A 288358-nucleotide genomic window follows, 5' to 3' on the forward strand; every position below is an offset into this window, starting at 1 on the left:
ACCAGTCTGGAGACCCAAGTTATTGAGCACAGCATGGGTTGGAGTAAGTGGAGGGGAGTAAGTGTTGCGTTTCTCTGAGGATGTTTTTGTAATTGAATACACTTGGTAAACAGAACTTTTACTGAGACATAGATGGAATAAGAGAACAAAACAAAAATAAAAGGAGATAAGAAAAAAGAAAAACCTCTATGAACAAAGAGACTAAATTTTTGGCACTTACCACTGAATGCAATGTTACTGTCTGTACTCTTGCATTACAGTCATTGTGGTGGACTGACTCCTCACACATGGGCTCTTGCAAGGCCAGATCCAAACAAAGGAGGCACAAGCCTATTCACAAGTGTAAATATAAAAAGATCTAGATTTTCTATGTTTAGTGCCACTTGTTTCTGAAAATCCCAGCAGCACTCCAACAAAGCATCTTACTGAAACACAGAGCAGTTCAGAAGTCACCAAAAAGCCACAGTGTTTGTGAATTGCAGAGCAGCAGTCAGGAGTCCTAGTACTTTACTGTATACAGAAGCAGTGAAGGTAGGATACAATATGCTGATGTGGATCAATGCCTCTCATTTAGAGCTGTCAGGAAAGCATACTGCAGTTTCCCTGATGGGAGAAGCAGACATCTAAAAGATGATTTTCAGAGAAGGGCTAGTGTTTTCCCATGTACTTGGGAAGCAACATTTCTGTCATTTCCTACTGAATTATCTTCTACAACTTGCCTGCCTGAATGCATAGTTAGAGTGCTTCTGAATTTTATTAGGAAGCCAAAAAGCTGGGGGTTTTTATCTAAGCAAAAATCCTCCAACCCTCCACCATCTCACCTTCATGACACAATTTAATCAATACCTACCTCCATTTAAATATCCCACCATCTCTTATTCATGATGCTGAAAAGCCCTGGAACAATGAATTACTATACATTACTATTTTCTACTCAAGTAACAAAAAATTTAAAGTTTTGGCATTCTATTTTTAAATAATAAATAGAAAATATTTATTTTACAGCATTTTCAAGATAATTTTGACAAAAAGGCAGTTTTCATCAAGCATTTGACAGACCAAAAGAAAGAACTTCTACAGAAAGCTTCATAGCTCATACAGCTGCATACACAAGGTGAGTTCTTGCTCTTTAGATATATTTACGTATGTGTATGTTTCCAGTTTTAACAATTACCAACTAAAAGCTAATATACTGAATTTCAAGAAAACTCCTACTCATGATATAATTACATTGCAGTAATAAAATCAGTGCTTAATATGTTCAAAACAGACAGATATGAAAACAATATAGTACCTTGCCACATTGCCATCTCCTCGTCTATACAAATCTGTTATATTTCTTTTTCTTATCTGTCTCAGATCTTCAAAGACTGGCTTCTTAGTATCAGCTCTTTGCTACTGACAACTTCTGTTTTTGGAAACAGCACAACAGATCTTATACTAAAATTTTTAGAAGATAGAATTCATTGCCAGTGCAGTGATCAGCAAAGAAGATACGGCATTTTTCTCGCTGCTTTAAGGAATAATCAGCATTTTAAATAAAAGAAGCAGCAACAAAAAAAAATCCCCCTAAAAGCCCCAAGCAGAACAAAAAAATCAACCAACTAACCCTCAGGTGTCTTAAATTCATTATAGAGACATCAATACACTGACAAAAATGTGTCTTTGGGCAAAGTCATTTTATGCTTTCCACATCAGGATGATGACAGCAATTGCCACAAGTAATATTGAAAGGAGCAAACACTGTGAAAAGAGGATGAGAAAAAAAGACACTTTCTGGTTTTGTGTATGAGCTAAACCTTCCAGAACCAGTACTGCATAATTTGGGAAAAACTATGAGATTTGGATATTCAGAAAAGAATTGATAATGAGCAGGACTTCTTAAAATTCAAGTGAAAAGAAAGAAAAATAGTAGAATTATTATTTCAGAAAAACTCTGGTAGAATATTCAAAAGAAGCATGGTTAAAATCAGATTTTTTAAACTATATTAACAGGAAGAGATTCCTTTAAAATGTTTTTGGTAATAAAGTGTGGAAGTGTGGGACAGATCCTTACCTTCAGTTGAATTCAGCAGCACAAGCAAAGATCATAGCAGCTAAAATCCCAATCTGTGTATGTATAACAAGCACATTTATAAATAGGGTAATCATCATTGTAATTAAGTTCAGACCACAGCAATTAGACCTGGACTTTTATCATGCCAGTCATTAGGGAGCTCTGGATTAGGCCCATCTCTAGGATACACATGAAAGATAGAGGAGGAGGAATAAATGACAGAACTACAACCACCTGGAAGTGACCTTTAAGCTATATTGTATATTAAATACAAGAAGTGAAAGCATAAGGAAAGAACATGCAACAAAAACATCATAAAGAGTTTAAAAGAACTGCCAAAAGCAAAACCTGGGAATTTATGCACACATTAAGCACTGATGAAATTTCCTGTCCTGACATGATTTTATTTTAAATTATCTGAAGCAGTGAAATACTTGAATTACTTTTCCTGTCTCTCACCTGCAAGATTTCTAAACCAGAATTTTTTTGTTTGCTTTTTTTTGTTTCTGTTTTTTGTTAGCCACACTTGCTGCAAAACATGTAAAATAACAAGTTCTCAATGCACTAGTTATTAATATCATATATCTACTTAATAAAATATCTGCAAAACAAAGCACCCTATTATAAGGGTAACGACTCTCAGCTCATATAAGAAAAAAAGGATGTGTTAGCACAGCATACAAACCTTCAAAGATCTATTGAATATTTTTAACAACGCGATATAAAAACATGATTTAAACATAAAAATATTCATAGTATATAAGACAATCTTCCAGTGGTGGTTATTGGACATTTCTCTTCACACATACCATACCCACGCATACAGATACACAAACGTACGCTCACTCTTGCCTGGAGGCTCCGTAACCCCCAGCGTGGAATTGTCTTTCTTCCAGACTAACAGTTGTTGCTCTAAGCAAACAGCTATTTCTCGATGCCTTTGCTTCCAAAGTAACACAAAGGAATGATGCAATGGCATGGCAAAATATGTTGTTTTATGAAAAGATAGTCAATAAATATTGTTCTGCTACAGGAAATGTTGTGTAACAGTTTAGCCACATGGTTTGCAACCTTATACAAAAGGGCAGTTTTTCTAAGTCCTTATCATGTTACAAGTACTATGGCAAGGCTTTCTTCAGAAACCTCTTGAGTCTTAACTTGATCATGCTTCTTGCTGTGTTCACAATCAGCATTAAAAGAAACCCAAATCCCCCAAAAAGCAGCCTAGTATGAAGAACAAATCGTTCAAATAGGAGTTGGTAAGAGCCATGTGCTTTCACATTATCTCATCTCCTCTGCCCAAAACAAAGTTCCACAGTTATTCCACCTGTAGAAACCAGGAAAAAAACATTTATGTATATATGTCTCATATACAAGTAGCTTTGTTCCCCTGCACCACACCCCGCCCTTCCAGCTCCTAGGTGTGTTTCTCCCATAGCAGACAGACAGCAGTCATGAGGTGTGCTAATGACTTCTCCAGGTCACACTTCCCAGAGTCCTTTTCAAGCATTGCCAAGAGAGGGTGTGATTAAGTGTGATTTTTTTTTTTCCTGCGTGTTTTCTTTCTTTCTTTTTTTTTTTTGTTTTTTTTTTTTTTTTTTTTTTTTGCTATAGAAGTTGTTCCTTTAGTTTGTGCTTTGTTATGGTTTCCTAACATTTTCCCAAAGTACAATATTTTTATTTCTAACAGATAGAGAATCTTGAGCCCTCAGAATTTTTTATTTTCTTTTTGTTTCATTTTAGTTATTTAAGTGCAGGATGAAATTTTTGCCCTGTCATTTGTCACTTTGCTCTCTCTCCCACGGCCCTGGTATTCTTGTCTCGCAAGTCCTCCCAGGGGCAGCTGCCAAAGTCCTTCCCGTCTTGTCTCTTGCAGCATCTACAGGGTGGACGAGTTTTGCTTATAATCCCTCAGGATGACAGAGGCATAGGTCACATCTGGGGGTGTGCAGAGCACCGACTCCGACACAGGGGAGCTGGGCACGGAGCTGCCCGAAGCCACGGAATCCCGGAAAGGGGACGGGGGCGTCAGCGCCGGAGAGTCTTCTAGAGTCAGTTTGCTGGTTGCTGGCTCCTCGTCCTCCTCCTCCTCCGTGTTCTTTTCGTACACATACCCCTGAATGAGCTTCACCTTCTCAATCTCTGCTTCCTCAGCCGGGGGAGACAGGGGCTCCCCGCTGAAGGCAGCCACCTGGAAAGGCTGCAGGGGCGGCTGCTGCGGTGGCGGGGGTGGGCAGGGGGGCCGCACGCCATTCCCTGAGCCAGGAGCGGGGAGGACAGCGTTGAAGTCGGGGATTCCGGGGGCGAACTTGTTGACCACTCCTTGCAGCTGGTCCATGAGGGACTGTGGCTGCAGGGGCAGGGTCTTGGGGGACTGCTCGGGCAAGAAGAGTTGAGTTTCCTCCGCTGTGGCCTGCAGAGGGGGGGTTGTTGCCACCCGCCTGTGCACCACCATGGAAGGACTGCTGGACTGGTTGAGGTGAACGGGCTCTCTGTCTTCTTCCTCCACCACATTATAGAGAGTCTTACTGCTGATGTCGGTAAAAGTCAGGCTTTGGCCGTGGTAGTCTTTAGTGAGGGGTTTGATCACCGCTGTCTGATTGCACCCTGTCTCCTGGTTCTTCACATGCACTGAGAGTCTGTGCCACGTATGTTCCCCCTTTGGATCTTGTCTTCCACCTGGTTCAGACCATGACACAGACTTTCCATTAGAACTATGAATAAAATAAAGATGGTTTATTTGCATTTACATTACGAAGAGACAGGAAATAAAACAAATAAGCCTACAAAAACACTGATTGCTTTCCCTCATTTGTAAGCCTCCCCCCTCCAGTTTTTCTTGTCCTCCAAGAAATACTACATGAGAAAACAACACTATGATTTTCATCCAAACGTGATGTTGGTTATCCATTCTACAGCCAACCTGGATAGGCTAGCTGGTGGGAAGGGCTCTGGGAGAGCCATCTGTGGTTTGAGGACTTGAGCTGTCATTTGGTATCTAGGTTTGCTCACCATTTTGCAGAGGGGAAGAAAAAACACAGGAAAAACTCACAGGAAAAGCTTTAATTAAGCCTGATTTTCAGCTTAAAGGAAATATTTTCAAGCGGTTGGGAGGAAAACAACTCACAGTCATAGCCTTTGGCAAACTGGGTAGAGAGATAAATTGTTGCTAACCCCTCCTTTCCCTTTTATTACCTCTCCCCCTCAGAAACAGATTAGCTAACAGAGAAATGAAAGACTTCTAGGGCCTCTCTCAGGTAGGGGGTAAATGCACTTCTTCCCGGGTGGCTGTTATTTACAAACCAGGCTAAAATTCTGGGGCTGAAAACAGTAGGTTTGTGTGGGAGGAGGAACAAGCAGCAGCATGACCATGGTGAGTCAAACCCTCTGACTCCTCAGACGGGCTGGGTCCCATAAAAATGCTGGGCAGTTTGGCTGAGTGGGGATCTAAGGGTCAGGTCAGACTCCGAGGAACTGTACGTTTTTGCATTTCCCTGTACCCTTGAAGGGAGCAGCGCTCAAATCTGAGTGAGCAGCCTGTAGGACAGGGAGCTCAGCGGTGCTTTAGAGGACTTAGCAACTGTTTAATTGCAGGTCAGGCAGTAGAGATGGTTCACAAATTATAAAACACATCATCTGGATGGAAACCAGAGACAAATTCTGAGCTGATTTGTTCGAAGCAGTCTTCTCTCAGGGTTTCATCCTTCTGACCAAGAGCAAAAAAAGGATTGCATTTCAGACCCTGAGACTGCCATGCAGATGAGAGACAAAGTGAGTGTGAGGCTGGCACAGCAGCCTCACCTCCTGCTACTGCACACACCAGAGGAGATCGCTTCCCCTACAGTATTGCAGTATTGTTCTAAGCATTTTGGTTTTCTTGATCAGACTCATGGTTCTCTTTTTTAAGGAGTAAATAATTGCCAGTTGAATTTTATTTTAAAAAAACCCATATTGACTGACTTTGTCATAGCTGGAAGAGACTGGTACAACACATATAGTGTTGTAAATCTGTCAAAGCAGAAAAGAAATATACATGACAATGTGTCATTTTTCTGTCAAGCAGTAGGTACTCCTGGAGAAAAAAATAAGCATTTTAAGTGGATCCAAGCAGGGAAGCTCATCTTCAACTCCAGACTCCAAGTGCTGGACCTGTGACTCACCACCTCTGTGGGAACTGGGGCACATGAAAGGGCCAATCTAAAAAATTCATAACTCCCCAAAGCAAGTTGTTTGTAGAATCTGGAGCTGTTTTGATTTAGAGCTTTAACCTACGAGATAATAAAGCCACTTTTCCAGCTGAAGAAGGAAACCTCCATGTTATAATGATCAATGAAAAGATAAGAATGAAGGTTTAGATGCATTCCTGTTTTGATCAAACGAGGTATGGTATGACTTTTTTTCTTGAAGTGCTATAAAGATAAGCAAATGAGTATAACTCTTGGGTGTGAAAGATTTTTAAAGTAATGTTTAACATGCCAAGAACTGAAAACTCTTCACACAGAAACACATTTGGTCTACTTTAACTTCAAAACAAGTCTCTTCTTGCAGAGAGGAAAATAAGTCAAGTGCTCTCGTATTTTGCTGATGCTGTCGCTTACAAATACTGTAAAGGGTTTTTCTAAAAAAATATTATGATTATCTGCCGCCTTTTATGCTAAGTCCACTTCTGCATCATTTATTTCTTCATATCTAGTTCTGGTGCATCGTCTCACTTTTGAATCCCTCCTCACACCATCTGTTTTTTCTCTATCTCATTTTATTTCCAAGATTTTGTATTTTACATCAAAGGCAAGCACAGCTATTTTAAGGAATTCACTACCTCTGTCTTCAAGTCTATTTAGTTGATTTCCCTCTACCTCACTCACTCTCAAATTCAGGTCTTACTTCTTTCTTCTGTAGCACTCTCCATAGTCTCAAGTGTAACCTTGCTTAAACTGGGCTGGGACTGCAATGTCCAAATGTGAGCAAATAATTTCATCAGGATTTGTCTGGTAGCAACTTGCTCCTCAGGGAGAGCTGGTGCTGCTGACACACCTTGCCTCTGCTTGCCAGACCTTACCACTCATGGCTCCAATGGCCTCATGACAAAGAGCTTTAGAGCTGCAATGGCTCTCTGTGGGATCCATTTGACAAGATCCATGGATTATTCACCTCAGATTGTTGTTCCATCTCTTTCCCTCTACTTGCTCTTCTTGCTATGTCCAAGCACTGCTAGCCTTTTAATGAGTCACATTTTGAGAAGGAGTTCCAAGACTGTCAGAAGTACCTGGGCTCTATCTTGCTGGCTGGCTGCCAGGGGGTCACACTGAGTTTGACACATTCAGGCAGAATTCATCATTAACATGCAAGAAATGCACTTGTTATGCTGGAACAAAGAGCAGCCATCTTGAATATCATTAACTGACTTTTTGACAAAAAGCAAAGATGGGTCTGCAAAAGCTCTGACCTGAACTGAATCTCAGTAAGAGAAGGAGTTGTCTCACTTGTGCAAAGCAATGTTGACAAATGTGACATTCGCTTAGTGATTGCTATCTCCTCTTTTGAAGAAAACATCCATTGAAGAAGGTAAAAATACAAATAAACTACCTGGGATAATGGGAGAAGGGATGGTTTTCCACACAAAGGCAGGAGAGGGTAACAAGCCATATTGCAGTTGGAGTATTGAAAACCTGATGTTCAATTGCATAGCATAGATGGCACCAAGTGGTGGTTTCTTCATTTTCAATTCATTCAGTAGGATGATTAACCAGTTCATGTCCACCATGTATTTATTAATCTTTCCTAACTGTCCTTTCTCCTGTCAATTTGTCATAGGATATAGACTTTACACTCTGCGTGGAAGTGAACTTCTTGGAGTCTCAAGGGATCTTAAGGTTTGTACTTGCGTATACCCAGTGTAACACTCAAAGTACTATTTCTCCAAATCCTCCCATCTAGTCTACATGTTCAGGCAGATTCCTGGATATTCTATCATCACGTAGGGTGTGTTTGCTTTTGCTTATAGGCAAGAATATACTTTGAATTTAGATGCTTTTTCTCAATTTTCACCACAGCTTTATCTATATGTTTTGTATTTTGAGGGAAATAGAAGTAAATATATTTTTTGTATGAGTTTTTATTAGTTTCATGAGCAGAGCTGTCGCTATTTTTGGTAATTCAAAATATTGCTTCTAATACATGCATTAATCTTTGTAACATACTCTCTGCATTACTCTGGGGCACTTTCAACTTGCTTGCTTACTTTCTTATAGACACTAAACAAGATGGAAATCAGCTTCAGATCCTAATAGTTACTTGCTGAAATTCTTTAAAAGAACTGATGCACCCAAGTCTGAGACAATGGTTCAAAATGTCCAGTTCAAAATGGTTCAAAATGCCTGCCCAACAGTAGGATATGCCTATAACTTGTTAGACAGCTCACTGTTCATTGTTAAGTATCTCCAGATGCCCGAAATCTGGCCCCTCCTTGTGACCAGGAGTTCACCAGACCCAAGTCCAGTTTCAGGCCAAGAACAGAGTCCTGCTCTTGTCAGTTCCTGGAGGATCTGACCTTGCTGGCTTCCTTGGAGCAGTGTCAAATCTGAGTACTCCACAGCAATGGCTCTTCTCCATGCTGCAGGATTCTGAAAATGCCTTACTTTAGAGGTTGGATAGAAAAGGTTTCTTTACATCTCAGAGGTTGAACACTTCTGAGGTGAAAAATTATTGTCCCATTGGACTAAGATAAGTTAGTCTGTGCATCTCTCTGATCCTTTCACCAGTGAAGTTATAACCCGAGATCCAGAGCAAAGAGAATTAAAACACCTTTGAGTCCGCTGTGCCTGTAACTTTCTATTTTTTTTTTTTTTTTGCCTTGAACATTTTATGCATAGCAATCCCTAACTGATAGCACATGAAATAGTTAAGCATAGTGGTATGTGTTCTGATGAGGTTAATTCCAGGAACGCACAGGTTGGAAAATGGCTTCAGATGCAGCAAGGCAAAATGCTTGAGAAAGAGCCCTTTCTGTTAAAACAGGAAGGGACATTCTTTGATCTGTTAAGTGTTCATACCCTGTTTTGTCCTTTCAGGATGCCAATAGTGGTCTGTTATCTTCTTCAAGTGGCCATGAGCTGAGGAAGAATCCTAAGCTTGCTGAGATGAGTGAAACAGTCATTTGAGCCAGCTTAGTAGTGTTAGACAAGACACAGAGCATAGATTTAATATATAAGGCTGCTTGTTTTGTTGGGGTTTTTTTAAGCAACAATGGCAATTAACCAGAGGAAGAGGTTATAGGAGGAATAATAAATGTTACCTGTCTTTCATTGCCAGCCCAATGCTTTGGACAAACCTACCTCCTTATAGTCACTGTAGTAACTGAAATGCCACAGCTAGTAGGAAGCACTGGGATAACCTGGCAGTCTGTTCTATGATGATAAATTTTTAGGAATGAACATAAAATGCAAACTGAGAAGCCTATCAACTTTGTCAGGAAAAATTAAGTCTGAAACGAACCCTGAACTGTCTTAGCAGCAGCCAGGGGAGGTCAGTGTCAGGTGACTGCCCAGTCACCAAGTGCTGCTCCTCCCTTCAGAGAGCCCAGTTACAGCCACTGGCAGCTGGCTCTGGAGCACAGCGCATGCAGAGCTGTCCCTGAGCAGTGATAAAGAGGTGACCAGTCTTTGGAGGCAGTGGGACACAGAGCAAAAAGAAATGCCCGGTTCAAAAGCTGTGCATTGGACAAAACCTTTCTCACCCCCACACAGCACTTGCTGATGGATGCCATCCTAGAGAAGCCAGTGGAAGAATTTCTGCCCTGCCCACAGAGAGGCAGTCAGTAAACTACAAAATCTCTCCAACCCTGCAGTCACATAAGTGGTAATGAGCCTGACTAAAGCTCTGTCCCACTGCTACCTCACTTTTCCCAGGGCCTAAGCTAACAAGCCTAAAATTTAAGGCTAATACCTGCACTGCAGCACACTGCAGGTGCTTTGCTGGTATCCCCAAGGTCTCTTCCATTATTGTTTCCATTTCAGTAAGGCCACTGGGGCATGAAATTTGATTAAGGGTATGAGCAGATTTTAATCCAGGGTAGTGATATCTCCCTGCACTGAGCTCCCACTCCTCTCAGAGCTGCCACAGCCAGCCCTGATGCTCATCAGCAAAGCAAGCCATGCCGGTCTGCATGTTCCTGCAAGCCTGACTTCTAGAGTACTAGTGCTAGGGACTCATCTCTTAAACCTGGGTTGGTAAAACTTCTCTGCACTCTCTCATGAGTGAAGGAGCCATCGTCGACCACAGTCCCTATCTGATGTATGCTCAGGATTTTTGCCTCATATAATCACATAAATGAATAAAAGAATCACAAACCAATTTCAGTCTTAGCTTGTTTAGACTATAATCTCTATCTTGGTGACAAGAGGAACTTAAAACTGTTCTCACAGCATGTCTTCAATGCTTTTGTTTATTGCTGTATAATTAGAGCAACGTTTAACCTCCCACTTATGTTTCTGAAATTTAAGCTACTTAAAAAACTTTTCCTTGTTGCTCCCCTCCCCCTGCCCCCTCCTTTTTTTCTTTTTTGGACAAAATTGCCTTGGACATGGGACACAATATTCTATGTAAATTAGAGCACTGCTTTAAATGTATGATGAAAACTGCTACACAAAATATAGAAAAACACAATGCTGTCACAATGTCTTGCCAGGGCAGAACCTGATGATACTTAGAGATGTTGTGCGTGAGCTCAAGTCCAGAGCTGCCTTTTCCAACTCTCTGTCTAGCATTGGTTTATGTAAAATAAATGTAACGTATTAATTTCCTTCAAAAGTTACTCTAATGCAGAAGTTAAGTATTACTTTATCTGAGTTACACACACACGTCATCCCTGTGATGAGATCCTGGTTTCCATCCACAGGGTCTCCAGGCTGGGATCAGACCCTTGGCCAGGATCAGAGGTTGGCAGTCTCCCTCACCTCTCTGCTCTGGTCGCCCAGACGGGGAAAACTGCAACCAGGACTGGAGTCACTCACTTTACATTTGTGCTACCATAGAAGTGGGTTGCTGCTGGGCTCATACCTGGCCCTAGGGGTAGAGAATTACTTCCAAATCCAACAGCTCAGATATAGCCAAATATTCCAAAATAAGTAGATTTATTCACTTTCATGCTTAACAATATTTTTTATGTCCATAGGTGCTTTTGAATTTAGGGGCAGTGGGGGGTGGTAAGAGAAATGCTTTGCATCAATGTAGTTGAAGTCCCACAACTTCAGCATGTATCACAGATCTAACCTACCTAGCTAAACAAAGGTGTGAGAATATTACACTGATAATGTGTATAAAGGTCTGACTACTAATTATAATTACTACTAGAAATTTATAGTCTCATCTGAAATACAGAAGCTGTCACATTTCAGTTATCCAATATTAAGGCAAAAGTTTGCTTCACCTGTGTGTTCATTAGGTATTTTAAAAAAAAATCAAATGACTACTAAAGGGTTGCTTTGAGAAAACACTTCAATACATCATACAAAGTTCAAGATAATAAACAATTTATCAAAAAAAGCAAGGAAATTCATCCAGTGATCCAGAAATGAAGATGAGAAACCTGCAAATCAAAGTGAAATTAAAAAGTGCTCTTAGTAGTGAATAGCTTTTGAATCTGTTTATTTTATTCATATTAATAAGTAAACCCATCAAATATTCAGAATGAATTCATCCTACTGAATAATTTTTGTAATTTTTTAAAGGATAATAAAGTTAATGCATGGTAAAACATGATGTAAATCATCATAAATCCTCTGTTATCAACAGAGAAGCACATTTGTATTTTCTGAAGATGTGTTTCATGATGCAAATTTAAATGAATATATATGACAGTACAGTCCATGCCAACGCCTGAGCTGAAGCATTTATTCTTAAAGGCTGAGAAGGGAGCACAGTTGATAGAACCTGAAAACTGAAAAGTACAATGTTGTGAGCAAAGGAACCTGGAAAGCTTAGGAACATACGAAGAAAATGCTAGAACTAAATTCACTTACAAAAAGTGTAGGTGGGTGCAACTGAGGCAAAATAGTCTGTAGGACTGGGAGACTGAAGATCAACAACCTTCAAAAAACATTACATCAAAAGAAATGCCATGGAGCTGCTGTTGAATAAGAAACACTAATGAATGAACTTTGAATATAATAAAACCACAAAAATTGCCCATGAATTCTGTATTGCCCACTCAAAAGCACCACACCATGGTGCAGAGATCAGGAGGTCTTTCCTATGAATGCAGTTTAACAGTAATTAAGACAGTTGGAGGTTTTTCCTTGCTTTCTGTAATCCTCTGCGGTTCTGATGGAAAATTATTTGGGCCACCATAGTTTTTATGAAAAAGATATTGACAAGATGAAAGCTGTATAGTAAATATAAATTTAAAAAACACTGGGGACATAGGATAGAGTGCATGAGATAAAACTAAAATATCCAAATGTATTCTGTTTTTTTTTTTCAAGCATCTCAAAGGCATAGCACCAAGGCTGAAAGATATTTCACATGGCACAGAGATGCCCAACTGAGAACCCTAAATGAAGCTACAAAAGGCCCAAATTATACTGCACACCCAGAATATTTCCTAGTCAATAGCTGTATCAGGGAAGGAGTAATTTCTAATGAACAGAAGAGCCTGTTTCCCTGGATATTTCCTGGAAAGAGTGTGCAACCCTTGCAGGGGTAGCGGTCATTGAGGTCCTTCTTCCACAATAACTTGTCAGATTCTCTAGTATACTTGAGAATAAAATAAATTCCCAACAGTTTAAACGGGGCTTAAAGAGCCATCAGACTTGTCTTAATATGACAGCATTTTGAGCACTTAACCCTGTAGCAAACATAGCCAAGTTGCCACAGGAAGCATAGTCATGAGGCCTCGTGTTTGTAATATACAGCTCTCCCTAATATGCTGCAGTAGATAGAGCAGCCTGGAAAGCCTGTGGGTTTTTTGGGTGTATCTGAAAGTTTCCATGGTAATGAATGTGCAGCTTCAAAAGAAAAGAGCCCTGAAACTCCGAGCTGATGCTTCTGGGTTTTTTTAGTATGATAATAAAATTGTACGATTCTACATGATGATGATTCTGCACTTCTAACCATCTCCAGCACTGTACAGAGAATGGAGATGAATGTCGGTGAAAAAAAGTATGCTAAGTATTATATGCATCAAAACACAAGACAGTTTCAAGAGTCTACATCTACTTGCTTGTAGGTGGGAGCTGAGGGAAACCATAGCATGTGTCATGATTTCTAGCAAATTGGGGTTGTGAAGCATGGCCTCCTAAGGAAAATCTAGATTTACAAACTGCTGGAGTTTTTTTGAGGGAGGCTTGAGACCAGGTGGTGGTGATGGGCAGCTGGTGATATGATGGACAATTGTCTACTGCTCAAACTGAGCTGTGTGGCCACAAGGAGCTCAGGTTTCTGATGGAGGACGTGCCTTTCCCTAAGCCACAGTGCGACACTGCCAGACCTCTGAACACATCAGCCCTGGCTGGAGGGAGAGGGAAGCCTGAGGGGCAGGGACAGGCAGAGAAGCCCAAATGGCAAGCTTCATGCTCAGCAGATCAGAAAAACTCCCCTGCTTCTTGAAGCCATTCTCATCTGGGCAGCTACCACAAGCATATGCAGACCTGTTGACAGCCTGGAGTCCCACCAGAGGTGTTTGTCAGGAGCTCGTGTGGATAAAGATATTTTTTCCAAACTGAAAAAAAATATCCCAAGTGTGGTCATGGAAAAAGCAGGAGGTTCAGCTTTCCCAGTGCTCAGGAGTTTCACAGCTTGTGCCCATGCTTTTTTGAATAGAATCTGTTGTTGCATTTGGTTTTGTCTCCCAATAGTATGCCTGTGTTGGACTCCCATTTGAATTTCCAGAAAGACAATTGATGATCTGTACCCTGAGAATCTGCAGCACTTGTTCCAATTCAGAAAAGAGGGGCATATTGTTCTGACTAGAAGATAGTAACAAATAGTTTGTACTGCTCCTTACACTGCCTGTGTACAGTTTGCCTTTCAGGGTGCCAAATCTGGTTGCTGCACAAGCCCCATAAACCCATCACGACTGCTCTGAATGTATGATGCATTTTGTAGATTTCTTCTGATCTGCGAATCAGAGGGGCAGATTGGGTTGAATTAACATTATTGCTCCATGCCCACAACTTGCACAGACTCTCAGAGACATTCAGAGAGCTACCCTGCTCAGAGCAGTGCAACACCATCTCTGGTTGCCGCGAGCGGCACTGCCCAAAATGCTGTGTCAGTGGATCACAAGCATCTTTCCACCGAGTCACTGCACAATCTTCCCTGGGGCAGGGAGCAGGACTGTTTCACATCTGCTGATTATCAGATGGAAATGAGCACAGATCTGGAAGAAATGAGGTGAAGCCTTTCTGTTTTTGCAACAGCTTGCTTGTTTTCTCCCACGTGTTTGTGTTTCCTCAGAGAGGGCAGTGTTTGCACTTCTTGCTTCTGAAGAGCTGAACTCGCTATTTGCTGAATGCAGAACTATTCAGAATCTGAACATCTTTCAGAAATTGCAACAGAGAAAAGATTCACTGCTATTATTTTGAGATGCTGTTTGTTCCTACGCCAAATCCTGCTGGTTTTATTTACATGTGCCTTCTTGTGATTTCCCTGTTTTCTGCAAATCCCACCAAACAAGTGTTTTCTGTGTTCCCTCAGCTGGGTCTGCAGCCGCAGTTAGTTCACTAACAAGCACAGGTTAGCAAGAGCTGTGCACAGCAAAGGTGTCTCACCACGTAAAGCACACAGGATAATATCATCTCTATGAAAACTATAAAAAGGAGAAAAATGTTGGCTAAATGGAACAAGAAGATAAAATTAGTACAAAAAAGAGGACATACTTGCAAAGTTGTAGGCATTTAGAAATGAAAAAGTAAATGCTGCAAAAAAATTATTCGGTGTCCTCTTCATCACATCTGGACAATTTTTAAAGTATTGTGTGAAACAAGGGGACATAAGCAAATCTCCCATCTTTAATGGCATGCACCACATTTGTCCCATCATAAGACACGAGAAACCAATGAGAAAAAGAAAGCAAGGGGTAAAACCACTCTTTGTCATGCAGCTTCTCTTACACATTCACTGCAGGGATTTTTCAAAGCTGCACATGTGCCGACGGACACTGGCTGGTGGGCGAGAATTCTGGCTGCCTCTTCCTGAAGATTGAAAAGAAAAAGACACCCAGTGAGTGGCTATACACATGTGCACACATGGTGGCTATACCACTCAATAGGTGCCTGTCCCTGACCTATGCCTGTGGGCTTTCCCATCTCTTATCCTCTTGTCACCTCATCTTCCACATAGATTTCTCCTTGGCTCCAGCACAATAGTGTTTCAAATATATTTTCGCAATGTTAATTCTACTTCCTGTGCTGAGCCTTGATGCACTTTACATACCAGATGGCAAGGGCTGCTGTGCATCTAGCTGTCAGAGGAACTTCACTCCTGGTATTCTCAACATAGGATGAAATTATGAAAAAAGGAGCATCTGCCCTTCACATCTTACTTACAAAAGCATCACCAAAAGTTTTTGCTGGTGGAGCTTTTAATATAAACTCAGCTGCTGCTTTTTCCTTTGACTCTCTACCACTAATCTGTTTTTCTAAATGTTTCTTTTACTTTTGGAGCTCTGGCTGAATAGTCACTAGCTTTCATTATATGTGATTTCACTGCTGTGCTTCTTTTTTTTAAAGGAAGCATCAGGTTTATTGAGGTAGACACAAAATGAATAGTCTCCTAAGCACTCTATCTGCAATGGTAATTCAATACAGAATTGCAGATTGCAGTTTGTGCTGTTAATATAGGATGATTTCCACTTCATTTTTCTTTACTTCCTTGCCCTGTCAAGCAGATGCAAATTCTCATTTGTCTTCCCCAGTATCAATAAAAATAATATACACAAACGCGCATGCTCTGACAAAAATCTCAGGTATATTTGCACATGGAATGTATCACTGAATTTCTGAAAAAAAACCCCAAAAAAACAACAATATCATTTTATTGCAAATAAAATGCAAATTGAAATTCAGTATTTCTCCCCTTCAAACAGTTATAGTACATGTTTGCCAGACTTCCATGTACCTCAAAACGACAGATTCATGGGTGGTGTGTGCATGTACTACATACATACTCAGCACATGAGCCGAACAAGCCATTCCTCTCACCACAAACTAAAGCACAGGAGCACAGCATGATGTACATGAAGCACATGCATAACCATTTGGGAGTGGTAGATACCTTGAAATGACTTCTGAACTATTATGAATAAAACACAAATAAGACGTTCTGCTGAGCAATTTTGCCAACCTGATTACTTTGAAGCCTCTAGAAAGATTAAATTCCTTACCAGGTGTAATGAGATCGCTGAGTTTTGAAAATTTAAAAGTGATCATGATTAGGAACTTAGCTACCATGTTCTCTCCTCTACCCTATTAAAGTTACAGAGATTATTAGGCTTCAGATTAGACAGAATATTCAGCATTTCTACAGTCTTCCAGTTGTCTTAATCAATTGAGAGAATAAGAGCTTTCTACTTCCTGTGCTTTTTGTTCTGTCACAGGAGCTAATTTTACAAAACAAGTAGCAACATGCAGTTGATTATCTGATAAAAAAACCCAGAGCTAAATATATTTCACACACATGCAGTGCTGTACACTCAACGGAGGGCACACAGCAACACAGTAAAAAGATTCACTATCAAGGGCACGCAGCCACAGACAGCCCTGCTTAGGACCATGGAAAAGGTGGAAGACTTGTTTCAGAGCACTGCTTGGAACTTGTATCTTTCTGAGTCAACAGGCTTTGGCAGCCATCATTCCCCAGCTGCTGCCATTTGCTGTCACTTACTGCTTACTTAGCTGCACCCCCTTTGTATTGCTTCTTATTCATACATATCCCTGTAGTGAGTTCAGGGCATTCTGCTCTTCCAGTTTTGGGCATTTGCAGGTTTCATTATGAAATCCTCCTAAGTGAAAGGAAGAAAGAAGCCTGCTTCCTCAAGCAGTTCAAAATGCCTCAAAACATGTACAAAATACAGCAAACTCCTCTCTTACTGTGACGGCAGTTGTGCTCCTCAGCCAAAATCAGACACAGACGTTACATCTAATAGAGTATGCAATCCCCAAATGCCAGGTTTGCATTCTGGAGGCTGTGGTTGTTAAAATGCTGCCAAGCTCCGTCAAAGCAGTGGTCTGCCTTTTGATCAAGGTCAAGGGTGATCATCATGGTGATGCACAGCATATAAACAACAGAAATAACCTAAATCTCAGGGTTCATGCTTCAGTAGAATTTGAATTTATAATGGAATTTAGATTTATAGTATGGGAAATGTAGTGCATGTGTTGATTGTATTTCAGTGAATTATCAAATCAATGTCAACTCTATAAATAATAATAAACAATTTTGATGCATTGAATATGAAATATCCTTGTAGGCTTTCTTTTATCTTCCTAGTAGTGTGTGCTAATACAGCAGAACTGTGATTCAGAATTAATGCCCAGATCTCTATACCTTTCTTTTTTTGCTTTTATTTTTAATGATGACTATGTATCCCTGCTTCTTTCTCCTAGCCTTTCAGGCAGCAATGGCACTTCACATACATTTCTCTGGTTATAAAACATTAGATACTCTGCCCATCTTTACAATATGAGGATTAATGAGTCATTTTGGGAGCAGTCTTCTCAAGAGTAATTCCGGCTGAGCAGTTATTTGTATCCTGAGCCCAGAGGCAGGATGGATCTCCTGTGCATTTGAACAAGGAGCTGGCATACTATCATGAAAGTGTCTGAGTTGCTTTATAAGGAACCCCTGGGTGCAATAATAGGGAATCTGGCAGAGGAAGCAGGGTGGCAGAGCAGAGGGTTCCTGAAAGAAGTGGCTTAATTGCTTTACTTTATGTTCTTTGAAGCAGAAAAATGCTTCTGGCTAGTCATTCAGAACAGGGTAGGTAACAAGCCAGTTGAAATTTGAAGTAAGGAATATAAAGGATCTGAGGGAAGAGTCACTCTTACCACCATTTTTCCTCTTAAGTGTAAATGAATCATCCCACGAGGGAAACAGCTGTGTCAGGATTATAGGAAGTGTAAATTGCTATCTGCAATGTTTTATATCTGAACAGCTGTGAAACTAGAAATATTCACCTTCTGCTCTGGAATTATTCTCTCTGCTCAATCAGACTCCCCAAACACACACAAACTGAATGAATCTGTCTGGTGCTCAAGAAAACGGAGATGCAGTATTCTGTGCTACTTATCATTTGAAGTCATGGCCAGAGATCCTCCTCACTAGAGGTACTCCATGCTGTAAAAAAAAAAAACTTTCACATTCCCCAAGTGAAAAAAGTACAGAATAGTGTATCACCAGAATTTGTACAATCTCATTTGAAACAACTGACCATCAATAACATTAGGAAAAAAGTAAAGTGGGGAGGATATTCACGGGAAGTTAGGTATTACCCCTGAATAAACTCCTCATTTTAAGAACTTATCTATAACCCCTAGCTTTGGTACAGGAAAGGAGAAGCCTTGTACCACATGCCCTTGGAACACTGCCTGACATTCAAGAGCAGTTCTTGCTCCAACACTCAGACTGGCTGCCCTCTGCACTCCCAAGGAATATCTCAGCAACGCCACAAACATTTTGGCCTGCATGTCACCTCCTCAGTGCTCTAGCAATCTGCAAGGTAACTGAGAAGGTAAGCAAACCTCATGCGCAGAACCAGACCATTAAAGTGTTTAACTAAACTCTCATCCCAAATCTTCATGCCCCTTCAGTTCTGGCATCTTCCTAGAAAGAAGTATGTTCCTCTTCAGATGCTTGTGTCCTTGAAAGGTCGGGTTTTATGTACAGTTGTCATAGCTGGATCAAAAGATATCTACATAAAAAGAAGCAAGGCCACGTATTTTTCCTGTAGGATGAGGAGCTGAATTTTCAAAGCCTTTTGTATGAGCTAGCTGATAGAAGATTTCTAAGCCAATAGATGAAGTTGGGAAGATGGACAGATTCTTGGTACAGTTGGATTTTTAAAACACAAGTCCTGAATTCCAGTCTAAGGGATGTATGGAAATAATTGCTCTGGGTTATAAAATTAATTATGCTAATCAATGACACAGTGACAAGTTTTGGAGAGAAATTAAGAGCCATGGTGCAAAGAGCAGTACAAGTAGAAAGGAGTCTATAGAGTTATTCACCCTTGCCCAACAGAGTGAGGCATATGGATAATTATCACCCACAGAGGACTGCAAAGCAGGAGGGATTTCATGGCACACCCTTTCTGTCGAGGTGTGAGCATCTGCTGAAGAGGACAGAAAGGTCAAGGTCACCAAGGAGAACATAATCCCAGAAGGATGCCCAGAAAGACCTGGCAATGAGCTGGATAGTGAAGATGGAGCAAAGGCTGTGTGTACTTCAGGTCACCCCGGGGCAGCAGTAGCCAGCTGTGTGTTGGGGGAACACTCTGGCCCTCCCCAATTACTCCCTTCTGCTGCTCTACCTTCCCTTCTGTGTCAGCACAACCCTTGGTGCAATTACTCAATCATCTGGCAGGGAACGACGGGGACAAGTAATCTGGGTCACAACTATGCCAGAAAAAGAAAGGAGAAAAAAAAAGTCTCTTATTTCCCAATTTGAGTTCGCATGGCTGTCCAGATTCTTGTCCCTGCATAGGCGAAGTGATGGCATGGGATAAAGGAAGGCTTTGAGTGTCAGTTCTGGCTTAGAGCAGCTTAAAGCATTTGTGGATTTACGGGCTATGATAGCTCAATGTAGCTGCAGGAAAATCTCTTGGCTGTCTGGGATGGTGGCGGGAGAGATTTTTGAGATAACTGATATAACACTAAGGATTAAGAAATGTGTATAGCCTTGTTTCAAAGGATATGGGAAAGTAAAGGAGGAAGGACTGCTCACTGGCAGAGGTGCCTGGGGCCACACTGTGCTCCACCACAGCCTGTAGTGCCCAGGCACACGAGCACACTGCACACACACAGTTCCACACTCCAGCCGGTGAGGCCAGGAATGCACCTGCCAGCTGGGCATGAGAGCCCAGGGCTCAGCAGGACTAATGGCACCCACACCACTGGGCACCTCCTGCAGCTGCCTGTGCTGCTGTGGCTGCCCTCTCACACGTAGCTCCCTTCAGTCCTTGTCAGTCTGCTTGGGTAGATAATCTCTCTGTAGGGGTTTCCACAGACTATAGGATTTGCTTTCTTTGGTTTGATTGGTTGCTTCCAGAGTGTGTTGGCTATCTGTTTAGTTGACATGTCTAGGGGGCTTTGAGATGCAAAAAAAATGTGCAATGTGAAAGAAGTACCAATTTCCAGACAATCCTTTCTCTGGGAATGCAAGGCTTGCAAGCCAGGCAAAACAGGCTGAATGGTACCACCTAAAGATTTGGGTTATGCCAGGAAACGAAATGGCCAGAAGATAACATGAAAAAAAAAATAAATTCAATTCAAATAGAGGGGAAGACTAACAAGATCTCTAAGTAAGAAAGCAGGAAGATTCTTGGCTTTAATACAACAAGGATGAGGAAAGATTAATAGTGTTGGGTAAAGAGGAGGAGGAGGATCTACTAACTAGAAGGTGACTTGTAGATGGTTATTTAAACTGAACCTGTGATTCTCTGGGGCTGATCAGACTGAAATTGCAAACACCAGCAATCTACCAGTGAGGAGTTCTATAATCAGATCAAGGGGCACTTGTTTTGATAGAGTTTATGATCAGCTTTGACATCTCTCGCTGTGGTGCTGCAGCACAGCTGTGCTAAACTAGCAATTTGCTGCTGAAAGGGACAACTCTCACCCCTGTTCCCCAAACCGTGGGCATCAGGGATAGTTTCTCTGGTGCTGATATTAGTGTTTATCTGACCTTGAAATCTGTCTCAAGGAATCCAGCAGATAGTAATTAATTTTATTTTCTTTTTTCCTCTTTGTAAGGTTAATTTTATAGGGTGGAAGAAAGTCACATCCTGCACACCAGAAAAGAACCACAGAGAGCAGAGAAGAGGAAAACAGATTAAGAAGAGATAAACTGAAGCAGTAAGCTAGAAATGGTAACTTATCTATAATAAACTAACAAGAAACCTGGAGTTTTTAGTTGTCAAGTGGGCTTTAAAGTGACAAATTGTGTGATTGCTTCCAGCCTGCACAATTGTTTGCTGTTTACACTGATAATGACTTTTAACCTGTGCTTGTCAGGTGTGGGAGGCTGAATGCCAGAGCACATATATGCTCTGAAGAATTAGTTGACTTGTTATTTCAAAATTAAATAACTCTCTAACAACTTTAATGTGGAGGCAGATGTTATATTGATACAATGTACTTTCAACCCATGCTTAAAGTGGCTTCTTAGAGTCCTTGGCACAGTAGAGAACCTAGCTTCTCATGCTGGCCATGTTTATTAGTGACTCTTTGACAGTGTATGTCTTCTGTGTGGTAGAGTCTTTTCTACAGGTACACCTTGGTCTGAAAACCCTAAAAAAGACCTGACAATGAAGAATTTGCCCATTCAGAGTCCTTGAGGCATAGAGGAAAGAACACAGAGAACAGAGGGGAATGTGGTCACATCTCTTCTCTGGGTGTGAATAGTTTTCAGTGTGTTTGGAAAAGAGGAAAAACAGAATCAGAAGAGAAGTGAAAAAAGCATCACTCCATACTAGCTTAAAAAAAATTGAAGTCAAGCTGAAAGCCAAGAAAGATATTTTTAAACTCCTCACTCTTCCCTTTACAAACTCTTAAATCCTCAAGAAAAAAATATATAAGAAAGCAAGTTGCTCCATTACACACATCTGAAGGACAGACATTTAGGAAAGACTACATCCAGATTTTGGACTGAGTAGCTCACCAGAAGCTGGCCTTTGCTTTGCCATATCCATCATATCCACATACAGGTATTTGTAAATTAACATATTTGAATCTGCAGATTTAATTTCTAAGTGGGTGTAGAACCATATCCACCTACATTCCCTTAACAGAGACAGACCCTCTTCTCTCTCTGGGGATAGGATTCATTTGTGAATTACGGAGTCCAGCTAAAAATCACTTGCTGTTTCAGCACGTGATCATAACATCTGCAGTTTGTCTTGTGATATTTTGTTTCGTGAGGCATCCCTGAACAAAGGAGAGAGCTCAGCACAAGAAGGGATAAACTTGGTGGACAAGCCAGAATGCAAAATGTCTTTCACATCAGACAAAGAGAAGACGTGTAAGTGCTGTCCCCTTCTTGGGCTAGCATGTGCCTCTTATGTGTCCCTAAACAAGGAAGAGGATTAAATAAATTAAGCAGTAGTTCTGCATTTCACATTAGTAACTTGGCACTGAATTGTTGGCATGAATCGAAAGTATTTTTCAGATGTCTTAATTTGAGGGAAAAAATAAACTCCGGTATTAACTGTATGTAGATATCTATAATACTTTGCTGTTTTATAGTCTTGTTCTTATATAAGGAATACCAGAGATCCACATTATATCCTTAAGTACCCAAATTTTTTCACCTCTAAATTAGTTCAAAGATGTATGAAATCACATGTTAGCTCAAAGACCCCTGCAGAACAAATGCTTGCAGAGGACCCTGCATGTTTATTCTAGCAAGTATTTGTACATGAATTATCACATGTTTGTAAAATGTCACAGCTCTCTTTGTTTCTGCTGAGGTGAGGTGAGCAACAGTGGCATGGGCTGAAACATCACACTTTGAGAATAAAAAGGAGGTAAATTGCATTCTTGAGTTAAAAAAATGTTAGTGACCTCTAGAAAACTTGTATTTTCCTTCTTTATTCTATTTCCATTTTATATTTCAGAGCACCACTCATACACAACATGGGTTTGGGGATTTCTTTTTCCTAAGAGTGTGCTTATGTGAGTTGGAATCTGATTTCCATACATTATATAGAGAAATATCCAGGGTTTTAGGTGCTTAGCTGGATGTAACCTTCAACACCTATTTATGTGTCTGGCTCTCTTTAAAGGTGAAGTTTTCTTCCTTATTTTTCTCACAGAGACAATTGTAACCAAAACAGTGTGAGAGTGTGGTGCTAAGCAGATAAACAACACTTGCTTATCCCTACATGGGAATGCAATTGTTTGTATCACTCACTATTGAGCTGGTGCACTTTTGCAGCATCCTAACTGGATATGAATAATGTATAAAAATACCAAAATACAAGGAAATGTAATAAGTGATCCAGTCAAGCAAGAAATTAAATTACAAGTGGTGTCCTTATTCCTGTGGTTTATGCCAAGAAAGATACTAGCTTTCCCCAGGATTTCTCTAGTGCTGCCTTTGCTTCCCCTCAATCAGGCAGCAGAGATTATGATACATAACTATAAAGCTCGATATGACTGTGTATCTTTTTGTCATTGTGCTTAAGTATTGAGATTCATTAAACAAAGCTGCCTGGTGCTACAGAAGTGCCCCCAAGCAGGAAAACGTTTTGTGATTCAGCATCTTGAGAGCTGCAAAACAAGAGAAGGAGTAGTAAAGTGAAGTTCTACAGTAGTCCTTTGGCAAGAACCAGGCTGGATTCAGAGATGGCCCCTAAGATATATATGTTCTGTCAAAATCTCCTGGGAGAGCAAAGTTGTGAAGAAAAGACAGTGGCGAAAACTGCCATAGACTAGGAACTTCTGAGAAAGGGAGGAAATTGCATAGGACATTACACAACAGCTCTCTCATCTAAAGGGACCATGCACATAAAATGTGGCTCTGACTGGTGATAAAGACGCAGAAGTCTGGATGGGAGCGCAGGTATTTAATGTATCCTGTAAACTTATTCAGTGTAACCTGGGTTTTGTCGGACAGGGGTTTATCCTCATTGCTCTTACTGAGAGGCCACTGCAGAACCGCATAGCTTTTCCAAGTTATTTCTCCCAAATATAGTCTCAGGCAGCCTCTGTTTGGCCATGGATACAAATCCAGAGGACTGAGATTAAACTGCCAGGCCATTTGGTTTTTGCTTGATCACAAACATCCCAATCATTGCATGCATTTTTGCCCACTTCTTCCCCTCATCTTGCCTTAGGAATGGCATGTCATCAGCTATGCATGAGCTGGGACTCCCTTTAGCTAGTATAATTTGCAAGGAAAACTTACAGTTCTTTATGCAGCTATGCCCCTTATTTCTCATTAGAAGGCTTTTAAAAAACTGCCATCACCAGACTGGTTATTTTGCACATATACACATAGATGATAATTTTGTATATAATTTGATGTAAGCATATGCCATGCCTGATTTTTAAATAAATATGGGTTTAGTAGTTATTTAAATGAGCAAGAATGTAAGTGTGGAATGATATCTGAGAGTCTTTTATCCCTTATTCTGTATTTTATTTTTGTTCTATGGGCCAGTACTACAATATATGTACATCATAATCAAATGCAAATTCAAGGCTATGGAAGACAATATTAGATATAATTTACTGATCTAATTTAACAGACAACGCTGCAGCAGAGCTAGAAAAGATTGTTATTGGAAATGTTAAGTTTCACACTCCCCTATTATTTTGTGTTTCTTCCCAGTTCTTTAATATTGGTTCTAAGAGTCTCTTCGGAACCATGTAACTGTCTTCTGGGAGTTTTAAATATTCACTTAAATCAATATACTGACAAGGACAGAACAGCTTGACTGGGTTTGTTGTATTTTCTTACATGAAATTCACATCACATCCACAAGAGAACTGGGTAAGAGCTGTTACATGTCACAGTGCTATATGTCTGCAAAATCATTCATGGTTTAAGGCCAGTAAACAGCCCAGCAAAGCCAGCAAACATAGTGACTGCTAGGACAGAGATGTTTGGCATTAACACCTTTAGCTGTCGTTTGTGAGCAGGCAAGAGGCTTTCCCAAAAAGGCAAAGGCACTGCAACCTCAGAAAGGGGTGAAGGACTACACTGAATACAGAATCTGGGTAAATGTTGGGGCAGGCTGCAATAGGAAGATGAATCAGGCCAGGCCAGAGTGCCACCTGCCTTCCTTGTGACAGCTGTGTCACCAGGAGCCATTCTAGAGCTGCCACGTCTGCAACAACCTGTGAAGGAAGCAGACTCCTCCATGATATTCCCTGGGTGTGATGCAACTGTGAACCAAATGTCCAGAGGTTTTGGAGCCTCATGCCCTGGTGGGGAGCTGAGAGCCTCAAAGGCCAGCACAGCACCTTGTGCCCCGTGGTGCCACTGCCCTACAGAGTCAGCCCCGAAAATAGGGTGTAGGTGTTAGCATTTTATTGGAGGTTAATGGAGAGATCAGATATACAGCAAAAAAATTTTTAAATAAACATCCTCATCTGTCCTGTACAACATTTCCCTCTGGGGTTAGCTTCAGTAGGATGGCTGGGCAGGCAAAGCAGGTTTAAGGGTCTTCTTGAAGGTCCCTTGGAAAGCAGTATTTTCCAAGGTCTGCAATGGTAAAAATTAGGATCTGTCTTGTTGTGTCTGCAATACTACTGCAGGACACAAGAAGTTTACCCACTGCATCAGTTTTCTAAATTGTAAAACAAGGTAGTCTACCATCTTCTGTTAGATTCAGCAATTGGCTCTATTCTCATTTGGCACTGCTGTAGGAAAGTAAAACTACATGAGATGCTAATCTGTATAAGAAGCATTTAAAGATAATTCTCGTGTGCTGCAGGCTAGATGACGAGCTTCAGGACCAAAGAAAATACTTCTCACATTGCTCTTGTGTCCTGACGCACAGGATTTAATATATCTCTTTTACAAGAGAAGGTACAATGGTGACCAGTTATTATTATTACTGCTTGTACTTTCCACTAAATCTACTTGTTTCAGAAGTTTTGATACATTTCAGGCAGATAGAGGGAAGTATTCCCTATGTGGCTGTGCCAGGTTGAGATAGAGTAGTTAGTTTCAATTTCACCTACTTTGCTACAGAGATCAGGACAAAAAGCATTGTTTTACTTATATCAAAAGTGCTTTCACCTCTTCTGTTCACACTTTTCTCCCTCTCTCCTTGCCTCTATAACCCCTACTTAAAGATAGAATATTGACTGCACAGAATAATAGCATAACAGTGAGAAGATGGAATACTCCTGAGCACTTATTCCTGTGACAGGGCTGTTAGGTTGTATTAAGTGACAGACTGTAAAATATCTGCATCTGAGCAACTGCAGCAGAGCATACTGAACATTTACTCTCTGTGTCCAGAAGCTCCAAGTCTTGCCATGCAGCATTGTGCATTTGCCTCCTCCCACCACCATGAAAACCAGTGAACCAAAATCTTCTGGACACACTTGTGCTAAGATTCCCCTCACTATGTGTCTGTGGGAGGCTTTGAAAATGAAGGAGGTGAAGAGCCCAATAGCCTTTGTGGACTGTGAATGGCCAAGAGAAATGAGTTTAGAAAAGCACGGCCTGTCAGTACAGCTTGCTCAAATTGAAATGGCAACTCAGCAAGTCAGTTTAAAGAGAAAAATTAACTTAAGAATACCTGGAGATAATTTATAACTGGCAAGCTGAAGCAGGTGGTTCCCTAAGCTATGCTAAGGGAACAGACATGTTACTAGAGGTTACTGAAAACCCTGATTCTCAGTCAAAAAACTCTATGTGGGAAGCCGGAACAAAGGGAGAAGGGAAAAAGGGAAGTAGGAAGATGTTACTAGGGGATGTTGGGTTATCTGCAAATTTTTATCAGAATAAATAAAATTTGAGATATCCATGGACCAGGTGACTGCCTGGACACTGCTCCGACTGGATGCCTGTGACAGCAGTCTAGAGGCATGGACTGCTGAAATGTGTGAAAAAGATTCATTACATTTGGAAGTACTTTAAATCAGCTATTCATTTCTAAAGGCAGACAGCTGGATGAAAAATAACTGAATGTAAATATACTAAAATTACAAGGGGAAAGCAGGTAGCCTATGCATTAATGCAGAGTCCTGGTCATCCAGTGAGTCTTGCTAGCTGGCTTCCTATTAACTCTGATTTTACTACATAATGTATATTGACAACTAAATCCTTACTTACTCTGATTCAAAATGCACTAAAATGATGTCCAGACCTGGGGTCTCAACTATAAATTTAAAATAATTTATATGTGAAGACTAAGGAGCAGATAAACGTCACTGCCAGACCTGGAGCGTTATCCAAAGACACAAAATGAACTTTCTCCCTGTGCTAACTCCTGCAGCACTGATCCTTCTCATGCAACCCACAACAAGCATGAGAGAAGAGGTGAGCCTTGCTGTGTGGCTCAACTCTATTTGTGTGTGTACTACAGAAAATCAGCACAACAGACCTGCAGGGTACAGGCCTGACTTCAGTTTCCTGTACATTGTGTAGGGTCCATGTGAAGCAGTGGCTGGAGAAGGCATTTCCTGTACCCTCATCAGAATCAGCATCTGAAGTGTCACTTGCTATTTTTTTCTTCATATAGTACAGAAGAGAGCATTGCTTCCTAGGGAAGGGATTGTACAGGCACTGTAAAAACGTCCTTCTCTTTAAGCTCATTGACCCTCATAGACCAAAATAACTTTTGTGGCCAAGAAGAAAGCTAAACATCACAGCAAGTTCCATACACAAAAGTTTCCATCTCACATCTGGAAAAAATAAAAAATACATGCAAAAGGCTCTCCTAACAAATGTTGCTATGCCATCATACTACAACAGCCAGGATCTTGTAACCATGAAGCAGCAAATGAACAATAAATGTCCCCACAAAGTTTCAACACAAGCAGCAGATATCACTCTCTCTTCATCTCTCCTGATGGAGCTGCTCCATTTTTTATACATATTTAAGTATTCATTTGACAAGAGGGAAAGAATGACAGTTGCTTGGTGCTGAAGATACTCACGAGGGATCCCTCCAACCCAGATTCAAGCTCTCTCACAAAATAATACGAAGTATTTCCCTAGGGTTTGCACTACAATGTTTTTTTCTCTGTTCCAAAATACTGCTGGACAAGAACATACAGAAAGAGACTTGCCCTGGACAGTGCATAATGCAGTTATAGAGCATCCACCTGGGAAATGAAGGAGATGCTCTTAGCCTAAGTGAGTGCTTTAACTGTTGGGGTAAGATTCCCTCACGATTTCCCAATGCCTTCCTTTCTCCATGGGAAAAAAGAATGTCCCCTTGGCCCAGAGAAAATGCTTACCAGCAAAGCCTAATTCTATGAAACAATAGGAAAGGCTAGAATTTTTTGATGGAAAACATAAATATTCCACTGGAAAATCACCAACCAGCTCTATGGAAAACAATGCTGGTTGAATTGCTCGTAGTTTAACTCAATCAAAGTAAGAGCAAGTTCAAATCCTCAAGACTGTGTGTACCATCTTGAGAGTGCAACAGATCAGTAAAGGCAGTGTGCTTTATTATTTATGTGAAGACCAGTGTTACTAAGAAATTTGTTTTCACTGAAACTCTGTTGGCAATGCAGCTAGGACAGACATTTTTCAAGATTACTTTTCTGACCTCTATGTCAGCACAAGAGGCAGCTGAAGGTTTTGAATTGACTAATTGGTCCTATGTTAATAGACTTCTCTGGTTAATTCTTTTGCACTACTTTAGGAAAAAGAAAAAAGAGTGTCTTGGCTTGCTCTAGTCCCCAAGCTATACTAGTTAAACTAACAGCACTACATTGCATGAAAATGCTTTATGAAGGCTTATATAATTTTGATTTGCCCTTGTAAATGTAAACTAGTTTCCATTTTTAGAACTAATTCAATTTAACCCTATATTTCCACACCAATTTCATTTAGATGGATGCCACTTATCTGTTTAGGAATTGGAATTCAATGGATTAAGCACAGAAGATATTCGATACAGACAGGAAAAGAGATAAAAATTGAAAAGCAGAAAAAGAAAAACAAACTAGGAGGAAGAAGGCATAACAAGAAGATTGATGAATACATCTAGAAGAGAAATCTTTTGAGTGCAGAATTGGTGTCCACTTACAGACAGAAAAATGTGGCCATGGGAGAGACTATTGAAGAATCTAGAAACAGAGCAACATACTTACAGGGATTAGAATTACTGAAAAAATGGCAAATAAATCCCAGATTTTGATAGGGAATTCAAACAAACAAACAAACCAAACCAACAAAATTTAAAAAAACCCCACCCAAAATCGAAACAAAAGCAAAAACATGAACAAACAAAACACAACAAAAAAACCACAAACAAAACCATTGAAAATCAGTCTGGAGTTCATTTCTGTGGACATTGAGCATGTACCAGTAGCTTTAAGTCCTTTTCAGGAGGGACATGATTACACATTAGAGTTATCTCGATGCTTCAAAGGCTGCAGCAAATTATACTTTTTCCTCCTTGATTTCCACAGTGACTCACTTTTTTATCTGCTGTCACAGTGTCCTCAGAAACTTTGCAATGGACTCAGCTAGTAGCTAAAATACCCCTCCAAAGCCCTGAAATTACTTTTTGTTTTGCCTTGTGACTTTATTTCCAAAGCTTCGTGTTTGTCTATTAAACTTCTTTCAGTTCTTCACGCCCATGAACAGAGAGATGTGCTGTCCTTTTCCATCAGCAATCCCAGGGTGCCTCTGCACCTATGCTGGTTTGGGTGAAGAACATGCAGTAACTGCACAAGCGGTTTAGGTCAGAGGTGGGAATTTGGCTGTATAAAAGACACATGCTTAACCTGAGGAAAAAAGGCATATTAACTAAGTATTGGGCTTTTAGTTTAGAAAAGCAACTTAAAACTCTGTAGAGCTTTTTTGCTTCGTAACACTCACACAGGCTTAACAGAGAGGTCGAGAAAAATCTTACTAAAATTATGTAACAAACTAATTGCTAAAAAGCTCAGGTAAGCCCTGTCGAATTTTAAAGGTGACAATGATGAGGGAGAAGCTCAACTTTTGAACAGGATGTAATATTCTCTCATATCAAGAACTGCATTCTAAGTATATCACATTTGGATCTTTTAAATTACTTTAAAAAAAATTAATAAAGGTAGATAAAGAGTAAGCAGAACAGAAAATTAAGTGTCTCATGACCTAAAATATTCAAAAGTCCTTTTTTTTTTTTGACAGACTTTAACTTAAAGAAACCAACACTATTAGCCAGAAACCAAACTGCAGGGACACCACACTAGTTTCTTACAGACATCTGAGTCACATCTAACTACCATAGAGTCAGAGGAAGGTGGATCAGGTTCCATTTTTCTATTTGCATGGAATTCAAGCTCTTGGGCTGCAGAGTTTTGGCTATCTCCTTGCAGGTTGTGGCTGCTAGGGCTGCTCACCACTCCCTGCTCTCTCTCTCTGTCTAGCTCTGGAGTCGGCAGCCTTGATGTGGCCTCTGTGGCACACTGAGATGAGTATTTGGATCACCTGTGTCTCCATTCCCTTCCCTTCTGACCACCCCCTGTCTAGAGAAAAAATAAAATGTACTGAAGTAGCATAAAGACAAACTTGATCACAGCATGTGTTTTCTACAATATTACTTCCATCACCAGGACAGATGAAAAATGGTTCTTATGCAAACTGAATCAAAACCAACCTGAGTGGCTCAGAGAAACATACAGATCCCAAAAAACTGGAAGAAAACGGAATTTTAATTCTATTGGGAAGCTCAGAAACGTAGGTTTGACTGGCACTTTTTTTTAAATTGGGAAGAAAATCATCTAAGCTCAACTCTAGCCCTATGCTGCTTTTTTAAAGATTAAAAAAACAATAAGATAATAAAGAATGCAAATTTTCAGACAGCTTCTCACAGGGAGATGCTGTTTGAAGTATCAGTTCTCTCTCCCGCTCTGCTGCATCTGGGTTGCTTTTAATTATTAGCAAGGAAAATAACAAGTTCTAAAGATGTGAATGCAAGTTCATTTTCACCATCAGTTGACTCCTGCAACTTTCACACCAACGCTGAGTTTGAGAACATGGAGAGATTTACACGAATGATGAGTAAGAGTATTGCTCATAATGCTGAGTATTAAATAGAGCACAGGGATAGCATGGAGAGTGCTTTTGAATCACAGTCATGAGGACTGTCACAATACACTACCTTGAAAACAGTCCTCAGCTTTCACACACATTCCAGTGCCCTTAGGCAAGTACATGTGATTTACAATCATTCAGAGTTTTTTCTAAAAGGCTACAGTAGCACTTCAGTTTGAACATGATGCAGAGCAACTGCACATCTGGGCATGAGATCCCTGTCATAGGCACATGTAACAAGGAGATGCAAGAAGCTGCAAACGGAACTTGGTTACTCTGCCACTGCCTGACCTGCCCCAGTGGTAGAGGGAGTTGTGCACAGGGCTGCCTTCGGAGCAGGAGAGAAGACAATAAGCAACATGTCAAAATCCATCTGAGTCTTAGAACCAAAGGATCATTTCCACCTTCTCTGCTACACATGAGATGAAAAACTGTTACATACCTTACTATTCAGCAGACTACAGTCAACCAAGAGAGGATGGCAAAGAGAAGGACAAATATAGTAGATGTGTACCTGCAGTCAATCCACTTACTTTGGATTTCCAGCCCCTGGCTTCTTTCTCCGGAATATGTTGAGGAAAGTGTTGGACTTGCAAGGTGCCTTGCCATCCCCGACATGCATACGCACCACATCTGAGGTGGTGAAGGCACTGCGGACGTTCCGCTCAGGCTTGGCTATAATGATGTACATCTTAGGAGTGAACATGCACCCCAGAGCCACTGTCACGCTCAGGCTCACTGCAAAACAAGTGGTGATGATCTTGTAGTTGCTCCCGAAATAGATGGGCACGAAGGCCAGCCAGATGATACAAGTGGTGTACATGGTGAATGCAATGTACTTGGCCTCATTGAAATTGGCGGGCACATTGCGAGTCTTGAAGGCATAGTATGTGCAGCTCATGATGAGGAGTCCATTGTAGCCCACAGGAGCCACGACGCCCAGGTTGCTGGTGTTGCAGATAAGGTAAACCTCCTTAATGCTGGGGTAGGAGAGGATGGGCATGGGGGGCTCCAGGATGATCAGTGTGATCACCAGTGTGAGCTGCACGCTGATCAGAATGGAGGCGATGACCACCTGGGCCCAGGCGCTCATGAAGCGCGGCTTGCGCGTGCAGATCTTCTTCTTGCTGCCCGCCAGGATGCGCGCGATGCGGTTGGTTTTGGTCACGAGGGCGGAATAGCACATGGCGGAGGAGAGGCCCACCAGAAGGCGCTGGAGGTAGCAGGATGTCGTGGTGGGTTTAGCTATAAGGGTGAAAGGGCAGACGTAACCCAGAAAGATGCCAGCCAGGATAATATAGCAGAGCTCGCGGCTGGAGGACTTGACAACAGGGGTGTCTCTGTAGAGCACAAAGATAAGGGTGACAAACATGGTGACCAGGATCCCCAGGCAGGAAAAGACCACAGCCACAATAGACTCTATATTGCTCCACTGGAGATACTTTACAGGGATGGGTTCACAGCCTGCAGTGTACAGAAGAGAAACAGAGCGTTAGAAAGGCAGCTCCCAGAAGAACCTTTTTTGCTGGATCTAAGTATAATCCAAACATTAACATATGTTTATGTGACGTGGATTATTAAAACCATTTTTAAAAAGGAGTTAACTACATAATGGAAAAGTTTGGATGAAATATGTTCAAAAAACAGCCATCCATTTTGGGTGTCCAAAACATTTTCTCATGATGCTGCAACAGGAAATTAGATTTGGAAATATTTAGTTTTAGAGATATTTGATTACTAGCCCAGAATACCAAAGGAACAGCTGGGATCAGAGTGCAGACAAACTCACCATCACCTCCTCATTTCAGCAAGGAAAGCATTGTTGCAAATGCGTAGGTTTTTACCTCCTCAGATTAATTTATTTAATCATTACCACAATTCCTATCGTTTGATCTACTGTATTTTTTTGAGAATGATTTTATAAATAAAATAAATTAATCAAAGGTCTATAGACAGAAAAATTGTAATAAACACAAAATTTTAATAGAATTATATCATAGATACTACACCTTCTTAGTACATTTCTGCTTTTTTCTCTTCACATTATCCTATTCTTATTTTTTCAAATCCTCCGCTGATTTTTTTCCCACTAGATAATATAATTTAATTCTCTTGGAAAAGTCAAACCCATAGTATATGCATGCCTTCAAGTAAAAATTGGAAAGACTCTCCTTTCTGACTAGTACAGACATTCAAACATAGGTGTCTGTTAAGATGGTATTTAGTTGCTCTCTCCCACACTCAGGTTAAAGGAGTCTCTGGATCTTCCTCACTGTGCTGAAGTAATACCAGCAATAAACACTACAGAGAAAATAAAATCCTTTGTCTTTAATAAGATGTTATGGTTGTGAAGCTGTTACGGACAACTTTCATTACAGCATTTTCTCATTTCTGTTCTCGACTTAGTAGTTCCAAAATGCTTTTCACATATTTCTTTATCCCAAGGGAAGTATCCATGGCCTTTCCTACGTCTTGTTTCTGTCCTCCTCTAGTTTCCCTTGGACACAACACACCTTTTCTACCTTTCTCCCACCTCTCAAGTATCTTTCCTCCCAGTCCCTCACCAGCCTTATCTCAGTTTGCCTTACAGTTCAATTATTTTCTAGCCACTTCTCCACCCAGATGTCTTCATTAAAAACTACTGGTCCAGCTTTTCTCATCCTGGACTGGCTGCTCATGAACTCTGCCTGTCTGAGTTGTTGGACATGGCTGAAAAGAACAGGGAAAATATGGTAATGTCAGCAAGCTAGTGAGAGGCATTTTTCCCTCTCATTTTTGCTGCTAGATCTTAACAAGGGCTCTGATGTTGTGATGGGCAAAAGTCGTGCTCAGTCTCTTCCTCCTCAGCGTGGAGTGTATTTGCAGAAACCACCTAAGAACTAAAAGCTTCTGAGTCCCACAGTTTTGCCTAATTTATATGCATCTTCCACATAGTGACACAAAACTACCAACAGATACCTCTACTGTAATGTAGATATCTGGACTGTAATGTAAAGTCCTTCCTTCTAAATAATTGAGAAGTAAGACAAGGTATAGATCAGGCTTGAACAGTTTTACTGTAGTATGATTTTGAGAAAGAAGAGAAAAATGTTTTTTGTTGAAATAATAAAAAAGAAAGAAAAATTTTAAAAAATAAATAAATCAGCCCCAGGGAAAGTCATGACATGGAAAATTTCTACTTGAACTTTTGATGTCTGTCAATGTCATATGAACTGAAAGAAAGTCTTGTAATTCTGTATGCTTCGTCTCCAAGCTAACTTAACAACAGGTGTTGTTGTTACACACACCTGTAACATCAAAAACAATAGGAATTATAGCAGTGGCTACCAGAGGTCTTATTTTATAAAGAAAATACTATAAAATAAAGAGAAAATTTTATAAAGAAAATTATTTTGCTCAATATGGTCTGTTCAAGACTCATAGGAAACCCATACTTCTAACCAGTACTTTTGTGGTGAAATATGAAGGAAAACCTCTTTATTAGAAGTGTGAACCTTTGGTCATTGGCCTCAGCAGCCCCGACTGGCAGGTGACTCCTCTATGATTTAATAAAAGACTAAGGATCAGAAACTCCTGCTCATTGATTAATACATGTGAAGCTCTTCTCATACAAGAAGCTGGTCAGTGATTATTGGAAGGGTTAAGTTTCAATAGGGACTTTAAGCTTAACAACATCAAGACATACTCACATTATTCCATTTTAAACGATATTTTCAGGGGCTTAACCCAGATCCAACATGGCAGTTAAGCCTATCGTTTGCTTTAAGCTTATCCTGTGTAAGATTTGCTTAGAAATGTTTCATTAAACCAGTGTAATTCCTGTGCACCAGCAAGCCCAAGAAGCACATATTGTACAAACTGCGAGAAGTTCCCTACACTGCTTATTACGAGCTAACGGTTGGTTATCAGCATCTGTGAAGGTGGGTCATTTCCCAGCTAGGAGAAAGTGGGCTCTGGAACCCCACTGAGACTGGGGGAGGATATCCAGGAAATTGTGCATGCATTTACAAAACAAAACACAACAAAACAAAACAAAGGGAAAAAAAAGTTCCCACTCAGCAACTAACCCAAACCTCAAAAACATCAGAGCAAAAGCTTCACAGTTAAAATTTTCTGTTAAAAGCTGTCTGGTAGTTTTCATAAAGCTGTCTTGCTGTCTGTAGTTTTCATGCATTTTCCTGCATTTTAACTGTGAATAATTTCCAAGATTGGAAGGCTAATCAATTTTTTTAGTGCTATATTCATAGCAGAAGGACAATAAGAGAATCTATGATGTTTTCTGAGGTTATTAACACATCCCAGGTAACTGATGGCCCCAAAACCTTATGATTGTTTTCATAAGACTATAAAACTTCCTACCCTATCTTGTTTTAGTGTTTGTTTAAGATAATTCATGTAAACTGAGTTTACTAGCTTGACATTCATCCCCTTATATTATATTTCTGGTGCTAGAAAAAATTTCTCTTGGCACAAGGCCAAAGGTACTGGCTTTAGTGACTATTTCTCAGGTCAAGTTTTCATCATCTGTGGTGAGAAATCCTTTGTGTCTGCTGAGTCCACTTCACTGAATTAATATTTAAGGGAAATAATTTTTTTTAAAAAGTGTACATTTAAAAATAAAATTAAAATGTCAGGAAATGATTGCTGAGCAGCAGAGACTGATTTCAAATGGAGAAAATGAGCACCTTGAAAAGCATGTCTTATGAAATAGGTTAGTATGTTCTTCACATTTCTTAAAAGGATTAAGGATTTTAGAGTCTCCATCTGCGATGGAAAATGACTCTAAAACCATGTACTTGTTTAGCATTTAAGATTTAAGGCAAAGGGAAAAACAATCTGCACTGTGAGATGTTACTGTCTGTGTCTAGATGCTATGGTGACTGTCAGGGTATGAATACAACACATAAAATCAAGCTATAAAAACATGTTTGATGGGAGTCCTGGCAAGAAAAGAGAATTTCAAATTAAATCATACCAATGGTGACTCCCACAAAGTTCAAGAGACAGAGTTTATCTAGATAAATCACCTTCTTCTAAAGATTAGGATAGCATCAGCTTCCTTTCACAGCTTTGTACTTTGTAGTATGGTTCAAGTAAATCAATTTTAGGGGTTAAAAAAGAAGGTTTTTTCCTTCAATGAGACAGACTGAAGAAGCTGTGCGGGAGCAGACTGCCATTTCAATGTTCTCTAGGAAATAAGTCGATGGCTATGCTGTCATTTGGCTGACGTTGCTGTGATTTTAGAACAGCAGCAGTCCAGTCTCCTTGCTGAGAAGAAACACAAATCAGCAGGTCATCTACTGATTTCATTAAAAGTTAATAGATTGCAACATGCCCTGGAGATTTTTTCCAGCACTGATTCTTTCCACAACTCTTTTCAGCAGTGCCTGTTTTGACATGACCCCTTTTGAGCTCCTTTGAACAGCTGGTAGCACTGAACCATATTCTCTCAAGTGCATATTGATCTCTCACCAGGTTTTTGTTCTAGCTCCTTTTTAATCAATAAATCCCTTTTTCTTCCCTGAAGAGTAGATACAAACAATTCTGTGAACCTCCAAGACCAGCAAAACCTGTTTGTGTATGGATATCTGCTTTAAAATTAGCAGATGCTAGTGTCCTAGGAGCAGGAATTAAATATGAATTTTCAAATGGTCAGGACATTTATGAAAGGTTCTGTGGATTTTTTGGTTTCTATTAATGACAATGTGTTCCTGCAATTTGGGCCCTTACAGAATGTATTTTTCATTAACTCCTCTCCCTAAACCCACTGACATAAAACTTAAAGGGTCTGAATGATCACTGAGATTTCTGTATCCTGACAAATCTGTTTGTCAGTTTAGCTGCAAAAAAGAGCAGGGTCAGGGCAGGGTGGTAGGAGTGGGAGGTATGGAATATAGACATTTATACACACATTTGGGACATGACCGTAACTTCTTTTCCATAGAAAACCAAGACGGACAATGGGTCACATCTCCCAGTCTCTTGTGATTAAGAGTGTGTTTTTACCTTGAGAAGTGGCTAGCTTTCCCTCTCAAAATACACACTCTGAACCTCATTTGGCTTCAGTTACTAGCTTGAAGTATCTCATAGAACAAATTAATTGAAGTTTGAGGACTTTGTCTACGTGCTAAATGTTGCAGCAACATCTAGCTGTCAGACAGTCATGTTATAGGACAAAGACATGTTAATTTGCACATTTGATCTTTGGCTAGGTGATCAGATTGTTTCTCTGACTAGGAATGATGCCCTGCTGAATGCTGGCATCCAAGATTTGCAGAGGTGACATGGGGCAGATGTGCCTCTAGTCTTTCACAGTGATACAAAGTAAATGTTGAGGTCGAGGTGATACTTCTCAACATGTTGCAGCTATTTTTTGGGGGTAGTGGTTGCTCTGAAGCCCAGAGCAGATGTGGAGGCTGACCTTGATAAGTAAAAAATAAACAGAAGGATGCCAAAGCATGCAACTCATCCAAAGAATGTACACAAGGGAGAACAAGTCTACCTCTTTCAAGACAACTTTTCTCAGGATTTTGTTGAAATTATTCTTGATGATTGGTGCAGTGAGAACGATCTTTTATACCAAACAAGAGTCCAGTAATCAGTCACTGAAGGTCCTGAAATCCCAGGTAAAGTGCTACTAATTGCATGGTAAAATGATCAGAAAAGATTATCAAGTCAATATGACAAGAACGCACTGAACTCGTGATAGTCGCTGCTAAATTGCTGCAAATGCTGCTGAGTTCATTAGCAGTCTTAACAGCTTTATTAATACTTGTGCTAAATGAAGGAAAGGAACAGACAGACTATAACATTTCTTTTTGGCAGAAATTTTGTTGTCTTTATTGTCTCTGCTGTTGCACTAAGCTGAAAGACAGTCACCCTAAACTGCACTGGAATGTGTGTCCAAATATGTACTTTTAATATCTCTGGATGCTCCCATTTCACTGTCCAGCACATAGCTTTCTCCTTGTGCCCTGTAGAAAAAGAATGCGTTTGGAGGAACACATCCCTACCTGTCAGGTCAGCATTTGGCCACCAGCCAAGCTCACAGGCTTTACATGTGAATTCATCCTGAACAAATTCATTCTCCTTGCAAGCAGTGCAAATCCAGCAGCAGCTCACTTCTCCTTTCCTGATCACCTGCAATACAAAATACATCCTCGGTTCTGATCCTCTATCAGACAACAAGGAGGCACACACCACCACCCTCCAGCAAACACGTAACACAATACACTGTTTAAAACATGGCAGGATTCCTGTGTATGGCACATTTCAAACAGCTAGAAAACACAAATCATGATTTTGTATCGATCCCTGTATTAAAATTTGTGCTTAGGAGTTCAAGGATAACCTCTGGGGACAATTTTATTTTGTTTGAGGGAGAGTCATTCTGAGTTAAAAGTACAAAACCATTTCCCCTCTGGTACAGAGGCATAGTGAATGTCATATTTTCAATCACACTTGAGGCTTAATCTGTGAGATGGCAGAGGTCAGGACAAGCAGCTCAGCCCATGCTTAATATCTGTTGCATAGTAAAAAGCAGTAAATAAAGTCAGAGATTAGAACAAAGAGTAACTAATGCATATAAATACATATATGTGCATGTACATACAAGCACATTCACATACACATGCATTCTAATTTATGTGGAAGTCTTTTTGGGGCTCATAACACAAGTGTAAATAGAAATTAAAATAAGAACAAATTACAAAACATCCTGCTAAAAGGATCTATCAGGTCCTAGCAGGAAAACAAAATTAAGCAGTGACCAACCTCATACTTTGTAGCAGCTCGTTTAGAGGAAAATATCCCTGAAAACTCTTTCTTTGCTATGAGGGCTGCTAAATGCAATGATCCAATGCTGAAAAGATTCTTTCCTTGTGTTGATTCCTAGTTTCATTACCCTGAGCCTGAAAGAAAGATTAAGGATATCTCTGGCTCCTAGGGCTCTGACAAAGACTCTGGCCTTGTTTGCCAGGAAGGAGGAATTCAGCCTTTTCTTCCAGATCTTCCTATCCATCTATATGCAGAGATAAGTAGAGTAGTGAAGTGCAAAATGTTTGTTTTATTGAATACTGGCTTTATGGGCTTTTTTTTTTTTTTGGTTAACATTTCCTCATGCAGTGTGTGGAGAGAGTCCAATAGACTTCAATGAGAGATGAAGCTGGCATTTTGTATGCATGGTGTTTACATATACACACATACACAAACTGCACAATCTCAAAAACAAGGAAAAATGTTTTGGAGGGTGGTAAATACCAATAACGTTTCTCCTCCAAGATGCTGGAGTGTGTCACTGTGCCTTTGCCAAATCATTGGTTGCCTATTGCTTAGATTAGCAATATAGAAATAAAAAGCTGCAAATATGCTTATTAAATGAAAATAGAAATGAAAGTCTACTCTAAAGAGATTTTGCTGAATGGGCTTCTTGCCATTTTAAACTTAATGCATCCATACAATTTTGACGGTAGTGAAACATGTCCCTGTGTCATGCAGACATGACTGGTAACAATTTGTAGCCTGATGCAAGTGCTAGTGTTTGATGAACACAGAGTGATTTCATTTGTACTTCCATTTGTCTTGTTGTGAACATGAAATACAAATAGGCATGGGGGTTGTTGATTTTTTTTTTCAACTTTTCCTTGCAGGTGTAACTGCTGGAACAAAATACTAGATTCCTGTAGGTCATGATATTTTCAAGATCAGCCCCCAAGTGAATCACAGCCACTGAATGTTGTTGGCAATGACTACGTGAAAATCTTTCTCACATAAGGTGAAATTCAAATTCTGGCACGATAGAAGATTCTGCATCCCTACAAAGGGTGATTTTAGAAAACATGGGCCTGTATATGGTGTCGTTAAAGAAAGTTATTAATCTAGGAGTTGTTCTATAATTTTGTCTCTCCTGAAGGAAAGGAAGTCCTACCCATTGGCTTGAAAGGAGCTTGCTTGGGTTTAGGGACAAACACTGAATGGATATTCCTATTTCTATAGCAGAAAGTAAGTGTCTGAGGCATACCTTAATCTGGCCCTTCAGGCAAGGCTCGCTGCACACGGACCGGACCATTCCACTCTTGTTCATCTGAATCCTGTAGTCGTCGATGTTGAGCACGCCCTCGTGCCACGTCCCAATGAGGACGTAGTCATAGCGGTTGGGCTCTATGTACTGCAAGTTCATGATGTCATATCTGCAAGGAAAAAGCAGTGAGTCATTGTCCCACAACATAAAGGACAAAAATCTACCTTTCTCTTCTTTTCCTGCCTCTAAATACCCCTTAATACCAGGAACATGGGTTTCACAAAAAAACCCAAATCCTTTAGGATTTGCAGCAGAATCAAGGGAAGTGTCAGCTCTGATTGACACACAAAATCTGTGGCTAAAAATTTGTGTGTCCAGGAAGAACTGCATACCAAAGACAGTAAACTCTGCTGAAGATGTACATGTAGGCAATGTCTGGATGTTGTGTTTTCAAATAATTTGTCAAAACTTCTTTAACCTTCACTTGGTGTCTCCATGCAGGCTGGCTGTAATATAGCCTTTGCTAGGAGCTCTTAAGCAGAAACGCTCAAACCAACCAAACTGGTTTGCCATAAGTTAGCTGTAAGCTTGAAGTTCGACCATTCATATTATGCAGCCCAGTGATTCTGTCAGGAAAAGTTAGCACCTCAGTCACAACATTTACTTCCTCACCCCGGGCAAGGAGAGCACTTCCCAAGACTAAGGTAAGGGAAGGATAAAAAATGCTACAATAAACATCCAGCCTACCCCATTGCCTTCAATGTGTTGGACTTGGTGTATGTATGTCCCTTATTGATAATTATTATATTCACTCTTTTACCCACAGAATGTAGCTTGATTCTTAGTAGGAAATAAGCAAGAACGGAAGAATGAATGTTGTAGCGTATACAGACAAGAAGACCCACAAAAGAGGCTAAATCCACAGCCTGGTCTCAAGATGAGAAGGGGAAGGACTTTATTTAATAAATGGCAAGAGCATTGAGAACAAGGAATCAGCATTAGAACTTAAAATAACAAAGCATCTTTTATTTTCCAAGCCTGAGATTTACTGCCTTGCTCTTCTGTATTGGATTGTCTCAGTCTCTGGAGGAAAAATACTTTGTTTATATTGAGTGTTGCTAATGTACTTTGAGAATGAAAGGTAAGGTAAGGTAAGCAAAGTATGAGCCATAAGTAAAATTTGGTGTTTGGTTGTGAGCAAAGAGAGACATCCTTTTGTTTCTTTTCCATTTTGAGGTCCAAATATGCAAAAATTCAACTCTCCCTGCACTTCACAGAAGGAAGAGGTGCTAGAATTATTCTCTAGAGTAGAGCAGAGTAATTTTCTTAACTAAGTCTTTGGGGTTTCTCTACTTAAAGATGATTTAAAGAAATGCATATTTACAGCTGTAATTAGACCTCAGTTTTGCAAATATATATGTTCAGATAATGCCAGTGCCACTGCAGAGCTCCACTGAATCCCGTGTGAAAAGGGACCCCTGCCACTGAGCTCCAAGCAGGAGGCAGCTTTATTGGTTGGGAATTGGCCACTAATCAAGGGATTGCTTAGGAAAGGGGTAAATTTCAAATTCATTAGTGAACAATTGCTTTTCATATCCCAGCTCTTCTAAAGGAAGTGCCTAAATAAACCATGCTGTTTCCAGGCTTGTGAAGAATCAGAATAATAAGAAGCAGTGAGAGTCAGGCATTTCATAGTGGATACTCAACAGACAGGAGTCAAGCTCAGTAGAAATGTGCATGCCTATTCCTAGCAAGGGAAATGTACCTGGATTTTAGATTGACCTCATATTAGACTGATACAAAATGAGTTACTCTGGGCTGGAAAAGTAATTCACTAATGGGAATAAAAGATTACTAAAGCCTCACATTCCCTTACTGGAATTTTTGAGCCCACACATGTTTTTTCATGTTTATAAAAATACATCACAAGGCACAGAGTGACATAAATGCAGTATCAATTAAGAGTTTCTCCTGTGTTCTTGTAATACTATTTCCTTTCCTATTGGTTACCTGTCAAAGAATAAAGTATGTAGATTAAAAGCTCTTACACAGTCTTGTGGTATGACAAGTTGTAGTACAATGTTTGCAGCTTTGATATGCAGCTTGAATTTTAAATGGAAAAATGTGGTCTAGCAAATGCACTTGGTATATGGAGACGTGCTGAAGTTCTTTATCTTTTCCTTCTTTTTCTTAATGAAAAATCTGTACTTTGAGCAAAGACAAATTCAGTGCTGGAATACCTTCTCCCATCCCCTTGCTCACATTTGTACAACTTTAACCATTTTGGGCTGTGTCCATGCTAAAAATTATGACCCCAAAAGAAGTGGATTTGACAAAAGTTGTGAAGTTTTCAGAGAGTGAGACTTCTTGGAGTCAGTTGAATTTCACACACATGGCAACATTTAAAGAAGACATTAAAACACTCAGTGGGTAAGAAAAGTAATCCTTCTTTTAATAAAAGAGCAAGCTCTCTGGTATATTGAGAAATGATGTGACCCAATAGGTGGTATCATATGAACAAGTTATTTATAAGGCAAGCCAGAATATAAATCAGCTGGTCACAGGCACACTCTTACTCTAGTTAATCTGAGACAGCTGAAGTTACCTTTTTCCATAGCCATAACACATCAGAGTGCTACTGATGTGTGCTATCCTGGAAGACAGGACAGAAAAGAGCAATGCTGAGCAATGCTGGGATGTAAATAGCTGAAATAACCACCCATGAATCCAAAATCCTAAACAAAATTGCATATTTGAAAAAAAATTGTTTACATGAAAGTTTGAAGGCTTTGCATGAGGTGAAATTTGATTATTTACTCAAAGCATTAGTGTAGGTAGTGTTGTCATGACTGAAGCCTGAACAACTACTGGAAATTTTGAACTAAATAGACATACATGGTTCTAAGTCCATGTCTAGTTAAGATGAAATGATAGTTAGGTGAAATTTTCTTAGTTCTGTGAACCTCAGCATTTCTCCAAAGCATTTCTATCAAAGTTTCATTGTAGGGGCTGAAAGTTCTCCTGCCTGTTATCATAAAGCATTTTATGGTCAGAGGTCTATGCAAATGTTTGTTCTAGAGAGGTAAGGTGTAACCACAAGGTAAAAGGAGGCAATTACCTAGAATTGACCACAGTTAAAAAGATATCTCTGTATCCCAGGGAAGTATGTTGTATTGACTATCGCATCCTTCACACCTTCTCCAGCCATTTCTGGAAATTTGAGTGATATGATTGCAACAGAGAAAGGAAGTGGGAGCTACTCAATGAAAGGTAAAAAGTGCAGCAGTTTTACCAGCATGTTCTTAATGACAGTATAGCAAGCACATACTGCTGAGTTTCCAGAGTTACATCCATGTCATTTTTTCCCAGAGGCAATGCAGTCACAGTATGACTGCATTTGTGCCTTTCTAGTAAAAGTTTGCTTCATATTTCTACATAAGAGATATCCAAAGAAAAGATTATTTCCAGAAGAAATACACCTTTGGCTATGTGCTTTGTGTTTTCCAATCTCATTTTGATTAAACCTTGAAACCCTGAATTGAGCCTGAGAGAGAAAAAGAATTGTATCTAAACAAATGGGTAAGGTTTCATGAAGCTGTATAGGTTTCAAAACAAGAGATTATGAGAATGCCAGACAAACATAACTACAGGCAACTCTATCTGCTCTACTCATGATGATGACAATTAGGAGTTTGTGGGAGTCAATTGCTCAAAGAACCTCACAGATTCTGAAAATTATAAGGTTGCTGCCTTCTAAGAAGGAATATTATTCTACCTTGTGAAGTTGATTTGTTCACATGATTTGAGGACAAGGTATCTAAAACCTTTTTAGACATTTGTGTGACATTCTTGCACTTGCACAGAAAAGCCAAAGAACTAGGAAATTTCACAGCAGGCTGACTTTGCTATATTTAGGTGTTGTATGTGGTGTTTATCTTTCTATGAGGTACAAAAACTCGGGTATTGACACAGTACTATGGTCTGTTCACTGACCCACAAAGGGACTTTCCACACAAAGCTATGGAAACACTACAGCCAGTCTGAAGCTACAGATGATTCTCTTAAACAAGTGCTGCCATACAAGGATCTGACAGACTGTGCAGATCACAGTTCATGTACACATAGCCATTCTCTGGTACGATATTGCCCACATCATAAATGCCACAGATTGATCCAGACGTTACAGAATGAATAACAAAAAGGTTAATTGAATTTCCTTCCCCAAACTTGCTAGTTCCAACTGTAAAAATACAAATGAGGAACAATAACAAAAAACTCCCTACCTAAAATAACCTATCAAATTCTAAGTAGGCCAAGGAATCAAGAAAAATGAACTTTTCTATAGATCAAGATGATGGATGGAATTAATTCCATCATTCTGGCATACCCAGAGACATATCCTGATATAAACTCTCTTATGTTTTGAAATCAGCAACTGTTCAATCTAATTCTATGCTTGGTACTGATGAGAGTTGTGGAAATGCTCTTGGGTGACAAAATAATAAATAAGAATTAGGCTAAAATTGGAAAATTACATCTAAACATCAAACCAAATAGCTAACAGACAGAAAATGCAGCATATGCAAAGCTGGAGTAATGCTTTTATGGACACAAATAGTGTGCAAAAAGCATAAAGCTACACTAAGCAGTAATTTCTCTGCATTATCTAAATGATATGTGCAAAGACTTGATTTATGAATTTGTGTCGATAAGTATGTGTTCAAATGTAACGGAATTGCTTGCTTCTACTTTCAAAGCCTAACCCAACTGATCTGTATCCTTTGACTAAAAAAATTCTGAAGTCAACATTCAACAAGACCAAACTGATTAGCTTTTTGTTACTAATTTGTGGTTACTGCATTGAAAAGAGAGAGAAAGGACAGCAACACACACGGACTTCTTTGGGGAAAAAAGGCCAACTTTATTGTACAGACAGCCTGTATTTAAAGTGTGTTATGTGCAGCTAGGACAGGACAGTAGTTCATTGGACAATTGGGAAAAATATCCTTGGGACAGTACCTTATCCCACGGGAAAGACACCAGGTGTTAATCTTTATTATAAATTCCACTCTGTTTTTCACTATATTATCACCCTGGGAGACTTCCTCCCTAACTGAAGCTGCAGTCAGCTTGTCAGCCTGGGAATGGACCTGAGAGTCAGGGGAAATCCAGGCCTGAAAAGAATTTCCAAGCTGTAATTCTCTAGCTCTCTAAATGTGTGTGTCCACACTAATTAAATGTAACAAACTGCTTAAATATGACAATAGAAAAAACCCATAATCTAGAAAATGGTAGAACATTGGCCAGTTGCCATTGGCTAATAAAACCTAGTAATAAAGATAAGAGTGTCTTTAAGACCACTGTGTCTTATGAAGACTCTTTGGAGGCATGAAAAATTATGAAAGCTCTTGTTTGCTCCAGAGCCCTCCCTTTGTGTGGTGCTGGCACTCAGATGCACTTATGCAATAAGCCCAAAGATGGAGTGAGAGAGCCTTTTATAACACTTTAACAACTCAGTAGGAAAACAAACTTCAGTGAAGCAATCCCTGGGTAGGTTTCAATTAATAATGGATTTTGTACTTCAGCAGTTGAATTAAATGTATTTATAAAAAAGAAAACAAACAAAAAAATCCATGGGTTAAAATAGAACTCACAGAACTAAATGAAAGGAAAGATCTCTGTCAGTTTGCTCCCATAAGAGAAACAAAGGTGACATCCAAGTCCACCAAGGTGCTGGCTTACCCACTGCTTGGGTACATCCTATGTCTGCTGGGAGGGCTAAACAATAGCAGCTGCCACAGCTGGGACCAGACCCCAAATGAGTGAAACACAGAAACTTCTGCTAAAAACCCCCTATTATTTGTCCTGCTCTACACAGACCTGTCTTTAAATTCTGGGACTGATCAGATTCTATTTGGAGTGAAACAAATTAAGGAGATCATAAAGGAGCTTACCAATTAACACTAAATAGTCTCTGGCAAGGTTTCAGCAGAGCTCCAGTTGGAAAAGGATGTGCTCTACAGCCCTCTATTCAAAACCACATCAGGTAAATGCTTCATTAAATTCCAGTCATTTGTATTAGGCTTTATACATACTAAAACCCTGGTGCTGAGACCCAATAGTACCTCACACACCAGAAGTCTGTGAGTTACAAGGTTTGTCTTCTCCTGCAGCACTAGAAATTTATAGGCTCTACAGTAGTTCCTGTCCCAATATAAGATACCATGTGTTACCAGTGTTATTCCTGGCTGTTGGAAAGACTGCTGCTTGCTTTATGGTTCAGAAAAAAAGCCAATGAAATCTACATCACCAAACACAGTAACATTCCCATTTCCCACCCTCTGGTTTAATTTGTTGAGATGAAACCTCTTTACCTTCCAGGGGCATCTCCCTTTTCATCAAACCAAACTTCTTCTCCAGAAACCCCAATGAATGAGGATTTGAGGAGGAACTCCAAGAGCTTGCTGCCATCAATTGGCTTCATAGCATCACACAGTCCAACATGTCCGGGGCAAAGGGAATGATGCATATTTTGTAGCCCATAAGCCATAGCGTATATTGCATTGATGACAAATCCCATTTTACTGTCCTGCACATAATTTTCTTCTAAGCTCTCATTTCCTACAATAGTAAGAAAAAAAGTGTTATTATAAAGATGAAATGACATGAAAATATGAAAAAGCAATGATACATAAAAAGATATTTCCTTCTTTCTCTTATAAAGCTTTAGAGGCATAAACAAGGTGCCAGTCAGGGATTTAAAATAAAGAAATAAATAAAACAATTGCCCACCACCACCCCAGAAATCTTGAGCTCATTAAAAGGGTAATGCTTCATGAGAAAGCACCTGTTTACTCAAGTTATCAACTTTTGTTCGCTTTTTTAAAATTTATTTTTCGTTGTCATACCACAATGTTATATATTTTATGGAAGGTTAATCAAAAAGATAGATTTCCACTGGAACAAATTTTTAAAGTGATTTCCTTGAAAATTCGACTTTTTTATATTTGAAGATTTTTTCTAATCTCATCTTTTTGAGGGTCAAGATAGCAATGTCCCTTTCAGTGTTAATAACTAAACAACATTGATCAGCATCACTTCTCAAGTTACCAGAAACAGTAATTTTAGTTAAAAGTGGTAGTAGATATGCCAGTATGAGATTGCTACAGAAAGTCAGCCAAAGTTTGTAGCGCTGAGTTTTTGTGTGACTGCAGCCTGAGCAGGCACTGAAGTCTCCTTCCTCTGACCAGAAGCAGCGTGGCAGCAGAGGTTTTCTCCACGCATACGCTTTCCCTCTGATCTGCAGCTGGCCACTGTCAGAGGTGCTGTTTTTCAGCTGCCCTTCACATTGGACCCTGCTGGGTCCTGGCTGCTCCCTGCTCGCCTTCTGCCAGCTGTGCTGCTGCAGAGCACTGCCAGCACCGACCCCAATGCACTGCTCACCTGTGCTGCGGGTCCCGAGGCAGCTGGAAGAAAGAAACCTCCTTGTTTTGTTTCTTGCCCCTTTAGTCATTCAATCACAATATGCTCTAAACTGCAAGTTGCTTTTATCTATAGGCCGCCCACGATACTCGATGTTTAACAGGCAATTGCAATCCAGTCTCTGTTATTTTGTCTCAGTAACACCTTGTGTACACCAGGGAGGTAGGATGTGTGAGAGACTAGGTGTTAACTGACACTTCTTGAATCCAGGTTGGAGAAGATATTTGTCAATTTAATATGATGAAAGGAGGTAAAAATCTGCAAGTTCACCAAAACTTTCAAGTTAAAAAATAGTTCCTTGCCCTAATGTAGCTATGATATGGCTTTCAAATCAAACCATGAAGACTGTCCTTACATTTGTCATTGGAAAAGGCCCTGATTTGGTAGGTCTTCTTAGCTTGTTTGCCCTAAAACGCAGAAATTTCAGTTGGGAATTCATTAGGACAGCAGAGAGCCCAAATGCAGGGATGACTATCCTGCTTTCCCTGGGTTTCATTGCAGCTAGGCAAGAAAATTTTGCCTCAGTAACTATCTTCCAGATGAGCTTAACATAGCAACGAGATGTGATGGTGAATTCGAAAAGCTTTGTGAATATAGCATAATCTGACTGAATGAGTTCATGTGCTCCTCACTGCCATACATTCACCACCAGCACCACCAAGGAAGGAGCAGCTTGAAAGAACGCAGAAAGAAATTCTTTCCAGAGGCAACATATCTGCCACTTTCTATGTGAGAGAAGGTACATAGCTCCCATTCAAATAACGTGAAACAAACATGATTCAGATTAATGTTGAGAAACACAGAAAGAATAAAAGCCTTGTATACAAGAACATTCACCCAGGGAAGCAGGGAGCATGCCAATGCATATACGCTTACGTACAGCATAGCCTAGACATCCGTATGCCTGTATATGCTAATATATGGTCTCAATAAAGTATCTGTTGGTGTGTTTTATCAGCTGATTAGTCCCATAGGATTAGCACGCTATGAATTTATCACTGATTCTGCTTTCTTGTAGCTAGAAAATGAAATTATTCTCAGTCCATAAGTGAATGAGAGGCAGAAAGAACCTGGGCTTGGCACAGCAATCCTCTTGTGAAGCTTCTAAGCAGCAGGTTGTGGAAGAGATCACAAAAACAGATAGAGCACAGCACTCACTATCTACCATTTCCTACATGAAAGTTTATCTCAGATCTCCCTCAATTTTATAACCAGTTAAAAAAAAAAGGAGCATAAACATCAGTAATGCTTGCAAGAGATAAAGATAGCATCCACTTGTTTCCTGAGGTAAGCCTTCATGTGGATGATGCAGGTAGAAAACAGCATGTAACAGGACTTGCCAATGTTTAAAATCAGGCCATTTCCCTTAAGTATGTATTCACTCAGCAAAACATGCTTTGGATTATCATATTTCAATATAATATGCTTACCTCCAAAGGTAATAAATATTTGATGGCTGAAGGATTTGCTTTTGACTATTGTGGAATGAACACCTAAATTAATGTTGCAAGCATATAGTCCCATACTGCAGAGGTGACTGTCTTAATATCACCTATAGAAATAATTGTATTTTAGTGAAAAGCAACATGTGAATTGTCTGAATGAATTGTCTCCAGATCAGTAATAAAAAATCCTTATATATAAATAAGAGATTTTCCTGTAAATCCAGAATGAGAAGTCATGCTTTCCCTAAACTTAACTTCCCAGAGTCAAAATCCACTCTATTTAATTTTCATCATTATAAGTTCTCAATACACTTATGCATTTGAATTTGTAAAATTCACTTAAGACAACCAGTAAGAAATGTGTGGGGTTTTAAAACAAAAGAAATCATGTAATTGTGTTCAGCCACAGACAAAACAATGTTCAATGAAGTTTTCATAGGGCAAGTTTTTAATAAATGCAAAAGTATTACTATATTTGTCACGGGCCGTCTCTATACAGTTGTATTTTTTCTCAGTAAGTCTTTGAAATATAATAAAGAGCAAAACTGAACCCTGAACAGTGAAACTTTTTTGTTGTTGTTGTTTTTCAGCCCTTGGAAGAAAATAACATTGAGCTACAAAGACTAATAGAAAAATACTTTGTTAGCTTTCTTCCTTTTATTTTTCTTTTAATTTTAGAGACCTTAGCTTTTACTAAGCAGAGAAAAACTGTAAGTCATAAGTCATGTGACTACTGGATTAATTGAAGTCACACAAATTAGACTATTAATTTTTGGATGACCTTGAAGAATTCAGGTGTCCTAAATATCATACTTAATTTTCTATTGCATGCAACACAAATCTTCCTTTAATAATTTAACATCTTCTCAGTAGTCTGGGTAATTTTTTTAATCACTGTTTTGATTTTTTTCTGTCATGAAATCTTGGAAGGCAAGAGCACGTACACACATGCTCTATTAACCAGAAAAGAAGAAAAAAACAACAAACAAAACCCAACAAAAAATCCAAACACCACATCCTGGCAGCACACAGCTGAAAAACGCTCCCAATAGTGGCAAAAGTGATACTGAAGTACAGGGGAAAGGAAGGAAAAGAAAATAGTCCCATTTTTCATGAAATTCGCTATTAATCTTTCCATTTACTATAATGCACCTCACAGCGAGCTAACAGTAACTTCAGCTAAGTCCTTAGAAGGATGTTACTGTGGAGCAGCCATGAATTTAGTTTATGCTTTTGCTGTGAAGTCAGTGTGGAGCTAACAGTGCTCTTGAGAACAGAGAGTCTATTTTGCAAATCCCACTTGACAAGCTGAAATAAAGAAAAAAATATGCTATCGGAATTATGGCAGGACGTGTTAACAATCACGTAAAAGTAAAGATAGCAGAGGTCTCTTCATATTCCATGTAAAAGGAAGCACCAACTATTACTTGTTTGCAGTCCTCAGAAAGGTTAGGGCAGGAGAGAATTTGTGATGGAAATAAATGTAAAAACATTTTGGTCAGGGAATCTGATGAATACCTAGCCAGTTGGCAAATTTTGAGCAAACATACACATTTGATAAAGAACACAGTCTGTTCACAGATGACTCTTGATTAGCTCAAAAAGCCAAAATCTGTTCAGCAAAATTGTTATAAAGGATAATATTTCATTCGGAATAGGCAGACAGTTTCATGGCTTGCCATGGTCATCTACTGAATACTTAGGGTGAAATAAAAATTACCAGCTGTCATAACAATTATCTTCATTTCAGGTGGTCCTGACAGAGGTATGAAGTATTAAAAATTGTATATACTGCTTTCTCAATTTGCAGTGGTCCTTTCCAGGACTGCCATGCTTCATGGGAAGGCCAAATAAGATTTTAGCTTTGTTGCAAGTTACAACATGGGTGCTGATTACACTCAATATGAGTTCTAATTTATGCAAAAAAAAAAAAAATCTGGAAGGACAACTGGGGCAAAATTTCATTGGGAAAATGAAATGAAATAAAATAAATCTCCCATACTTGGGTTGCATATGCCAAGGAGTAAAGAGGGCTCCCCCCAAAAAATGCTGGGTATGAACTGGTAGAGCAGTACCCAGGCTCATAGGAAATGTCCACATGCATTGGACAAATTGTGGAGGCAGGTTCCTTATGCTCCCCTCCAGTCCCAACATACACTGCCTTTACCAAAGGGTGGCCAAACACTGGAAGAGGCTTCCTACAGAGGTGGCCAATGCTTCAAGCCTGTCAGCAGTTGGAGCCCTTTGAACAAAGCCCTTAACAATCTCCTTTAATTCTGGTTAGGCCCAACAGAACTCAAATTTAAAAACTCCAATGAAACAAAAGAACCCCAGTGGCTCTGAAAAAATTTGCTCATATTCCTCTGTGCAGGTTTTGTAGAGAGGTGTTAGTGTCACAGCATATCCTTGGAAAATACTGGAAGTCACATATCTTACACTGTCTCATGCTAGAAAAGACCTGACAAACTTCAACCACAACAAATTTGTGCTATAGGATCTCGCAAGGAGCATGACAGAAAGTCAGCATTTTGAACTGACCAGTCATTTTAAATCTGGGACCCTAAAGGTAAGAATTAAAGTTTATTCTGGAAACCAAATGGCACATCAATGGTGATGAACAAACTTAGTTAATGGTGATTTTTGTAAAATTTTAGGATATTTGGATACTTAGAGAAGTTGGAACAGTTTTAGTTAGATGTTTAAATATTAAATTATGGTTTTATCTTTGTACATGTAGGAGAGAAAATGTAACTAATTCTACATTTCTGTTTTGTCACCAATTCCTTGAAAAAATTAATTTTTAATTTTATTTAAAACTCTAGAACAATTTAGGTTCCAAAAGAATTTTAAGATCATTGAGTCCAGTCCTTAACCTGACACTGCCAAGTCCACCACAACACCTTTTAATATCTTTTATGACAGTAGCCAGTTTGTGTTCTAGTTGGGCTTTGGCCCTTCTAATTTTCTCCCTGCGTAACCTCATGAAATCCTTGTAGTCCTTCTGAATTGGTTTCCCCTTCACTCAAATGCAATAAACTCTCCTTTTTTTCCCCTGAGTTTCAGACAAACGTCTCTGTTCAGACAGGTCAGCCTTCTTCCCTTGTTTATCTTTCTGCATATGGGAATGTTCAATAACAGCTAATCCTCTAACAACCGTGCCAAACTATGATTGTATAAAATAATTTTTGCAAAGGGTTTCATTTGTTTTAACTCATTTGCCATTATTGATTCAGATGGTTTAGAAACATTGCCAGTTCACTCCCTCTCATATTCTATTTGTAACTTTTTTTACATTATCTAACATCAAAGATAACAAAAAATTGTATTAAAAATTTCACTTCAAGGCACTGCAAAATAAAGTGAGGTTATAATAAGAGAGGTTAAAATAAGAGAAGTTATGATGTCTCTAGATGTGATAAGTACAATGATGGTGTGTTTAAAACCTGTGCATCTTTTGCTTTTTCCTCTTCATATCAACTTTTTGATAACAAATACATTCTGTTCATTAATATTGTATGGCTGAATGAAATCTTCATATCTTAAAGAATAAAAAGTGAACTTTTGTTCATGCTACTTTACTCACTATGTCCAAAAACAAGTCACAGGCAACAAGTCATTTATTCTATAAAAACCTCGCCCAGCCCACAATCAAATATACAGAAACAAAAATTCTCAAAGTTTTATTTTCCTACATAACTGCCTGCTTTCCAAGGCATTTCAAGCTGTAGCTGTCTGCCTATGAGGAAAAGGCCAGGAAATATTATTTGGTGACTAGAAAAAGCAATTGCAGATCAGGGCCACGGGTTTAACTTGTCATGGGCTTTCTCAATGTCTTTGCTGTCTCTATATGCAAGCTAATGTGACCACCAACAGTTAGTGGAAAAAACTATCTGGGGCATGGAGGGGAGCATATTTTCCAAGCCCAAAGATGTTCAGAAAAAAACAAGACTTTGCCTCATTCTCAATCAAAAAAACATTTGCAATTTTCATGAGATAGAACTGATAGGCTGAAAAATTTCTCAGAGACCGTAATAAATGTTTCATTCAACCTACAATAAATGATCCCATCATAATAAATGATTGTTTCTTTTATGGTTTCTATTCCCAGAAAACCAGTTACTGTTAGTGTTACAGTTACTGTTTTCAAACAGAAAAGGATATATGCAATGGTTACCAGTTCACTTCTCACTTTGATGTCTGTATCTCTGCATCAGGGAGGCAAGTCCAAGAGACAGCTGAATACAGTGAAAGAGAGGAGAGATCCCTTACAGGGATTCCATACACGGAGGACAGAACTACCAAAAAGGCACAACATTAAACAGGTAACTCAATTCCCTTTGTATGTGAACTATTTGTTTGACTGGACAGAGCTCCTCTATTTGCAAGGTAAGGCTGAGGAAAGATGTATTATTGTTATATAAGATCCTTCCTTAACTTTCCCCTGAGCATCATGTCACCACTCTACAGGAAGCAATGCATTTCTCTACCTAGAACTGCAAGTTTCTCCACCTTTTGGCAAGAGAGGAAGAAGAGCTTTCACAGGAGAAGCTAAAATAAAGGAATATCTTACAATATGTGGGTTCTGCACCGAATTTTGAAACATACTGATAAACATTTGACATCTTACAGTACCCATGGAGCAATAAATTAAGTTCACAGGGTTTCAGACTTGGTTTTCAGGATGTCATTAAATCAGAAAGGTTTTTCTTCCATTCTTCAAATGGTTTTTATTTCCACAAGCAAAGAGATTCAATTGATGCAATTACATTTGATGTATTTTTCCCTGAAAAGCTAGGATACAATTACAGTTACCAGTTGAGATACCCTGCTATTTTCTTTCTGAGTGTGGTAAAATCTATGAGAGTCTCAGATACTACTGGCTTTGTTACATCTGGTGAATGTTGGTTTTTAATTTGGATTAGTATATTTATATTCTTGTATAAAACTAGAGAGAAGAGAATAGAAACACCCTTTTGAAAGCTGGGTGTTCAGCAAAAGCTCCTCAAAAATTTGCACTAGAATTCTCCAAAGCATTAACAGGATGGCAATTGCAGCAATATTTGTATGCAAGGGGTTCTTTTTTATCACTAGCAAATCTAGTCAAATCACTGATGAAATTTCTTCTCCTGAAATAAAGTTGATATTGAATTTAAAAGGAATTGGGGTTTTAAATTTTTTTTACCAGCATATCTTTCACAGATGTCAACTCCGTGGCTAAAAGAAGTCAGAATGCGAATTCAGCCATCAAGGTATAGATCCTCCCTCATTTCAGATGTTGAATATCCAAACCTTAGAAGATCAGTACCCATTTTATATACACTGTGCACCACCACTGTCTTCAGTTTCCTTGCTGCTTTTGTGAGTATACCTCATTATTCCCCAGAGTTCAAAAAGAAGTGTCTTCCTTTTGTCTCTCCCTGTGTGCCAGAAGGAGTGGGGAAAGATTTAATTAAATTTACTTCCTTGTTTCTCCATATCATGTTATGTAAGCACATTAGGGCTTTAAGAGCTTAGTGTCAAAGACTCTGGAACAAATCTGGCATACAGAAATACAACAGTGCCACAGTGAAGCTGAAACATTTTGAGAAGAAATGACTACAAGTCTCTGACTCACTCATTAATCAGATGTAGAGTGAGTGTCAGAGTCTCTAAGCACAGGGCAGGAGAAAGGGGAACCAGCAGTGCTGCCAGCTCTATGCCAAGTCGAATTCACAGGTTCAACCCATCCACCACATGACTTGGGAGCAAAACAGAAGGCAACTGATCTAACTCCTCATTCATTTCCCAGTCTGCAGACTTTGCTAAACAGATACAAGAGTCTGAAGCTTGCTCCCTCTCTGCTCTTTCTGCCTCTTCCCATGGACATTCAGACTCTCACACAACTATATGACGTCAGGAGGAGCAACAAATGACAATGCACATAACTCATGCAGGGAGATGATAAAGATGTGTTCTAGTGTGTCTTTGTCCAGAAGAATAGATAGTCTCCTTTCTATGACCCAGAGAAGCTAAGCAGGGGAGGAGAAGACTGTCATCTTCCTAGAGATGGCTGCAACCTCAAGTGAATGTGAAGATTGGGCATGCCTCATACCAAAGAACAATTCAGGGGTGAGCAGACAGGGCATTTCTGGGTGAGATATCACATAATCACAAGTACTTCAGCTGATTGCCACCATGGCTTTGCCAGAACTGCATCACTGGAGTGGGAGGCAGGTGAGGGCAAAATAGGCCTGTGTTGGAGAAAAAGTTCCTTTTGCCCTTCTCCATAAATCTGCATTTCCTGCTCTGGCTCTTATGTTGTTTAGCAGTAAAAGAAAGGACTTGAAGGGAAATATAATGCACCACCTGAGGACCCCACTAACAGCACAGCTGTCTGCATGCCAGGAGCCCCAGGAGAGTGCTGTCTCTTCCTTCATTAGGCTGCCCTGATAAGGTGTAGCTCTCCAACACCACAAGTTTTGCAATCTACGCAGATTGCTCCCATGCACTTATAACTCCTACCACTGAGACCTGAAGAAACTGATCACAGAGTTGAAAAATTGCAAGTATGTAATACTGCAAAAGTAGGTATTGCAAGAGGAAAAGCAGCAAGAAACTAGGTAACAAGCAAAGAAATTCCACAAGTTCATATACAGGGGGACATGCAGTTAAATGCAGGTCTGGAGAAACCCACTTAGAGCAGAAGGCTTGACAGAAGCTCATCAGCTTAATAAAGCTCCTGTAGGGGATGACATGGCCTGAAGCCTTGGTGTTTCTTCCCACTATTCCTCATAAGAAATATTACCAAAAAAAATATAGGATTTATGGCCTTATGACGATGATATGCTGAGATTCCTTTCTCTCTAAACAAGCCTGCAAGCTGGCATTTGAAACCCCTTCTGTATACATCCATTACTATGAACTGTTAAAGTCTTGGCAGGACATTTTAGCATTTCTTCCCCTTGTTCCTAGCTTTTAGTGGAATGATCTTGATGAAATAGCTCTGCGGTGAAGACTGTTTCTTTAATGAAATAGAAATGGACAGATCTACAAAGTATAGCTCAGTGCAAGGTGAAAAACACTCAGCCCACTTCAAAGCATAAAAATAAAAGATAAAAATAAAAGATAGAAGTGATAAAAATAAAGATTAATACCTGATATTTGTGTGTGTGCTTCAATGAAATCAGCTTGAGAAGTACAATTCACAGAATGTTCAACAGTGAAGCAAGACAACAAAAACCTACCAAAAATGCTAAGTTTTTGAGGTTACTGATTGCCTCATTTTGGCTATTATCTTAATTCCTGTTCTTTGGAATTAATAGACTGGGAAATAACAGAAGAAAATAATTGCCCTTATTTGAAATAAATCAGGTTCTGTATCTTATACTCCAAGTAAGCATCAGTTCAAATGGTTTGAAAAGAAGCATGACTTTGTAGTTATGTACCATCATTTTCATGGCTGCAGTCATGCACCAAACCAGAAGTATACTTTAAAATGCCATAATGCAATAAAATTACAGACATTATTTTTTATGCACACTCTAATGAAAATGTTTGGAATTAACTCAATCATGAAGCAAGTAAGCTGTGAAGATATTTCATCTAGTTGCAGATCATAAAAATATTTGGCCATTCTAGCTTATGGAAGGTCATCCCTGATGAAAATACTGCCATCACGTGTTGGAAGGCTCATGGAACTGACCAGGAAATCTCATGGATATACAGTGGCTTATTATGGTCAAATACTCAAATGTGATATGCACGGGTTTAAACTGGAAATCAATAAAACTCTGATATTGATTCTGAACTTGGGAATCCATCAAATCAGAAGCAGTTTAGGCTTAAAAGAAATCGATGCTAATTCAGATAGTTAGGACAGAACATTAAATTGCATATTCTTCCTAGAAAAGAACAGCATAGAAGAGAATGTGAGGTGATTCCAGCATCTTTTATGAAACAGAGAGTAATTATTATGAGAGCTTGCCAAATAATTATTATGATTAATTTGTTTTCCTTAAATGCTGGACTGTGTACAGTCCACCTGCAAAATGACCACGATATGTTCTTTTACTTATTTGAAATTATTATTTACTTTCTGCAGCAACATATTTTTTCCCAGCTCTTATTTTAATTAGAAATTAATATTTCATCCTATAATCAGGAATAAAATGTGCAAGATGATCTTTTCTTAGATTGAATGGTTTGTCTATGTAATCAACAAAGACGCTGATTTCAAATCCTAATAGAGCATTTGAAATCCATCTTATTATTTCATTAACTGACGAAAATTTAATGCTGACAAAGGCATTTGAATGGTCAGGCTCAGCCTTTGCATTTAAAGGACATAAGGACATTGGCAGCAGCACAATTATTTTAATGGAAGATTCACAAGCAGTGGGAATGGAATGGAATGGAATGGAATGGAATGGAATGGAATGGAATGGAATGGAATGGAATGGAATGGAATGGAATGGAATGGAATGGAATGGAATGGAATGGAATGGAATGGAATGGAATGGAATGGCTTTTGAACTGTCTCGCACTGTTCAGAGGCCATATTCTCACCAGGTGTCATGGGTTGTGTTGGGGAGTCACTTTGGGGTTTGTTGTGGTATAATTATTATTACTACTATTATTATTATTATTATTATTATTATTATTATTATTATTATTATTATTATTACTATTTTCTCTTCTTTTCTTCTGTCCCCTTCCCTAGGAATATAAAAGCAGAGATTTTAATTTGTTACTATTACTGTGTCTCACATATCTACCTCTGTCAGAGTTCAACAATAAACTATCTCTGAGCCTCTCTCAGACTCCACAAGTGTCCATGCTCCCAAGGTCTCAGGCACCAATTTAATCCTAATGTTATTTGATGTAGTTATTATCACAGAGACCTAGGATCTGCCTTCTTGCTTTCTTCAGAGCCTTCTCCCAGTGCCATGAGGATCCTGACCAAGATTCTCTAAGAACGGGATTCCGCAGAAACCATTTTCTACATGACCTGAACTCCTGGAGAGAAACAATTAAAAAGAAAGAAACCTCAATCTTCAGTCTTCCCTCTCCCTCAGGTAGATATGTAACCTTGCTGCCTTACTCACAGACTCAATTAAAAATACATTTAGAACTACTATTCTTAACAGATCAGTTATTTGGAACAAGTCTAGCAGATAATAGGCTACTGCTACTCTTACATGAGACAGGAATGAACATAAAATCAAAGTAATTTACATATGTAAAGAAATTTGTGTAGACTTTCATGCTATTTGGCTGGTTTTAATCAAGTTTTCACTCTTAATAAAAAGGAAAAAAGTCGAGTCAGATACCCTTGCAGATGTCCCATTGTAACACACTACGATAGAAAAATAGAAAGTTCAGGAAATAGGACTGATTATATTTCAGGTGTCATGCTTTTCATATGAAGCCTGAGACCTTATCTGAAAGAAGGAGATAGAACTCAGTAATTGTGCTGCAGCTTTCAGAACATTATCCACCATACAATACTTAAATTAGGAACCTTGAATACCTATTCAGGCACCTAATTAATTGACTTGATTAATGCCTGAACTTCTCTAGCTGCTGTTGACTTTCATGGAAATTATGGGAGATCAGTACCCTTAAAAATCAGGCCAATTTATCTAGGTTTCAGAGCATGCACTTGAGGAGCCTAATTTTGAGCATCTCCATCAGAAAATGCTGGTTCAGAGTTGAAAATAAGCAACTTTCATATTAACCATAGAATGTATTACCACCAAATGAGGCAAAGGAATTAACAAGAGATCTATTCTGACTATGTTAAATATATGGCACCAGCACAAAACTCAAAACAAAAAGTCAGGGTCTTTAGTTTAGAGTGGAAAAATATGATGATAGTAATAAAATACACATATTAATCTGTGTTCCTATCTGGCATGGAGAAAGAAAACAGAACAAATCACAAACTCTTTTCCCTCCATTGATACAGATTTGTAAATATCTAAGTAGTGGTAGTTGTTGTCAGTGTATGGGCATGAGATTCTGAGGACTTCAAAGGTGTGAGTCAAAATCTCATGTTAACAGACCAAAGTACCCCCCTCGTGGTAGGACACAAACTAGCTGGCATAACTGGTCTTTTCCTGTCTTGAATTCCAGTGACTCTGCATGTGTACAAAGAACAGCCAGAAAAAATATCCACTATTTATTTTTGCTTTAAATCACTATTGATTTTAGAAGGGCTTCAGAATTCTTGTCTGGCAGTGACAGTGACACCCATAATTGAGTACTACTGGCTTTTTTCTTTCTTTTCATTTAAAAAAAATCATTCTAAAAGAACGAACCTTCTTCCTCACTTCTGTTCATAATGCTAAGGTGGTATTAAAACCACCAGCATTACCTGTCAGAATACAAATCAACATGGACACCAATGTGCCTTAGTTCTGCAGAAATAGAGTTTACTCTAAATTTCGCCTTTGCCGAGTTTGCTGTTGGTTTGGGGTTTTGTTTTGTTTTTAACAGTCCATATCCTCACAAAGGACAGCCTATGTCTGAAGGGCTGGCTCCCTGGAACCACATGGATATCCAAAGTGGAAGGCCTAGGCTACACAGCAGTCCTGCAAACATGCAGTTTCTTCCAGAAAAAATCCTGGCTTCCCAGGACCAAATCCAGATGCCACAGCTGCTCTGGAGCTGAGGAGCAAAGTAGTCTTGGCGACCCTAACTAGCTGGGCCATGTTATAAATTAGCAGAATACACTCACAGTTTTGGTGAAATTAAGCATAGTTTTCAAATTATTATTAGGAGCACCCATGTGTTCCCTTTAACCCTTGCAATATGCAATAATTTAATCACAAATACACATCACAAAGACCCACTTTATTTTCCCCTTACCCAGACACCTCTCAGGAGCTGTGTTCAGTATCACAGAAGTGATCCTTCTTAAAGATAAATTAAGATTAGGAGTTTCTGAACAATGTCTGCACAAGGACAATGCATCACTGATTGGCAGCAAACTATAGCTAAGCAAATCAGAAGATAAAATAATTGGCCCTAATCTGTATTCACATGTCAAATTCAACAGAAAAGCAGAAGCAGATTTCTTTCTGATCTGAAAGAATTTTAAAAGCATCCATTTTAGCCCACCTCTTGTTTTCCTGAGTGTAGCCAAATGTAACAATGCAGAAAACACTCCAGTACCTGAGGTCTCACAAGAAAACGGGCCCCATCGTATGAATTTTTAGACAAAATAAGCCTAGATAAAGCAGCAGAGTAAGCTGGCCTCTGCAGAACGTAGACAGTTCACTGCTTAGCATGATGTGTACAGTGCTACTGCTTTGAAGGAAACAGCCCTGCTTTTTCATTCCCATAGAGCTGAGCCTGAATCCAGAGTTAATTGAAGCTTTGAACTTGTGGGTTCCTCCAAAGCTACTTTCTACTGTATGAATCTCAAAAATCTCATCTGAAGGAAACATTTTGAAATCATCTGGTTTAGTACCCTGCTGTGCTACAGTGGATTTCTGGCTCAGCCAGCAACCCAGTGTAGATGCGGTATGTTATCATTTTTCCCTCTTTCTCTCCACACAAGCAGACTTCTGCACTTCCCCAGACATCCCAGTACGAATGGGAAAACAGAGATTTATTCTAGCAGCACTACCTTTCAGAGCAAACACCTTCCATCAGATTATTCTCCCTGTGGACACCAATATAGTATGTTCTGAGTCAGAAATTCTGTGGTTTTCATGGTTTAGGTTTTACCACTGAGGCTCATAATTTATTTCTTTCTTTATTTTATAATTTATGCCACTGCTTGCCCACAATCTTTTAAGAGGAACCCATTTATTTTAAGAATGCTACTGGCTATTTTTCAGAAAATATCTTTGTGTACAAAGAGTATCTCAAGTCTGAAGCTAGACAGGTGTGATTACGTGGGAGTATGCCTACATGTGTTAGCCTCCACTACTGCACCTTTCCACCTGTATTTATGGGGTAATGCTGCCAGTAATGACAACCTGTAAAATTACAAGTTGAATTTAAAACTTTCCACCTACAGGTAAATGAAGAAATGGAAGATAACATCTAATAAAAGACATGGGGTGGTGACAGAAAGCAGTTTGCCTTGTGTTCAGATCAGTTACTTGTGTTATTTCATCTGGCTGACTTCCTGATTTGGTTAATGTTTGTATCTCTGCTAATTGTTCTGATGCGCAACCTGCACAAACAATTGATTTTGAGGAACAAGTCAATTTTTATTTTAACTGTGTGCTTTTGTCTTCACCACGATCCTGATAAAAGTTTACATCATCTGTAGCAATCTGAACAGTCAGGAGTGACCCTGTCTCCCTCTAGGAATAGGAGACAGGAACCTGAAGAAGATTCAAGGGAGCATGGTTCAGGTGTCCTCTTCCTTAGTAACACCACCAGTTTACCTGTGTAAGGGAGGAGGATGAATGTCACAAGCCTACCTGAGGATTTTTTAATCCCAGAGGTGCAAGCTTTTATTGTTAACATCCAAAATGGAAAATGTAGGTGTAGATTCAGAAAATTTTTGTCACATTCTGCTGTAATATGCATAGTTCTGCTTTCTTCTATGCTGTTTACAAAGGCACATGTATATTGCTACTCTCCTTTATTTTATCATGATGTCATTTTTTTATGGATCCCAAAAGAAGAAAGATATTTATTTTTAATGTATATTGATAGACAGCCTGGTTTAAAATTATTTTTAGAAACATAAAATATAAGATAAATGTAACTGCTTTTTTTCCAAACATGTTCAGAAAAAGCTAGAAACAAATGAACAAAAACTTGGCCATTATATCTTTTCACATGATATAATTCACATGAATAATTCACATCATTTATCACAGATAGGCACATTATCAATCCTCCTCATCTTTAAGCCTTAAAAGCTGCCTGTAACATTGTCTGGGAAAAAAAAAATGAAACTACTACTCTCCTGTCTTATCTGCTGTAAAAAAGCCTTGACTAAGAAAGGTAGCAAATAGAATATTTTCAGACAAGCTGTCCTCAGTAGGCTTCGTTCTAGATGCCAATGAAATTGTGATTGGTTTTGATCACTACTGGGATCACTAGGATCTTCTGCCTCATACTGAAGAAAAAGAATGTGAAACAGAACCTAAATATGTAATGAGAATGCAAAGCAGAGGTGAACATGTACAAGTCACAGGATACTTAATGTAAAATATATTTTTAAGAAATTCTGGCATGTCAATAGCTTGTTTCCTCCTTCCAAGGCTTAAAAATACGTCTCCTATACACCAGAAAGTTGATTTACCAGCAGAGGCTGACTTGGAAGAGTGCACACCAGGCTGTTGTCTTATAATTACTTTTTCTGAATTATTGTAGTGGCAGCAATTCCTACTGTAGGTGTTTCTGCTGATGAAAAATCTCATGGGACAGGTGCTCCATGGGGGAGCCCAGCAGATGTTGAGATCAAAAGAACATTCTCAGAGAAACACCTACACGCTTGTCTGACACAGCTGGATGAGTCCTAGTAATGCCTGCTGGATCTAATTTGTCCAACTCTGGAAACAACTCAGATCAGGTCTCACTGAAAATGCACTCACTCCTTCAGAAAAGTGTAGAAAAATCAAGTTGACATGCTGGTGTGCATTGTCAACTAAGATGAGTAAAGGAGAACCCCATCAAATTTATTGAAAGTAGGAGGTGTCTTGAGAAAAAAAGTTCTTCATTAAGAGAAGCTCTGAACTACATTACTGGTGGCCTGGATGTAATCTGAAAGATGCATTGGCCAAGTACAACTGTGTCTCAGGATGGGAATAGGCAGCCATCAGTCTTCTGTCTTCCCATGTGGTGCCATACATGCAGTCAAGGAGAACTTCACAAACAAAAACAGAAATACAAACGTCGTTGACAGGCATGAGCAGAGGCCCTGTAGATCTCTAAAAGAGATGTTGTTGTCTTGTTTCGGCCAAAATCATTGGGAGGGGCTGTAGCCAAGACTGCAATGTTATTCTATATCATCATTATGTCATTGCCAAGGTGAGGGAAAGGGACTTTCTCTTTCATTCCTCTCCTGTGGGAGACAAGGTGGTCTGGTGGGCAAGAGTTGGTTGGTAATTGTTGCAGTTTTCCATGTAAATCATCTATTTGTTTCTTTTTCTTATACCTTCTATCATTATTATTGTTCTGCTGTTGTTTGCTTTCTTATTTCATTTTTGCTTCCAGTAAATTTTTCTTATCTTAACCCATGGTTTTCACCTTTTGTGCCTCTAATTCTCAACTCCATTCCTGGACTGGGAAGTGGGTGAGTAAGCGAGTGGCATCTGGCTTGGGAGAGTTTTGGTGGAGGCACTGAATTGGGGAGCACCATTTCTAAACCACAGACATCTGATGCCAGAAAAAAACCCAAAACACTTAGCTAAAATTATAAGAACTATGTGTCTGGATGGGATAAAACTAGTTACTTTTTAATGAGTGGGTGATAATGGTGGCAAACACTTAGGGATGCTTTTCAGAGAAACCTTAACTAGAAGCTAACAACTCCACCTCACTTCAGAACCAACTGTTGAAATGCTTGGATAGTATTCCACAGATATAAATACACTATTTGAACTGGTATGTTCATGTAACACTGCACCTCTTTTTGTATTGCTGTGTAGGTTTCTAATATCTAAATCACCTCAGCACTGTGCTTAACATCTCTTTCAGATTATGGCCATACTAAATGTAATCTAAGGTCTTTACAGTCACAAAATAATCTATATTCCCTGACATTTTTGTCTCAAGAAGTATGACTCTGCATTATTCATACCAAAGCATAAAAGCCTCTTCTGGAATATTTAGCTTTCTTCCCAAGATTCTTCTTCTACCATTATGTTCTGCTCATGATTTAATATGTTATGACAATTTATGGGGGTCTTTCAGAACTGGCCAGATGTGGTGAAAGTTTATGTCTGCTGCAGAAAGGAGATGGGAAAAGATACATCTTCTTAAGACCAAATTTGACACAAGAATAGGGTGGACATATAGATTCTTGGCAGGAATGATGGCAAGCAGCATCCTGTAAGCAGGATGGTAACAACAGCACAAGCAGTGACTGAAGAATGTGATTATCTAACCACTGCCACCATCCTTGGCATTGATCAGGCTGCACCTAGAACACTGCATATGGTTTGTGAATCTCTCATACAGAAAAACACTGATAACCTAGAGTACCTGCAGCAGAGGGCCATCAAGATGATCTGGAGCTGCAATCCTTGCCTTTGAGGGCAGACTGAAGGGCCTGGGCTTGTTCAGCCTGAAGAAGAGATGACTGCAGGGGAACCTTACAACAGCCCCTTATACCTATGGGGTGGTTATGAAGGACAGACAGGTTTTTCATAGTGAAGCTTGATGGAAGAAAAAGAGATGATAAGCATATATTGAAACGAGAGGTTTAGGCTCTCTCTTTAGATACAAGACCAAACTTTTTCAAATGCAAGTAGTGGAACAGGTTGCCCAGACACACTGTGCCACCTTGGAGATTTTCAAGGCCTGATCAACCTGGTCTGAACTGATGAGTTACCGTGCTTTGACAGGGAGTTGGACTACAGTCTTCCTGAGCTACCTTCTAGACTGAGTGATCATGTGGTCCTTGTGACTCTGGATGCACTCAGACTGATTGCTTGGAGTTCTCTTGGGCCAAGATAGGAATTAGCAGATAAAGCAATCCTTATGGCATGACCAAAGTATGAGTAAGCAACCTAAAGGGAACTTGGACTATGACCTCCTTTGGAACAAAAAACATCTACATTTCTTTTTCTTATCTGCAATAAATACATTCACTGACAAATAACTCTTCTTCAAAAAGATCAATTGAATCAATGAATGAATCATGAATTCCCCACTTTGTTCCACTTTGCTCTATTGAAAAATGTTTGTGCTGATTGCTTGCCAATGTATTTTGTTGTCCCAGCAGATGAACTGCTGTGAGCATAATCTGTTATTTACATCAGTTCCATTACCATTTTCATAACTGTCTCTTGGGGCACAGAGGAGGACTCAGCCCACCTGGTTTACATAAACTCTAGCCATTGTATTATCTGCCAGGAGGAGAATAAGGCATTCTGTAAAAGAGTGTTTAGACATTTCTACAAGTGTTTGCACTGCACTGAATTTTACACAATTTCTGTGTATGACCTGCATTTAATTCTGGCCTTTGTGGACTCACCACATGCAACAGAGAAAGATTAGCCAGTGTATTTTTGAGTGGAAAAAAAAAACTACTTCCATTTGGGCTATCAGATCAGGGAGGAGAAAACATCCTACAAGTCTGTTGGAAAAATATCTGAACTCTGTTGCCTGTCATACAGTCTAATATCTAACCTTGCTGTCATGTACAGTCTGCAAAATTCAGAAAAGGCTGAGTTTTCTAATGAACTGAGACAAGTAGGGACTGTTCCTTGGGGCAGTGCCTGAGGTTGTGTGCTAAGGGAACTTTCTGTCAGGTCCATCTTAAATCGGATACTGTCTTAGTACCTCAAATTCAGAAACAGCCTTTTTTGTCACATTTAAAACACTCTGTTCTGACTTTTCATCTGAAGGACACGAAGAATGGTGTGAATTTCTGAATTTCACTATGTGTCAAGGGTCCATGCAGAGTTGTAGGACATGCTTTGTTTCCTACAGACTGTAGCAGCTACAGTGGGATACATTACAAGTACCTTAGTGACACAGACAATTTAAGAAGAGCTCTGTACTAGAAGAGGTTTTGGCCTGATGGATATCCAGGAAACTCTAGGAGAATATCCGTATACAAATGTGTGTTTTCTAATGTGGTACGTTGACTTCAACTGGCTGGCAGGTGCCCACCAAGCCACTCTCTCACACCTCCTCCTCAGCAGGACAGGGGAGAAAAATATATAAAATAGAAACTAAAAACTCATGGGTTTTTAAAGGTAGTTTGATTAAAAAACACCCAAAGACCATGTTTGGAAGAAAAGGAGAGTGTATTCTCTGTCAGCAGATGATGTCTAGTTGCTTCCTGGGAAATAGGGCCTCATTATGTTGCTTTGCAAGACAAATGTCTTAATGACAAATGCTCTCCCACCTTCTCAGCCTTTCTCTCATCCTTTATTGCTGACCATGATATCATAGCTTGTGGAAGCAACTGTCCTGGTTATGACCCCTTCCTGGTGTCTTGCTCATTCCCAGCCTATCAGCCTTTGAGGGTGGGGATATGGGTTGGGAGAGAGCATTGATGCTGTGTGAATGCTGCACAGCAGTGCCCTAAAAAACTGGTGTGTTACCAGCACTTTCCTAGCTAGCACTATAAAGTACAGCACTATGAGGGCTGCTGTGGAGAAAGTTAAGCCCATCTCAGTCGGATCCAATACTTCTACATATAATAAGATTTCTATACTTGAATCTACTGAAGAAGAATATCTCTGATAGCAGCTGGAGAAAAAGGGAAGGAGAGAGGGATAGGGAAAGACATTCCAATACAAGAGGCATTTGGCTAAAATATTACAAAGAATGAGTCAAAAATAGCTCCCACTCATTTGGCTGCCACCCAAGTGGGAAAAGTAAGTTGTTTAATTTTTGCAAGAAGGGATGATCCAAATGAGCAGTAACTGTAATAGTCGATGGATTTCTTCTCTTCCCAAGAATTTGTTGCTACTATTACCTAGTTCTAGTAATCCAGACGAGTTATTCTGAAAACGTGGCAAACTATTAGGCATCCTTTATGGAGTAGATGAGTAAATGGAGTAGATGACACTTTGACTTCCAATAGTGCTTAGAGCAGATAAACTTTTTCTTCCCCAAAATATACATGTATATTCAGAGCTCAGTGTAATATGAGGATTTCTGAAGGATAACATCATCAGTCTTCTCAGAGACTGAATGAGGGAATTCCAGCAGTAATTCCTGTCATCAGAGAAGGGAGATTTCTAGGAACTAGCTTTCCCTTGCTTTGTAGAGAGCATGCAATCCCGAGCTAATGCTGATTCAACAGTAACAGGGTGTGAGAAATTGCAGATGCAGCAGCTGTAATTGCCTGAGAAGTCCTTGCTTATCCATGAATGATAAAATTGAACCTCACATGCCAGTGGTAATTCTGAATAAATTACTCAGTAAACTGATTAGATTGTATATGAGTAAATTATAATGGGCAGGCAGTAACTGAAGATTCTCAACAGATACAAACTTTGCTATTAATCTCCTTTTCAAAACATAGATAAGTTCAAATATAGTGAATACTTTTCAATAAGATATTTGAAGAACTGTCTTTTCTTTGCTAGTTTGGTTTTTTTTTTTTTTTTTTCTTCTGGCTGCTCCTAGGAACCCCCTTGCTGTGTAAATGCAATTACACTTTCCTTGCGTATCACAAGAACTTTTGTACATGGGTCTCTTTTTCATGATACAGTTTCCTGAGATGTCAGCTCTCCAGACACAGACGAACTTGAGCAGTATTGCCTTTGATAATTGCTGTCTATGTTAAAGTATGGCTGTGTTTTTTTTCTCAGTAAGGACTAGCAGCACACTTCTGTAATACAAAAGAGGTCATAACCCAGAGATAGTCACAACACCTGTTAATAATGTGTTTGCACTCCTGGGACCACAGGGGACTCATGCATGGCCCTACATGCCTTTTCATAGGAATATTGAGGTAGGAGTAAAAGCTCTGAGATATACTGGTGATTGATAGGCACTTGATACTAATGTGTTACTGATTATTTTCCTAGGGTGATATAGAAGTGGCAACAGTACTTAAATTTGTAGTACCACAAAAATTCAGATCATCTATTGGCACTTTTAATGGGTTTCAAATATTAGTGCTTTTTTTATTGAGAATCATGGATTTTCTCTTTCAAAATTGTGTTTGGAGATACTTTGTGGAGAAGGGGAGAGTGCAAGAGACTCCTTTTTTTAACAGATAGTTTGTGAAAAGTCCTGCCTCCATATCTGTGAGAGATAAAGAAGGCGGTTTCTTGGCACTGTTGTACTAGACCTCCTTGGAGAGAAAGTCTCCACCAAACAGCTTTGAAGCTGCTAGTATTTAAAGTGACATTCTTAACCTTCCAGAAATGTCAAATAAAGATATGTGCACAGAAAGCTAGGGTGGTGCTAGACAGTCAGCTGTCAGATCTGTGTAGTTAAGTAAAATTAGCTATTGTATTGCCCACAGATTTGCTGGGGACCTGGAGAGCTCTTGGTTCTGTAGGCATGAGACATTTATGGCTTTTTTTAGTTGTGTGTGATAAGCCTGAGGGCGACCAGTGGTACACCACCAAATTTAAGAGCTGATTGCTTTTCAGCAAAGCCTAAGAAATATCACATATTTTGAGGTTTCATGCCAAAATTTACAGCTTTCTATAGGAGGCAAAGATGTCTGAACGCCTGAGTTGACACTATTAACTGTCAGAGTCTACCAATGTAGACAAATTACTTTGTGTTTCACTATTATTATCAGAATTTAGTGGTCCCTGACACCTTGAGAAGCCCAGAATGCTGGGCAGGCATGTGATGATACCTCTTCAGAACTTCTCCAATGTCCAGTGACTTCAAACTTGGGATGTCCTGAACAGTTTGGGGTGGGATATTTTTTAATAAAATAGCCCCCACTCCTTTTTTCTTTCATAGTGTTTTTTTTGTTGTTTGTTTGGTTTGGTTTCATTTTTTTTAAGTACAATTTTAGAGTCTACAGCAATCACTGTCTGAAAACTCACCTGCATGTTCTATGCAGAAGTACCCCATGCTGGCTATTTTGAAGTCACCACGTGGAGATTTCCCTTGCCTTTCACCCACCAGATAAAGGTGACTCTGATGGTCCAGACTCAAGTGTTTAGTTTCATAACCAAAGAGAGGCTGAATAACAAACTATCCATGTTTACAGCAGCTACTGAGAAATCTGAAAATTGAATCTTTTTTCACAAGCCTGAAATTTATTGTTTAAATGGAATGAACAAAACTGTGCAATTTTGAGTTTCTTTTCTTAAAAAAAAAAGGCTGTGTACAAATCACTCAATTATCCTTAGCAATTTTTGCCCTTGTTGGCCTATATCAACTTCTTTGTCTGAGTTGAAGCATTTCTAAAGCCGATTAAATATTTACACAATCAATCAATATTTTGGTAAAGTTCAAAGTTAATAACTCCTTTGAGAAAAAATTATTAATATAAACTCAATATGGATTTAGCCAGTCTGGCCTGATATTAGTCCCTCATCACCCAGACAGGCCAGCCTGGCTGCCAGTCAGCGCATTAGGCCAGTTTTAAGTCAATGACAGTATTTGGTGATGTGCCTCAATGGTGAATAGGAGAACTGGGGAGAAACAAAAGGTACTGTAGATGTTCTTATTAGGAAGTATTACTGATGGAAAAGGGAAGAACTAGAAACTATGGGAATGCAATTCAGGGAGCATGAGAAAACCAACTGAGATTATTACTAGGGGATACAGGAGGTCAAAACGTAAAGAATATGAAGAAATCAATTGGAAGTAAGTTATTCGTTTTGTTTCTAATGAAATAGCATCATATACTTACTATCAAGTATACCTTTTGGACTACAAATTAAGTATTTACAAACTACAAACAAAATATTTGGAAAAATCATTCAGCAAGTATTGCATAGAAATGTAATCATCTCTCACTTAATTTACTAATAGATTTAATCTCACTGCAATATTTTAGTTCATTTTCTCAGATTGTGAATGGAAGAGAAAAATTTTCTATATAGGGGTACACTTCCCTTGCTATGAGGTGAGAGTTACTTCCATGTGTAAGACGTGTTTTTCATGTGAATTCTATATAGTAGAAACAAACTCTATATGTTTTAGTGTGTTAAGAAAAAAAAAATGCAAAGCAGATGACTGGCCAAGTTTAAAACTCATCAATTCTCCTTTAAATTGGTTTTCTGCCATAATATTGTCTGTGAATTTCCTGATCCCTCAGTTGATCAGAAAAGCTGACTTTGAGGAAAAATAGTATAAATTTGTTCCTATTTTTGTTAAAATTTCATGGCTCTTTATTTTTTACAAGCCATATTACAAACAGGCACTCAGCCTTAGCGGAGCCCTGAAACATAAAAACAGAGCAAGTCACTCCATAACAGAGCAGAACTAAATTGAGAGGAGGCTGTGCAACCAGCAACAGATATACTCCCACCAGAGCCAGAATTATCATCTGTACAATTTGAGGTCATCATCTTTCTTTACATAAAATAAACAAAAAATAAACAACAACAAATATTCAATTAAAAATCAAACAAATCGACAAGAAAACCCAACCAAAAGCCAAGAAAACAACAATAAGAGAACAAAGGATTTTTTTTTTTTTTGACAGAACACAGATTCAAAAACTGGAAAAAATATTTAAAATGTTGGACAAGTTACCAGTGCAATTCTTCTGGAAGTTAGGATTCTCTAGTGGGTGCCCTGGAATGCGGCACTGAAATCTGTGCTGCCAGAACTCAGGAAACCAGGGGTTGCGGGTGTTGGTGTCCAGGCGCAGCTTCAGGTAATAGTCATCAAATGCCAGCACCTCAGGAGACTGCAGCTTGATAGTAATGCCTCCATTTGCTTCAGGTTCATAACCTTCAATGACTTCATCTCTGTCTGCCCAACCATCACTGAAAAGAGGCAAAAAAAACACTTATTACACAAAGACAGAAAGCTTGTTTTGAAAAAGGAACCAGCCAAAGGCAGGCTGGCACCCTTGGAAGAAACTGATTAATGGGGAATCTAAAGATGTAAAATTCAGGCAGAAAAAGGAGAGTGATAGCAACTTGTAATGAGCAGTCTGACTGATTTCGTGCAGAGTCCTCATTAACTCATCCAGAATAATGAGGTTTTATCCTTGTCCTTCTGGGAAGGTTATTTAGACATAGCTTGTGCTGTGATGTCTCTGTGACTGAAGAGATTCTGCCTAATTTCTGTTGTCCTGTAAGAGGTGAAAACTGAGAAAATTATTGCTGATGAAAAGGAAAACGAGCCAGGATTCTGGATGTTTTTCAAAATAGACCTCAGCATGCATGGATCATACAGCTAGAAGAGCAATTGAAATCAAACATGAAGTGAGAATTGTGTTCTGCTGGAAGAGAATGGAGTAAGACTACTTGACCAAACTAAAAATAAAACCACATGCTATTCTCACACTGCATGGGATTTGTGATAACATGCTTTTTTTCTCCCTCCTCCTTCTTATTTTCATTTTTTTCTTTTATTTATTTTTCTTTTTAATAAGAAAATAATGGCTTTCTACTTTACTTCTCTGTTTTTTCATATATGAGATGCTTTTGAAAACCTGAAGATAAAGCTCGCTCTTGCCAACATTACTTCATGGAAAGTCTATCTTAACAAGTTTGAATAAAGACCATTGGGCTTATCATCTGAGCTTTAGTTTAGTTCTTTAGTTCTTTTTCTCCTTCTTTAGGAGTCCATTGATTTAGTGTCATTCTCCAGTTCTTATTAACATCCCCTAAGAATAGTGCTTTTACAGTCTAATTTAAGTGCAAATATAAGTCAGCCATTGCTTAATCTTAAAATGCTGGGCATGTAATGAGAGAAATAGATTATTCTGGCACCTCAGATCTAGGTCTATTGCACTCAGAACCAAATCAGCTGCACTGCTTCTGTGAATAGCTGACAGATGAAGCACCTCCAGCAGCAAAGAGCTCAAGAGGAAAAATGCAATTCACCATTGGGAGAAGCCCCAGATTCACCCAAAAGAGGGTTGCATCCTCAATTCCAGACAGATTGAAAGAAGGTCCTTGTTAGAAGCCTTTTACACACAGCCCTGAGAAGAGTGTTGTGGTGCAGACCATTGCCAGCTGAGGGCTTTTATGAGACACTCAGCACAGGTGTGCCTGGGTCTCCACAAAAGAGAATATAGGTGATTTGAAGTAGCAGGCTTTGTCACAGTCCTGGTCAAACAGCTCTAAAGTGACTATGTAGTGGGCATATGTGAACTATTGGTCCTCAGCTATCAGACAAAACAGCTACATGGTTTAGCTGGCATTCACATTAATTGCTGCATCTCTGCTCTAAGCATCCATTAAAAAATGGCAGCTCTCCATGAAAATACAGGGAAACCCATGTACTAAATTCTTTCCACATTGGAAACACAATGCAAACTTCTATTATGGAAGTTATTTGAGACATGAGGCATCTGGTAGTGCGGAGTAATCAATACATTCCTTTCTACCTAGTCTCAGGAACTCACAAATCTATATTTTAAGATGGCACCTTCGAGGCAGGATTTCTTTGTTTCCCTCTTTGCCAAGGCCTTGCAGTAGAACCACCCAAAATTTCTGAGTTGACAAATATCTTCATACAGCCTGAGGTACATGTGTGTGCATGTTGCATTTCACATGCAGTATAAAAGCAAAGAGCTGGGGGAGATGCAGGGTGTAGGTCACAGGGCGGAGACAGCAATTTTGGAAATGTCCCAAAGGGACTCTTCTCCGTCAAGCTGAACCTGGCAGAAGCTGCTGGTCACTTCTTCCCACAGCCTGGGGGGCAGGTTACTTGGTGTCTTGTACCAATATAGCCCAAGTGACACCCACCTGGCTTAGCCTTGGTTTGACAGCTGCACTTGAATTGCCACAGGGGTGCACAGAGTTGAGAACCTACAATTTGTCCATCCCTGCTCTCTGCCCCAGCAGACTGCCTGAAATTCAGGAGAGGGAAAGAAGCCACAGTTCAACATCTCTGCATTCCCCCACTCTTCACTTGTCCATATGCTGAGGACAAATAATAAAATGTGCTGTGTGCCCCTGACTACTTCCTAACAGACACTGTGGTCTAGATAATCCTGGACTAGATAACCTTACAAAGGTAAACCATGAAAATTCATTTTCTTGATTTCACGTAATTCAAGATGGAAATTTTTACTAGAGAGCAGAAAAAGACACAGCTTTTTTTTATGTAGGGGAAACGTAAGAAAGAGATCACTCTTGCAGCATGAGTAATTAAATCCTAATTGCACAATTACCTCATTAATTGTCACAGTGATTTTGGCTTTCAAATGGTAGAAATTCAAATTTTTGAAATGAGGTAGTTTCACTACTGCTTGGATTCCTACCAGCCAAAAAATACTTATTTATTTTTCCTCTCCCCTTCTCCAATATGTTTATCTTGGAAAATGGCCACATAAACTCTGAAGGCAAAATGGAGAAAATCTGCAAAACAAAAGAAAGTGTATTTTGAGTTCTCTGAGGGCAGAGAACTTATTGAAAAGTCAAGTCAAAACTCATTTTCTCATTGAAAAGTTCCCCTAAACTGGAACACAGATTATCACCTAATGTTTCTTTGTCTCTTTGTGGCACCAAATATTTCTTATTCTTTCTTCAACTTCCTCAAAGTGTTAAATCTATCTGATAAGTTTTATCTTCAGGAAAGTGTGAAGAAAAAGCACTGGAATCAGAGAAAAAAAAGTTCATATTTATTGAAGCTCATATGGGAGCTTTGCTCTACTTTCAATAAAGTCAAGGAAGCAAAGAGGAGTCCTCTGGTTTCTTAGGAGATCCATGCCATCCTGGCAGCTGCAGGCTGACTGAGCTGAAATCTGGCCTAAGTGGGATGTGCAGCCCTACCAGCAGCTGCGGGAGGATTATTAGAGACCTAAGATCCTGTTATAATATCTTTCTGGATTCCTTTTTGCTGTTTATATACGTGTTAAATAAAGATTGTTTGGAAGCACTGCACGCCAGGTGTCATGTGAATAAATGGATAGTGTCCAGAAGATGGTAGGAAAAAAAGTGACATTTTTACTGCTGGGCAACAGCATGATACGGATGGTCAGATGACAGTAAATGTCAGTGACAGAATCACAAGACCAATAGCTGAGTCAGCATAAAAATGAAATTTCATTTTAAAAAAGGAGCACATACTATTCTTTTGTTGTCAGAACAAGTACATTCCACCTACTATGCTTCTTTCATCCTGCTGAACAGTATATAGCATTACATATAGCACCTTTTTGCTAGCCTGTCTTTCAGTGTGCCTTTACTACAGATTTGGGAGGTGGCCCAATATCCATTACCCAAACTGCCATCCCTGATAAGTGTCCATGCGTGTGACAATCTAGCCTTGAAATTTGCTGGGTATCTTGTGCAACTGTTGATCTGAAGCTCTGTGAGGGAGTTTAAAGTGCGATGACAGAAACAGTGAGGGAGGGAAAAGCATGTGGGTGTCAAACTAGCAACCACTCTTTTTGCTCTTAGGAGAGAAAGAACAGCTTTTGTTATGGTTCTGTGGTGTTTATCACAGTCAAAACGGTCACTAATACTCTGCAAGCTGCTCTTGATCCAAGCTCCAGTCTGGTGGCTGACATTAATGATGCCAAATCCAAATTTCAGTGTTCACTCACAAACAAAAAATCAGGTGGAAATGGAAAAATCTCAAAGCTACCTCAGAGAATCAGAAGTCCTCGTTCCCACTATGACAAATGGAATTTGAAGAAACAAAGCTCTTTTTTGTTCAATCAGTTTATTTTTCTATTAATATATGACCATGAACATCACTGAATCGTGGCTTAAGCACCTTAGCCTCCCTATATTTTCTAAACTGCAGTCACATATATTCTTGTGACTAAAACACTGGGAGAAATGGATTTCCAATTTCCTCTCCTCTTCCAAACATGAATACTGTCAGCTGCTTTTCACAAGGGCTGATGAGACAACCAGCAATCAGCCTTTCTATTTTCATCTCTTCAGGGCTTAACTCTTAAGTGACGCAGCAGCTCTGCTCTGCTTCTCAGCACAGTGCTCAGAGTTACTCATGCATCTGCTTTTTCCAAACAGGCAAACCCACAAAAGTAAACATGCTGTTGTTTATGAGGACTGCTTTCCCTGTGATTATTGTCAAATTAGCATCTTTTCACAGGTAAAGAAAATGAAACACATTTTTAATCATGGACACTGACTGGCAACTTGATCCCTGTACCCTTGAATGGTTTGATCTGACTGACCAAAGCTATAGAGGGCAATTGATTTATACTCCTTTGACTAGAGAGCTGCAACTGCGTTTGCATTAGGTGAGGTTGTTTTCTTAAGAAGTTTTCATTCATGATGAGATATTTTCTTTTTCTCTGGGCAAATTATAAAATAAAATATATTAAGAGCAAGAAGCCCTTTTAAGTACTAAATTAATTATTTCTGCAATAATCCTTCTGCCTACAGCAGATATTCTTGTCATTATAAAACCAAATAAATCAATCACATTAACATGATTTCTATCTCTTTAGTTTCAAGTGTTCAACCTTCACAGCAGCTCCCTGCAGATATGCCATTCAAACAGAGTAGCAGGGAACTAGGTGACCATAACTGTCACACGAAAGGCTCAGAATCTACAGTCTTGCCTTGCATCCTTTCCACAAAACTGAAGTCCATGTCAGTACACTTCCCCTGGCCGTGTTGATACATATCCCTGCAGAGCCCAGTGCTGAATGCCTTCTTGCAACACTCTCAAGGCTGCCAGCTGGCCTGCTGTTTTGTCAGATTTCTAATTTATTATTACTTAAATTTAAGTATGAGGACAGCACCACTCAGGGAATTCAACATTCAATAAAGTGCCAAGACATTTTGTTAATATGTTAATATCGATATTTTTAAAAACACTTATTATATGCAGGATTATATACATATATTTTTTAAAGGCTGTACATTTTAATTGGAAAGTGCTTTTTGCAAAACTGCCTTTCTGTGTAGTAGTCAGACACTGATTTTTCAAAATGCTACAAGACCCGAAATAGTGATAAGTAGCGTTTAAATAATTTTGTATTTGATTCTGGCAAATGCCAGTGCTCTCAATTTCCAGAGCTGGTCAGACATGGAAGCTTGCAAAATTCACTTTCTCATTTTATAGATGTCTTTTCTGACAGGACCCCACTGGAAAACCCTGCACACATTCTCCTGTCTGCATGCATGGATGGAAACTCAGAGCTCAGCATAAAAAGTAACACTGTGGAATAATTTCATAAGAAAAAAAAATCAGTGTTGCCACTTGCTATGATCATAGATGGCAGAATCAGGCCCAGAGTTACTCATGAACATCTCTGTAGCTGACTGCTCAGCTGCTTTCTTCTGGGAGTATATTTTTTAAAGAATTCTGTATTTCACCAGCCTGATGTGAAGAAAAACCCAATTACCTTATTGTGAAGGAGGATAGCTATTATCTGGCAATAAGGAACACTACCAAAGATATTCAGTGTCTGTGTAACACATGCCTTAAACAGAAGATGCCATGTAAAGAAAATTGAGACTGTCCAATATTCACAAGTCAGCAACTCACAAGGTGACTTTCCTCCTTAGGCATATGCATTGTCAGTCAATCCCAGCAGTCAGCAATGTCATCAAAAGGGTGCTGATCATTATTGCTAATGAGTATTGTTACAAACTTGAGAAACAAAAGGCCATTTTTGCATTTACTCGTTTAGCTAATTCACTAGAATTACACACTTGCATTGAAGGGTGGGAGAGCTTTCTTTAGCTGTCAACCAGGAATTTTTTTAGAAGCAGAGTTTTACCTGTATTATAAGTCCTAGCAATATTAGGAAAACAATCCCATGTCTACAGACAAGCCTCTATGTCACTACTAACAAGAGAAGGCTGAAAGGCTGCATACTGTCACTCTTTAATCTGAGGCTTGCTGACAACTGACTGACCTCAAAACCAGAAGAATCAAGTTCACTAAATTTTCTCAGCTGAAAGGAAAACCAACAGGTGATAACATACCATCATAGAATGGCTTAGGTAATAAGGGACCTTAAAAGTCATCTAGTTCCAGCCCCCCTGCCATGGGCAGGGACACCTTCCACTAGACTAGGTTCCTCAAAGCCACATCCAGCCTGTCTTGGAACACTTCCAACTCTAATGTCCTACAGGAAGTGCTATTTCCTGAGATAAATTGAGATATGAAGTTTAAAAAGTTTAAAAATAATGCCAATGCCACTTCCTGCAAGTGATTCGTCACATTTCTTTGTAAAATCTCTTGTCAGGTTCTGCTTCGTGACGTGGCATACACCATTTTCCACTTCCCATTCATAATTACTGAAGGCTCACAGTAACAGTAGCACACTAGTTATTACATTTCACACAAAAAAAAAATGTTGGTAAGGGCTTGAAACTTTCATTTAGTCAGTCAGGAATAATTTTTTTTTTTTTTGAATGAACAACACTGTAAAGAACCTAAAGTTGGTAAATGATAGTTCACTATGTTTCAAATTATCATCATTCACTTTGTGAATATTCAAAGTTTTTGCACTGTTCATTAAAAAATGTAGATTATAACCTTGTGGACCATGATGGATTGTATTTTGCAAATATGTATTTACAAAGGTTTTAATTATCATAGGCGGTGCATATATTTGCATTCAATTTGCATAATGTAATTTCACTGCCTATCATACAGGCAATGTCTTGGAGAGTCTTTACTGTGAAGATTCTTGATACGTGTGGCATTTTTAAATGTAGTTGCTGCTTTTATGCTGGAAAGGTTTTACCATTCTCAAGGGTGCACAATGGTGCATATCTTGGAAAATCAGCAACCATACATGTATTCTCTAAGGCAATGGCTAATTTTTCAAAAGGAATACACATGCTTTCACCACAGACTGACAAGCGGATTAAATCCTTGCTCTGCATGTTTGAAATTCATAACATGAGGCATCATAAAAGCACAGCATCTTTTCCAAATGGACGCATGTGTGTAAAGAAGAATATCTAATTTTAAACAAACACACCCAAATACGAAACTTTAATCTTAGCATTGTGCCTCATCTAAGGTGCTCCTGGGCTCCAATATCACAGAAATACAGAATCATAAAATAAGCTGAATTGGAAGGGACCCACAAGGTTCGAAGTCCAGCTCCTGGCCCAGCACAGGACACCCCAAGAGCCACAGCACACGCCTGAGAGCATTGTCCAAATGCTCCCTGAGCTCTGTCAGGCTTGGTGCTGTGACCACTTCCCTGAGGAGCAGTTCCAGTGCCCAGCTACCCTCTGGGGGTAGAGCCTTTTCCTGATACCCAAACTAAACCTCCCCTGACACAACTTCAGCCACATGCAGTCAAATCCAAGCTTTTTACCATTTTATTTATACACATAAATCTGAAAACAGGGACGTTTAACCTGGCATCTCTGTACCAGTTCCAGGGGATTTTTTGTATCCTCTTTCTGCTGCTTTGCTTTGATATATGTGCAAGAAGAATCTGCCAAAAAATTAATATGGATAGTAAAGATATGGTCATTCCTGCTATAAAGAGCCCAACTGTAATCCCTTTACAGAAAGGATAATTAGAAAGAAATATTTCAGCTGGTTCTTCCAATCTATTGGAAGTTAGAGACTGATATCTTTTCTGTGCAACCATGTAAAGACGAATAGAATCATTCCTAGCTGTGCTCCAGCCAACTACAGCCTTGGGGATGGATCTGAAGGACTGGAAAGAGAGATAACATATGGAGGGGAAAAGTCTGGAAGTACATGGAAAGTTATGTATATAAATACAGGAAAGAGATTAGGCAAACACAAGTCCCTCATTGCTCCATGTCACTCCACCAGATCTTGCTGGATGCTTGGATATTAACTTTTTGCACTTATGAAAAGAATAAAGCAAAGATGTGTTCCCTAACCACAATCAGAAAAAGTGGAAGCATAGCTCCTTTCTTCCCTCCTTGCTTTGTTTTTTGAGGTCCTGCGAAGGAACAGGAAAATAGAGAAACATCTTAGAATCCCATTTCCATTTACATACAAACAACACTTTCAAAAATAGCATAAATTGCAGCCTTTAGATTTCTCCATGTTTGCTTACTTTCACAGGGTAATCCAAAGTTTCTCTTTAGGGTTTATATTTTTAGCTGATTCCCTCAAGCCACCACTTAAACATCTCATCTTACAAGAGTTAAGAGAAATACACAGAATTTATAGTCCTTTTCTCAATATAAATCAAATTTCAAATATGAAGACCTAAAGAGGACATCCCATATCTTAGATTAGCTTGCCATTACTGGTTTGCATATGAACTATTTTTCTTACCCTCACAAGGTTTCTGGAAGGCCTTTTCCAGACTCATGCTTGAAAATTGAGCCTTTACACACATATTTGTTTAGGAACTGCTTTTTGCTTTGCTAGCCCTTTAATGAAGCTGCAATGAGTCTGCAGAGGAACTGTGTGAGCAGCTGTAGGTAAGAGCCCATTATCTATTCCATACCAATGCATACTAAAATGGGCTTTGAAAATCAGAATGAATAAAATGAAGAACAAAAGAAGTAGTATAATTGAACCCATGATAAAATCACAAAACTAATTAAGATATTAATCAAAGTTATCATGTATTAGAATATCTCCATAAATGACTGTTTCGACCAAATCTATTTTAAATTTGTCCTTATCTACCATTCTCTCTTTTTCATGTTATGTGCATAACTGAACATCCAGATTACTATGAATGTTTATGAATAGTATCATTTCCACTCAAATATTTATAAGTTATTTGCTTGAAATAACATATTGATATGGGAAATATAAAATTCGTATTATGCTAGTGAATCTCCTAAGCACCTAAATCATTCCAGTGAGAGAAACAAGTAATGCTTTAAGGCTTGAATAAATAAACACAGAATAAATAAAATTATTAAACTTCAATAGCCTACTAGTACAGTATTGTATTGTGTCAGTAAAGAAAAGCTCACGAACTGCTAGGAAGCCAAGAAACCAATGAACAGTTTGAATAATGAATTCACCCAAAAATTAGCCAATCTTTTAATGAACAATTGCTGAACATTAAACAAGTATAATACCTTGATTTTTTTTATAATCTACTTTGTTCAGACAATTCTACTATACTTGACCTGAAGCAAATGTTAGAGAGCATTTAAAAATGTATAAAAATATTATTTATTGGTTTACCCTTCTGCAGTTATGATGTTTTAAAGTTGTGTCTACTCCTGTAGTTATACACTTAAGAAATGAGAAATTTAAGCACAGTCCTATGCTTGTCTAAGCCAAATTTAGCTCAACACCATCTAGCTAACCTCTACACCTTAGAGTTCCTGCTGCAGCAAGCAGAGCTAGACAGTAACAGCCAAGACAATAACAGCCTTTTAGGCATTTAGGTCTCAGGTGTCCAGTCCATATTAAAACCTAAAAGGTGCGGAATATAACTGGAAATTATCAGATACCTTTCTCAGAGGAACCACTGAAATGTGCCATCTTGTTTAAATGTACTTATTAAAGACTAGATCGTGATAATAATCCAGGTTGTTCAAGTGTTACTCTTTCCAGGTGTCATGCTGGCATCACTGAAAGCTAGGATGGCAGATACTCACTGACCTAAGGAAAGGTTCACACTGGCTCCTGCCAGCATGCAGAACAATGTTATTGTATCCTACAGTAACCTCACTTCGTAGCCGGTGGGACATGGAACAGCCATAGTGAGGTGCTTACTTAAATGCTGAGTTTGCGTGCAGCAATACATGCCTGCCTCCTGACTGTCCTGGGATCTGAAAAAGCAGCTATTAGAGCCTTTTTCTTTTAAAGACAATGATTAATATGCAGACTTACTGAAGTGTAAACATAAGTGAAGATTTGCTAAAAGTGATAGGTTTCATTTGAAGTTATGCTAATCAGAAATGTATATTGAAAATTTTATGAAAAAAATATAAAACCCACTTATTGCTTATAAACATTAATAAAAATTGTGAACAGATGTATGTTTAGAAAGAGTAGAATGATTTGCCAAAATGTTGCTCAGACTAATGCATTCTTACAGGTACTTGAGACATACTTAAAATGGCAGTAGAAGAGTCTCATATACTTTTTATTGTGTCAAGCCAAACTGAAATTAAGTAAATGTACATTGGGTAAACTACTGACATTTCATTAGACTAAAATACGAAAATGCATCAAAGTCACAACGAGAAGGCCTCCATTCTTCAAAGTGCCTAATTTACCAAATGATCAAATTAATGCACAATATAATCAGATTCATTTCAAAATGGATACAACAAATATTTATCCTTGTTAGTTCTGCACTGGAGATTGAGAAGACATCTTTTTTCCAACTATATCCCAATTGGAAGATTTCTTCCAGGCAGTATGTTTGGATATCTTCTCTGATATCAGATATTTTCCTGATGGAAACTTGTCTTAATGACCATCTGTCCCAAAAAGAGATGGAGACTTTGCTTCTGATGTAGAAGCTGTGTTTGTACCCTTTATTTATGCAGTCATGGAATAATTTAGGTTGGAAGAGATCCCTGGAGATCTTATAGCTTAGGAAGATATACAGTCAATGCAATCTCCCTTTAAGCAATTTGTCTCATTCCTATCATTTTCTTTGGATCATTAGAGTCATGTAACTTGGGAGACAACAAATCTGCTACTATAAATTAAGTTTTACACTTTTACTTAGGAAGGTAAAACTTCTTTTATATTTCATTAATCTATTGACCCCAGAGCAATCAAAGTGTTCCTAGGATCAAATTCTATTAATTAGTGATGATGTTACAACTTACTAATGGAAAACTGGAGCAAGCAATTTAATAATAGGACCTGATTTTGTCTGGCTTTTGAATAAAGGCACAACTGTGAAAAATTAACTTGACTTTCCTCCTACAAGAGATAGTAAGAGAGAACTCTTTCCTTTTCCTTCCATGAATTCTAAGGAAGAAGAATGTGCGTGGACCAACAGAAAACACATATTTGTCAATTGCTTCATGCAGTATTGGGATATGCAAAGAAAATCTGAAACGCAATGTGCAGAAACTTGTCTTGAGGAAAAACGCTGCATTTATGGACAAGGAAATGTTTAAGAGTAAAAGCTAAATGGAGTCAACTAAAGCCTGCTGTCAGGATGCTGCTTGGGTGTTTTCAGCTTTTTGAATGATTTTTAAAGTCTCTTAAATGGAGATGGGAAATGCTGCCTTCTTAAAGTTTCTGTCCCACAAGTACAACTGCTATAGTCATCAGAAACATGCAGCATGTCCAGGCAGAAGAGAGAATGACCCTCGTGACAACAAATTGGACCATTGCACTTTCCTGAAGGTAAGAAAGAAAAGGAAATTCAAAACCATGGAGAAGGTGGCAAGTCCCCAGTGCTGTTATTTCCTTTTACTCTATGGCTGCTTGCAAAAGGTTTAGAATCAATCTCAAAGAAACCACTCACAGAAATCTACCTCTATCAACAAGCTCCGAAAGCAAATTTTTAAATCCATGTTTATACATGAAAATCAGAGAAAACACAGTTACTTCTAGGGAAGCATTCAAAGTAAAAAATACTTGCTTATGTTCATCCATTGAAATGCCAACAAAACCTACAGAGTTTAAGTCACATGCAAGTTAAAAGAAAAGAAACAAAAAAAAAAAAACCCAAACAGAACAACAAGAAGAAGACAAACCTGTAAACAGAAAAAGGTGAGGAGAAAAAGGAAAATAGCCTTTTCAGTAAAAATACTCCTGTGGACAAATGTAAGAACAGCAGTCTGAAAATTTGAATACAAGGACTGTTCCTCACAAAAATGTAGAAGGGATAAAGGAAGAAAAATTGATGGAAGTGGAGAGAGTCAGATAATGAGCTCTAGGTTTTCTGTGTTATGTCCTGAGAGCTGTAAGTAAAGGAAGATTGCACAGTTGGTACTACCTCAGGAGAAACCTGGGATGTGATTAAAAGCCAAACAGGCAGAGTGCTTTCATCTGCTTTCTGCTGTATAAGGAAGGACAAATGTTTGAGTTTTCCAAGTCTTCTTTAACCTTCTATTGTGGCCACCTGTGCTTAGTCCTATGCCTTCCTCTCTACTTGATTTCTGGTGCATTAAAACTCCATTCCAGTGAGAACTAAAGCATGGGGAATTTTAATGTGCCCAGTCAGGAGGAATGGACACAAAGAACAATCTTAAAGAAGCCTGAGCCTTGAGGGACCAGCAATTGTACATGGAGCAAATTACAAATAATTATCACTCGAGAATACCATGGGGTTGATTCTGGATCCTCTAACTGTGGTCTGATAATACTCACTTATATGAGGGATACAAAAGGAAATAAATGAGATTGCTCAGGATTAGTAAACTTCAGTCAGTTAGAGAAATGAAGGAATATGAGGGTAATATCAAGGTCACTTCAATCATGGTGCTTTTCAGAAAGTCCGTGGCAAGCAGAGAACACAACAGTTGGGAAAGAATGCAGATCTGTCAGTATTTTGAGGGTTTTAAAGAAGAGTGTATAAATACAGATATATAAAACCATTGGCAAGAAAATTATTTTCTAAGTGAATTGAAAGAGAAAAGGGAGAGAAGGAAAGGAAAAGTAGTAAATTCCTACATGATAGTCAATGTAATTTGAAATATAAATACTTCATAACCTATCCAATACATATTAATCATATTTCCAGTTGTAGGAAAGGAAAAATATTTAGCCTAATGTCCCATTTGACAAAATTTAGGAAATTATACTAATGGAAAGAAGAGAAAAAACAGATACAGGATCTTTATGAAATAACATGTTATGTTTTTACTTGAGAGGGAATAAAAATAAAACTATTAACAAAATTAACCATTACTTAAAATCTAAAATGTTTTACTAATTAATTAGAGTAATATTTAAAAAAAAAATGTGTGCAGTGAACTTCCCTCTGCAGATGTTATTGGGGGAAGAAGGAGGAGATGGAAGAGCTGTGCAGATGTCAAACCTATGTATCATCTATGTAGCAACCGCAGATAAAAGCTAAAAGGGAATTTACATGAATGGCAACGAACTCTATTTGACAATCAGGTTTCACCTGTCCTGCCTTTGTTGTGATATAGGGCCATGCACTCTGTCCTGGACAGTGACCCCCACTACAGCCAAGCAATCCTTTGCCACCCCACCCTTTTCTCTTTCTCATCTGCTTGTCTGTTATTTCCCCAGTTATTCTTCCTTTCTACACTACACAACCTTCACCTTTCACACTGTCTAGATAATGGGGCTTCATTCCATGAAAGCCTCTAGATATTGCCATGATTTAAGTGCTGGAGGAACATTAAACTTCTCAGCCACTATTTCGTGCATGAGAGGCAGTATCTCTGCATGGACAGCCACTGACTGCACACTGAAAAATACATTTTAATCCCTACTCAAATACTACTACGTAGTAGGATGCTGCATCAGTTAAAAAGAATTAGCTGCGAAAGACTGGCATTGTATTAATGGGAACGACACAGTTTTGGCAGAGGAAGAGCAGAACTATCCCTGGAAATCTGACTATGTACAAAAAATAAAATGACTACAAAAATGTTATATATTTCCATCAGCATCAAGTTGAACATCAAGCATCAACTGTGCTACAAGACACATAAAAATCAATAAAATATAATTGCATATTTGTATTCTGAATAACAATTTTAAAAAATAAATAAATCTTTTTAGCAAAATTAGAGCTTGAGTCAGTATTTGTCACGGAGCTTCTTGAACTGTCTAAAATGTAAGTGGTAGAACAAAATAACTGAATTCAGTTATGACTTTGAAACTATATTTGCACAGAAAAAAGAAGGGAAACAGAAACGATATCTTGATGATAGAAGTAAAATATCACTCCCAAAAAAAGATACCATTCTGTCTTATTCTAGTCATATATATGTTGTATATTTTATGTATGCCATACAATTTTGCCTGCCAAGAAAACAGGAAGGTAATAAACAATTCTGGGGGAAAAAAAATGGAATTAACATGATGAAAGTAGTGTTTACTAGCTCAGTTTTTACTACCTTGTTGGGGAAGTCTCTACCTTAGGACTCAAAAGCTGTGGACATCAATGAATTCCAGCTTAGGACTGTGTCGTCTAATATCCAAAGAGAGCAGAGGAATGACTTTGTTATGTGCCTGTCTAATCAACGTACAGAAATAGCAAGGATTATTTTTCAGGGCAGGTTTGACAGAGAAGTGTGTGATGGGAATTGGTTTAATAAGACAATCTTTTAAAAGACTATGTTCAGGAAATCCTTAGAGAAGCTCATACCAGTATTCATTTGACAGTCTTCTCTGAAAAAAATATTTTTTTCTCTTTAAAGAAAATAAAAGTCATGAAGCTCAGTTAGGACAGATTCTAGTTCCTTTTTTTTTTTTTTTTTTTTTTTTTTGGTGAAATCACAAGATCACAAGTCTAATTTACCAGGCCTGGAGTTTTTTGTTATACTGAAACAGAAGCTCATTTAAAGCCAATGAGCCCATTCAACAGTAATGGAAATAGATACTGCTGCTCCATTCTCTGCTCTTACACCACCTTTACCACATGCCATCTCATCACCATAAAGCAACAAACATTAGCCCACATTGGTCATTAGCTACTTTGCAAAGAACATTCTGTTTTCTCATTTATAAAGAGAAAAAATAATACCAAGAAAAATTATCTCTTTTTACTGCCTCAGAAAAAGAGGTGAGGAAATCTGCCTATCATACAACAGTCATTTATTCTGTCCCAACTAAAACACAGTACCCAAAACCAAGTTGCTTCATCTTCAGAAGTGTTGCAGTGTTGAAGCATTTATTATTGATTGTTCACTTCTTCTTCAAGTAGGTTGTCCCTGTGATCTTTACATTAGCAATAAACCAAATACCTGCTGATCACAGGCTATACAATTATATGTTAAAATTAAGATATATTACAATACGAAGTATTTTCAGAGACTTTTTAGGGCCTTCATTGCTTACGTATTTCATTCACTGAGGGGTCCTTTGAAATTGTAAGAGTTAAGCAATTGCTTTATATTGAATAAAAATGAAGATTCTTGTATTGATGCATGCCTTCAGTATCTAAAATAGAACAGTAATACAAAAGAATGAAAAAAACCCAGGCTACTCTGTCCCACCCCTCCAAGAACAGTGAAGCATATTTAGATATTTAGTACATGTAACACTAGGGCTAGGAGAAACCACGGTGATTCATTCCACAGTTTGCTCAAGGTAATTTCCCAGAAAATCTATCCACAAATACCAGAAAATATTCATGCAAGATATACCTACTGCACAGTACTCCCCTGACAATATAAAGTCATTAAAAATCCGTCTTAACTTTGTATCTTTATAGTACAAAGCTTCTTGAGTTCTTAGACTGGTCTACAGGCTCATGACACTTCTGTAGCCCAGAAAGATGGACACCAGCTACTCCTCAGTGTGACACTAAATCCCTAATTATTCAACTTTGTAATGTCAGCTCTATTGGGGAGTGGATCTGAAACAGCCACTGCTATCCTGGCATTACAGAAAGAAAACAGCTTACAACATCCAGAGAATGTCTGAGATAATTATGGGTATAATGTCTGAGTTAAAAAAAGAGTGAATCTATTTATTTTCCCACGTTGAAAAGAAAACAAAGGGTTTATTTTCTCTTGATTCAAAAACTCTTTGGAACTGAGAGTGCATCTCAGATCTGATATCTAAAATAAGATATAAGAAAATAAAAGGAGATGGAAATAGTATTAGTGATTGAGTTTACATTTCAGACTACTGGGACTTGCTCTATGCGGTATGATGGAAAGTTTATGCTGAAAATTTGCTTCTAGTTTCAAACTTCATCTCTACATAGAAATACTCCCAGAATTCTTTACATCCCCCCCTCTTACCTGTACTGGTCAAAATTTTATACATATAACAATCTTCTTCAGTATGCTTTTACATTAATTTCTTTACATGCAAAACATAAATTTGAATCTTTCTTCTGCCTGTTTACATCCTTGACATTATTGGCCTCTTTGTTCATTTCCATATTTGATTTCTTTCTCTTTTATCAGCAGCTATATGTGCAAAGTCCTTCAATACTTTTGATATGTGCCTCATCTTCCTTTGTCTTGAGAAAGATTTCAGCAGCAGCTAGTTTAGTCATTTTAAGCTCATTTTTTCCTATCTTTATTCATGAGTTTACTTCCTTCCTGCTGGTTATTTTTTTCTCATTGTAATTGTATAAGCCTCTCCAATTTTTCTTAACAAACCAGCTATCTCCTTTTATATATGTTGTAATTTCTTTTCTTCACATATGGTTCTTGTTTGGCTTACTATTATATCCTTCCACTTGGCAGAAAACAGGACTGCTCAAATAGCCAGCATGAAAAAAATCATATTCTTATGCACAGCAACTTATTGATATACATTTCTTATATACATTTTGAAAAAGTGTTCTTGCAATTTCTACTGCAAGTTCCAAGAAGAAAAAGAAAAAAAGATCTGTCTTTGGAATTTCAGTATGCAATTTGAAATAATGTGAATGAGAAGCAGTGCTTCTAATGTATATCTGACTTAATCTTCAGGCATATATGTGTATTACTTACTACTTGAGGGGATATGAATTCTGAGCATACAACAGTTGCAAAAGCATTGCTTGCTTTTAGCCCTTAGATAATAAATATATTTTTATATTGCTATTTCTCTATAGGGTTATGTATGTGTTTGAACACATATTCCTATGCACATGTACTTAATGAAAAATATCAAAAACTGTAGTTACCTGTTTACCATAGTAATTTCTTTCTTTACAGATCCTCTATTCCCCAGCTACACAGAGATCTCACTACTCAGCTCAGCTTTGCTCCTGTTAGCTTTCCCAGTACCTGTCTTGGACTGGGCAGGAAAATCTCCATGCCTTGACAAGTTCCAGCACAAATGCTGCCATGCCTCTCTTGGGTACAAATGGATTTGCCCTCATATGGCAGATGGAAAGAGGAACTACAGGACATTACTTCTGGTAGTGCATCTCCAACAGACAACATGCTACAGCCAAAGTTGCAGACTTTAACCCACTCGGTTCCCATCTCTGTCAACTCAAAATATACATTAAACTCTCACCATGAATGCAGAAATGTCTGGGTTCATAGGGGAATGGGTAGAGGAAGATGAAAAACATTTGCATCTTAGAACTTTTGCATACCTGGTTGAAGAGGTCTTGCACATGGGAACTGGGAGATCACTACCTTAAATGCCTGGGGTTTGTGAATCCAGGTCTTTGCTAGTGTTAATGGCCTCAAAAAATGATTTGGAATATTTCCGCTTCAGAACTTCAATCAAAGAGATGAAAAGAACCCATTAGGATAGTGTTGTGCTCTGGAGGAAGACCAAACCCTCTCACTCACAGTCCATTTCTGTTTCCTGAGAGACAGAAAGCAAGCTGTGGGGTTTGTGGAGTTGTTGGCTAGTTGGCCTTTTGCACAGCACTTAGGCAGTGCAGCTGAAAGATTAAGAGAAACTGAGAGGTCAGAAGGTAGTGGCAAGGGAGACAATCATGGGCAAAGCGATAATCCAAATAAAGTCCATTCTTGTTTACCTTCTCTCTAAGAGTTTGTGCCCTTGTGCATGCCTGGCTGTGGATAACACAGTTCCTTTATAAATGACAACAAAAATAGAATACATCTGGCTGTTCTGGCTTTTGTCATGAGGCATATCAGACCAAGTAAGCGGCAGCCATGTGTGGAAGCTACCAAGATGTTATTAGGATGTGGAAGCACAGGGTGTTGGTTACCTTGGTCTCCTGTGACTGAGCACTGGCATCTCCAGCTCTGATGAGGTTGGCTGCTAGGCAGATGTGTGTGTAGCGTGAGGTTAAATCAGTAGAACTCCAGTGTATCATAGGACTAATTTACAGTGTCTTGTCAGTGTGTCTTTAGGAACATGTGCTGGTTATCTGATATGGATTTTGTCTGGGTTGTTCTTACATGTGTGTTTTCAAGCCTTGCCTGTGGCATACCAAGTCCTGCTGCTTTCCAAATTTGTGCTCGTTCCCAAGGTCTGGGTAGGTAACTTTGGACGTGCTTGTACAGACTTTGTAATGGGACAGAACCTTTGAGTCAGTTTGTAACAGCAGAATATGAGGGGCACTCCAAACAACTCAATCAGAAACAAAAATACATAGCGGAAAGTTCAGTACAGTTGAGACCTTATAATGTGAAGCTAAAGTAGAAGACTTGAAATGAAAACGAAAATTAAAAAAATTCAATTAAAATCAGTGGGAACAAACATTTTGGCCCAAACTCAGTTTAAAACTGCTGCAACCAGCATGAGATGGAGAGGTTGTATGTCATGAAAGAGTCCAGAATATGTGTATGTGTATGAGTATGTGTATACAGGCCATAGATCCTGTTGGTTTACAGATCTCTAAGCTGGAAACACAAACTTGACCATTTAGTTAACAACTGACAAGAGATATTATAAATGGCCTCTCAATAGGTGCCACTAACATGGAAAGAAAATCTGCATTATCTTTTTGTGTATAGATCTGAGAGAACTAAACAGATTGAAAAAAAGTTCCATGAAGTGAGGCATTATTCTTTCACTAACTTAAATGTATATCTGCTTTGCTTTTACAAATCTCCCCAGATAAGAGGAGCTCAAAGCAAGCCACATTCGATGTACTATATAGGAGGTAGTACTTTCCCAGGCTTCCTTAGGCTTAAAGTATATTCCTGAGAATTTTCACTAAGTGCTACATATTTCTTGAAGGAACTGAATCTGTTGAAATACACAGAGATGATGTTCTGACTTTTGACAGTACAGCAACAGAACATCACAAAAGACTAAAAGGGTGCGTTTGACAGGCTATGAAATAGGATCCAAATTATACAATAAATGTAAAGCTTCAGGCTCCAGAAATATTTGAAAGAAGGCCTAAAGAAGGCAGTCAATTCCTAGGTATTCTAGACTTCAAAGATTAAACGACAAATGAGTGTGCAAAGTGGGAGGGATGGTAAAATCTGTGGGAAAATTCACGCCAAGCTTGACAGTCTTTATTAGTAGCTGTCAAGCACTTAGAAAGAAGAACTCACAATGGCATTCAAGCTTGGACAGAGACTTTCAAAGTTACAGGGTTAATAATGTTCCTATTTTTAAGTATTTTCATAATAGTACACAGGCCTAGGAATTTTCAGATGTTTTGGAAAATTGCTGAAGGATAGAACGCTTGCAGAATAGGCTGAATACAGGGCACTTATGATATCAGAATGTCCCCATGTTTTAGCAGAGGAAGAGGATAGGTGGAACAAGTTTTACATATTCACTTACAGAAAGCTAGCAATAACAAGAACTAACCACATAACATTGGTGCTCAGAAAAGGTGTCACTGGTTAAATATAACTGCAAAATAGAGTTGGGTTTTACCAATTGCAATTATACTGTTTTAAAATATATAATGAACCTGGAAACATACTGATAGAGAAAAGATGAATTCTCACAAATAAAAGTGCATTATTGCACATAACAAAAAAAAAATCTTTCTCAGAAGCTGTATTGATGGACTATGTGTTACTATAAGGCTACATGGAGAAATTTGTTCTAATTTTTTCATGGATAGAATTAAATCTGCATTTGTCAGATATGTCCCAGAAATTACTAGATCTTGTCCTGGTCTACCACCTGATAGGCAGCAATCTCCCCAGCACCCATGTACAGCAAAGCTGCATTGGGTACCTTGACCAAGCTTCATGGATGTGACCTAATTGACAGGGATGAGTCAGTTGTGGAAATGTGAATCTGGTTGGATTCAAGCAACTCTGCAATAATTACACAGTCAGTTCTTGAAAAATTCCCATGATCTGTGCAACCATTTTAACTTTGTATCCAATACGTAAACTGATTTCTCACCTTGCTGAGACTAGAATCAATCAGAAGCAGCTGAAACTAATAGAGTTATAGTACCACGTACTAGAAAAAAATTGTATCAGGACTCATATCTATGTACAAAATTTGTTTTGTTTTAACTTTAGAGTTCCAAAAGCTTCTTGACACGAAGCTTTGCATGAAACAATACACCAGGATGGTATTAGCACACAGCTGCATTTAGCATTAACCTGCTGTCTAGTCTGTCTCTGCTCAGGATAACCCAGAGCGCAGGGGTAGCACAATGCAGGAAATTCGAAGATGTTAAAGAGACACAGGGCTGGATTATGAGGGCTACTGATAGTCTGCTCTTTGGGACCCATCAGGCGTTTAAAACTCCTTTCTTTCCCATATACATAAAATTTCCTTTGTAGAGAATATATACTTAGGTTACCTAGAGGATACTGTGCTGAAGCAAAAATGTGTAGGAGAGATACAATGATATCTTGAGAAAATGTCTGAAAATGTCCCCATCCAGAAGAACTACAGCCGTTCTTGAACTAAAAAAAGAATAAAACTGAAATGATAAAACCAGCAAGAGCTCAGAATTTAGAAGAATGTGTTGTCTTAAAAACCAAGAGAAGAATCTAAGTCAATGTTACTTGCAGTATCATGAAAACTAGCAACCAGACACACAAAAGGAAAAGCTGGGGATAAAGGTTTATTGGACAGTGTCAGGATGACTGAATGTCAAAAAACACCCAGTCTTCATAAAAGATCAGTGATAAAAATACCATCCCACAAAAGCTGAAGATAGCAGAATAACCTTATAGGAACAAGTGTCCCACTTTTATGAATGTGACCTATAGGATGAATTACTAAAATCTTAGCATAGGTAACTGAAGATTAGAAAGACAGCGTGTAGCTATAAGTGAGTATGCACTGGACTAATAACCTTAAAATATATGACTGAGGAAACTCACAAAATAAGCCATAATCCATTTTAAAAGCTTTAGCTGTGAAAGGACAGCAGTAACAGGTAGAATATCCATAAAAGGATGCTATATTTAAAGATGGATGACATATACAGCAAATTAAGAGAAAGTAACTCTCCTCCAGCACTTTTTTCCCCCTTAGGAAACAAAATTCAAAGATAGTTTGTGACACTTAAAGACATCCAGTGAAGGTTGGAATGAAGCATACAAAAGGAAGCAAACTGAAAAAAGAGACAAGTGAGGTAGTGGATCAAAACCAAATTAACTTCATTTCATGAATTCATCATTTGAGCCATTCCATAGCTGTACTTCCAGATCTTTCAGAGATGTGCATATTTCTTATAATCCTAAGTTTTTATATTCCTCTAGAGTGAGACAACCTAATCATTTCCATTCTCTCTATCAGCTGAATCGTTAAAAGCTTATTTATACATGAAAGAGCCTGCCTAATTTTCTTCTGCTGCTTTTCAGGGGATGGTGCTGAGTTCGCTGTCTCAGAGGTGTCTATGGTCCTATCAGAAAACCAAAAATTTTTCCTGTGGGCTGTCAGGAGTTTGAAAAGACTAACCAAACTACTAATTATTGTTAAGGAGGCAAAGCCTTTTGCTTTTAATCTGAAGAAGAACACAGATTACAGAGATTAAATCAAGAATCAAGGAATTTAAACCTTGGTTTATTCATGTTTTCTCAGCAGGAATTCTAGGGACAGGAAGATCATTTTATCTCTGAGAAGAGAAAAAATTACAATGTGTAAGGATCTACTGTGCCCTGCCCTGACCTAGGAAGCATCACCTTAGGTTATAAGGTACTGCATAAGTACCTAAATCTAGTCAATGAAATATGAAATTAAAGTGAAAACATGCTTGAGATGAAGAGATTCCTGAAAGTAACATTAAAACAATCTGGAGTAAGTACAAAATATGTGCATGTTAACAGATACATATGTTTAGTGAAATGAGTTTAAAACACGTAGATCACCCACACAAGTTTATCCAAGATGCTGGGGCACCATATGATTACTCATTTACTCATCTTTAAATGGAACTAACTTCCCAGAAAGCAAAAGTGTGAGGTCTTGCTAGAGACAGCTTTAGAGTTCCTTCTACCTCCTTCCTTCATTTATTCCAAGATACAATCTCATGCTGAACCCTCTTCTGAACAACTGTAGTAATCACTTTGTTGAGTGGTGCAGGGAATCACCGTGAGTTTCAAGATTGCAAAAATTTACAGTCAAGGCTGTCTGACACACCAAGGACCAAGCAGCAAATAGCTGATATACACGGCAGTTCGCTAAAATCTGTTAGCTCTATGAAAATAGCCTCCAAATTTTTGAAAGATGCTAGCAGCAGAGTTTGAGGGTACAGTTATACAGTAATTCCTTGGATTAAAGTATATCAAAATTATGAAAATATTATTACCCAGGTATCAAATCCCTACCGAAGGAAAAGGAATTTTCCAGAATCTATTCACATATTTGATTGCAAATATAGCAAAAGGACATGTTCAGATGTCTTTTCTGACATCTTGAATGTTCATATTATAAGCAGATTTGCAGAGACATGAAAACAATACTTCACTTAAACTTACTAACCGTTTCCAATTTGAGAATTGAGATGAAAATCTGTAAGTCATTTAAACTGAACTACTTCACCAGCTACTACTCAAAAATCAACTGCAAATGCATTTTTAACTGCTTGTGTAGAACTGTTGTTCTATAAATTGTGCTTGTGCACAATTACGCAAGGCCTGTTTCTAGTACCTGTAAGTTTTTAAGGTGAATATGAGGTTCATATCAAGCCAAGCTGAATATTTTTAAATTGTGCTAATATGTTGAGACAGTCAAGTGTCACTGAGATTTTTCAGATACTGACATTTTGTTAAAGAGGGCTTTGTAAACAAAGTAATCACAAAAACCACATAAAGACAAAACTACCTGGATCTTTCCTTGAAAAAAACAGTAATGTTAACTGACTCACAGCATCATTTTTAACCACCAGGAATCTTGCTTTTCAACTCTACACATCACAGAGATGAGTAAAACAGTACTGATAGATCCAAGGTTACCAAATATGATTATACTAATAACATATGAAGAAGAAATCTTGCATAGAGAGAGATGCTGGAGGAGAAGCCTCACATATATTTAGAGATAAGTTAGTTTATATCTGTTTCAATATTATAAAACTATGGGACACCCACAGGTTGACACAATGAAAACTTGCCCTCTGAATCCATCATAATAAACACATGATGGGACAGAATTAGAGAAATTGTGACATTAATGCTGCATAGCTGAACCTGGTAACATTATCAAGAAGCAAAGGAGAGGGACATAACATAGTATAGTGTTCTTGGCAAGCTGCAAAATAGAACAGGGATTTCAGAACCTGAGACTCATCCAACCTATTTCAAGGGCATGAAACACAAAGGATGAAAATAAACCATAATAATAATGGATTATAAAAATAATGGTCTATAGACATATCAAAAAATACTGCCTGTGAACAGTGGAAAACAAGTAATTTAAGTAATTTTCCATCACATTAAATACTAAAGAAAAGAAGAATCCAAAGAAAAACAATATTGTCCTTTCCAGATCATAAAAATGCGTTTTCAATTTACAGAAAAAAAACCAACATCCTTTATACTTTGATGCTTTTGTTTGTCTTGGATGGTCATTTCAACAAGGGTTTATGAAAAAATATCTTCACTGTTCACCATGCTTGCCTGGGTATGAGTGCCTGGGGATTTCATGCATTTTGGTACATGCATAGATATGCAGTGGCCACTACGCATGAAGATACCTAATGAGTGGACTGATATATAAAAACATTTATAAAAGCATTACTGAATTTATCAAGCTGTAATCACAGCAAAGTTCCTGTGATTACACATTTCAAATGGCTTCCTGACTGCACCTCCTTAAAATTCACCAGGTCCCATGTGCATTAGTACTAGGAACCACACTTTATTTAACCCTTTACTTTTTATTCAGACTCTGATTTCTGACACTTAAAGACCAAGTTCACTTTCTCTGAATCAGTCACTGGTAATCTCCCTAGTCACCAAGGCCTCATTCTGAGCAGGCTTAAATCAAAACTATGGCAAATTGTACTGATACATAAATTGAATATAAATGAGTAAATAAACCAAACATAAGAGACTAGGCTTAACATAAAAAAAACTCTACTGAATCGGTCACCACTGAAGAATATAGGTTGTTTGAATTATCTCACACTTTTGAAACTCACTGGTAACAGCTTCCAATGAACATTATTGCCTAGCTGGCACATCCCAAACATTTACTAAAACTTAGGCTGATATTTCTGTTTCTTACTAAAATTGCCTGTGACTTCCTAGGGTAAGATTTTGTTTACAGCAATTTGTAACTGGGAAAAATACCTGTCTCTTTGCCTGCTGTTTACCTCAGACTCTCTTTTTTATTGATATCTTTTATAAATATCCAGAACAATTTTGTAATTTCTACTATCATAGCCGCAGCAAAAGATTGTTCTGCCTTTGTAAAAATTCTCTTATGACTTTCTTTTGAAAAGTTCTTGCAAACTCTATCTTGAAATTTGTTAGGGCATACAGAATTTTTTTTTTTAGGCTGTCTTTTGAAAATATACGTTTAGTCAATGCTTATCCCTTTTTTAAGTGTTCAGGGCCCAGGGAAGGGCTCTTGATCAATGTCCTATTCAAAAGAGGATCATCTCTGAGGTCAGACCAGTCTGAGATCCATGGTAAAACGTGTTGGAATCAGGGTCAGAGTAAGGAGATCAAACAGATCAAACAGGAGACTCCTGTGGAAGCTTGAAAATTTCCTTAGCGCCAATAGTCACTTCCAAAAGTGTCACTGTTTTTTACCTAGTTGGTTTTGTTGCTTCTAGAGATTGCTGATATAGATATCTAAGACCTATACTTCATTTTCCCAGAAAAATAATTACTACAAAAACAGCAAAATCAAAGCATCTAAAGACAGAATGGTGACTTTTCTAAAGACAAACATATTCATTTTTACTTTGTGTCTAAAACTAATACTTAAAACTATGTCATTCTCCTCTCTCAGATGTTTTAGGCAGCCAAAAAGATCAAAATTCTTACATGAAGTCAACTTAAAATACTGTTAAAATTTAAATAATTTGTTTCAATATTAGGTTAAGATTTTTGTTCTTTTCGCTTTCTGACATGGTTGATTTCTTAAATGCAAATTCTTCTCAGATAAAAAAGAAGGAATTTTCATTTACAAGACTCTGAATTAAAATAATTCAGTATTTCATAGAGAAAATATTTCAGCAAGAAAAGTAAAAAAATGATTACTTTTATGTATTCAAAACAAACATCTAACATGTTCACTCTCATAAATTTGTGTATGCTTTTGGTACCTTCAAAATGCCAGCTACCTTATTAAAATTAGAAAAACTTTTTCACCACCACTTCATTTTCTTGTATAGCTTCAGAATATGAATTTCTTAACAATAAACTTAACTTCAGAACATGCTTGTGAGATGGGAGAAGAGGGTTAACTACTTCTTCTTCATAGAAGCTGAAGTGAGACATGGGAGAAAACCAGTAAGTACAAACTAAACTGGAAATCCAATAAGGACACCCACTAATCAGTCTTTCAGACTACTACTACAGAAATTATTTTATTTAATCGATTCTGTATGTATTTTACATTAATTTTTATGACAGATTAATGCGCTCAGCAGTTTTGCAAATCATACCTCAGGGCTTCAAAGCCTGGATACTCACTAAAACCTTGTGCTACATGACATTGTCAGCATTACACAGAAATGTGATATAAGCGGGGTGTTGTGGCAGAGACAGAGTTTTTTTCAAGAACATTATCATAAATGGTGATGTTGAACTGTTCTAATAACAGATGCTTTCTCCTTAGGAAGGGACCCGTCAGGATCACTGAGTCCAATTCCTTACCCCATACAGCACCATACCCAAGAGCGACACCTTATGTCCCAGAGTATTGTCCAAACACTTCTTGAACTCAGGCTCAAGAAATCAGGACAGGCTGGTGCTGTAGGAAGTGGTGTTCCACTTTCCTGGAGAGCTTGTTCCCGTGCCCAACCAGCTTCTGGGTGAAGAACCTTTTCCTAATATTCAACCTAAACCTCCTCCTCCCAGACTTCAGGCCGTTCCCTCAGGTCGCTGATCAACACAGAGCTCAGTGCCTGCCTCTTCTCTTCCCCTCATCAGGAGACTGCAGTGAGCTCTCCCCTCAGTCTCCTCTTCTCCAGACTGAACAGACCAAGTGACCTCAGCTGTTCCTCACATGGCTTCAACTCCAACCCTTTACCATCCTTATGGCCCTCCTTTGGACGCTCTCTAGGAGCTTAATGTCTTTTTTATATTGTGGCACCCAAAGCTGCCCCCAGCACTTGAGGTGAGGCTGCCCCGGCTCAGAGCAGAGCAGGACAATCCCCTCCCTTGCCCAGCTGTGATGCTGTGCCTGATGTACCCTAGGACAAGTTGGCTCTCCTGGCTGCCAGGGCACTGCTGACTCATGGTCAATTCAGCACTGACCTGGACCCTCATGTCCCTTTCTGAGGTGGTGCCCTTCAGTCTCTCATTCTCCAGTCTGTACACACAACCAGGGCTGCTCCATCCCAGATGCAGAATCTGACACCCACCTTTGTTAAACTACATATAGCTGGTGACTGCCCAGCCCTCCAATTTTTTGAGGCATCTCTTCCATTAAGGGAGTCAACAACTCCCAATTTAGTGTCACTGGCAAACTTACTTAGTATTCCTTCAAGTCCTGCATCCAAGTCACTAGTGAAAAGAACTGGACCTAAGAGTTTCTGAAGCACACAAGGCCAATGATGGAGCCCTGTATAACCCTACTAGTGACAAGTCACCAGTCTGCTGTCAACTCATTCACTGTAACCCTTTGCACCTGACACATGAGCCAGCTGTTCACCCACCGTATAACCTGGTTATCCAGCTGTGTGCTGAACATTTTGTGAGAGATTGTATCAAAAACTTTACTGAAATCCAAATATATCAACTGGCCTCCCTTGATCAACCAGGTGTGTTACCCTGTCATAGAAGGAAATCAGGTTCAACAAGCTGGATTTTCCCCTCACAAAGCCATGGTGGTTAACTGAGTTGCCCTCCAGGTGTTTTTCAGTACTTCCCACAATAATCCTTTCCATGATTCTAACAGTCACTGATGTGAGACTGATAGGCCTGGAGTTTCTGGGGTCCTCCTTCTTGCCCTTGAAAACTGCTTCCCGTCAACTAGAACCTCTCTAGGTGCCCAAGATCACTCAAAAATCACTGAGAAAGGCTTTGCAATGGCATTACATAGGTCCTTGAGGAGTGCCTGATGAATCTTATCAGGCCCCATAAATTTGAAGGGATCCAGCTGGAGCAGCAGATCCCCAAAAAATTCAAGGTCAACTGCAAGTTGATCTTCCTTGTTCTCTTGCCCTCTGACTTATAACACGTGTGATATTCCCTGAGGCAGAGTTATTCCAAACAGCAGTTGCCTTCTGACACCTTGCCTGTACCCAGAGGAGGTCTGCAGCATGTACTGAATAAAGCAGTGTCTTATGGAGAAGGAACCTTGCAGTTAATTAAGAAGTGTTCCATGGCATTCTTAAATGCCAAGTGATTTACTTCATAACTTTAGGAATAAAGTCAATAAGCAGTTCTCTGTGTGTGTACTCATGTTCACATCACAAATGTCCTCTTCTTCCAACTGTTTCTTCTCTTAAGAATGTATTTTCCCAGCAACCTCTTGCAATAGAATATAAGGTGTTTGTTATGTCCTCTTGTGAAATTATATCAGGCAAGAAATAAATTAAGGATCTGAACATAGGTTTGATGATTCATGCATCTTTCATTTCCTACACAGTTACATTCCAGATCCTTCTCATGCTATCATTATTTTACACCAATAAGCAAGAGTCCTCATAACAAGAAATTAGGCCAAGTACATGCAGGCCAGCATAAATAAGTATACAACATTGAATATGTAGATTTTGTCCCATATTTCGTGGAGGAAGCATTTGGTCTGTACATATAATAATTTGATGAACAACATGAGTTTTGAGGGTTCAGAAAATTAGAATGGAAAGCTCGTGTACAATTAAATTGTATATCAGGACAAAATAATGATGATATCTGTTCTTTGCTCAAGGTTTTGCGTGAATGAAATGTCTCCAGAAGTGCTGACGTGTACTGATATGCTTGGGGAAAGGTGTAGATTTTAGCTAATCCCTACTCTTGAAAGATAGCATCTGCCCACTGACTAGCAAGCGGTCTTGGCTTTAGTTTCACTTTATTTTGGTATTTTTTGGGCAGACAGATTGCTCTATTCTAGCATTATTAACTAGGCATTCTTACATATAAGTGCATTGCTTCAGTCTTGTGTAATATGTTGTCATATATTGCCTCATAAGGGTTCTTTCCAGCCTTGAATACACAGACTGCCAACAGGTTCCTATAGGAATAAGCTCTGCCTAAATGCAGGTTCCCTTAGTGTCCTCTTCAGGATTTCACCTCACTGAAGGGCATCTATTATTTTCAGTTCTATTCGTCTTTTTTAATTCTTTGCCTATACATGAGACACTTTCAAAGCTTTCAATACCACATGTGGAAGAAAAGATTAGTGCTGACCACCAAAGTTGAGAATAATAATCTTGCAAGATATAAGTGAAATTAAATGGGAAAACAGTGCTGTGCAAAACCAACCAGGTCTTAAGCTCAGGAGATTTAGTTTCATGTTCTGAGTTAGACATAAAAATTCTCAAGGAAGCTTTTTTTTCCCCTGAAAGTCTACCTAGTTTAGGAAAATGTTGGTTCTTATTACCCATGTGAGAAATACATTGAAAGAAAGTATTTCTTAGGGTAGAGAAATTACAAAAATAATAGTATTGGGTTTATTAGTTTTCTTCTTTTTACTTCCTTTTCATTGTTGAAATGTGATTATCATTTAAAAAATAAGCAAGGGTTTTATTTAAAGTGCAATAAGGGAGAAAATAGGAAACACTCTTTTAGTAATTTTTTTAGTTTACAGTGTTTTTTTAAATCACCTTAGAGCTGACAATGCAATTGGGGCCTATCTCAGTCAGATCAAATCTGACTACTGGAGATACGAATGAATAGATTCTTTTTTTTAATAGGACATATCTATGGGAATAGTCCATGAGAGTAGGAAGTTTGTTCTCAGATTTTTCTGTACAGCATCTGCTGACACCGTACCCTTATTTTCTGCTGCTTTGTTTGTCCTTAATGTCTAATCTTTTTCTATGAATGAGTAAAATATTTGCTTTAGTAAATGACTGCAAAATTGATATCGTGCCTAGGCGGATAAATTAGTATGATAATTTGGAACACTCATACATAATAATTAATAATTAGCAATGTCCAGAAATGATATTCTGTTTCTTGTATTGACTGCTACAGGCTGTTTGCATGACATTGTTGCTATGTACTTCCACCTCCTCAGCACAAATTTAAAGCTGCTAGGCCTGACTCAGTCATATCGTGAAAAGAATATCAAATTCCACAGCTGCTTTCCTCAATAGGAGGATATTTAGGGAAAAGATCTAAAAGGAAATGACAATTTATAAATACACACCTCAGACTTCCTTATGGCTATGATAAAGAAACAGATTCTTAGGTGAGATGTGTAAATGAAATCATTAAAAATCCACAGAATTTTTCTGTTTGTTATGAGTCAAAAAAAATTCCAAGGACTTTCTGCAAGTTAAACGGTGACTACGTCAGTTTCCGGGCATGATATTCAGCTTCAGACCTTTTTTCCTGAGCAAAACTGACACTATCCAATAGTGCATTCAATACCTAACACTGACAATATTAACATACATTTTTATGTATGTTTAGGAAACACTTGAAGTGGATAAAATCAGGGAAGGATTTGATTATCAGCCTCCAGTGCTTATGTTCCACTCAGAAAAGAGTTTTTGTTCCTTCACAGTGACCTTTTCTTTTTCACATGGTAATGACCACAAACCCACTCCTGGTAACAAGCATAACAACATCCAATATTTTGAATAGCCTATTGTCTAGCAAAAAGGGTTCTTCTTATATTTACCCTTCAGTCTACAGGGATGCATTTTCAAAAAAACACATAGAAAGTAAAGAGAAATTAAGCAATTGTACTTCAATTAAACTCGGCAAGAGTCAAGGAGCTAATACCTTGGGCACAGCTTTAAAAATGTTGAGATGAGCACCAACTGACTGGGCAGCACTGCTATCTGCCAAAGGATCTGGATTTCAAGGTTATTTAGGCAGCATGAGTACTCACAACACCAAATTAGAACGGGCAAAATTAGAGCTAAGCCAGTGCAATAGCCATCTCATAAAGTTTGTTATCAGGATGACCACCAATATATGAGCTCTTTCCTCCATGAACTTCCCTTGCTGCTCAGCAATCAAATGACTAAATCATGTAACACTGTTATAGTCTCTGCAGTGGTCTTTGTGAGCCAGAATCAATTTATCAAATGGGATAAATGCACAGAATTGTCTAGCAGGTGAAAATGATTTCTAGATAATACCAGTACAGAGAAATTTATTGCTAGCTATTCTTATCTTTATCTGAGAAAAGAATAAATTAAGGTCCCAGGAACACTTGCAGTGTGATTTCTAGGGAGGACTTAGACTTGCAATCTATTGTTGCATGAAAAACTGGAGATCACTTCTTTTTGTGCCAGAGAGAGAAGCCTGAAGCATCTGCTTCTGTTTGAATTTAGACATGTTGAAAACTGATCTGGTCCTACAGCTGAAGGGATATTGCTCCTCCCTTGAAATACTCTCACTGTATATGCTGGCAAACACTATAATGCACAAGGAATAAAAAAATAGTGAGCAATAATGAAACTAGAGCAAAATACACCTTACACAAGGTTTGAAAATGCCATATACCAAAAATTAAATCATTCATCTGGGTGAAGTCCTGCAATATAATTATATTATAGAGGAAAATTAGGCTCAACCCACCTGCAGTGTTAATAATCCTATTAGCTGTTTTAAAACACTCATAGAAATGCTAGAATTTATGAAATGTTTGGCTTAAATAGCCAGTTTCTAGACAAATCTCATGGACAGAATATTAGATATTTCTTTTAGACAGATGTTCTCCCCTACTTAATACAAGTCATGATTTCAAAAAATTGATTAGCAATAACCTGCAATAGAGGAAATGTGAACTGGAGCAAATGTTGAAGAGCATGACAATGTTGGATCAGATTCAAATTTCACTTGACTTTTTCTGTTCACTTGAGAGGCTTGGATCAGCCTGAGAAGCCACCTAGAACTAGTGAATAGAAAGTGATATACAGATTACATAGTTACTGTGCATGGAATGAAGTAAAAGAAAACACAAGCAAGGAAAGTTGGAAATTAGGGTAAAAATATAATAAAGTACCAAAAACAGTAGCTTAAAAATAGATGTATTTACGTCATATTACATCTTTTAAGAACTGTTGATTGCAAAAAATAAAAGCTGAATACTAAACCCAAGGAGAGACCTGCTGAATGATCCTATGCCACAGTGCCAACTGGAATCCCACCCTATATCAACAAACTTAAGAGTTAAAAAAAATTAGAATACGTGTATATATCTGAAGAGTCCTGTTGCAGAATTTTCTCCAAGTATAGCTTTTTATTATTACAGGAAATGCTAAACACATTTCAAACTATGAGTAATAAAACATCTTTGAATTTAATTTGAGGCTGAATACTTGTTACTCCTGATATTGGCCTAATCTAACAAATAACCTCCACAAAGACAGACTTTTACAATCCTTCAGGAACTTGCTGATTTCAGTGGTTTCTCTGCTACCTGTTCAATAGATCACTATTACATTACAAGTTCAGGACTGTGCTCAGCAGAATATTTAAGAGCACACTTAAATCCATCCTTACTCATCAGAGCACTCTACTATAAGCATGTACTCAAACCCCTCCAGTATCAATATGACTTAAATATTTTACTATGAGTAGATATTTCAACTGGGACACTGACTGGGCATGGCAGCACATATACACCTCGTTTCTCTTCTCTAGCAAGGAATATTTATTGTAACCTACGCTCCTATTAAATTGCCGGATATGGTTAAAAAATTGTCAAATTGCATTTGACCTAATATTTTCATATTTTTAACTTTAAAAAAGATTGTTGGAAACGTAAGTTTTATACAGCATTTCTGTGATATTTTTCAGAGGACTCAAGTATGAAACTTTATTATTGCATTGCTGTGTTAGACATTAGATAGAAACAGATGGAAAGATGATCCACCTATTTTCACTGCTCGCTTCAAAACAAACACCAGCTCTCAAAAATGTTTGAGACAAATGTACACGGAAATAATTAAAAATTAATAAAACCCAGGATCTTTTATGCTGATTTAATAGTAATCTACACTTTTTTAAACTAGAGAAATTGTTCTGAATACCTGGGCCTGTAAGTAGAATACAGGATTGTTAACCTGTAGGTATTTCCTAAGTCCTGATAGTGAATTTTAAAAAGGTGAAATATTTAATTTTAATTTTTCACATGACCCCTCTAGAACAGATTGCTAGATAAAAATTTACCCACGAATTGTCTTTAAAATAAGCTTTGTGCCTCCAAATCTAGAGGCTGAAAGAAGACTGCATTATTTCTATTTGTAAGGGAAGTGGAAGGTACATAACATATTACAAAATTTTAAAACCAAATAATTCACAAATCACTAAAAATGAAATATAATATAATTCTGTCATGAGTTAAAACCAACTGTTGAATAAAGTAAAATAACAGTCCTTTGCGCACAATGAATGTCAAAAACAATTTTACTCTTGTATGCAATCAGATAGCTGAAGTGTCTAGAAAAATTAGTTGCATCAGTCACAGCCCAAACCAAAGGCCAGTTTTATCTCTCTTTGCTCTAAAACCTTTCCAGTGAAAGAGTTGCCATTTCTAAAATCCTATTCAGCATTTCAATGTCTCTTTTTAATACTGTACATTTAGAATTGTTTGTTCTTGGATTGTGTTAACTAGTTAAAATAGGTTGAAGTTCTCATATTCTTGTGTCTACTACTAGTGGTGTAACAAACTGCTGTGACAGTCACATCTGAGTCTGTACTGAAGGCACTTATCAGCAGTCAGAAGAAAACCCCACCAGCATCTCATATGTTGCTCTGTGGGTACCTGCAATTGCTGTTTCACATTCCACACAACAGAAGGCTAACTTTGGGTGAAACATTCACAAAATATTTTGATGTTAGCAAAAACCTTCTCAATTTTTTTTTAGGTCAGTAGATTGTATTTATACATATAGGCAGCAGACTTTGCACAGTGTTTTAAAAACAAGAAGCATTATGCAGGCTGCAAAGAATAAAATCCCTATGATTAGCCTCTTACCTCTGCAGGCTTAAATGGAGTTAATAATCAGCTTTACACTCTGCAGGTATAGTTGAAAAGGCAGGAAGAAATCTGATATTCTAGCCAATATTTTACTCACAGAAGTGCAGAAAACCTGAGTTTACCTTAACTAATGTTAATAGCAAAAGCAGTTTGAAGTTCAGGCTCTGGTTTCTGAAGTAGCTAGGTGTTTATGAGCACCACCAAGGGTAACAGCAATACTCCAATACTTATAGTACCCTTACCAGAACTGTAGAAAAACTAATCACAATTAAAAACTGGTTGAGTAATAACATTTGGTTTAATGCTCAAAAAGACAGATCCTATCTTCAAAAGACTCCCTATCTTCAAATTATTTTTAATGTAGAACTGGCAACACTTTTAAAGCCTTAAAAAAAACCAAAACCACTATTTAAATTTATTTTGAACTTGTTTTTTCTATAATGATGCATTTACAGAAATGTTACAGGAACAGAAGAAATACGTTTTTATAAAATTAGTACCAATTTATTTGTCTTAATTATGCCATGAAACTTCCCAGAAGACACTTCTTAATTTTTTGGTAAGTATTGTTGTAATATATAGGAAGAAAATAAACATTTGATAAATGAAATTCTGAGAGGCTGTCCTTAATTCCAAGCCTTTGCATTAGCAAGGATGTATAGTTGTTAAAGGTGCTATTCAAAAGTTTTTAATCACTGGGTTGTCATCTTCACCACTGAGTTCAACCAGCACTAGCACAAGTTGCCTGGGAATGTTCTGGAGTTTCCATCCTTCCAGATACTCAAAAGCCATCTGGATGGTCCTGGGCAGTCAACCTTAGGTGGCCCTGCTCGAGTAAGGGATTCGGACTAAATGACCTCTAGAGGTCACTTCCAACATCAGGAACTCTGCAATTCTGTGCTAAGTCTCAATTTACCATCTTTCCTATTGTCTTCCTTAACTGTGAATGTTCCACTAAATTTTCCTGAAAAGTTCTCGAACAAAACCCTAGTCATGCAAAATGAATTCGCTCTTCAGATACTATTTGATGTCCTCCCTTCCCCTCAGCAGAAGTCAACTTAAGCCTACAGATACTCTGAAGAATGTAGGACACTCAAACTCTTAAATGGCTTTTTGGCTGCTGACACCAGGAGGCAAGCAAGCACAGTGCTTTCGGATGCTTGAAGAGAGCTCACTAACAGATTGTCAGGTAAACTCAAATATTTATCAGGCCCATATCTTGATCCATTCCATTATTATTTGTTGTGTGTAGAAAAAGTCATTTGGAGAAGGTATCAATGACAGGCTTTAAAGCTTTGTGCAAAATGCAATTCAGCTTGAAGTGACTGCAAAAATAACAATCTTCATGGTCACTGACAGAAACACACACACACCAATACAGAAATGTGCTTTTGCTTCCTGTATTTTACAGATGAAAACCTGTCTCAGAAAGAGTTCAGTGAACTGTGTCCATCTTGTCCCTCTTGCCCAAGGTATTGTTAATCTTAAAATATGCCAAATGGAGGCCGTGAGATTCTCAACTTCAATGCTGAGCCACATGGCAAAAGTGATCCAACAGAGCACTAAAATCTGTGCAGTTCTGTGTGCCTTTCTCTTGTGGAAAAGGGAGGAAAGATAATTGATAATAAAATGAAATTAAGAGATTGGCACTCAGCAGCCAAAGTCCCTTACAACCTTTGTATTTAATTGTCTTTCTCCTGGCAGTATGAACACTCAAGGCATTCAAAACCATTATCTTTGGAGAGCTCACTTCTCAGTCAGCCCAGAACAGCTAAGAATCTGCCAGGGAGCTCTCCCTCCCAACTGAAATGTAGCTCTAGAATGCAAGAGACAGTTTTGTACACAGAAGCACTATACAGCAATTTAAAAGAGAAAACTAAGAAGGAAAATTACAATTAATGCCGAAATTCCAAAGGGATATGATAGAGCTACACAAAATGCTGTGATTCACACAGAGGTTCAAAGAAGAGTTTGTGGGCTCTGTATAGGGTTATTCCACTCTGTATGGAATAGCAGATAAATGGTAGATCAGGTCATAAATCTATGAGACTTAAAGCTCTACCTGAACTCCAAGATCCTGCAATGTCTTCAAATTCCAGGGCTCAGGTGAACATTCTTCTTGTGGGCTGACTGCAGCAGGGACAATGTCTACAATTGATCTTAACAACTCTTCTTAGCCCTTCTGATCTGCCTCTTGGAAAAGAAAAATCCTACATAATATTTGTTGCTCATATTGTGATGTTTCAGCCATGCAGATTTGAACCACTTGAATTACAAGACTGGATATAAGAATTTTGTGTGTACAAACATCTCCGTCTTGACAATTTCTGTGTTAGAGTGCATGGGTTCATTGGCAATTCCACAGTCTGACACTCTTCTCATATTATTCACATATCTGTCTGTATTTCCATCTAAAATTTCACAAAAAAATTTCAAATGCCAAAAAACATGTGAAACGGTGGGAAAAGCAGTTCCCTACCACAGGTTGCTCCCAACCATCTCCCTGATAGTAGCCTAAAACATGCAAGGTGTTTAGATTCTCTCTTGGGGAAAAATGTGTGCACCTATACCTTATAGAAACAGTTGTGAGTCACAGTGTTCTTTGAGGATTGGGGTGAAATTTTCTTCTGAGTATTTGACTGGAAAATCATCAACAGTTTTTCTGCATTCCCCTTCAAACTTCTTGTAAATAAGTGCATTTTGGAAGAAAAATAATCCTCCTTTATTGACCTGAATGTGTTGTTCCACAACACTAGCAGGTTGCTCCACTCTGAATATCACTGTAAAAGACACTTTGTGGTACCAAAAACAAGTTGAGCACTAGAATAGTGGGTCTTCTGTATGTCTGTTATTTCAATTTTATTTTATTTTGGGGACTGAAAAGGGAAGGTTCTTCACCTTTCAGAGTTTAGTGCAAAACTGTAAATGCAGGTTGCTTGGCAACTGCTTTTAAAGAGTGTTATTTGCTCTCAGAGAGACAAGCTGTTATTTCTTGCCTTTTAAAACAAAAACATAAAAGAAAAAATGGGGAAAAAAGAAAAGAAAAAAGGTAATTACTTCACTAGCTATTAATGTAAATGGCTCCTTTATATGCATACAGTGGTGACATGCAAGGTCTTCCTCCTCCCCACCACATGATTTCCAACAGAGAAACTGTAGCAAAGAAGTAGTTTTCTACAAGAAGTGCAGCCAAGTGGAACTGACAGCTCATACCAACTCAGAAAAATAAATTACATGCAAGACAATGTATCTCATAGGGGGGAAAAAGCTATTAGAGACCAAGGTCAAAGCAGCTTTTCTTTTTTAGAAGATCTTGCTAGCAGCCTCTTGGGGAAAAGTTGTAATAATCCCTCTGCATATCCCCCCACCTTCTGTTTAGAAGCGGCTGTGAAGTGGCAGAGGCAAAACAACACCAAGCCCACAGAGCTCACAGAGCAGAATTAGGGAGAGCCAGCTGCAAGCGACAGGATCACTGGGTTGCCTGAGGAGGACACCTCCCATCTAGAAGGCTTTCACACATTCAAGAATTGCAGCCCAGAAAAGCAAACTAGCAATGACTGCTCAAGACAAAAATGCAATGGATACATCAATTCCACCACTTCCATCTGCCTCTCTTTTCTTCCTTATTGGTATGCAACATCTTAAAATTGCTTTTCCTGAATTTTGCATGTTTTGGCTTCATGAAGACAATGAGCATTATGTTGCATCATTAATATCAGCTATTATTTAGCTGCAAAAAGCCAGTTTGCAAAAATCAGGGGCACTGAAGGATCCAGAAAGTGATTCAAATTTATTTGGTATGTGCAGTTAGGGTTGCGACTTTGCACGACAGAATGTTTGGTTTATAAAACAAGCGTACTTATTTCTCTTGGGGGAAAATTTATGCAGGGCAGAGATCCAATTCAGACTACAGAGGCTAAACACTTCAAAAGAAAGCATTTAAGGTACACATATGTCCTCAAAAGTCCTTCAGCTCAAGGAATATGTGTGTATATATATATGTATTTTATACTCTCTAAGCAAGTAAGTAAACTGTCTTAGAGGTAAAAGTCAACTACATGAATGCCTCTGCAGAACAAATAGAAAGTAGAAAATTGGTATTAAAAATTAATCTGAGTAAATATAGTAGAAAACTTTAAAGTTGCAGGCCACAAATCAAATATACTATCAAGAAGATGGACTATGCGGTAGTTTAATATTCTTCTAATATTGACAAATGAATAGAGGTTAATAATAATCTGTTTTCTGTCAAGAATACCTTGCAGATGGTGAAAGTTCCCAAGTCAAAACACAACAACTAGCTAGTCTTCAGAAAGATTAGCTCTCCTGAAACCATTATATGACTAGAGTAAGCAGATTTCATTTTAATCTACCTGTAAAGCCTTGCGCCCAGTGAATTTTAATATATGCTAGCTGGCAAAAAAAAAAAATAAAAAAATTTAAAAAAAATAAAAAAAAAAAAGGAAAAAATAAAGAAAATACATATGTATAAGCCAATAGAGAGGCCAAAACTCACCACTTAGGCCTGGATATTTTGCATCATTAAGTATACCAATTGTGTTGCACCACAAAAAATTTGTATTCAAGTGATGGATCTCTTTCAAGTCCAAACCTGAGCTACAGCAGCACAAGACATTTTTGACTGCATGTGGATTTAACTTCTCTTTTCTTTTTTTAAAGTAATTTTCCTGTGTCAAAATGCAGTTCTAGCTTAAGCATTTTGCAGTTTCTTTGAGGGTCACCAAAACAGAGCCTGATTTCAATATCTTATATTCTCATTTTTAGATGGCATTTTAGGATAAAATTTGCTTCCACAGAGGGGAGCTAAGATACATTCACCTCTGAAAATGGATTAAGTGAAATTCTTTTCCTGGTGTGATTCCAACACTAAAAGAAGAAATAGATTTTCTGATATACATTTCAAACAGTTCTTAAATGAATGGCCCTAGGAATCTCTAAATTTTGTTTGAAAAAATATAAAGAACAGCATGCAAAACATGCAGTGCTATTCCAAAAGGGCAGAAATTATTTTTTCTTTTGCTTCTCATTCAGAAATCACATTCTGTAACTCACTCTACAGACAAATGTCTCATGTGACTACAAGAGAGAGCAGCGAATGTAAATGGCTGGAGTTGTATAGCTGTGATCCTGTACTATCTTGTCTTCGCCCTGGCAGTGGAACCAGCAGTAGTAGCAATACAAAAAACTTTTCATGGACAATGTTAATAGCGCAGAACCTCTAATCATCTCAGCAAAATTTTATTTGTCGAGATGTTGTGCAAGACCATAATGATAGTAGCAGACATTCGGAAAATGGGGTGGCAGATACATTTTAGATGGGCAACTGAGGAGCTAGGTTCTGCCAGGCCTCTCAACGCAACAATGGAAAAGTTGCAACCATGTCTCAGTTCAATTTCCGTTTAATCAAAAACAATATACAGAGGAATATGGTGAGAAGTAATGAACTCATTTTGCTTCTGTAGAAGTCATAACTGAGTCCAATAAAGCCCACAATGTTTCTCCAGTGTGGTCCTAGAGTCAGTCAATTGGGTACCAGGCACCTTAATCCCCAGACATGCATTTTTTCTGTAAAATTGTCAATACCATTAAGAAGCATATAATATGTGCAGTGGTTACTTTTTCAGAAAGCAATCTATTGACTTTTTTCAGACTATTCAGAGTCAATTTGAACAAGTTAAAGTTTTTTTTCCCAGAGCTGGAATTAGAGTAAATATGCATCTCTTTAGACTGCTCAGCCCTTTATAGCCCATGTGCAATGTAATAAGTGCCAGATTCAGATGAATGATAGTGGTCATTCAAATTCTGTACTGCAGAAGAAAAGATAAAAGGAATGAAAACCATCAACAGACTGGTTTTGAGTTCTAAAGTTAGTATCTGAGCATTGTGAACCAGTGTAACCATCTCTACTGGGCATTTGAAGGTCCTTGGTTCCCAAGCCATTAGACAAGGAATGGATAATCCGATCTTTACAGAGGGCACCTACTTTGAGCTTCTCAAGGCAGGCAATGGGCACTTGGTTGGCAGAACCTGATTAAGCAGGGGCATTGGTCACTGTGCACATTAACTTACTGCTAAAGCTGTTAACACAGCCAGAAACTTGGGTTCATAGTCTTTGTTTAAGCAATTTGAAAGGCCCATGTTTCTTCTCAGGCGTATCGAGGCATTGGACAATCTAAAGGGCACTCTTAATTTTTGTAGCCCCAATTAAGCTGAAGTGTAGCAAAGAAGCTAAACAGAAGAGCATGAAGTAGAATCCATTTCTGTAGCCTGGAAGCAGGCTACAAGGTCAGGGGGAAGATTGCAGCTTTCACTCATGTTTCCTGGATTGTTTACACATTTGCAAGACTCTTTCTTTTCTTTTTCTATTTTTTTTTTCAAACAAAGAATGAAGCAAGCCAGGAAATTCTTATTTAGAACTATTCAGCACGGTATTTTCCAATTGCATATTCACTAAAATGGAACAAGAAAATCAGGAAAACTATGGAACTCTCCATACCATAAGACAGCTTTTTAGATGGTAGAAAATATAACTGGATGTAAGATGCTTTTTTTTTGTCAGATCTTTAACCAAAAAAAATTACAGAATGGGGATCACTTGATTTTCCATAACATAGGTGTGAACTCTGATTTTGGGGCTTTTTGCATTCTCATTGAGGGAGTGTTTCTTGTCTGCTTAAAAAACTGCAATTACCTCTCAAATAGCATCACCAACCAATATCTGGGGCTTCCATCGTTCTAAGGACTGCAGCTAAATTGGAGCAATAAAATTACAAAAGACTGGTTTTGATGCTATAATATGACATCAATACGCACTATATGTAGAAACATTAATATTTATATAAAAATACTAATTGCTTTCATTTAACTTAGCTTCTTACAATCAGAGACACGTCTGTTGGCAAACACACTCTGCATTACCTCAGCAATTCCCTCTGAGATTTAAATAAAGAACTTGTGTTTTGATACTCTTTTGATATTTGGATAACATTCAGACTTTATATTAAATTTTTTAATAAAGTGCCATCCTTGCCTGTAAGCTGGCAGTTAAATTTATCTTTCCAGCAACAGCCTATACTGAACACAGATTTGCACTTCAGTACAAACTAAAAGGTAGGAATTAGCATTAGCTGTTGATAATGAAAAAAATACATGGGCTGAAAAAAGATAAGTCAACACAATGAATGAGTAATGCAGTGGGAGTGAGAGGCCTGAGCTGATCTGACCCATTGAAATGGGCCAGCTCTGTTTGTCTTGAGAATATAAGCCAAAATAAGCTGTTTCCAGCCTCCCAGGCTAGTGTTTCATTAGATCACAGAAGGATACTGGCATAGTAACACTGCCTCCACGATGGATAGGACTTCCAAGTGCTGGACCAGACTGGGGAACACCCCTAGAGGAAATTTTCCTTCTCCCTATCTCTTTCATGAATGTTTTTTTCTTTTCTGCAGTCCTTTCAGCATCAGAAACTTCCACTGGTTTTCTAACATGAAATAAGCTGGATGAACTCTCTCTAGCCTTCCTATAGTAAAATAATTGAGTAAAAGCAATTTTTAGATTTGGAAAGTATATTTAAAGAAATTTAAATCAAAATCAAAAACTTGGCAAACTTTGATCAGCCTAAAGCATCCTTCACAGAAAACAGTTAATGTAATTTTTTTATCCCTTCCTGGAAGAGGTAGTCACTGAAGTGCTCAGAGAAACAGAATTTCTCTTGTTTCAGGCCCCCACTGTGAAGCTAATTGTTTGAAATACTGTTAGATGATACAGCAAAAGGATCATATCAGTTTTTCTTTACTGTATTTTTCGCCTTTTCAGGAGGAGCTATTAGAAAATGTTCTACTTCTCTTTCTCTTTTCAAGGATATCTCCTAATGACAGGAACATTTACATGAAAATACAGAACAGGCAGTGACTGACACTGTGTTGAATCTCATAAAACTATCAAATTAGGTTAGAATAAATGTCATTGGCATACAGGAACATAGCATGCTCACTAAAGTTTCTGCATTATTAAGTTTGAATATTTACTTAAAACTAATTAAAGATAGTATAACACTGCTCAAAATTAGGGAGTTTGATTTGGGTTTTTTGTGTAGAGAAAGGGAAACTGCAATTTATTTCAACTACTACGACAGGTGATACCTGATTAGTTTTGCTACATCTCACACTTCTAATGGAGACAGGTTTGAGATTAAGCTGAAAAATGTATTCCAGTGATGAGGGAGTTATTTCCCACTCTGTGTTATTACATTGTGTAAACAAATACACCTATGCATATGGACATTATAATGCAAGTCAAACTTAATGGATGAAATGCTAATAAAAATCTCAACTTTTTTTAAAACTATTTATAGTCAAGATGTAGCATTGCAGAATTTCAAAACCTGTTACAGGAATGATCTGCAAACCTCACAGCAACAAACAATTCCTATTTCAGGCCAGGCTGAGAATGGCACATAAAATTCAGGATGCAGTGAGATAAAGGTTTGTCCAATATTTTGCATAGATGTAAAAGGAACTGGAACAATACAGATACAGCCTACTGACCACAAACCATTTGAACCAAATAGATTGGCACTCTTGGAAGATGAAGGTACAGGTACCAGTAGTATTCTTTCCTTGGGAAAGTGGATGAAATCACTCAGTAAATGATATTTTAAAGTTGTTTCCAGCTAAAAATGAAGAATTCTTTTGAGAATGCAGGGATATAAATTTGGGGCCAAGCATTCATGAAGTGGTACAGAGCCCTTTAATAATACAAAGAAGGAATGAAAGCCGCCTCTCTCATCGAATGAGCCCCAGTTAACTCAGGGAACAGGTGGGTAAATCAGTAAGGGGATGTAATGCACAGATGTGTGTGAAAAGTGCCATTTACTGAGAGACAGCATCAAATGCAGAATGGCACAACCTTCTGGCACTGTGGAAACTGATAAAGAACTGACAAATGGCAGGTGTCAAATACGGAAATATAGAGGAGTGCAGATATGAAGGGATAAAAAAGAAATTTAAAAAAATTAAGGCTAAAGAATCATAGGTTATACAGGTCCATTTGAATGAAGATTATGACCATTATTTAAACTGCAAAAGAGAACAAATAAATGATATGGCACCTAATAATTTTCTGGCCTCTGCCTTCAGTAAAGGATTAATCAGTGCTAACCACAATTTTTTCATAAAAGGAAAAAAGAAAAGGAGAGAAACTTCTGGAGTTTTAAGATAAACTATGGGTATCCCTTTTACCAGTGGGATGAAATTACTTTTTAGTACTAAGAAATGGATGGAGGCAGTCCCTTCACCATTAAGAGCTGTCTTGAAGACTCCATGAAGGAGGTCCCCATGGAGAACGATGGGAAGAATTGGAGTGATGGAGGAAAATCCACAAACTGGGTTTGGATTTTTTTGACATGTCCTTCATCCTTACTTCTCTTGTCCAGTTACAAACATTGTAGATACATATTGCCTCTTCACACCTTTCTCTAATTTTTGATGAAAATTGTGTTTCCACTATAAATTGTTCAGGATGTTGTAAGCAGAGACTTTATGTCATTAACCATTCTAAGTCAAGGTAATTTCTAGAAAAAGAAGAATTGCAGGATCTTGATGGTGGTTATTAATTACCAGATGCATAATACTAATATTTTTTTCATTTAGGAACTTAGGGGGAATGTCACATATTATGGACATTTGATGTGCACGTTTTTTCATTACTTTAGATCATTACAAGAGAGCAGAATATGAAAGTTTACCTGAAAAAAACCCCAAATCTTCACACAATAGAGACCATAAGAATAAAATAAAATATCAATATTGCTGCAAGTGCTTTAACTCAAAATACTGAAAAACTCACAAGCTGAAGCAATTAACATTGGTAGAATCATTCTCAATTTACCAACTGGGTTAACTCTGCTCCAAGTTAGAAGAACGCTGATGTATCTGACTGCACAGAGAGAATTCTGGCACAGGTCAACAAGGCCAATCTCTAGATGATCCATTTTTCTTCAGAGTAGGGCAGACTTGCAAGATATTCATGTGTCAATGAACATTTCCAAGCACAGAAAACCTATATAATTTGAATTTGTGCTTTGATTCATAAAGCTTTTGAACTGGTATTTCTAGTATAACATGCTACTTGAACGAAGACAAAGGTTCAGCATCCTAAGAATAGATATCCACAGTGAGGGAGAACATACATCAGTATCTCCCCTTGTATCTCATGTCACGGAGACAAATACATAAAGCATCTGCTGAAGGACAGGCCATATCTTTAGCTGAAACTGTGAAAATGATGCAGATAATTCATGCTTTGGCTATCTAACACTGAAGACATGTTTAGCTCTCAAAGCCACAGCTCTCTTAACAGCTGGCTCTGGTGATTAGGCAGAGAAATGTTTGTTTAGCTTGCTGAAGCAATTATGAGGACCAAATTAAAATATCAGTACTAGAAATAATATGCCTCTTATTTATTTTCTTCTTAAGGTAAGAGCAGCTGCACTGGATTTTATCTAGGGAAAACACCCAGTTTCAAATAAAAACTATGTTGAAGAAAGTAGAAGGCATGAAATTCACTGTAAGGGGTGAAATACTAATGGCATTTGAGCAGCCTGGTCTAGAGGAAGGTGTTGGGAGGAGGTAGCAGGAGAGACTGAACAAGATAATCTTTAAAGATCCCTTCCAGCCCGAACCATTTTATGATTCTATGATTTTATTCCGTGGTTTGGTCAGGGACATGCTGTACGCAGCAGCTCTTGGGACTCTGAGAGGCCAAAGCAATGTTATAATTCAGATTTTGAGAACAAAATGTATTTAGAATTTTGACATTTCTTTGCTGCCCTAGTCCCCAGTCTATGTTTATTTTCAATCCTCAGGTTTATTTTTCTACTCACACACCATTCCTAAGGATTCACTTCACATCTGCCCATGAAGCTAAAGTCCTGATCCACCTGCTGCTTAACTTTTCATGTGGGTGTGTTTTCACAAAAGCCTTTGGCTTGGCAATTGCACAGGTCAAATCACAGCATTCTCAGGATACAGAAAATAAGGCAGTTCTCTCACTGTGCTGTGAGTTAGATAAACTGATTTTGCAGATCTCTCTGTAATTTTACAGAACATCTCTGTGTGTCTTCTCCTTGCTTCTAGGTACCTGTTGCATAATGGCTGGGGTTTTTCTAATAAGCCCTTTATATTGAAGATTATGTCACTACATTTGTACTTTGCCATTCCTGCTTATATTCTTTTCCTCAGACTTATGCACTAATGGGAATGCTGAGATAACAATAAAGAAAATCTCTAAGTTGCAACAATGGGGTATAGAGGGCATTAGTTCCTGAATTCAATATTAAGAGAAAGAAACCAAGGCAGAACTGGACAAGGAAGCTGGAGAGCCTGATCAGGGCTAGAGAAAGATATTGAAAAGCCAAGCTGAAGGAAACTGCTGACTTATACCCAAGATTAGAACAGAAGAAAAGATGTGTGGTAATGAGGCAAGTGTAAAACAGAGACCAAAGGCAGAACAGGCAATATGAGAAAGTTAAGGCCAAAAATGGAAGCAAGGAAGGAGGGCAGATATACTGCAGTGGTCAGAGAAAGGTCTGTGTACCAACTGGCACCAGAGGTGTTCAAATCTCCTTCTTTAGGAGAGTCAATAGAAATACAAAAACACCAGTGAAGAACACACACATCTTCTCTTCCCACCATGAAAGAAAACAGTTCTTTGAACACTGGGGACAATGAATAGGGACCAAACATCACTTACAGTTACCAAGAAAGCTAGGAGTACCACTGATTAATTAGCAAATTAATTTTCTAGAAATGAATATACAAATAAAGAGTGGACCTGGAAGGGTCAAACAGATTTTGATTGCAAAGACCAAGACTTTTCATAATAGGTTTATAGAAAGAACTGAGAAAAAAAATACTAATTTTTCAGATCCAGAAATGTAATCGTGTAGCAGCGAGCAACTTCTACCCGAAGGACTAAAACTTTGTATTGGTCTCTGCTTGAAAATGAAGGCCTGCAGTGAAAGCCATATCAGGCAGCAAGATAAAATAGTGTAACCCACAACCTGGGGAGAGAAGGCAGAAGTACTACTCAGCTCTTCTATGCAAATTTAGCAGGAAAATATTTAATCAACTTGATGATAAATTAATGAAACATAATAAACTTTGCTTAAATTTTTGATTGGCTCATTTTACTTGTCTATTGAATTTTGGAGAAAAATTATAGTTCCTTACAAGATTTAGAGGTGCACCAAGTCCTTGCTTTCAAGCCTAGCCAGCAGGGAAGAATATCAAGCAGTAACAATTGTATCCTGCGTTTGGCTTGTATCTCATTCAAGAGTTCCACTGCACAGTGTCAGACAGGTACAGGTATGTACAGTAACTGTTTGATTTATTATTTTCAGCAAAAGCATACCAGTATCTCCTATAGTTCACAACTAATATCACAAACTTTTACAAGTTGACTACAAACACAAAAAAATATTTTCAGTCATTTTCTACATTGCACATGCTTGGAAAGAACAGAGTTTGGCAACAAAGACTTTTCTTTATTCTTTCCCCCCTCTTTCAAATTATTGCGTGTGGTTCCTGTTTTGACCAGTCAGGCATGAGTTCTTTTCTTCTTTGTCACATATTGTTAAAGAAGGTGGCAAAATTATTCATATTAGCGATTAGATGACTCAGTGTTTATCTTTACCCAGTATTTGCAATAAGGTAATATACATTTTAGCTGGTTGCTGGGTGATGACATCATTGCTGTCCTGTTGCAGTTGCTATAGAAACACAACTGGGCTTTTTACAGTCCAGGCAACAGAAAAGCTGTAGAGATTTGCTTGTTTCTAGTTTTGATACATGATTTGTCAGCCAAAGTATAAGATCTTATCACCATGTACCTGATGGAAAACAGAAGTATCAAAAGTCACCTATGTCCTAAGATGAGTGGATTTAATAAGGTCACTACTAAATGATCAGTTTTTCCTACAGTTCAACCCATATTAAACAGATCACAATGCCAGCTAGGGAAGCATGTATTACGAAATGAACTGAGTACACGTGGGCATCCTCATACTGGCTATAAAAAGCAAGTCCAAATTGTGGTGTTTACACCTCTCCATTACATGTACATTTATATGCTATCAGCTACATGCATACTTTCCAATTGCTTACAAAAGCCCAAGCGAGCATTAAAGGCAGAGAGACTCCTGTTTAAATATCACATGAAAGTGAAAATACTTAAGAGATCTTTGTGGATTTGAGTGCACTAGACCCTGCATTTCCGTAAAACTCACATTGCATGTTCTCTGGGGTTATATTCCCTAAGCATGCCACATTTTCTGAGTGTGCAACATTTGGTATTTGCAGTTCGAGAGAGAAGATTCAAAGCTACTACAAGACAGGGTTGACCCCTTCCAAAATATAAACATCAATGAAATCACACTTTATATTTTCATGGTTTGGTGTTGAAATTTTCATCACAGTTGTGAAAGAAGGCAATCGTACAGACTTCAGAATTAAGTTTTGACTTATTTGACTTAGGTTTGAAATTTGGAAACACAAAAGTTGTCTTTCAGGGAAAACAATGCTGTACAAAATTATTTTTGTGGGTTTTGGTTCGGTATTTCATAGGAAACAGTTATTTTAAAGTTGTTTTGAAAGGAGAAACTAAGACTCCATGCTTTCATGGAAGGTCTAAAAGTGTCACCTCACCACTGTGAGTCTCAAAAAAGCCTATCAGAAACAATTTTATTCAAATCAATGCAATCTATATTCCACACATTGTACAAGATACTACATGATCTTAAGTGATACACTGGTTGCAATTCAGTCTCACAGCACGAAACCTTAATTTATGTGTGTAAATGAAGGTGTGTTTACTTACATGCCTGTGAGTTAGGTGCCAAAGCTGCATGTGTCTGTTTTAGGAGGCTGGACTGGTTTAAAGGTTGTCTTGACTTGCCCTGGAATAACTGTTGTGAGATCTCAGTCATATGATACACTTGGACACCCAACTGATACACTTTAGTTTAGATGTCTTAATTTGTAGATAAATCTCAACCATATATCTGAAAAACAGGATATAATCATTCCATATTATAATAACACAAGAAAGGGGGCAGGTGTAAAGGCAGTAGGAGCTAAAACAGGTGCTGTGTTTGGGTGCTATTCCTCTCTTCCATAGCGATGCAGTATGCTTTAATCTGGAAACACAAATCTTGGCTTTGAGTATATGCAACTCCACGTTCATACAGAAGAGGAGGTAAAAAGGTCTTAGTGTGGTCTCCTACAAAGGCATGAACCTTTACTTGGCAAAGTACCTAACTCAGCTATGCTATTAAAGAAGTTTTTGTAACATGATAAATGATCTACTGGAGAGTCTGCGTGTCCTTAGACCCCTCTCTCACAGCATTGACCAGCTTAGTTCAACCTCAAGTGAATTCATAGAAACATAGGATCATAGAATATGGTGAGCTGGAAGGGACACATCAGGACCATCAAGTCCAACTCCTGGCCCTAGGTAAGATACCTCAAGAATCACACCCAGTGCCCAAGAACACTGTCCAAATGCTCCTTCAACTCTGTCAGGCTTGGAGCAGTGACCACTTCCCTGGAGAGCCTATACTGGTGCCTAACAGCCCTATGGGTTAAAAGCCTTTTCCCGATATCCAACCTAAACCTCCCCTGATGCAGCTTCAAGCCATTCCCTCAGGTCCTATCATTAGTCACCACAGAGAAGAGCTCAGTGCCTGCCTCTTCTCTTCCCCTCATCAGGAGACTGCAGTGAGCTCTCCCCTCAGTCTCCTCTTCTCCAGACTGAACAGACCAAGTGATCTCAGCTGTTCCTCACATGGCTTCAACTCCAACCCTTTACCATCCTTATGGCCCTCCTTTGGACGCTCTCTAGGAGCTTAATGTCTTCTTTATGTTGTGGCACCCAAAGTTGCCCCCAGCACTTGAGGTGAGGCTGCTCCGGCTCAGGGCAGAGCAGGACAATCCCCTCCCTTGCCCAGCTGTGATGCTGTGCCTGATGTACCCTAGGACAGGGTTGTCCCTCCTGGCTGCCAGGGCACTGCTGACTCAGATTCAGGTTGCCATAGACGCCGGGTCCCTTTCCACAGTGCTCTCTCCAGCCTCTCATTCCCTGGTCTATACACACAAGCAGGGTTGCTCCATCCCAGATGCAGAATCAGGTACTTGCCCTTGTTAAACATCATGTACTTCCACAGCTTAATTCAGTTTACAAGAAAGCAATACTGGAAAACCAAGCGCAATGCATTTTAAATTTTATCATAACAATATTCAAATTCACTTTTTCCTAGGAGAAATATTAAGCAGATTTTCCAAGTGCATTTTTTGTTTTTGAGGAAGTAACACAGTTCCAAAGCAGACACTGATTTTTATCTGTGTTTTTATCTCCTATTATCAGAAATTAATCCAAAACCCACAGGAAATACTAATTAATTACAAACACCAACCAACCTAGCACATCTGCACTATCTTTTTTAGTTCAGCAGTGTTGAAAGGCTCCATTTCCTTTTGTAGTACCAGGTTTAGCCACTCTACTTAGAGACCGAAAAAATAGCATTACATATTTTTAACCACTGAGCTACTAGAGAGAAACTTATCTACATTTCTAAACAACAACAACAACAAAATTATTGTATTATTTTCATGAATGCATACTAATCCTTCATAAATCATTAAGTTTTAAGTCATTCTGCAAAGTGAATCAGGTAATTATTTCCAATGTTAAGGAGTATATATGAACTTTTATTCAAATAAATGCAAATAAAAATATCCTATATGCTGTTAATGTGTGTTCTTGCACTGGTGAACAATTACATTAATGTTTCCACTGCAGTCATCCTGCCAACTTTAGCAATTAAGTGTTCAGCTGGATGGGTAAGAGACAGACTCCATAATTTAATTTTCCTTTCTTTTTTATATTAATGCAAGTAAAACCTGTTGGCTAATAGTCTAGCAAACACTCCTATGATGGAAATTAACACTATAAGCAGTTTTGTTTAGACACAAAGTGATAAATTTTGTCAAATGAAAACATTTTTGGAACTCCAAAGTGACTACCAAAGGAGGATTTAGAGAAAATGCCAACTCACATGTAATTACAGTGGTACCATCTCTGTGCAACCATGCATTTATTATGGCACTTAAACAAGGCTATATCCCAAAATGAATAACACTGAATGGCTTACAGGACACAGTGAAAAATAATTCATTCTCCTTTAAGAAACCTCTTGCAAAACATACTTCCTCTGCAGTTTAATTATAGTAATATAAATACCCATCTTTCCTTTTTATTTGTTCACATCATTTATTTAATGCTGAAATCTTTTATTTATATGGGGTTGTGCAGGTAATTTATTTATAACAGAGGACATTTAACTGGACTAGCAGTGAATTGTGCATGAGATCACCGGTGTCCATAAAGAACTCAGCTGCAGTGATTCAGACACCATCAAAATGCAATCAGCCTTTGAGCTGTGACCTTAAACATAGCACTTAGATTTTCCTTTTTATAAAGGGTTAAGAGGGTTCCAGTACAGAGGATGCCACCAGTTATACCATGTTCTCTAGATGTGTGTTGCCCATCTGTTTTTTGCAAATTAGAGATATTAATTCTCATCACTTAAACTAAAAATTTCATCAAGGGCAGAAGGAGCACACCTTATATGCAAACCCAAGAATTTATTGGTAGCTTAATTAGTCTTAACAACCTGATCTATTATTTTTAACCTAGTTGCAAAGACACTAAAGTTTTATTACACATGTAATATGGTATACAATGCAGTATGATGCATTGCATACATATGTAATTTGAATTGTGTATAATTATATGTCCAAACTTGCATGTTTTTGATGTTTTATTGACATTTTTAAGCTCAAAAGCTTGGTGAGGGGAAGGGGGAAATGAAGGGATGCAGGGGAGAGGAGAGAAGGGGAACCTGCAGTATCCAGAGAATTTTTTCCAGGAGAATAGCAATATGGATGGTTCCCTCCTCCGCACTCAGAATATTTTTTAAGTTTGATAGCATATTCTACAGACTTTGTATTTTCTTTATTGTTCAGCAAGACCACAGAAGAAATCAGTTTGCTGCGGTTTTTTTGCCTTTCATGGGCTTTTTCTTTTAAGTCCTGTCAGTAAATCTGTCTCTGGTATAACAAACTTGCCAAGGTTTCATTTCTTTGCTCGTCACTGGAGAGATGCTTACAGCCCAGAGTCTCCAGTATAAGTCTATGCCTGTGTTTTTAAGACCTGGGTCTGTCACCCTGTGCCTTTACTTCTCTGTGCTGCAGTTCATTGTAACCTTACAGATAATTAATTCCACACACAATTAACATTATTTATTGTGCAGGAGTTTATTTATTGTGTAGTAGTTGCAGAAAACGCAATGATTATCACAACCACACAATCATAGAGGGCTAAACAAACACCAAAAAAGTAGGTTATAGTCACCTGGTCATTAGATAAGTGGTGCTGCAAGCTCAAAACACATCTCCAGGAAGGCCAAAATAGAGCCTAAGGGAAAATATGTAGCCTATTACAAGCAAAAATGTCCTCAAATTTACTGGGCTACAAGGTTACATATGTCATTTGAAGAGACAAAAATAAACTTAGCTGGTGGTTTCTAGGACAGAAAAAAAAAAAAAAAAAAATCAGTGACAGATTTCCACAGCAAAAGTGCATCTGGAGTCCACCTCTGAACACTATATGCGAGAAAAAGCTGGCAGTAACGTGCCTGACATTAAGTCTGTTGTGGTTGAATTATGAATCCATGTAAGAGCCAGGAAATTATGTAAGTCACCTACACTGATATGCACAAAGATGTATTTGTATGTCTAGTTGACTGTATTACACTTCAGAATAACAAGATGAACATGTACAATATTTCCAAGCACACCCCAGTCTTTCCCTAGCCCTTTTGACTCATCTGCTTAGCTGAAAAATCCAACAGAAAAAAACTCAAAGGAAAAACCTGAAAAAGGATTTTAAACCTTGGCTTCATAAGTCTCAAAGACAACTTGCTCTTCTAGTCTATTTGGTCCCATAAAGTCACCACAAACCCAGATCAGTTCATTTCACTGCCACTTGAATGACTTACAAGATTTCATTGGGATGGTGCTGTGCAGGCCCAGATCAGACTCAATCATCCTTGTGAGTCCCTTCCAACTCAGCTGAGTCTGATTTTGTGCTTCTACAGTGTGACAGGCAAAATTGCTCATGTAAAGCTTTTATCTTGATTGCTACACATTGACACCATCATGTGATTTCTTCCCTATATGAGTACTTCCTGCTGTTTTAACTACCTTCTATCTACATCCATATCTATTTTCATTGTTTACTTATAAAATTTTAAAACAAGCCCACACTATGCCAGGTTTGTGATTAAAATATTTATGGATGTCGTATAGGTGTCATGGGAAACAAAAAAGTATGCTGTGATTTGTATATCCACCAGGTTGCTAAGCAAAGAAGCATCTTTTCCTTTACAGACTGGATGACTGCAGGAGATTTAGAGAAGATGCAATCCTTGTAGAAAGGAAACCCACAGGTCATCGGGTAAGAATAACTTTAAGTTCCATGAAAGCTTTCTGTTTGAAGACAGGGGAGGTCTGGGTAAAAAAAAAAAAAAAAAAAAAAAGCATCCACTACAAAACTCCCAACTCATTAGATCATATTGTTCCTTACCTTATTCACACTACATGAAAGAACCAGTTTATTTTCACATTGTGGTATTGCCCTTCATAGTACAGGATTTCACAAGAGTTGATCTTATAAAAAGTAAATAGGAAGCCAAAATTATTGAAAAAAAAAAAAAAAAAAAGCCCTTCACATCCAAGACAGACATGTCTAGCAGGTTTCAGCTTCCAACCAAACTGTTGGTATGGCAACAAAAGACATTAATAGTTCAAAGACAGAATTTATAGTGTGAGATATATCGTATATTCACTTGAAAAAATGCATTCTGAAGTCTCCCTTACTTGATTAGTTTTAAAGGCATATTCTTTTGGGTACATATTTTTCAAGTCAAGTAGATCTAATAAAATTCTTCCAAAAATTATTATAAATAATTACCATTCCCTCAAAAGCAGTAAGAAAAGACAGTTTTCTGATCAGTCCCACATAAATTACTTTGCTCATGTTTGTGAATATAATTTATATCTTTTTCTGCTTCTCTGTCTGGCACAGTTTCTGAAATTTCACTGCGGGGGATTCTGACATTAAAGTAACAACATATCAGGTACAACAAAAACACTGATACCTTACAAGTGCAAATATATCATTTCAAGTATCAAAAAAGATTGGTATTAATGAAAACCAGCCCTTACCTCAAAATAGTATTTGTTATAGCCTGACATGCAAAATCCTTTTTTATATAATAAAGCAAGATGCTCATCTAGATGTTCTGAGATAGATGCATGGAGCCTGGAGATGACTGCCCTATATAGCATTTATCTAGCTTAGTCATTCTGTCTTAAACATGCTGAACAACAAGATGTCAAAAATGTCATCAAGGCAGCATTTCAGCCTCTGACATTGAAGAACATCGAGCATTTTATTGCTTATAGCTGTACCAATAGCCCATACTGGCAGATGTTGGGAAGTTTGGCTCATTTTCACCATAAAAAATGAAGAGGCACATCTCTGATACTCTCCACGTGTTGATCTGAACTCACAGCACCCATCAGTCCTGAGCAGAGGACATCCATGACTCTGCTTGGCTGGAATTACATTGTCTCATATTTAACAATTTTCCAAAAGGCTGGTATTACACAGGTCCCTATCTTTTCTTGTTGATACATGAGAGCAGTTGGAAATATAACATACCTAATACAACATCTGAGTTCTGCTGGTAGAATGGCCAGATATTTTAATCTGTGAAATGCATCTCTCATGTATGCTGGTTAAAAAAAAAAAAAATCCCAGAATTATCAATTCCACCCTTTACTGAAGCAACTTAACACCCATGGCATTTTTTTTACTGGAAGCTAGTATTACCTTTATGTTTGTATTATTAGGGCCATGAAAAGGTAACCACATGCTAATCATGTGTCACACTATGCCCTCTCCAGCTTGCATTTGTGCAATGCGAAGATGTCTTCACAGATAAGTTGCCAAAGCATATTAGATCAAACAGGCAATGTGAATTTGCTTCACAGATTACTAATGGAAGCACTCCAAGAAAACTGGCAAAAGATGTAGTTTGTTGGCAAGATAACACAGCATGTGAAGGCAAGGCATCTTCAGAGAAAACAAACAAATCGACAACAGCCATTACATCACTTTCAGAATTCATTAGCTCAAAGGAATTTCAATTCCTGTACAGGCTCAGTATAGCAGAATGTCTGCATGCATGTATGTGTTCCACCAGCTTTCTGGTAGATTCACTTGGCACTTCACTCTGCAATTCAGCCAAAAGCTTAACTTAAATTCTCTGATACAACTCATCTTTCCTTAAATTGCATTTTAACTTTTTTATGCCAGAGTGTGTGGATAAAATTTCTGAGCAGCCAAAGGTTGTATTTCTTATTTTGAACCAAATTTACTTTGGCAAGGGCTGTTACTGTATTTGACTTCACTTTGTATCAGTCTGTATATCCAGCAACCAATCTTTTTCAGATTTCAAAGATCTTAAGGTGTTTAAACATGACTGTAAAAAAGAAAGAAATAACTAACTTTTTGTAAAAGTGTTTCCAACAGTGTTTATCTGTTTGAGTGCAAATACAAAGCTGGAAAGTTCAAGGAATAGTAAACTCCATGTGAAATGTTTATTGTCTAACATTAAAGGACAATATCACTTATCTTTCTTACATCCTCCTTACACCAGAACTCACTATATTTTTCAGATCACTGTAATGAATACTTTTCCTAATAGATATTCAGCATTAAGTTATTTATACCAATTTGTTTCAGTAACAAATGAATTCCAGAGGCACCACAACTAGCAAAGCACTTATTCACTGTCTGTTGGGTTCGGCATTTCTACACAGACCCCCAGTGAATAACCACAGACCCTCAACTTGGTGCTTCCTTTCTTTGAACTCTGACTCAGCAGGAGTTGCTCTGGCCCCATCCATGTTGACTGCCTGGACAAGAAGCAGAAAAGGTAACTTAAGCTCTTGTGGAGATAGAAAGCACTGCTTTGGGGTTTCTCCTCTGCATAGCTGTCAGTTGTGGTAAGACTGATACAAACTTTAATTCTGAAGAATTTTACTTGTTTGCCAAATCTGTTTGAAATTAGCAGTGTCCTAATACTTTTTTTATACTTTATTTTTTTCATAGAGGCCAGGGTAAGGGAAAGTGAATTTTGACCAAATTCCTACCCTTTCATATTCATTTTCAGTACTAAAATTTTAATTCAGAACTCAGATGTTCAGCTCTTCCAGATTCAGCCTTGCCAGTAGAAAGTATGATTGTCCATAAAGTAAAAGTTATACTACATTATTAAAGAGTGCACTCAGAAATTCTTTTTTTCCTCCTCTCTCCTATTTTTCCCTTGTGAAAAGGAATTGTGTTAAGTTTAAAAGCATTCCAGCAAGGCTGTGAAATAAGAACTTCAAACTTAGAAATGCAATCATTCTTGCTAATGAAATGTCCCAGATTCCTAAGCTTCCCTAAGACACAGCCAATTCCTATTAATATTATTAGTAATATTTAAAGGCAAGTGGATGATAGACGTATTTTCTTTCGCATCTCTCACCATTATCCAGAATTGTAGCCTTTATCAGAATTTTTTTTATATGGTATTTTTTAATCACTGACTGATGATACTTTTCTTATCAATATCAGATACTTCAATTCAGAGCCAAGTTTTATGTGTATACTTTTTTTTCCAAAGCCACACTTTTTTCCTTGGATGAGAGGTATTTTTAAATTAAAACAAAAAAAAAATACCCCATATAATGGTGGAGAAACACTTAAATATTTGTTAGAGACAGTCATAGTGCATTTAAATAACTTCTTTTTTAAAAAACCAATATCCAGAAGAACTGGACAGTTTATTGAAGTATTGAGATGTGAAGACTTCTACCAGTATTTAGGTCCAGCCATACAACTTACAGTAAAAAATTACTGAGATCAACATATCAATGAGTGTTATTGAATGCTTACTGATGAGAATCCAGTCTCAAAAAAAAAAAAAAAAAAAAAAAAAGCAGTCCCCCTGGAAGACAAATGTAGCTTACACATCATTTGGTATCACTACTCAGGAGACAGACAGTTGTCCTCTTTCATTTGGAGCATTGTATTTTTGGGTGTTGCACTAGATCTGTTCAGCTTGTAAAGCATGTAGATTTCTGTTGTTTTCCCTCTAGGATGTTATACAGAAACTAAAGTCCTTTTCTTTCCTGAAATAATTTAAATAATTAGTAATATTCTCCAGTTAGATAGCACACATTTGTCCCTTGTGATCTTCCTTATGTAACCAGAGTACCATTTGACTTTCAGCATATTTTTATCTCAGGACAACTGCGGGAAATATAGAGCCACAATCAGTATTCCTAGATAATACCTGGATACATACATCTAATCTATAGATTAACAGCAAAGCATCAACACATTAGCTCTCAAAACCCACCTGCAGAGAAACAAAGACAAGAAAGCAGTGCAATGACCATTTCACACACTACAAAAATATGAGATATTTGCAGGGGTCATCTATTCAGGACAACAAAGTAGAAATAATAGTAATAAACTATCATTTTCCTGCTGCCAAGCCTTATCTAAAGATGGCAATTTCCCTTTTGCAAGCTGAAAACAGCATACTCTCCCCAGTTTGCACTCAGAAAAAATTAGAGAAGTAACAGCACAATCTGTACAACTCTGAGTTAAAAATAGGTCAACAATGTAGCCCATGGCCTGATACAACTAGAGCCATTGAATATTATTGTTTCAAAGCACGCTGCAAAAAAATAAAGAACAGGTATTCGTGCTGACAGGAGGAGGGATGAAGTCCAACACTTTTTTCTGTTCTTAGTAACACCTGCTTCATGAATATTGGTGACTGATCTCAATTGACTCTAGATCTTCCAAAAGTCAGCAGTATTAGAAATGCCAAGCAGTGATTCAAAAGCATTCAGTACTAATTCTGCAGCAGTTGACCACAAACAAAATTCAGGTTTCAGATAGTTTGTCTCAGTTCCCAGTCTGATCTGAAAGAATAGAAATCACGGTTGCCATAAACTTTTAACCTTTTAAGCAAGTAAAAGACAGGGTGAATGCAACCCAAAAAAAGTATCTAAAGAATATGTATTCTGATACATGAAAAGATGGAAAAAAGTAATTTGATTGCATGTGTTATCCACTAAGTCCTCTACCCTGCCATAAACAAAACACTTGCCAGACTGCAAGGCATAAATATACTTGCTTTATGACTCTAACATGGGAGATGAGTCTGTGTCTGTACTTTCAGCATTGCAATCCCTCCCTCACCACAGAGATTTCAAACAGATTCTCTAGGCTCAGCAAGCCTTGCATCAGGTCCTGCTTCTACCTGATGGTCTGCTGAAAAGGGAAAGCTAGGGAACAACTGATGCAGTATAATTGCAGCTGCAAAAGAAACTGATAGTTACATAAACCTCACTGCTTGAGACTCTGATAGGCTCACTCCATTATTTAGAACATGTTAATTAGCATATGCTCTCTGATTTTATCTCTGCTCCTCTTCTTGGCACATTGGAAAAAACAAAAATAAGTGTTACTTTGCCTTATAAATTAACATGCACCCAGTGGGGAAGGCATTGTTTGAATATTTTTAGGTTGAGTAACTTCACAATACATAAACCTAAGTCTAGCCTCATAGCTATATTAAACAATCAACCAATAAGGATCTTGTATCAAATATCAGCTGTAATGTGCTAACAGTTTTTAATTTTGATATAACTGTGGAGCATGTCAGTTGGTACTCAAGAAGCACCTAGCAAGATTTTCTTATTCACTTTGAATTCTAAAGACAGAAGGTGTCTGATGAGAGATCAAGAAGAAAGAAGATGGAAAAAAGGAAACTTAGGAGATGAGAAGTTGTAAGCTGAAAACATAGAAAAAACACTTGTCCCAGGGGATGCTGAGTGGTTTAGAAAGTTCTCCTGCACCGCTAACATCTAGATCACTGACACTAATTAATGGCAGAAGGAAGGAGAAGTGCTGGCTTCCCTTCTCAAAGCAGAGGAGAATTTTTCAGAAGTATTTGTAAACCAGCCATATGTACCCACCAAATACAAATTTTTGCTGTAGCAGTGCAAAGGAGACTTCATTGTATCCTGCAGAAAGAGTCAAAACAGGGACAGGAGACCTTGCCTGCATAGATGTGGGGTCTGGAAAGACTCTACCTGGCACCTCAGCCACTGATGCTTAAAATGACATTAACAGATTTAATGCAGATGGCAACCTGGAACACACACAATTGAGAGAATTTTTCTATTAAAAAAGGAAAACAAAAGCCAATGTTCAGTGTTCTACAGACCTTAAATGGCAAAATTTGTAACATTGAGGGACCCTTCAGAAAAAGGTACTGTTAACTACAGAGAGATGATGACAATGATAACATGCTGTCTGTGTTGTAAATATCACCCTTTGTTCCTCAAAACACAGGGCTGCTATTTACATGCTAGTTGCAGCCAAGGTTCCGTTTCTCCCATATGTCAGAGCAGAAGATTACTTAATTACATATTTCATGACAGAAAACCACTGATTCACATCTGTCTTTGTCTTAAAACATATCCCCCTTTCAGCCAGCTGTATCAATTACATTAAATATGCCTAGTCTGACTGCTGGTGTAAATTAAAAGCATATAATCTAATTTTGCAATACAAACAATGGATTCAGGAAATTAGTATTATTTTAAGTTGAAAAGTTAGGACTCGTCTGCTTAATTTGCAATATGTATTTATACCAAACTGATTGTAGATGTAAAGCCAAACTGCTGTTCTATTATCACAGGTATGATACAATCCCTGACTTCAGTATAGATCATAAGTCCTCTTTCTTTTAAATAGCCAAAAAATTCCTTCTGACATTCATTCCCTTTGAGAAACTTTAAATACTAATTTTTAGAAGAATTTTCAAAGTTTTTTAGCATAAAATACCTAACACTTAAAAGTACAAAATCTTTAATTGAAGGAAAGTGACCGCTATCTCTAAAGGCTGTCAAGCTTCAGGAGAAACCTAGTTTTACATCAGAGAAATCAGAGGTTTTGTGCCACTCAACAGAAACCATAAACCAAAAAGGAGTCCAGATCTATCAGAGCAGTTGCTCAAGGACCCAGAGACAGACCTCTGGGATTCCTCACCTTGAGATTCTGTGACAACAAAAGAGCCTCTAGCACTGCTGGCCCCAGTCATGAACCATATCTTCCTAAATCACCACCATGAGTTCAAGTAGTCCCCACAGCAACAGCACCAAAAGACTGGAGACAGCTTCAGGCCTTTCTCTCCCTAAAAAGTGGGGCCACAAAGACTCTTGAAGTTTAGTTGAGGAGCCTCATCTTCGACTAGTTTTTCAGGGATTGCCAAGTACAGCTCCATGTCCTAGTGACTCTAGTCCCATCTCACAACTGAAGGGAATGTTACCTAGAGCAAAAATGCCACATCACAAATCTACCTTCTTATGTACAAATAAAGCGTTTGGATGCTACTTCTAACAAAGAAATGCATGTCAATTGTGTAAGCATGTATTTCCCAGCCTTAAATTTATTTTGTGAAGGGGCATGAAAGGCTAGACAATAGGAAGTATATGAGTCAAGAAATGGCAAGGAAGCACCTACTTAACAGGTCCTTTCTCACTTCTGAATGTTTGGTTGGGTATTCTATTGACATGAGTTTATCTGCTGGTTAACAAATACTTTGGTTTACAGATATGCCTTTGTCCTCTCAAAACACGAGCTTTTTTTGTCTATCAGATAAGATCCAGAAATTATAAGAGAAACTGTGGAGGTTCAACGAAAGATTAGTTCTTTGAGCATGAGACAAAAGATATTTTTTAAAAATTGCATATAGCATAGAGTAAATAAACAGTAAGATGCAATAGACTCCCATAACAAGGAAATCACATATGTCACCTGTATGAAATGTGGTTATAAAGACAATAGAAGAAAGATTAGGCCAAAAATATATTCTGTCTTGAAAAATCACAAATAGATGGCCTATTTATTAGAACTGTTAGCTCAATTACACTGAATTCAGAAACAAAATTACAAATAAAATGTTGCTGTAGCCCTAGACAAGGACCAAGGCACATATGCAGGTAAAAGAAGCACAAAAACGCTGGTTTTCAGTGTCTTCAACATTTTATCACTGCTATAAAATCATATCACTCTCCTCCATGACTATCTAATATTTTATACAGTGCTTATAAATACATCTATTGGCTTTTTAATCAAGTTGTTTCTTTGATCTTTATGACTGCAAGTCTCAGCTTGTTTCTGAATCTTCTTCCCTCCTGTGTTGTAGTCATCTCAATTAGCATGATTAAAGTCAAGCTAAAGATATATTGACAGTAACTTGGCTCATTCTTTGCTACCCTACTATATGCTACTCTGTGCCACTTCTTAAACTTTAATAGAATCCTACTGCTTTCATTTTATAATAGTAAATTGTTATTTAGTAGTCCAGATAAAGTGTTAAACTATAAGTGCATACTGTTGGAATAATAAATTAAAAACAGAGACTAAATCATATTTGCTGCCTTTTTGAAGCACATCTATGCAGAATAAGAACGTTGCCCTTGCCTATACATCCTCAGTAAGAAATGTGAGGGCAAAAGAGGGAAGCCTAGGTGGGAGGAACCACCACATATTCCAGAGGACCTACAGCAGAAGGTGACCTACAGCTCTCATTTACTTCAGAGACCCATCTATTAGCCAGGGTAGGAGAAATGAGGTTATTGTCTCTTTACTGACAAAATTCACTCATTTCTCAGCTACAGAAGTGATGGTGCCAGCACAGGATCATTTTCTGTCCTGAAAGGCAGAAGTATTTAATGAAAAACTTGTTTCTTTCTGTATGCATGCTTTTTAACCTCCTTATCTGGAATTCCTGGACTTGTTTTATATGACTTTGCATATATCTTAGCCCTGTAGGCAATAGAGTAGGGAAGCAGGGAGACAGGCAGATGGACACACAGAGGTGCCTTTAGAGGTTAACAAGGCCACGTGCAGAGAGCTCAGCACAGCTGCTCTCCTTGCTCTGGTACCACAGGAAGATCCTAACCTTTAAAAGGGACTGTGAAGCTGGGCAAGCTCCTCTTTGGGTCTCTCCTCTTTGTGCTGGTAAAGCACTGCCTACATCATGGAGTTCCTGTACTGCAATGCATGTTTGCAGCTATTTTCTAGGGAGCTGTTTAGGGAGTGTTCATTCTGTGTTCCCATGCATATATTTTTACAAGTGTTGATAAGAGAATCCAGCAGCTAAGCTGCATACCTTATGCTCTGTCTCCTAAGGCCAGTCTCCAACAAGCTTTGCATTTTCACAGCACTGCTTCATGCTATTTCAGAACATTCCATTTTGGCATTTTGGACAAAGACATCTTGTAGATAGCTTTGCCCAAGATCAACACTTCCCTTAAGGATAAAAGGAAAGCTGACATTACATAAAGATTTTGAAGCTAAGTCATTCCATGGGGAGCCAAAAACCCAGATGATGATTGTCAGGAAAGGTGCATTCTATGATGCTCAGAAGGCATGTAGCACTGTCCCACTTTAAGGACTTGAGTCTATAGAACTTATATTTGTGTAGGTCCCAGAGAAAAAAAAAAGGCTTGTATTATTGTCATTACCCATAAGGACCTGATGGAATCTCAGATGAGTAAAAATAGTGGTAGATTTTGATCTGCAGTCACTATCAGCCAGGATTTCAAAAGCATAACTAAAAAAAAAAAAAGGCTGAATAATAGATCTGCTAGAAATTACACTTGTAGAGAAATGAAAAAATATTCACCAATTTGAAAATTATGGAGGGTTAAATGTTATGACAGTTTATTTTGACATTTTCTAGAAGAATTAGCTTCAACATTTTCAAAATAGGAGTATTCTGACTTTCTATTTCAAAATAGCATATTTGTTTTGAAATTGACAATTTTGCTCTAGATTTAAGAAAAATGCTTTGGTTGGCAAAGAATAAAATTCTTCTTCCTGCTGAAAAAAAGAAAACAAACAATTAAAGTCATTAAGAGTTGTTTCAGGTTGTTATAAGCAGTGCCTCCAGAATGTTTAGTTCAGCCAAACTTTCAAAAAGATGATAAAAATCTATTATTTGTACAGATCTTTGAAATGTATGCATCTCCAGTTGCTTTTCTCCCTGCTGTTTTTTCAAAGACCAAGGTCCTGAGGTTTGTTTTTCCTTGGCTACAGCCCGCTGCAGCATAAATTGACTTCTTATGTAATAACCCCAAGAAAACAGATACATATGATTTGGAGCACTGCACAGCTGTTTTTGTCTGCACATCTGCCTTTACCACCTAGCCCTCCATATACTCCATAATGATCAGTAGATCTGACTCCTTCAAGAGGGATACAAATCACTCCCGACCTCAAGGGGAGACTTCAGTTACACAGCAAGGCTCCTTCTGATTCTTAGTCTGAGAATTTCTGGCAGTTTCATTTAAACGGATCCCAGAGCTTCATACTGAGTTACATACAATATGTAATAACACAGCAAATACAACAGTTGATGTCTTATTTTTATGTTAAATTCAATTTATGCTTGGAGAATCTCCACTATTTTATCTTTCACTGTGCCGCAGATTTAGGCATTAACAATGTATGAAGTTTATTTTAGAGGCTGCCAGAAGCAGAAAGTTGGAGAATTCAGATAGGTAAGGAGCAGGTATATGAAGATCTGCTTGTCTAGGGACTCAAAGTGATTTGAGGTTAATGGGAAAAGTAGATTTTAATCGGGTAGAACACCTTGCAATGAAACAACCACATTCTTCAGTGGAAACTGCAATCTCAGAATAACTTATTACAAGGAACTGTGAATATTACCAGGGGATCACAAATCCTGTTTCCACTAATCCAAGGACTCTGGATAAAGAAAGCTTCAATTCTTAAAAGATGAAGAACTAGATTTAATAGCACAACTTTCATTGCCTCATGCCAGGAAAAGGAGACTTTAGGTAGGTTTTCATCACCTTGCAGAATCTGTTTCTGGAGCTCTGTCAGAGAAATGGAAGCTTTCATCAGTGTGCCTATACAGTCTGAAAGAGCCACAGCACTTGAATAAACACTTTCTTCTTCCAGCTCCCCTTTCCATGGTTATCAGGACTTGAGGCACAGCTGTTCCTGCTGATGCTGAACACCACTTAAACAGTGGGGCTATGACCCTCATGGAACATCAAATTAAACGTGCTTAAGAAAGTTTTATTTTATCTTCCTCTTCTGCTTGGTATATGCTGTACATTATTTCCTAAAATATTTTTAGTCAGTTTTAAAAATTACTATTTGCAGTAGTGATTAGCAGACTCAGTTATGAGCCAAGACTACCCTTCTTTGTCTGGCACTTCACTGACCTATAAAATTGTCCTTTCCCCAAAGCATTTGAAACATGCAGGACTTTAACAACAGTGCATTTATTTAGAAAACAACACGAGGACAAACATGATGCTATATCTAACATAAATAATGAAAATGAAACTAGGTAGACTCATATTCCCTGTTCCATTAGAAATACTCAATTCAAATCCAGCAAATGTAAAGTACATAGAAGACATTCTCATATATTCAGACTAATGTTGCAAACTCACAGACACCACTTAGTTTTTCTCACAGTTAATAGCTTAGGAAGATCTAAACAAGAACATCTGGAATTTCTATACCAAGGACAAAAAAAAAAAAAAACACACAAGAAATGTCAATCACCTGGCTGGAAAACAAAATAGCCAGACTCCATTCTAGGAGATACATTGCTCCACAGAGGAGAAAAAGAGTGGAAGTAAAACATCTTAATTTGAATCGCAGGCACTGGATATTTACCATCAACAAACAGTCCTAGAACATATGGATATTTCTCTTTTTTACAGGTAAGATCATATCAGAAATATATTCTTATATCACACTTGCTTTAAGAGCCCAGAGTGTCCCTCATGAAACTATCACAGCAGCATGAAAATAGAATTCAGCCCCTGAAATTCTACTGGAGAGGTTCAGTTCAAGAAAAGCATTCTTATATGGAAGCCTGATGGGTTAACAGTCCACCACTTTTTCAGTTTAGAGTCATGAGTCTGGTTTTTCATGTAACATCTCAGTCTAGATCAGAAAAAAATAGTCATTGCCTATAAACAAAACTCATCAACTACAGTCTTTTATAACTCATTCTCCCCACTTCCACATTCTATTTGCCTTCCTATAATGGATGTTTTTCTTTCTTGCATTTTAGTACTACCTCTTGTCCTTGCTTAGACTTTTATCTTTCCTCCTTCTTAAGTCTGCCTATATCTCTCTACAGCTGCAATTTTTACCCTGCTGGAATAGCTGATTGAACAATTACTTAAGTCTCCCCATCTAAAAAGTTTTCCCATAAACATAATGGCAAACAGATAAGAGAAATCAGTCATACTTGGACATAGACCTCTTGAGAAACCTTGTGCTCTATCCTCTGTCTTGTAAATACTGCATACTCTCCATTGCCATTCAAGGTTTGTTTAAAATATGGTGTAATCACCCTGCTGAGACAAACTCCTTTGAGATGCAAACAGATTAACACTTTTAGTTTTGCACTCTAGGTGTTCCACTAGAAACCAGTCTGGGTACTGGCCTTAGCAGTGGAGCTTTCAATAGACTGTGGCCTTCAGTTTGTTTGCTTACATTATGCTACCTCTTAGTGAGTCCTCACATGCACTCAGATGGCAAATCTGAGAATGATCAAATGTCAACCTCCAAAGTCACATCACTGGCCGAGTCTCTCTCCCTTATACCATGGCCTCTCATCAGAACTTAGTTTCAAAATACCAGGGATAGTGTATGAGACCAGATTCAAGTCACAATATTTCAGCTCTGTATAAGGAACTGTGGTTAATGTAACTAATACTCCATCTTGTATTTTTAATGGAAATAATAATGCAAAAACCATCAAGAACAGTTGAAAACAACAAAAGGACCAGTCTTACGTAGCTGCATAGCTACTTTTGAGGGGGAGGGCCTCTGCTGGTTTCACATCCACAAACAAAAAGAGGATAGTGTTCCTAAATGGGTATATTTACGTAATTATGGCTTTAGGTGTAGGGTGCTCATCTGCCAAACACAAAAGAAGCAGATGATGCAGAAGAGCTATGAAATGAACCTGTTCCTCAAGCATCTCCTTTATACAAGTAAGGTTTTCAAGAGCAAGTTTTCCTTATCTCCATATCTGATTAAGGAAATGCTAAAACTCTTCATGACTTAACAGAAAGGAAATTATACCAGCACTACATACTTTTTACTGCACAAAATAGCAGGTGCTCAAGGGTTCAAGAAAGTCCAGACTCAGGTAAATGGGGCAGAAAAACCAAGAAAAGATGGATGAAGATGCAAGGAACAAAATGCAGTATGCAAGGAACTGAAGAATGCAAGTAATATATAACAGTAAGGAAGCAGCTACAAGTGTATATTGAGACAGACACAAAAGGAAGAGTAGAGAAAAGGTATAGATTAGAAAAGGCAACCCATATTAATTCACCCTGCAGTGAGAAATAAGCAGAAATCATAACTGGAGTCACATTCATATTTTTGCACACAGAATCGCTTCAATTTGACCTATTATACAGCTTTCCTGATCCTCATGTTGACATGCAAGAGATGATTTTTAAGCCTCATCCTCGCAATGAAACCAAGGAATTGTTTTATTCTGCAAAGCAGAAAAAACAAAAAAAATCACTCACTCCATTTCTATTAAACAAAACAACAGTAGTGTATTTTCTTTCTAGCACTGACTTGCATTACATCCTTCCAGTATTATCCTTAAAGAGAGCCAGGAAGAAAAACCCCTTAAAACTGACTCCCCACGGAATGAATAAATACAATCAAGCACCAGCATGGAAAATAACTGTATGAGCCCTAGGTATCAAAGCTTACCCACAAATAGCTCATAGTGAATAATGCATATGGCTTAAAGTCAGTTAAAATAAGTGCCAGGTCACTTATCAGGCAGCAGTGAATTTGCAAGGCTTTGAAACAAAATTCTTCTTTTAATTCTTCCTCTCTCAGATACAAATAACTGAACTAAGATGCAGGTAAGTAAAGGCTGTAGTGAAACATGGCCAAGAGCTGGCCAGTCTTTTAGTCTTATAGCAGAATAGACTGGTGGTGCTGAAAAGACAACACTGAAACATGAAAGAGCCAGCTTTGATTTTGTGTAACAAGTTCTTGACATCATTGGGTCCTAAAGCACTACTGTGCCTCAGAAACTGAAAGGCTTTTTCTTGGCTGAAAAATTCAGCAGAAAACCAACAGACTAGGAATCTATCAACATAGGCCAATTGCCTTCAGTCCACTTCAATTTCTACTTTTGAGACATTACATATTTGGCTGCCAAATCACAACATAGGCACTACCTAAAATTTTCACAGTGCATGTTCATAAAGATACTTCAGGTTTAGCCTCCCTTCAGATGAATTCAGCTCCTCAGACTGCTGAAAGTTGTGCACATTTTCCAGCCTTGGAAATGTACCAGGGTTCTCCAGCAAAGGCCATTAGGCCATATACTTTTATAGACTGCCTATTTTTCACTAATTTTTTTCCTTCCTTTTACAAATGCCCTTAACCTTTCTCCACAGCATAATACCCTGCTCTTTATTTTAACTTTTCTGCTCAATGAGCCAAAGGTTTAAACAAGCACTACGTTTCTGCACTGAAAGTGCAGCCAACTGATTATTCACAGGAGTGCTAAAGCTTTCCATTCCCTCCTTTCCAGTATGCAGGAAAAAGTTGCTTCAATTGCAACGAATTATTTGCCTCTTGGTGTGCTTCTGCCTGTCAAAATAAGCGTTGTTTATATGGGCACAGCTCAGGCAATTATCCTTATCTTTAGCCAATAGCTGAACTCTATTATCAATGTTTTTCTAGTGTTCCAAAGACTAGAACTGTCACTAACAGTTGATGACATATTGCAATGGGAAAATCTATTTTCATACGAAGACATGTCAAGAAACATGAAAATAATTATTCTTAAATAATACATAATTATTATGATTAACTCTGGTAAGATTAAACTTAAATTTCTGTTCTTCCTTTTTTAAAAGTAATGAATTTTCTGCTTAGAATAAGAAATAAAGCTTACAAAAAATGATAGAGTTGTGTATTTTGAGTGAGGGTTTTGCTCATGTTTTTACCAGAACTTAGAGAAGTTTCTTTTCTATTTGAGCACTAAAAGGAACTGGAAGCAAACTGTAGAAGTTTGAAAGGTCACAATATTAGGGTTTTATTTTAGCTGTTGCAAGAAAATCGAAACTTGCTTTGGTTCTTAACCATTTATGAAAAACTTCAGCCTCACAGACACATACCTGACAAGGTCTGGCCCTACATAAGTTATGTAAAGACCCTTGAAATAACATCATTCTATATGATTCTTTCACAGAAAAGTACAACAATCCTCCAGCTGAGAAGCATCCATCCAACACCTGCAGAGCATTTCTGCAGGGACACAATAAAACATATACTGCCTAATAAATAAGCCATTAACATACAGCACTACCTAACAACTCAATTACCTAACATCCATATTAGTTCATAGACAACAAGCAGATCTCAAACTGCACATTTTCAGTGTTGGAAAACTTTATAGAAAACTTAAAGTTAAATTATTTCTGCCAAGGTTGGTCCTTGCATTCTCTTGGACATTACTAGCTTAGATAACTCTTCCTGCAGAGCCCGTGTCAAGACAATTTGAAAACACTGAACCAAGTCTTAGCTTTCCTTTGCTAAATAAGAAGCATAAACTGCCCCACTATACCAGAATTTTTAAAGAAATCTGGAAATGTGAGGGGTTCTTTCCCCACAAGTTTTACTAGTAAAGTTCAAGCATCACATTTGGAATATTTTTAAGACACTTAGTCATATGCTTTTATTTCCTCTCCTATTCCAGTGACTTAAGCAAGTAAAAGATAGCATTCCTGTCCTTTGATAATTAATTGCATTACAACTTCAGAAACAAAACCACTAGTCCTCAACTCTCTTATTTATGAAATAAGTACATTAATGGCTACCATTAAACAGTGTATATTGCTTTAAAACATGTTTTCATATCCTGTTTGTCAAGCCAACAAGCTTTCATATAATTTTTAATAAAGTAAATACTTAGTTGTTTAAAACACCTTAACTTACAAGTCAATATTTTAGTAATCCATGCTAATTCTATTTTAGTCATATGTGTATTCTGGTTTTGTTAAAACATCACAATTTTTGTAATCCATGACATCTAGTCTTCTGAGCAACAGCCTGGAAAGTCATGTCTTTCAAGCTTCTGTATAGACACCACAGCAACATATGACTGTTGTCCAAGAGCAAAAGATACCCAAAGCTGCTTTTAATTAATAGAATATAAAATTTAGATTATTTCTTACCACAGATAGTCTGCAAGCAGACTCAAGTACAGTTTAAACATACCATTTCACATTTGCATGGCCTACAACCTTAAATCCCTATAAACATGATTCTTTCCAGAAGTCTTTGGCTACATTGTCATGTGAAGACAAAACTGTAAAGATAAGGAAAAAATCAACCCAGAAGACTGATGAATGGTTTGGGCTTCTTCCTATACTTTCCAACTATTGGAGACCTAGTATTTCATGTCTGTCAGTATAAGACCTTTTCTGGAGTGGTGCACAGGAATTTACATGGATTGCTAGAAGAGTCTCACACCTGTTGGTGATGTGATCTGTTTCATCTAAAGTGGATTCACTTTAGCAAGCACCATACTGAAAATTGTCTGCTAGAGTCTTCTGTGAAGAACTAGGAATAACAGACACCTGGGCTGAAATTGACTAGTCTGTGCTTATTTTTACTGCATAAAACAAAATCTCATTTTGAGCTACCAAAAAAACAAGGCAGCTTTCAATAAAAATGAGTCATACCAACAAAAGCACCATATTTCACCTACAACTTCTATACATTTCATCCTCATTTAAAGCACTGAGTACATACACAGAAATCGCTAAAGGTTAATACATGTTTTTAAAACTAATTCTGGATGCCCATAGGAAAGAGATTTAACTACACACAAAACCTGTTTAACGCACCACATAGAAACAAGAAGTGAAAAGACAAAAGAACACCCCATATTTAAAAAATTGCCTACTGCAACACATAAATCACACCATAAAAATATGTCTTTGTATTTTCTTGTCTCTGTAAATGTGAGCATTGCTTTTTTTACTAAGAATCAAAACGCAGTTCTGCTCAAATATACTGCTATTTAATTTGCACTTAATATGCAATCACCTTTTAACATGGTTCAATGTTATTGTAGGCTAGAGGGTAAACAATATGCTTGCTCAGTCTTCTTGCATCATGCAATTCTGTTTTCATCCACACAAATTATAAACTCTTGTCATAGTAACAGATGATAGACTGCAACTGCTAAATGAACCATGAATAAGGTATAAAGTTTTCTAGGAACATGTTCTGACATTTCAGGCTTTAAAGTCAGCAATGGATCCTGTTACAAACCTTGATAATGTTCAAGAAATGGTCTGATGTTGGCAGGTGGGACTATCTTAATTGACAATACTTTGCTTAGATGCCAACTTCAGTTGGACTCAAAGTACTTGAAAAATGATTACCACTTATTACTAGAATTAGTAATTCTATGATTACCACTTATTACTATTATTAGAATTTCACAGAATCTACCTCAATTTTAATATTGGAATTAGAACCCAAAGCCAGCTAAACCTCTGATTACATCTAAACATTTCTTTAAACACAGTCTTCCATTCTTCCATTAAATTGGAGCGTCAACAACAGAAAAATTACAAGTAGTCATTCTAAACATCTTTGGTCATGGAGGTACCAGGAAAAAAAATAGTCCTCTTTCTACAGCAAAATGGATGTGAAGTAAACCTTCAGGTCTTAAATTACTATTTTTCTTTTTATTTTCAGCATGCCAATTATGTTGTCATCTTTACTTTGTACTCTCAAACTACTGAGTTTGACCACCCAGACTCTCAAAAAACAGCAAATGGAAGTGGAATGGTTTGGGCTCAAACATTTGACAGTGCTGGATTACTACCAGTTTTCTTATCACATTCCCTTTCATAGCAAGTTGGCATGAAACAGTATCATGAGTAATACTTCACCATATCTACTATTTTTGTTAGTTTTATAAGGCCCAAAGCTATCCTAGATAATTTTTGCTAGCACAAGGCAGGGTCTTTTCCCCCACTGACAACATACTGTTGGTTCTTATGGATTTCTTTGTAATCTCTTGAATACCTAAAAATAGCAAATGTTTTCTTAACAGAATTAAACACATTGGCCCCTCAAAACATTTCAGCTGCTTTAGGAGAATATGGACATTTGTCATTGATTTTCCATAAATACAGGGCAGCCCATGTGACAAATGAAGACATGGTACATTTACTGACTGTCCTTTTAACTAGCTGAAAGATGCTGTACTGTTCTTCATTCTCTGATGGTCATCTTCTTTACGAAGAATATTCCATCAGCAGACTATTCTCAGTCATTTTATAAGTAAAGCATGAGCCACTGGCACCAGGGGCCAAGAGACAGGCAATTTTAGCAACATATGTGAGGTGGTATTTGTGATACTCTTACGTTGTTTGTGATGTCAGAACTGAATGAAAGAGAAATAAATACATAACATCATGCTTTTGGCAGTGCAACCTATCTCAACTGTAACCTTGGCCAGCAGCCAAATGCTCAGCCAGGTGCTTACCAGGTACCCTACTGAACAGGACAAAGGTAGAAAACAGAAAAAAATTTACAAGTTCAAATACAGAAAGAGAGGTTGCTTAACAGATATCATTACAGGCAAGAGACTCAACTTGGGGCCAATTAGAACAATTTCTTGCCAATTAAGATAGATTCAAACAGTGAGAAACTTCTGTCACTTCCTTCTGCTTCCTTGCTGAAAGACCAGCTTCCTGATCAGATTCCTTCACCTCCCTCACTAAACGATGATATGGATCCATTGGTTTCTGCTACCACTTTTTGACAGCTGGGGGGATTATTGTAGATAGAGTTTGGGTCCCTGCCTTAGCCGTGGTGTCCTCAAGTGCAGAGGCCCTCCTTCCTCTGTTGTGATGGAGCTGAAAATAGCTGAATAGGCTCAGTGCTAAAGAAGTGATGGATATGATTGGGGTAGGCAAAGCATTCCTCTGTCAAATGGTGTACCAGTTTAGTGGGATCACATGTGTGCTCTGCCATAAAACCCCAGGCCTTGGAAAGTGATAACTGCCCTAGGGATCTGCCAAAATCCTCCCACATATCCTGCTGCCCAGGGATTGACCACAGCAGGTCACATTTCTGTCAACTCACCAACAAGTTGTTTGCTCTCACACTTGGATGCAATCAAGTTCTATCAAGCTCTATCCAGCAATGTCAGATAATAGGACCAAACAGTTTACTATGATAATACCTTGTCAATCTTTTAGAAAGTGTGAATTTAAGTGTCAAAACCATTATTAATGGAGGCTTTTGGAAGCGGGGGGGACAGTCAGAAAAAATTTCACCACAGTATGTACTCTGAAAGCTCCATCATCCTATGCAAAATGAGTTTTATTAGATACATAGAAAGAACCAATTTGCCCTTCACAGTAGGTTGACAGCAGAGAATCTAACCATGCCTTCACTGCTAAGCATTCACACTTTCAGGAGAGATCACTCTACTGACACTTAAAGTTTATAGTTCTATAACAGCCCATATAGCAACATTAACGGAGACTGTAAAGCATTAGAAAGTCTACAGTAGTAAAGTAGTATCTAGTCCTTTACAAAGGACTGTACTGAAAAACAGCATGTGCTTTGTAAAGTTCCTCATACTTTTACACAAACCATAGAGTGCAGGAGTTGGAGAACAAATAGTGAAAGAGCATTTTAATTTCAAACTTTATCTAAAACTTGCTCTTCTCCCATGACAGAGCATCTCTTAAAACTGGTTATTTCATTTGTTTTTCATCTGCTTTGCATTAGCCATACAGATGCTGAAGAGCCAGTTACATGCCTTTTCTTGATGCATGATCTCAGAGGATATACAGGAGATTGATCAATCTATTAGATTCTCACAAAACCTAATTGATGTTTCTTAAGTAACATAAAACCCAGTGGCCTGCATAAACATGATTAGAGACAGGAGGTTGAACATCTTCCTATGCAATCTCTTCACATCAAAATTAATTTCTGCTAATAGCTCTATCACCTGAACTCCCTTAAGCATACAGTTAAATTTTTAGCATGATTTTTACCATTGCTTACTCCAGTTCTATTCTAATATTTATGTTTAAACAAAAAACATGACCAAGTTTTGCCTTCTTTCCCTTTCATTATTAGACCTTTTATAGTTCATCATTATTTCATAATTGAATCAATTCTCACTGATTCTCTGCTACATTTCAACTCTATTGATTCCAGAATATCTGCCATTCTGCCACAGGCAGGATTGTAACCTCATCTATTGTACTGCCTTAATTCCAGCTTCCCTTCAGATTCAGAGAGAGGAATTCCCTTCTCACTAAAATAACAGATTCTCACTTCCAGTAGTAAAGGAGACTGAACTTCAGATTCAGAAGTCAAATTTAGTTCTCAGCTCTCTGATAGCATGAATTTAGTTAAGCTAAGATGTTCTTGTCTACTTTGATAAATAGAAATATTGAAAGTGTAGCAGAAAGAGAACTATTTATCCAGGTGTTCCTTTGCAAAGGCTCTCTTTATAGTGAGTCAGAGCAGAGTATGGGCTGATAATAAACCTGTGAGTAAACGAAAGGCTTTGTTTAGATCATTATTGCAAAAAAAAAAAAACAAAAACAAAAACACCAAACCAACAACTTGATTTCACATTCACTCCCACTTCCCTCAATTAAAAGGATGTTCTTAAAAGGCTCTTCATTTCTTGCTTAGCTGGGTACTTGAATAAAAAAGACTAAATAGCACATCAAAGTACTGTTAATGTGTGCCTTGCTTCCTGTTTGTATATAGATGACCAAATTCATAGCACTGCAGTTCCACTGCAACTTACTTATTCATAAGTTTGCTAATTTGCCATTTTTTAAAATCACTTAATTAGGACAATTCAAAGGAAACTTCTTTTAGTTCTGCAAGCACATAAGAACATGTGCAAGCCCTATAATACTTATTATTTCAACCAGCTGTTGTGCACAATCCAGACTATGCAAACCAGTAACCAGCCTGTTTTACAATCAACAGAACCCACTCAGCCCTAAAAAGGAGTCTCCCATACTCAATTACCAGCATGAAAGAAGGGTATGTGAAAATCTACTTGAAAAATACATAGTGCTTTCCAAAGAAATTCCATTTAATAGGTGATCATTTCTGACAAAAAGCTCGGAGCTACACTGTTGGACAAATTCTAAAACCAACAACTGAAGCTGATGCACCAGTGTTATGTTTGGTAAGAGCTCGACATCAAAATTTAAAGCTTAAATGTTCCACATATCCAAGGAGTAGGGGATCCAATTGTCTAATAGGAAGCCAAGGTTTGTGGCTTAATGTAGGAGTTTTCATTTATTTGGTTCTCTACATTATCAGCAGCAAGATGGAGCACCAAAATCAGTGAGCAATGAGACACCACTACAGTGACAATACATTAATAAAGCACAGCATTGCCCAAAGCTTCAGCAAGTTTACTAAAGACCAGTGATGCTGTCACTGAGACTAATTTTATTATACTCTGTTTCTTCTGTTCACTGAAAACCTACACATAGAACATGTCACTCCCAAAGCCTTCCTTTATTCATTTCAATTGATGCAAACTAAACGATGCACTTGAACCACATGTGCACTGTCTGGAACACACCATTTTCAATACAGTCTTACTCTTTGTTTCATTTTAGCACTGATAATTCTCTAAGTGTGCTGTATCTTCACAACCTTCTAGAGACACTCTAGAACCTTCAAATAGAGAGAAACAGACTGCAACAAAAATTGATGAGAGTAGCTTAATGCTTTCACTCTATTCCTTAGGCCAGAGTAGGTATCTGACTTGTAGAGATCACAACTGTGGGATTTGAAGAAGAATACACTCAGGGGAAGACAATACCATAGCACAGAGTAAAAGGGGAGGACCCCGGTCAGGAAAGAAAGAGACTTTAGGGAAAGAATAGGATAAAAAGGAAGGCTGATAAGATCAGATAACAGAAGCTAAGTAGGCATGGAAACAACTGACAAAGGCCTTGAAGGACTTAATTTAAACATTCCTTCAAGGAATGTTAAAATTACAAATCAAGAAACAGAGTAAATAGAAGGATTAAAGCAGACATTATCAATCTAACAGAAGACAGAAAATATCCATCCTCATCGTTTGAGCAATGTTCATCAAAACAAAAACAGACAAAGGCATTGCAGAAACCAACGTGAAGGTCAACGAAGGCTCAAAATAAGAATTATCACAAGAACGGACTTGTGGATAAAGTATGTGATAAAACTAAAGTTATGATGTTTCAGTGAATACCTACAAAGAAACTCTAGTAAACCAAAGCAACCATTCTCATTTTGATAAAAACAGTCTTTTTTTGTCCAACATACATCTGCACTGTTACTCTGCTAATATAAAAACACGCATGCGTGCTCATTTAGCTATCAGCAAGTTTGATGTTTTAAAAACCAAACCCACCTACACAATCAGCGCCCCAGCTTTCAACAGCAAAGATCACCATAAAGTGTACAACCGAGAATGCAAGGTTGTAATCATAAGACTGGAAAAAGTTCCAATAATCAAGAACACTGGGTAATTGGAGTTTCAAATTATTAGGAGGGGTCATCCTTCGTTAAATACAAAGTTTTGTCACGTGTTGCAGATCACATGCTGAAACCATAATTCTTCACTCCCTGCTTCAGGTCTAAAAATCTGTCCATGAAGTATTCCTCTCAAGTGTGCAAAAGCACAAAAACAGTAATGTCATATATCCATATAAAAGAGTTAGTAATTAACATGTAGTTCAGCAAAAGCTATCACCACTGATCAAGCTGGCATACATCTCCATATCTCCTTTCTGACAATCTGCTCTACCATCTTGCCACTTTTTTTTCATTCCTTAGACAATTAAATATGGAGCTTACTGGTAGCTTAAGCTGCACAGTTCTGAAATCAAAGGCCTACCTACAGGATGAGAGGGAAAGGAAAGGCAGAAAAAGCACACTCAGAGCCTTACCTTCCAATTAACAGGAACTCCCCGAGCACTCCCAGGCGCCGCATGGCAATGAGGATCCCCCTGACTGTCATTCCCTCGCAGAAGCAAACCACCACTCTAGCCTTGGGTAATCTCTCTCGCAGCTTGCGGAGCAGGCGATCAAAGCTCTTCTCACCAGCGTTGCTGTAGATCTTGTCAGAGTGAGCAATGCAGAGACCCTCTTGGGCAGCCAACTCCTTAAAGGCCTCCATTCCACTTTCCCCATAATTTCCTGTTAAAAAAAATTACATCATGCATTTAACAAATTGAACTGCGATGGGAAATTGATAGTTGCCCCCCACAAAATCAAGCAGCATTAGCAGAAGGAAGAGAAAAGAGATCCATCAAAGTGAACACGCTCTGAGTTCAGTGGACCAACAGGATAACCACATATCAGTAGGTCTTAGCAGAACTAGAGACAGCCAAGTTCCTTCTCTTACATTGACTTAACAATGGATAGTAAAGGGGATATTTAACAACAAGTGGATAGGTAGAATCAGACAGTAAGAGGGAAGTTTTATTAACGTTTTTATGGCAAAACCTGCAGCCGAGCTAGTTTAGGAAAACAGTAATAGGAAAGAGGAAAAAGAATTTAATATAAAGCTATCTGTATCAAAATCCACTGATCTGGTAATATTTTCCAAGTCACATTAATTTGACCAAGAAGTGTTCATGACAGCTAAAATTCAGACTTCATGATGTCTCAGACTAGGAGACTTTCTAACTGAAAGAACTTCAGAAATAACCCTTTCCAAGACAGAAGTGCTTGAACTGTGTTGTTCAAACTATATATATAAGAACTGATTCATTTCTACTTATACATTCAGCAAGCCAAACCAACAGTTTTGTAAAACTCAGACTGCCTTCTGCTATAGAAACAGGTGAAACCCCAAGTTTTCTTTGAATATTTTATGCTTGACATGAGCACAGAACTTATGATGAACATCCATCATTCAAGAGGAACAGATGGATTAAAAAAAAATCCACATATCTATTAACAGTAACAAGAAATGGTTCAAAAAGCATCATTAATTTGGTACTATCCATATTCATAATGTTTCCTTAATTTAATGAAGGAGTAAAATCAGATACACTGATTACTTCTAGACCCAGACCTTTTCAAGCGAGGGGTAATTAAAGAGGACTTCCCTGTTTTCAACAACTGTTTGAAACAGCAAATTGCAAAGAGGAAGACTTCTGAATCAGCCTAAATTTCTTCACAAAAAAACAAATTAAAACTCCTCAAATGTATAACCATCAGAAAGAAAACACAGGAATACAGTTCAGGTACTCTGTATAAACCCAGTAGAAATAATTTAATTTTTACAGAAACAGGGATCATTTGCCACAGATCAACACTACGCAGACACACTATGACAGTCATTGTCATACTAAGTTGCAGACAAACCTGACAGGTCTAGTGTCAAATACAAAACTGAAGTTCCCCAGCCCTTTGCACTGAACTGCCCTAGTTCGTCATAAATTTGAGGCCTCTTTGCTGAATATGATGTTGAGTCACAGGCTAGAAATCAGGTCAATTCTGCTTTTTTTTTCTGTGAGCCAGACAGACTCCAGAGCAGCAGTCCTGCATGGCTGTGGGAGGAGGGGAAGATCTGTGCCTGGTGGGAACTCACACCAAGCAGCCCACCTTGTAGGCTCAGCACTGCAGCCCCATCCCACAACCCTGTACTTGGGTAAACACGGTAGCCTTGTCACATGCTGAGGATGACACAGATGGAGGAATTTCCAGGTATTTATAGGCCAGGACCTGCAGTCACCAAGGCACTTACTCCAAGGCAAGTACAGTTTGAGCCATACTGCTTTGATGATTTGCCTCAGGCAGAAGCAGAACAATCTCACCTCCAACTTGCAATTAGCAAGAACTTTATGCTTCAGAAGGATATATTTCCCCAATTTCGTGTGGAATTTGGTTCAACAGAGACCCCTTTGAAACCACTAGGATTATTCTTAAAGTCTTATTTAAGGAGGGACAGAAGACGAAACTGAATCCTATTAGATGTTTAGGCAATGCATATTAAAAAATATATAGCAGGTTTCTCACCCAAATTTTAAGTCAGGGTTCTGTCATACAGCAGTACAGCACTAATTCTGCTGTAGTTCAAGTTAATGATTGCAAGAAATGAAAAACTAAATCCATTGGAATGATTTTTCTCAGCTCTAATTTTGATGCAGTAACAATTATCTCAAACACAGTCAAACCCATACTAACAGTACAACAGCCTACCAAAACATATGCTAAGAGAAAGATTGGTGTCTATAAATTCAGTGAGTGTGACAGTGTCTAGAAGGAAAAAAAGCTAATTAAGATCAGGAACAAAATGAATACAAGATGGAATAGGCAAAAAACAAGGCAGAAAATCTGCAGCTTAAAATGAAAGATTTCTAATCCTTATATCAAAGCAGCACAACAGCTGTCCAGCATGAAGAAGTCTGATGTTTGACTGGAGCTTGCTCAGCTCATGAGAGTATTATGTAAAGCAAGTTTCTGCAACAGCCAGAGATGAGAACTAGTGACCCAGGAGGTTCCCTTAAAATCTATTTGTCATCCTCCCAGAGCAAGACAACATGCTACACACCTTTCCACTGCAGGGGAAAGGATCATGGAGAAAAAAAGAACATGTGACATATGTTACATAGATTGCTCAATGCAGTCAGCTACTGAGATATGGACAATGTAAAGGCATATATGGAATAGAAAATACCAATTAATTCTGTGCAATAGCCAGGAACACAGCCATCTGTACCAGTCTTGTGGGTATATCCATTTCAATCCACTCTCAGACAACAGCTGAGAGGGAAAACATGTAATGAAAGAAATCTCTGCATGATTGTAGTCAGTGAAGAGTTACATCAGTGCACCAGGCTAAGACCTTTTTTCCCCTGTGAAAGAGCCATTGAATAAAAGATCTAATCTTATCTGAAAGTGCCTTTTGCTACTAGAATCAGCTGTGAAAAGCAAAATTGTGATTTTCTTTCTGACCTCTACCCAAAACTAGGTGAGCCAGTAACATACTTTGAGCTCCACAATACATTGCCATTCTTTAATCTTTAAGGTCTATTCAACTTTCACCCTATTAAAAAACCCACATTTTCCTTATATGCTTCTTTCAGAGTCTGTACAGCAGTAGAAAGGTAAATTCTAAACCTATCATGACTGCAAATTTACCAAGAGGATTTTCATAACACTTTTGTCTCAGTGCCAAAGGAAGCTTTGCTTCACTACTGCGAAAATTCTAGATAAGGCCATTTCTGAGAGGGATTCAGATATCTAAAGATGCTGCTGAGAGTTACATATAGTGGCAATTATTCTCACTGATTGCATTCCATGCATTAAATATCTAATAAAAACATTAAGATACTGTAGTAAAAAAAATCAGATGTTATCTTGACCAACAGAAGACATAGAAAAGAATCTAACAAAAAATTCAGCCTCAAATTGATCCTGTGAGCCAGTAAGTATTACATTTGTGCCACAACTAAATTAAAACTAGCATTGTTCAGTTGTATTAACATTTTAGTAGTGTGAGGAGCAGAACCCATGAGCTCCATCTAAAAGGCTTGGGTTTTTTTATTACAGCTGTTTGGCAAATTTATCCCATTCTCTTTATCAAGAGAACCATTTGTTTTTCATTTATGAAATGGAGCAGAAACAGCTCAGTAGTGAGGTGCTTATGAGAATTCTGGAGATTGTTTTCTTAAGGGATACATAGAATGTCTGTGTAGGTCTTCCCAAGCCATATAACAAAGTGTTGTGTTTTCAGGGGGCTTTTGTGTCCCACAATCTCTACCTTAGAAAGAAATCGGCCGTTGATTTATTTGTGCAATAACATTAGGAAATAGGAATCGTTCATATTTGAGCTGAACAGAACATTTCCTTGAAATACAGGCTAATTACCGTTTTAAAAAAATAAAGTTTTAAAGACCATGATGCTGAAGAGAAAGACTGAAATGGTTCTTTCTTGTTCTGCTTTCAATATCAATAGGAATTACCAATTACTTTTTAAAGACCCATTTAGAGAAAAACCTACAAAACCAACAGCAGAGAAATCTGCCAGGAAGAATGCTCCAATGCACTTAAAATGACAAAAGGTAGGGAGCATGGCTCATCTGAGCCATAAATCATCTCTTCAGGTGAGGTCACTTGTTGCTCATCACTAGAGGCTTATTTGCTGCATTTATTCCTCTAAACCATGGCAATCACAACCTGGATCACAAGTGATTACACAAAAACTCCCATATACCCTGAAAGCACTCCAATGTAATGCACCAAATAAGACAACCACAAACCCCAGCTTCACTGCAGGGTACTGCAGAGGCAAGTCATATTGCAAAAGTGTTTCCTCATTTCAAATTAACATGTGAGAAACTATTTTTTGTCCTTTTGTTTGCTCTCTAAACATTATGATCTGTTTTTTCACCTCTCCCAAGCTTATAAATACATTGCTGGAGGTATTGAAGTCTGTTTCGTTGTTCAGTATTGATTCATTGCAAGACATCTTATTCAGCTAATTAACTACTTTTTGGCAGAGAAAATAAGATGAGAACAAGTGGACTGCATGACATACCAGCAAGTAATAACTTTTTAAAATCTTCACTACTGCAAAGGCAAATTATTTGGGAAGAGAAGAGCAATGACACAATCTGATTGTCAAGTTAGTTCCTCATATATTGAAGTAACTTTAAAATCTAGTGATAATATTAAATAAGACAGTAACTGTAGAGTTGTCAAACAAGTCTGAGAAGACAGCAAAGTTTGCAACCACTGAACAGAAATAAAGGCAGAAAGGACATTAGTTTTCTCTCCTATAATATGGTATACCTGCCTACACCATAGGAGCATCTTTGAGTAGGGTCAGTAAACAAGAAACATTAAAAGTAAAGAACTCAATTTTCTATCTGCTACAAGTACCATATTAAATATTCATATGTATACTCTTCGTTGATTACAAACTAAAAAATTTCAGCCAGATTTAAGCTATTATGTCAGTAACAAGATGGAAGCCCAGTCAGAATCAACTAATGAATCTGAAGTGACAAGCAGTCACTTTCTAAGCTGCAAAAATTCAACCACTCACATCAATTTGTCCACACCTTTGACTGGGAGAGTTACAAATAAAAGTCAAAGTCCATATTTGTTCCCTGAAGGTACTAGACTGAGAAAAATCCAGAAAAGCTGTAGAAATGGATCTGCCAGTGTATGTTACTGTGGTCTATCCCAAACATAAATGCTATATTCATAGAAAGCAGCCCTGCTGGCACACAGCTTCCAGGGCCATCAAACTGTCACCATGCAGCCTCTGCCAGACTTCTTTGTGACTGGGAAAAGGGCAAGGATCCAACACCCCCATGTTTCACCAGGACATCTTTTTCAAGGCTATTCAACTGATGTCAGAAGAGGTTACATTTTACCAGTTATAATTTATTCCAAATAGGATTTGGTTTTGTTTTTCAGTGAACTCTATACACCTAATGTTGACTTTGCTACCTAAAGCCCTTTACCACACAACTTATTTTCAGAGTTCAGATAGAAAAATTATGTTGAGAAAGCTTCCTTCACTTAGTAAATTTCCCCTCAGGTGTTTTTAAGAGACAACTTCAAGGCAGGTGAGTTAGACTGTGAGAGTACTTCACAAACCCTAAAGTACTGGCTACTTTGCAGTAAGTAGAATTCTGTATGGGGGTGGGCTCAGATTCTGTTACCAGTCAAGACTAAACAATAGGCAAAAACATGAAAATTACAAATGCCACTTGACCTAAAGTCTCAGTCAAATGGCAAAGCTTAAAAGGAAAATCTTGACCACTTATTGCATTATAAGTGACTTACAGAGGAAGGAACAACCCGAAACCTGCTTTAAAAAGAATGCTGAAGTGACTATCTCAATTTCTCTAAGTACAGTGGCTTTGAAGAGAGAAACAAGTCCTGCAAACGTTGGCCCCTAAGGACAGTTTGATACAGGTTGAAGATCCCTGCTACTCGCTAGAGGTTTTCCCTCTCCTGAGAGCCAACTGGATTGGTTACTGCTTAGATTGGGTCCAGCTACTCATCTCCTCAGTTCTGCTACCACTCATCAGAATCAAAGTCTTCCTTAGCACCATCATCTTGCCTTCCAAACCAATCCATGGCTCTCTGGAAGTCAGTGTTTCCCTTTTATTTCCCTAGCTGTTTATCTTCAACATTGTCTTTTGTATTGGATGGAGGCCTTAATGTCCTTTAGCTATGGAGAAAATTCATTATTAGAAATTGAAACTACACTGCACTCTGTCTCTATTTAAGCTTAGGAAAGCTTTCTGGATTCAGAGATTTCCAAGCAACTGCACTCTAACCTTACAAAGGCCAGAAGGATATGTTAAATGAATGAACTGAGTCATCTTTTGTACACTGCAGATCTCAGCCATCTGTGTTTACAGCCTTTTTTCTTCAAGGCCTTCTAGAAATGCAGAGTGAGCTGTTAAGGCCAGACAAGTACTTTTTTCATTTTCTCATGTTAACCAAAACTGAGTATAAGGGAATTTTTTTTTTAAAAGCTGACATGCTGAATCAGATGCTTATTACATCCATTAAAAACACATTATGCCTAACAATTACAGAAATAAGATACTTCACATAAGAAAACTCACATAATTTTATTAAATGCTACATTCTTGTCATCAATTACAAAATAAGTACATTTTGCCAGTAGCTCACCATAGTGATGTGTTACATCTATAAAGAGGACACAGAAAAAGGTAAAATTCTCAGTAAAGTGGTTATATTTAAGCCTTCATCCTGAAAGCAGCAGGTGCAATATCTTAAACAACTAATTTATATTCTTGTCAGAAAATACAGCCACAGGTGAAGTCAATCTGAAGTAACGAGACTACTAATGCTAAATGACACTTGCCTAATAAGACAAATGCCAATATGTAGTATCACAGCATTTTTCCCTAAATGTAATCAAAGCATATACCCAGTGATTATTTATTATGTATCTATTGAGAAGTTTGAGAGGTTTATATTCTAATGAAGCTATTTCAGCTCCCAACCTAGCTGACACACAGTACTTGTAACAAATTTGCTTGCTGAACTTCATCTTTCTGTTCATGATTTATCAGCAAGGGGCTTCCAGTTTTCTTCAAAAAATATTAAAATTAATCTAATAATGTCCAGCATTAACAGTTGGTTCTCCTGGTTGAAAGTGGTAGAAAAAAGTCTCACTTTTTTTTGTTTCTTGATGAGTCTGGGGAAAGTAAACCTGAAAATAAAATTTCAATTCCTATAATAATCTTTTTTGTTTAAGCTTGCTGTGAATATTACACTTAGTAAAATCATTTACAAAAGTAGTTATAGCAAGGATACCCAGAAGTGATATCCATGTAGGAGAAAAATACCCCCTTTTTGTTTTAATGTGAATAGAAATTTCAAGAAGGAAAGAAGTATATCCTCAGTTCTGCTCATGCTTTGGCAGTTTTGCAATTGGGTTAGTTCTCATTCAAGCACAGGATTTAAAATCTTAAGCAATCAAAAATCATACATAGAAGTATCCTATTATAAGGGTTTAAAAATCATGGAATTAATGAAAATTTAGAATAATTTCCACTAGTTATCTGCTTTCTGAACCTGAGAACACATAGCAATCAGTTTCTGACCTTTCCTTATAATTTTGAGAATTAAAGATGGCCATTGTATTTTAGTGAGTCAAGATACAAATTATATTTTTCATGGGCTGGCACTTAGAAGGCCAAACACTGTCACTGTTTGCTATAGGAGCAGCAAAGAAAGGCACAGCAGCATGGCTTCCTCTCAGAGAGTAGGGAGAGATTTATTGTAGACGTACACACATTTTATAGACTATGTCGCTGAACCAAGAACAGGGTCAGCTTATTGGTCCAAGAAGGGCAACGCCTCTTACAAACATGCCTTTACCAAAACATCACATCTCACATGCATGCATCTTGTCAACAACAGCAGGTACACTTTAATTCTTTCCTTCAAGCACCTGGGAAAACTGTTTTCCTAGGCTCCAGTATCCACAAAACATCATGAAATGTTCCATGAAGAGTCAGCAATACTATGAGCACTTCCCAATAACCTGCACTATCAATGGCTTCAGCAGGTATCTGGAAAGAAGGTTAGAAACGAGGTCATTTTCTGAGGAGTATTTTGTACTCCTTTTCTTATGAAAGAGGACTTAGTGCTTGGACCCATTCCCACTGAAGTGCCATTTCAATGGCTAAACTATCAGATGTTTATGAAGTTTAAAGACTGACAAACTATTAAATATTATTCTTCACTAGCTGTTAACACACATCATTGAAAGATAAGTCCAAAGAGCTACTGAGCTACAACACCAGAGCTGAAAGTTCATGACCTTTCAGGCAATCTTAGCTTATACACAATTTTAACAAATTGTTAGACACACATTCTGTTTGTGAGTGACAGCTCTAGATGTGAATTATGTCACACCTGGAATAATATCCAAGCAATATATCTTAGTCTTTTACCAAAAAAACTATACCTTAGGTTTTTTTACTATGCTATATCTTACCCATCACAACACAAACTAACTAGAATAAAATCCTACTGGTTTTATTTGCAAACCAGAATATAATCTTTTTGATGTATGCTTTATCAAATCCCTGAACACTGTAGACTTATTATTCAGAACAATATTACATTATTTTAGAAATAATTGTAGTTTAATTTAAATATGTTTAAGAAAAACAGTGATTGCCTTGGTTTACATGTCCATTAAAGGTTTTGATGAAAGTGAATCTAATTTCATAATATTATGTACAATAAATTAAAAAGACAAACTCAAATCCTGAGTTTGAAAAGTTCTCTCAGTAATAAAGTTGAGAAGGCATACTTATACCAGCATTTCCAATTGAGTTCATAACTGCAAGGATTGACAATATTCATGTTACACAGTATTAAATGTCATGTCTGCTACTGAATGGTGATACATTTGAAATACCTTTTCCCAAAGCTACCATAGTATCTGCATACAAAAAAAGTGATTTAATGTTGAAAATAGAGGCAGAGCTAGTAGAGGAAATAAATATAAAAGCTGAACTACCAAAAGTAAAGAACAAATTAGTAGTTTACTTCACACAGCTCCCACAGAGGTAATGAACTCTGGAAGGGCAGTCTTGAGAGCTAGAAATAAGTAGCCAAATGCAAGTAGGAGAAAGTGATAAGCCTGAACAAATGACATAGTGAGATATCACACACAGGTCTGCACCTACAGTAATTATGTCGAGACAGACACAACTAACATCAACACCAGTCTTTTATTAAGAACGTATCATGCCTTCTTTCAATGGACTTCTCTCACCAGCTCTGACTCTTTCCCTCATAGGCAGCTCCACACAGCACTAACTCCTTTCCTCCCTGCAAGTTTCCTTCGTCCTTCCACATGACTGGCTAAGCCCCAAGTTGTCCTTTACCCTCCCTAATCCTGTCTGTCCCTTGCATAGCCTCACGTCCCTTACCTCCTCACAGCGCAGCCAGCAGACTCCATCCCATGCTACAGCAGACTCTGGGTCTCAAACACCAACTGTAACCTGTGGCCAGCGAGCCCACTCTCTTGTAACACCCAACCTCATTGAGCAGGCATGGCTGTTTCTACTCCTTGGTAATCAGTACAGCTGTAATTAATTGGGAAAGATTGCCTTCCACACTAGCCTTTCAACCTATTTTCCCACGTGCACCTGTGCAGCTTTGCGAGGCTGCACCCCAGGCACGACACCTCGGACAGGTTGAGTCCTCCCATACCCCCACCCATGTCCACATTCAGGAATGCTGCCAGGTCACCTCCTGTGCTCCTGAACTTAAAGGGGGAGGCCTTAGGAATGGCGGGAGGCCCTTGCAGCATTCCTGATGCTGTTCTTAAAGCATCATGCTTCTTCGAGGAGATGAGGGCAGTGCTGCTACACAGGCCTGTAAAATTGTTCTTTGGAGGGAAAACAGAAGGACCTTTTGCCAGGCTAACAAACAGAAAAAAAGATAAATCATGGAGAAAGACAAAAATATTGGGTTTTTTTCCCAAACATTGTAGACTTTGAAGTTTTGCCTCCTCTACAACCAGGACTTACAGATAGATCCTGAGGAATGGCTTCTGGGTACTCACTCACAAGTTGTCCTGACATCCAGCAGTACATCCAGCATCCACCAGAAGATCCCAGCATTCTTCTGTTCCCAGCTCAAAACAACCTGAACCCAGGCATGGCATTCCATCATGGCTTCAGCTGCTCTGTCCTCAAATAAATGTTCCTGGTAAAATGCACTGAGGGCAAGGAGCGGCCCTCTGTCATAGGCCCACACAACACCTGCAGACCCCTGCATGTACCAGGGGAGCTGGACAAGCCCTGCTTGCTCCCACCACCTTGTCTTTTCCCAAATTGTCCTTCTGAGGGCCAAAGCCCTCGGAGAGACTGGGCACCAGCAAAGTGGCCAAGGGGGCATGGCATTGGTGCCACGGCCTGGGACAGGGCAGGGCTGGCAGAGCAACCATGCCGGCCCTGGGTGGGGCAGCTGAGCCACCCTCGCTCCCAGGGGAGGCTGATGGCAGGGCAGGCTCCTCCGCCACACTGTGTCCCGGTTATTGGGAGGGGAACCCAGGATGAGAAGGAGAAGGAGCGCAAGGGAAGGCAGGTGACCACAGCTGGAGCAGTGGCGGGTGCGACATGGAGGAGAGAGGCCGAGGCACCGAGCACATCCAAAAGCAGCAGCTGCTGAAGGCAAGGCAGCTGTGCTTGCACAGCTGGCTGTGTAGAAACTCTCCAGGAACACTGTGTCAGCTACTGCCAGAGCAGGCTGTGAGGTGGCACAGTGCAAGGCAGATCTGGGTAGCCTGCTGGCCTCACCTTTGGCACCCCACTGACCGTGAAGAAGCAAAGCTTTTGGCCTTGACAGTGGCCAAAGGGCAGCATTGACATGGCTGGCTCCGATCTCACATCTCAGAGCCAGGAAAAATACATCTGCAGCTGTGCAGGTGTGATCTTCTTGGCAAAAACATTATGGGGTACTCCTCAGCCATTCTCTGTGGTTGCTTCAGCATTAGGAAACAGCACAACCCTTTGTTTGCCAGGAGTTTTGATGAAGGTATTCATCAAGGAGTGATTTTCAGTGTGTTCAATATTTCTGCCGTGACTGAATCAATAAATGATTGACATAGATGCCTCTTGATCTTATGACAACATGTGTGGTAGGTCTGATCAGCACACAAAAATATTTCAAGTATTTCTCTCCATCAATAAATCTATTTTGGACAAAGAAGAATATAGCCGTTCAACAGATGTACTTCTACCACTGAGAGTGTCAGAAAATCCATCCCTAAAGCTCTGACTGGGCACCAAGAGGTATATAAGAGACTTCAAAATCATAATTGTCTTAAACACTATTAAGATCACCAAAGGACTTTGGGAAAACTGTATTAAGAGGCTGCTACCATCAAAGTCCACCCTCTCACCATCACTGTCACCATCATCCCACCCCAAATATGCCTCCTGGATTTGGGGAGTTTGGACTGTGAGCTCACCTGAAGGGAAATCGAGATTAAATAAAGGTGGCACTATTTTTCAATTATCTTTGGTCTAAGGAGAGGTAAACAAGGCTGAAAGAGAAGAATGTATTGACAAGGAAAGCCAAATCCAGAAGCTGTGCTGAAAATCAGCTCTGGCTGGGTTTGGGGCAGGGAGCCACAGACTCACTTGCTGAGGCCAGGTTTGCACACTCTCCCAACCAGCCAAGGGGAGAAGAGTTTTTGTGTATATGATGGCAAAACCTCTGGTACAGAGGCGTTGAACACCCATCACCAGAGGCTACAAGCCAGATAAGAAGCAGACTCTTCAGAGTCTGCCCTCATACAAACTGGCTCAGTTGTAAATCTCCTCCAACCACTGGGAATGTCACATTCACACAGGTTATTCACATGAGAGGCAGGTCTTATTTTAAAAAAGGTCATAAACCATCCAAGATCCCAGAAGCACTTCCCAGACTCATTCCTAAGGCCTTCCACACATCCAGAGTGTGTTGCAAAAGGCAGTATAAAATTCCCTAGTGCAGAGGAGGTACATGTTCCCATGGATACCTGAATGTACTGTCTGTTTTGTGGGACCCCCACCACCAAGAGGACCAGAAGTGGAGGACAAATGGAACACTGCTGGATCCACAAGGTTGGTGAATATCTTTCTACTTAATCTAATCTCTGTCACTTTTTTTTTTTCTCTCTCCCACCTTCCTTCTGCTTTTTCTATTTCTTTCTCTCTCTCTCTTATCCAAAAGCACAACACTACAAATTCCATTTTGGCATTGTATAACCTGACATCACTAACATGCTTCTGGTATGAAATAACATAATGTTCTGTGACAGGATGTAAGCAATGATGAGTGAGAGATACTGAATCTTTCAGATGTATAGAATGTTTTCAGGCCAAATATCTTCGACTTCTTGTATCTAATCCAAATATAAATGAGTGAATTGGTGCTGATAGCAAAACATACATGAGATCAAAAAATTAACAATTTTTTCAGTTTCTATTATATTGGACAGTTTATAATTTCTTTCTTTGTTCCTTTCTTTTCTTTTGTTTTTTAGGGAAAAAAGGTTCATTTTCTATTTAAATTAAAGTGATTACCATTAACCTTCAGTAACACAAATTGATATTAAGCAGAGGTGTTAAGTTGGCCAAGTGTTAAAAGAAAAGAAAACCGAAAGAACAGGGAGGGTCTTTATGACAGTGAGCTCATAAAAGGTTCATATAAGTGTTAAATAGATGGAGAGGAAAATAGGTCTTCTTAGAGAAAAAAAAAATCAGCAATGCAAAGGCCATTGCAAATTCTGTATACCACTGAGGTTTCACACGAACCCTTTCTCTCTCCAACAAAACATTTCTGGAACTTAAAATGTAATCTGTTAGTCTTTTATAGAAGTCACACATAATGTTCTCTCCTCCATAATATTTGTTAGATTTGATGACTGTTAGTATAGAACCAAGATTTCATCAAAATAGCATAGCAATTACTGATGCTTCCCCTGCTTTTGTGGAAAGAAAATAATGATTCTTCTTAAGAGGTAACTAAGAGATACAAGTCACATACTGCTTTGGATGGCACTTTTATTAATGTCCCTTATATTAATTGTAAATATTTTCTTTCTTTTTCATGCAATTGAATAGTTTGTTTGTATGGTTTGCATGCACTTGTCTTTTGAGGAGCTGATCATGATACTGTGATCTTACAGGACACCTTTAATGAAATTAGGTTTGCCTTATTCTATTTTGAAGAGTAGTCTCCTGTTAGACTCTATGATTAAACTGGATTAAAAGAGTGATGTTTCTGCATGTAATTTTATCAAGAAACAAACCCACAGATGCTTGGAATAGGGAATTTCGGGGCATCTGTTAGTCTGCACTACATGAGAGCATGAGAGCAGAGATGCTCAAGGAATGGGTGGATCACTTACATGATAGGGATTCCCCTAGAAGGTGCAGAATGCATTGAGCTGTTCCCTTATCAACAGTGTTTCTCTGTTTCTAAAATGCCGGTATATTTTTCACCATCAACGTGTTCAAAAAGTAGCGAAAGGTGTTTTTGTTTTAAATATGGTCTGAATGCAAATTTTTCTGTCTCCTTTGAGACTGAGCCTCAGAATGTAATATTGAAATTAGTCTCTGTTCATTTCCTTTGGTATCATCAGGATCCAGCTCAAGACTTCCTGATCGCGCAGATAAAACATCAATGGGGAGGGGAGGGAAAAAAGATTATCAGTCTAAAACCATACACAAATTTTTGCACAGATTTGAGCCTATTTCCTTCATGGATTCAGCTTAAACCCCTCTAGGATGCTTACCCAGAGGAATAAGGACATAATGTATGCAATATGCACAAATTCTATGAGCAATGCATTGCAACTCATTCCAAACTGTTGCTTTCCCATATGGAGAGTAAAAGATGCCGACCAAAGATGGTCTGGGCTGACTATTTGTGTTACACAATGGCCTCTCTCCCACTGTCACTGCAGCCCCTTCCCAGGTGCAGGGCTGAGGGGAGGATGTGAATGTGCTCTTGATGCATCTGGGAGTGTGAGCACAAATGCAGATGGTTGCTCTTGAAATGTCAGCCTGACAACAGGAATTACTGGCACAACCATGAGCAAGCCCTTTCTGGCAAAATTATTGGCAACAACGAACCTCAAAATTATGGACAGAATTTGTATTAACTTTAACTACATTTGTTAGACTTTTTTATAGTCCTCCCTCCTACATAACAACAATTGGGTTTCATATTTTATGTGTATGAGATTTAGTGTCTAAGATTAGCTTTTCCTCAAAAACGTATCTCACATTGCTATGGTATTTCCAAATGAACTACAGTCTTATCCTATACATCTGTCCAGGTTTTAATATAATCAGAAAAGCATATGGTTATGCATATTAGCATACTATGAGAAGGAGATGTGTTAGGCAGACCTCAATTTTCAGTTTTGATAACTTGTCTATTTATAAGCTGTTGGAAAGCATGTTAAATGACAGAGTGAGGACAAAAACTACTGTTTGAGGATGCAGATTTAACTTATTGAATCTGGGGTTACATGCATACAAGTACAAGCAGAAGGAGTTGGGACTTATAATTCTGACAATTTAAAAAAATGCTGCTGCGACTTGATGCAGAGGGAAGCCAAAGGATGAAGGTTGTGTAAGTTTGGAGATTTTAGTAAGTATTAGCAGCACTCCTCACTTTTGCCTCTCTTGGTTCCAACATTCTTCTGTATAATTCTTGGGTGCCTGTTGCCTGTACAGATGCAAGGGGACTGTATTTCTGGCAGATACAGCAGTACAGCAGGGCCGTGTTAAAAAGCACAAAGGCACAGTTGACAAAACCCATTCATAGGCTTTTGGGAAACTAAGAGATAAACCAATTATCTTTTGAGATTAATTATAAGAACCTTCAGTGTACAGAGTAGAAAACTCTAATCATAGTATAAGAAAACCCCAGCAACTGAACTCTGGGAAACCATCAAATACATCTTATTTATGAGTGAAAGAGATAAGGCAAGATTACCAAAGAATCAGAAAAGAGAAATGGCCCTGCAAAAAGCTTTTGAAGTCTGGTAAAGGTCAGCTGAAATGAACAATATATCTTTCACTTCATCAAGATATATCTAAAAATGAAATGTATTAATTTTTCTGAGCCCTGTATGGGCTATTCACTTAAGAGTTGGACTCAATCTTTGTGAGTGCCTTCCAATTCTGTGAATATTCTGTGATTCTGTGAAAAGGCTTTACTCTGTAACAATAATAAACGTTGATGACTACTGGCATAGTATTTTTGCATAGGAATTTCCACTTTTACTTAAATAGTTTGTCTGCCCTAACCTTAGGCTAGTGCTTTCTGAGAAATTAGAAACTCTTACTAAATTGAAAACAAACATTTCCATGGTGGCCCTTTAAAAGAAGTCTAAATTTATCTGGACTGAATATCTCCTGATTTTATTTTTCAAAAACAAATGATCAAGCAAATGACTGCTAAAAAAATTGAGGGTTCCAGGCTTATGCAATGCCTCTGAGAATTCTCACAGTATAGAATGACAGTATTTCCAAACTGTCTTATTGCATCTTCCTTAGCTACCAAAGTGGGCATATCAAATTAATAAGACATACTAAAAACAAAATGAAGAGATTAGAGAGGAAACAAAATAGGATCTGATGAAAAAATGTAAATCACCAGACTCTGCTACGCATAAGTTTAACTTCTTATTTAAAGATGATATTTAAATATAGTACTTTTAATGCATTGTCTGACATTTTACTGCAATTATAAAAAAAAGGAAAATCAGGCAAACTTTATTTACTGAATTAAAATACAGGAATCTCTGAAATAATCTATTGCATAGCAGTTTGCAGCCAAACGAACTATATGTGATTATCCTTTTTGTCCTTTTTGTTCACTAAGATTTTTCCACTGTTCAGCTGTGGGGAAAAAGCAAACACTCTCCGAAAGAATACTGAGTAGCAGCTAAGGTTCTCAGCACTGAGGTTCTCAGTGATGCTGGGACCAAGTTTGGTGGCACACTCCTAGTACACCTGCCCAGGGAGAATCACCTCTTCATGTAAGCTTTAATTGACCCTAGTGCAGTGGCCTGGCAGCTTTGTGCCTCGTACTGCTTGCTAAAATAATGGTGGTCGATGCTTTCCTTGTAACCACTTTCACCCAGTGAACATTAGAGAAGACTCACTGTAACATCTAAAGAAAAGCTTAGGAATGACAGAGCTTTTATCTGGACTAAAACCCTGGTGTAATGAGTTTTGTTGGGCACTTCTCAGCTGAAGATTATTTATCTCAATAAACAGCAAACAATAATGAGTAATAATTATATCTGAAATACCTCTACAATTTCTTGTTGGAACACTCACTGCCAGCATTGCTTTCAACCCTACACTCCAAAGAGAGCTGTTAATTTTTATAGAAAAATGGCTTGCAAGAGTTCCCCCAACAACACTTGATCTTCTGTTAAGTCTCATCAGCAGTTATAATAAAATAATGTTTGCATTTCCAGTGAAAAAGTCCAACCTGAGACAGAAAAGGCTGTTAATAACATCGTCCTTTAAAATGTTATCACACATATTGTCTGGGAATAGAGGATAAATGGGACAGTTTTCCCTGGCAATATTAATCAGAGTAATTACTTCATTTTTCGTACAATCTAGAAGCTAATGATTGTGCTTATTTTTTTAAGTACATATCTGCCTATAACAAAAAGTATTGATGATTAAAGATAAATAGATTTGAGACAAAAGAAATCCAAATCTGCATTATCTATTACCTTGACATCACAGTGCTAGGGGGAAAAAATGAAACATCACTTCCTGAACTGCATCCGCTTTAGACACATTTTGTTATAGATCTTAGTTCTGTCAGAATATTGTCTGTCAGAATGAATTAATATAAAATTTAGTACTTCACTTTTAACAAAGAATAAGATTGTAATGGCATTTCAATTTTCCTTCATCCTCTTGTTAGCACTTGATAAATGCACTCTCACAAGCACTGCTGCTCATCTGACATGATGCCTGCAATCTTAATTTAACAAATATGAAGAAAATGCAAAGGCAGAAAGCTTTCTGGTTCTCTTAACATTTCTTGAGATCTCTGCAAACTATTTTCTTCTTGACAGCTTAGTTTCAGTGGTTTAATAGGGGCTTTTTCTCCCCTCCTAAGCAATGTTTTATTTTGAGTGGGTATTCATATGAACAGAGGTTGATGAACATAAAACACAATGTCAATGAAAAATATCTGAAGCACTTTCCTATGTTCATGCATGTATACAGAGCAAGAGACAAACGAGCTGGTTTTGTCTCTTACTGATAGGGTGCTATGAAGTGTTTTTTTAACCACAAATGACCATGATTTCTTTCTTTTCTCACAGAGTTATCTCAGAACACTACACTTGGAATAGACACTTTCCCTGAGAAAACTGCTGTGCTTACCATCCCTGAGAAACAAAATACCATTGCTTCTTCAATGCAAAACTCAACAGCAGGCACAACTAAAGGCACAATGACTCAAGTGGCCAAATGTTGACTGGGCAATCTTTGTGAGCAATATCATTAGAGATTTGCCATCTTGTGAACACACAGCACCAACAGCCATCTGCTATACAGGGAGCTCTGTAACTGGAGCTGACTCAAAGTTAGTCAAAAGCATTAGCAGATGGCAGGAGGAGCTCTGGGATTTATGGACAGGTGAAAGCTTTGGGGCAGCAGGTTGGTTGCTGCTGGCAGATCCTAAAATGTGGACCCTAAGACTGGGCAGCAGAGCTGGGCCTTCCTCTGTCTCTCCCAGTAATCCCTCCCAGCCGCTTTCTTTGCTTAGATCTGAACTGTCCTTCTTCTTACGGAAAAAAATTATGCCATTTGGTCAGTGATATTGCAGTCCAAAAGGTAAGAGAGAAGACCAGAATCTGGGAAATTCATAAAAGAAAGAAAAAAAGGACTATGATGATGGGTCAGTTCTAGAAGGGATTCTGCAGAACAGAACAAATCTTTCAATAAGTTTTTATTTTCTGTATTTTTGGGAAAGAGACAGATAATGTATACATACCAGAAGATGGTGACGGTGTTGATGGTGATGATGAATGGTAAAGTCCCTTCCCAACTCAGAAGGAAATCAAGTGGCAGCTCCAAAAGGCAGGCATTTTAAAATGGATGTGTTCAGATAACTTCTGACAGAAGTTGCTGACGAGCCTCTGAACTACTAGAAACTATTTTCAATAACTTTTGGAAGTTGTGAAGTGCCAGAGGTCTGCAACAAAGGCAATGTTGTGCAATATTTAAAAGAGTAAGTAAGTTAACCTGAGTAATTACAGGTCTGTCAGCCTAACATCCATTTTGGACAAAATAACAGGTTATTTTGTCAGCTGACATGGAATTTGTGTACAAAAAATATAAACGAATGGGGCAATGTAAGGGTTGCCAATCATTATGTGTATGTGGAAAGAAGGTGTTTCCAATTCAGTTATCCAAATCATCTCTTATAATTGAATTTATAATCTTGGTCATCAAAAGTAATACAGCCAGTGCAACACCATGCAATTTCCACAGGACATCTACCTTAATTTTGCGTGAAATTTTGGGTATGGACCTGGAATGATAAGAATCAGTACTGCAGACATAAAACGGATTGAAGTCTGGCTGATAGGTTTCAACATACACTTGCAGTAAAGGAACATTAATCGATTGGGTGTCTCTTTATTGTGTCCCATAAGGATCTGTCCTTAGATTTTACAAGTTAACATTAACCAGTGACCTGGAAAAACAAAAATACAAAAGCATTACCAATCATATTTGCAAATGACAGAAAGATTGGGAGACAAGTTACCAATGCAGTCTGATCTCTAGGATAGTGAGTAAACTGGACATAGACAAAGACATATGTAGTTAAATACACACATAAATTTAAACTTTCAGGAACTAAAAATGCTGCGCATAAGGGATATTGGAGTCCATCATGGGATGCAATTACTGGTGTGGTAATTATAACAGATAATCACTGGAGGTAATACTGTGGCTAAAATACAATAGAATTGGGGTTTAGTTATTTAAATAAGTGTGGCACTGTAGTAACAGAGATTGTACTACCTTAACTCAAATTCACAGTATTACGACTGCTTCTACACTGATATCCACCATTACAAGATAATAGAAAAATAGTGAAATCTCAAAGAGTAGCCATCAAGATCATGAAAGACAGGAAGATGTGACTTTAAGTGAGCTATACAAGAGCAGAGTCTCCTTCTCAAATCAAAAACAAACAAACAAACAAACAAACAAACAAACAAATAAATAAATAAACTCCAAAGCAACATTCAAAAGTAAAGTGTTAAGCAGGTTTTAATTGTAGAAGGAACTAAATTCTAGAACAACATTTCAAGAGAACTGTTGGTATTAAGGAACTTATAAATTTGGATTTCAGTGAGTTAAGTGCACAAATACAATTATACAATGTAAGGAGTCTTTGAAGAAAATTTTCGGAGAATGCTGTGATTTTTAAGTTGAACTTTGTCTTGGGAAACTTTTGCTCAAGTGGCACTAATGCTAGACCTCTGTCTCTACTCAAAATTCCTATATTTCTACTCTATATTCTTAAAATATAGCTCATATTTCAAGGCAGTTAAAGTTCTCATAACACAACTTCTACAACCCTTGGTAACACCTCAAAAACCGGGGAAACTTTTTAACTGAAGTGTATGAAATGTCATTTATTTGTAATATATTCCTATATCTCATCAGTGCAGTTGGTCACACGGGTATCCAGGCTACTTAAGCACAATGCATGCAACATAGGAATTGTTCATAGGAGTGCTTTAGGCTGTAAATCAAGATTAAATAATTTTACACTTCTAAGTCTTTGAGTGGCTAGAGTTTGAAATTCTAATGCCCTTATCTCTAAGGTATTAGTTGAGAAAGTTTCAGTGTGATGTTACAAACTCAATAAGGCTCTGCAGACATAAAAGTTCAAATCAAGCAATTCAGAATTTAGAGCACTCATCGGAGAAGTGGGCAATATAGCTTCATTTTCAGCATGAGAGAGTAAGAAAATACATCTCTCACATAGGCTTTAACACTGAATAAGGTGTTTCTTGAGCTGGACTCTACTGGATCTGGCTGCAATAGAGTGAACTTTCCTTATACCAGCCTGTATGGGGCTGTGATTCGGATTTGCAGCTATTTGTATTCACTCTTGTTCTACCTATTTTCTCTCCTTGTCCCCTCGGTACAGAGCAGGGAGGAGTAAGCCAGTGGCTGTGTGGGTGGTTCACCACTGGTCAGGGTCAACCCTCCACAGGGAGTAACAAGCACATAAATAGTTCTTGCAAAATACAGCACTGTCACATTTCACAGTAATGCTTCAAAAAATGGTAATCTCTTCATCTCAGAGAAAAGTTGATCCATAACCTCTTCAGTTAGTATGATCAGTGAGATAACATTTATAATAAGAACCTCTAACACGTGTCCTTTTTTGGCTCCTAAGAGTGCACCGGGATAAAGCGTTTTCTTAATATTGAAATAATTTCAGTTGTCCAAAGCACTTTTCCATAATAAATACATGAATTAATCACTTATCTCTAAAGCCAAGGAGCAGCAAATCACAGTTTCAAAGTGTGTTAGGCTTAAGGCAAAACATTTCTTGTTTTGTTTTATTCTCTTCATTTAACTGTGACACATATTTGGATCCCTCTTTTCTACAGGGTCTACTCCTAATTGGTGGTGAGCAAAACGTTTTGCTACATACAGAATTTAAATGCTCTGAATAAAATCAAAGTTGCAGAAATTAAGAGTAAAGCATCTGTGCTTGCAGGTGTGCTCCACCCTTTCCCTCTTTTTATTAAAGTGTACGCTTTTGCCAATTGGTACTCCTGACTACAGTATAGAGAACACCCTTTTCCCTTTTTTCCCTATTCTAAATAACAATGGACTTTGATACCACAAAGATCATTAGTAGAAGCATAAAGTTTCCCCGCGATTGAAATTCAAATATACATTACCATGGGGCAATTCTTTATAGAGATCTACAATTTAAAAATGTATCCCTGAAATCTTTCTACACAAAAACAAGGCAAACTGAAGAAATATTGTTTCTATTTGTAAAATGTACAGGCTTTCCCTCAGGTTCCATGTTTTATAACCCTCTTTCCTCATATACATGTACAGTTTGCTTATATGTATGTACATTTGCCTTGAAATTGTATAATAATTAAACCCAAATTTCTTCCTACAGAAATCAATGGCAAATCTTCAATGGACATCAATGAAATCAAATTGAAAGTTATTCTTATTCTTATATTAAAATAATCTAGGGGGGAAAAAGCCAATTATTATCTAATTGTAATGACTACTAAGCTTTTTTCAAATTCTCTGCCTGTGTGAAAACTACGTTTGTAGGCCAGCTCAGGCATTTAGGTTTTTTCCAGTCTAAAGAAAAGGCACTTGCTATTGACTGAGGGCATGATCGTACATTGTGTCCTTCAGATATGCTTATGCCTAGTTTTCCAAACTACAAAAATCTGGTGGATTATGTTAAAAACATGAAAAGAGCAGCACTGAAGATGAGTGATCTTGCAGTACTTGTGTGCTTTTCCAGAAGGCACTACCTTCTGAAAACAATGAAAATCCAACTGAGCTTTTTAGAGACTGTTCTAAGTATCAATATAGATTCTGAGATACATGCCTGGGAGAGTTGTAGGAAAGATTAGAAGGCAACATTCAGAAAGGTACAGGCTATGATTATTATGGGATGGGATGATGAGACCTGGAGTCAGAGGTAGAGACAGTTAGAAGATTCCTTTAGGATAGTTCCTTTTCTAAGATGCTGATTCAGCAAAAGCAAATGATGCAATACAAATCCTATCATATCAATAAATTTCCCCCCAAAAACAAGGCAGCCCACTACCCTTCCATGGTAGCTTCCAGTCACCTTCTGCATGCTGCTGTTAGAAAATGAAACCTGCCTACTAAGAAACGAAGCACGGATAGTGCTTATTCTACTTATGATCTATATCTCTTTTTTAAAATTTCTGTTTCACAAAACCTTGTGTGTTCCAAATTTTAAATTTGTATTTGTTAGAAGCTAGACAATTTAAGATAGCATCCTTGCGAGTTAAAGTTTGTAGAAGTATAAGAAGCCTGGCAGCACCAAAAAAGCCAATGGCCTTTTACATCAGAAGTCTTTGTGTGACAGAGACACAGAAGTAGTTTCTTTCTTTTTCTGCTTTGTGTGTTATTTTCCTGCATGTATTATGATAAAAGAGCTGCCTAAGCTCAAGATTTTAAGCACATACAAATCAGCGCTCTAAGATTATTCATTATAAAAAAAAAAAGGAAAAAAATCCAGGTGACATTTACCATAGTGTAATCCAGTATAGCAAATGAGTAATTAGAGCAAAACAACAAACCAAAATATTTTAAAATAAATAATAGTTTTTTACATGGGTAAATGCAATTAAGTTTCAACGCTCACTTAGCTGCCTACTTGCTTTGATCTTCTATTCATAAAATTAGAAAATAAACAGAAATTAGAAAGCCAAACTAATCAGTTAGCTCAGCACTCCACTTTAAATTAAGAAAGACTGCAGCAACTAACTTTTCCTGTCACTTCAAAATAATACATCCAAAATCCTGCTCTTTTTCTCCAGTGGGTTGCAGCCTGTCTTTGTTTAACCCACTCAGCAATTTTCATAATCCCTTGATATGCACAGTTTTAAGGCTCTTTGGTTTCCCCCTAGGCTAACCCACTACAGAGTCCCTTACAAGGCTTATAAATGTCTATTTTATCAGTAGAAAGATTGTCCTTAATGTAAGATAAGCACACCAGGCCCCATCTCGTAAGGCACTGGGCACTGCTGTGATGCTATCTACTCCCAGAAACTGTATTGTCTAAGTATGTGGTTAGCTCTTCCCCTCCATAATCCCAGTGCTTAAAGTTAAGGTAGCATTCACTTGCCATTTGGGATCAAGCAAGAGCATTCTGCACCTTACAGGATGGTCACATAGCATCATCACAGCTAAATTTCAGTCAATAGCTCCTATTGACTTCATTAAAGCCAAACCATAGTTCTGAATACAGATGTTTTACCAGAACTTTGAAGACAATTTTATTATTCATATGTCCTTAGGATATGAACTATAAAAAACAGTTATGTGACTCTGGATATTTGTGGTACCACTGCATTCCTGTTTCTCACTTCATAGACAACAACATACCTATGCCGAAGGTAGGATGCATTATTTCACATCTATTTGGACTCAGTAGAAAAGTCAGAAGCAGATGTGATAAGTACAGAAGATTTTACAAACATAGCTATACTCTAAGTTGCCTTGTAAAAGGACATTAAGATGTTCATTGCATGAAGGGATTGTATTATATAACATGTTGATTGGGATCTGAAACAAGCAGAAAAGACTGATGTCCATATTATATGTGTTTAAATTAAAAGATAATCAGAAATTCAGCACTGAATTAATTTCTAGAAAAACTACTGGGTAAGAATGTTAATTAACCTAGCTATCAAATTCTTGTTTTCATAGTGTTTTTTAATTCATTTACTTTGCATGGGTTGTCATATGAATTAAATCATTTTAGGTACAAAGAAATATTCTAATTAGCGAGACCACTGGAAAATGTCATTGCATCTTTTTAGAAAACCTGCTGTTTTCTTCAGTCACAGGGGCCAACATTTATGTCACAAATAAGAGAATAAGTGAAGTATAAATTCCACATGAAAATTGAAATTTCACCCAAGCAAACAAAACCAGTAGGAACTGAGGTTCTGTAGTCTAAGGGCAAAATGAATTACAGGCACCAACTGCTGACGAGAGGACAAATATTGACTTAAAATACTGCATGTAAACTGAAACAGTGGGCTGAATTTAACTGATGGGATTATTTTGTCCTGAGTTTCTCTTCCTCTGCAATAGGTATCCACAGCACAGGATACTTCGGATGTTTCTAGGAAGCTGAATAAACAAAATATTAAGCTACTATTTACATAAAACAGTTTTCTCGCCTCCTTACATGATTAAAACTATTCAGAAATTAACAAGATTCAATGATAAAATAATTTTCAGTCTTATTATCTGACCACCACCACCTATCAAATTCCAGCCCATACATTTCGCTCCAGATCCAGCTGTACTGTGTCCAGTGAAGTGCAATTCAAATAAAACTGTTCTGGAATATCTGCAGCTAACTTTGATTAGACAACATCAAAACTTTGAACTTTCCTCAGTCATTTATCTCAGAGATTAATAACCAGCACAAGCAAAAATATTGGTCTTTTTTTCTAATTGGAATTTGTTGGCTTACCAGCAACTAGTGCTTGTTTTGCATTTAACCATCACGATGCAGAGCCCTGTAGTTCCCAGTGGCTTTGTTTGCTTGGAGGAAATGAAGCATTTTTAACACATAAAACTGTATCTCTTTTTGAAAAACCAGACAGATTAAGCTGGCTTGAATTCCTGCTATTAAGCACTTTTTTCCAGCCCTCAAATCATTCAGAGTTTTATCCCTATCTCTTTTCAATATTTTAGTATTGATTTTTAAAAGTTGACAACAGAACTGAACAAATACTAAAATTAAAAATAATAATCCTTAGATTGAGGTGAAGTTCCCACTTTCTCAAGGATGACATTAGCTTTTGTGTTGAGAATTTTTTTATATATAGTTCCTTTATAATTATAAAGTGTACTAGGACTTCTTTCAAGGACATAATTCTCCTATGTAAGCTGCACTTGATGGTCACCTTTTACTTGCTGAGATCAGTATGCTGAGTTTAAATTTATGGGACATCTGTTTTTCTGACATTGCACAGTGCTTTTTTAATAAAAAATATTCTGTAATACTAATTCAGTGCCTGAAAAGAAATCTAAGATACTTGATCTGCACTTTCAATCTCTAACTACCAAGTTTGCATTTTCATCAGGGAATAAAATCAGGTTTGTTTGAGAGAGCTATTCTTCATAGCGTCACACTGATTTGTTTTAATTTAATTACAATTTTTTGTCAGTTGAAGTCTGCATCACCATCTTACTATTATTTTGGGGATTACTGTCTTGGTAGCCAGAGCTGTCTGGCACAGCTCATTTATCTTTTGTGTTTGGATTTTTGGCATAACTCAATAGTGTCCATTTTTAGCTGTTCTATAATATATTGAAATCAATATTTGTTGACTCACTCAACTTCACAGCATCAGTTTTGCACATTACTTTCTCAATGCCACTTTTACTACATCCTTATCCTACCCTTTTTCAGGATGCCAATACTGAAGGACATGACTAGGGCTTAGTTAGGGGTATATGTTCAATAGAGTATTGTTTATCTCTTTCTGAATTTGGTGACAAGTCCATAAGGAACTTCTGGAGAACCTTCTTGTCATAATGTCATTTCCAGGTTAGCACTATGTGAGAAGGGAAGGAATTATGCCTCTGGGTGACACACACTGGCACCATGTCACTAGTATGCCCAGACTGAGCTGTCACATCTTGGTGTCTTGGTCTAACTTGACAGCGTACGAAGAATTATTTGAGTTGTGCAGGTATCCACTGAAAGAGGAAGGTTAAGCCTATTTAACAGGAAATGCAATGACACCTGAGAGACACAATTGTAGTGCCTTCAGGGTGGAAGGGAATAAGAAAGGACTAAGTCACACCCAGTTTGTCGAGGCTGCTGTCAGAGCTGCTGTTCATCTCATTCCTCCTTCTCAAAACCTTCAACACTTTTGTTCCAGTGGAGCAGCTGTCCCAGCTCAACACTTTTCTTCCTATAGCTGATAGCTGTAGAGTTTTTAATCCTATGCTGAATGGGTTTTATCCTACCTGGAAATATGGCCTGGAAAATAAGGGCATCCTCCAAGAGAATGCTATCAGCCTGCTACTGTAACCCTTTCTGAATAGTTCAATAGAAGTGGATTTTTATTTTCCAGTCTCTCAAACAATCCTACAGTTTTCCATAACGCAGCATTTCTTAACAGTACTACCAACATTCAGTTTCACATATTTGCTGTTTTGGCAAGAGACTGGGATCTACTCACGTGGGACTTGCAGTTAGGGAAATACATTCTTGTTAGGAGGATCACCAATTTCAATATCAATATCAATTTCAATATCAATATTGCTGAAGCCTTTCCACAATACCACATGGGTAAGAAAGGCGTATATACAAGCTTCAAAGGTTTTCTCACTTCCTGACCATTAATTGCAAATTTATCTCTTATATTCTACTCCACCTAGGAAAAGATATTCAATGTTCAACAGAGCCTGGCCAAACATTTTAAGAGAGTATTTATGAACACTTTTTCAGATTTCCAGTAGTTGTCATTTCAGCAATATTCATGTCTGGTTGTTATTGCTGTTTTCAAGGATGAGTTTTGTGTGAATAAGTGTCTGGGAAATTACTAGCTTGTACAAACCCGTCTGTATCCACAGATGAATAAGGATGAATGTTGCTAGTGAAACAACTGCATTTAAGAAAATGAAGGTTTGTTCCTCAGACATTTTGCAAAGTGAAGCAAGTATTAAATTCACTGGAGAACTTGAATGACAACTAGATTCAGCCTCCTTCTAGTTGGAAGGAAAATGTTACGCATCTGAATATCCTCTAATATCTATGCAAATCCAACAAACACAGTTTTGTTTCTGCACAGTTTTACACTACTTCCAATTAACTGTGGCATACACCTAGATGTGGGATTCACAACCCCTGTAGATTTTTATGGCTTTCTGAGTATTGTCAGCTCAATAACCTGAAAAGACAACATCTGATGGCTGTGCTGAGCTCCATTAAGGTTCCACTAGACTCAACAGAGGGCCACCAATTAACTTCAATGAGCATTTGATAGGAGCTTTATTGCTACACTTGCCTTCTGCACCAGCATGAGACATGATGTTCTCTTCTTTGTCTACCAGAATGGCCAAGTGCCCATGCTTAAAATATTACTGTCAAATTTTCGAGAGACTTAAAATCATTGATGGCTGTTAACATAATTCAAATATCCCTTATGAAATTCATTTTTCATAAATGTTCAAGAGAGATTATGAATGAAAATTGTTTGAACAAATAACTGTGATACTACAGAACAAATAATGTGACTTGTCAGTAAAATGAAGTGTCTGTCTCATTGATTTTTGATAGACACAAGCCACTTAGGCAGCAGATCAGCAGAAGAGGAAACCGCTTGTGATGCACAATGCCCATATCACAAAATGCTATTAAGACACTCTGGCTCTGTAAGTAGCAGTGCCAGACTGTAGGTTGGATAATAGAAAATTAAGACAAATCTACATACTGTGCATTGCTTTCTTTTTCATGTATTTCATGTGTTATTCATTTGCTCATTGAACTCACAAAGGAAGAAGCAACTCTTGATTTAGTCTTAAGCCATATACAAATTGTTAAGATCTAACTATCCAAAAAAGTAGTCTGCAGTTGTGACTATATTGATATTTGGACAGAAAAGAGCTGCATGTGAAATAAAAAATCAGTAAAAGTAATGTTTAATTCAAAGCAAAATAAATTATACCAAGACGAGAAAGCCAAGTTCAAGGACATTAAAAGAAGTAGCCAAAAGAGTGAAATACTAAAAATCACATGAATAGTAGTCAGGAATATGTGAGAGGCTGAGGGGCAAAGTTCCAAAAGGTTCAAAAAAACTGGCATGATAAAGCAAAAAAGTAAATTTCTTAATGCTATTAAAATAAACAAAATGAAATAAAATTAAAACAAATACTTTGAAAAGTCTAAGTTGTGTCCTAATGAGGGAAAGAAAATAGAGTATACCTTGACAATTGAAATACAAAACCACAAGAAAAAAAACAACAAGATGAAACAATTCTGAGACATAAAGGCATAGAATCTAATAACCCACCATTCTTCAAATATTCAAGAAATGGGAAACTAGCCTGATATTCAATGATAACCAATTACATAAAGAGAGCACTCAGGGAAGATAAAACCACAACAGAAAAGTTAAATTAATTCTCTCAGTCTGCACTGCCTGTGAAGGCAGATAGGACAGATCTCACACAAAGGTCATTCCTTATGCAGGATAGAAATGAACCATTGTCTCAGAGTGTCAATAGAATATGTTTTAGAACAAATCCAAATTCGTAAGTTGGACTTCAACGAATTTCTAATACCAGCTAATTTTTATGGTGACACGATAACACCAGTTACAGGGGCCTTAGCACAAAAACAAGCAGTAAAGTAGAAAAAGCAGTTTTATATTTTCATGTATCAGTTTTCATTTTTAAGTGAATTTATGGAAAGTAGAGATGCATAGAGGGTAATCCAGTGAACAACAGACATGATATTTCTGCAGACTTCAGATATTTCTTCACAAAGCTAATTGGCAGGAACAAAACCAAAACTATATTAAGGTACAAATAAAAAAATATGCCCTATCAGGGAAAAACTAACACAGCTTTTCAGAAAAAGCCCCCACATGTCTCAGAAGCTAATTAGACTTCTTTTTTGGAGCAGGTAACCACATGAGTAATGCAATCACTATAGAGTACTCAGGATTTAAGAAAGCTTCTGATGAGGTCTCTTATTAAAGTCTCTGACAGAAATAGAGGTAATACAGGATACAACAGAAGGTCCTGGATTAGTAATTGGCTAACTGATAGGAGCCAAAATGTAGGAAATAAAATTTGTGTTAATAAATTAAGGGTAGCACACATGAAGATAACCCTGTGTGCAATGGCCTCTGAAGTAAGCCTTACCATTTAAGAACAAGGTTTTATGGTAATTTTAAGGTATTTTCTGACAATATCCATTCAGTGGATGGTGGTAATTATAAAATTAATGGACTACTGGAAGTTTATCAGGAAAGGTCTGAGAGCAATACTGAAATTGTTACCTCACAAGAGAGTTTAACCACGGTGTACCCCCACCCTGAATACTGAATACAGCTCTGCTTGCCCACATTTCATACTGGAATTAGAAGTACAGAATAATGAACAGGATTAACAAATTATGAATGGTTTTGTATGAATTTCTGAAGGTAATTCTGAAGGCATTTATTAAAGAATAATTTTAAATGAATGACAAGTAAAATTTATTCACACAAGTTACAATTAATTTATAAGATTGAGAGAGAATGTCTTTACTGTGAGTGTTACTGAGCACTGGAACAGGCTGACCAGAGAGACTGTGGAATCTCCTCTCCAGGATATATTCAAAAAACATTTGGACAAAATCCTGAGTAACATGCTCTAGTGGACCCTGCTTGAGCATGGAGGCTGGATTAGATGACGTCCAGTGGTCTGTTCCAACCTTAACCATTCTGTGATTCTGCGATTCTCTAGAGACCAAAGTATAAATGATACCAAATGGGACTGGATGAACTCCAAAGGAAATGTTCGCTAGTGGCTTGTAACCCTAGGACGTGGGAACTTGCTCCAGACTGGAACTGTGGAGGTATGCTTTGTCCTGCTCTTGTTTCTTTTCATATTCAGCCTCTCTTCAACAGCCAACTTTCTGTTGGCAAAACAGATTTATAAATTGTTCTATTAGGATGCACATTAATTAGTTATAATAGTAATAATAATAATAACAACAACATTTGAGGAAATGCTATTGAAAAATTAGACTGCCAACCTGAGTTGGTTACCTGCAGGGTGGCATTTGTCCCTTGCAGGTAGTGATGACCCTCAGCATTCCTCAGATACACACGAGTGAAAGGACAGTTTATTTAGGTGCAATTATGTCCAATCAGTTCCTGGCCCTCCAGTTCAGACTGCAGGCACAGGTATTAATTACTGCCATCTGTGACAGTGGCTTATGCAGCAAGCACTCCTGCCACCCAAAAGGTAAACTGAAATCCCTGTATTGCTTCGTGTGGGTCAGGGAGCCCCAGTTAGCAATGGCTTTGATCAGCATTTTTCTGGGCTGCATGTGGCAGGTGCAATGCTCCTGGTCTCTCCCTACTGTTACCAGCTCACTGATGTATCAGGCCCCTAAAGAATCTTTCTCAGTGGGTGACATGGCTTCTGTTACATGATTTTACTCCACATAGCTTTTTGTTTTCTGTCTGAGAAACCTCAGTGCAAGCACCTCAATGTCACGAACCATAGGTTCAAAGGTATATTTTAGAGGCATTTTCATATTGCTTCTTGAGAAAGCTGAGGTCATTTAACATTTTTAAAAACCTTCAGTGAAACAAGAAACCTGCAGGAGTTAACAAAGATTGTAGGACATAAAAATCTGATAGCAAGGACATAATGTAGTAAAAAATAAAGCACAAATGAACGCATTGTGCTGACTGATAAATATGAACTCTAGCAGTATTGCTGAGAAGGCAGGCACAGGAGTTCGATGAACCTTTTGAGCTGACATAACTCATGCAGCTGCCAGTTGTGTAGTTGAAAAGCTATACTACTTGTGAATTTAGGAGTAATGCAAAGCAATACATTTTCAAGAAGGAATTTCTCTTGGTCCCCACAGTGTTTGTCATCAACTTTAATTTTTCCAATGTTAATCTATGCAAATTATTCTCTCAGCACCTCCTAATTAATACAATTAATGCATCCAATGTAGGGATACTTGTTTTGAAACTGATTTCTGTTCTCCTTGGGACATATGCCTTTCCTTTTTTCTGTCACAAAGCCTCTGAAGATGGTTGGTGAAGCAAGATAAACACAGGAAAATATAGATTGAAATGTGCATTCAGGAACACACATCTCAGCACTATTCATACCAGCACATGAGCTTAACCTTTAAGACCATTTTTGTAATTGTTGGTATCTATAGAAACATCTGCACACTCTAAAATTTCAAACATTTGAACTAGAATTCCTTATCTCTGTTGCCCGACAATAATTTTATCAAAAAGTATTAATCATTGAGTGACACCATAGAATTAATAGAACATCACTAGAAACACCTTCTGAGAAATTAAGCACAATTTTATGAAAATCATTCCTTTGAGCTACTTGATCAATATAGTCCCACTTATCTTTAAAAAGAAGTATTATCTTCTAGCATATCTAAAGCTACTTTAGTGGGTTCTACTGAATGAACTTACTTCTTGTGAAATTTACAATAAAGCACAAAACTCTCCTTTCCATCCTCTTTCCAACATATAGAACCATATTTATGAGTTTCCTGTACGATGGATATTGTGCAGCAGTCAGGTTACCAAAAATCATTGTGAAGATAATATACTTACCATCTACTTTGATCTGAAAGTCTTTACAGTTGTGCCATCTGCTTCATCATAGTTCATTTTAAGCCTTATACTCAAGAAAAAGGAACAGCCTGGCAATACAAATCTGACAAAATTTAATCAAGAGCAGAAACATCTCACAGTTCTCTAAAATTAATTTCTAAACAGTCCAAATTTGGTGCAATTATCTTAATCATTCCATTTCCAAAGCTGCTTCTGCAAAGTCTGCATATTAATCTATTGGAATGGAAATCTTGTTTATAAAGAGGTATTTGTACAATAAAGTGTAAGCAAGATCCATAAATTGCAAACAGCATTCTAATAAATGCTCACACAGATTTTATAAGGCTAACAAGTAGGCAATGACTGAAATGAAATCCAGGTACAGGCACTAAGTATTTCTATTTGCTTATTCAGAAGTGAGGTACTTTGAAGATGAGGTGATAAAAGGAGTACTTACACCACCATCCCTCCTGCTCCATGTACAAGAGGAATAGCTAAAAGTGAGGGATTTGGTGCAGAGTTCATGCTGACCACTAGCCAGGGTGGAGGTGTCTAGTGGGTTTTGGAAGTCAGTGTAACCTACAGCCATCTCATAACCATTCTGCATTTTCTGGTGGCAACCCCAGAAATTCATTGATTTCTCTGCCTTCAGCATGAAAGTAGCACAGCAGTGGTGCTTGCTATCCCTTGCCTTGTTCCAGAGACTTGTGCCTCTTGAGCCTTGTTCCGGGGGCTCTTCCCCAGGAAAGGGAGAAAATGTCCCCTGTAATTCTTCACAGTGTTACCAAATCACCAGTGGCTGCCTGGTCTAAGTTGAGAATAATACATGGCTCTGAGTTATCTTGCTAAAGACCAGAATATCTCACTTGGAAAGGTACCCTTGGCAAGTGTCGCTCCTTCTGCCCTTATCACACTAAGGATTGTGCCCAATTTAACCCACTCGCTTTTTGATGCCTTTGATTTCTGTAGGAAGCTTTGGCTCAAAAGTAAACGTCCACTTATGTGCATTTCAAGATAAGAATAACTTTCAAGGCTAAAATCTGAGATGTAGAAATTGCCAAGAACTCCAACACTGAATTATCTTTGAAGAAAATTTTAAAATATAATAGCCTTAAAAATGCTTTGCAACCATGGTCATACAGCCATACACTGACAGATGCACAGATTTGTTACAGCATTAAATGACTGTTGCCCATTCTGGGAAAAAATTGACTCTCATGATGGGCAACTATGCTCAGCTGGGATACATAATAAAATAACTAAACTCCTTTCTTTCTTATTTGATGTGGAGTTTTACATGTAAATTTTAATCTAAAAGAAAACAGATTTTATTGACTAACTGAGAAGTTTTCTACCCAGGTACTGTTTATACTTCTTAATAAACCACTGTGTAAAAAACCCCAACAGGTCTGGCACATCTCCATGCAGCTTCATGTACCAGAGTGTAGAGACTGAGTGTAGTTAAAAGTCATCATCCCTAATTAATTATCATATTGGCACATGAAGGATAAATTTCCATGTCAAATGCAAACTACTTAAGGACATCCTCCTATATGGATGACCTCTTTATGTTAATACTTATGGCATGTGTAGGCTTCATGTTAAGAAATTTGGACAACAAATTGTGTGGTATTTATTTCTGATTATCATTAAAACTATAATTGTGTACCCAGGTATTGGTTTGGGCATTCAGCCAACTTCAATTAGGCTGCAGGAGCCAAGGAAGGGTGAGCAGAGGAGTTGGATGGTTCAGGCTGGGAAAGGGCTCATCTCTCCGGGCAGTTTCCATGACCCTGGGTCAGTGAGGACTGAGGAATGTGGCTCACTGACACAGGCGGTCAGTCAGCTCAGTGGTCTCACTGCATCCCCTTGTGGCTGGGCGCCTACAAGAGCTGAGCATTGTCCATCCCCATGAGAACCAGAGGTCAGGTAGGAAATAAGCAGCTTTTCTGCCCTGGAAAGGGGGTCAAACTGGATCTGGAGCACCTGGAAGGGGAAGGAATTAACTTCTTCACAGTGTTAACTGTGCATTTCCTAGAAACGTGCCTCTTCCTCACAGTCTCTGCTGAAGAGATTCCCAACCAGTGATACCCTAGAATTCCTCCCAGCACGTTTTGCAGCCCACCATAAAGACAGTGTAGAGGCCTATGAGTAATTGTGGAGGAGGAATGTTTCTGACTACACTTTATCCCCATATTTCCAAACATAGCATGGATGGAGCAGCTCTGCTCACACAGACTATTATTCAGAGTGGCTTTGTGTTGTCTGGGAAGAATGATTTCACCTTTAACAATACAGTGAATGCATAGGATTTGAAGTAACAGAAATGCAAACATTTACACCGATTTTCATGAATACTAATTTCACTTTAAATCGAAGGAAAAAAGTCTTTGGAATCTACCCAACAGCAATTGGATGGGGGTCAATAACTTGTCTTTCTGGAAAGAAATGCAAAAATTGAAGCTTGTTACATAATTTCAGTGACATTTTTGGCTTGAATTTAACAATAAATGAATGGCAGACACATATTAATAATAAAAAATTTTGAATCTCAAACTCCACGATCTGTAAAATTGTTGTGACCTTTCCTAAGAGGAGTGTTGCCCTGTGGGCTACCCCTATTTTCAGAAGTATCATTTCAGAAGTCTAAAAATATCTTGCAACAATTATTTTTCATCAGTCAGTAACATTCATAAAAATAGGTATCTAATTAAAATTTCTCACAAGTAATGACTGAAGTTGATTCTTATAATGATCTTTTTTTAAAATGAACATTCAGAGGGTGTTGTCTTTTCCAAACGAGATAAGGTCCACTGATGTTAACAGGAGTGGGACAGAGAGGCAGCCAGTCCCTTGAGGCAAATCCTCAGGCACAGCAGAGTACCCCAGAGTGCCTTGAAGGGAGACATGGCTATTTAGATCAACAAAGAATTTTCCCCTTTCATGTTTATTTCTCATCCTGGCCTTCCACAGAATCTAATCATATTTGTCAACAACAGAGAATCTTAATAGCTTATGTTGGAGTCTTGCTAGCATCTCATTTTCTCATTTGAACAGGGCATAAATGAACTGCAAATTTCAGGTCATTGCTTCATGCTCTCACTTGTCCCCCAGCCCCCTCAAATTGCAGCACTTTCTGGCTTTGGTGTCCAGATCAATCCAGTTGCCTTCTAAATGTTATAAATATGGAGCTCTTCCTGGAGATTTTTTTTTTTTTTTGTCACAATATATGTTCTTCCCTCATTTTACTTAGTCACCTCTGTGAGAATGAAAGGTGTGGAGTCAGCTCAGTAAGCACAGGGACTCATAAATCAAACCCGTACAAGATACACTCAGATAAACAGAATAATAGCAAAGCTACAGCAATAACGTGGTCATTTGCAATTTTATACTCAGATTTATAAAAAGATTTGCAATTTTATACTCAGAAATCCCATTTTGAGGACCACAACTGGACTATAGAAATATCTCAATAATATATCACAAGAGTTTATTTTCCATCAAAGGCAGTTACTGCAATTTATGTTGGTCTACCTAGCCTGGCTATAAAACAATATCTCTTCTTTAAAACAACCTTACTATTGCTGTTTTTCTTTTGATATTAAAAATTAAGAAGACCTGTTGACTGTCAACAGGTTGTGCAGAGCGATAGCTTTGACTGTTGCTCAAGCTGCGTGCAAGCTGCATGAGCCCCTGCCTGGCCTTTCCCACGGCACCTGGCTTTGCAGGGGCTACCTGGAACGGGGAGGGATTTTCAGGTTTCTTCCCTCTCTGTTCGCAGACCCAGGAAATCAGTTCACACGCAGCAAAGCCAGCAGCTAATCCTGGAGTCCCTGCCGAGCCTTGATTCCGTTTTGTCAAACTCCCCGCGATGGCAGCGACCGAGCGCATCATCCCCACAGACTCACCAGCCCCACCGACCCACCCCGGTCCAGCCGGAGGGGAGAGGCTGCCCGCCCCAGATCCAGCTGCTCGCATCTGTTAACTTTTATTTACAAGCACGCGGACCACTCTGTGTGGGAACGGGGACAGGGCCGGGACCGCCGGGGAGACGCCCGATCTCTTGCGGGCGTTCCTGCCCCCTCCCGCTGCCCGATGCCTCCGCGCCGCCGGAACGGCACCCCCGCACCCCCTCGCTTCTCCGCGTTCGCCCCTCGGTGCCCGCGGGCGGCAGCTGCCGGCGCTCTCCCGGGGAGAAGCCCAGCCCCCGGCGCGGGTCCCGGCGGGTGACCCGGGACAGGCGCAGCTCCCCGGGCCGGCCCGGGACGGCGGGGGCTGCCCCATACCCACCTTCCGTGTGCACGGCGGAGACGTAGGTCCAGTTGTAGCGCTTGACGATGTCAAGCATGGCCCTGGCTTGAAGCGTGTCAGAGGGGACCACCCTGAGGAAGTACTTGTACAGCGTTTTGTCGCTCAGGTCGATGCTGGTGGCGGAATAAGCGATCTGGGGGATGTCGAAGAGTTGGAGCAGATTTTGAACTTGGATAGCAACTGAGCTGGAGCCGGGGCCGATGACCCCCGCGATGGGCTTTTTCAGTCTGGTCTGGGGCTGGGTCTGGGTCTGCGAGTCGGAAATGCAGCGGGTACCTCCGTCCCTGTCGTCCCTGATGGAGATGAGAGAGTCCCGTATGAACTCGATGCTCTGCTCCAGGGCCACGGAGGAATGCCAACAGGAGTCTCGGATCTCACTGCCCAGGGTGATGTTAGGTAACAGGACCGGGTCTGCGTTAATTTTATCCAAAGTATGAAACATGGCTTCGACTCTCTGGATGCCGTATTGCTCCCGGATTTCCCCGCACTTCCTCTCGGGCACTTTCTCGGCTGGCGGCTGGTGATGGACAGAGAAGAGGGCCCCGATGATGACATCCCCGTCCATCCGAGCCACCGACCGCTGTGAGGAGGCTGCAGAAAGAAGAACCTTCCGACCACCACTCTTGGGCAGCACGTCCATCTCCAGGAGCAGAGCAGGGAAAAAGACCAGCAGCACACCAATCATTTTGTTGCACGATGTCATCCAGACCCAGGTTACAAATTTCATGGGCTCCCCTTGCCTGCACATGGTTTAAGGACATGTAGGAAATGGCATCTGCTTCTCCCCGACGACCGCCAGGTTGCTCCAAATACCATCACAGGGAAGCCTCACAGCATCACTCTTGAAGGTGCCAAGACAGCTGTCATCCTAGTGACTTTTAACCTGGTGGCATAGAAAAAGGGGATAAAACGGGCTAACCAGGAAATTGATGTCAAACTTGAGCTCGATAAAGCAACCCCGCACGGTTAGAGATGACTGCTCTCTTAAAAGCCCAAGGCAATTTGCTTCGATAAGCCTCTCAACAAGAAGTTTCAAGAGGGATTAAGACATGTATTTATTTGCCTTGGTATACGATAATGCATATTCACATATGTTGTTTCTACAATCCTTTTTGTGCCTGCTTTTCAAGCCAAGGCGGGTACTTCCCGCACCTCCAGCCAGCACACACACCCCTCTGACCCCGGGAAGTTTTAAAAGTTTCAGGAGGTAGGTAGCTCGTCGGAGAAGGGCCCTAGCCCGACCCCAGCGGCCCTACTCCTGAAAGCAGAGTGACAAGCGCCTCTTCCTTTGCATTCTGATTACCTGAAGGCGTCTTTCTCAGTTTAGACATTTCCTTTCTCCATCCATAATGTGAGTAAAAGGAGAAAGCGAGCAGTCTGCCCTGCCAGCTAGGAGAAATGTCATTTAAAGGTCAGCGAAGAGAGGAAGAATAAAGCACTCTGCAGTTTAGATTAACTTTTGCTTGTATATGGGGCAAAACTGTAATTCAGTCAAGGACACACATATGAAAGCAGGGGAAAATACATATTAGTTACTAAGGCAACCGCGGTCAAAGCCCCGATGTGCCTTACCGGCACGCCTGCCGTGCAGACAGGCTTCGGGCGGGGAGCGGCGGCGAGCCCGGCGACAGGGCTTGCGGCTGGAAACGCCGTGCTGGGAGGGAAGATGCCACCGCCACCCGGGAGCGCGGCCGGGCCGGGTCCCTGTTGCACGACGAGCCGTCAGCACCCGAGACAGCGCCCGGCAGCCGGGGCAGCCGCCGGACCGCGGGCCCAGCCCCTCTGCACCTCCGTCCGCCGTCTCCCTGTCCCGTTGTCCCCTGCTCGCAGCCCCTTGTCTCGCTGTCCCGACGCTCCGCCGCCTCGGCGCTCCAGCGTCCCAGTGTCCCGCTGTCCCGGCCCCGCCACCGCCGGCTCGGCCGCCCGCCAGCACTGCGGGGCGCTTCCCCAAAACTTCTGCCCCCCGCCAGGCGCTGCTGCCGCGCTGTCCCCGGATGCACACGCACCGTGCCTCACACACACACAAACGCACTGCTCGCACTCACACACCCGCACACCCTCCCGGGGCTCGGAGCCCGCCGCGGCACGCACCGCCCCGGGCTGGCCGCCGCTCCGTCCCTCCCCGCCGGCGGGCAGGAGTGCGGGGCCGGCGGGGCTGCGTGTCCGCCGAGCGCCGCTGGGGCTGCAGACGGTCCCGAGGAAGGCGACGCTCCGAGGGGAGCCGCCGTCCTGGCTGCGCGTCCGCACCCGCAGGCGGGCAGAGCCGCCCGAAGCAGCTCCCGCCGCAGCCTCGAGTCCCCGGGGCCATCTGCCTGCCCTGCCGGCCCCGCCGGCCGTGCCACGGCCGAGCCCCGCGGGCCGCTCGGAGGGTCACCCCTGAGACGTACCTGGCCGGGTGAGGCAGTGGCTCCCTGCCTGCCGAGAGCGGGCATTGGCGGCTCTCCGGCCGCCCCGAGCTGGCGCGCTGGCGGCGGGGCGACGGCTGTGGGCTGGGCGCGGGTGCCCTCTGTCTTCAGCACCGCTCCACCGCAAGGAAAAAAACAGGTCATCCCGGGCTCATCCATTATCTCATACAGAAGGATCAGTCATTTTCTCCCCCTCAATTTTTTTCGGCTATTGTCTTGTAAACGAGTAAGGAAACATCTCTCGGAGCACGCTGCGGTTGTAAGGGAGGTGTTGGCTTTCACCTCCCGTAGCTCTTAATTCATTCTCTTCCTGCCTCAATTAGCAAGAGCGAGAGTTAAAGCAAGAGGCTGCTGCTAGAAGGGGACCAAGACCCGAGACAATGAAATGTGCCGCTCTGTCTCACGAGCAGGGCTTCGCTACTAAAATACATATTTATATTTGGGGGGGGGGAACCCAGAAAAAATACACTGCAACAAGATAAATCACCTGTAAAGATAAAGGCATAAAAGGCATTGAGATTGCAGTTTTCAGGTCAAGATGAACCTAAATGAAGCACGTGAGAGGCATGCCAGATTAAAATAATACCAGATTGAATAATCATAATTCAGACGACCTGCTTGCATCCCTAACACAGGTCTCGGGTGTTTTACTTGACTGTATGAAAGTTAAAGTTAGATTACCACCCCGCTGGGAACTCTATAGATATTTGCCCTACTTTTGAAAGAAAGAGGCAAGGACAAACATTTAACTATTGCTCATTCAGAGATGGGTTTGCAGTGAGTACTGCCTCAGGGATATCTTCGCCTTGTGTCAATATCTGAGCTGTTTTTATTGTCAAACAGATAGTTATTTGTCTGCACTGTGTTTATCCATGAACTGTGTTTATTATGCAGGACTGAGCCCAGGGGGTTGCTGGTGCCTCTCTCCCTGCAGGTAATGTTTCCCAAGGAGGGAACCAGGGTCAGAGGGGCTGTCTGTCCTCTGCCTGTGGGCATGAAGCTTCCCTAAGGCCAGCCTAGGGCAGTTCTGCCAGGGCCAGACCTGGAGAGACATTCAGATGTGCACAAAAGGAGGAACAAATTCCCCTTCACCCACGTTTCAATGATTAAACTTCAGTTTCTGCCCTTGACACAATGAACCCGCAGCACGTCAGCAAATTATTCCAATGGTTACGTTTGGTTTGCTTTTCTGGCTTTGACAGCAGAAGCATTTGCAAATGCTCCCATTGGTTCTTCTCAACATGTAGCACTCTGTAGCCTTCACCCCTTCTAACCTGGAAGTCACAAAGACAGCAGGTCTTTATGCTGAGGCTCGTGCAGAGCTGTCACACAGAGCTGTTCTCCCTCAGTGATGGTGTGAGTTTTGTTGAGACTGGAAAGCAGGTCACTGGGTCCTGATGCCCAGCCATGGCTGCAAATGCTGCTTCTCCCACCCCTGCAGCAGCCGGTGGGAGTAGGTGGAAATGAGCAGAAGTTTGGGGCTCATATGAAGACACCTGGGATATCTTTAGGAAAGGCAAAGGAAAGACAGCACTGGGACTGCAGTGGCTTTGATCTTCCCTGACCATCATGGGGGAGGCAAAGGCTTTCCCCACCGGGAAGAAGCACCACTAGCGCTGCTGTCTTTGTCCCAGAAAGAGGCCAGAGCCATCCCACTGCCTTTTGTCCCTGACTCCTACACATCCTGTTCCTGCCGTTGCCCAAAGATCTAATATTTCTCCCCTCAGAAACAGCCCATGTCCCCAGTCCTACTACCTTCACAAATTTCTTAACATATGAAAGAAAACAATATCATACCCTTTATCATCTGGTAACCATCCTTGAGGCAGAACATGGGAGTGCATTTTTTGCAGAGATATGAGCTGCCATCAAGCAGGGAATCAGGGCAAAACCAGAGCAAGGCTGGAGCTGTCTTGTAAGCAGTGATTCCTTTTCAAAGGAAATTGCCTGCTGTTGAATATTTTTTTCTCTGTGAAATGAAGGACAAGTGAATAATTTTCATATTCCCATGTTACACAATTTAAAAATCACTTGGAGGTTGATTGAAATATTCTGTTTTGATGGCACCCAAAGTGTTTTGTTCTGTTTTCTTTTTAAACATTTTATACAATGCAGAACAGTTTTTACTTCAGATAAAACCAATCATTAATATAAAATGGATGTTCCAGTATTTCTTCCAAAAACCCTATTTTTTTTCTACTCCTATTTCATCAGAATTATCTCTTTTTACAGGAAATTATCTACTGGAAAAGTTCTGTTCAGCTCTTATGAGAAAGGCCAGTGTATTGTAGAAAATAATTTGAAAAGAGGTTTGTTTGGAGTAGCAATGGCTGAAGCCTGGAAACTTGTTTTGTTGAAATTCCACTTTTGGTTTCCCTAACAGGGCTACTCCCTCCTCTACCTCCTACCAAGAGAGACAAGTCAGATTGACTGTCTAGCTCTACAGACTCTCCAACTAAATTACTGGAGAGATTCAAAACTATCCTGCAAGCATCAATGCTTCTAAAGTTATACAGTTTTATTCTGCCTTGGAAACAAGTAGAAAGCTCATGTGTTCCTGTCTGAAGAAAGTTGAAACATATACCAGCTATCTGAAAAATTGTCTCCAGTTGTTTTTATTCCACTCACTCAGCTGCTTTCCCTTCATGATTAAAAAATGTCACCTGCTATATATAAAGAGTGTGCATGCAACACATGCATAGGTAGCCCACTGTTGTAGATACTGAATTGTTTGCTTGTGAACAAAGATTTAGAATCATCATCTAGCAGGCTTGTTCAGATATAACAGGGATTTAATCTTACTAATATATTCAATGTATTTTCTCCATTTCTCTTAGCGAAGTAAACATTTCTCATAGGTTTTATTTTAAACATGTGAAACATGTGCCAGCTACAGCATTGTTTTCACCTCTTTTCTTGTATTTAGGCTTTCAAGTTGCCCTATCTGTAATAAATAAAGCAACAGCATTTTTAAGTTTTGATTGCTTACACTTACTTGCTGCAACTGCTAAGAAATGAACATAAATGGATCGATGTCTGCATATACGGAGCTTTGTAAAGGTCTGATTGCTCAGCTGTTCCTTGTACTAGTCGATCCATTAAAATTATATGGGATTAACCCATGAAATTTAGGACTCACTTCTGAGATACCTAGAACTCACACCCTCTTGCCCACTGTATCAAGTCACATTATTGTCAGCATATTTTACAGAGTTAGGTGATTATACATCCTTTTTTAAAAGTTCCTCCTCTGGGGCTTTCTCAAGAGAAAAGTGTCTGCCTGGTTATGATTTCAGATGTCTTTCAAACAAATGTGAGATCCAAATCAATGCAAAATTCAATATTCAGGGATGTCTTGTAAATTTTTTACACTCTCAGAGGATTATAGATTCCATGAAGGGATAAATAGAGCAAATTTATTCAGTCATTCAGCAGTTTTCATCTCTGGCTAGCAAAGATGTTAATAAGCTAAGAGTAATTCTTTCTACATCTAAAAATAAGCAACTGATTGCTTTTATAACTCAATATTAAAAAACTTTCAGAAGTGCTTCATGCCAACTGCTGAGGGGAGAGACTGGAAGAATGTGGTCCAAAAGACAAAGGGTCTGATCTCTCCTCAGCTGAAACTCATGTCACAAATGGTTCCCCTGCCACAAGCCTGTGCCCTCCAAGCAATGGCATGCAATAGTCAAAAGCAGCTGGTTTCCATTCCTTACAGAGAGGCCACATGTCTCAAATCTTGAAGGTTTCCTGGGCATCTACTCTTGTGAAACCCAGTGACAAATTTTGGTCTCATGGCAATGGGGATGCTCCCAAATAGTGAATGAGAAGTCAGCTGAATGTTCTCTGCTGAACAACGTGACTGTTCAGTCCTGGATATTGTTTAAAATCATTCCTGTATTTTCTAACTGCAAAAATGTACTTAGGGTGCCCCCTAGGCCAAAATGCTACACAATGTTTACAACATCCTCTCACATCAATTCTATCCAGTTCGATTAATTTTGATAAAACTCCCTTGCCATGAAATCCCTTGATTTCACTGAAATTATCCCCTGAGAAGCAACACGAGTAAATAGATAAATCTCTGCTGGCACTTGCATACCAACAAGCTTACGCTACACCAGGCCAAAAGGAAAAGTGCATTTCAAAATCAGAGGTCCACAGTTCCTGAGCTTCAGACTCTCAATTTAAAATCCACAGACTTCTAATTTAATTTGGAAATGTCAGTCTGAATCATTCTGGCTGAACTCACCAGACAGGGACTTATATAAGTGTGAAAAGAGACAGTACCTTGGATATATGGGATTTAATACAGATTAACGAGACAGGTCTACTTAATTAGATTGTAACTAACAGGACAAGGAATTTAACAAGAAGTCACCATCCCTTATGGAGACAGATTTGGTACTCTGTGGGAAATATGGCAGCTGAAGCATCAGCTAGCTAAATTTTCTAGTAATTTTCAAGGACAGCTCCATGTAAAGCCATCTGCAGGAATTCAGTCTGGTACCAGTGAAAACTGGTAACATCTACATATGGAAAGGAAGTCCTTGCTGTGTAGATTAAGAAAAGGTGCTCCTGGCTCTCTCCTGCCATCTCAGTGTTCAGGCTGCAGCCGAGGGTAAGAAAGACTTCATGCTGCAGATTGCAGTTACAAAAGGAACCAGTAACTCGTGAAGATGGAAAGTTTACTTGAACTGTACAATGTAACAACACATCTCTGCACTGCTCCGAGAGAGAAACTGCATGCAGCTAGTAATTTCTGAAATTTTCCCCATGACTACAGTAAGCACTGAAGAAAACAGCTCTGTGTTTACTGGCTGTTACTTGCGTCCTTCATATCTCCACATAGAATCATTACAGACATTTAGTAACACAAAAAGAAGGAAAAAAATTAAAAATCACAAATATCAGAGGTGGAAAAGGCTAGCAGTCTTTTCAAAAGGAGGATCTTTTACACATGATTAAAGAATCAGAGGAAGCTTTACAAATACCAGTTTAGCAATTAAACAACGTGTGACAAATACCTGACATACTTTAAAGAACCTTTCCAGTGCTTAAAAAAAAAAAAAAAAAAGAAAAAAAGCCCAAATTAACATGCTGAATACCTCTGAATGTTAATTTTTCCATTTGCAGTCTGTTGCTGTTTATGTAACACTGCATATAGGATACTTTATCAGCTTCCCCAAATACCTATTTTTGAAGCCTGCAATAGCAAGTAGAATAAGGAGAAATGGAATACCTTAAAGATTAGTAGGATTTTGTAGTGACCTTTAACTGAAATGATCTCATTTTCTACACTATACTTCCTTTATGCACTTGCAATTGCTCAGGATGGATGGAAAGGATGCCTTAAAATCACTGCCAGCAGACTGGTCAGCTGTATTCATTTTTTTTCTTGCTATATCCGGTATAAATGAACTCAGAGATGTCAACTAGGGGAATTTCCAGCCTATTGTTCTAGTTTCATAATCATTATTTTCACTATTTTTCTAAATGTACATAATGTGACAGAATAGCACATCATTGTGTAGTTACTCAATAAAATAATTTAAATCTGTGGATGTTTTGGCTGGTATAGAGTTAATTTTCACCGCAGTAGCTGGTGCAGGGCTGTGGTTTGGATTTGTGCTGGAAACAATGCAGAGATAACACAGAGATGTCTTTGTTACTGCTGAGCAGCACTTACACAGAGCCAAGGCCTTTTCTGCCTCTCACCCCACTCCACCAGTGAGGGCACTGGGGGTGCACAAGGGTTTTGGAGGGGACACAGCTGGGACAGCCGACCCCAACTGAGCACAGGGATAATTCAAACCGTACAACATCATGCTCAGCATACAGAGCTGGAGGGAGAAGGAGGAAGGAGGGGACATTTGAAGCAATGGTGTTTTTCTTCCCAAGTGACTTTTACACGTGATGGAGTCCTGCATTCCCAGAGATGGCTGGATACCTATCTGCTCATGGGAAGCAGGGAATTAATTCCTTATTTTGATTTGCTTCTGTTAATGGCTTTTGCTTTCCCTATTAAATTGCCTTCATCTGAACCCATGAGTTTTCTCATAAACTACCAAGTAATACTGTATTTATTTGTAATATATAGCTATTACTTAAAGCAAAACATGCATAACAAAAATCTGAAATCCAGAAATAGAATGAGGATGTGTTGTACAAACTATGCTCCTCCAACTATTTGCAAATTACTTTATACATTTGTTCAAAAAGTTGATGCAGAAAAGCACCGTTGCTACAAAATGAGAAGATAGTTCACAGTATTATAAAAAATAGTTCTCACTAAGTGCTTACACATTTTCTGACATGTTCTGTGTTATAACATAAAAAACAACAGTATTAGATGACATATGTTTCTTTAAATACTTACTTATAGTCATCATAAGGAGTTGCCTTGATAACAGATTTTATCATTTGACTTTCCATCCAAGCAGTGCACTTCTGGAAGTATTTCATTACTTCAGGATCTATTGGAATCATTGTTGTAGCTCTCTTTCCCCTCATTTCCCTGACAGTATGCTGCTGTGGCTTTGATGACAGATTAATTGCTTTTTCTCTGTGACTTCCTTCTGGTGAAGTGGCTGCACTGTCTCATTGGCCACCTGCCACTGCAGGGATGTCAAGACCTTGATCCCCACTGGGTTGCCTGCCTCCTCAGCTAGTTGCTATAACTGGTTGGTCCTTGGGGTGCTTCAAATCCCAGCATCCCTCTTCCTCCAGAATCAGACATTCTCAGTCTTGTCCACCAATGCAACTCTATTTGACCTAACATTGGATTTATCACAAAAATTGCCTTTATTAAGGCAGGAAAACAAACATCAAGTGTAACATGACCATGGGTGATAAAATGGCTGAAATCCAGCTGACCCAGCAGCTTGAATTCATTGACTGTGAATGCTTTTTATCTCAAATTTCCATCAGCTAGTTGCCTTTTGTCATCCTTTCTCAAAGTAGGCAATATTTCATTTGTATCTCTAGTCCACTTATGATTAATGGCTCACATTTGGTTCATGGACTAGATCACAGAGCTCCAAATATCATATTTTGATGTTTGCTGTCCTATTATCCTCCTTAACCACTATTAAAATTTTTTTGCTCTACCTAAGCAAAACATGCTTACAAGGAATTAACAGATCCTGTTTTTCTATAAACATTGAAGTAACAATGTTCTGAAATACCAAACTCTCTCATATGCTTTGAATTGGACATTAAGAATGTGCTTAAAACCATTAGTTTCTTTAAAAAAATCTTACTTACCATTTGTAGCCATGGGGCTGAATTGAAAATTATCAAAAAGGAAGACAAGGAGCAGTGAAGAAAACTCAAAGAGAAGAGCCTCACTCAATTAAAGAACACTTTTATCCTTCTTGTCTAAGGAAATAAAGCCAGCATGTTAACTGTGCCTATTGCCTCCACAGCCCCTTCCTGACAAAATACCAAAAATATTCAGTATACAATTGCAGAAAAAAATTCACTGAAATTTGGAAAGGTCTCAAAAGTAAATACATTTGTTCAAATGTTTGAATATCAGTAGTCAACTAGAAGAAGTAGACCAGCATAAATAACCACACTGGGAGAGAGGTAAAATTCTTCACTCTGAGGGAAGTGAGGCAGGTTGTCCAGCGAAGCTGTGGATGCCCCATCCCAGGAAATGTTTAAGTTGAATGGAGCTTTGAGCAATCTGGTCTAATGAAAGATGACCCAGCCTAGGGCATGGGGCTTGGAACCAGAAGGTCTTTAAGATCCCTTCCAACCCAAACCATACTATGATTCTATGAAATAACCAGCTGTTGCTACCAGGTGCCCAGGCAGCACAGCTCTGGGCCAGCTGCAGAGCGGGGTGTCTCTGTCCTGGGGAGGTACAACTGAGTCCTCACTCAGAGAGGACTGAGAGATGACTTTCAGGGGTGGAGGATGGAGCAGTCATTAGGCAGGCTGATGATAGTGATTGTGCCTGATTACCAGGTTTGTGTAGGAAAGTGAAGTCCTCATAAAACCCCTATTCCCCTCATGTATGTAAATCATGTAGATTGTTAATTGTTACTCACAAGGTGATTGTTGAAACTTGTTTAGGAATGAACAGATGAAGGGACAGAAAGAATACATGGCTGAGTAGCTGCATTGCCATACTGTAAATAATAGGTCATAGGTAATCAACCTTTGCTTCAGTAAATTAAGAGAACTCACTAAAGAGAAAATGTCTAAGTAGCAGTTAGTTGCATTGTTTAGAGAATGTCCACATGCACATGATGATTCTATGTAAGCAGTGTGTCCTTGTGGTTTTCAAATTTTCTGTACAAGCCTGTTGTGATTTCATGGTATAGTCTTTATTTTTATTCTAGAGGATGTTTTCTCAATAAATATAGTATATGCTTGTTTTCATAGCATATGCTTGGTTTTGTTTCCTCTTTTCTTAGCAATAGCTTCTGAAAAGACTCTTTTCATCATCACTGCACTTTTTATTTAGCTGTAAACCATAAGTCCTCAATAAATTAACCCAAAATTTGTCAGCTACTGTCACTACAGTAATAGACAGCTATTGATTTCCATATCTTTATTTAAATTAAATTAATACTTGCTTGTGCTGCATATAAGCATCTCAATTCCTATTGTGTTTCTGATTTCTAAATGGTACCTGCACTTAGCTTATCTTTTCTTTAGCTGGCTTTTATTTTTCCCTAAATTCCAACCACTGCCAACAGGGGATGCAAATCGGTACCTCATTCTTTCTTCTTTCTCTCCTTTACCAGGCAATGTAATATACACCACTCAAATTGTACAACATTTTCAATCCATTTTCTAAGTCACCCTAAAATTTGATAGTTCAGCCCAAACCCACATGAAAAGTCTTTGTGTGCTTTCATTTTGTGACTACATGTAAATAGAATGATGACACGTGTATAGGACTTAATCCCAAGGAATATTTGGACACATGCTTAACTCCACTCTCATTTAACACAGCTTTTAAGTTTGTGCCCTCATTTTTCTTTTTAGAAATTGAGGAGGGTAAGGAGAGGAATCCGGGGATATGTGATGGAAGACTGCCTTCAGCTTTGATTATGTAGTCCATTTTTTTATTTTGTTCATTCATTTCTAATATAGTAAAATTTAAAGTTACATTAAAGGTAAAAAAAAATCTGCCCAGCAAAAATTCAGAGGAAGTACTATTCTATGCAGTGAGGATCACACCTGTTTTCCCTGAATCTCAGCTATGCCTTCCACCTCTGCATATACTGTCTAGTTCAAAACCATCACAGCTGAAGAGACAAATCTTGGTCCATTAGGTGTCAAAGGAAGTCCTGATGCTGGAAGACCAGAGCTCACAGTGGATCCTTGAGGCTGCAGGGTACATGTGAGAGTGTGGAAGATCCCTGAGGAGTGTTAAAAAAAGTCTCTTAAAAGTTCACGGTTGTAAATGGTACTTTTTGAAAGCTGAGATTAAACTGCTTTATCTCTTTTTCTGATTTAACTATCTTGTTTGAAGATATGAAATGCGGGTGATAGGAAGATGTTATTCAGTTGGACGCTATTTTTAATTTCATAGTGTAGAGAATGTATTCAGAAACCTTTGCTTTGAAGACAATCTGCATTCAATGCTGGTAAAGAGTATCAAGTCTTTGCACAGTTTATGGGATAATTTTTATTAGATTCAGCTCTTGCTCTGTGGACAGAAGCATGCAATACCTACAACAATTATGGTAATTGTGTATTGGAAGTCAGATATTCAGGAGAAAGCTATTTGTTTAGCATATAATAGTTCAGGCCTGTGAGATAGGGAAGTATCTGCACTTGAAGGACAAACAATAAACCTCCCTGCTTGGGAGCAGGTTGTTCTTATGTTACTCCACTTTATACGTATCTTAAAGATCACTAAAATTGAAGTTTTCTTGCTCCAAACAACACTAACTTCACCAGAACTCCTCAGAAATGCAAGGCACATATGGGGAACAAGCAGCTGGCTCCTCAGGAAACCACCTTGCCTGTGCAGAAGCAGATGTGAAAGGGGCATATTGCCTGGGAAAGGTGGCACCAAAACATCAAACCACACCAAATTCTCATCAGGCAAACGCAACCCACAGAAAAATTTTGTCTGAGTCCAATCAGGCCAAACAGTGCAAGCTCTCAAGTCATAAGAAGTTGAAACAAAAAATCTGTAAGAATTTACTTGGTGTAGACGCTACCTCTATTTCCCTTCTCAAATCATGCTGGGTTTTTGACTTGAGAGCAAGGAGCAAAGATTTTGAAACAAGACCAGCAGCTGCAATAATGCCTCTGGAGTTACCAAGGTAGCAAAGCAAAACAAAACTTGACATCCAGAGTTGCTTTTGACGGATAACTCATAAATAATGGTGAGTGGTTGGTTCTCTGCAAATAACCTAACCTTTCTGCACTACCAGAGATGCATCTTCAGGTCTTCTGACATCACACGCATCAACAATGCCCTGATCTGTGCCCAGAGCAGAACCAACCCCAGGGCAGCAGCAAGTGGAGGGAGCTCACCTGACTCTTCTCCTTTCTAGGATCCCAGCAGCAGCAGCACATGGCACTGCCATACTTGTAATCACTTGGGTTAAAACTGGATAATGCAGATATTTCCCATCAGGTTAATCTTTTCTGGACGGCTTCCTGACAAGTGTGGTTTCCAAGTAGGGGTGAAAGGATAAATGACCCTTGGCCTTGGCATCCTCATTGCTCTCCTTGTGGATCAGATATTGCAGGGCTCCTGGGGTCTGGTGGTAGTGGGAGACCCCAGCAGGTGTCTGTCAGGGCAGACCCATTCCATCTCCCCAGCCCAGCAGGGATGACCAGGAAAGGTCAGTCTAGGCTGGTGGTGGCCCTGGGGCCCTGGCACCAACATACCAACTTATGCTTTGGGCAGGAGCCAGAACTGTTGCAAAATTGATCAGCCGTAAACAAGATGTTTACCAAGCCAGCAGATAAGTATTACTTGTTTTGCTGATATCTCTCCACACAACATTGTAGTATTGTTATTTATATCCTATAACATCTTAATCATTTATCACTTTCCATCTGTGCTGCAGATCCAGGATTTCATCAGCTAGGAACATCTGCAGGTCCTTAAGCATCCCAGGAGAATATTTTTGCAAAATTGTTATATTATGTTCCTATCACCTAGAGAAACAAACCATAGTTAATGAAAAGTAATACTTTATTGGAAAAAAAAGAAAATATTTATTTTGTTCTGACCTCATTACTTTCTCTCACAATCATTTTTCAAATAAAAGCCTGTTCTCTCATCTCTCGATAGTTTCCAATTACCTCCTCAATTAAAAAGGTTTATTTTTACTTGAGCAGGGTCATGAGACGTAATATTTCACTGTTTCATTGTGTGACAAGGTGGGTTTTTTTCCCTGAGACTGTGCTCAGTGATGCAAAGTCATTTCTGCTGACTCATTTCCCCAGTCAGAGAATGTGGATGCTCCCAAGCCCAGCTAGGAGGCAGGAACAGTCCTGTGGTACACAGATGGGGCACCATGTAGGACAATGCCTTGGAATAAAACCAATCAACAAGAAAACTCCTCAGAGAAAGCAGGAAGGAGATTGGACTGAAGCATGGTTTATTATTGACATTTATGCACAAACTTTGGAACTGTAGAGCTACATAAAAGGTTATCCATCTACCCTAGTGAGAGCACAGTAGACATAGAATTAGTTTTTGTTGTTTTACAGCTAGAACAAAATCCATACATCTGGGTTTGGTTGGATGAGGAAAGGCAAAGTAGAGAGTAATAACAAGAAAGTATCTACAGTTTCTGGAGATTAAAGAAAAATATTAAAATTTGATTACAAGTTTCTGCAATTTCAAGTGGCAAATATGTACGGAAGCACAAAAATACTTAAATTGCTTGCACCCCTTGTGCTGGTGATAAACCACGACCCAGAGCTGCTCATTTACGTGGGCCATTCTATCAGTCTCTATCATAGTCCCTGTGGTACTATGTAGGAAAACAAACCAAAATACACATTTAGAGCCTCAGAGTAACTTCTCATTTCTCACTGCTCATTGCATTTCTAAATTTTAGGCCAAAGACAGGCAAAATATAGTTTGATTAATAAGCCTAAGTGAATGCATATTTAGAAATACAATGACATTTATACCCAGAGAAAACATTCTTTCTCATTAATTCAGGTTGTTGCCTTAGTGAGTTCATGCCCTAAGCCAAAGAAAAATCTCAGCTCAGGGATGATTCAGGCATCTTTCTACTACAGACTTGCTCCAGCGACCCACAGTGCCCCACATGACAGGGGGTCTAAATGCTTCTGCTGTCTTTTCTCCCTGAATAGCAGCATCAACTGAGTGCCACCACACTCAGGCCTCTCCTGTTCCAGATTTACTGCACTTTTCAGGGAATAATTACAAGGGACCAGGTGCCAGTAGCAGCAGAAAGCAGCCAGTTCTGCTGCCCAGCTGAGATCTCACTGTAAGTCCCCTGTGGCTAAGAGTCGTATCCACCTCCCTCGGATGCTGCAGAGAGAAATATCCCTCTGTCTCCCACCAGAAATTCTGCCTGGCACCAACAACCTCCAGGTAAGGCGCGGCTCCCCCGAAGCAGCGGGCAGTGTGCTGACAGCTTTGGGGCAGCTCCTCGGCTCTGCCATGCCCTGTGCAGTCCGTGAGTCAGCACTGCCTGCTCCTGCAGCCCAGAGCCAGAGCAAGAGCTGGGCTGGGCACAGCCTGCCCCCTCCGAAACCTGCTGCTTTTTCTGACTCAGGTGGTCACCCATGCGAGCTCTAAGGTGAATTTTGGACAGATAATTTAATATAATACTCCTCTGAAGAGAATTATTATTGACCCTCTGCAATGAAGCTACATCAATCTTTATGTACTTGTTTTAACATCAAACCTTGTTAAAGTCAAAGAAAACATCTGTGCAGGCAGATTTTCATTGGTGTTAAATAAATACATTGATTTTAGGCTTGAGAACTGTAGCTCTTTCTATACTTCTACGTTGATAAATCAAAGAAATAACAACCCCGATAAAATTCATAATTTCTTTGACATAAACTACCAAGTCTGCTTATCACTTCTTTACGAGGAAAAAGGCCAAAATAAGATAGTTCCAGAAGACAGCACATTTTTGTTTCAAATTTGATTTGATTTGCCTTTTTGCCACAGTATAAAATACAGGTAAGAATTTTTCAAGTAGTTCTTGTTTACTTTATATTACAGAGCAAGTTATGAATTCAAATCTTCTCTTGCCAGAGTGTGAAAATCAGTATTTTTCACTGCCAAGAAATATATCTCTAATAGATAATGTCTGAAATATCTCTTTGTTGTGAGAATCCTTCAGCTTTCTTTCAAACCACTGTGCCCTGTATTATGTTACAAATATCTATATTTTGAGGCTAAATTTCTAAATGCTTTTACTGATTTTATTATAAACATTTTATTTATTTAATTCCATTTTAATCAGAAGGTTTGTTTTTTCTCAGGAACTGCAAACATTTCCTTTATGTATTTTTGTTATGTATTTTGTTATTTAAAATGGCTTATAAAAGGAATATTAAAGCAATGAAAACATCTTATTTAGGTATATATTTAAATAACTCCAAGGACTGGATTCCAAATCCTACATAGTAACTCTAGATGATGTCCTAGATGCAATGACATGGTTATTTTTTTTTTCTGCTCTATATTTAGATAGTCTTTTTAACTGTCCTTTTCCTCTTGGAAAAAGGGAGATGGGCTCACACCAGTGACAGATCAGCTGCTGCTGTCAGTCCTGAAGTCAGGTGTATCACCTGGTTTTCACAAAACCAGCACGTAGCTCAGCTGAGTGGCAGATGGACAAGGGTGTACAAGAATTGTGCAAACACGTGAGCTGAGACAGATGGCCTGCAGTGTGCTATTCTGTGGGGTGCAGGTATTCTGTGTACATTCCCCCAGGAGATGCTATGCTAAGAGGCACGAATGATATGTTGAACTTCTGTGTTTTGAGGAAACAGAAAAAAGTGGAAGCCCTGAAGAAGTGAAAATGGGGAGGCTTGCCATCATAGCTCCACGGTGTTTTTCACACGCTGGGTTCTTAGCTTACTGGCTTACATGATGGCTTCTGGCACACAATAACACTCTGCTCTTTTGTAGCTCTCCAAAAAATATTTAAATCCTCTACTCTTTTGCCCAAAGCAGCGTTATGCACTGTGGATGGTAGCAATTATATGATAACACTTTAAAAGTCCCAGTATGATAGTTAAATTATTTTCTATTACATATACCAAGTATGGAAGTTGGGTAGAGCTTAACCTATGAAAATTATCTCCTACCAGGGCACAGAGTACTGCTCATGATTTTATTAATCTGGAATAGACTGGAATGATATTATGCCTCCACTGGGGTCCATCTTTCAATTTCTGTCACATGGTGATTTTTATCAAAGGAGATGAATGGATTTTTCCTGCTAGTCAACTACCCAGGTAGCACATGAGTTTGCTGAGGCACAGTATAACATACAGTCATTGTAGTGCAAGGAATAGAGTCTATCTGCCTGCAGTTTTGTTAATTTGCTAGAAACATTCACATTTCCTGCCAGAACCAATTTGGAGACAAAAACAATTTTGATTTTCTTTAGAAGATTTCTGCTTGCCTTTGCAACTAAAGAAGGACTTTAAAATACCACAACTAACATGCTGTTTCCTCCATCCTCCCTCAAAAAAGAAACCCTTTGCAAAGTAGCACGCCTCCTGATTTTATTTGCTTACTCTTTCCGGGCTTTAAGTGTTACTACTGAAAATATAGGGGGATTTTTATTCATAGGCAAGGGAGGCTATGTTCTCAAGTGTGGTAAAAAAAATCACATGGTCTTATTTTATGTCATATTCTCTTCTCTTTATGCTGTTCCTTTTTATTTTGTTAGATTAAATGGCAATTATCTTCTTTCATGCACTGAAGTTCTTTAGAACAGCAGAAAAATTACTGGGTGCTAATCACTGGTAGTCATTAGCTGCTGAATAGAAACAGGCATTTTTCCACCTGCCCATAGCCATTATTTCAAAAGATAGGTTTGTAAGTGGCTAGACAGAAAAGCAAAATTCCTTAAGACAAAAAATGGACATGGTGGAGATCCCTTTGCATCCTTCCACGAAATGCCTCAAACACTCCTGTGGAGCCACAACAGGCAAGATAACAGTCAAGTGTTCCATGGGATATGCCATGAGATACGTAGCTAAGAGATTTCCATGAGATGTGGGAATGCTGTGCTGAGGGGGAGATGACCCTTATCCCTGCAGTCAGGGGGAAGAGGGAGTGATGCTAAGGTGTCATGGCTCTGCTCTGCCCTTTCACTAGACCCACAGTCTTTGTAACCCCTCTCTTTGTTCCTCTATGTATAAATTGTTACTTTTACATATAAATTGGCTGCCCTGCCCCCATTTATGATGGCAGCACGGTCTCACCTCCACTTCTTCCAAAAGTAAAAACTGGTGTTTGAAATCCTTCATGAGAGAGGCCGAGAATACAACCACCTTACAGACAAATGAACAGACCTGCTCCTCTTTCTTCCCCAAAGAAGGGACAGCTGTTTGATAAGATTTGTGCCTCTGACTGTGTCGGAGTATACTCAAGAACTTCAGAGATCTCCATTAGCTTGCTCTGTGCTGGATGCAGGACAGATTATCTCTCTCTCTTCCCCTTTCTTTTTTTTTCTCTCTCTTTTTTGCCCACCCTCCTCTTTCTCATATGATATTGCAAGGTCTACCAATACAGCCTTTTGCTAACCTTCATCTTTGCATTAACAAATGTGAACTTTTCTTCAAATAAAATCATTACTTGTTAAACGACCTCTAGTGTTGTTTCACTGCACCTCTACCCAAGGGTATTTTCAAATCTGAGTCACTTTCCCCTCCATGTGTTGAAAAGACCTAAGGGGTACTGAGTCTTAACCCAATAAGTGGGCAGGGAGAGCTGGGAAGTGACTTCTCAGCTTTAAGCTGGGAGAGGTTTGAGCAGTGCCAAGACAACGGCTACCTGGGAAAGGCCAGAGCATAACTATTGCCTTTTTTGGAGTTATCTCCCTCAGCCCGAGGATCATGACAAGGTTGTTTATCCCAAGAACTATGAAAGATACTTCTTACCAAAGGAAGGTGAGAGAAAGAGAGGCTCAGATGTTGGGAAGGATAAGGATTTGAGAGGAAGGTCTCCCACATATGTATGTATAACTGAAAGATCTTTGAATGTAGAATCTGAAGAAGGAATAGAAATGATAGCAAGTTTTGATATAGAAGAAAAGAACTGCTGAGCCAGTCTTACTGGGTAACTAGAAGGCAAAGAGCAAGTGAGTTGGAAGGGTCTTTTATGGCTTAGAGCAAAGGATAAATCCACCTCAAAGAAAGATGTTTTGACCAAACAAAAGGATTTTCACAGGCAAACAACAAAGCCAATGTTGCAAGTAGAGAAAAGATCTCAGAATTTTCCACTCCAAGAAAACTGAAAAACAACTTCTAGCTTAAACTGTAACATACTAACCTTTTGTGATTGGAAATAGTAACATGAATATGGTAATATTAGTGGTTAGGATAGGCTATAGGTAATAGTAAAAGTCTTGATTGGTTGTCATGTACTAAGATGCTCTGTAATGAAAAGTATATAATGCATTGTAACCAGAACTAGAGGGGCTTCAGGACACATGGCTTGCCTGTAGCCAGCATCTGTAGGCTCACCCACAACCCACAACTGCTGTAACCTCAGCTATGCAATAAACAGCATTTTAAGAGTTGTCTGAAGCCTCCATCTCTCCATCAGGCTGTTACACTCAGATATTTTCACGAAGAGCAGGCACCCTCTCGGGACCATTGTGTTTTCTCCCTCTCTGAAAGCAGAAATGTTCCTCTCTTGCTTACTAGTTTTCATGACATACAAATGAGAAAATAAAGTTCAGTTTCACAAATGCTTTATGTTATAAAGTCTTTAAAGACCATCACCACTACCAAAGAAAGAAAAAATCCCAACCCAGGAGAGGAAACGGTTAATAGAAGACATGGACACTATAGAAATAGAAGAGCTAACTAAAGGGCAAGACTCATTAAGAGATTAATGGCCCTGTGAACAGTCCTGTAAATGAGACTGGGAACAGATCTCACTAAGGCATGAATTGTTGTCTGCTATTTCTACAAGAGGTCTGGAAGTGTATGATTTTCTTTCCCGTTTCCCATTGCTGGTGGAGTCAAGTGGAGGAGGGTGAGCAGCAGTCACTTGTGGGACTTTCTCACAGCATCAGGTCATCAACAGCAGGTGCAGGACAGTCACATGAGGAGTCACACCTTTGAGGTCCCATGTAGGGGGACTCTACATTGTCACAGACTGACAGCATGTCCCCCTCACCTCAGTAAATGTGATGGAGGTTGTCCCCTGGCTGCCCTCACTCCTGCCATCAAGAGATGAGAAATCAATGAGAAAATTTGATATTCACATCTTGCAACACAAACCTGGATGTCACTCCTTTAAAGGTAGCTGCTTACCCTACCTATCCATATGTATATGGATGCATACCAGTAGTAGGAGTGAAACAAGGTAGCTCCACAAATTCCTAGCGAAGCGCATCACTTCAGGTGCTCACAGACTGAACCAACAGGCATCCTGGCCTGTACCAGCAATAGTGAGAACCAGCAGGAACAGGGAAGTGATTCTCTCCCTGTACTTGTGAGGCAAATCCTGTGTTCAGTTTTGGGACTCTCACTTCAAGAAGGACATTGAGGGGCTGGAGTGTGTCCAGAGAAGGGTAACGGAGTTGGGGAAGGGTCTGGAACACAAGTCCTGTGAGAAGCAGCTGATGGAGCTGGGGGTGTTTAGCCTGGAGAAAATGAGGCTCGGGGAGGATCTTACTGCTCTCTACAACTTCCTGAAAGAAGATTGTAGCCAGGTGGAAGTCAACCTCTTCTCCCAGCAACTAGCAACAGGATGAGAGGACATAGCCTCTAGCTGGGCCAGAGGAGGTTCAGGTTAGACATTAAGAGCAATTTCTTCACAGAAAGGTTGACCAAACACCGAAATGGACTGCTCACAAGAAGGTGGTAGAGCCACTGTCCCTGGAGGTGTTTAAAGGAAAGACTGGATGTGGCACTTCGTGCCATGGTCTAGTTGACAAGGTTATGAGTCAGAGGCTGGACTTGATCTCGGAGGTCCTTTTCAACCGAAATGATTATTTACAATTAATTTCTGTTCTGCAGCAATTTCTTGTTGTAACATAGGACCAAGTGATGCTTTTAAAGCTAATTTTAATCTAGAAATGCAAAATTAAACATTGCGAATTAAAACAGCCAAACCACCATGGCATAAGGGCCAACACTTCAAAGGTACTGTACACCTTGGTTTTGAGCAGCTTTTCTGAACCCACCCTTTCAGAAAGGCTGAAAACGGCAGAAAATCAACACAGGCAAGTAAGGAATTAATCTGTAAAAACTAATACTAAAAAATGGTTGGAAGAATTGTTATAAGACAGTACCCCACCTTCTTGCTGTAAAGGGCTTTCTATTTGTGTACTTACAGCTGTCTCCAATTGTCAATCTGTGCATTTCACAGAATCATGGGATCACTTAGGTTGGAAAAGACCTCTGACATCATTGAGTCCAACCTTCGACTGAATACCTCGTCAGCAATACCATTACACTAAGTGGCATGTCCAGTCTTTTCTTGAACACCTCCAGAGACGGTGACTCCACCACCGCTCTGGGCAGCCCATTCCACTGTTAAATTGCTCTTTCTACGAAGAAATTCCTGCTAATGTTCAACCTAAGCCCGTTTTGGCACAGTTTGAGGCCATGTTCTCTCATCCTGTCGCTGGTTGCTGGACAGAAGATGCCAAACCCTGCGTGGCTACAGGCTCCTTTCAGGGAGTTGTAGGGAGTGCCAAGGAGCCTCCTCTTCTGCAGGCCACACACCCCCAGCTCCCTCGTAGGACTTGCGCTTCAGACACTTCAGCAACCTCACCAGCTTCCTTCCGTAGTTTTTACTGAAATGATATATGTTGTAAAAAATTAATTGGCCTGATTTTGCCTTTTCGCAGTGCTAACAGCCCAGAAACTCGCTCTTTCAGTTGCTCTTGTCAGATGCCTGAACGCTCCTCTCTCTTCTGCCAAGTGTTTCACGCAAAAAATCACAGAATAGCTCACGATGGAAGGGACCACAGAGGGTCCTCTGCTCCAACCTCCCTGCTCCGGCAGGATCATCCTAGAGCACGGCACGTGATTGCGACCAGACGGTTCTTGAGTATCTGCAGCGAGGGAGACTCCTCAGCCTCTCCGGACAATCTGTTCCAGTGCACGGCCACCCGCACAGCGAAACTGTTCCCGAGGTTCAGCTACAACTTCCCGTGCATTCCCGGGACCGCGCCAGTTCCCCACGCCCCCACCCAGGGCCTACCACGCTCGCTTGCCGTGAGGCCACGCCCACCATCGTGACATCACAAGCCCACTCTCGCCCCGCCCTTAGCCCCGCCCCACTGAGGGCACTGCCGCCTTAGCCACGCCCCCTCGCCCAGGGCGAGCCCAACAGCGCCTGTGCTACTCCCTGGCCTTCCCGTCTCTGTTCCGCTGACGTCGAGGGGGCGGGGCAAATGACACGGTTCCCGGAGCCCATTGGCTGCAGCTCGGGCCAGAGCGGGTGCGCACGCTCCTCCTCCACCCCCTGCCCGGGGGCTCCGTCTGGTGCTGCCAGGGGTGGTGCGCTCTCGCGCCCCCCGGACCCGCCCCCCGCCGCTAGGGGGCCCCGCCCGAGCCGGGAGGAGCTGCGGCCGCCGGGGCAGCAGCGTCACCGCTCCGGTACGTCCCCGGCTCCACGCCCCGCTCCCCTCACCCTGCGCCCCTGGGGCTGCCCCCCGCCCTCCGCTACGGCCATGAGCGGACGCTCCTGCCGCCTCGCTAGTCCTTCGCGGCGCGGCTGCCGCTCCGCGGGCGGCGGCGGTGGGGTCGGGCAGTCCGAGGCCTGTGCGAGCGGCCACGGGTAGCGGCGGATGCCGCGGGCCGACTGCGCCGTGACCGGGGGCCGGCGGTGGGTCACCGCAGCCGCGCAGAGCCCGCCGGTGGCGGGTGCCGCGGTGGTGCAGTGCCGGCTCCAGAGGTGTCGCATCCCGCTGCTCGCCTTGCTGAGCTTCCCGTCACTTTCTTCGTTCGGGACAACGAGAGCTGTCCGCGTCCCTGCGGCGGAGCGCGATGTGGGAGGCCCCGACCCTGGCCTTGACCCCGGCCCTGACCCCGGGGGTGGCGAGCGCTCGGTGCGGCGGTGGAACCGTGGGGCTGCCTGTGCAGGGAACCCCGGCTGCCTCCCCTGCCCGTGTGCGGCCGCTGCTTCCGCTCGTAGGCACGGGCGTCTTCTGGCGCTGCGAGCGGACCCCACTCGGCACCGAGCGGTTCCCTGCCGCTTGTCCCGTAGAGTGCGGTGCCCGAGCTGGCATCGTGCACGTGCAGGCCGGGATGCCGCAGGGACCCCTCTGCCTCTGGGTTAAGCGCGGTGTGTGCTCGCCGTCGGGGTTTTCTTCGAGTGCTGTCAGCATCACTCCGTGGGCGTGAGCATTGTTTTGAAAAACTCGCCCGCCGTTCTCTTAAGTGTGTTGTGTAATTGTGGGAGACTGTCATTCTCTACAACTGCCTGAAAGGAGGCTGTAGCCAGGCAGGGGTCGGTCTCTTCTCTCGAACAACTCCGACAGGATGGGAAGAAATGGCCTTAAGCTGCACCAGGGAATGTTTAGATTGAACCTTTGGAAGAATTTCTTCACAGAAGGGGTGATTAGGCATTGGAATGAGCTGCCCGGGGAGGTGGTAGAGTCACCATCCCCGAAGGTATTTAAGGCAAGACTGGATGTGGCATCGAGTGCCATCCACGGTCTAGTTGACATGGCAGTGTTCAGTCACAAGTTGGACTCGATGATCTCAGAGGTCTTTTTCAACTTAATCTATTATGTGTTTGAATTTCAAACACAGCAAGATTTCTATGTTCCATGATACTTCCTTTGACTTTCATGAATTAATAATTAGCCTATGTTGTTTTTTGGTTTTTTTTCCCAAGACCCCTCTAAAATTATTCAATAGGGTAATTCTGTTCTGTTCCAGCACAAAACTCTTCAACATTAGGATATGGTGTACTGGATTCAGTAGCTTGGAACATTTTCCTGTTATCATCCTACATTCCTTTAGAAGTTGTATGCACAAGCTGAGTAGACACAAATATCTATACTGACAGTGTAATATGAGGTCACAAATCTATTACTATGTTCAGGCTCTTTGTAAAAATCTTGAAAAAAAGTTCCTACTTGTTTGAGTATTTAATTGTGAGCATGTGTTTTTGGCTATGTAGTGACTAGTTTCCCAGATGGGTTTAATATTCTATAATTTGCTTCTTCATATATATCCTTTAGCAGGTGTACTTTATTTTCTTGTATTTTATCTACAAAATCTGTTCTATGCCCTGGTTCAGCTAAGGAGTTGGATGTCTATCTTAACTTAGGTTTGTAGTCAGTCTGTAAGACTCTGCCCCTGAAATGCACAATAGATAACTAAGGGCTCTTCTGCAAGCAGTTAGTATATCCAGGGCCCAGGATGCACAGTTTCCTGGGAAAATTATTCAATACTAGTAGCAAGGTCACTGGGAACTTTGAAGGACAGAATGTGATAGTTTGCACAGTGAAATTCTAGAGTGACTATTTGATTTTGTAATGCCTCCTGTTGACTGACTTACTTTAACTTGCAGGTACTGAAAGTACCATTGAGAAAACGGCAAAATGAGTAGTCGTCGAAAACGTGCACCTCCATCCAAAGTGGATGAGGAGAAGAAGAAAAAGCTCTGCTGGAATATGCATGAAGACCGGAGAAATGAGGTGGTGGCATTAGATGATGAAGTAACCAATGAGGACCACATTCCAATTCCAAGCACTTCTGCATCCTTCATTGTTATAAATGATGATAGCACTGATGAAGATGTTGTACAGAAAGAAGGCAGTGGCTCAAAATCTGTTAAGTTTTTGACAGTTAACGATGAAGAAGACTCTTATTCCATCTTGACTCCTGTGTCTGTGCAGCTAAATATTATAGTCTTACCATACCGTGCAGATAAGTCCTGGAAGGCTTTGTTGGGAGAATTTGCTCTTCATCTGCCTTCTGAGCAAATTCTAACAGAGGAATTCCATGACAGGAGCTTTACTTTAATGAGAGGGGACTCTGATGGTGAGCTGCAGGTCTGTGTTCATGAAAGAAGTGAAGAAGAGTACAGTAATGAAACAAAAGAATACCTGGGCGCTTATGAACAACGTATTCTGGTGGAAGCAACTTTAAGTGGTGAAATATTGGAAGGCTTGAGATGGTTGCAAAAGAAAAAGATAATTGGACTTTATCAAAGACCCAGAGAGGCTCAGGATTTAAAGGTGTGCATTCATTATAAGTGTTCTGCATTTTGAAAGTTCTTTTTTTTTGTTTGTTTGTTTGAAATACAATAAAAGTGTCTGAATAACAAGATCTGAAAGCTACTATGTATTCATAATGTGATGAAAATTTATAGTTTCGACATGCTTTTGTAATGTTTTCAGTGTGTTTTTTCCTAGAAATATATTTTTATTTTTCACCAGTAGCCATGAATGTATTACCTGAAGGAAACACAAAAGCTTTTCGCTGTATTTCCTCTACATGGTGTTTTGAGTAGATTTATATCTGTCTGTACTTGCTAATTTTAAAACTACTGTTATTATTTTCATGCTCTTCTGTTTATAATATTCTTGTCAATTTAACAGTTAATTAAATTGTTAACTGTATAACCTTTTCACAGGTTGGAATTTACCTTCTTGAAGCTGGGCTAAGTAAACCAGAATTTCTCAGTGATGGAGGTGGAAGGCCTAAAAAAGCTAATCAGATGATTCAAAAACTCATGGAAAAGTTCTACAGTTTTTTAATTCCAGGTAATGCAATGAAGTTATTGTTGATGAACAGAAACAGTTTTGTCTTGTGTAATAGTTGTAAATATAACAGAAAATAGTAGTTATTCCTGCCATTTAGAACAGCTCTTATTTTCCAGGCAGCGTTAGGTAATTCACTCAATACTATTATTTGGCCATTAATCATATGCTAATTTGTTTATGCTGAAATTAGAGGTTATAATTCTTCTCTACAGGTACTGAACCATAGAGATGTTTTGGATCCTTACTTTTTTGGGAGTAAATACAGTTTTCACCAGTTCGTGGGGGTTGTTTGAACAGATCTACAGATCTTGTCCGAGTTATACAGGAACAGTGTAAAAGAACCAGGAATTAAATTTGGAAAACTTGTTCCCAGGTTAGGGCCTGTCACCCAACTGCAGCAATAGATTTCTTTTTGGTTTATATTGTAAAGCAGTTAAAATGTAAAATACTACAAAATGCAGCTTTATGAGAGTTTTGAGAATATACCATTGCAGGTTGAGAAACATGGGCCTTGCTATCTTTTTAGAATTAAAAATATATTTGCCATATTACACTTACTAGCAATACAGATTCGTAGGGTGATAAACAATGGCTTTATGTTGTGATGTCTTAGGAAACTTGTGAAAAAGCGACCAACCCAACCAACCTTTGTCTCGTTCCTGAGTGTAGAGTTGAGTCAATATTTTGGCTGAAGACTGATTCAGTGACTGTAGTATACATAGTTTGTGTTCTTGTGATAGGAGCTGAGCACCCACCCCAAATGTGACTGCACTTAATTAGAAAAGGCAGAGTTGTATAAAAAAATCAGGCAACTTTGCTAAAGAGAAGCTAAAAGGAAGAGCTAACAGAATAAAATCTGAACATCCTTACCTGCCGCAAAGAAAAAATGGGCAGCTGTGAGGAAAAGACTTGAGGATGTACCAAGGGATGGGCCAGTATAACTCAGTAAGTGGGGAAGATACTGCACATAAGAAATCATTCTTTCAAATACTGAAGTCTGACTGACACAGATATGTCAGTTTAGGTTTGTAAGCACAATAAATCAGATCCAATAAGAGGTCTGAAGAATAAATAGTTTAATGTCTAGAAATGAATAATAGTGGTTTTAAATCCATTAGGAGAAATACATTTGCATAAATGCATTAGAAGCAGAATAATTGCCAGAGAATTCATAGACTTGAGATGTCTAAGGCATATGATAGAGTGCTGAAATAAAAGTAATGCTGTAGCAGAAAGCACAGTTTGCTTCTCTGCATATCTTCTCATTGTGGAAGAGTTGGGGAAAGAGATTGTGGAAAAAAATGACTGGTAACTTGCTTTAAGGTCCAAAGTAATTTTCTGCTAGAATCTGGAGCATTTTTCTTCAGTACACTAAAGGATGCGTTTATATCAACTACCTGGTTCAACGTAGCTTACAGGTGAAGAGGCACTTTCTGAAAGGCAAGACATGCCCCTCAAAATTAGTGGGACGTGTACGTGGACCTGAGCAGTTGGGTTGTCATGCCTTAACTTTTCAGTAGCCATGCAAGCAGCTCAGGTTTGTAAAGGAGCTATGTTGCCAGCTGGTAAAGATTCTGACCTTTTTCAGCATGTACATTTTTATGTGCTGTAAAATAATAATAGTCTTGATTTCACGCCAATGAATGCCATATAAATGACGAAGTAAAATAGCTGACATGGAGAACAGAAATAAATGATTGCAAATCACCAGTCAAGTCCTACGAAGGCATGTGCAGATTAATGTATTACTAATGCTTTGAGAGAAAGAATGGTTGGTGAAACTGTGTCAACAATATTTAAATGTATTATTCAGCATAACAGAGATGAAGAATGACTGAAAGCTTGCAGGCAGACTAGGCAATGGAGTTTCAGTAGAAATTCAATACGTGAATAGAAAACAATGCAGAAGAAAAAAATTATGGTCTCTTTGCTAACTGTTACAATCAGGGTTGCTGATTAGTACGTAGGAGTATAGCTCAGTAAATGCATCAACTTCATGTTCAGTGTTAGTGAAACCAAATCAAAAGTAAAGAATTACCCTGGAAGTGTTAGAGAACAAAACATGATCACTAAACCACTATGTAGGTTCATAGTGTGCATTATGTTCTGCTCTGAATTAAGAAAAAGCATGTCACAGACATAAAAAGTATTTGTGAGGGAAGACCCCAGGTGATTATGCACTGTGAAACTAGTTTCATTTCCTAACAGTTTTGGAGCATGAACTTAGTGATGTAGCATAAAATAATATAGCCTCGATTCTGTGCTGATGAATGCATTTCTCTTAAATGTTTCTAACAACTTGGTCTCAGTTTAAATTCCATCCGTTTTTAAACAGAATTAGTTGAGGTTTTGTAAAATTACGCTTAAGTATATATTTTAACACTTACCAATATCCATCTAAAGTGAAATGTGTACAATAACATGAACATGAAGGTTCTTGCTCTCCCCTCTGATGAGCAAATTCTCGTGCTGGTGGCGTTGTGCACAAGGATTTACACAAATAAGGGGTATGACCTCTCTACTGCTACGTTTAGTTTTAATATATTTTTCCTCACTGTGCTCAGTTAATTCTGTTAATATACTTTTAGATGGTTTTGAGACTGTGGCAGGAAGTTCGTCTATGTTGTGACAAGGATAGCATAGATGCATTAAGTAATATGAAAAAAAAGTGATAAAATATTTAATATGGAATCATTGAATCATTTAGGTTTTAATCCATCACTGCCAAGTCAGCCATGCCCCTAAGTGCCACATTTACATGTCTTTTAAATATTTCCAGTGATGGTGACTCAACCACTTCACTGGGCAGCCTGTTCTTATGCTTGACAACACTTTATGGGAAGAAATTTTTCCCTATTACCCAATCTAACCTTCCCCTGGTGCAACTTGAGGCCATTTTTTCTTGTTCAGTTACGTGGGAGAAGAGACTGACCCCCAACTCACCATGACCTCCTTTCAGGTAGTTGTAGAGAGGACTAAGGTCTCCCCCTCATCTTCTTTTCTCCAAACGACCCCAGCTCCTTCTGCTCCTCATAAGAGTTGTGTTCCAGATCCTTTACCAGCTCCGTTGCTCTGCTCTGGATATGCTCCAGCACTTCGATGTCTTTCTTGTAGGAAGGGACCCAAAACAAAGTACAGTAACTTCACAACATCCTTGTAGTCCTCCTGAACTGCCAACCTTTTCTTCCAAAGGTCATAAACTCTCTGTTTTCCCTGAATCTCAGCAAATCTCCCTGTTCAACCAGATGTTCTCTGCCATCTTACCTGTTTATCATATACCATTTGCCTTCAGTTTTAAGAAGAATAAATTATTTGTACAAAGATGGTTTTGATATTTGTTTATTTACTACCATATATGATGCAACAAGGTTTCCATTAATCTAGGCTGTTTTCATTAATGCGGATATCGTACTGCAGTCTGGGAAAGGAAAGATCCTACTGCAGATGCAGTAGCAGAACTGTAGTTCAGTCATTGAAGGAATTAAATAGAGTACTTGAAAAGCGTCAGAGAAACTGGTTTTTTAGATAGTACAGTACCATCTGTTTCTCAAATGTAAAAAAGATTAAGATGAGACCTCTGTAACTGAATTACATTTTGAAATGGTTGAAAGTATAATTAAATATTCACTGATGAATAAGTAACTGAGAGAGGGATAAACTTACCTAGCATCCTTTTCAAAATCCCTGTGGTATGTAGGACCATTTAATCATGAAAAAGAAATCTCTGAAAGAATGAACAAAATAAGAAAGATACGTACAAAAAATCTAATCGTATTTTAAAATTTGCTTTAAATGATACTGTAGTCTTTACTCTCCTGTAAAATGCTGGATAGACTTAGTTTATGTAGAAGTCAATTTATTGTGCTTAAAAATGTGAGATTTGAAGACTGTTATTTTAGCAAGTATAATGATAGGTGTCATTATATATCAAATTCATTGATCAAAGTTATAATTTGCAAACACTCTAATTTTCTGTTCCTTTCCTAAAGTGAGTGGTATGTATTAGAGGATCCCATTGAATGGTTTCTTTAATATATAAAGCTGAGTGCTTTCTTGGTGCTTTTTATTTGACTGGATCATTAGTAACTCACATGTGCACTCTGATTGCCTTCTTTGCATTACAAGTCATATATATAGTTTACATTAATATGTAGAAACTTATGTCTTTCAGTATTCTTATTTCCTTTGTGAAAGTACTGGGATTGTTCCTTTGATTTAAAAGGATTAGGGGCAGGCACCGATGGCTGCCATATATAGGTGTATAATTTCCTCCTTTTGTTTTGGAAATAGTTTTTCACTTTCACCACCCATTTGAACTAAAGAAAGCTTTTGCTTTTCATGAAAGAGAGTCCTAGTATCAGTTCCTGAATCTTATTTTCAGATTCAGCTTTCTGGTTTTTGCCAGGTACATCTCTTTGTTTTTAGCCTGAGGCATCAAAATTAAAAATTGATTTAATTATGCCAGCTGTTAGCTGTTTTGTTGGAACATTAAATATACTTTAAGGTCACTTTATGCTGAAAATGATAGCCTTGACCTGCTTCCAATTTTGGTGTGGTTTTTTGGTTTTTCTTAATAAAAAAATTCTACAGGGTGAATTTATTTCTTTGTAAGCTAGCTAGGCTTAGAACTGGTCTGTGTTTTTTTGACACTGATGTTTTAATTTTAGTGCTAAAACATGTTAAAACTTGTCCTCCAAGTCTTTCATTCTTTCATACCTGTTTTCTAGAATGCCAACCCTTGAATTTTTAATGAATTTTTGTTCTATGTTGCTTAAATGCTGCATATGCCCATATATCCAAATTATGTGAAAAATATAAATACAAGGCCTTTTTTCCTATAGGGTAGAAAAGAAGGGTAGGTCTTCTGTCCCAAAGGGTGCTTACATCTCTTGAGGTGGGTTTTTAATTTTGAAAGTATGCCTTGTCTGAATTTTTGCGGTGATGCAAGTGGTGAGAATTACACGTTGTCCTGCTGCTGTGATTTTCTTAAGCAGATGAATGAATTAAGGTTAATTTTTCTTCTTTTTGTAAGGTCATTTATTAATATTTAAATCAGAAACATGAGATACTCGTGATTCTGTACCAATGAGAATTTTTTAGTGGAAGGTCTTTATTAAAAAAATAAGTTGTGGTCATTCTATACCTAAATTCTAAAGAAGGAGGTATGCTTTTTATGTATACATCTGTGATCACCATAGCATGTTAACTTTTAGGTGTCTTAGTTCCAGCTGGGATAGAGTGAGGTTTTTTTCTTAGTAGCTGATCAGTGCCATGTTTTTGGTTTCAGTGTGACAATGTTTGTAATGATTTGTTACTTCTTGCTGAGTGGTGCTTGCCCCAAGTCAAGGACTTTTCAGTCCTTGCTCTGCAGGTGCACAAGAAGTGAGGGAGCATGGCCAGGACAGCCAAAGGGATATTCCATACCAGAGAGCAACATCCTCAGTTTATGAACTGGTGGGAGTTGGCTGGGAGCCACCAGTTGCCACTTGGGGATGGGCTGGGAATTGATCGGTGAGAGGTGAGCAATTGTATTGTGCATCACTTGTTTCTTGGGTTCTTTTAATCTCTCTCTTTTTTTCCTTTTCATTGCTATTATTATTATTATTATTACTGTTGTTATTGTTGCAGTGTTTTTCTTTATTTCAGTGATTAAACTGCTCATTGTTTACTACTGCTGCTAGTGAGTCAGATACAGTCCTGGCATATGTTTAAATGACACTTTGCTTTGCTTGTTTTCATATGTGTAAACTAAATATGTTGCTGCAAAATTTACTGAAATGTTGTCCCAAGTTGATTGATAATACATGTCTTGAATTATTTGGTGTATGCAGATGAGCTGGAGGAAGATGAGGAAGAATCTGACATGGAACTAGAGCGACAAAATATTGAAGAGCTTTATGACTTTGTAAGGCACACCCATCAGCAGGATATCCAATTACTGAGAAAGGATGTGCAGCATCCTGCATTAATTCCCATTCTGAGACCATACCAAAGTGAGGCTGTGAACTGGATGCTTCACCGAGAGAACCACACAAGTACTCCTAGTAGTGGCAAGTATATTCATCTGAAAAACTTGTATAATTGAGGAAAGTGTAATTGTATTGTCAGCAGTAATGCTTCCTTGCTGTTTGATTAGAAGTTTTGTGAATTGTTTCATTAATATTTTTATAAAAGCTGTTGTTTGAGTAGTACACTAAATGATAAGGTAGGTCTTGCTGAACAGCAGTGGATGTATTGTGTTGGTCATGAAGCTCTGTGGAGGTGGACTTCAGCTTTTTGTCTCTTAATGTCACAAAAAGGCTGAATAAGGAGTGTGCTGTTAATAGAGAAACTTCATTGCAATAACATGAACAATTTCTCCATAGAAAATGCGCTGCACTTCTTATGGCGGGAGGTGATCACTATGGATGGAGTAAAAATCTACTATAATCCATTTACTGGCTGGTATGTTTTTATAGTTGCTCTTTCTGAGAACACCTCAGGGTTATACTTTGTGAAAACCATGTTAGTACCTTTATCCTGCAGGATATAAGATATTCCAGAATTTGTTTTTTAGTTAGCAATTAAAGAATTAGAACAGTGATACCATTAATTTGAAAAAATGCACAAATTGGAGTATGTAATGCACAGGTAAATGTGTAGATCTCAAGTTGAAGATGTCATTATTAAAGCTTTTCTTAAAAAAATGTCACTAATTTAGTGGTTTGATATTTACATTTTTTAAACTTAAAGTATTGGAGACTTTGATCTTCTGATTCGATGTTTTTAAAGTCTAAAGGAAGGTATAATGCTTTCTATTAATTCTAGGTATTGCATTACTAAATTGGTTTCTTTTTTCTCATTAACTTGGTTAGAATAGAACCTTTTGATTGCTAGTTTGCTTTTTATTTTTCCCTATGTAACTTTCAGATCTTTTTCACATGTGAATGTAAAAATATTTCAAATTTTTGGAGACTAACGCTATGATATGCTAAGATTAGCAAGGCCAGGCCTAGTAAGAGGTGAAAAAATTCTAAAAATTCTGGTATGCATATTTGTCTTGGTCAGGTTTATACACGCAAAAAGCTTGCTAGATTTTGTTAATCTCAGCTTAACTAATAAAAGATAATGCCTCACCTTACAAATTTTGCCTTGCTGAAGCTATGCTGTGTGTCCCTGAACTCACACTTCTCTGTCACAACATTCTGTAGTTACTGGGAATGTACTTGAATTTTAGTATTATCCGTGAATATCCAACTGCTGGACCCCAGTGGCCTGGAGGTATTTTGGCAGATGAGATGGGTCTTGGAAAGACAGTAGAAGTGTTGGCTCTTATTCTGAATCATACTGGACCAGACATTAAACAAGATGACCTGACATTACCTGAGGTAAGGAAACCAGGTTGAGAGTTATGATGAAGAAAATGCTTTTCAGAATGAACGCAACTGCACTTCTCTTGACTTTATTGCTTACTGGTTTATAGAAGTCCATATTTAAAGCTGTATTACTGAGCAAGTTTTTCCCTTAGTAGGACATGATACTTGGCAGCATAAATGGTGGAATAGTTTGCATGAGAACTTGTTGATCCTTTACCATTGTTCAATGGTTTTATCAGGCAAATATGCTGTTAATATAGTTTGGACAGGCTTTCAGGAGTGTATAAATACATAATTTAGTTTACTACATTGGAGATAATTCTCCTTCACTTCATTGAACTGGTGAGTGTCAAACATCCATTAGACATAGGTTCTGTGCTAAAATAGGGATAATTTATGTTCTGAATAAAGATTTCTGCTCTCTCTCTATTTCGTATAATAAATGAGCTTATTTAGCAACAGCTTTCCATCTTTTCACTTTCCTCATCATGCATATTGTGAAAACTTGGCACACCCACTAAACCCAAAAATTCTTTCTGAAGGGAAAGATCCATTACTCTTAAGTAAACTTTTACCACTTTGTGAATTCCATCCTTTGGAAATCATGACAGCCAGTTTCATTGTACATTTATCATCACGATCTCCTGCCTGCTTGTAATTTTATCGGTTAAAATTATTCAATTCTTAGAGAGAATAAGGTGATTCTTAAATACATAAGAGAGTCAGCACCGAGTAGCGCAAAGAGAAGGAGTATAAGCACTAAAGTGCCTGGACAGCGACTGACAACAATAGCTAGAGACCAGAGCTTTTGTAGGGCTGGAGTTACTGAAACTGTTTCATGATGTAAGTAGTTGGGACAGACACCTTAGCTAATATATTATGCTAATAATAGAGTAAAATTTTGAGAAGCAATCCCTGAAAGGAGATACACTTTTTATACAGCTGACTAGGGCTCTTCCTCTATATTGCTTACCTCCTTTTTTGTTTCTAGCTATATATTAAATATAAATTAAATATAGCTTTTCCTCCTCCATCAGGAACCTAAATCACTTAGAGCTGTAGATTCCTACAACTTAATGCTAAAGAGGTGGCGGATCCAAGAGGCTTTCAGAGCTGCTCTTTGTGTTAGGATACTGTTTGCAGAGAAACTAATCTGAATGATGTGTCACTCTGTACATTAAAAATGAGCTATCTGAGCAAATTAGTGAGATCAGAGCATACACTTGCAGCAGCTCATGCTTGCTTTCAAATGTGAGGAGATTAATGAAGGTCAGAATGACTGTGAAGAGACATGAGCTAATAACTATTTAATGTTGTCTGCATTAGGGTAAGCTTGTGAACTTCTTTGTCCCACCTCAACCTTTAGAGGGAAATAAAAAGAAAAAACCAAAGGAAATGGAGCCTAAATTAAAGGAAAAAATACAGTATCCCAGTAAGTATTTCTCATGACTTCTAAAATACATTTTGCTTTTAATATTCTTATGTTCGCCACTGGCTATGAGTTCAAGACAACTTTTGACTTCTTCAGAATGAAATTATTCTTTTGCTGAGCACTGTCTTGTAGTATTGCATGCTACAAACAAGTGATCCACAGTTAAATGTAAAGTTTCTAACTCAGAACTTTTTGCTATAGAGCTCCATGTAACTAGAGGTCTTTGTAGTTTATCCATTTAAATGAAATAAGCTGTCTTTTTTATGCCTCAGTAAGAAAATTGAGTGATTTTATTTCAATTGCTATCCAACATTGTTTTAGAATCACTGCAAAACAGCAATCTATAGAGCTTCGTCAAGGAAAAGCTTGTCAACACTGCTGCCTGTCTGCATTTTTTAGATGAACGCTATGTTTAGGGCTCCCTTAATACACATTCTGTGAGGTAACTTCATTTTATCTAAAGCTGTAAGTTGTTTTATTTTTATTCTTCAAACAGGCTTACGAGTAATGATATTAACAGCTGTAAAGGAAATGAATGTGAAGAAAGGAGCATCCATTATTGCAATATTTAAGTACATCAGTTCTATATATAGGTACGACACGCAGAGAAATAGACGGCTTCTCAAAAGAACTCTAGAAAAACTAATTGCGGAACAGGTGGTAGAACAAGTTAAAGGACATGGTCTGGCTGGGTCTTTCAAGCTGGGAAAGAATTACAAGGAACAGAAGAAGCGAGAAAGAGCCAAAGAGCAGGTAAAACATGCTGCTGTAGTTACTTCAAAGGATGTTGCAAAGACTGTTCTTTTGTCTGCCAATTGCGAGCTACTCTCGGCTGTACTGTGCAGTAGTTCAGTGACACTGATTTAGTGGTGAAAATGAAGAAAACTGCAGCAATTGCTTTAACACTCATAAATAAAGCAGAAATCATAAGTAGATAAAATTTGGGGCTAAAATATTAACTACCTCTGTCATAAGGTTTTTAAAATAGTGTCACTGGGAGTGGTATTGTTCTTACTGTGAAGTTGTTTTTTAAACACTGGTAAACATTAACCAAATCTTCAAACTTGAAATTGATATAAACCCTTAATATCTATGTACTGATGTGTTTATATGTTCATTTAAAAAAGTGAGGAGAAAGTTGCTTGGGTTGGAAGAGACTCTAAAACTCATCTAATTCCAAGCCCTCTTACTGTGGGGATACCTTCCACTAGGCCACTTTGGCTAGGTTGCTCAAAGCCTCATCCACCTTGGTGTTGAAACACCTCCAGGGCTGGGGCATCAGTGTCTCACAATGAAAAATTTCCTCCTAATATCTTATCTAAACCTACTCTCTTTCATTATAAACTATTCCCCCTTGTCCTGTCACTGTGTGCTCTTATAAATAGTCCCTTTACAGCTTCTCGTAGCCTTCCCTCAAATTCGGGAAGGCTATAATTTAGCCTGAAGCCTTGTCTTCTCCAGGCTGAACGATTCCAACTCTCTTAGCCTTTCCTCATTCTCACAGGGGAGGTACTCTAGCCATCTAATCATTTTTGTGGCCCTCCTTTGGGCTTACTCTAACAGGTCCAAACCCTCCTTATGTTGGGGGTCCCAGAAATGGATTGCAGTACTCCAGGTGCAGTCTCACAAGAGTGAATAGGAGGCAGGATCTCCTCTCTGTCCCTGCTGCCCACGTGTCCAGCGCCCAGGACACAGTTATGTTTCTGGGCTGCAGGTGCACATTGCTGGGTTGTGTCCAGCCTCTCATCTGCCAGTACTCCCAAGCCCTTCTCAGCAGGGCTGCTCTCAATCTGTTCATCCAACCCAGCTGCAGCACCTTGTACTTGGTCTTGTTAAACCTCACGGTATTCCCATGGGCCCACTTCTCAAGTTTGTCCAGGTCTCTCTGGACACCATCACATCCTCCGGGTGTGTCAGCTGTACCACTCGGTGTCATCTGCAAATTTGCTGAGAGTGCACTCGATCCCTCTGGCTATGTCATTAATGAAGACATTAATTAGCACTAGTAGATGTTAAACATCACTGGGCAAGTCTGACATTCTTGGTTAATTTTACTTTGTAGGTAGCAAGGACTTCAGAAAGCACTCAGAAGAAGCAATTGATTGATGCTAAAACTCAAATCAAAGAATCAAGAAACAGTGATGTAACATCTGAAAAGGTCTTTAAAACTGCTTCACTGGAGAATATCACCATGGAAGAACATGATTATTGTACGACTAGTAAAAATTATGGGAAATCTGAAGCAAATCGTGAGAACTCTGTAGAAGAGAAAGATGTTAAACAAGAAACTATGGTCCCAAAGTCTCCTGATTTCCATGGCAGCCTCCTTGTCTCCAGTGACATGGGCAGTCATCCTGATGTTGATGTTTCTAAAACTACAGCTGATGTCCAGCAGGAAATCCCAAAGGTCCAGTCCTCACATTCCCAAGAACGTGCTGGCAGTAGTGTGCAACATGCCAGTTCTGTATTTCCATTTAATACCTCTGAATATCGTTTCGAATGCATCTGTGGTGAGCTCGGATTGGCTGACTACAAAGCTCGTGTGCAGTGCCTGAAATGTTACCTGTGGCAGCATGCAGAATGTGTAAACTACAAAGAGGAGAATCTGAAGAGCAGGCCCTTCTACTGTCCCCATTGCCTTGTGGCAATGAAACCAGTTCCCACAGGAGCGACTCTGATAATTTCTCCGAGTTCTATTTGTCACCAGTGGGTAGATGAGATCAACAGGCATGTAAGATCATCATCTCTTCGAGTTCTGGTAAGATTGTATAGCTTCATCTTCTGGAGAGTTACTTTATCAAGGCTTGGGACTTCCTGTCTGATATTCTGCATCACTCGCAGTTCAGAGGTCTTTGATCTCTGTGTTAGAGTTCTACATTTCTTGCTGCTAGACCAACGCTTTGGAATTATGTGCATTGTTGTCCCAGAAAGACAGTCTGCAATTCGTTTTTCTTTTCTTTTTTTCTGTTTTAGTTGGTCACTGGGAGATAATCAGTAGCTTGTATAGCAGCTGAAAGCAAATTTTTGTGCAGTTGCAGCAGCATGTGATTTCTGAGAGGGAAGGCTGTTTGAAAGACTACCAAGGAACTTAAACAGGCCTGTGGGTGCTTTGAGTGTTGTCTCACTGTACAATTGTACTTGAACAATTCTCTGACCATTGCTCCTCCTTTTGTTCTAGATAAAAAATGTTTCCACAGGTAAAGCCTGTAGTTTTGCATTTCTGGTTCTCAAGCTTTATAAAAGAGATCTTGGGCATTGGTGTTTACTGAAAACAATACTATTGCAACTTAGGTGTTGTCTCTATAACATCTGCCAAATTTATTAGGATGTTGCTTATTTGGAGACCATGTGTTGCCCTTTTATGTGATTTCTAATAACCCTGTCACTAGAATAAACCTAATTAGGTTTAGTCTAATACTTAGACTAAAAATGGCTATACAGGTTTTTTTTTAAAATACAATTATCACAGTATTCAAGTATTTTATTACTGATGCAGCCAGGTTTTATCTTTCATATTTTTAGCAGTCAAGAACCTTTGTACGATCAAGAGCTTTGAAAACCATCAATCACTTGTATTTTGAACAAAGTAGTAGCAGATTGTTATAACTTTGTATTCAGGGATATATCTGGTACTTTCGGCCATTACGCATAATTGCCTAGGGTACAAATGAATATAAATGAATGGGCTATTCGTGTGAGCAGTCCATTTAGATTTCATGCAGGAGCTTACAAATGTGTAAAACTCACATGGTTTTCCTAGGGCCCAGTCCAAGTTTAATACCAGTTTAATTTGATGAAAAAATATCAGAAATAGATAGATATGGTAACAATAAAATAGTTTAAATACTGAATGTCAGTACTTCAAACAGTGTGACATCTTCCATTCTACAAGATTATTTTCAGTTTCTTTTAACTGCCAACTGCGAGACTTGTTTTCAGTATTGCTTCAAAATGAAACTTTGGTGTTTTATTTTCTGCTAATGTAAAATGAAAGTAGTGGAAATGTTTCAAACAATCAGTTTCCCATGTTAACAACTTTTGCATTGCATGTGAAATGTGTTTTTTAGTCTTCAACTGCTTAAAATCCAGGGGAAATTCTAATGGTTTTATGTAATAGAACAAGAAATTAAAATTTATCAGTTTATTTATGGCAGATTCTTTTCCCGTTGCTGTGAAAACAACCAAAACTTAGCCAAGTTATAAATCTCCAGAAAATCTATTCATAAATAATTGAAGAAATCATTAGACTTTGGCAGCTGTTTTTTTCTTCTTGGTTGTTTTGGAGAGCATGCTCTTTTTGGTTAATTTGTTTCCTTTTTCTTCCCCTAAAGAGCTCCTCTTCTCTGTTTTGTTTTATGTGCAATAACCTGTGTTGCTCTATTGTCCCACTCTGGGGCTGAACAGAAATTATCTGCAGATGTTTCTTTCAGTTGACAGAAACACTTACCATATGCATAAATGTAGAGCAAGATTGTTACTGGGAGAAAAACTGGGGTTAAGAGTGAAATTAACAGTGAAATCATGTGCTGATCATCAAGGGGTAAAAAGCAGTTATTTTAACTTCAGTATGTTTCTAAAGGGATTTGGCTTAACATTATGAAAAGTACTTCTGATAATAGAACAAATGTCAATATGAAAGGTTTCTGTTAGTACACAGGCATTGTTTTTTACCTAGGGTATTTTTTTCCATTTCCTAAATCTCTGTAGGTTAAACTTTATTCAGAGTGTAATTTCTGGTTTTGATGCATATCTCTGTCATCCTTTTAAATTTTAGTGAGTAAAATTTTTGGGAGCAAGATAATACGTCTACAGTAAGGGAGAGAAGACTGAATGTGTAACAGTGACTCACAAAATGTTGTTCCGTACAACATTACAGAATACCTAATCTTCAAACAACTGCTACAACAAATAACTGTTGTAGAAAATTATGAAGTCCTCTCTCCTTTGAAGGAGGAAAGAAATGTTTTGCCAAGTCACAAAAAATTACGCATACAGATTTTACATCCATGACTCTATAGTATTTATTATTAGGTTACTTAGGTGAATTTTCCACCATACTCTTATATGAATACAGATTTTTTTGAATTGTTTTTTTTTATATGAACAACATTGCTAAAAGCATGGACATACTAAGCTGTACTGATATTTTGGCATTTTTATCAAAGCCTCTCTTATCTCCCTTCTTTGCTATTGTGCTGCTGGCTGTGAATGTCTGTAGGTGTACCAGGGTGTGAAGAAGCACGGCTTTCTGCAGCCGCACATGCTGGCGGAGCAGGAGGTGGTGATCACCACGTACGACGTCCTGCGCACTGAACTCAACTACGTCGACATTCCCCACAGTAACAGCGAGGACGGGCGCCGCTTCCGGAACCAGAAGCGCTACATGGCCATCCCCAGCCCCTTGGTAGCAGTGGAGTGGTGGAGGATCTGCCTCGATGAAGCACAGATGGTTGAATGCACTACTGCAAAGGTATGACATTCCTGCCCATGAATTCATTTAACTTGAAAATGTTTGGACAAGCTTCTGTAAATAATAGAGTAGCCTTTCCTCTCCCCCTCTCAATGTTCAGAGTACACTCATGTAATTTATCTTTGTCCCTTGTTCTTTAGAAGTGAATTTTCTGTTGGAGATACTTACTATTAAATGGTTCTCCTGTTGAAATTTTGGCAGATTGTGAAGTATATCCAGCTCAAAAAATACTTAACATAATCTATACTGACAGTTTAAAGAACTAGGTCATCATGTTGTATATGGTATTTGATAGTTTCAAACAAGACACTAGCCTTGTTCAGTGATGTGGTTCAGAGGCATAGATATGTCCTTTGGGTCTTGAAGCTAAAATAGTCAGCAGTCTGTCTGCAAACTCAATGGATACAGTCTGCTGGGGGGATTATTTTAATTAGTGTTTGTCCAGTCTTTTTGCCCAAGACAGGAAGACAGAAATACTACTTATATAATGCCTTACATTAAAAACCTTTAATGTTTAATTTTTTTTAAACATACAGTTTATTTTGTTATTTGTTTGCCTTCTGTGAACCCTTAATTGTACTTGATTACTTGGAAGAAGATGTGGCTTTTATCAGCTTTCAGTTAGTTGCCAAAAAGATCAAAAGTTTTATGTATTTTTTATAATATATTGCACCAATGCTTCTTCTAGGTCTAAGGGTACATTTTGAAAAGATGTTCACGCTTCTCAAAAATAAGATCCATGTGTTGTCAGACTGTGTTCCACTCTGTTTTTCCTTTCCTACCTTTTATTAGGCTGCTGAAATGGCACTCCGTTTGAGTGGAATCAATCGTTGGTGTGTCAGTGGAACTCCTGTGCAGAGAGGATTAGAGGGTGAGATTTTATGTAGCATTGTAATCTGTGGGATTTCCTTATGGTGATAAGGAGGTGGGGTTTTGAAGCAGTTAAAATGTCTGCTAGTTTTGTTCTGAATTCATTAGGTAGTCTAACTTTGTAAGCCATAAAATTTAAGCATGATAATAAAACCATCAATACATGTATCAATATAGCAATCAAAGAACTGAAATCTTTGTCTCCCTGGGCTAGACAAATACTTTGGGGAGCAGAGAAGCTCTATGTCTAATAGCTGATTCAAGTGTGTTCTTCAGTTTTCAATTAGCAGAGTGAATAAATATTAACCCCTCTCTATTGCAGATAGTCTTCTCTGGTTACAGAGTCCTGTGAATGGTCAAATACAGCAAACAAAGCTGTATTTGCTGTTTTCATAGCTCTGTATCTTCTACTATAAGCATCCACTGCCATGAATATAAATTCTAAAAATCATGATAAAGCTTATGAAATTGTCTCAAGTAAGTCCTTATGTAAGGACTTAATGAATTGAGATGTGTGGAGTAGATAGCTGTATGTTAGCAGGTGACATTTATCTTGTCTTTTTTTTATGTGGTGCTCAATTTCTGTAGACAGGCTTCAGAGAGATAGAATAAAAGAAAGGGAGCTGACTATCTGCTTTGTCTCCCTGTGTTCTCTGATGGATTTTGGAATATATGGTACACATTGAGGCAATGTGTTTAGAAGTGGATAAATCAGTGTAAGCTTTTGTGGACTGTTGTTGGATACTAAGTTGTAAAAATCAATATTTTAGATTAATTCATTATGGAATTGTGAATTAAATTTATAATTACATGTAATAGTTGTGAGAATAAATCATTAATATAGTAAAGCTGCCGGAAGAAGTGATGGATTTTGGTGTCGTGATGAACTCCTTCAAGGCCCTGTGTGTGATAGTGTTGATTTAATACTTACCTGAAATGTCATACAGTTGATAATGCATGTTGGCAGACTCTCAGGCTATACTAAGGCAGCCCCCATCACATTGGGGATGAAAACTGCTGACTCATTTCAGTCTGTGCCACTGCTGCTGTAATGCAGTGGGATAGGACCTCTGCCTAAACAATTGCTTCTTGCACAGGAATGATTCCCAGGATTTTTCTTCCTGTAGTCTATAATGTATTTGGTGAATGTCTTGATGCTTTCAGCTGAATACTGAATTACAATAAAGCTAACAGAATAAGGAATATAGCCACCAGATTTTCAAGTACTGTAGTATGTCATCACATATCTCTGTTTCTGCAGTTTCCACATGCAGCATTTAAATGTGCTTCTGTATTTTTCCAGTAAGATTTAGACAGAAGTTTAAAGTCAGTGTGTCCTTACATTTCCTTCCAAAAAGTGACAGGTTTCTAAATTAGGTAGAATTAGCAAGATGTATTCTTTTAATTAGCAAGAAAACAATTGAAGTGCCTTTTGTTAATTTCTTATGCATTAGTAGAGAAGTGAAAATTCTTCTGAATTGCAGCCCCTTCTAGGATTGTGGGCAGTAGACAGTTGGTGCACAGCAGGCTCTGAAGTAACGATGCTGAGCAATATTGGTTTAGAAAAACCTGGCAAACCCAGTTAACCATATGCAGTCATGTAATTTCTGCCTCTTGTCTCTGCTCTGAATGGGTTTAAATTCTTTGCTCTCTTCTGCTAAACTTGCAATTAGGAAGGTGTCTCACAAATAGCTATATTCTCTCAGGTTGTGTGGAAATCAAAAATGAGCTAAAGGAGAGAACCCTCACCTTCCACCACCCAGTCCCCTGTCTCGCTTTGAAAATTTTGCTGAGGGATGACTGGAAAATAATTGCAAAAGATAAAGGCCAGAATGGAGATGGTTTATGCCTGATAGCCTATGTATGACAGTTAATTTTTTTTGAGACATATTGCAAAGTATTAAAACTCAAACATTTTATTTTCTTGCCAGATTTGTATGGATTAGTCCTCTTTCTTGGAGTTGATCCTTACTGGGTCAAACATTGGTGGGACCAGCTACTATATCGACCTTATTGCAGGAAAAATCCCCGACCTCTCTACAGTCTAATTGCGAAGATAATGTGGAGATCAGCAAAAAAGGATGTGATTGACCAAGTAAAGAAAAGTTTTGAGTTTTAGAATTCCATAATATCATTTATCAATAGTTTTATTTACAAATTACTTACTTTCTTTTTTTAATTTCAGATTCAAATCCCCCCTCAGACAGAAAATATACACTGGCTTCACTTCTCTCCTGTGGAGAGACACTTCTACCATCGCCAGCACGAGGTGTGCTGCCAGGATGCGTTGGCAAAACTCAGGAAGATTTCAGACTGGACTCTTAAGCTTAGCAGCCTAGATAGAAGGACTGTGACTTCTATTCTATACCCTTTGCTACGACTGAGGCAGGCCTGCTGTCACCCACAAGCTGTTCGGGGAGAGTTCCTGCCACTACAGAAAAGGTGAATTTCTGTCATTTATTAAATTGCCTTCTTTATCCAAAGCAAAACGTTGATTGTCTCCAGCAGTGCAAGTTCTTGTACAGTCCTCAAATAAGCCTAATTTAAACTTCTTTAGTTAAATGTACAACTACAGCACACCAAGGTAATCTGACCTCAGAAGCTGAATGCATCACAGTGAGGTCATTAGTGTAATTCTTGTGTTAAAGAACATAGTACTGAAGGCATTTGATTCTCCAGTGGCATTCTAACCTTACTATGACTAGGGTGTTGCAGGTAACCGAGTGTGAAACAAACCAGATTCTTTTTTGTTTTAAAATAAGCCCACTGCCTTTTTTTTTTTTGTCTCGTACAAAACTCATGTTGATGAATGAGAACAATAAGTCAACAGAATGAAATAATTCGTTAGTTCAAAGAAAATGTTTATGTGAGATTGCAGGATTTGTAAATGTGCATCCAGACTTGAAAGCTGTTCAAATGCTCTTTTATTTGCATGCTTTCAAGATCATCTGCTCCCCACAAGTGCTTTGCAAGTACCAGTTTGGTCTCAACTTTTGTTAGACCAAAAAAAAAAAAAACAAAAAAAGCATATTGCCAATCCTTCTGTGAAATGTGGCTGCTACTTTTTCAGTCACTTAGAAGTTAGTACTGCCAGTGTTATTGCTACTGTTTCCTGGTCCATCCATTCTATTCAGTCTCTTTCAATCCTTGTAAGAAGTTGTGTCCTACTCCTTGCTCTTTTTTAAACAGGGCACCTGCAGTGCCTAAGCAGCTGAAGCTGACTTTATACCTGCTTGAGCAGAGACCAATAGTTTGTGCTGTAGCACTCATTGTAACAGTCTGCTAATGTGGAAGCAAGGACTCAAACATAGGAGAAATCAATATTCCCACCCATCATATAAGATTATTTGCATTAAAACGAGCCAGTGTAGTATAAATGTAAGATAAGTAAACTGAGCAGAGTATGGTGGGAACAGCTTTGCACTGTGTTCATTTTGGTGGAATGGTTGCACAGTGACAGCTGCGTAGTAACTGATGGAAAAACCAGCAATGGAAATTAAATCTTTCTTAAAAATCACATATACAAAGAAAAGTCAATTCCCAACACTGTTTGCATACCTATACTTTTTTCGTGAACCAAACTCTACTGCAGCAGTGGACATTCCCAGAATAGGGAGAAGATTTGGTTCCTGTCTTTGGTTCTATGTAGGAGAATAATGAGAAAATTCTCTGCTAGAATCTTTCATGAATAAGAGAAATTTACTGAAATAAGAAACTTTATGCTGGAGCATATAGATAAGAGACATGGATCTGGAATAAAAACCTGAGTTTGGAACATATTTTGTTCTATGATAGATGGCCTTTTTCCTCACTTGTGTAGTGAAGGCAGTCAATGAGATCTACTCAGAAAAAAACATGCTCTCAGAAGAGTTTTTTCTATGTTCCCCTAGTTTAACTGAGTAAAAACCCCTTCTTTTTGCCTTAGTTGATAGTATCAGACTGTGTATCAAATAATCTATTTTATGTATTTTAAAAGTATTTTATATTTTTATCCTTTTGCTGTTAAAATTTTCCTTGAAACTGCTGATTGTTTTGAAAATAAAAGGTGGGTAGCAATGGTGGAAGTATCAGCATATGGAGGTTCTATGTATATTTACCATTGCCTTTGCAGGATTCAGTAATTATGAATAATGATTACATTGATTTAAAACTGACTCTGGTGTAACACTGTACTGTAAAACCAAGCATCAGTTTCTACAACTGGAACAGTGTTGCAAGCAAGGTAAAATAAAGGCCTAGGCAAGGGTAGCCTTCTGATATTATGTGAGCCCAGTCTGTGCAAGAGTTATGTTGTCTCTTACTCTACAGTGCTGGACACCAAGTAATAAATGCTTCTCCTGAAGGTGAATGGGGCTGAGAAGCAGGGAGGGGGTCAAACAGCAGCGATTGGTACTAGGAGCAGCCTCTGGTCAGCTGTTGTAGGCTGTTGCTGTTGTTTACTGTCTCGTCATATGGGTCCTCTGATTCTTTAGCCTGTGGCCTTACTCCAAGGTATCTTCAAGTGTCCTTCTTGCATCTTCTTCATTTCTGTTCCTGCTTCTCTCTTTTCTCTCCACTTCTGGTATTTTTATGTTAAGCTAATTCTCTTCTGGTGAAATTCTTTCATAATTTGCAGATATGACCAATGTAGAAAAGGAAGTTTAGAATTATTTTTGCTAGTCTTCTCTGTTCTCATTTCACACATTTTGTTTACATTGACACTTCATGTGTTTTGTATTTAGATTGGTAGCAAGGGTAGAAGTGTAGTCTGTCATAACTGTTTTCATCTGAACAGCTTTTGACAAAATGAGGTCTATTTTACTTGTTTCCAGTTCACCACTAACAGAAAGAGAAAAAAATTTTGCCCCGTGAAGAATTATTTTGCCAAGTTCAAATTTTCTTCTTGCTTCTTATTTCTTTGTGTTCCAGGAAATGTCAACCTCTGGACACACTCAAGTTAGGGTAAAGCTCTAGCAGGAAGAAAATCTGACAGCTGGAGGTTTTTTTTAATGAGTAAAGAAATCTTAAAAAAACATTTGCAGTATGTTGGATGCATGTAATGATCTGTTGTACTGCTCAGCATGACCCTCTTACTTCTCTAGTACTGTGATTATGTTTCAAATTCAAGCCATTTGGTCTCCTTTTCAGCACCATGACCATGGAGGAACTGTTGGCATCTCTGCAAAAGAAATGTCGAACAGAGTGTGAAGAAGCTCACAGACAGTTGGTGTGTGCTCTTAATGGCTTAGCTGGTATCCATATCATTAAAGGTAAGGCCAAAGGTCTGTAGTGTATGGTTTACTCCTTTCAGTACAGGAGTAAAGAATATGCTCCATCTCTGGGTACTGGAAGGTTAAAAGAAGTCATACTTGTGTAATTGTACTTAACCTGCTTTTGTTTTATCAGTATGGCTTTCTGGGCTTCCCTTGTGCCCCCAGCCATGCAAACTGTTATGCTGACTGTGGATTCCTTTTGCTGCCCTGCTAGACAGCTCTGTCAATGTTGATTTTGTCTGAATTATAAGGAAAAAAAAAACCTTTTAATGAGAAACAAGAATAATTACATGAATCTTGAGTGTCCCACAAAATAAAAATAAATTAAAATTACTCAGTTATGAATGTGTAAAAATGCCTCTTTTTCAAGTTCTTCTAAGGTTGAGATGCTGTTTGAATTTTTCCAGCTCATGTCAAAGTCTTCCTTCAAAGAGAACAGGCAAACTGCCTTTTCTCTTTCTTGCCTCACAAAAAGACTATATTCAGATTCTTTAATCTATAGTTAGTAGGTTTGAAATACTTTATTATGATTGCAGGATGGAGGATAAGTGTTTCTATAGAGTTAAGTGCTTAAAAAGAGTTACCTACAGATGTAATGCTTCTAAGATACACTAGTAGCAAAAATTATGTTTGGCCTATTTTGAAAACCAGGTTGATAAAAATTTTGTCTGATGAGAAACAAAAGCTGGACAAAAGAGGCAGAGTTCTGGTCTGTAACTCCTTCCCCCAGTATTACCCTTAACACTCAGTCTTCTTTATCAGGAAGGGGGAAGCACACCTTACATGAAGGTGAGGCCATGAATTTAGTCTTAATATAATTGAAAACTTAGAGGTCTAATCATTATTAGTCCAAATTGCTTCAGGCAAAGAAAAGGGTAACAATCACACTTAGTTGTTTCTGCTTCTTGTCCTGCTTTTATGCTCACCTTTCTACTTAGGCCCATCTGGACCCTGAGGTCAATGGTTTCATAGATGTGGTGGCAGTGCAATTGCCAGTTGTCATTACCTTCATCAGGAGGAATAAGATATTTAAGTTGATGGTTGCTTCCTCACACAAGAATCCAGTGAGGGTCATTTTTATGTTTGCTAGCACGTTTGCATCTTTCTCTTTTTTCATTGGTCTGCAGCTCCATCAAAATGCCAAATTTAGTGTACATTATGCCTTTTATAAATGTTACATACTCTCTTTGTTCTCTTTGTTGCCCCTAAAACCAGTTTTGTCCAGCTCTAAGTCTGCATTTCTTTGACTGTGGGTGAGTTGTTTATAGCCATGGCTTTCTTATTCACTGCCAAGCCTGTGCACCATCTCTTAGCATCCCATGGCTGTACTCTACACTGCATCCTGTATTTTTATTTGTCAGTAGCCTCTGCTATTGTTACTAGGCCTGTATTTCCCTACACTACATCATTGTGGTAGTTGTAAATACCTCATTCTACATGGGAAAACTGCTTGTTACTGCTGTCTATATAAAGTTGTGTTTGTACCACACAAATGTAAACAAAAAATAGAGTTTAAAAAAATACGAAAAATTAGCCATAGACACCTAGCGAATTACAGAAATTGCTATCACAGCTAAGCCAAGTAAAAGGTTCAGGCAGGTCAAGAAAAATTCAAGAGAGGCCTGACAAGCTTCAAGCTAGTAAATTCAGCACATAGCTTTTGGCTGGTTCCTAGTAATTGCAATCCTATATTGCGTGACTACACCCTTACAAATGCAACTCTTTCAATGTAAGAAGCAGCAAATCTTGTTGACATAGAATTGTTACACTTCCATATAGATAGGATGATGGTTTTTGTTTTACTCTGTTATCTGTCTTTATGCATTTCTTGTATCTGTATTTCTCCATGTTTTAAGAGTGTCTAAGAGTATTACTGGCTAAATAAATTTCCATCAGCTGAAAAAAGAAAATTAAAATGGATTTATTTTTTCACTGCTTTTCCATACACAACTTCAATTTTGTATTTCCTTTTAATTTATATAAGCTATTTTCTGAGAAGTGATTGTGATGCTGGCAGCTTACATTAATAGTTGTGCTCCCTGCATGTACCTAATCATTTCTGCATTTCTGAAGTATGACGCAACTTTCATGGTTTTCACTTGAGGAGTGAGTTTGCAGTGCAAATTAAGCAATCCATCACTGCAGTGAGTTGCAGATGATTTTTTAGAAGTGCAAAATGAGGTGTTTTTGGATTTATGCAACCGTGAACACATATTTTAAGATTAAGAGGTTTACAGATCTTATAGTCACAAAATATATTTAGTCAGGAAACTGCATAAGTCTTTGCACAATATCATATTCTGTCTCTTACCAATTTTTTGATGGGGAGGTATGGAATGACTAGGAAAGAATTGCTTGAAGACAGGCTCTTACTATACAGACTGAGAATATGTTAGTATGTTAGAAGTAATGTAATACTTGTAAGGTCACGGCTGCTTGTATATTTAAAAACCAACACAATATGTCTGTGTTTTTGCTACTCTTTTTTAATTCAGGAGAATATGCTTTGGCTGCGGAGCTGTACAGAGAAGTACTAAGATCATCTGAAGAGCACAAAGAAAAGCTCAAAACAGATTCCTTGCAAGTGAGTGAGCATTGAAATGTAAAGAGACGTAGTTAAGAACTGGAATACTTTAGATTTATTTTAACAGGTCAGTCTTTGCTTCCTCCCAGTGGTGTGCTGAATTACTCTTTCAGCCTGCTGTAATGATCACAGTCTTTTGATCATGATCTTTAGATAGGAATCTGTCCCATGATCTTCATGCTTATTTCTTTTTTTTTACAAAAATAAAAAGCTACCATGTTTCTAAAAACCTGCTTGTGAGTTTTCTTGATGTCCCTGAAGCATGATCTCCACCTGCTGTTCTGCAGTACAGTTAACAAGCTGAATTCCTAGTCTGGTGCACGAGACTGTGACTGCTCACATTAACAGTGTTATATTACATCCTGCAATTACAGAATGCAGGGTTTGCACTGAGAGTGATACTAATGTGCCAAATGATAGAGAATAATACAGTATTTGCACTGCAGAAGATAAAAGGGCATCAAAACATGGAAAAGAATTGAAGTCCCTTTTCTCTTCAGGCATTTGACTTCATGCCTTTTGAACACTATTAAAAAATACGAATATATTTGCCTGGTAGAAAATGTCATGGTTCTCCAAGTAACATATTCATAGTTCTTCAAGAACTATCAGTTCTAAATGTACCAAAATTTTGTTCAGCATAATAAGAGATGTAAAATGTTAGTGACACATAGATAAGAACTGGTCAGTTGTCTGTTTCTTTACTTGCTTCTCTGAGCAAGTAAAGGTTGTGTTGCATGTGGTCACCTGATGTCTCTGTTGTGCTTCTTTGATTCTTTCTTTTCCTTTGTGACTTCCTGGTGGCTTTTTTTGCTTAGCATAGATGTATTAGCATAAACTTGTTCACCTGCTTATAGGTTGTTAATTAAATTGTTCTACTGGATTGTGCAATCTAATAAAGTTGGTTTTTTTTCTCCCACTCAAAATATACACTGCCTAATATTGTCTTAGTGTAATACAATTTTACTTATTTTAAGTCTTCTCAGTTGTGTAGAATTAGCTCTTTGGGATAATGGCAAATCACAGCGGGCTAGTCCTCTTAAGTGGCTAAGATAGTAATAGGGCAGAGGTGAAGAGAATCCAGGATGTGAGAAGGGCACAAGTTTATGATAGTGGAGGTTATTAGTGGTTGCGGGAAGCGTAGTATTATTGGTCTGATTTGAGAAACAAAGGGTGAAGCCAGAGGAGCAGGGTTTCTTTATATTAATAATAAATCTATTTTTCCTAAAAGTATACCAAAAGGTTGTATTTTTCAGTATCCTCTGTTTCAGAGTAATGAAAAATATGAAAAATTATTACAGCTCTTGGTATCTGGTCTTTTCCTTACACTTTATTTTGCTTTACATAGGCTAAATGAATTGTTTCCTCAAAGTATTCTAAAAGATATTTACCAAAGAAAGTGCTCTGAGATAAAGAATTTGTTTTTCATAGTAGTCAAGGGCTGTTTTCATTGGGAGGGTGAATATGGTATAGGATCTCATGACCTGGTATCACACTTGCCTGCTGATTTGCTTTTGAGATGTTAAAGAAGGTCTTTTTAATATTTCATTTCCTGTCATTCCCTATACCAGTAAAATGTGAAATGGAATCTTTCTTTTCTATATAAGATGCTTCTAGATTAGCAGAGAAAGACAAAACTGATTTTAAATGCGTGCTAATTTCTTGCTGTGAGCTTTCATTGCTGTTCAAGTTTTTCCTGACACAATGTTGCAATGGGTTTTTGTCATGATTGCTCTTGACTTTTTGTATATTAGAGACTTCATTCTACACATAATTTGATGGAACTGTTGGCAAAGCACCCAGGAATCCCCCCGACTTTGCGTGATAGCCGACTTGCAGAAGAGGTAAACTTATTTTATTTTTGCAAAAATATTGAAGAGCACATTTTTATATTTTGCTCCCTCAGCATTTTCTCTAACTAAAGAAGTAATAATTCTTTTCATTTCAAAATAAATAGCTTTTGAGTTAATTACATGCATTTCCCTTAAACTTCGTATAAGTTCACAAAGAGTTCAAGAGTTGTTTACTATGTGATGATAGCAGAAATATCCAATGCAATATTGCTGTTCTCAATGTTGGTGGCCTCTCTTATGTTATGAGTGTGTTTTATGGAAATTTTAATAATTTTTACCTCTAAAATGTTGTTTCCCCACCCTCATGTTCCTGTGGAAATAACTTTCATAGGTGTTACTGGTAAAGAATGTGTCATCCTGAATTCTTCTGAGTCCTTTATTTCCTCGTATTTTCTTTAGCTTTGCTCATTTTTACTTCAAAAAGTCCAAGTTTTCTGTAGATGTCTTTGGCCAGATGAGCAAATCACTGTATATCACTTTCTGTATGCATAAGCTTAACTATATCCTTAATCCTAACTGGGGAAGTATCTGGCAAAATAGCTGGGATTACTCTTCCCCACTGGTTACTTGCACTGAACGTAAGGACAGCATTTGCAAAATAATGTCTTTTTTGTGTCACTTGTGTGCTGAAAGAGACCTTGGGACATCTCTGGCTGAACTTCCCCCTCAGAGCAAGATCGACATAGATTTCTGTCCAGGTATCCCAGGGCTTTATCCAATTGGCCTTTTAAAACCTCCAAGGAAAGAGATTTCACAATATAACTGAGTAGCCTGTTCCAGTGCTTCATATATCCCATAGTAGGGAGGTTCTCTGTGAATTTATTTCCTGTTTCAATTTATAGTCATTGTCCCTTGTTCACTTGCCATGTACTTCAGTAAAATGCCTGGGCTCCCAATCTTGGTGATTTCCTTCTGCCTGCTGGGAAGCTGTTCTCTGAGTAATCTCTAAGTCTCTCTCCTTCAGGCTGCACAGGCCCAGTTCTTCCAGCCTCTCCTGTTTTATGCTGGTGATGAGAATCTTATTATTTAACTATCTTCCGATATTTTATCATTTTTATGCAAATTCTATGTAAGCATAGCAGTGTTTTAATGAGCCTTGTTCTCCTAAATATATAAAGTTTGGACCTGCTTTATAGAAGTTTTATAGAAGTACTGCCTCTTTTTTATTGACCTGTATTTCTAGCAGTTTTTAAATACTGCATTATCCTGGCTTGATTAAAAGGAAAGCTATTAGAAAATTTGTTTTGTTTGTAAATATGATGCCGAGGTAGTTTTCCATAGCTACCTTTTGCCAGTAGCTGTTCTAAGTACCCGAGAGTCCTGTTGACTCCAGGTAAACTGGGTTCTGTAATAACAATGTACTATCTTAGTAGTAGCAAACAAAAACTTACTTAAATAGACATTAAAATGCACAAAATAAATGTATGTATTGAAATCTGTATGTAGCATAGCAATATACATGTTACTTTTGTTTTTTCATCAGTTGTTAAAATATAAAAGCATGCTAAGTTATTTTATAGTGATGGCACTTGCATGCCAAGAGGGGGGTTTCACTGTTAGAAGTAATTTCTCTGAAAAAATTATATCTGATGCATGTAATGAAATTTAAGCCTTTCTTGTTACTTTATGAGTAAGTTTATGTAGGTAAGTTCAATTGTCATGTTCTCAGACTGTTCTGGAATCTTTATTGTTTGCTTATTCAACACAGATAAGTAAGAATGCTGAGTTATATTCCAGTTCCCTTTTGTAATGCATTGTATTCCTATTGTGTTGTTTGGGCTTACCCAAAAGCAAAGTTGCACAGTTAGCATCTTTATAGTAATTTGTCTTCTCAAATGTTTTCTTTTTTTACTTACTAATAAATGCTGGATTCTAGAGGAAAAAAATGTTGCTAAATACTGCTTATAAATATAGGTGCTAGCACATAGATAGGTGACCATATAAGAATACTGATAGCTGGAGAATTTTTACATTTGCAGATATGCTCACAGATATGATTTGTGCATACTTTAAGCTCTTATTTCCACGCAGGCAGAACAACTTCGACAGCATTATATGAGTAAATCCAACGCAGAAGTTGCAGAAGCCCATCAGGCCTTACAACCAGTCCTTCAAACCATTCGGGAACTTCAAAGAAAGGCAGGTACCTCTTAAAGGTTTTGTCTCTGACTTTCAGCATTTTAAAATAATATTATTTTCATCTGCTTATCCAGAACTCTAGCTGTCTATCTTCTTACACCTATTAAAATTACAAGGTCACTTGAGTATTGCTCTATTAATTTTACAGGGAACTTTGCTTTCTCTGATTAAATGATCTTTTCATCTCCCTTTGAGAGAGAGAAGGAAGGAACTTTGAGATCACAGTATCTCTGTGTGGCTGTTCTATCTAGATAGCCTTGGTGAATCTGACTCTACTGAAGGAATATAAAGGTGTGGAGAATGTAGACAGTTTCTTAGTTATGTGTTTACATGTCAAGAGAAGATGGGATATTTTTAAATTACACTCTCATCCTCCATTTTTCATGGAATTAGCCAGTGTTTGACCACGGCTTAAAGAGCAGTGTATGCCTCTGCTGCAATGAGTAGATTGATTTTCTGTTGAATGTTCAAGGATAAATCTCTTATTTTTCATACAGATACATTCAGGTTCTCCTTGGTGGTTGGATGTCATCCAGACAGCCATACAGTATGCCATCGATGAGGAGCTTGTTCAACGTGTGCAAAACGAAATAACCTGCAACTACAAACAGCAGACAAGTAAACTCTCCATGGCAGAGAAGTAAGGGAATAACTGAAATACGCTCTTAAATACAGTTAAATCTACTCAGGTCTTATTACTAGTTTGTGCTAGCAGTTGCAATTAGATAGCAGACATTTTTGCTTCAGAGCGTCTGGACTGCAATTATGTTTCAAAACCAGTCCCTGAAAAAGTGCAACTACATAGAAGACTTGGAAAGAACAGCAGGAAAATTACTGTTTTCTCTTAGATAAGCATTCTTTGAAATGTTCTTCTGTATTATCTACTGTGGTTTTACCGTCTTCTATACTCATGAAACTGCTGAATAAGAAGAATCCGAAGTTTATAACATTAAAATTGAGTAACTTGTAAAAGAAATTGGCTTGCTTAAATGGAAAGTAGACAGACAATATCAGAAAATCCTTGTATAACACAATGAAGTAGCATCAGTGTTCTTCTGAGCAAAGAATTTGAGGTTGGTTTCATGTTCAAGACAACACTATACCACTTCTTTTTGAGTTCAATTACAGAGTAATGAATTCAGAAGGGAAATTCAGAGGTCCCTTAAATCAACCCCCATCTTAAGGTCCAGACTCCATGCTCATTCAATCCAGTAAAGTTGCACAGCGATTTGACCTGTTACATATCTCCAAGGAGCGAGATTCAATAGTCTCTGTGTGAAGCCTGTTCCAGTATTTGGCCCACTTGGTGGAAAAGACATTAAAATTCTTTTACCTAGTTAATATTTCCTGTGTTGCATCTTGTGTACATTGTCTCTTGTTCTTTTGCCAAGTGCCTTTTATCAAAGTTTGACTCTGTCTTCTCTGTACCTTCCAGTTAGATAAATAAAGCGAGCAATATGGTCTCCTCTAAATTTTAGGATTGAATAGACCCTTTTCTCCTAACTCCCCCTCTTGTACATTCTGGATGAAGGTCTGTAAGTTCATCACAGAAAATGGAGACAGAAGGGACAGTGCTCTAGTAGTTCAGGCAATTTTCTCAAATATGTGAACTTATGCTCTTAAATACAGTCTTTCTGAATCATGTTTTAGTCAAATACATTTTTATTATATTTATGATATATATAAATATGTGTATATAAATGTATATACATCTGTCTACAAGTTTATAAAACGTGTGTATAAATTTAAATACTTAAGATACATATTTTAATTCCATATGTAAAGATGTATCTTCCACTCTGACTACTCTGCCATCATGATTTCAAAAGGTTGAAGTTTCTTCTTGATGGAAGTAAATGTATCTTTTATTTTCAGTACTTAACATAATTCTATTGAATAATCTACGTAAAGATAAAAACTCTTTTCTTCGGCACAAGGGGCAATGGGCACAAACTGAAAGACAAGACGTTCCCTCTGAACATCAGGGAACGCTTTTTTACTGTGAGGGTGAATGAGCACTGGAACAGGTACATGGAGAGGTTTGTGGTGTCTCCTTCCTCGAGGTACCCAAAAGTTGTCTGGGCATGGTCCTGGGCAACCAGCTCTAGGTCACCCTGCTTGCTGAGAGCATTTGAGCAAGACAACACCCAGAGGCCCCTTCCAACCTCAGCCAGTCTGTGAGTCTGGATATGAATATGTCATGGTTATTTAAGAGTGATAGCATCACATGCTGCTCAAAATAAATGAGGAAAGGATTGTTTGCATGTTGATGCAAAACTTTTATGCCTATGCATCCATCTGTATGTTAGCTTGTGTCACTGATTTTTTTTCCCCTCGATTGAAATTAGATATTCAGAAAGTATCTTCTTAAATTGCGCTTACAGATTGTATGACTTTGAAAAAGCTATCTGTGACTAAACTTTCTCTTATAACACAGGGATAAAACTCACTTCCTCTTCAATTTATTTTGGCATATGAGAAAAAACTTAAAAAACACTGTCTTATCAAGTGCTACTGGTCAATGGTGGAAACAACAAGTACTCTTGAGTACTGGATATGATTAATCCATGCTATAGTGAGGGAGATTTTTATAAAGCTGGTGTTACTTGGCAGCTGATGATATCAACAGCAGACTTGTGGTTGCAATTTACATTTATTTTTGGACTACTTGGTTAGGCAAACTTTGTCTATATTATTTTAAAATGCACGTTACTGAAGTAGGTCATACTGAATGCCAAGCTTTAGTATTGTTAAACCTGTGCTTTGTTCTCTGCACTGTACCAAACGGATGTTTTGGATCAAACTTTCCATGTTGTCTAGAACCACAGTCTTATACATCAATGTCAGACCTTGTAGGAATGATGCACTTTCTTTCAGCAAGAGACTTCTGCTGTCAGGAAAAATGGGAAGTGCTTAACTTGTGTTCATGTTTGTGTTCACTACCGCAACACCCCTTCAGTCACAAAAGGCAGCTAGGTTTTAGGAAAATAGTTTACTGTTGTGTCCATTTAATAAATTTAACTTTGAAAGCTAACTTGCTGAATGAAGTGTATTTTTGTGATGGGTGCATGTGTCTGCTGTGAATTGCACAGATGCATTGGAAACCATTTTGTTGGCTAGCAGACACAATTAAGACTGTAAGTATGTGCAATGGTTTACCTTTCGTAGATTTGCACCGTGCACCAGAATATTGTAGGTTGGTGTTCACTACTAGTATTTGGCCATATCTCTCAAGTCGTGGAAAGAGTCTTTCTGTTCTGAAAATACCAGGCATCAGCTCTGGGGATACACTGGAGTGATTTCTGACAGCATTGCATGTAGTAGGAATCAACATTTTCTTGTGGTACCAACGTTATATGTTGTCATAGATTTCTATTTATCTATTTATCTTCTACTTTAAAACACTGAATCAAGTTTGGATTTGGTGTCTTGGTGTACAGTAATTTCCCTTTTTCTTTAAATCAGATTTCGTGACTGCAGAGGCCTTCAATACCTTCTCACAACCCAGCTGGATGAAGTGAAGAAGTTCCAGAAGATTGTAAGAGAAGCAGTGAAAAACTTAGAAGGTCCTCCTTCTAAGCAGGTTATTGAGGCTGCCACTATCTGCCATTTGCGACCTGTTAGACTGCCACTTAACAAGTAGGTCTTGAAAACAGAAAATATACCTTAGATGTATATTACTAAATTTTCCTTTATTTGAAATAACATACTAAAATCTTTATTACGTCCTCAGGAGCTGCATGCACACAGATATCACAGATCCATTTGTTAGAATCATGACCTTTGATTTTATTTTTACAAAATCTTCTGATGTCAGCTATATTGGTGTACATATGACTGTTATTTTGTTCTTTTTAAAGAATTTTGTGTAGTTTTATATATTCGTTTAAGGGCTTATGATAATTTGGTTTCTGATTAAATTCTGACTGCATCTGTTTTCTGTGTTGAAGCTGTGTCTTTTGTAAGGCTGACGAGTTGTTCACAGAATATGAGTCAAAGCTTTTTATGCATAGGTAAGTTCATAGCTTTATAAATTTCTCACTGTTAGAAAAAATGAAAGTTGAATTAGTTTGTTTTCTGAAATAAGTTTATGACCAAACGACAGCGACTTCTTGCTGATGGCTTTGATAGCAGTTGTTTTAGGTTTAGTTTTCTGTGTAAATTTCATTTGAAGAAATGGTGTCCAAGGAATGAATACATGCCACTTTCTCTCAAGCCACTGTAATATGAACATACATTTGAAATGAAGTGGTGGCATGTTCAGAAAGTATGTGTATAAATACAAGTATGCTAATTTAACTAATAGTCCTATTTGTGCAAATACTTACTTGCAGTCCAGCTGCAAGTGGTATAATACCACCCTCATTCAATGTTGCAATGATAGAAGAGATCTCAGGATAAAGCTGAAAGAAGTGTGACACCAGCATGAGGTGTCAGAGAAGTATGCAGAGTGGGCAGCACTGAGAGACATAGATTAGAGCTCTCTGCATGCTTTCTCTTGGACTTCTTTCTCTCATCTCCCTCACAATGTCAAAATTGGACTGAAAAGTCTTGAGGTTACTGAGAAAACATTTTGAGAAGTCTTGATCAGTGGGATTTCTGTTGCCTCATGACTGCTAGAATCAGGAAGAATTGATGTATTTCTGAATTACGAGTATTTTTCAAGGAGAGAACTGGGGAAGCTGTACGGTTCTTTCACAGTGAAATACACAGCAAATTTTGCATCAGAGTTTAACTGCAATTCTTTCTTATATAAACAATCAGAATTGAAATTTTTTAATGAATGTGACATTAATAACTACTGAAACATGGTTTAGATGTGTAAACCTTTACAAAAGCTATTGATGATGTTGAGTGGAAAAAATGGCCTTAGGATTGGTAGAGGTCACTGTCGAAAACAACCTTTTGATTAGGTAATAAAACAGCTGTTTATATTTGCTTGGTTTGCATTATCCTTTAATCATACATAAGAAGGCTGAAATAGATGATGAGTAAGTATAGATGGATGTGGAAGTACAAAATCAGTGCTGAGTGCTGTGTTTGTTTTGTTTTGAAGTGTTAAAGGCCAAATGGCAATATTCGAGGAGATGATAGAAGACCAAGAAGGGCTTGTTGATGACCGTTTGCCCACCACAAGCAGAGGGCTCTGGGCAACCAGTGAAACTGAGCGTGCCTTGAAAGCTCTGCTCTCCTTTGCCAAAGCTCACCGAATGGATGCTAGGCTAACTGAAGAAGGGAGTGTATTCCTGGAGCTCTTTGAAGCATGGAAAAAGGAGTATAAGGTACAGTAAACTACATGGTGATCAAACAGTTGTGTGGTCCATTTAATTTATTATAAACAAATTGCTGCTGAATATTAGCACATCTAAGTCATATTCCTGAAATTAGGCTTTGCCTACACCAAATTTTTCCACGGTGGTTATTACAGGATTTGATTTTAAACTATTTATATATGATTTAAGAGTTTCTAAAAGCTATGCTGGCTACTAATCAAATTACTAAGCAATGTAATTGCATCTATTAAGACACTATAAAGATGTAATTAAATGTGTTCATCTGTTTACTTGAATCAGAATGTAGCAAGACTCAGCAAATCCAACACTGATCCATTCTGTAATTCAGTTTACGTTCAGTCTTGTGAAGAAGGAACACCGTTTTTTCATGGGCTTTTATTAGGAAACAAAAGATGGGACTAATATGCCAATGAGAATGAAGACAGTGTTATAATTCTGTCTGTTGTGACTTGGAAATACTGATTCAGTGGTCTGTACTACTCTAACATACACCGAGTTACAAGGGTGATACTCTGTGAAATAACTTTTTTTATTCAGCCGGATTTGGGGTTTTTTTTGTTTTGTTTTGTTTTTTTGTTTTGCAAGGCATTTTGTTTCTGAAGTTTTAGTTGCATTAATTATTGTTATACTAGTAGTTGTAGAAGAAATGAGAGACAGCTATTTATAGTTGTTTATACAGAGAGGCTGGAAAAGAGAACAGGCAAAATGATGCTTGTTTTCCTTTATAATTAGTTGTTGTGGCTGAATGCTGTAAAGGAATATTATCTCTTTCTCCAAAAGGTTTGTCACATTTTATTTTACATTGTACAGCAGAGTCATGTAAGTGTAACTCAATTCAGTTCTGCTGTTCATTTGTGTGGGGTTTTCTTACAGTTACTTCATGAGTATTGGATGGTCCTTAGGGATCACGTGTCTGCTATTGATGAACTGGCAATGGCGACAGAACGGCTGAGAGTGCGTCACCCTGACGAGCCAAAACCAAATCCACCGGTGCTCCACATTATAGAGCCACATGAGGTAGAGTACTGGGCAGGAAAGAATGGCTTCTTTTTGTAGGAACCTACCTCCTACAAAAATAAAATCCGCATCTGGATCTTATCTATATTGTCTATAATGTGTCTCGGTTTTCATTTCAGACAGGCTTGGTGGAGTATAGAATTCTTACCTATTTCTGCATTAAGTACATGGGCCATTTTGAGCTTGTAACTGTTTTTTGTTAGCCTTCTGACAGAGTGGCATGTTTCCAAAACACTGCTGACCTTTCAGCAGCAGCAACTTCCTTCCTTTCTCTACAATTGCCCGGTTTTCCAAGCTGGTGGAAAATTAAGTTGACTTGATTCCTTACCAGTATTGATACTTTCCACAAACATATATAAAACAGAAGTGAGCACCTCAAAGAAAAATCTTTTTTTTTCAGTATTTTGAAATTTCTGAGCTATCCCTGAATCTGTTTATGATGATAGAGAAAATGCTGGGTTGATTTAACCTCTTAATTTTTTTTGCACCAATAGAAGTATATTTTCTATAGACATATTTTGTGCTTTTTTTCTGTGAGATTGAGTTAATGTAAAGTGCTTCTTTCTATAAGGAAATAAATTTCATCTTCATATTAAAACAATTTTTTTAAAGGAGCACTTTGCTTAACAAATACCTAATAAAGTCTTAAGATTTATGCATGTCTATGCAGCCATAAAAGAAACACCCATTACTTTGGCCTTCATCCTTTAGGTACTCACCTCTTCTGCAGTATTACTTCTTCACTATCATCTGTAATTAATCTAATAAAAAAGTCATCTTGATGTTTCTGTCTTTGTATAGGTTAAATCAGAAGTGGAAATTTCTAAGAAATATAAAGAAAATAATTGTCTCTTACACATTGTTTTTGGAACCAGCAGTTGATTCTAGTGTATGTATGTATATATATATATATATATATATATATATATACACACAATTGTAAGAAAATAGACAATAAATTGAATCAAGTTCAAAAGAAACTTCTTAAAATTTGGGTTATTTTAATTTAATTTTGTTTCTGTAAAGAACCGAAAATGTAAATAAAACAATAAAAAGCAATGTTATGTACCTTTGTGTCTCAGCCCATTCACAGTGCTGTGTTCATATGGGTACAGGAAGGAAATAGATAATCAATTTTGCTTGGGGAGAAGCACATCTTAAATTTCCAGCATGAGCTGGTTTTCTATCTGTCACCAGTAAATTACTCAGCTGAATTTCACCAAAAGAAATTAATTTAAGCCTCACTGTAAAATTCAACTTTTTCCCCCCACTTTTTAACACATATTTAATGTTGTTTTCATAGGTAGAGCAAAATCGAGTGAAACTTCTGAATGACAAGGCAGTTGCCAAATCACAGCTTCAAAAGAAATTAGGACAACTTCTGTACCTCACTAATCTGGAGAAAGTAAGTTTAATGATTCCTTGGTCTTTACCTAAGTGATGTACTCTGTTTACCCGTGGAAGGGAAGAAACCTACCATTATTTTTATTTGAAACTCCCATCTTAAAAATATTGTATTTTCTGTGAAGATTCATCACATTTTGAAATTCAGTGAGCTGTTCCTTGTGTTACTGTGTGCTCATAAAGCTATTTATTGCATTAGGTATTTTAGTTCCTTGTTTAATTACATGCTTATTAAACTACGAACTTGTTTTAGATGCTTAAAGTTTTCATTAAAACTAACTGGGCTATGTTTAGTAGAAGCCTTATAAAATTATATATGTCTATGCATACCTTTGGTGTTTTACAAAGAGCTTACCTGAAACAGAAAGATAATCACATCTGGTGTTTAAGTAAGTGTTAAAAAAAACCAAAACCAAACCAAAACAGACAACCTCTATGTATTATATGTTATTTCAATCATACTGTTCGAGTGAGTGCATTTATGTTAAAGTAAGCATAGTTAAGCAAAATAAGTGTTTTTGCAACAATGTGAATCTGATAGAAAATATGTGGAGTTTCTTGTTTGAAGTTTGTATTTTACGAGGATTTTTCAGAACTGTTACAGTGCTGAAGATGCCATCTGAAGGATTGCAGAATGAAAAATGCTCCTTTTGCTTACCATAAGTTACATATTTTTGAAGTCCTCAAGATGGACTTGAGTACATGAATATATTTTTAATTTGCTCACATAGTGCTTTGGTTTGATTTGGTTTCTTTTAAGGGCTTCATTATTCATTTTTTTCTAGAAGCTTGTTTTAAATATAGAATAACAAAACACAAAACTTACTTTTTTTTTTTTTTTTCTAAATTACAGTCTCAGGATAAAACTACAGGAGGAGTTAACCCGGAACCATGTCCAATCTGTGCACGTCAACTAGGGAGACAGGTAAGATACTTATTCAGCAGGTTTTAGTTTTAGAACATCTTTAGCTAGAGTTGAGCCAGTTGTGTGTCAAATTGTCAACATCTGTTTTTAAATGAATGTTGTAATGAAACAGGGAAAATGAGCTGTTTCCTGTATTGTACCAACCAGCCTCTCCCCAGAAATAACATCTTTCTCAGATGCAAGCACGTCTACTTCTTTTAGCTTTCAACATCAGTGCTTTTCTGTTCCAAAAATGTGTGTTCATGATTGTTTTATAACTCTGAAGTTATACTTTTGGCAGAAAGATTTATTTCCCATTTATAAGCTAACAGAAAGAAGAAGTAGGTAAACTTCTATTGTATACTATTGTATTTTACTGTAATTATTCATATTGACAGTATTTTTTTCTTCTAAAGAAAATGCTATTACATATGCAAACAGTAGCAAAATCCAATAAATATTGGCAGTGTAGATTTCTTTCCCCATCACTTCCCTGCTGAACTGCAGGAGTTGAAATTCGAGGGAGACTTAATCTATATATTATAAAGTGCAAAGCCATAGTTTAAATTTGACTTACCATGCATTAGGGAAAAACATGAAAAGACTCCTATATGGTCAAACTAAATTGTCTCTTTTTTTAGAGTAGCTATTTTAGGGAGGTTTAGCTTCTCTTTGCATTATAGACCTGTGTAAGCATGAACTGCTGTCCTGCCATGTTTCCAAAATCATCTCTGTGCTCTTCTACCAAGAGTAATATAGGTTTTTACAGAGAGCAGCTGTTAGTCCTGTTAACTGCCATTATTTTTTGTCTCGGGGCTGGGGGAGCTCACTGAAAGGGAAAATAATCTCTTAACTTTCTTTATCTTTTCTTAACAGCAAGACTGCTGCTTTAGATGATAGCAGCTTTCGTGTTGTAAAGAAGTTTTAAAATACTTTGCATCTGGTTTCTGCACAACTGGAAAAACCTTACCAAGCCTAAAAGACTTTCTGCTTGATAATCAGTGGTTTAGTCAATTCCTTTGCTACTTGATCCCATGAAAACTTTCCGTTTTTCCTCTTGGAATGGCCTAAAAAACTAGTACAGCAAAAGATATTATTTTGAATTTCAAAACGTCTGGTCTTCAAATTGCTTCTCTGTTATGGAAGGTTCTGGCTGACATGTAGATGCTCTAGGCTCACAAGGGGAGAAGAGCTTCTGCAATGCAATCTTCTGTTGCATATACATTCTGTCAAAAAGAGATTAAGACACTATGTACAAAGTCTTTCTTCTAAAGTCCAAAGATGTGTCTAGGACTTACCAGTAGGGAAAAATGAAAGCATTTTTTTCTATCACTTATTAAATAAGACTAATCTAGTATGAATGCACTGATGAAGAATTTTGCAGAAGGCAAATAAAAATATTGTTGTAATTTTTAAAAAATTATGTAAATACTTAACCTGTGTTTACATATAAAGCATTAAGAATCATCTTTCATAGAAATGAAAGATTGTAATGTCTTTCCTGAAGTTCAAAACTGAGAAAATGCAAACAATGAACAATAAATGCAGAGACTTCCTTTAGCTCATGAATGTCTCTGTGCTGGAAAACTTTGAAATTCAGGCTTTTTAGCAGCTGGAGTGCAGCAATTGTAAAATTCTTCTTTAATCTGATGAGTATCATGAAAACAATGTAATTTCTCTATGAAAACATAATTTATTATAGATTAGTACACTGTTTTTCTTTTGCACCTGTCCAAAACTGGAACTGTGTTGTATTTGGGTTTTTTGTTTTCTGCTTAGTGGGCAGTGCTGACGTGTGGACACTGTTTTTGCAATGAGTGCATAGCAATCATCATCCAGCAGTACAGCGTTGGCACCCGCCGGAGCTCCATTAAATGTGCCATTTGCAGGCAGACAACATCCCATAAAGAAATATCTTATGTCTTCACTGCAGAAGCTGCAAACCAGGAGGATGATATTCCTGTAAAGGTGAGTTGTCTGCAGGAGCTCTGTGGCCCAAACTTTTGGCAGTGCCTATTTGTTGTGTTTTGTAGCATACTGCAGTTAGGCAGACCTGCGTACTATGTAGTTTTATAAATAGTTTGTCCTAATGACAAAACCTCCAGACACAAATGTGTAGGAATTCAGTGATTGAATTACACTGATTGCACTGTTGTATCAGCTTTTTTCACTAACAGAGGGTTTTCATTGGGTTGAACAGACAGCATCTCCCTGAGTCTTTAGCAATACTGACATATATGTAGTGCATAGGTACGTCTTTGCTCTGCATGAATGTCTTGTAGAATGTTGCAGAAACAAAAAAACTGTGTTTGTTGCAGTTGTGGGAAAAATAGAGGATTCTGAGATAAAGTGCAAATGTTAAATACATTGATAAATTTTGGTTTAGACAATACTGCTGTTTTTCATTGAAATATGATTATGATACAGCTGGATATAACTTGTCATAATTTTAATCTGATTTATATTTAAAAATAATGACTAGTTGTGCTGACAGACTTCCATATCTGTACAAGTCTCCTTGAACCTTGCACAATTTCTAGGGTTGCTGCCCTGTACTGAAGACAATGCTACCACATTCATACTAGTTATTTCAACGTGCCTGGACAAATGGAATTCCATTTTATGCATAGTTGATTCCTAACTTGAATTATTAAAGTAGTTGACAGTATGTGGCACCAGGGGGAGTAAACAGGCTGTATTTTTCAAGTGCTACTTATTAAAACATCACTTAATGCAGGGCATTTTACATATTAATTCCATATACAGTTTAGCAATATCACCCTGTTTCTAACAAAATTTCAAGTATGTTTCATAAATTGCATTAAAAAATAACTAAAATAACCAAATTTCATAAATAAGACACTGAAAGGACATGTCATCTGCTGTCCGGTGTAAAGAGTTGTAATGTTTTCTTGAAGTATTTGTGCATCAAAAACTTTAAACAAAGCAAAAATAAAGCAAAAATATAAGTTTTGTGTGAATTTTCTTGAGCAAAGCTCATTTTTAGTTCATGAAAAATTAAAAATTTACACTGTCGCTTCACTGTATTTACTCTCTAAACAAGCAACATCGTTAAAAATAGAAGTTTCTACGTCATATTCCTTTAAAGGACAGTTAACAAAGAATAACAAACTTGCTATGGTTTCTATAGAATACTGAGGTTAAGATCAGTATCTTTTGGGATAGCTATGCAAATTGTGTGATTTATTCAGTGTTTATATTTTAATCTGATCTTTCTCAATCCTTCCAGTTTCTTAAAGTATTCACTACCTCTCTTTCTTTTTATCTTACTCTTTATTGTACCAATACTAACCATCTTAAGGTAACGCCTTAGATGCAAAAGGACTACTGTAAATGGAAGCATTTTATACTGAGAGAGAGATTACTGGCATCCCTGCATGTTTTGGTTTTCTAAAAGCTTCCTGTGTCTGGTCAGTATTACAGTAGGCATTGCCAGCCTGTCATCTGAGACAGAAATTATTTGTTAGAGGGTGGTTTTGGTTCTGTTGTTAACTGTTCCATAATTCATTTGAACTAGGCAATTTTTTTGTAGTCATCTGAATATTCAACAAAATGACAGACTCAAGGTGTAGGGGTAATGAGTAGGGTACCATTTTTTAAGACAGACTGAAAAACGAGGGTACTTCTGTCAGTTTCATCTCTCCATGGAGAACAAAATTGAAATCTTTGTGTATGCTGTGAACCAAAGTTTTAGTCACCAGTAAGTTCAAAAAGTCTAATATAGTTTAACATAATATAGACAGAGGGATGACGAACTTTACACAGTTATCTTGTTTAAAAAACAGCAAAAAGAGTGTGACCATTTTGAGCATTGTGCGGTTTTCTGCACTATCTGTTCACCTTCCTGGTGTTGTACGAAATCACCTTTGATACCTGAGTCACAGGAATCTGAAAGGTGGAAAAATCAACAGCAGTGGCTAAAGCTACTATCTGTTGTAGCAGGGAAAAATAGAACCTATGACAAAGTCTAAAAACAGTTTCTGAGGAAAAGACAATTAGAACAGATTAGCCAGGATTGTCATCACTGAATCAGAGATGAATGGTATTGCAAAAGCACATAAATGACCCTGGAATTATGTAGGAAGTCCTAAAAGCTAGTGTTGGATCTCCTAACTGTAGGTGTTTATGATTGGCAGGCAGCAGCCATAGGGCTGCAAATGTGTCATCCTTTCAAATCAGAATACCTGCCAACATAAGCATTTCTAATTGTCCATCTGACTTTGCAAACAGTCAGATGAACAGTCAGTGTCTACCAGGTGCAACAGAAATGGTGCTGAAGAAAGCTGGTTAATTTCTGTGTCTGTGACATTGCAGAGTTGGAATCACTGTGGAGGACCTTGGGTAACAAAATGGCACTGCTTACTGCAGCCTTTGGTAAAACAGTCTGCAGAAAGTCTTTTACATGTTAGCTGCCTTAATGTGTGAGTGTGATCAAGCAGCCCAGCATTGGTTCTCAGCTTGTGCTGAGACTGCTGACATCTTCCCAGCCAATTCTGCAAGCAGCATGACTTCAGTAAATTTGATCTGTCATTGTAGTGAGCCAACATAGTTAATTCAATGTTCAAAAGACAGGTGCAGACAGAAATAAAACAGTATTTGTCCTGCTTAATCTAGCACAGCTTGAAATTACTATGTGTGTAGGAACTAGTAAGAAAGTCAAGGCTTCTTTAAGAAAGACATTAGGTAAAATTGCTGTAATACAAAGTACATACTGAAGGAGATGGAAAAAGAATTGCATCTCTTTGTATCTTCTCACTGACCTAAGGGGAAAGGTAAGAGTGCATAAATCAAAATGTACAAGATGTAGAATAAAGTATTGGATTTGTTAAGCACTGAAATACTTGTGAATGCAGAATGGAAAGATGTTTTCATTGAAGCTCACCATCGTTCAAAAATTAAGTATCTTTACAATTCTCTTACTGTTTTAAATATAATTAACAAGCGTCATAGTACTGAGCGTAAGTTCAGAGTTGCCAGAGTGAGAAACAAAATCAACATAAACAGCATTCAGGTAGGTTTTTTTTCGTGGTCCATTTTCAAGAGATGTGAAGGTAGGGAAATTGTAATGTGCATTTGAAAGATTCTGTAAAGACTGTGCCACAAAGTTAAACTGCAGGAGACCTAATGGGCACGTTTGGTGCCACTGCACTGCTTGGGCCATCTGTTTTGCCTCATGCAGAGCTAGAGGGTGTCTGCATGGCACCTCATTCTTCCATGTGCTGCACATGCTGTTCCACACTGCTGATCCCAATGCAGTGCATTATAAGGGAGAGGTAAAAGTACTGCTTTAAGTAGTACTACTTAACCTGCCCTTCTCCAAGGCTGATCATTTGTAATTATGTGTAAGATGTGTAAAAGATCTAATATAACATCATTTAATAAAGCAATGAATGTGGAAGGAGTGTTTTTACTATTCTGCTTTACTAATGTGCTTCTTTGACTTTTCAAAGGGAAGTCACTCCACCAAAGTGGAAGCTGTGGTCCGAACACTGAAGAGAATTCAATTTAAAGATCCAGGGGCTAAGTCCTTAGTTTTCTCAACGGTATTAATCACTATTTTCTGTCTTGTCTTTGCATGTGTGTTTTGAGTTTAAAGCGTTCGTAATTTTTTTGGGAACTAGTTCAGCTACCAAAATGTTGAATCACTCTGTACAAGCACTTGATTGTTTTAAGGATTTGTAGGGCAAGTCCTGTACCTGGAACAAGAATAACGATCATAGTCAGCAGATGTGAAAGCTTGTTTCTTTAAAGGGCAAACACTTAGATTTGTATGGAAGCAGTAGAAATTCTAGATATTTTTAAATGTGATGTCCAAATGGTTTTGATACATTGTAAAACTGTTTTTGCAATGGCTACCAATTCCTTTTATTCAAGCTGATCTTTCTAATTACCTGTCTTACTTAGTTTTATGAAAGATTTGGTTTCTAGCACACAGGTTTTTTTTAAAATTGCAAATACTAGTGTTTTGAAAAGCTTTTTAAACTCTTTCTTAGGGAAGTTAATTATTATTTTTTAGTTGTCATTGCTGTTTGTAATGTTGAGTTACTTTTATTGTGTTGTGTGGTTTTGTTTTGTTTTTTTTTACAGTGGCAAGATGTGTTGGATATAATTTCAAAAGCTTTGTATGACAACAACATGGTTTTTTCTCAGATCAATGGAATTAGTAAATTTCAGGTACATAAAGGATATTTTTCTTAAATTATTTTCAGTGGGAAAATCATAGTTCATAGAAGTTAATCTGATCCCTTTTGTTTTGTTGCTTCATTTCAGAAACTAAAAGAGCAATAAATTTGTGTGGCAGAAGCTTTGGTGTCTTAACTTATTCATTCTAAAAATTATAATCTCAAAAAGTCCTAGTTTAATGCATTTGGAGAAAAACAGTACATTCACTTTTGAGAAAGATGCATTGGCATGGAAGTTAAGGATGAGGCACACTGATCAGTCTTGCAAGAAGTTCATGCCTTCCTGAGACTGTCATGTATCTGTTCTGGGATGACAGACGTGCAAGATTGTCACTCTGGAGCCTGTATTAGCTGATATAATTTGTTGAAAATAATAGTCCTGTCCCCCACACTCTCCACTGAGGAACTTTGTTACGCTACTGTGATGTTTGCCTTTTAGGAAAACCTGTCTGCATTTAAATATGATCCCAACATCAATATTTTGCTGCTGCCTCTTCATACTGGTTCCAATGGACTGAACATCATCGAAGCGACTCACGTTCTGCTCGTGGAGCCCATTCTGAATCCGGCACATGAGCTACAGGCTATTGGCAGGGTACATCGTATTGGCCAAACCAAGTAAGAGCTACAGTTGTGTTCAATGGTTTAGATATGGTCCAGAATAGATCTGAAAAAACCTTGTTCAGCTGCTACCTTATTTTATTGTGTGCCATTGATGCTTTCGTTTTTAACTTTGGAGTTCTGCTTGCAAAAATGTCCAGAAATGTCTTACCTTTGCAGGTCCGAGCAACTCAATTATTTATGTCATATATGGCTAAGTTCAGGCATGGCCTTTCTAACTGGTCATTCTCAGCTCCAGATTAGGAGCTGCATAAATTGTTGGGAATTTTTTTGTTTCCTTGTTTTGGGGCTTTTTTTGGTTGGGGCTGTTTTTCCAAAAAGCAAGTTATAGCACACTCTCATTAGAACTAGTAAGTTTTTTAAATCACAGTTCTGCCCTCACCCCTGCCTTTTTGAAGGCAGTAATGAGTTTGCATTTCTCTTGTTTGTTTCAGTGTTGTTGCTCTGACATAGGTAGTACTGAACACTTTTAAAAGGTTTTAAACTTTCAGTACAGGAAGTTTGTTCTCAACATATAAGATGTATGTGTTTTTCCTAAGGTCTTGTGACTTTAGAAAAAAAAGAAAAACAACTTCAAAGCCCAATACATGAAGAAGAAAAATAGTGCAGTCAATTCTGGAATAACAGTACTGTAGAATAATAGTGGAGGTTGTGTTCTGGAAGTGAAAGCAAAGAGAGAGGAAGACATGAAGGAGCATGTATGTGAGAGAATGTTTATGAGCAGGTGGATATTTGTGTGTGTTGGTGGAGATTTTGAATTCATGTGAGGGCACAGGAAAGATTGATTGCAACAGTCCACACTGCAATTCAACATGATGCTGGCACAAAAGGTGTGGCAAAAACCTTGCAATAAAATCACCAAGAATACGTTGTACTTCTTAAGAATTAAGATTTCAGCAAGGCTTATTTTTAAAACAGGCTGTGTTCCAAGTACACTGAGCATTAAGTAATACTGTGTTTAGTGTCATTGGTACAGCTACTACCAGTTCAGTTCTTATTTACTTTTCTTTTTTGGGGGTAGACCTTTTCCTGTGAATCCGAAAGTATTCCCCCTGCATTCTCCTGTGAAATGTTACCTGCCAGAGTTTCAACCTAAGATCTGAAAACCATTTAAGCATTTTCAAGGGTGCTTACCTTGAAAAATGTTTATATTGGGGAGCATGGGGTGCTTTTTCATTTTTATCTTTGGATCTGATATTTTTCCATTTCACTTTCTGGTGCCTGGCACTTTACTACATTACTGCTTTGGTTTTTGAAATTTTATTTCATAAATGGGATTTTCATGTTTTATTCTGTTTATTGACATTTTGAGTTTCATATTTTACCAGTGTTTACTGACTACAGTTACTGACTTCTTTTTTTAAAAAATAGTAGTGTTTTGCTGTCTTCAAAAATAATATTATTAAAACTCTGGATATTAGGTTTAATTATCCATCACATTGAGCTCTTTTCTCTTGGAATAATTTGTGACAATGAAGTATGAACATTGTAAATAAACAGTGGGCAAAACTCTTTTTTCTTTAGGGTTTGGAGGAATGTTTCTAGTAAGGACACTGAAAGCAGAACTTTGCCCAGGATCTGCATTAGGATATTAGCTAATACACCTTACATTCATTTAGTGAAAGTGTGTTTAAAGGGAAGCACTAAACACTATGAAATGTCAGTGGAAGTTGCTAATCACTTGTAACATTTATTTCTTAAAAACCAGAGGCATATTTTTAACACTTTTCATAGAATTATTATGAGACAAAAATATGGTTATAAACTTTGGCAGTAACAGTACAACTTCTGCTCACTTATGGTGGTGTTTTCTTTTCTTTAAACACATTCAGATCTACGATTGTTCATAGGTTCCTGATCAAAGCAACAATAGAAGAGAGAATGCAGACTATGCTGAAAACTGTAGATAGAAGGTATGTGTTGAATTTTTTTAAAATGTCATTATTGCACCAAAAACGAAGGGGCGGTTCTCCACCATACATGGTTAGCAATGTATATCTTGTATATAACTTCAACTGTTCTTCAAACTGTTTTGATTGGCAAAACAGTTTTAAGACTTCAAAAGTTTTAACCTGGTTCCAGTAACTTGCAGCTTAAGTTATTTTAATTATCTGGAAAATATTTTGGTTCTGTTTTGTGTATTTTATTTCATAAAAGCCCAAGTAATAAATTATGTATTATGATATGTTTTATCTTTTCAGTTTACCTATTTCCATTGGTATAAAAACATTGCAATTGATAGAGTAGTACTAAGCCTGCCACTAGAGCAACAGTATCTGTTAAAAACTCTAGCACAGGACATGGGTTCTTTCTTTTGTTATTTTTTTAAATCCTACAAACCTCATCTGATGGTGCTGTGTCACACTCCTTGGTTTCACAGTCCATGCAAGCATTGCCCAGATGCAAAGTCATACATCAGGCTGGTGTGCAGACACAGAAAGCAGTTCTCACTGTGGTTTATCTTTACAAAAGCTGTAAGCAGTGGTGGATTGGAGCAGGATCAAAAATGCTATTTACATTCCTTATGCAGACAGTGTAAGAGGTCTGTACCTTTTAACTAGATGGTATACACATGATAAATCGGAGGAAACCTTAGTTTAAGGAAATTTTGCTTGTTATAGATTATGAAACTAAAAATTACATGCATGTCTTTGGCTGTAGTTATGAAAGTTATGCAGTTTTAGCTGTTGAAGAATGATTTATTCTCTTTATCTGTGAAGTAGCACTACTTTGGCACATAAAATTTGGATAAATGTACAGTGGTTGAATGATCCCATGAGGGCTAATGTTTTGAAAGTAATATTCAACTTCATCCTTGGAAGCTAAAGCAAATCCCTTAAATGTTAAGAGGTCAAAATGGATTTTCCCATGCTCTGCTGCCTTTGCAGCTTTGCAGCTTTGGTGTTGACCACAGTTGGGGGACAGTAGATGGACATTTTATCTTAGCTAGAATGTGCAAGAGCAGTAGCTGATGAGTGTATGTGTTTTCCTGGACAGAAGGTGTGTTTTCCTGCTGAGCTTCAAAGCTGAGTAGCTATTGACTCTGAACTGTGTGCTCTTGTCTTCAGTGCTCACAGCTCGTTACTTACACTGATTCTTTCTCTAATGCCCACATGCAATTTTTTCCCACAGCCATACAAGCTCTTCCATGAAACAGTCAGAAGCCTCAGTGTTGACAGTGGCAGATTTGGCCGACCTTTTTACAGAGGAAACTGAAGAACTTGAGTAAAAACTTTTGTTTGACCTAATGAAATTGCAAAGTACCTGACCCCGTAAGCACCAGGATAAATTCCACTTCATCTGTGATTCCCATAGACATCATCTAACAGTTGTCTGTAATAGAGCAATCACAAATTAAGAAGTCTTAATTTTTACTGATTTATTCTTTGGTGACACTCATAGCAGCACACACTTTGGATGGCACTGGATAAAAGTTGCACTTTGCACATTATACAAAAACACGGAATTTTTTTCCCCAAAGAGCATTTGAGCTGGATGCTAAAACTCAGATCTTGGACCCTTGGTTGAGAGGATTTTTACCATCAGGCTTGATTGGCTAGTAGCTCAGTCTGAGAGCAAAACTATCTGGGTGGTAGGGTGGGAAAGGGAAGCAGAAAAATATAAATCTAATTTTTTTTATTGTACAAAGAGTTGTTAGAATACTGTAAATTAATATTCTTCTAGAAAAGGCTTGTTAGATTTAATGCAGAGTTATTAAATGTCTTATTGTTACCACTTCAAATTACAAATGTTTACTAATACTTTGGATATTTGTATTAGGCTTTTAGATATTCATAAACACTTTTGACAGTTAAATATTTCATTGTTAATGCTTACAGCAAAAAGATGATAATTAAATTATGCTTTTTGTATGTGTGTTGGTCTGGTGATCAGTTCAAGACTTGAACTTGCTGTACATGTTTGCACTTGAAGATGTGAGTAAGTTTAGTGCTCTCTTTGAAAAAACAAGAAAAGCATTTGCTACAGAATTTTCAAAAATGACTTGGTTACACTGCTGATCACTTAGTGGTCATTTTATGTTTCTGTGCATTGTCTCACCCTGATCTTTTTGTCGAGTTCTTCCCCTTAAAGATGCCGCAATCTAAATATACAAAACACATTAAATGATGGTAGGCAGGCTAGTTATTTAGTGCCTGATCTAAGTTAGAAAAAGTGTGGAGGGAAATGGAACTTTTGTGAAGCTTCATCCTTAGATATGCAGGACCACTCGACCCCATCTTTGTTGACAGTAGATAGTTTGGAAGAGAAATCTAGGCTAACTTTCAAACTGCTGAAGGTAGGTACAATACATTTTAAGCCTTTTGGCATTGGGTGTGGATGTGCATTTACATAACATTAATTTCCAAAGGTATTACAGAAGCAAGCTCAGGTGTGCAGTTGGTGTTAAACACAATTTTGTGTTTAGCGAGTGGGCAAATGTTTATGCATAAGCAACAGGCCACTTCACTCAGTCTACAGCAAGAGAAATGGAACAGATAGTAGACTCTTCTTTAGATAAGATAGATCAAGCAGTTTACACAGAAACTGTGACATCCCCATCCTTGAACATACTGGGAACTCAAATAACCCTAAGCAACCTGATCCACCTTCGAAGTTGGTCCTGCTATGTGTGGTGTGTTGGACCAGATGACCTCCATGGATCCTTTCCAGCCTAAATTATTTTACAGTGTACTGGAGATCATGCTGTACAGACACTCCAGGAACTCTGAGGGCAGCAACATTCCAATTTCCTCATCAACTTCAGATAATTTTGATATTGTATGACACAATGTGACTGCACAAGAAGCTGCTATTCACTATGAGAAATCATATATCTGTGCTAAAAACTGTGGAAGCACACAGTGTTTATGTTCATAGCTCCCATTTTAATTAACTAGACGTGGGAAGAATAGTTGTCAATGAATGTAAAGACAGAAAGGCAAACTGAAAAATGTCAGCTATGAGAGGTTTCCCAAGCTCTTTATGTTTTTGGCTTGATGCCTTTTTCAGTCTTAGCTAGAAACAGAGGCCAGACCAAGTTAATAGGATAAAAGCAGATATATTTAATGAAAGGGCCTTCAAGTACATTAAGGGCAGACGAAGCCTCCCCAAGGGGCTACACCCAAAATGGAGGATGGTCATGAGTTTTGCAGATAGATATGTTTGGTCTATTTGCAAATCAGGAGGTTAATCCTCCAATTGCAGCTTCAGGTAATGAAGTCGTATCTCCCCAGTTCGCTCCCCCCAGTTCACTTTTCTTTATACTTTTTGGGGCTCGAGTCTGTAGGGTGTCCTTGAGTTTTAGGCTTAGAGAAATTCTGTCACTGACCAAAAAAGTGAAGACAGTAGTTAACGCTTTATATGGAGTTTAGAGTTATGCATCAATGCAGTACAGGATTTGAAAAATATAAAGACTGAAATCTTAAGGCATCAGGTTTATTTATATAAACATGATGGTGTCATTGTTTATTTATAGATACATGGCTTTTGAATTCCTAACCAAAAGCACAGCTTATCAAGCACTGCATGAGTCTTTAGTCTTTGTTTTATACTCATATTTAAGAGCATGGCATGCCAGAAAATCTGCTTCTAGGTGCTCTCCTAACTGCCCTGGAGCAACAGCACGTAGAGCTCTGGAGGTATTACATTAAAACGTGGGCATGAGTCATGTTAAAGCAACTCTTGAATTTGGAGGGTTGAACCCCTGGAGTATATAGCCAGTGTCAGTAGTAAAATGAATTCTTCAAGTTTTACATAATACCAAACACAGAGACCAAATTTAATGCTTTTTTCCATTCTTTGCAATATTTAGTATCTTTGACAAAGGTTTTTCTTTCTGACATCTTAAGAGACTTCCATGAAATGAATTATTTTTTTTCCTGCTAAGGGTGTAGCTTGTGCATCTGTGGTGCTTTTCTCTTATCAAAGCACAATAAGCTTGTTTTCACGGTGCTGTCATGGTTTTGCTCTCTATCAAAACACTTTTGAAAGACAGTATCTTAGCTGAGAACAAAGTCTGCCCTATCCTAAGACTTTTCCAGTATACTCATAGAAATTAAATTTTCCACAGAAGACAGAAACCTATAAATACTGACTGCAGTCTTTGCATAACATCTGCGTAGACATACCAGAGTAATCTACCAGATTCTCATGTGTTCTCCTGCTAAAACATGTAAATGTGATCCAAGTTAACAGTATTACTTATCCAGTGAAGTCAGTCCCTTGAAAAATGAGGCTTCAGTTGTTTCCAAAGACCTCAGTGCTAACTTTTGATCTCTCTTCATTTCCATGACAAGGAATGTTAAGAGGTTTTTTGATTGTAGTTGGTGAGGATTTTAGGACAGGTTTTCTCACTGAATATAAAGTTCAGTGCCTTGTAGAACAGAGCTGTCATTTTGGTATCTGTAAAAGCTTGATGTAAATAGTGAACTTGCTTGAACCACACAATATGATCATCTTGGAAACTGAGGTGTTAAACTTCTGGTGTCAAATTGAGCTCTGAATGTCACTGTAGATCTTTAAGAGAATTTCTAAGTTAAGATTCCCCCTTGCTCTCTAAATCAGCCTATACCAGGAATAGGTTTACTTCTTAACCTGTTAAGTAACTTTTTAACATACTAATGAAAGTCCAGGATATGCTACAATTTTCATTCAGGTCAGGTACCACAGAAGAATATTTACCTCAGTTTTCTCTTCCATATTCAGGTTTAATACTAAGGACTGGGCAGAGTTGATGATGCTTTTTGTGAGATAGGCATTCTAAACCACAAATCTGCCAATGTGTGCAGATGTATTAGAGTTATCTGTGAGTGGAACCCTACAGAGGTAAAAAACAGTTGTGTCTGGTTAAACCCAAAATTAGATATAAATCCTCCTGTAAAATTCTGTCTGGACTAGTAGCTGGGGACCAGCTAACAGCTCTCTACCACTGTCTCTTCTGACAGAAACAGTGTTGTCGTCCTCTTTTCATCCATTTTTGCAGTCCTCATTGATTACATTACCTCTCTTAGGAGTCATAGAATTATTTGTTCAGTTAAAACCGTGCTTTAGTTAATTTGGAGAGGAAAAGGGCTGTATTGGTCAATCTTGTAGTGACCAGTGTAAGAAAAATTAACCTTGAAATTTATTGCTCTCCCAAGGTAAGCAATAAGATGAGTGTCTAAGGAAAACCTAGAAATCTAGAGGTTTGTCTAGCTGTAAATAAAGCCTGTTTCTGAAGCTTAATCTAAAGACTTACTGCTTAAAATCTGTATGTTACGCTTTTCTCTAAACTGAGAGGCGAGTTACAAAGCCACTGTGCCTGTGATTTTTCCTTCCTTTTTTGGTTGCCTGAAACAAGTGAGATCTTTACAAGATTATGTGCTGTAAATGTAGATTAAATGGATTTTATAATGAAGAACAAAATAAGGTGCACGACATCTGTCTCTCCCTCTGCCTATGTTTTTCTCTTTTTCTGTGTCGGTCATCTCATCCCACCCTCCACCCACCCCTAGCTTGCTCAGTTACAAAGAATGTTTGTGTTTGGTCAGTGGAAGTAGAGTAAAAGAGTTATCCATGAAATGGCTACAGTAAAACTAGCTTACTGTATCACAGGAAAAATATCTGAGGTAAAGAGAATTGCAGCCCAGTATAAATTTTTTGTACTGATAATATTTTAATTTACCCCTATTCTTCACTACTGTAGAATCAGATACTGAATTTCAGTCTGTTAACTTTTATATATCTGGTTTTATATCGTACAGCTGGCATACAAAAAGGACCCAGTAATCTATTTACCGAGTAAGCAGTGAGGCTTTTGAGTTTTTACTTGCCAATTCTACAGTTTTGGAATTTATAAAGTGCACCTGAACCACTGTCACAAATCACAGTGTATCCTCTGACTACCCTTCTTTAGAGAAGGAGGAAGGAATAGGTAATTACTGATTCATGGCAGTATTGAATTCAAGTCCCAACTAGGCACTCTGTATTCTACAGTCATATGCTGTGTAAAAAGAGGACAGGTAGTTGGAAACTGTAGCTTTCAAGTGTTGTTAAGGAATTAAGTCACCCGGCGTAGATGACATAGGGTTTCTAAGTGCTAGAATAATTCTTAGACAATTGGATTGTGAGATACCTGTAAACCTCTGCTTTGGTTTTCTATGTACAAGATACCAGCCTTCCAGGGCTAACTTCCAAGTTGCTTTGTTTTGTGTATTTATAGAGCTTACACAAACAAGTGCCCAGCCCCATTCATTGAACTGGACACAAACCAAATTTTAGCAGTTGAGGAACAGGTGTCATTATTTCCATGATATAACATCTCTTGGTTTGATAGCAACCTTCACATTGGGTAGAAACTACCTTACCAAATTCTACGAAGTGTAAGGTCTGGCTGCTTTATAAGATGTCTCAAAATGTAAATTGTTGGTGTAGGCTAGCTTTGATAATTGTAGGGAGTTTTATGCTGCTTTTCCTTCTATCCTGTGGGTGCAGTTGAGCTAATAGGATTCATATTCTGTTGCTATGAATTGTTACTTCTTTATGCTAAAAGGTGATCTTCATTTGTCAGACTTTTTCTTGACTATGTCATTTGTTTAAGGAAGAAAATATAGACTGCCTTTCTTGTTACCTTGTTGGAATTTTACCTTGAGACTCTTGGAGTCTCCTGAGATGGAGGTTCACAAGTGTGAGAACAGTGACTTTCCATTTGTGAATGCTGAAATTGTAAGGGACTAGTTATGCTGGCTGAATGTTCACAAGTCCATGGGGCCTGATGGGATTCATCCCAGCATTCTGAAGGAGCTGGTGTATGGTATGGAAGAACCCCTCCTGATAATTCTACCAAAGGCCTGGGAAGGTCCCTGCTGACTGCAAGCTTGCTAATGTTGCAGTTTGCAAGAAGGACATGAGCAAAGACCCTGTAGGGGTTCCCTGTAGGAAGCTACAGACTTCTAGTCTAACCTCAATTATATTTATTATACCAAGTATTATTGAAATGTGTTGTTTCTCTTCTAGCCACCTACAAAATCTTAGTGCAGCAATGTAGGAGTTGTGGACATGATTACATCATGCTGCCCCCATTGTTAGATCTTGTAAGCAGATCTGGTTAAAAGACATTCTATCCTACAATTCCTGTCACAGAGGTAGAAAGCCCAGAGCACTTCACCACCAGCCCGAAAAGAGATGGAGGGGCTATCTCTGAGACCAGGTGATCCATTCATATCTACTGCTGTACGTGCTGCAGAGGTGGAATCTGTACTAGATGGAGATGGGAGGAGGTTGGGGGGAAAAATGAGGAATAGTTGTAAAATGTTCCTCTGAGTGCCCTTCTGCTGATTTTTCTGTGGGAGGAATGAGTCATTGATACAAGCAATGAATAAACAAAGGGTGAAAGATTGAAAGTATAGCCTATTCACTGGAGTTAAATGTTCATCTAAATGCAGTGGCACATTTTTGTGTTCCAGATTTGAGATATTAGTCACTTACTGAAAATTTTTAAGCTGTGAACACACAGGGCTTTGCAGTGGTTGAACAAATGGGAATATTGAAAAGTTTTAGCCCTTGAGATACATGTTTTAATGTGCACCAAAGTCATAGAATTCCCTAGTCAAATATATGCTGTGGACTGTTGAAGGATAATGGTTCAAACTTGTAATATATACTTTTATAGATTAACCTCCCTGGCCCAAACAGGCAAGTTTTGCTTAATAGAGGCAGGGTAATTAATCACTTCTGCTGTAAATTAGTAAGTGTCTCTGAAAGGGCAAGACAGTGGACTCTGTAACTGCCACTTGGGAAATTCTGTACCTTGTGAACACCTGCAGTAGGGATGAAAGGCAGTGAGCCCAGCCCAGTCCTCTTGTGCAGGGAAACAACTGCTGAAAAATCTTGCCAAAGTTTTGAGCCAGTTGTGTCAAATGAGGGACATGCCATGGATATTTCTGGGGAACCTCTCCTTTTGTGTTCTGTAATCTTCAAACATCTTGTAAACAAAGATTTTCTGTAAAGTTTCTAGAATTCTTAACATATGCTTCCTTCATCAACAAGTTACCACTGTTCAGTAGGACTTTTCTTTTTTCCCTGTGGAGCATGTGTTTCTTTTCTGTTACTTAACAAAGGTGAGTGACCCTGAATCATTTACAGCTCTCATTAAAAGCCTCTAGAATAGAATTAGAGGACATGAAAGACCAAAGGGGTAGAAAAAGTGAGCCAAGTTTTACTTCTGCTTACTTACAGCTGCTGTAACACAGAAGACAAATGTGAGAGTTGGGGAATGGTAGAGAGAGGTGTCCAGCCCTGTCCTGAGGGATTTGATTCTAAAATAGAGAGGAAAGGTTTTCTGAGTAGTGTTAGAGTTTCCACTCACTCCACTTTAGGAATGCTGTTGTTAGGTACAGGACACTGTTTGGCCATTCTTTGGGGCCCTTGATTCTATGTAGAGGTTTTAAAGTCCAAAGCCACAACCCTGAACTTAAATCTATAATTATACACATATTGATAGAAAATGTTTTCTTTCATATAACTGCATATTAGCAGATACTTTGCCAGGAATTTGCAAGCAATTTCATGTCCTGTAATTTAATTGTTCAAGTAACAGAACACTGAAACTAATCAGCTTTTGCAGCAGCAAGTTAGTGACTTCTAGAAACCAACCCACAGGAGAGAAAAGAGCAGTGTTCAATTATGTTCCAAAACTGAAATTCCTGGATGATAAGCCAAAGGAAGAGTATTTTGATTACCTCTTTGTTTTCTTGCTTTATGTAGCTATTGTAATTTCAATGAAATAATTTATTTAGAAAGCAGCAATGCTAAATTTTTATTTGAAAATTGTCGGTATGGATAGATGTACAAACTTATATTCTCTTGGTCTCTGAGTAACAACATTCCTGTCAATAGCCTTTCTTTTGTATTCGGAGTTTGCTCTCAAAATTACATCATAGTGTCTCTTGAGCTTTGCAGCTATTTCAAACCTTTGGGAACATAAATTTTTGTCTTAAATTATCCTGCTATGAAATAATACTGACTGATGTAAAAATTCATTACCTTTTCTTTCCATCTTCCTGGTTTGTGGAAAAATAGCTGGTGCCCCTTCTGAGAGACAGCACTTAATCATTTGTGTTCCTATTCCTTAGTATGTAACTGGATTATCTGATAGATGTTACCTGTTAAATTATCGATTGATAGGAATGCTCTGCATGTGTAAATAATTGTTATTCAAAACTGCAATTACAGTATGTGTAGAGGCACAGGGGTCTGTAATTATTCTTTCCAATGTGGTTGGTTGAAGCCAGCTCCAAAACTGCTGACTTCTGGAAACAGCTCACTCTTCCCTAGAGCAGTTCTTCATTACAGTCTCCTGCTCCATGGTGACCAGGCCTGTGATATCTCCTCGATAAAGTTACCTGTTGGATCAGTTGTATCATATTTTCTTTCCTAGAACTGTAAATCAGTTCTGGTCAATCCCAATATATACAAACTATTTTTAAGAGAGTGGTATAATTAGGAGACCTCTCGGGCCCTTTGGTGTATTGCAGTTCATGTGTTACTGTTTCTAATTCCTTTTAAGATTTTCAAAATTTAATAAAATATTTAAAAAGTGCACTTAGTTATACCTAGACAGAACCTAAAGAATAAAGAAAATAGCTGATACACTTCATAAAACCAAACTTCTGGACAAAGCATGAGCAGTTATATTGAAAAAAGGTATCATAACTGAGTTTTAAGACAGCACTGCAGCAGGGCCTTATTTTTCCTGGCACTGTACAAGTGGGATATAATCCAAAGTACAAATCTAAAATAGGATATTTTCTGTGAAGTTAAGTGGTCTGTGGAGCAGTTACACAGGGAGGGATAACCTGCCACCATACTGCACAGAAGCTGCAAAGGACGTGAGGGTGGTGAAGGTGGTGCCCAAAGCCAGATGGCAGCGGAGTGGAGATGGAGCCACAGCCTCCCCCATTCCGTGCGGGGAGCAGGCTCGCCCACATGGGCCAGGAGCAGCCAGCCCTGGCACGGTGCTGCTCCTGGGCTGCCTGCATGCCCAGAGCTGCTGGCACGCTGGTGTGGAGCCATTCAGCACAAGCTGTCGCGCACGGTGCCTGCTGGCACACAAAGGGGTCCTGTTCCTGCTCTTACTGTGGTATTTATTGTATATTGATGCAGCTCCACAAAGGCTTTTGTGACTTGCTGGGTTCCTTGTAATGATCTCTGCTACTGAGTGTTGTGTGCAGGCAGAGCAGGATTGTCTTCCATGTCCCCCACACTTGGCTGACAGCTTTCAACAGCGGTCCTGCGCCAAGCAACCAGGCAGTCTTCCTCAAGAGGTGTAAATTCTAGCAATAATGTGGAAAGAAGTGTGACCTTGGGAAAAATACCACATCTATTGACAGACCAGAGCATGCTGTGACCTGATAGGCTGAAGTACTTAGGGCGTAAATAGGCAGGAGATAAAGTTTTCCTATCCAAAAGGCAGTCCACTGCACCCATTGCACCCAAGGCTTTTGCACTGTCTGTTACACTTTGGAATAAACAAACAGCAAAGTGTTAAGTATGTAAGAGGAAGGCACCACGGCTCTTTAGGGTGCAGTTGTTAGAAGTTGGTTGCACAGAAAAGTCCACAGTGGAGTCTTGTTGATTCAGTAGCTGTGTGAGTGAGATGTAGGCTTTCATTACAACGTGTTATGATGAGAGCACCTTATGACATCACCTGTACCAGCACTCGCACTAGTGAAGCAAACTTAGACCTTGCTGCAGAGTTATCCTTTCTGCTCCATATACTGTAATATGATGTACAGGGTCAGAAAGGGAAGGTAGGATTTCAATGGAATCACAAAATGGAATTTCATACTTGAGGTTTGCCTGGGAAGAAGGTGGAAAGCCCCTCTGGCTTTGGGCAGGTGAGGATGTGTTACCCATGGCACAAGACTGAAGGCTGAGTTCAAATCTGGCTCTTGACTCCCTCCTGGCTGATACTGCACAGAATGGTCAATTCCACAAGCCCCTGCAGTGAGCCCCTGGCTTAAGGAACTGTGAGTGCATGACTGGGACCTGTATTCCTCATCTGGGGAGGATGGGAATGGAGATGTGTGAAGTAGAACAGCAATAAGCAAAGTGGGAGTGCATGGGTAATGCCTGGGGGGAGAAACCTTTTCCTTCTAGAACACACAATAAGAAATTACTGCAACATCTAGTTTTCCTTTGCTTAGCTATCCATGGTATCCTGAACAAGGAAGATGCTGTGTTAATCAAAGAAAAATTGTTAGGCATTCATATGGGAAAGGGAAAACCTGGACTTCCAACAGTTAAAAGCTAAACAGAAATCACAACTGGAGTGAAAGATCAAAAGGTAAGGTGTGCTACTAGCCATTTTCAATGAGATGTTCAAACAAGTTGGTTCCTTTGGGTATGTTTCAGTATCTAGGGACACATTTTGCTGTCAGTCAGTGCACTGTAAATCTGGAGCTTTATCGAGTTTTGTCGTGCTCGTGCCAGTGCAGCTGAGAGTAAACTTTGGCTCTGGTTACATCCATCTAGAGCAAGTTGCAGCTTGCCTTATCCACAGAAGAATTCCTATTGCCTTCATCGAAATTTTTCATGAGTTGAGACATCTGGATTTGGTGCAGTAATACTTAACATTGTGATGTTGCTGTAAACACTAGGATGTTTACAGAAAGGAGAGATGGATCAGACTCCTACTAACTATTTCACAGGAGTGTAGGGTTTCTTCCAAGAAAAATATTTGAGCTCTCTAGGGCAGTATCTGCTCCCAGATTTCTGTTCTGCAGGAAAGCCTACATTCAGGAAGATTAAAATTAGCCTCCATGGATTCCTGGAGTCAACTTGGTAATGTCTTGTGTCCTGTAATTTCCAATTATACTCATTCTCCTAAGTGTCAGTGAAACTGTAATGGGTGCTGAGCAATTGTCTCCCATCCCTTGGAAGTTCCAGCCTCAGTCTAGCCTGAGCCAGGGCATGCATAATTTGATAATTAAAAGGCTCAGCCTCTGTTCCAAGAGAACCGTAAGTGAACTACTATGAAAATTGAGGATGAAGATGATGAATATTTAGAAAAGGAAAACTGTATTTTAGATGTACTTCCCCTGTTCCTGGGCCTACATTTTTGAGACTTTCTGAGTTAGAAATGCAACCATACGGTGTATCTGTTTCTCAGCTGAACCCCTTCTTAAATACAAACCACCCGTTCAAAGCAGAAATTGATGTAGCCTATTTTTCTACATCCTACAGCTCACAAGCCACTCCAGCATGCAAAGTTAAAATTAATAGCCACCAAGACAATCTGGATGGCAATTAGTACATAAAAACCATCATAAGCTGAATCAGTTACAGTAAGAACTGGTCCTAAACCAGCAGGAAATTTCTGTCTGCAATGTGAGAAGAGCATTTGCAGAGCTCTGTGTCAGGGGTTAGCTGGCAGTGAGAGGGAACTGCTGCCACCAAGGTGGAAGTAACTGGCTGCAACTTAACGTGGATTGGTCAAGTTGATGTTAAGCTGGTGACTCAGTGGTAAACAGAGAGTTGGAGCTCTCCCTGTGCAAACTCTGCAAACACAAGACATAGTCTTCCCTTCATTTTGCAAAATACCAGAGCTTGTACAAATAATTGCAAAGGCTGGATAGAAAATATCAGGATTTTTTCGCCCTGGCTGATCACCTTCTTGGGATCTTAGCCCCACCTTGAACCAGAGGTATTGCTGGAGTTCTGTCCCTCGTTTACCAGAGGGGGAAGTTCGGTACTTCTTGCTGATGCTGTTTTCAGCAACTCTACCAGCATGGCTTCACTTGGTCAGGAACTGAGCCCCAGAGGATGCCACATTCAAGTTAACATCTCATGTGGCTGGAGATCATCTCTTCCACATCACCAACTGTGATGTAACACAGCTGCTACAGCAAAGCGAAGCTGAATATTACCTGTCTACTACTAATGCAATACTCAGTATTTCATTGTTACTTTTCCCAGAGTTCATATATACACTAAAGGAAGGAGAAGACAGCTGGACCTTTGTCTATCATATCATTTTTTAGCTTGAGGGCTGCCCTTTCCTCTGCTAGCAGGAGGTGATTACTACAGTCTTCTGTGGAGGTGTCTGTGGGTCACTGCTCTGGTGCTTCAGGAAGTTTTTCAGATCATCTCCTTTGGTACTCAGCTGCCAGTGCAGCTGTGAATCGAGTAAACTGTGCATGAGAAAAGAGAACTTTCAGGGTTGTTGCACACTAGTGTGGAGTCCTGTCAAGCCATCATTTCGTGCCAGAGTAGACACCTCCAAAGCTATCTGGTCCCAGCAGCCTTATTGGGCAGTTCATCAAAATTTGTGATTCCCCCTTTTCACTGAGGGGCAGGAAAGCATCTGTGGTACACAATCTGTGATAAACATTCCGCTCTTCCCTACCCCATACAAAGGTGTCAGTACATCCCAGTCTCTCAGTACCTATCCTCATACCCAAGTCAGCCTTTGGAAGCCACTGCCTAAGTGGCACACGCTGCCCTCAGCACCAAGAGAGTCATTGCAAACAAGAACCTGAAAAACAAGCTACATGTGTCCTAATACAAACTCCACATTAGGATTTGTTCCTTGCACTGATTGCTGAGGTCTGAGCAGAAGGGTCCTGCATCTGACAGGAAAAATAAAGGATGTTCTTTTCCATTCCTGCCTTTTTTTTCTGGAGACAGTGTGCTAGGCACAGGTGAGAGAAGAGGTGCTTCAGCTCTTGCACACAACACATAAATACTCTGGATCTCCACCAACCAATCTCCAGTTCTCCAGAATCTATGTTTAGCAGCATTAATAAAACTTAAAATAAACACCTTGGATTGCATTTAACAGATTGGCGTTTGTTTTTGTTTTTTTTTTCTTCCCCTAAATCCCTTAACCATTCGCCAGGTTGTTGTACTGGTTCCCTCTTTTGAATTCTAGAGCCACGTGACAACTGAGCTATGCCTTGATCAGCTGCTGGTCTCAACCTTAACTCTGTGCTGTGGCTGTAAGGCCCTCCTTGGTAAATCTCAGAAAGAGGAACCTGTGGTATTAATAATACTGGAATATAGGGTAGGCTTGGTTTCTTGTTCCGGTTTTATTCAGAAGACTTTTGTTGCTCTTGTCCAGAAGACATTGGCATAGGAAAGATTTGCATTTCTATGAATTAATGTGATGTCCTTTATTAAGGAAATTGTGGGTGGGTGGCTTGTGTAAGAAAAAAGGTGTCAGGCCCAAATGGTTGCTTAAATTATTTCCCAAAGGAAGTTTTTCAAGATGGTAATGTATTTCACAACTGAAAAATTGGGCTATGAAAAAGAAAAAAGAGTAACAGAATTATTTTAATGATGGAGGTTGTTTGCTAGCATACATGAAAGATTTATTGGTACCAGTGGAAAAGGTGCTGGGCTGGTTCCTAATTTCAGTGATCATTAACCACATGTGTGACAAAGTGTGTGACAGTAATTACTGTTTCTCTGACATATTGTTCCAGCTATCTCTGAGTCAGGGACCTGCTAAATTAGGTTAGAGCATGGTAAGATTTCGCAAAGGGGCTCTGAGTCACCCCCTCAAACAACCAGGGATGAGAATTTCCAGACTAAGTTCTGTCTCCTGAGATGTCCATCCCCACTGCATTAGTCTCCTAATGGAAAGGGCTGCCAGCAATCAGCACAACAGAAGGAAACATCCCTAAGAGCTGCTGACTGCTCTCCTTGAGATATTGCTGAGAGCCAGGAACATGCAGACTTCACCTTTTACCTTTGCAGAACAATGCAGAGCTCTTCAATAAAGTCCATGCTTGAGGTAAAAGACTGATCTGAACATGACTCAAAGAAAAGAAATATTTTCCTAAAAATTAAACCTGGACTAGCTCTGTACTGCAGACAGCATTACACATAATTAGGGGCTCACAAGGCAATACCGGTAGGTAGAGTGCAAAGTTGTTACTCTGCTGACCTGGGATTTTTAGGCAAAATACACCTTAAATACAATATTTAGTTTCTATAAAAGTTCTCCCTGAGTCATTTTCCTTTGAGACTGATGTCTAAATGCCTCACATATCCCAGGGGCCAAGGTGCACTATGGGATTTATGGGGAAGCTGCAATGAGTGGCAAGAGGTATGTCACAGGGAAGAAAACAGCCTACAGGATGGAATGGAAGTATGAAAGGTTTGAACAAGAATTTCACAATTATATGTCCTATTGACTTAAAATAAGAACTATGAATTCTTAAATGTCAAAATATTTAATGTTTTTAACGTTTTTGTATTGGCATTTTCAAAAATCTGTTTTATGGAGAAGTTATTTTCTATTCAGGATGTACATAATGCTCAAAGGATTAGGATATTATGAGAAATAGATATTCTGACTTTTCTGCCTTCACTGTACTTATTTCATTGTACTTTTTTTGTGACTGAGCTTCAGAACAGCTGTATTTCTACATAAATTTCAATCCAGCAATCTTTTGTAGATCTTTAGGTAGGAAGGTTATGGTAAATCTGAACTAGGATTAGTAGGATGAAGAATCAAACTGGCCTCGGCTGTATGAACTCAAATGCTTAATTTTAACATTTATACAGAAATCAATTAAATCCTTGTCTGTACCAAGGACCTGACTGAGGTGGAGATTCCAAGTACCTTTCTTTTGAAAAGAATCCTCAAATTCTAGGAAAAATTCATCCACATGAAACAAATAAGGTACTTTTATGCCTTCATCAGATGGGCTTTTTCCCTTGTATAATTTAATTTGATTTCAGTGACAATTACGTATTCCTGTAGAGAGACTCACTGAATAATGTAAAACTTACCAAATTCAGACAGATAGATAATGTTAGACTGTGAATACCATGGAGAAACAGCTCCTGCAGTACAGTGGGCTCTCTAGACTTTAATCTGAATTTAGATGACTCACTAGACATCCTTGGGTCAGAGGAAAGAGCAGAAATGATAAACCATTTTCTCTTTATTTCTTTATAATTCTTTCAGTAGCAAACAAAATAAGATTTTTCTTTTTGAAAAATGGAGGTGGTAGCTCAAGGAGGAAATTCCAGGCCATCAATGTGGTGAAAGACCAGAACATTAGAAAAAAAAAAAAGAGACAAAACAACGTCTATCCCATTCCTTTTGTAAGTTCAGCTGCAAACCTCTTCTGATCATTGTAAGGACTTTCCATGACACCAAGGTCTTTTCCAAGACCTGTTTCCCATCCGGCATAAATCAGCAGAGGCACAGAGAAGTCAGATGAGGAATATCTTTCCTAAAGGCTCCTTCCTGAATTGATGAGAGGTTATTCCTGTCACTCAGTCATGGGTTTCTGAAGCATTGACAAGGAATCATCAGGCCTCAGTCACTATCCTCTCCAGTAGTAGCTGGGAACCTTGCCTCATTCACTGTGAATTTTGATGGATAGCATGTTAAAATAATATCAGGTATCTTTAAATGCAAGAGAACTTGCAATGAAACCTTGGTCTTATCGTAGTTCTATTAATATTTCTACAAGAGTAAAGGTTTGCTTTGCAATTCCCACCCTGGAATATTTTATCTGTCTCTCTTCTCTTACTTTCACATGAACAGATGACAATCTTTACATCCTGTATCACAAGTGACATAAGATTACATTTGGCTCAGTTTGTCATGTGAAAATCCTTTTTTTGTCCTATTTGAGTAAAATGAAAATGTGTTGGTGGCTAAAAATCTCTATTTTCTCACTTTGCCATGTATTTTGCCGAGCTGTGAGAGACTTGCACTCCTATTTGTTACCTGCCTACAGGTCAACGGTGCACAGTGACTTCCATTTCAGGGTGCAAGAACAGATAATGTGGAAAATAGCATGAATACAAGAAAATCCAGCTGTTCTTTGCATGCATCTACTGGAACTGGATAGGAAGCACCTACATGGTGTTTACTGTTGTGCTTTGACTTCTTACATAATGCTGAGCAACTAATTCTTTCAGACCATTAATCAAACCTAGTTGAAAAATTAATTTTTGTGTGGTAAGAAGGTGGGGTTGGGGACAGAAACATAGAATTTTAAGTTGAATTTGCTCCAGTTAAACCAAAGATGACAGGATTATAAAAATACTGAAATATTTGATATTTTAATGAATTGTTTCATGTTAGAAAAGTAAATAAATTATTTCAATGCCTCCAGAAATAGATATATTTATATGACTTTAAAATCATATTTCTCATTTTGCAATTAACCTATGGGAAAAGCTGAACATTTGAATTGGTACAAAATGTTCCTGTTTGTTGGTCTGCTTGTTTTATCAGAGATAAACATCCATTTAATTTTCATCCAGACAATTTTTTGTTGTTGTTTTCTTTCTTAACTTTGGCAGTTGATTCAAAAAACGTGTTTAATTGTCCAAATGTGCTAAGATTTAGGCTATGGGAAATGTCAGCTGCTATGTAAGCGTGTGGTTTAACCCCAGCTGCTGACGAAGCCCCAGGCACACGCTCACTTCCTCCCCACCAGGAGATGGGGGAGAGAATCAGAACAGTGACAAAACCTGTGGCTTGAGATACACACAGTTGAAGAGGAAAACAAAAGCTGAGTGCATGAGCAAAGAAAAACGAAATTCTTTCACTGCTTCCCATAGGCAGGCAGGTGTTTGGCCATTGCCAGGAAAGCAGGGCTCCATCACGGGTGCAGATTACTTTGGAAGACAAACACCATCACTTCAGATGTCCCCTCCTTGCTCCTTCTCCCTCCAGCTCTGTATGCTGAGCATGATCCCATATGATTTGAATTATCCCTGTGCTCAGTTGGGGTCGGCTGTCCCAGCTGTGTTCCCTCCAAAACCCTTGTGCACCCCCAGTGTCCTCACTGGTGGAGTGGGGTGAGAGGCAGAAAAGGCCTTGGCTCTGTGTAAGTGCTGCTCAGCAGTAACAAAGACATCTCTGTGTTATCAATACCATTTACAGAAAAAATCCAAACCATAGCCCTGCACCAGCTACTGTGAAGAAATTTAATTTGATCCAAGCCAAAACCAGCACAGTAAGAAAATGTTTTGCAGCAAAAATCAAACGGTAAAAGTGGAACAAGACTTAGACTAGAGCTCCCTAAATCAAGCTCAGAGAATTTTATTACAGCTGCCTTCCAATTCAGATGATCCAGGCAGACGATCAGACACAGGAGATTGGCCCATTCCAATTCAACAGCAAAACTGCAAGAAAAACTCAGTGCTTTATTTCATTATTTCAGGGCTGTCTATGGAGCCAAAATGGGAGCTCTACTCAGCTACCGCAGAAGTTCTGGGTAAATGAGGATATCAATCTCCTGCAACTCAACTCAGCATCCTCCATCAGTGCAGCTCCTAGATATCTACTGTGCATCCTGTGGGTGTGTGGTTCAGAGATCCCCATGCCATGGCTGAAAGCTTGATTCTAAGAAAAGACCCAAGCTGCTGTTTCTATATTTTGAATCTATGGTCTTTGCTGTAGAACACAGCTATAATTAATAGCTCCTTGTTTATTTTATTCTTTATAAATTAAATGTTTCTCTTTCAGAGCCTAGAACACGTGTAGAAAATGTAGCGACAAAACCACTTGATTTTAACACATAACAAGCTGCTAAAACGTATTATTTCATTCCAGATCCAGATTACACCTGAATGACCCCACATGCCATGGTTTTGAAAAGGGAAATGTTTGTGTTCAGCATTAATAATTTGACTAAATGAGGAAGAGGAGTAGGAATATGTGCCATGGCCTGCTCTCAAAAAGAAATCTGTTTTTCCCTAAATGCTGTGTTTATTTCTTCTGGTGCTGCAGATGGGATGGTTTAAACTGCAGAATAGAACGTTTGAGGATTCTGTGTTCTGTGCCTTCTCTGTCTTTTCTTCACACTGTTGATCTGTCCTAGTTTCTTTTTATTCATTTGAACATCTGTGAGGCCTCCTGATGTTTCCAAAAAAGTTATTACCATGAAGAATTTGTGTAAATTTAATGCACCATTTGAATAACTAATATCAGTAGTAAGATATTACTAGCATCAGGCAATGAGGGCAAGTATGCCTATTCTGCAAAACTGTAAATTTTCTTTAAAAGACTGACAGACACTAAACAAGAAGCTGATGTTGCTCTAAGTCCATAGGAATAGATCTTTGCATAGACAAGAATAAAAACTTGCTATGTATGCAGTTTCAGAACATATATTAAAGAAACAATCTTACAACTATAAAGGAAGGTCAAATTCAGAAGATTTACTATAGGTATAATTTGAGAGGAAAAAATCCAGCAAGGCACAGCAGCTTTCTACAGTTACACTCCTTGGACTAATAGCCATAATTATAATTTGCAATGTGAATTATTAAAATGTGCAAAAAATCATGACAAATAGAAGTGCACTTTGGGGAATTGAAAAGAACAGTTTCTCAGCCGCCAGGGTACTCGGCATGTGGACAAAGGGTACATGTGACTGATACTTCCCGAATTCTAGGTTTTGAACACCCATTTAGAAAAGGTGATGTGTACTTTTGGCGTCACTGCCTTACACAGTGTGAGTTGAATCATGTCTGGCAGCAGCTGTTAGTTTGAAATTACACTAATGAATGTTCATTTTCTCCTCTTAAGCTGCTCTAAGAGCTAACAAAGCCTGTCTCCTTATGAATTTGCATGTCACCTCCCACCTCCACCCCGCTGCCATGGCACCAGCCTCTGCCAACCCCACCAGCCACTGTCAACCCCTCCACCGTAAAGTTTTGCTTCCTTTCAGGTTTTCTAGTGCATCTACCTTCTGCCCAGCATTCACAGAATCTGTTCCAGAGCCTCTGGGCTGGAAGGGACCCCAGCGACCATGTGGTCCCAGCTTCTGCTGAAAGCTGGTGTTCATCCAGGACCTCATCAACCCAAGCTTGGAGTGTTCCTTCCCCTAAACATCTGCACAGTGATGCCTCTAGCTCTCCTTCACCTCCCTTCTGGTCCTTCACCAGCACCTCCAAGCACTCAGCACCCACTCCACAGTGGTCTGTGGCTGGGGGAAGGCAGCCTGGGGCTAGTGAGCAGCATATTCATTGAGCCAATGTGTTTACGGGGCTGCCAGCAGCTCACTTCCCAGGAAAGGGAAGGGAGAAATGTGGCCCTTCTTTTTCTCAGCACTGACAAATTTTCCTTTCTCACCTGGGTGTTCCTTTACACGTGACACAGGTGGAACCTTACTGTCCCTGGCAGCCACACCTCCATCAAATGTGGCTGAGTGTGGGCTCAGGAGCTGCCAGGATTGTGCTGGCAAAGAGATGGTGTGGTGCTCCAGGGAACTCCCTGCACCTCCAGTCCCTGGGTGCCTCACTGCAATGTACTGAAATGCCCCCCAGAGCCACTAGGGTGATATTAGGGTGATATTAGCGTGAGAGCAAAAGCAAGCCTGGAGCATATGCCTAAGGCTTCCCTCAAACCACCCGATTCCAAAAGCCAGACTCTGGAGCAGAGCAGTCTCAGGCCTCAGTGCTAACAAAATAAACATAATTGCTTTAAACAATGATTGCTTTTAATGGAGCTGTGTGTGCATAAAGATGGAAATGTTCCCTTTAGGAAGGTTTGTACAAACACCAGCTGCTGACAAGTCTCCTTGTCTCCTAGTATTTCTTCATTAACCTTCAGACTTCTGCTAGTGCACATACTGTCTTCATGAACACAATACAAAGCAACTTGTCCAGTATAATTGCAAGAACCTTTATCAGTATTGTATTTACTTGCCAACACCCATCCTATTAGTTTCATGTCACAATGGCCTGACAGGTAGAATAGAACTGATGTTGACATCAGGTAATTCTATTTTTCCCTTTAACTGGAGCTAATAAACTGTTCTGTTTAAAAACCCAGTAAGACAAAAATTAAAGTCTAGGGACGTTCAGCACCTTAAAAGAATGCCTTTTCACACGGCCTCTCTAATAAAGGATGAGTCTGGCAGAATGGGCTCTGTTCTGCTTCAAACAGTAAGATCTCATGATTAACTTACAGGCATACAACGACTAAGTGCAGCTGTGGCCTCTCCCCAGGCCATGAAGCTCACAAATTTTCAGTATGCTTACTGGGATCCTATAGATAAAAGTCTCAGAGTCAGAAAGCTCTTGAGCTAATGCCTTAGTTTGCCACAGAGATTGTGATCAACACCTACAAACAGCTTATCCCCCGCAGGGAGCAGATTCACAGGACTGGCCACTGCTCCTTTTTGTGGGAACCTAGCGTCCTGTGGTTTTGAGTGGGGAATTTCTGTGTTACACACTGGACTAATGTCAGAACCACCCTGCACCAACAGCGTGGAGGGGACACAGGCTGATCTGACAGTATAGGCAGCTCTGAGCCAACTTCAGCATTCCTGTGAAAAGTTCAGCGTAGCCTTTCACACCACAGATCCCAACTCAGCACAGCACTGAGCCCATGCTGCAGTTACTGTGCCTGTGCTCTGCTGACTTGAGTAGGATTCGAGTTTTAGTTTCTGACTTTGCTGAACTCAGTTCACCTATCATCTGACAACGAGTGGCATCAGAAGCATGATGTATCTGGCACCACTAGAGTTTTGAAAATATACTGGCTTATGTTATTTCAAGAGCAGTCATTTTGTTTCTTAAAACAAGAGGCTATTCAAAAGCACAAGAAGGCAAATAAAAACTAAAAGCACCAAAATATAGATGGCTATAAAGCATGCAAAGACTGATTTTTCAGTTCAGATGTGCTTTTTATGAACTGTTCATGGACTGCTTCACTTTAGCTATGTGATTGATCTGAATAGTTCACAGAACAATTACACAAAATACAGAAGATGGTAATTTCTCTATAGATGCAAATTTGAGGATATATGAAATGTTACAGCATTTTTAACTCTGAAGAACAGCATTTTTGTTAAAATCAGTTCCAGCAGCCAAGACTAAGCCCATCAGTCACAGTGCCTGTGCCTCTGGGTTCATGTATTTAAGAAGGGATGAAAAACTCTGCTGCATAGCACACCTGACAAGAGGCATGCAAACAGAGAGGAGCAGCTCTGCAGGCACCCAAGTCAGTGCAGAAGGGACAGGAGGTGCTCCAGACACCAGAGCTGAGATTCCCCTATAGCCTATGGTGCAGACCATGCTGAAGCAGATGTGCTCCTGCAGCCCAGGGAGGTCCATATGGTGGAGCAGAGATGCTCCTACAGCCCAGGGAGCAGGCCCATGCCAGAGCAGGTGGATGCCCAAAGGAGGCTGTGACCCTGTGGGAAGCTCATGATGGAATAGGATTTTGGGAGGACTTGTGGCTGTGTGCAGAGAGAAGAACCTATGCTGGAACAGTTTCTGAAGAACTGCAGCCCATGGGAAGGATTCAGGTTGGAGAATTCCATGGGAGACTCTCATGGGAGAGATCTCACACTGAAGCAGGAGAAGCGTGGAAGGAGCCTGTCCCCTGAGCAGGAAGGAGAGGCAGAGACAATGTGTGATGAACTGACTGCAAACCCCCACTCCACTTTTCCCTGCACAACACAGGGGGGAGATAGACAAATCAGAAGTGAAGTTGAACATGGAAAGAAGGGAGGGGTAGGGGAAAGGTGATTTTAAGAACTGGGTTTATTTATCACTATTCGACTCTGATTTGGATTGGTAATAAATTCAATTAATTTCCCCCAAGTTGAGTCTGTTTTGCTCGTGATGGTAATGGGTGAGTGAGCTCTGCCTGTCCTTATCTCAACCCATGAGGCTTGTGTTCCATTTTCTCTCCCTGTCCATCTGAGTAGGGGAGGGATAGAGTGGTTTTGCTGGGCACCTGATGTCAGCTAGTGTCAATCCATCAATTTTTATTTTTTTTCTAAATAGTTCTGAGGTGAAGGCTGGAAGACAGACTGATGCTAAAAAGCTACTGCCACTACTGTGCTTCACAATCACAGAATCACAGAAGCATTTAAGTTGGAAAAGACCTTAACGATCATCAAGTCCAACTGTGAACAAAAGAGAGCTCTCATTGATACTTCATAAACATCAACATTTAATCCAGGGAAGAGGCTTAATGATGTACCAAAGGAATAATTTCAGTTGTTAAGCACAGGGGGGTTTAATATAAATATTCTCATTAAGAGTGAATTAAATAAAAAAAAAACTTTTGAAGGACAATGACTATCATATTTCCTCTGAGGCCCAAGTGCTGAAATGGCAATAGATAGCAGAGAAGATGATGATTCACAAAGCTCTGCCATGAGGTTCTGTGCCCTTTCTGTCACAGTGACAACCACCCCTATCACTACCCCAAGATGTAAGCTCTGAGTCCTTCTCTTGACTCCTGTTTATGCTTCTCTATTCATGCCTCATTCTGGTTGCTGAAGTTTTCTCTTTTCATAGGAAAGTTCCATTGCACAGTTAGATCATGCTTTAGATCAGCAGTGATCAGAGTGATGCAGTGATGTGGCTTTGCATTAGGTTTTGAGCCTTTGACTTTCCTATCTTGAGTTGGTGGAAAGGCACCCTTTGTTGTTTCCCAATGATGACAGAAGCAGTCAGATGGGGATGGAATGCAAACAACTCACAAGAAAAAGTATTTCATGGGTATTACAATTAAAGGACGCAGCCAGAAAGGTATCCTCACCTAGCTTGTATGTAATGCATGGCTTTGGGTCAAGAGAGGAGATCACAGAGAATGGGAGGCTTGAGAAACACAAAGCCTCATCTGACACACCTGCTGTAGCTGACCAAGGGAACAGGCATCCTTGCTGCCATGAGTCAGGCCAAACAGCATCTTCAGTACTTTTGTGGTTCATTTTTCCCTGGGTTGTTTTTTCTCTTGTCTCTGGAGCTCTCGGCCTGCCTCTCCTACTTTTGAGAAGCAGATTGCACAGAAGATCTCAGCTTTGTTCTTCTGTGTCCATACCTGGTACTTTCTCAGTGTGTATTTGCTCTGGTCCACTCATCCACCCTCCCTGGGCTGCCCCTGTGCTCCCACAGCTTTTCTGTCCCCAGCAGCCTGTCTCCAGGCATAATGCCTGGGGCATTCAAATTTCAAAGGCTGATCCATTTCAGTGGATTTCTTTTTCTCAAAGGAAGACGAAATGACTGTGAAAAAAACAAACAAAAAACCGAAACCAAACCAAACAAAAAAACAAAAAAACAAAAAAACAAAAAAAACCAAAAAAAAACAAACAAAACAAACAAACAAACAAAAAAACCTCAAAAATCTGCTTTAAGTGAAAATAAAATATTTTAGTTAGCTGCAGGTTATTAAATCATTCTAACTTTCTATGAAATTTAGATTTCTAAAAAAAGTATTATTTTAAATTTGAGAGTTAGCACCTTTTGTGTTGGTAAAAATGTTGAAAAAATATTTCAGCCAAGTCACTTCTTCCTTTTAGACAAAACTGGTTGCTTAACTGAATTATGTTACATTAAGCCTCCTTCCACAGTGAATTTGAAGGGAATTTATTATAAAGAACTGTCATATTTAAAAATATGTAAACTCAATTGAAAGTCTGAATCAGTTAATACTACAAAAATTTTCACCCAACAATAACTTCCCACTTCTGAGTTTGTCACAAGCACCAGTTAGATGCAGGCACAAACAATAGCTTTGAAGCTAAGGATTTATAATCATCACAAAATGGTATCTGTCTCCATCAGATTCCAGGACATTTAATAATTCCCATTGAAAACTGTTGGTCTACACCAACAAAAGAACCTTCCCTTGCAGTCCAGTACTCCTTTACAGAAGAAAGGCTTGTATTACTATATCAAGGATTGACTGAACTTTTTCTGAACTGCCTATTTTTATTGGAGGAAATGTGCAGTGAAATTGAATAATTTTCCACAGGAATATATTGATTTTTAAAAGAAAATAATCAATGCTTTGAAAAAAACCAATGTGCTTCATTTGGACTTAATAGGTTATGAATGAGGTTGAACTATTGCAAACAAAGATCTTAATTTTATGAGATAAATACTTGAAAAAGAGCTGCTTGAAATCTTAAAATAATAATTTCTTGAATTCTTACTTCATGGGGAACAAAAAGAAATACTAAGTTACCCTTTCAAGTCAGGTCAAAAAGAAAAGTCAAAGCAGAAATCTACCACAGAGGACAAATTCTCTATATTGACCAATTCTATTGCAGTATCGTTAGCTGAACAACATGTACAGTCTGACCACAAAGTCATATATATTTTCATATTTGTATAAGTTCCCATGTAATTTTACTACAGAATTTAAGAAAGCATTAGAATAGTCACTAGCTAATGCATGTGGGAAAGAAAAATCGTTAAGTAAATGTAGATTTGCATTGTGATACCTCTGTAAACCTGCACAAAACACATCCTTCTGCGAGGAGTTTGCAGTTCATCTCTGTGCATTACTAAAATGAAGCCTGACAATAATTTAAATATATTACCTTTTTGCTGATGATAATCTGAGCAGAGACACTAAGCTAATGTGTTTATCTGCCAGTAATAAATGGAATGACAAGCCAGGGACGAGCAATAGCTGGTGCTGCAGACTGCAGGGACAGGCACTTGGGCTTTGGCCTGATAAACAAACCATCAGCTGCTCTTGATCCAGGTTAAGATATCACTGAACTGCTGTCTCCCAGCTGCCCATCACATCTGCCTCTCCAAATCCTCATCTCTGCTGGTTTACCAGCTCGGCCAAGAGCTCTGGCTTACCAAGAGCTAATACCAAGCAAGTATTTCTTGTAGCATCAGGTTTTAATTTGGACCACTGTGCAGAGGCAGGTTACTGACTGTGAGCCAAATGGGCAAGTTAGCAGAAGCTGCCCCCTGGCAGGAGTCTTTACAATGTATGCCCTTTGCCTCGGAGCCTGCAGCTGGGTGCACTTAACTCTTCATGCAATTTTTGGTGGGAGCGCTCACATACTTTGGAATGAATCAAAAAACAGGCATGCCAGTAATTTTAGGGTAGTCTAGCAATTTCAAGTTAAATCTTTCAATAAAATTATCATCTCAGCTTTCACTCTAAGGGACAATTTAAAATTTTACAGTATGCAGAAAAACTAACACATGTAAAGGCTTGAAATAAATAAAAAGAAAGAAGTGTCACTGAACATTTCAGCCAGTGAAGAACTTAATTAAGGAAAATTTGTTTACAATAACAGAGTCACTCTTCCCTGTCCTACTCCAAGTATTTTTGCATATTTCCTTAAAAACTCAAATCCAAACCATGTTGATTCAGGATGCACCATGTTCCTTGGAGTCAGAGTTACTTTGTGATCTAATTCTCCTCTATAGAAAAATTTTTCTGGCCAAGATTTTTTTTTTAATGTTATTTTTTTAAATATGGAAGATTAGCATAAAATCTGTAATGTCTCCAGAATATCCATATTATAAGGTGCTGGATCTACACCTCCCATTAGGAATCCATTTTCTTTTGTGACCATCAAATTGTCCCAACAAGAAAACCCCTCTTTTTCATTGCTATTAAGAACTTACAATATTGGATTCTTCTCTAAAATACAATACACATATGCAATGGTGCAAAATGTACCTTACTCTACAGTCAAATGTTTGCAAGAAATCACACAAAGACTCACTACAGATGAAATGAACTCAGCATTTCACTGTCTAAGAGCTTTTTGAACAAGCATTAAAATACTTTTGAGGTATTTTTTCACTTCTAGCATCCTGAGATGCACATCCATCTCAGGAATGACAGCAGAGATGTTACCTGCTCCAGGCCCTGAGGCAGCCCCCTTGGCTGCCCAGCCTGAAAGGGAAAGCCTGGGAGGCTTCTCTGAGCACCAGGCAAAGAGCAGGAATGGGCAAAGGGAGGTAAGAAATGTTTTAAAAACACACCTGAGACAAGTGCTTGTATGACATCCAACACAGCGGCCAACACTGTTGTTTAGACACCTCCTCATTCTCAGAAAAAGATTTGGTGACTACACCCCAGGAATTTCTTGCTTTTGGTTTTTGATTTTATTCATACTCTCACAGAAGAAAGTGCAGACAAAAGAACAAGATAAAAGCTTTTTTTCCTTGCAGTTCTTCACTTTTTCTATCCTGTGGCAAATCTGGAAAAATGAAAAATGTTTTAAAAGTAGTGCAAAAATTTAAAATTATTATTTGAAAATTAAGTGGAAATTGGGACTTCTAATGGGGAAAGGGAGTTAGTACCTTTTTCTAAAGAATCTTCTGAATAAGTAACCACTTTATTATTGAAATTTAGCAAATTCTCACTGCTTTTCACAATCTAATTTTGATTCCTTCTCTTCACAGTTAGGTTATTTTGTGGATTGCATGAATATCAAGTCTAGTCACTGGATTCTGCTGTTTAGTTAAATCACTTCAATATCTGATAAAACCAGTTCCACAGTCTAAAATTTTAGTGGATCTAACTGCATCATAGCTTTTACTTTTTATATGGTTGCCCAAAAGTTGCCAAGGATGAAACCCCATCTATACTGATGAATGGAGTCTTTATAATTCAGGTGTTCAGATTTGTTGGTGTCTCCTACAGTCACATTTTTCCTCATTGCAGAATTCAGATGTGTCACAGCAGCTGCTTGCAAGCCCGTAAGTTTTGCATGTGTGATGTGAGGATAAAGATGAAGTTACATTACCACTGGGCCAAGAGAGCAGGTTTCTTACATGGCAGTTTCTGAATCCCAGCTGCCATCATTTAGCTGATACTTAGCCCAGAGCAGTGTTCAATCACGGGGTTTTAGCATCCCCTTTACAAGAAAAATAATTCTTGCAGCAGGCCTGTGCAATGACTTGGCAGAAGTGAAACTAAGGAGCAATCAGCAAACGTTTTTACTTTAGCTTTACTATTGCAGCTAGAGCACAAACTATTTAACCATGATTAAAGAGGCAAAAATCCCAATAAAATCAATTTGTATTTTGTCTACATTATTTGGACTGATGCTTTATATTATTTCTAGAGCAGCATGTCCAGTGATGTGCACAGAAAAAGAAAAGAAAAGCTCTGTAGTGATGGTAGTGTGCAGCTTAAATGACACACTTGTAGTCCCTAAGGAAAACGCACAGCAAAGAATCTGTCTCTGTCTGATCAGACAAGGTAGGTAGTGCCAGAAAGCACGCGATAGTACTTGCTCCTACAGGAGTTATAACTAGGTGACATTTACAAGCATTCAGCTAGTGAATTATGGGGTCTTGAAACAGGAGTTTTCTAATGGGAGCACTATAATATCCCAGAAGAACAGATTGTTTTATGCTGGGGCATCCTGTAGTGATGATAACAGCAAGAAGATTTATTATTCAAAGCCCAGGGGGAGAATACTTTGTAGATCAGAGCAGAAAATATTATATCATTTTCCTAGTGCTTGAGATACTATGACACAAAATACAATATCTACTTGATAGGTTTCAGGTGATAGAGGCTTAGTCATTAATGGCAGCTGCCTCATGGCAACAAGGTTTTATTAACTAGTTTATCTCTTTAAAGATATATCTGAAAGTCACCACACTGACATTAAACAAGGGAAGAAATCAAAGCAGAAGTCACTGTGACATTTTGGAAATGGATTCCAAAACAGATGCTAAGTCTGAAAGTCACAAGATTGTAAATGCACTCAACAAACAAAGCATGGGAAAAACAGTACTAGGGTTTGCTTCTGCTTCCAGATATAAATGTCAGTTATTGCTTCAGACCTTGTTATGTAAGTCCACACAACAACATGACTGCCTTTAAAAAGACAAAACCCCCAGAACTTTAGGAACACATGATCCTGTTAAACCAGTGCTTAGTTCAACTTGCGGTTCAAAACCTTGGCAAACCAATGTAATCACTTTTGAAGGGCATAAATAAGTAATTCACCATTGCATCTGATTTATTTTATTTTTCCTTGGAGGACATAATCCAGCTTCATCTAACTACGAAGAAAAGGTGATCATGGTACCATAAGGGGCAGGGCATATTCCATATTAATTATTGTTCATGTGAAAAACAAAGACTCCTCAAGATGTATCTGCAGAGTGGTTCTTGATTTAATCACATGGACTTATCCAGTAGTGGTTATCTTAAAGGGACCTGAATTTCCTTTTGTGTCTATTACTATAAACTATAGCTGTTTTACATTTACTCATCCAAATGAATAAAACTGATGGAGGAAGATAAGAAACCCTTAAAAATGCATTGCTGACGTTTTATCTTCTTCAAAACGTGCAGCCTTATAACATCAGCATCTATTTGCAGTTGCTGACTTCAACTTCTCCTTGTGGGAAAGGGTAGATTTTTGCCACGCAATTTTTTGGGGTTTTGGAACAAAGTAACAATGATTTCTTAGCCTATCATATGGCAAGTGGCCTTCCTCAGCCTTTTGCAGTTGTTAGCACTTAGGAGGTCTAAGGTCCATAGAGCTCACAAGATTCAGTCTCCTGCTTCCAGACAAGAAACTGAAGTTCTGCCTAACTAATCCTTCTGCAGATCTCTTCCTTTCATATTGCAAAATAACTTTAACTGGGACATTCCCAAGCCTCCAGCGCATGTGTTTATGAAGCAGGAGGGATAGCTACCGCCTCAGTAACTTCTATGCACAGCTGTGATGGGAGGCAGTTATGGGCTGAGAGCCCAATCAGTGAAGCAAGTTTTTATTTTCGTCTGTGCAGCTGACCTGGATGTTCAGTTCTGGGTATGTTGCAAGGGTGTGAAAGGGGTAGAATTTCTGAATCCTGATCTGTTTTATTATGGATGGTGAAAGTTCTTCCTTAATTAATATTCTTGTTTTTGAAATTCACTATTTTTGCAAAACTGAATCAAGACAATGACATGCATTATCAAGATCTTTCCCCGGATGATTGAGGACTTGGGGAATTCCCCATTCCAACCAAGATGCTGAGAGATTCACTAGCATTGCTCACTGGAGTTCCCCAGCATCATTCGCTAGAACTTGGTCTCTATATATAGGGCCAGGGGAGAGGGAAGGTTTTGTCCTTGAAAAAAGGGAGTGTGCAGCATGTTAGATTTAACCTGTCCTTGCAGGCACAAGCAATTAATTTGAAGGAATAACCTCACTTCTCTGTGCAGAGAGTCTCAGTTTAATCAGCCTGCTTAGAAAAAAAAATGGAATCAAGGACGTTACTGTAAAAGGCAAACTGTACAAATAACTTTAAAATAAACTGCTACTGTACATAATTTTGCCCATATACTTCTAAATATGAACATTCATTTTAATATTGCTCTTTTGGTTAAATCCTACTAGAATTCTTCCTTTTAGGATCACATTGACAACTCTGTGTCTTTCGTTGTCATGCCAAAATAGCTTCTGATTTATCTCCTTGTGATACATCTTAGACTTCCTGATGTACAAGGAAGTTTGTTCCACGTAAGAGTAAGAAAATAATTTCCTATTGGCAAGAAAATAATTTTATTTGTATATAATATATAGAAATTGCATGTAATTATGCACAATATAGAAATATAATATTTAAAGTTATTCTATCTATATATATTATTCTATATATTACAGACAGAAATATAAGCAAATATGGACATTTCTTCTTGTCAAATGTGCAAATACTAGGGACAAAGAAACAGAAACCTTTCAAGCTCACTAAGTAAAATATCTTTCAAACCTGAGCTCAAATCCTAATATATGCTCTAGTATGTCCTTTGCCATCCTAGTAATTCACACTAATATGTATAAATAAACTTCCCCAGTTTGGATGTGAACAGCATTGCTGATAACAGTTCTGAACCATAAGTACAATTGGGAGAGTCAATAAAGCCCCATTGACTTACTTTCATTGTTCTTGTTGCTGGGTGTATCCCTTGTATGACTAAAATCATATTTGATTAGGAATTAATTGTCAGAGACTGTTAGTACCTCCTTGTGAACAATAGTTCTGCAAAAAAAACCCCCACAACTTTTGCAAGCAGTGCATTGATTTGCTGTGGTGGAAAATTAGGTCAGTATAGCTACACTTGTGCAAGCTGCCCTGGGCCACCTGTAGCTCCATGTCTTCGTGTGCAGGTTCAGGCCACTGTTGACCTCAAGTGACTTCAAATGAGCCTGTCTGCAAAAAGAGTTAGTGTTCCACGACAAGTCCTCTTAGTAGCAGAGAGTCCTGCTTTGGCTGCAGGACAAGCTGTCCTGTGCCTCTGGAATACACGATATATTGGTTTGCATATAGAGGTGTCAGAGCCCTCTCTTGAAAGGAGATAGCTCCTATTCATGGCCTCATAGAGCTGGTAGAGCTTTTCCTTCCTCTTCTTGTTCAGCTTTTCCTGAGCAAGCAGATTTGTGCATTAATTGGCTTTTCATTTTAGAGAAGCATATATATGCCTTATAATTTGCCATTTTTTTATCAGAATTGTACTAATGATGGCAGAATGACCAGAAATAATAAATCCAACTTCATTTTCCACTCACATGGTCTCTTATGGTCCTATTAAGCAGAAGCTAACAGCCCACAGGGAAGCAGCTCCAACTAAATGGTTCGCTAGAAACAAGAAAGTTCTATGTGGCCTACTGAAAATCACCATCACGCTTTTAAAGTAAAAAATGCGACAGTGATTTGAAGTTGAATTCTTATCACTGTCTTGAGATTAAAACTGAAGTCTCCTGTAATAAAAAAAAACATAAATATATTAATGCACAAATACATTAATGCACACATCATTCCCTTGTCAATGTACTCTTTTGGATTAGCACTTGTACACAGCCCAACCAGACGTTCCTGTATGACTAACACACTGCTTCCTGATCAGTCCGAAGGGCTGGAAGCTACCATGCCTCCCTGCCAGTAAGCTTTGGTAAAAACTAAAGCCAGACGTTTTGAGGCACAAATGGTTTGTAGTTTACTGGGTGATGAATGAGCCCTAAGTGCACTCCTCTTAGTCCTGACTCTTCTTCTCACCTATCATGATACTGCCAAAGCCAGAAATAAGCCATGGTGTTGTGCACCAGGCAGTAGCATGTAGATGATCTTTTCATCCTTGGTTCCCCTTGCAGCCCTGCATGACAAGTTCAAACATCTCAGTAGTTCCATGACTTGACCTTCAGCTCCTTTCCCCCTCAGATAAAACACTGAAGTGACATCTGTCACACCACCAGTTCAGTTTTGTAAGGGAAAAATGAAAATAAATGAAAAGCACTAGTGGGTGACTGAATCTTTCTAAGTCTTCTGAATTAATCACTCGTCAATGCTAGCTAGATATTTGCTTTTACTTCTGAACAAATGAGGTAGCTTGGAATCACTAAAACCTGAGGTCACGCAGTATGGCAAGGTTGTCTAGAAAGAACATTCTCAAACATATGGAAAAAATAAAAATACTAACAGATTAAAACTGCTGAAGTGTAGCTATACAAACAACTTACTGGTGCCAAAGAGAATTACATCCAGCAAAGGTGTCATGCCACTGTTATTTTATTTGTTTAATGAGACACTCCACCTCCTCTAAAACCCAGTTTTTGGCTATTAAAGCCCAGAAGGTGCAAAGATCCTCCTGAGCACTGCAGCTTCCAAGTCAAACCTTACATGAGCTCAGAAAGGTCTCCTGATACTGCTATGCGAGACTCAGCCATTCACACAGGTCCTTCAAAGATGGTGTCAGAGGCTCCATCTCTCCCCTCTTTCCACCACTCCAAATCAGACACAGCTCCATCAGGCTCTCTATAGCCATGCTGTAACTTAGACAGCTTTAAGAACAATTCAGTCCTAAAACCTAGCTGCCATCCATAATGAAGATGCAATTCCACATCATGGACAGTTTTCCCTTCAGATTGGAGATTGGTTCATCCTCTCCTAGAGGATGGATCATACAGGATGAAACTCCTGTGAAGCTGCAGGAGAGCCCCAGATGGCTGACAACAGCTCTTCCCTATGAAAGCAACTCCTGAGTTAAAGAGGCAGTATCATATCCCAGAAAACTGTATCCTGCACATATGTATGGCACCGAATCATTTGAGGTTTATTTTGTTTAGAAGACCACCACTGTGATGCTTAATTCCTCTAACAATTACACTCTTCCTCCTATGTCTATCTACAATCAGGCAAGAGAGTCCAATTTGGCAGGATCAAAATTTCATTGACTTTTTTAGGTTGTGGAATCTCCTTCTTTGGAAATACTCAAAACCTGCTTGGATGCAGTTCGGTGTAACCTACTCTGGGTGAATCTGCTTTGGCAGGGGGCTGGACTACATGGCCTCCAGAGGACCCTTTGACGTCCAACCATTCTGTGATTCTGAAGGTATTTATATCCCAGCATCTGAGTCAGAGGACCAAGAATTCCCACAAAACAACTGGAGCAACTGCAGCTTTAATGGTTCTAACTTATTAGCTGGGCAGTTATCCTGACATTGAAACATCTGACCCCACGGAGGAGATTTTCCGACCAAAAAAACCTTCTTTATGCTAAAGACAGAACAGGATGAAACAATAGAGAATCCCCAAATTCATTAGCTTATCAAGAAGCTTCTTTTATAATTAATGTTCCAGATGTCCTAAAATAACTCAAAAGGCTTTAGAAAAGGTATTACTATGACTACTATGCTACTTCTATTCTCTAAACTATTTGATACCCTTTTGTTTTAATGACAAAGCACCTTGTTAAAGAGGAGAGGCTTTGCCTGAAAAGGTATAACCGGAAAGGCATTAAAGTAAGTATCAGACCACTTGTTGGGCCTAGGTTAAAAACACAAGCTCAAGAGCTGCAAAAAACTTCTTTTGAGGTCTCTGTTGTTTGGAAACATCCTGCTGTCAAAGCTGTGCAGTGCAAATTGCGTATGTGGCTTTGTGGGCAGATCTTAGCTGTTTATTTTTACACACTGCTAAATACGAACACTCACACATTGGTAAATCTACTTGCAAATACATTTCGGAAACACTTGAAATTTGTTTTCCTGCTCTATATCTCCATGCTAAAAGGATTTCCAGACATAAATACCCATCAGTGAAAAGTGACTGTGACAGTTCAAATTTTAAATTAGAAAGTGCTTAAATAATTTACATTTCATAGGAAGTGACAGCAAACAAATTGCACTACCCACAACCTTAGGAATAAATGTGGTTTATTTCACATACAGCCACTCACTTACAGGAGATCATCTGCACACCTCAGCAATTGCCTTGGCATTTGATGTAGACTTTACTTCATATTAAGGGAAAGACACAAATCACACTGCCTCAAGAATTAATTTACACTTCACTCTCCTGTTGGCTTCACTGACAGTGGCATGTACAGAACAATAGCAGACCAGACACAGATATTAATTTTCCATTTGTGAGTAACCAGAGTGAACGTTCAGTCATTTTGGATTTAAGCCAGTAAAAAATAAACCCTCCAGTGGTTCACCCAGTGAATCCTCAAAGACTTCCTGGTTTGTACGTGAATGGTACTAGCCAAATTGTATGATTAAAGCTTGCCTGTTTACCTTAAACAACAGTTCATGAGAATGATGATGATTGTCAGCTGGGGATCATGAGCAAGTATACCCATCAAAGCATTAGAGAAGAAGCAGATTGTTCCCTGAATGACAAATCTCAGCTGAGGTACGAAAAAGGAAGTCCAAGCCACAGAAATTCATTCCCCTCACTCAAAAGAAGCAATTAAAATAAAGTGCCCGGCTTCTATTGTAGAAGCTCAGTTCCAGCACAGAGCCAGCCAGCCACAAAAGCACTGCAACAGCCCATGTAATTAATATCTCAGACAGGCAGTGAGCACACTCTGCTGTGGTGAGAGTAAGCAGTGCAGTAACCTCACCTGTCCCACAGCAAACATTGCCAGTAAGAAGCAGTTGTGAAAACCAGTGACTGTCTGCATGGATTCTGCCCAGCAGTTATTATAATTGTCTGATGAGCAGATGAAACTATTCTGCTTGGCTTCTCTGAGTCATGGTGCCAATCCCTACCATCTTCTGGGGCTCACTTGGCTAATTATTATATACTGATCCTATAATCATACCTATGAGGGGAAAAGGGCCTGTCCTTAGGATCAAGGCTGTCAAATAAGGGTGGGGCAAACCTGACAGTGCTTATTATAAGAAGTGCTGGCAATGATGCCTCAATATTAAGGTCATCTTACATTCTGTCTTACATAGCTAACATGGAAATGATTACTTATGCCTTGCCATCATGCTCTCTTAGAGAAAGAAAGACTCCTCTAAGATGAAAAATGCCAAACTTGAAACAGTCACATTTTTACTCACTCCCCACACCTGTACCTGGGGTTAGGTGCTAAGAGATTGAGAGGATCTATTTGGCTAGCTCTTAAACATCTATAACCTCTCTCCAACAGAAATCTACACAAATAGCAGGAAATAAGGTCTTCAGAAACTGGGTGCAGACCAACAAGATTTTCCTTGAAGCTTAACGAAAAAAAAAATTTTTTTGTCAATTAAGTAATCTCTATCTTCTGTGGCCACAACATACCTAGCAGTACATTTAATATTTTCCCTCTGAAAAAAAGGCATGGTCCAAGTTAAAGTGCTTTTTCCCCCTCAGGACTCTTAAGACACACGGCAGCCCCTTAAAACAGGGCATGCATATGAGGAATAACAACCCTTGCAGAGGTAACACCCTGTATAACTCCTACCTAGCTACAAGCTCTTATACTGGCTTCCACAGGCCGAAGGGTAGAACTTGCAAAGGAAAGCTCAGCAACCAGCACCTGTGGGTACGTGGCCAAGTTTCTGGGAATGAAGCTGGCCCCTAAGTCCAACACACTCCAAGAAAGGTCTTAGAGAAGCATTGCCAGTAACACAAAAAGACGTACTGTGATGGCTGGCAAGAAAGGTTTTCTTGAGGTGACAGCTTTAGCAAAGCCAAAGCCTGCAGAGGCCCAGAAAAGGTGATCGGGTTACGGGATGGATTGTGGTGGTGGACCTACGCTGGAACCAAGGCTGCTGACCCAGCCCCAGGCGAGCGAAGCGGGGCTGTCTGCACCCAAAGCAACAGCCGTGCCCACCGCGCCCTCCGCGCGCAACACCGCCTGCACAGGAAGGCTCGGGACAGCTGCCGGAGCAGTGACCCCAGGGCCAGGGGACGGGCTACGGGCCGAGCAGGGCAGGCCCAAAGGCCACGGCGCCCTCCCAGCGCGGCCCTTCTCTCCCGGCCGCAGCCGCCTCCGCGCACGCGCGCGGGGCACGGTGGGAGAGCGCACGCGACATCCGGACACCCCCGCCCCTTCCGCCGAGGGTGGAGCGGGGACGCGCCGGCGCGCGCGCTCCCGGGTCTCGACCCCGCCCCCTGTGGCTGGCACGCGCGCGCGCGCGGCAGGCGGGGGCGCGGCCGGAGCGGGGCCGCGCCGGGAGCCCCGCGGGCGGCGAGGCCGGGCCGGGAGAGGCGGAGCCAAGCGAAGAGAAGAGAAACGGACCGGGCGCGGCGGCGGTGGCGGCTGGAGCCCGTTGGGGGAAAAGCGCGAGGCGCAGCGCAGGCTCCCGCCCCTGCTTGCCTGCCTGCGGAGCGACGGGGACGGGTGAGCTGCCGCTGCTGTCCGCGACTGGCGGGGAGAGCCGGGCCCTGCGTTCCGCCTGGGGCCGCGCCCGCTGCCCGGCAGCCGGGCGGTAAACAAATGGCGGCCCGGCGGCGGCCCGAGCGCCCCGGGGCGCCTGCCCGCCGCCGCCGCCCCTGACAGATCGCCGCTGTAAGAGGCCGACGTGGGCTCTATGTGCGGCTCCATCGGCGTCGCCTCCTCCTCGCCCGCCCCCCGTGCCCCGCGGGGCCCGGAGCGCCGGGTGTGTGCCTGCCGTGCCGGGCCATGTCGGGTGGCCGCTGCCGCCGGGCCCACGGGTGGCGGCGGGCCGAGCTGTGCCGCGGCCGCTTCCTCTGACCCCGCCGTGCTGCCAGCGCTGTCGGGGTGTCGCGATAGCACGTGGGGAAGGCGTAGGGCCGGGGTCTGCCGGGTGCTGTGGAGACTGCAGTCGGAGGGTCGCCTTTCTGCGTGAAAGGAGGGGGCAGAGAGCAAGTAATCCAGAGGTATTGCTAAAATCCTCCTCTAATCCCCCGTGTTTGTGTTATTTCGAGTAGATGTGCAAGAGGAGGTGTTTTCTCTCTTCTCTCAGGCCCCTTTTTAATGGCTGTTTTTTGACGTGCGGTGGAGCCTTTGTTTCCCTCCTTGAGGAAGGTAACGAGGGTTGTGAGGCTGTACTCCTGTAACCTCACGGGCCGGCAGTCAGAAGCATACAGGGAGATGACAGCAGCTTGTTGAACGGCTCGCGTGTTGGAACAGTTGTGTGGCCTGACTTCCAAAAGTTCTAGCGTCGCTGTTGTTCGCAGTAGGTCTTCAGAATTCTTAAGGGCAATAACCGTGGGCTGGAGAGGTGGCTTTCTTTTGTTCTGTAAAGCTCTGCTTGGATTTGGCTGAGGAGCTTTTTATAATCTTTGCTTCCCTTTCGCTGATTATGTTGTTAATATGCCAGATAAGTGTTTGTTGGCATACTAGTCCAAACGCAGTGCCCGTGAAGTAACAGCCTCACCTTAGTACTTAAGGCAAGATATCTCCTCTGCATTCTCTAGAATTGGTGTGGAGTACTTTTACTTGGATGGTTAAGTCCTTCACCTGGACACCTGCTGCCTTCTGCTTCACGTTGATGTGGTACACCTTAATTTGTGCTGTGATTTGGGGGATTAATGTTCATGCATCCCCTTTGAGGAGGATGTCATTTTTTATGACCTTCCCCTCTGCACCCCTCTCCCAGAAGTACAAAAAATATTAGAAGAACTTTGTTGGTAAGGAAGTTGAGTACCTGGAATACTGTAAAATGCAGTAGCAGCTTTACTCTGTATATATATAAATATCTATGTGGAATTTCTTCATAATGGTCAAGTTTCATGGAGAGAAGAAATAGATTAGAGAGAGTGAATTTGGATCGTATTGCAGCTGAGACTTTTTGTGGGATCTCTTCTCTCATTTTCTTCCAAAGTTAGAAGGTGTTAGAGAACAGGAGAATCCCAGGAGAATGGACAAAAGCTGTGCAAAAGCAGTGTTTTTACTCTGCTGCCTGAACATTGTTTTGCACTAAATTCTACATTTACTCAGTTAACTCATTAAATTCAGGTTATATTTCCCTTGCCTCCTACTTGGATGTTGGACATCTAATGGACTAAATAAATGCTGCCTTTAACAAGTA

The 288358-nt window shown here is 38.8% G+C and overlaps 3 protein-coding genes across 7 annotated transcripts in view; 2 read left to right on the forward strand and 1 right to left on the reverse strand.

Moving 5' to 3' along the window:
- Window positions 1–2291: 2291 nt before the first annotated feature.
- Window positions 2292–183164, reverse strand: GRM1 (glutamate metabotropic receptor 1). 3 transcript variants are annotated; one of them, XM_088161599.1, is made up of 10 exons: window positions 183077–183164; window positions 180669–181572; window positions 145138–145387; window positions 70250–70485; window positions 46385–46631; window positions 40011–40179; window positions 38005–38131; window positions 31525–32455; window positions 15166–15246; window positions 4626–4735 (listed from the first exon to the last, which is right to left on the reverse strand). In XM_088161599.1, the coding sequence occupies exons 2-9, from the start codon at window positions 181435–181437 to the stop codon at window positions 15186–15188; spliced, it is 2790 nt and encodes a 929-aa protein (XP_088017725.1). In that variant the 5' UTR covers window positions 181438–181572; window positions 183077–183164; the 3' UTR covers window positions 4626–4735; window positions 15166–15185. The 3 variants fall into 3 exon arrangements, with proteins under 3 accessions (XP_088017723.1, XP_088017725.1, XP_088017724.1); XM_088161598.1 differs by having other exon boundaries at window positions 4626–4770; XM_088161597.1 differs by lacking the exon at window positions 15166–15246 and having other exon boundaries at window positions 2292–4770.
- Window positions 183165–202742: 19578 nt separating this feature from the next.
- SHPRH (SNF2 histone linker PHD RING helicase) lies at window positions 202743–259621 on the forward strand. 2 transcript variants are annotated; one of them, XM_088161600.1, is made up of 30 exons: window positions 202743–202876; window positions 204801–205470; window positions 205869–205998; window positions 211830–212048; window positions 212364–212442; window positions 213215–213365; window positions 214680–214785; window positions 215282–215538; window positions 216848–217543; window positions 220004–220255; window positions 221048–221126; window positions 223057–223220; window positions 223311–223567; window positions 226253–226374; window positions 228873–228961; window positions 230716–230805; window positions 232846–232953; window positions 233451–233593; window positions 236419–236592; window positions 236904–236966; window positions 238010–238235; window positions 239121–239264; window positions 240568–240669; window positions 241522–241593; window positions 243352–243540; window positions 247044–247136; window positions 247681–247767; window positions 248215–248393; window positions 250229–250309; window positions 251529–259621. In XM_088161600.1, exons 2-30 carry the CDS (start codon window positions 204832–204834, stop codon window positions 251623–251625), a joined length of 5088 nt encoding a protein of 1695 aa, XP_088017726.1. In that variant the 5' UTR covers window positions 202743–202876; window positions 204801–204831; the 3' UTR covers window positions 251626–259621. The 2 variants fall into 2 exon arrangements, with proteins under 2 accessions (XP_088017726.1, XP_088017727.1); XM_088161601.1 differs by lacking the exons at window positions 202743–202876; window positions 204801–205470; window positions 205869–205998 and adding an exon at window positions 206012–211516 and having other exon boundaries at window positions 251529–252268.
- Window positions 259622–286550: 26929 nt separating this feature from the next.
- The window catches only part of FBXO30 (F-box protein 30), a 17113-nt gene continuing 15305 nt past the window's right edge, over window positions 286551–288358 (forward strand). The window contains exon 1 of one of the 2 annotated variants that reach the window (XM_014893142.2): window positions 286551–286704. The gene's annotated coding sequence lies outside the window, so the exon portion shown is untranslated. The remainder of the gene's footprint in view (window positions 286705–288358) is intronic. The other variant, XM_014893139.2, reaches the window with a different exon arrangement.

This window comes from Sturnus vulgaris, chromosome 3, assembly GCF_052056855.1.
Source record: "Sturnus vulgaris isolate bStuVul1 chromosome 3, bStuVul1.hap1, whole genome shotgun sequence".
NCBI classification, from domain to species: domain Eukaryota; kingdom Metazoa; phylum Chordata; class Aves; order Passeriformes; family Sturnidae; genus Sturnus; species Sturnus vulgaris.

Coding starts and splice junctions, on each gene's coding strand:
- GRM1 (XM_088161597.1), bottom strand. CDS start 181,437: ATGTGCAGGCAAGGGGAGCCCATGAAATTTGTAACCTGGGTCTGGATG. Junction 145,388..180,668: donor CTCCGCCGTGCACACGGAAG/GTGGGTATGGGG, acceptor TTTTTTTAACAG/GAAATTATGGGGAAAGTGGA. Junction 70,486..145,137: donor GAGTTCCTGTTAATTGGAAG/GTAAGGCTCTGA, acceptor GCCTCTTTTCAG/TGATGGTTGGGCAGACAGAG.
- SHPRH (XM_088161600.1), top strand. CDS start 204,832: ATGAGTAGTCGTCGAAAACGTGCACCTCCATCCAAAGTGGATGAGGAG. Junction 212,443..213,214: donor TATAATCCATTTACTGGCTG/GTATGTTTTTAT, acceptor CTTGAATTTTAG/TATTATCCGTGAATATCCAA. Junction 223,221..223,310: donor AAAAGGATGTGATTGACCAA/GTAAAGAAAAGT, acceptor TTTTAATTTCAG/ATTCAAATCCCCCCTCAGAC.